This window comes from Hippopotamus amphibius, chromosome 3, assembly GCF_030028045.1.
Source record: "Hippopotamus amphibius kiboko isolate mHipAmp2 chromosome 3, mHipAmp2.hap2, whole genome shotgun sequence".
Classification (NCBI taxonomy): Eukaryota; Metazoa; Chordata; class Mammalia; order Artiodactyla; family Hippopotamidae; genus Hippopotamus; species Hippopotamus amphibius.
The window spans coordinates 194,156,986-194,420,377 of record NC_080188.1 but is presented as its reverse complement, the minus strand read 5'-3'; the positions used below and the strand labels follow the sequence as shown (position 1 = coordinate 194,420,377).

The following is a 263,392-nucleotide window of genomic DNA, read 5'->3' as shown; positions in this document are numbered from 1 at the left end:
CATTTTGGTAATTCTCATAATATTTCAAACTTTTTCATTATTATTATAACTGTCATGGGGCTCCGTGACCTTTGATGTTACTACTGCAATTGTTTTGGGGCTCTGTGAACCACATGCATAGAGGATGAAGAGCTTGATTGATGAATGTGTGTTCTGACTGCTCCACCAACCAGCAGTTCCCCCATCTCCCTCCCTCTCTTTCAGTCTCCCTATTCCCTGAGACACAACAATATTGACATTAGGCCAATAACCCTACAATGGCCTCAAATGCTCAAGTGAAAAGAGTCACACGTCTCTCACTTTTTTTTTTTTTCTTAAAAAGGCCATTTTTAGAAATTATTTTATAAATAGATTCTTATACAAAGAAGAAACACATATACAGAGCACTCAAATTACCAAGAAAGATGGACCCTAGCCCTTCTTTTCTGCGCTGGGAAAACAGAAGAGGAAAAATGACTCCAACTTGTTCTTAACTGTTTCCACCTAGGCAGTCAGTTTTTCAAGTAGCATTTCTATCCCTTTGCTGGCGTTTTTGGTTTTTTCCAATGTGGGAATCAGGTTTTTCAGTCCAGTTTTGACTTTATTTGCAACTTCTTGATCAGAACTCTGGAGAAGGCTTGAAAGAATAATGGCTCCTCGATTGACACTAGCCCAGGCCTTCAGGTTCTTCATACCAACATGCTCTACGAGTGTTTTTGCAAAACAACCTTCTCTTCCACTTTCTTTCATCTTTGAATCTTGTTCTATTAACCACTTCAAAACAAGATGTCCTACAGGATGTTCTGCAACATGAAGCTCTCCATCCTTGCCCCCAGGATGCAGCTCTGCCGCTGCCAAACTGGCAATGGCATTCATGGCGGGCTGCACATCTCCAGTGGCAGCTCCCAGGGTGTCAGCCACCAGCACACACGCAGACTTATCCAGCACCACCTCTTTGGCGTGTCCTTGCAGGTAGCTTAACAAAGCTGGAGAAATGGATTCTAAGAGCTCTCGTCGGCAGATCTCTGTATCTTTCTTACTGTGTGCATTACCATCTCCCTTCTGCAGAACTTCAATGATCTCTCGTACTGTGTGTGCAGGATCTCTGGGGCTTAGCAAATACAGCAAGACCTTCCTTCCATATTTGTCATTTACTATGTTAGGCAAGGAATTAATAATTTCTGATATGATTATCTGCTTCACAAGCTTAGTATCATCAATACAATCAAATGCCGCCAGTAAAACCAAGTGGGAGTATTGGCCACTAGCCACCTTTTCAACATAAGTCTTCATTGTTTTCACAATCACTTTCCTGTCCTTGGGCGTGCCGTGCCACAGGCAGTGCACGGCCACTCTGGCGCCATCGTGTGTGTGCGCCAGGTATACCACTGCTTCTCGGATGGCTTCAATCATTTCTGATCTCAGCTTTGGGGGTGCATAGGTAAAAAAGTCCAAGAATACTTTATGCACCAGTGAGTGCTTAATCACAGCTTCTTTCTGGGCCATTGGAGTTAGAATCTGTTTCATTTCATCCATGATAAGCTCTAGCTTTTCTGGCTGTACCTCTAATACTTTGTCCAGAGTTGGGTGATCTGCTGACTTGTAAAGCTGAAACGTGTTCCCATAAAGCTCTTCTGTCAGCATGTTCCTCTGCTCCAAGATGGCTTTGTCATTGTAGGCGTACTCCACAATGGCGGACGCCTCCGCATGCCGCAGCATCTTCCTCACATGGCCTTTAAAACTTCTCATTATCTCTGCAATCTGTGCCTTACTCCCATACATGAGAAACTTCTTAACAATATTTCTGGAATATTTAGCTTTACTTAATTCAACCAAATCACCTCGCAGTTCTTCAAAAGCCTGTTTTCTCTGCTCTTCGTTGCCATACTGAATGTAACACTGGATCACACGAGTTGAATCATGTGCAAACGCAATAGTTTTAATTTTCCCTTGAATCAACTTCTGCAAATCACTCATCAACTTCACTCTTTTTTCTTTGTCACAATCTTTTCTTCTTAAGATCTCCCAGATCTGCTTTGCCTGAACAACAATGTCATAGTTGGTTTTATCACTGAGTTGCCTGCTCTGCTTCAGTTCTTTCTTCTTTTTTTTTGAACTCATCCCATTTGGGTTTCTTGGCTGCTGACTCATCATTTTTACTGTTTGCCTGGAATTTTCTCTTCCTGTTGAATTTATTTGCCTGCTGGAATTTGTTCTTTGATATTTTATCCCCTTGCTGCTTATTCTTGAACTGCTTCACACCTTTTTTCCCAGGTTTTGTGGCAGTTTTCTCAAAGTTCTTAGATGTGATTTTAGGTCCACCTTCCTTAACTTTTTTGGGGAAAGTCTTTGAAGAACCAGAATCATTGTTTTTATGAAACCTGTTTTTCTCTTGTGATGTCTTTGTACCTTTTCCTGTGATTTTTTTTTTTCCCTTTGACTTCCATTATAGCAACGCACACGTGTGGCCCAGGCAGGCGCTGGTCCCAGCTTCGCCGCCGCGGCTGACGTCTCTCACTTTAAGTCAAAAGCTAGAAATAATTAAGCTTAGTGAGGGAGGCATGTCAAAAGCTGAGATATGCTGAAAGCATAGCCTCTTGCACCAAACAACTAGCCAAGTTATGCATGCAAAGGAAAAGTTCTTGAAGGAAATTAAATGTGCTACTCCCGTGTTCTCATGAATGCTAAGGAAGAAAAACAGCCTCACTTCTGATATAGAGAATTTGTAGTGGTCTAGACAGAAGATCAAAACAGCCACAGCATTCCCTTAAGCCAAAGCCCAATCCAGAGCAAGGCCCTAACTCTCTTCAACTCTATCAAAGTGAGGAAGCTGCAGAAGAAAGGTGTGAACCTAGCAGAGGTAGGTTCATGAGGTTTAAGGAAAGAAACCATCTCCATAACATAAAAGAGCAAGGCGAAGCAATGAGTGCCGATGTAGAAGCTGCAGCAAGTTATCCAGAAGATTTAGCTAAGACACTAAATGAAGGTGGCTACACCAAACAACAGATGTGCATTGTAGAGGAAACAGCCTTCGATTGGAAGAAGATGTCATCTAGGATTTTCATAGCTAGAGAGGAGAAGTCAATGCCTGGCTTCAAAGCTTCAAAGGACAGGCTGACTCTCTTGTTAGGGGATAACGTAGCTGGTGATTTTAAGTTGAAGCTGGTTCTCGTTTACCATTACAAAAATCCTAGGGCCCTAAATAATGATGCTAAATCTACTCTGCCTGTGCTCTGTAAATGGAACAACAAAGCCTGGAGGACAGCACATCTGTTTACAACATGGTTTACTGACTATCTTAAGCCCACTGTTGAGGCCTACTGCTCAGAAAAAAAGGTTCCTTTCAAAATATTACTGCTCATCGACAATGCATCTGGTCATCAAGATCTCTGATCAAAATGCACAATGAGATTAGTGTTGTTTTCATGCCTGCTAATGCAACATCTATTCTGCAATCCATGGATCAAGGAGTAATTTCGACCTTCAAGTATTATTATTTAAGAAATACATTTCATAAGGCTACGGCTGCTGTAGAGAGTGATTCCTCTGGTGGATCTGGGCAAAGTAAATTGAAAACCTTCTGGAAAGGATTTGCCATTCTGGCTACCATTAAAAACATTTATGATTCATGGGAAGAGGTCAAAACATCAACCTTAACACAGTTTGGAAGAAATTGACTCCAACCCTCATGGATGACTTAGAGGGACTCAAGACTTCCCTGAAGGAAGTAACTGCAGGTGTGGTGGAAATAGCAAGAGAACTAGAAGTAGGAGTAGAGCCTGAAGATGTGACTGCAATCTCAAACTTGAAGGATGAGGAGTCGCTTCTTGTGGGTGAGCAAAGAAAGTGGTTTCTTGGGACGGAAACTACTCCTGGTGAAGATGCTGTGAAGTTTGTTGAAATGATGACAAAGGATTTAGAATATGACATAAACTTAGTTGAAAAAGCAGCAGCAGGATTTGAGAGGACTGACTCCAGTTTTGAAAGAAGTTCTACTGTGGGTAGAATGCTGTCAACAGCACCGCTGGCTACAGAGAACTAGTTTGTGAAAGGAAGAGTCAATCGATGGAGTGAACTTTATTGACGATTAATGAAGGTGCTGCAATAAACTCTAGATTTTCACTGTAGATAAAACAGCCTTACAATGGAAGGAAATGCCATCTAGGGTTTTCATAGCTAGAAAGAAGTCAATGCCTGACTTCAAAGCTTCAAAAGATAGGCTGACTCTCTTGTTAGAGGTTAACAGAGCTGGTGGTTTGAAGTTGAAGCCTTATGCTTATTTTAAGAAATTGCCACAACCACCCCAACCTTCAAAAACCACCACCCTCATCAGACTGCAGCCATCAACATAGAGACAAGACTCCATCACCAAAAAGATTATGACTCACTGATGGTTCAGAGGAACGTTAGCATTTGTTTTTGCAATAAAGTGTCTTTCATTAAGGTAAGTACATTGTTTTTTTAGATATCGTGCTATCACACACTTACTAGACTACAAATTAGTGTAAACATAACTTTTATACGCGTTGGGAAAATAAAAAATAATGTGACTATTTCTATTGTGGTATTTGCTTTTTTTGCAGTGGTCTTCAACCAAATCCTCAATATCTCTGAGGTCTGCCTGTATATATATTCCTCACTATTAATCACAATATCACAGCTATACAAAACATTGTGGTAAGGCAATTGGGCATTGTAGCGAGTTGGCAGTGTATTATTTCAACTGCTATTTTTTGTTTGCTTAAAGAAATTTTCTTCAGTTTCTCTTTGCAAGAACTTCATTTTTATATTGGATTTTTTTAATTTTTACAAAGTATTAGTGTTGGATTGTGTTGGACTATTATTTTTCCTGCATCTGTTAAGATTTTTAATCATGAATAATGTTCTTTTTCCAGGCTTATGACATTGTACTCTGCTAGTTTAGAAGTTTTAGGTCATAAGATACAATCCTTTCTCCAGGGGAGAAATCAATATTTCCCTTTACTGGAAATTGAAAGTAGCTCTCTGTCATCTTGGGCCTCTCATGTCACTGAACTATAAGGCATAGAAGTGGATTATGGTCACAGGCTGGGGATATTGAACTCAAATTTCAAAGGGTCATTGTCTATTGTTACATGATGCAGCCAAGGAAATTATATTTGGATACAGAAGATTCTCTGAGGCTTCTCCTTTGTATTTCTCTGTGTATCAATAAAGGTTAGTAGAAGACAACAGGAACCTACTAAGTGTAAGATCGCTATAGATTCTGACCATCTGGAAATGACCTTTAGGTTAAACCCATCAGGCAAAGGACCTGGATTAGTTTTGATGCTGGCTGAAGAAGAAGAAAACATATAATGAGGTATAGAAAAAGAATTTATAATATCAACACACTCTAGTGATCACTACTGAGGTGAGGATTGCTGCAGTGTGCTTTCTAGTTTGATTTTTATAGGTATATTTGTATATTTTTAACCATTTTCTCCTCTTTGCCCTTATGCTTTTTAAAAAGAAATTATTCCATTTTTAAGATACAGAACATCTCTGTGGGATTGTGACTAAATTATATAAGGTAATAGTGTCACCAAACGTAAATAAGATGACCCTTAGGAGTTTTGACTCCTGTTTATAGAAAGAGAACACAGGAATCATCATTTTAGGAGACAAATGTAATCTTATTACGTGGAAGCATCATTATTGCTATTGTGGTGGACAATGGTTGGACTATATTGATTATTTAATTGGTGTCACCAGGCACCACATTCAACCTCTACACACTGCTAGGTACTCTTAGGGGTTAGAGCTTATAAACTATTACATTTCACACTCTTCTTTTTTTTCTGGTTTTCGTTGAGTTTGGCCATAGAAGTGTTGGAGTGGGAAATCAGAAACAAGGAAGATCACTTTGCCTGTTACCATCTGCATTTCCTCTTTGGAAAAATTTCCATTCAGTTCTGCCCATTTTTAATTGGGTTTATTTTTGTTTGTTTGTTTTTGTTTTTTGTTTTTTGTGGGGTTTTTTTTTATGTTGAGTTGTATAAGCTGTTTATATATGTTGGATATTAACCGCTTATCTGTCATATCACATGCTTAGTGTTTGTATGGAGTATATTTTCCATACTAACATTTCCTAATTATTTTATCTAGGTTAATTATTCACTGGGTAGGAAAGGGATGCACTAGAAAATTTCACAGAATCTAGAAAGGCAATTATATAGTGGGTCATGATGAACAAGAGAGGATATGTAAGGGTGAGTAGCTTTTTATGAAAATCAAATGAAAAATAACAATAGCATTCTTTACAGAATGTATAGAAAATCTCCACTCATCTGAATAATTTAATTCTAAATTAAGTATCAAGGGTGAATTCTACCAAACATTTAACAAAGAGTTAATGCCTTTCCTTCCACAAGTATTCCAAAAATTTTAAGAGGAAGGAATGTTTTTGAGCTCATTCTACAAGACCAGCATCACCCTGATACCAAAACCAGAAAAAGACACCATCAAAAAAAAAAAAAATTACAGACCAGTATCACTGATGAACATAGATACAAAAATCCTCGGTGAAATATTGGCAAAGAGAATTCAGCAGTACATCAAAAGGATCATCCACCATGATTAAGTGGGATTTAACCCAGGGATGCAAGAATGGTTCACTGGCTGCAATTCAGTCAATGTGATACTCTACATTATCGAATGGAAGAATGAAAATCATGTGTTCATCTCAGTAGATATTAAAATAGCTTTGACAAAATTCAAAATCCACTTATAAACACTCTTAACAAAGTGAGTACCAAGGGAACATAACTCAGATTTGTGATTATCAGAGGTGAGGGGTGGGGGAGAAGGGGAATTGGATGAAAATAATCAAAAAGTACAAACTTCCAGTTAAAATTAAGTACTAGGGATTCACTTCACAACGTGATAAATATAGTTAACACTGCTGTGTGTTATATATAAAAGTTGTTAGGGGAGTAAATCCTAAGAGTTCTCATCACCAGGAAAAAAATTTGTTTTTTTTCTTTAATTTTGTATCTGTATGAGAGGATGCATGTTCACTAACTTTACTGAGATAATCATTGCATGATGTATGCAAGTCAAATCATTATGCTTTACACCATCAACTTATACAGTGCTGTATGCCAATTATCTTAATAAAACTAGAAGAAAAATAATTACCATTTAAAAAGCACATGTTAAAAAATATATAAATACCAAGAGTGTGCTGTAACCTGTGTACTGGATATTAGAATCTACTGTAATTTTTAAAAAAATCAATTTGCTTCTCTAAGCCCAGGAAAATAGAGATGATTTAACTGGCTGGGAAGAACTTCACCTACTTACTACATATGTTTTACTAAAAATTCATATGTTTTATTACTTTTGGGGCCAGTACATGTCTGACCCCACATAAAGCTGCACACATACATGTCAGGTGATGAATATGGTGTTACTGTGAAACTACCAATAAAAATCACTTAGGGATATTGTAAAAATTTGAACCTTGATATTTACTAAATGGCACTAATTAACTAGCTTCATTATAATGCACTTAAATTCAGAGCCACACTTGGTAACTGCAAATGAAGCAGATTTTAAACCCCAAAAGAGCACATCTGGAATACTTGTATGACTGTACCATCGGGATGGTACACCAGGAGTGTAACATCTAACATGTTACTAATCAATGTCCTTCTCACCGTGTGGTTTCCTGTGCTCATGGACAAGGTAAGTGGACACAGATTTGAACACTCAGCCTTCCTCCTAAATATAACTTTGTCCACTTTCATGTGTGTCTATTTTTGATTGAATCAATTGGTAGAAATAGTCTGCACTGTGAAATAACCATAAAGAATAAGTTAATGGAAAAATTATCACATAGTCACCTAAGGGAAAATAAAATGAATTGTTTCCTATGTCTTCCGAGTACCACAGTGTGAAAAGCCACTGTATACTGATTATGGGGTCATGTGAATGCACTCATGAAACTGTGGCTAGAAAATAGGTCACAGAAAAGCTAGATTATAACTCCAGAATGTTTGGAGGATTCTTATTTGTAATACAGGAAAACTTTGGGGAACAATGGATATCTTCACAATCCTATTAATACATATATTGATTTTTCAGATTCAAACCTCACCATATCTTGCATTTTAAATAAGTTCAGTTTACTGTATTTCAATTATACCTTAATAAAGCTATTAAGTCATTAATATCACTGTCAATTTAATGTTTTAAGAAAATTGCCAGATGGACTTAGAGCTAAATGCACTGCACATTTGTAACTGGTATCGATGGGTGCTTCATTTCTTAATGTATCCACTTATACATCTGATAGAAACAGAAAGCCATGTCTTCTCAATCGAGACTGAAAATTACACAAATAGGCTAGTCATCTGTGCTTCGTGACCCATTCACTTTTTTTTTTTAAGAACTTTTATTGAGATACAGTTAACAGACAATAAACTGCATATATTTAGAGCGTACAGTTTGGTATCTCAATCTCACAATTCATTCCCCCCCAACCCTCCCTGCTTTCCCCACTTGGTGTCCATATGTTTGTTCTATATATCTGTGTCTCTATTTCTGCCTTGCATTTCCTCTTTCATAGTTGTTAGCATTTGCCTTATGCATTGAGGTGCTCCTATATTGGGTGCATATATATTTATAATTGTTATATCCTCTTCTTGGATGGATCCCTTGATCTTTATGGAATGTCCTTTCTTGTCTCTTGGAACATTTTTTATTTTAAAGTCTATTTTATCTGATATGAGTATCGCTACTCCAGCTTTCTTTTGATTTCCATTTGCATGGAATATCTTTTTCCATCCCCTCACTTTCCATCTGTATGTGTGCCTAGGTCTGAAGTGGGTCTCTGGTAGACAGCATATATATGGGTCTTGTTTTTGTATCCATTCAGCCAGTCTGTGTCTTTTGGTTGGGGCATTTTGTCCATTTACATTCAAGGTAATTATTGATATGGATGTTCCTATTACCATTTTCTTAATTGTTTTGTTGTTGTTTCTGTAGGTCCTTTTCTTCTCTTAAGTTTCCCACTTAGAGAAGTTCTTTTAGCATTTGTTGTAGGGTTGGTTTGGTGGTGCTGAATTCTCTTAGCTGTTGCTTGTCTGTAAAGCTTTTGATTTCTCCATTGAATCTGAATGAGATCCTTGCTGGGTAGAGTATTCTTGGTTGTAGGTTCTTCCCTGTCATCACTTGAAATATATCATGCCACTCCCTTCTGGCTTGCAGAGTTTCTGCTGAGAAATCAGCTGTTACCCTTATGGGAGTTCCCTTGTATGTTATTTGTTGTTTTTTCCTTGTTGCTTTTAATAACTTTTCTCTGTCTTTCATTTTTGTCACTTTGACTACTATATGTCTTGGCATGTTTCTCCTTGGGTTTATCCTGCCTGGGACTCTCTGAGCTGCCTGGACTTGGGTAGCTATTTCCTTTCCCATGTTAGGGAAGTTTTCAACTATAATCTCTTCCAATATTTTCATGGGCCCTTTCTCTCTCTCTTCTCCTTCTGGGCCCCCTATAATGTGAATGTTGGTGTGTTTAACATTTTCCCAGAGGTCTCTTAGGCTGGCTTCAGTTCTTTTCATTCTTTTTCCTTTATTCTTTTCCACATCAGTAATTATCACCATTCTGTCTTCCAGGTCACTTAATCACCCTTCTCCCTCAGTTAATCTGCTGTTGGTTCCTTCTAGTGTATTTTTCATTTCAGTTATTGTGTTGCATATCTCTGTTTGTTTGCTCTTTATTTCTTCTAGGTCTTTGGTAAACATATTGATCTTTGCATCCAGTCTTTTTTCAAAGTCCCAGGTCATCTTCACCATCATTATTCTGAATTCTTTTTCTGGAAGGGTGCTTATCTCCTCTTCATTTAGTTGTTTTTCTGGGGTATTATCCTGTCCCTTCCTCTGGTACAAAGTCCTCTGCTTTTTCATTTTCTCTATCTTTCTGTGGCTGTGGTTTTCAGTTTCACAAGACAAAATACTGCTGATACTGCTTGATACTGCTGTCTGCCCTCTTGTGGAGGCCGCTATCTAGGAGTCTTGTGGGTGCTTCCTGATGGGAGGGACTGTTGGTGGGTAGGGCTGGGTGGGTGGAGCTCAGTAAGACTTTAATCTGCTTGTCTGTCAATGGGTGGGGCTGTGTTCCCACCTTGTTGGTTGTTTGGCCTGAGGCCACCCAGCACTGGAGTTTACAGGCTCTTTGGTGGGGCTAATGGTGGACTCTGGGAGGGCTCACGCCAATGAGCACTTCCCAGAACCCCTGCTGCCAGTGCCCCTGTCTCCTCTGTGAGCCACAGCTGCCCCCCACCTCTGCAGGCAACCCTCCAACACCAGTAGGTAGGTCTGCTTCAGTCTCCTATGGGGTCACTGCTCCTTCCCCCTGGGTCCTGGTGAGCACACTTTTTTGTGTGCCCTCCAAGAGTGGAGTCTCTGTTTCTCCCAGTCCTCTGGAGGTCCTGCAATCAAATCCCGCTAGCTATCAAAGTCTGATTCTCTGGGGATTCCTCCTCCCGTTGCTGGACTCCCAGGTTGGGAAGCCTGATGTGGGGCTCAGAACCCTCACTTTAGTGGATGGACTTCTGCAGTATAACTGTTCTCCAGTTTGTGAGTCACCCACCCAGCATTTATGGGATTTGATTTTAACACGATTGTGCCCCTCCTACCATCTCATTGCGGCTTCTCCTTTGTCTCTGGATGTGGGGTGTCTTTTTTGGTGAGTTCCAGTGTCTTTCTTTTGATGATTGTTCAGCAGTTAGTTGTAATTCCTGTGCTCTTGCGAGAGGGAGTGAGCCCACCTCCTCCTACTCTGCCATCTTGAGCCTATCTCTCGACCCATTCACTTTTAAAATTAATTTTAAGATTTTATGTTCTGAAGATTTGGGGAGAAAAGTAGATACTTGTGGATTCATTTAACTTTATTGGATTTAATTTTTTAAATTTATGTTATAAAATGTAATTCCAGTTATTTATGTCTTTAAAACTCTCAAAAATGTGACACTTTTTACGAGAGCTTGAGTGAACACAGATGTTCAGGAACTAGTTAAAACATCACCATTATCATCATTATTATTATTATTCAGAACCCATTCAATTTCAAGTGACTAAAATTCCACATTGTCTAGAGAATGTCACTTTTATATGCCACAGTTGAAAAGTCCAGTAGTAGAAAAAGTCAACTAGATCCAGAAGCCATAATGACTTTATAACTAATCTACCCATTTCTCAATATTTTATTCCCTTGGATAAACTCTGTTTTTTATTTGCAGGCATGAGGAACACTAGCAGCATAAGGATCTTCCTGTGAGCTCAAGGAAACCAGATATATAAAAATATCCTCATCACTAAAAGATCTTTGAGGAAAGAGTCATGGGCAGCTCTGGTTTGTGCTCTTTGGGGCTTAGCATACACACGCACATACATAAATAAATGTGTTATTTTCACAGCTCACTCAGTGAAAGCAGATCTCACAGTAAATCTATGTCTATATTCACGATTATCTGTCCATTCGAATACTGTTACTGGCCAGCATTTGTTTCAAGAGCACTAAGTGACCATCAAAACAAATAATATTGATGATGTAATTTTAATCAAATTTTTCACTTCCTTTGAAAATAAATGTTAAAACAAGACATAAATCATTCATGAAACACTTAAGTCAGAATTTTTTATTATTGTTGGCAAATTTACCTAGTGGAAACAAGATTTGTGTTTAGCTATAAAAAGTAAATTCTATTAATACTGGATGAGGAAACCCTCACAGACATTGGAATTAAGTGTAAGAAAATGGGGATTTTCATTAACAGGATTAATATGAGTTAAAAGTGGTGTTGGAACTGTTTCTCTGAGGCTTCATAATGGAAGGATGTTATTCAAGCCAAAGAAGCTCTTGTCAACTTACACCTGTTAGAATGCCTATTATCAAAAAGACAAGAGACAGTAAGTGTTGGTGAGAATATGGGAAAAAAAGAGGACCCCCTTCCATTGTTGGTGGGAATGTAAATTGATACAGTTACTATGGAAAATGGTATGGAGGTGCCTCAAAAAATTAAAAATAGGACTACCATACAATCCAGCAATTCCACTTCTGTGTATTTATCCAAAGGAAACAAAAACACTAGCTGAAAATATATTTACACCCCCATGTTTGTTCTAGCGTTATTCACAATAGTCAAGACGTGGAGATGACATTTGTGTCCATTGGTGGATGAATGGATAAAGAAGATGTGAGATATATAGGAATATCTATATATATACAAAATATTAATCAGCCATAAAAGAAGGTAATCCTGCCTTTTGCTATAACATGGATGGATTTTTTTCCCAGTTTTATTGCCATGTAATTGACATACTGCACTGTGTAAGGTGTGCAGGATAATGACTTGACTTACATACATCATGAAATGATTATCACAATAAGTTTAGTGAACATCCAAAATCTCATGTAGATACAACATTAAAGAAACAGAAAAAAACTTTTCCTTATCATGAGATCTCTTAGGATTTACTCTCCTAAAAATTTTCGTATGTAACCTACAATTCTGTTAATTATATTTATCATTGTTGTACATCACTATATTACTAGTATTTATTTCTCTTATAGCTGCAAGTCTGTATATTTTAATTTCCTTCATCCAATTTCCCCTCCCCCCACCCCCCACCCCAGATAACAACAAATCTGATCTCTTTCCATGAGTTTGTTTGTTTGCTTGTTTGTCTGTTTGTTGTGGAAGTATAATTGACCCATAACACTATGTTAGTTCCTGTTATACAACACAGTGATTCCATATTTCTATACATTTCAAAATGATCACCAGATAAGCCTAGTTACCATCTGTCACCAGGCAAAGATATTAATTATTATTGATGATATTCCCCACTCTACATTTCATCCTTATAACTCATTTTTTTGTAACTGAAAGTTGGTACCTCTGAATCTCCCTCACCTGTTTCACTCTTCCCCCATCCCCCTTCCCTCTCCCAACCACCTGTTTGTTTCCTGTAAACATAATTCTGTTCTGTTTTGTTGTTTGTTCATTTGTTCTGTTTTTTTTCAATTCCACCTATCAGTGAAATCATACAGTATTTGTTTTTCTCTGTATGTCTTAGCTTAACACTCCCTAAGTTCATCCATGTTGTCACAAATGGCAAGATTTCATTTTTTATGGCTAACATTGCATTGTATAGATATATATCAAATTTTCTTCATTCATTCATCTATCAATGGGCATTTAGGGTGCTTCCATTGGCTATTGTATGTAGATAATTCTGCAATGAACTTAGCGGTGAATCTACCTTTTAGAATTAGTGATACTTTTTCTTCAAGTAAATACCCAGCAGTAGAATTGCTGAATTGCATGATAGCTCTATTTTCACTTTTTTGAGAAATCTCTGTACTGTTTTCCATAGTGGATACACCAATTTACATTTCCACCAACAGTGCATGAGGATTCTCTTTTCTACGTATCTTGAGCAACACTCATTATTTGTGGTCTCTTTGATAGTAGTTATTCTTACAGGTGTGAGGTGATACCTTGTGGTTTTGATTTGCCTTTCTCTGATGATTAGTGATGTTCTCTAATGATTTTCATGTGCCTGTTGATGTTTGTCTTAGGAAAAGTGTTTATTCAGATCCTCTGCCCATTTTTAATTGAGTTGTGTTTTTTGATGTTGAGTTGTGTCAGTTCTTTGCATATTTTGGATATAACCCCTTATCATGTATATTATTTGCAAATATCTTCTCCCATTAAGTAGGTGGCCTTTTCATTTTGTAGTTACTAATAGTTGTTATAAACAATGAACAGCTAGTAGTTGTTAGTAAACAACATAGCATTACACATTATGTCAAATTTACTCAACATATAAAAAATAGCCCAATAAAATGTAACTATACTGTATCTCTTAAAACTATTTTATAAGACACATTAAAAGACACATTTTCCCAATTGAAATTAGAAATAAACCATCAAAGAGTTACCATAATCTTAACTATTTAAATGTTAAGAAATGTCCCCAGTTTATTTTTCTGGTTAATTGTAGAAAAAAACTTGCCTCAGTAACTGGTTTGAGACACTGAATAAAAATGCTATCTTGGGGACTTCCCTGGTGGTCCAGTGGTTAAGACTCCACGCTTACACTGCAAGTGATGTAGGTTCCGTCCATGGTCTGGGAACTAAGATCCCACATGCTGTGTGGTGCTGTACCCCTCCGCCAAAAAAAAACAAAAAAAACAAAAAAAAAACACTCTTCTATGTGATGTGATCAATGGAAAAATTTTCTGCTATTTCTTCCATTTTCTCCAATATATAGAAAAATAAACTCATGAATATTAATCTACAAAAACCACAAAACCCGCACTATCTCCCTACATTGAATTGGTCTAAGAAGAAAAGGCAGAGCTCTAACTTATGAGAAGGGAAAAGAAGGGAAACAAAAGGAGACAGGTAAGCTGGGCGGTAAGACAAAACTTTTAACTCTCAGCCAGGTGGCTCATTTACCCAAAAGGGGCTAAAATACATGGACACAAGGACAGTACTTCAAGCCGGTCTGAGCAGTTTTCTTCCTGTGGGTCCACACACAAGCTTATACGTTATGTGGCCCACAAGATAGAATATCACCTACATTAGCCAGACATCCTCACATATCTCTGTCATCTGAATTCTACAATTTTTCATGTCCTAGAAGCCCTAATGAAATGAGTGTAATTATGTTAATAAGAAAACGTAATTCACTGATGAAACAGTGCATCTCCAACTTGATTGCTTATTAAAGTAAATCATTATTTATACTGTTTTTTTAATTGCCAGGAAGACCTTGTGATTTTTTCATGAATAAAGCATTGAAGTCTATATTATGAAAATACTGATATATATATACTTTCCAGTAGCCATAGGAAAATATTTTGCCTACTATTGTCATAGAGGTTTTGTGACTCCTTCACAGTATCACTCAGGATACATTCGTCGCACATGAGAAGGATGGTCACCAGCAGTTCCATGTCTCAGTAAGTAAATATCTTTAAAATTATATGTGTATAAATCTTTCAAAGACTAGCATCATAAGTGCACATAAGTGACTACAGGGACTTCCCTGGTTGTTCAGTGGTTAAGATCCTCGCTCCCAGTGCAGGGGGCCCAGGTTCAATCCCTGGTCAGGGAACTAGATCTCACATGCATACTACAACTAAGGAGCCCATGTGCCACAACTAAGGAGCCTGTGATCTGCAACTAAGATCCAGGGACCAAATAAATAAATAAAAAATAAGTATTAAAAAAATAAATGATCACAATGAAGTCTCATGTGACAAAAGTAAGGCCAAGAGATGGGGTGTACCAATGAAAGGATTCAAAGAGGTCTTCTCTTTTATGAGGGGTTAGCTGTGAAAATCACATGAAAAATAAAAGATAGAGCCTTTACAAGAATACCAATACCGTTGATACACATTTAAATTATAAAAACAAAAAATAAATAATATTGAACACTGAATTTTCTTTAACAAACATTTGGTACTAGTTTTGCCTTAGTTATGTGTTATTTTTGGATGCTTATTCATTCTCATTTAAATATTGGAAAGATAATTTCTGCCGTACTACTCTGACCACATTCATATTTCTCATTTTCCTTTGATCATCCTCAGGACAGTGAATTATCAATTACTTTGAAAATGGACATAATACATTGCCAGAAAAAAAATATTTACAGGGCTAATCTGTGAAAGTCGACCTCTATCTGGGCTACAGTTGTCAAAATGAGCAACGCACCATGACATGTACAGAGGATGGCTGGTCTCCTCCTCCCAGATGTGTCAGTACGTAAATTGCTCTCAGATCCCAGTATGTTTGTGATTTTCTATGACCCAGAGTTGTTACTGAGGAAAGTGTTATATACCAATGTTCAAGCAGAGTATCTTCTTTGTCTTAAAAGGGAGGCATATTTATGCAACTAGAGATTATCATACTAAGTGAACTGTCAGAAAGACAAAGACAAATGCCATGTGATGTCACTTATATGTTGAATCTAAAATATGGCACAAATGAACCGCTTTATAAAACAGAAGCAGACTCACGGATGTAGAGAACAAACTTGTGGTTGCCAAGCGGAAAGGAGCAGGAGAGGGAAGGACTGGGAATTTAAGGTTAGTAGATGCAGACTATTATATTTGGAATGGATAAACAACAAGGTCATAGCACAGTGAACTGTGTTCGATATCCTGTGATAAACCATAATGGAAAAGAATATTAAAAAAAAGAATGTTTATTTGTGTATAACTGAGTCACTTTGCTGTACAGTAGAGATTGGCACAACATTGTAAATCAACTATACTTCAACAAAAAATAAAATAAAAATTTAAAAAGGGAGGTGTATTTAGTTCTCAGTTCCCAATGTGTCTTAAGAGCTTTACAAATGTCTGAATAGTGAGTAGATACTGTTACTTAGCAGGAAGAAGTAACAATAGAAATATGTCATAAAGGTCACAAAATAACTTTAAATAAAACATATAGATTAAAATCACACCACTTCAGTATTTATATTGAAATCATGCTAAATACATTGATTTAAGTAGAATATGAAATTATAGTTATAATTTAAAAATAAATACAATGACTCACCGGAATGTCACATATATATCTCTCACAATCATCTAACATATATTTGTAGTGGTCTAGTTTCCTTCTTCTGCATGAATTGTCCAGAGTTTCCAAACCATTTACTGAAGAGACTGTTCTTTCCTGGTTGTATAGTCTTAGCCCTTTGTTATGAATTAACTGACCATACATGCATGGGTTTCTTTCTGGACTCTCTATTCTGTTCCATTCTATTCTGCTCCGTCGACCTACGTGTCTGTTTTTATGCTGATACATTTTGTGAGTCGTTACTCCGGGGATAGGGTTTATGGTAAGAGTGTATCTCAGACTCTCCTAACCATTTAAATGTGAGTTTCCTCTCATTGCTGATGTGTCACAGTTGCTCAGCTCATTTTTAGGCAACTTCTTGTGGAAATTATATGATAAATCATAATACAATGGAGCTGAACGTCAATTGCAGTCTTCTTATACATTTATAGGAAAACGGTGATACCTGAATTCAAAGTAGGAATTTGGGAACCCAGCAAGCATTGCCCTTAACCGCAGCCTAAGCCCATAAAAAGAGTATTTTTTCTCCGCTTCACATAGAAGCACTCTAATGAGCTTTATGTTCCTCTTACTCGATACTTTTGCCTACATAATGTTGATCAGAATGTAGTTACACAGCCACGACAAGCCTCAAGGAATGCTGGGCAATTATACTCTTTTGGATGGATGTGTAATTGTAGGATTGGAAACGAGATTTGGTTACTAAGCAAGAACGGGATGACGGATGACGGACATGGCTAGACCATTAGTAGTCTCCGCAACATAATATACACATGACAAAAAGGAAGGGGGCAGGAGGAGGAGGAGAGGAGGAGGAGGAGGTGGAGGAGAGGAAGGAGGGGGAGGAAAGGGGAAAAGAAAATAAAGGGTGTACACTGGGTTGTACTGAGATTTCAAAGCCCTCTGAACCTCTTTTCTGTTTTCACTGGCTACACGTGAGCATTTCAAACTATTTCTGTTTTTAAGTTTTCTGTTCATTAATATAATAATTTAAAATGATATACTAATATTTCTCTTCTTTAATGTATACTTTTAAACACGCTTCGATTTCATATTCTAAAACTAAGGACCTTAGATAACTTACTCTATATCACATTTTCCATTCTTATAAATTTATAATATTGGTAATTTCAGATTTTTATACATTTTTGTTAAACTTTAAGACTGTAAAATATACAATAACTTACATATTTCTTTATCTGTCCATTTTAGGCATTATCTACTTAGTCCTCACTGAGTAAAATAAGGAAAATATCACCCCTAAGTTTCCATCTGTCTCTTCCTAACGTTTTTTCACTAAATTTCAGTCAATTCTACCCATATTTTTTTCTATGTTTTCTTGTTTCAAATGTTTCTTATTTAAAAATGAATTATGTTATGGTCAGATAGTGTTTTCTACATGACTTCCATTACTGGAGTTTGTTGAGATTTATTTTACGGTTTAAAATAAGTCCTGTTATAAATCTTCCACAAGTTCTGAGAATGATTGTGTATATGATATTTGCTCGTGTGGGACTGTGTTCTGTATAGATTCAGTCACGAGATCCAGTTTGTCAGATGTATTGTTCAAATCTTTAATTGAATATTTTTTGAGTTTGATCCATCAAATTATTAATTTAGGGTTGACAAAGCACCACACTTTGTGAATTTGTCCAATGTTCTATATGTTGATGCTGTGATAGATTGGATTGACTAATATTTAACATTAATAGTCGATTGACATATCTTTTTAAATCTATTTACTTTGTCCTATGTTCTAGGAGCATCTGCTATAAACAGCAAGTATTTATTATTATGAATAATTATAAATTATTTATACTTTTATTATAATTATATATTATATTGATATAGATCATATTATCATAAATTATTATATTTATTATCATAATCATCATTATTACAGATCATATGCTATACCTCTCATTAGCAAAGTTGGTCCATTTATATTTATTTTTATTACAATAGTAAGGTATATGATTTATTTTACTATCTTTTATTTATTTTCTCTACTTACATTCCTCTAACCTCTACAAACACCATAATCCACATTGATTTTAAGCATCATTTTAGGTGATAACTGTTCCAAATTCTGAGAGCCAAAGACTTTCCATACACATGATAGCAGTGTGTTCAAAATCTTTACTTGAGGTATGGCAATTGATTAAATGGGTTCTGGGGTCCCTAATAGCTCCAAAAGGTTTCAGGTTATAGCAAGGTAACTGGAATCCCTTCCAAAAATTATTAGGAATCTGAATGCTTACTGTATCTGAATGCCCCAAGGCATGCCAGAGCTAGCAGAGTTTCTTCTTTCCTTTTATCTTGTCCTTTTCAATATGTTTAGAGTATTTTCTTTGGAAACTCAAGATCACTGATTTTCACAGCCATAGAACTTGGTTGGCTTGGAAACTTCCAGGTTTGGTGTCGTTTTATTAACAAATACCCTATTATTTCATCATATTGTCATATATTTTGGCTTTTTCCCTCCTATAAAGTGATTATTTAGCAAATGCTTATATTTTCGCTGTTCTTTTTCTATTTTATAAACATGCTCCATATCAGATATAGAAATTGAGGATGGATGTATTTTCGAATCTGAATGTATATTCATATAAAGGATTTTATGATGTGTCAAAATGCTATTCTTCTTTCTGCCATTCATTTTTATGTCCTTAGGGTTCTTGATAAGGCAACATCCTTGATAAGAAAAAAAGAGAGAGAAGGGGGGTTGAAATAAGACTAATTTTGGGTCAAGTATTTATTATAATCTTAGCCCGTCAATATTTCATGTAATTTGTCTTTGTTTTAATGAGGTACTGATAAAAGCAAGTAACCATCCTTGGTAAATTATACCACCAATTTATTCTTTTTTAAAGTTCAATGTCATTAACTACACTAGCACCATGTTTTACATTTTTTTTTCCTAAGTTACCTATTCCTTTTTCTCTTAGAAATGGGAAATGCAAGATACAGTAAAAATTTAAATAGCATATACATTTTTCCACTCTAATTTTCACCACAACAAAAAAATAAAAAATAAAAAAGTTTTCCGTCTTTCTGTGTCTTATGCATGTTTTTTTCCTAGAATGTTTTCAAGTATCTAAAAAAATGTCCTTATGTATCTCATATAGCTCATTCTTTATAATCACTAGAAGAGTATCACACGCACTTTGCCATAAGTCACTTCAAAATATTCTTAGGTGAACATAGAGTATAATTCCCATTTTATAATGTATCTTCAAAGGGGGGAAAATTCTGACCCAATAAAATGAATTCCGTTATTGCATTCTTTTAATATTTTTCTAAAAAAAGAACGGGATTGTTTTTCCATTGATCAGGTAGTAGAGAATGTATTTCTAAAATTGCTATATGAGAAAACACTTCAGAAAAAACTTCCAAATTCTTATATAGAAATAAGTTCCTGAAAATGATACCATAATTTAATCACTGCTATTAACATGCTCCTCCCTTGGCAGAAAGTTTGTACAACTGGGTTTCCCATCGTTATTACTTACACACGAACCTCTACTGGGAAATGGGAGAAAAAGTGATTTTCTTTTATCTCAGAACATATAAGTTAGTTTTTGCACATTTAGATATCACTCATACAAATTGATTTATTTACCCGATTGCCAAAGAGTCACAAATAGCAAACAGTGCTCTGACTTTAGACCACTCAGAAAATCTTGTTGAATTAGTACTTCTAGGAGTTGGCTTGGTTAAAAAAAATAAAGAAAATGTGATTCTTTCCCTTTATAATGACCATGAAGTAGGAGTGTTGTAGAACCTAATATTTCTGAAATTTATAACATAGTGAATCTCAATCGGAACAGAATAACAATCTGAACAGAAAAAAATAGTTTCAGGCACAAGCCTCTTCTTACCTTTCTCTTTGAATACATCTTGGGTAATTTAATTGCCCTCTGTCACATAGCACTCTGAGTTCAGCTCCAATCACAGAAAACTCAGTTGTGTAAGTATCTCTCTTACAAAGAAACTCAATATACTCGCCGTGGAAAATATATGGCCTATTGTCAAAAGTCCATTTCAGGAGTAAATTATTATCTTGCATTGTATCAAAAGATAATGTGCAAGGCTCTGAAAAAATTTAAAAAAGAAAACTTTCTTAGTATCTCTCTGTATTAATAGGAGCCACTGTATCGCTTCCTCATAATGACCTTAAAGTTTCCAGGCATTAGAACAGTAAATAAGTTAGTTAGAATTAATATTCAAGTCAGAAAATATGTTCAAAGCTCACAGAAAACAGTCTGCCATTAATCTCTGTTGCCCTGAATTTAGGAAAAGGATATGTCCTGCCAGTTGCTGAGCTTTAAGCCATTAAGATTTTCAAAGATAGAAAGCAAAAAAAAAAAAAAGATGTTTTTTAAAAAATATTGATAGTTAATAATAGACATTGAAGTAGTGTTCTTTTTCCTTTTCCTTGTTCAGAAAATACAAATAAAACACCCATGAGATAAACCATTGCTTGTTAGATAGATAATATTTTATGGAAATGTAGAAACAACCTAGATTTTTGACACTGATTCATATTTTATGACCTGATGCATACAGTCTATCCAAAGTAATAGACAGTTTCTTCTCTTTCAAATTTCAGTTATTAAGGATTATCAAGATTGGATTGAGATGCTTTAAATTTTAAGCATTGACAGCGTTATTGTGTACTTCTCCTTCTGCATTAAAACAAAACAAAGTAGAAACTTAAGAGAAGTACTAAGATACCCAACAAATGTCTCTGGTTTCTTTTTCATGATTAAAAACATTGGTATTCTTAAAATATCAAATATCAAATCATGTCAGAAAATGGGGCTGCTTGTGTTCTTATTTGTCCCCTGGATGACTTAGCACTAAGCAGTTGCTTCTGAGATAAATAAAAATGTCCAGAGTAGCTCACAGAGCATATGAATTATATAACTGACACACCAAAATACTTCTTTATTCAGTCATTCTCAACAAGTGAAGGCCTATGTATCAGACGTCATCCTAGAAATGCTATAGATAGAAAAAATGACAGGAATTATTAGAAAGAGTTTAATAGGATCTTTATAGTCACTGCAAAATAGTTTTGAAAATGAGGTCAAATGGTAATATTGTTTAGAATGTTCTACAAAACCTGCAATTCATATTAAAACAAGTTCAAAATGGATTCACGGATCTTCTGCTCTCAGCCACGACAGAGTAGCCTATATCACATCAGCACTTCCACTAAGAACTAGAAAACCTGAAAACAGATACAAAGCAAGTGTTTTAAGGAATCAGAGAATTTCCAAGGCAGGCAGTACTTGAGAGGTAAGGTCCTGGTAAAAGCCCATTCAGAGGAGTTTTACATTCTGTCCCATTCTTCCCTTGGGGTTTTGTTGATTCTCAGCAGGACTGAGAGATTAGATAGAGACAGGCCAGCAACAAACACAGAGCTGGAAGAGCTGCTGGAAATCCCACAGGGTTTGGGTCAGCCAAGACAGCCAGGACTTGAGGGGTCAGAGCCCAGGGAGATGGGAGGTCAGAGGAAATGACCTTGATGCTCTGTCCTGGCTTTTCCAGGGGGCATCTGCCTGTTCTTGATTGTGCAGAGAGAGGATGAGGAGCTCAGCATGAAGTGCATGAAGAGCCACAGTGAGCACGTGGCCATCTCCCAGGAATATCAGAGCCAGGCAGGAAGGGGAACCTTGGTATACACACCAAACTCTAGTGAAGAATCCTGCAGGGTACATTCTGTGAGCAGGGCCAAACAAAGTTCTGAAAATAAGCTTAGAGAAGGCTTTGTCTCTAACTGAATGGAGAACAAATTCCCCTACACCATCAGCCAGAAGATGGGATGAGTATTGTCTAGAATAAGATGGCATCACTGTCTCAAGCTCCTAAAATTATCCACACATAATATATAATATTCAATCAATTGTTAACAGAAATGGCAAGAAATAGAGCTAGAAAATAATTATAGGCTTACAGGTGATCCAGATATTGGAGTTTGCAGATAAGGACTTAAAGATAAATAATTGTGACTAACACAGTCAAGAAATAGAAGTTAAGATGGAGTCTTTCATCAGACAATTCAAATCTGCAAATGTATATATGTATATATATACACACATACACAAAGTGGATATTCTAGAAATAGAAAAGATAATAGCTGAAATTGAGAACTCAGCATATGAATTTAAAGCAGATTATAAACATCTAAAGAGAGGATTCATGAACTGGAAAATATATCAGCAGAAAATTACCAAACCGAAACAAAGAGAAGATAAAAGCAGAGAAAATATTGATTTTAAGAGACAGGGGTCACAGGAAAAGATGTAATATGTGTTATATGGAATCATAGAAATAGTGAGAAGAGAAAATGTTAAAAATATTTGAAAAGACATTAGCCAAACATTTCCAAAACCTATGAAAGATATCAAGCCACAGATTCAAGAAGTTCTACCAACTAGGAGAATAAAATGCACAAAGAAACCAATATCTAGGTCCAAAATAAATAACCCATTGAGAAGGCAAAGAGAATCTCAAAAACAGCAGAGTAAAAGATACTTGCTTTCAAAGAAGTACCTTTAAAATGGCTTTTGATTACTTAACAAAAATTGCAAAAACCAGAAAATGATGAAATGACAACCTTAAAGTACCAAAAGAAAATAAGGGACAGACTAGAATTCTATATCAGGCAAAATATTCTTCAAAGGTGAAAAAATAAAGAGATTTGCAGACAAACACAAACTGAGAAAATAATAAAGAAATAATTGTTTTCAGGCATACAGAAAACTATCCCAATCAGAAAGAGAGGAAAAAACAGGAAAAGATAAGGAACAAATTATTGATAAATATGTGGGTAAATCTACAAGAATATTGTTGGACAACATAATCTTAATATATCTTTGAGACTTAAATTATATGTACAATGAAAATGCAAGACACAGTAATACAAAAAGTGGGAAGAGTAAATAGAGTTAAAGTGTTCTGGGTCCTAGAGAAATGGTAAGAGTATGAACTTATATTCAGTTGTAATAAGGCAACTTTGCATTATAAAGTCTCTATGATAACAGCTAAAGGGAGCCTAGAGGAATGTATAACCAATAAGTTATGAGAGAGTAAAGTGGTATATAACAAAAAAATTGATTTGTCATGAGAAGGCAAAAAAAAACAAAAAAAACAAAAGAGAGAGAGAAAGCAGAATACAGAATAGTTGGGATATATATCGAGTATAGTAAGATGGTAGCTATAAACCCAAAAATATCAGTAATCGCATTAATATGTAAATGGACTAAATAATCCATTATAAAGGAGACGATTATCAGACTGAATAAGTATATTTCAACATATACTTAACAACTATATATTGCTTGTAGACACACACTAAAAGTAAGAACCCAGAAAGTTGAAAGTTAAAGGAAGAAAAAATGTACACCTTATAAATACTTGGCAAATGCCAGCCAATACAGCAAAAGTGGATTTTAAGGCAAAACCAAACAAAAACGAAGCATTATTGTAGGAAAAGGAGGACTCAAATTATACAGATTCAATGTGCTTCAATCTGTGTGCACGTAATAAAACAGCATCAAAATACATAAGCAAAAATTGACAGAACTAAAATGAGAAGTATTTTTAAATGTACCAAGTGAGAGAATTTAACACACTTCTTTTGGTAAGTAGTAGTAAACAAACACAAATCAGGACATATATATGAATGAACTTAACATGAAAAACAAAATTCAATTCTATAGACATGTATGCAACAAAGTGAACTCAACAAAGACAAAGTTAATTTATTTTAAGTACAAAGAATGTTTACCTAAAACAAATATATGCTGGTAATAGACCAAATATCAGTGAATTTTAAAGAACAGATATAACTCAAAATATATCTCAATGGATTTAAATTAGAAATCAACAACCAAAAGAAAACTAGAAAATCCTCCAATGTTTAGAACTTAAAAACTAAACTTCTAAATAACTCAGAGTGCATAGAAGATATCAAAATGGATATTATAAATTGTTAACTAAATGATGGTAAAAATCAAAAATATAAAAATGTGTGGGATGAAGTTGAAGTTGTGTTCAATGGAAACTGTAGATCCTTAAATTCATTTATAAGGAAAAACATAAAGGCTGAAAAGTATTACTCTAATTATACATCTAAACAAGCTAGGAAAAGAATAATAAAAAGAATCCAAGAAAGTAGAAAGGAAATAATAAAGGCAAGAATATAAATTAATGCAATAGTAAGCAACATTTGATGAAAGGATCAAAAAATGCAGATATTGGTTGTTTGAAAGGACTAGTAAAATTTATAGACCATAGCAAGATATGTCGAGAAAGAGATACATCTTCATAGCAGTAATAACAAAGGATGATCACTAAAGGCATTAAAAAGAGCATAAAAGGATGTCCTGAATGCTACGTTAACAAATTTGACAATTTAGATACAGTGGACAAATTCTTACAAACCACTTCCTACTGAAACTGAGAGAAGAAATAAGAACCTAATATCTATTAAACAAATTGAGGCTGTCATTAAAATCTTTCCTCAAAGAAAACTCAAGGCCCATATGGCATTTCTGATGAATTCTTACAATTATTAAGGAAGAAATAGTACCAGTCTTAGACGAAATCCAGAGAACTGATAAAGAGGGAACACTTTCCAACTCATTTGTATGAGGTTAGCAGACAACTGACACAAAACCCAAAAGGAAAATAACAAACTAATCTCTCTCATGAAAATAGATGCAAAAATCCTAATTCAACAGTGTATGAAAAGCATAATTCATCACAACCATGTGGGTTTCTTTACAGAAATACGATCACGCTTTAACATTGAAAAAGAAGCAATGTAATTCTAAGGGAAAAAAAAACAAAGGTAATAAACATATGATTGTTTCAACAGATATTGCCAAAATTAAACTCACTGAAGGTTTTTTAAACTCTTAGCAAAATAGAAATAGGTGGTTTCTATATCTTTAATTTGATTTTTTAAAGTATTTGTAATGCCATATTTAAGCATGAATTACTGAAAGATTTAGTTATGAGATTGGAACACAAAGTTACACACCACTTCTTCTACTCAGCATTGTACTGAAGTCCGAGACAGTAAAATAAGAAGATAACGTCAGATATAAACACAAAGAACTATTTTCTTTTTATTTAAAAATATGCTCTTTTGTGACTCCTGAGAATCTTGGGAGATATTGTTACTTCTATTAGGTTGCCTCGTCAACAAGGCATTAACTTGCTTCATCTTCTACATTGAGGGGCCTTTCCTATATCTGTTTCCCTCTGTCCTCATGTTTTCTAGCAGCACCAATAACACTGAAGGACCACCGTTAGCCTTGCTACCCACACCGCACGGCTTATCCATCCTATAGGTCCTACCAACTCGGTACCTCATGTATGGTTTGTACTTAAAAAGTACTTGTTAGAACGAGCTGGAATCTAGGTATTTATGATCTAGAGCAAAGAGTAGAAACCAGTAATTAAATAGGCACACTAATAACAACACAAGTGCAAAAATTGTTTTATATTAATACATCAACTCAAAGAGAAGAGAAAGTGAAAAATATTCAATAAATAGAGACATATGTGGCAGTACATACCCAAACACAATGGTGGTGTAGTCCACACTCCCTCTAAACAATAGGACTCCCTAGACCCTTGTAGGAAATGGTGCTCAAAACATCTGTATTCCACTGAGGAACCGTTTTCATAGGTGCCTAGGGTTGAACTCTTAATAACTCCATTTTTAATAAGTGGTGGAGATGCGCACGTTCTTTTAGATTCTGAAAAAATAATAAAGTCTACAATGAATTGCTATGATAAGGCAGCCAAGTGCTTTGATAATTGTTACAGAAATAAAGCAAGATATTTCATGTAAAAGCATTTTTAAGACAATTCTTAAGTATCTTTTAAATGTTGAAAGCATTTCTGCAATAACTTCAACATAAAATGTATGGCTGCAATTAGAATCTCATAATATTAAATACACATTTAAAACTAGCAACCTATTAACAATTGTGGTTTTCCTTTTCCCCTTTCTGTCTGCCAAAAGATCCGTCTTGAAGCCATGCTTTCTGTATGCGTTCTCTTCCTTTTTCCTTATAAAAAGCAGCAGTTGCATGCCCTAGGAGTACACAAGATCTCTCACTTCACCCCAAGCCCTCTTCTGAGACCACGCTCCCCTGCACTCCCTGAGGGGAGCGATGTTTTACAGGGTTGCTGATTGCTCACAGGAGGGTGACCCATCCTCTGAAAGTCTGGTGATACGTACAAAATCTCATGATTTCTCCCTTTATAAAATTGACTTACGGAATTAAAAGATGTCAGCATAGTCATCCTATTTAAGGGTATGTGCTGATTGGAAATGGATCAGCTCAGTCCCAGTTTTATAGGTTAGACGACGAGGGTGGTGGATTGTTTAGGGTCTTATCCTTTGCAACCATATTGATCTCCTGTGACATTGGTCACCTGAGAAATTGTCAGGAAGCACTACTGTTTTACCTTTTCTAATACATGAAGGATATTGCACTTCTCCCCTGTTGCACTGCACCGATAACTCAGAGAGTGTGGATGACGGAGAGAGGTCATATCCTTGTTTACATACAAAATCTATTAAATCTCCGTGTAAGATCTTTCCTTCATAATTCCACTTCATCTCTAGGTTATTTCTGCTCATGGCATCCACGTTAACACTACATGGCTCTGTAAAACAAAGGCTCTTTTTAATTTTTCACTCATCCCAAAGGTAGGAAAGTGATACATTTTTACAATAAAAATTATGACAGGCATCAAAAGCAATATTTTATATTTACCATTTATCATTATTGAAGCTCTTCACATACATACATAATAACGAACACACTTTATTGCTATCAAATGAATTTATACATTTTGTATTATCTTTGTTATATCATAAATGTAAACCACTTAATTTGAAACATTAAAAATATTGTTTAGGGCCACCAACCACTTAGATTCATCATAATTTCCTTCCTATAAAATAAAAACCTTCAAATAGAAAATGTATGTATTGTGCAATATTTATGGGACACTTACCACTTGATATTGTTGGTGAATAAAACAAAGATCCCTGCCCTCATGGAGATGACCTTCTAACTGGGAGAAATGCACACACAATAAACAATAAATGTTATAAACACGTGGATTTTATAATTTGTGGCCATCTTTAAACTACACATAATACGTGAGGTAGGAAAACGACTAGTGGAGGGGTGGGGGAAGGGGGTTGTGCTTCTAGGTAAGGTGGCTGGGACAGGCTTAAGTGAGAAGTAATCCGTGCACAGACTTGAAGAAGGTTAAGGAGTGAATTTTCCGAGGGAGGGGCGTTCCAGGCAGAGGGAACCACCTTGAGGTGAAAGCACACCTGGCTTGTCTGGGGAGGAGTAAGGAGACCAGGCTGGCTGAAGTAGGATGAGGGCAGGCAAGGCCAGCAGGGGGAGGTTGAGAGGGTCATGATATCTGGAATAATTCGCAGATGGGAAATTCTGCTCCTTACCACGCCGTCTTTCCCATTTGTAGCCAGAGTACATTCAGTTCCTCGGGGTAAGTGAGATGGACAAAGCTCTCGCCTCTTGCCCTGATAAGTGACCTTCACTCAGTATTTGCTTTAGGCCGTCAGCACCAAGCCTAAAGGTCGTCAGGCAACTGTTCCAGGTAGACAGTAATAGGTTTCTTTAAACCTTGCTGTTCTCTGTAGGGCTGTTTCATTACTAGCTTTCCTTTACAATTTCAGTCCAGTCTCTGTCCTCAGAGATGACTGTACTTCCGTTCAACGTGATAGCAATCACATCATCAAAAACTTAATATCAAAATCATTTATGAAAATATGAGAGCAATAGAAAAACCACAGGTGAAGATGTATCTGAATGTGAATGTGAACAGCAAACTAAGAATGACTTGAAGGAGAGAAACCGCAAAGCAGGTGTTGAAAGAGCCTTAAAACTTAAATTTATGTATATTGAAAACACTATAAATAAAAGGAAAAGGAAAACAAAAAACAGTTGCAATGTACATGACCGTCAAATGGATAATATAATTTACATAGATGAAACTGTTATGAGCATGGAAAAATTGCTAAACTGTGAACAATCAGTTCATTGAAAAAACACCTGTGGCCACTAGAAATTTGAAAAATGCCAATTGTTTAATATCCAAATAAATCCAATTAAAAGTAACTTTAATTGCTTAATTAACAAAATGTAAAGATTAAAATATTCAAGTTCATAAAGATTAAGAAACTTCATTAATTCACTGATGCTAGGGTCATAAATCAGAATAAACTTTATGAAGAACAACTTGGCAATTAACAGAATTAACAGAAATTTAATTAAAATTCCAGATCTCTTTGATCCAGAAACTCCTCTTTGGATAATCTGAAAACAAAAACAAAACATGTGAAGTAAATAGAATTCCTTTTATTATATTAAAAAATAAAGATTATTTACATGTGGAAATATTTAGTACAAAATATACTGTGTGAAATATAACAATGTTGAAAGCACACTAAATAGCCCTCAAAAAGTAATTAGTTACATTTTGCCATATCTGCATTGTGTTGTGCACACCATGCTCACAATACAGTTTAAGTGAAAGAAACAAGATTCAGAGCCTCTTCGTGATAGCGTACATTTTTTATGAAACTGTATGTTGGAAGTGGGTGTAGAAAAAGGTGTGGAAGACCATTCTCTAAGTCACTGACAGCATTTGTTTCCAGCAAGGTTACCAATACTTTCTGTTTTCTTCTATACGTTTATTAACTTTTTTGTAGATAACAATGATTTGCTTTTGTAGATTAAAGGGCTAATATTTTTAACTCAATGTCTTTTTTAACATAGGGAGTCATGCAATTATCTATTTGTAAAAGTCACAGTGTAAGAAGTTCTTTGCAACTCTAGTGACCAGGTACATTACTTTTAAATATAACTCTGACTCGTAAAGTTAAAAAATGAGGCAAATCTATAGGCTTGAAATGAGAGGTGAATAATGTTTCCCAAGGTAATTTCAATTTAGGTAATTATTTAGATAGCTGCCTCAGTTTTCTACTTGAAAACATTAATGTTAATTGATCCATGCCTTAATCCAAAATATATTTAGAGTAACTACGAACACGTTTTTATCTGCTCAACAAGATGAAACAAAGGTGAAGAAATGATGGCAAAGAAAGCTGTTAACAACATGCTCTACCAAGGAAAGAACCAGATTGGCTATTCTTCTGTCCAAATGACATTCTGAGGACAATAGGGGAGACACTGAAGACTATGAGCAACAAGGGGAGATTCCAGTTAGGAGAAGGACAACACAAACGTAACCAGACAGAAAAGCATGATTATGCTTGATGCCACTGAAATGGACACTTAAACATGGTTAAAATGGTAAAGTTTTGTTGTTATTATGCTACCGCATTTAAAAAAATGCAGTGGAGTAAGAATTAGTATAGCCCTAAACCCTAAGATACTAGGGATTTTTTTCTGCTGACAGAAATGATAAGGTAAAAACACCTGAAGAATAAAAGATTTATACAAAGCTCTCTTTTCCATGCTATAAAACATTATATGAAAATCACGTAAGAAGATGAACATAAGGATAAAACAAATTCTCTGTGCCCTGCTATAAGCCAGTAACTTCCAGGGACGTAAGGTAAAAAACAACATTGTACCCTTAAAAATTGCTAAAAGAGTGGGTCTTAAATGCTCTGATCAGAACAACCCCCCAAATTACGTGAGGTGAAGGATGTGTAAACTAACCTTACTGTGGTCCTAACTTCACAGTGTATTTGTGTATCAAATCATCACACTGTACACCTTAAACTTACACACTGTTACCTGTCAAGTGTATCCCAATAAGGTGGGAAAAAGGTCTTTTTAATTCAACGTGTCCTCTGTCTTACCTAAGCAAACAGGTGGGGATGACCATCTTCCTTGTGCACAGTGAGCCGTTTTTGCTCCTCTCAGTAAGTAGTATTCACTGCATCTATATTCCACCGAGGAGCCTGTTGGGTAGCTTGCCAGTACCCCACCAACAACAGCCCCGTTTATTACAGCAGGTGGAGGGTTACAGTTCTCAGTATTTTCTAAGAAAAGAGGTTACTTTAAAATTAATATGAACTTATAACAACATAAGGATGTAATACAGTTGCCCAGACAATAGAACTTCAATATTTGTACTCTGTAATTTAGGACAATTGATTGCTAAATGCACCAGAAGTGAGAGAAACATTATTCAGCTAAGTATTGTTAACATTTACTAAGCAAAACTAAACAGCAAATGTTTTACTGAAGAACAGGTATGTGTATTTTTCACTTTTCTTGCTCATGAAGGAATCATGCTATAGGTATTCTCAAAATGTATAGAAAGGTCAACAGTGTTCTTTAACCTAATGAATTTGGTCCATTCTAAAACTGCCTTCCATCATTATCCATTTTTATCTTTTCTTTCTCATCCCTCTTCATCTCAGATCTCAATCAACCCATGGATGAAAATTTCCATTTTTCTCTCTGTCTTTAGAGTCTTTCTCCTACTCTGCTAATTTCTCTAGCAACTTTGATAGTTTTTCTCTTAACACAATAGATATCCTGGGTAAACATGTCTGTGGAGGTCTCTCCAGGACCTGATCAAGAAGTGAGGAGGATGACAGGATGGGTAGCAGCCAGGAGTGGTACCCTGGTTGTGTCCTTCAGTAAAATGAAAGACCCGGTCAGTATACATGGTCAGAGAGTGGAGGGCTCAGAATGACCAGATGCAAAAGTGCTATTATCAGGATATGAAAAACTCGTTTGTTTCCCAGTTCTTTATATTATATTAAATTCTACAGAGCTCCGTATGTTCAGGAAAAATAGAGCAAGCGCTGTATCTGTGTGTTTCAAACTCCTCTAGGTAATGGACTGTCGCTATATGCGTGGATTAAAGAGAACGGAATATTTTATACACTAGGCTTAGCTCTGGTTGTGAAATGTGCACACATACCGACACACTCAGGGGGAAGGGTCCAGTTTCCACGTTTACAAGTTATTTCTTCTGGTCCGCGGAGGTGATACCCTTTTTCACACGTGTATGTCACTTTATCCCCATTGTAATAGACCTTGGAAGATGGGTTTGCTCCACCATTCTCAACCAAGGGTGGGTCCTCACAGGTCATCCTCTGCTTTTCTTCTGAAAAGGGACAAGTTAAAGAGAAGAGACCATTTAGCTCCACACGCATGCAGGTTTGGTTTTAGGGAAAGCTTATTTGAGATGCTCCTAACCAACGCATTTGGGAGGTTCTGTCCACTTTCCATTTTCACAGCGTATCTCTTCTGATCCCTGTATCTCAAAGTTAAGTTCACATTCTATACGAACTGTTTCTCCATGACGGTAAGTGGTTGAGTACGTCTGAATTTTGGAGTTCAGAGGCAGAGGGGGAGGAGGACATCGATTTCTTCTTCCTTATGGAAAAACATCAGTATGTTTAGTCATACAATTACCAAAAAATAATAGCTAGGATTTCATAAGCACTTTCATTGTGCTAAGGACCCCAAGAAGTCTGGCAGACAGACTGGGGTCATCCCCTGGATCCCCAACATCCTGATGCTCACTTCCTTGAGTCACGCCCCTTGCCAAGAGCAGGAACTGGGGCTTGCTTCTAAGCAACGAGCACAGCCAAGGGGATGGGATGTATGTGACTGTGTTTAAACACAGCCACGGGACAGATGTGTGTGATCACACGCACACATACTGATGCAACACACTATTGTAAGGCCACTCGTGCCGAGTGACTCTCTTTCCCTGCTCATCTGGAGGAGACGCAAGCTGCTTCATCGTGAGCTTCCAAACGGGCCACAGGGAAGGGGGCACGGGGCTGCCTCCAGGGCGCAGCCAGGAGGAGACAGAAGCCTTCTGCTCAGCGGCCGCCAGGCTCCGAATGCTGCCAGAAACCAGTGAACTTGAAAGCAGGCTCTTCCCCAGTGCAGCCCCAGGTGACACTGCAGTCCCACCTGGCACCCTGACTGCAGCTTTGTTGGACACAGAACCAGGTCAGCTACCCCCGGAACTCTGACCCACAGAGACCGTGAAAGAGCACAGGTGTGCGGTTTCAAGCTGCTGAGTTCGTGCCAATAGAAAACTAAAAGAGCCAGCACTTTACATGCATCATCTCCTTTAATCTTAACTTGGTTAAGTGGGGACTATTACACCTCCCATATTATAGACAAAGAAACTGAAACTTACGAAGTAAGTAAATTATTAGTAAGAGGTGGATCTGTTCCTGCATCGTGTCTATCTGAATTAAAATCTCCTGCTCTTAACTATTCTAAAATACTATTTTAATTTCTGCCATGACAAATTGCGACAATGGAGTGGCTTAAAATAGCACACCTTTATTCCTTACATTTCCGGAAGCCAAAGTCCAGAGTCGGTTTCACTGGGCTGAAATCAAGGTGTGAGGAGCTGCATGCCTTCTGGAGGCTTTGGGAGAGAAGCAGCTTCTTCGCCTCTGCAAGCTTCCGGGGGCTGCCTGCACTCCGGCTTATGACCTCTCCCTTTTTTACGCCAACCTTTGCTTCCGATGTCACATCTCATACTTGATCTTCTGTGGTCAATCTCCCTCTTCCTCTTTCCTCTCTCTTATGATGTTGGTGTTTACATTTGGGGCCCACATGGCCCCAAATGGGCCACCAGCATCTGACTAATTTGAGGCAGGGGGGAGTGTGGAATAGGTGATACGTAGGTAGGTCTGCCATTTCGTTTTGAAATAATATGCTACGGGTAATTTGCTAAAAATCTTCCTCTCTGCTGTTAGACCAGGGCTGTTGGGTACCACTGGATAATTTTAAAAAAATATTTGTAATAACAATATTAAAGTCACTGTTGAGTGCATTTAGAGAAAGATGACAGTTCCAGGAAATCCCATTGCATAACTCTGATGACCCGTCTTTCACTCCTCCCAGCAACTGTTTCAAATCTTCACTACTCTCCTCCAAGTTTTACTTTTCTGTCTTTCTCCTGCCTGTTAATAATGTCACTGTTTTCTACCTTACAGAGAAAATAGAGGCTATCAAGCCCTTTACCTCTCCCCACCCCTCCCAAGCCTCAAACTCCTACTTATCTTTTAAGGCCCAGTTCAGAAATTAGCCATCACCTCTGTAAACGCTGTCCCACACCATATCAGTCAGAACCTTTAATGTTTGTTCGAACACCTTATACCCTGACTTTGTTATACCATTTGTCACACTGTATCAATGACTCTTCTATATCTGTTTCCTCTGTTAGACCAGGACCTCCTTCATGTAACATTGCAGGTGTGATTACATAACTATCGAATTGATGTCTCCTGATGGGTAATCACACCACCTGCTTGAACACAGCCAGGGATACACATGTAACCATAGACATCCTATTTGACTGGGGCTCTTACTAGATGACCTCAGTTTTGATTTTCACTCTGGGTAACATTCTGCTGCTTTTTCTGCTCTTTACCCCACTATTTTGAAGACTGCATTTTCACATTAGGAAATGTGGCCAGGTAATATGAAAGTACGTTCACAAAGCTGCCGCCTTGGCACAATAGGATCTAGTTAATTCCCAACAAGAAAAATTATTCATTACAATAAGGAATTTAAAATTTATAATAGATTTTTAAAAATATATTTAAAAGATATATCCACTCCACAAGCTAACAAAAATTAAGATTTCTTCATATTAACTGTATTAAAGATTGCTGAAAGTAGCACTGATTTAGAAGACAATATTTATTTTTAAAAATAGCACGCGGGAGAAGACAGATACCATCAGAGACGTCTTTTTCACAGAAATTAAAGCTGATTCAGACATGATATTTTATTTGTGTGAGTATGAAATTTTAAAAGTTACCTTCACAGACAGGAGAATCTGGATACCAACCAAAGTTATAGCACTGAATTAGATCAGATCCACTTAGATAATAATTTTTATGACAGAAAAACTGAACTACATCTCCGTCTTCATAGGTTTGCTTTACAGGATGAAAATAACCATTTTCTATTAATCTTAAAGAAGAGCATTTTAATTCTAAAAATGAAAGAACAAATAAAAAACAAAGAAGTGTTATTTTTCCTGCTAGGACAAAATTCACTTACCACTTACATGCCATATCTGAATTAGAAATCAGCAACTTGGCCATATTTTGTTATCCATAGTCAAAGCTTGTCAATTTACATATTTATTAAATATCATTAAGCTTATTTTAAGTATTTGAGCTAAAAGGATTTTCCCTCTTTGAGAGCTTGAAATGATGAAAGCCCACTTGTCAACATCATTAAAACCAGAAGCAAAAAAATATGAAAAAAAGAACACAATTAGCATAACACCTTGTACCCATTTCTGCGAGGGAGTTTTCAATGTGAAAGCAGTTATCTTCAAAGTGAGAACCTACTGGTGCATTGTGGGGTGAGGGTCCATCCATGCGGGTGACACTCCACCTCTTCCGTCCTCTTCCCGGAAGCTGTGTAGTACCCAGAGGCACACTCATATTGTACTTTGTCCTTCACTTTGAATGTCTTCTGTGCTGTGGAATAATTTCCATGATGTAATTCAGGGGCCAAACATGTTTCTAAAAAAAACAAAGAAAAATTAATTATTTGTTTTACAAACTTCTTCCCTAAACCTAGAATATTAAAAGGAAATCTCAAGAAGTATTTTTACTGAATCTTAACAATATGACAGAATCAACTCTTGGCAAAATTGAAAAATAATCATAGTTTGCCTTTGTCTCTCGATTCCCTTTCTTCATGCACCCTGCATCCTAACTCTACCTGTCTTCCATCCTTAAAAGTCTACTCTAGTGTATTTGGCCAGAGACTACAATCCAACAAAAGGCTTGTGCAGTAACAATTTTTTGATAATGTCCCATCTGTGTATTTGTATAATTTAAATAGCTAACACCACACTAACTAGATACATATATTCAAATGATTGGGTTATTTTTAAGTTTATCTGATATTGGTTTGCAATATAATGTGCATTATTTCAAATTCTTCTCTAATGAAGGAAATAATTTATGTACATTGCAATAAAAGGTTCATTAAGTTTCTTTCCTTTTATCCCACTCTAATTCTTTTTTTACTATAGAAAGTAGGAACTGCTGGAGTAGGTGCTGGGAGTTGGGAACCCTTGCCTTAAGGAAACACCTAGCATTGAGGGAAACAATGTAATAACTTCCTGCATCAGGAGATACAATAAGAAATCAATTATATTTAAATAATAATGCCTACCAATATAAGAAAGCACTGAACTCACAGCTCTTAGCTTGAGATTTAGGAGAGGAGTCTTAAACACGTACCGTGTTCCTTGCTACAGGCTGGCTGAGAAGACCATCCACCTGCGAGGCACTGAACCACTTCTTCATCCTGCCCGGCTCTGGTTTTGTACCCAGACGCACAATGATAACGCATGTTTTCTTGAATTTTATAAGATAATTTTGTATCAAAGATGTAACCGTTCCTCAGGTCAGGCTTAAGGCATTTTTCTGTGGGGAAAAACATACTTCTTTTCTAAACTGATGAAATTAAGCTTGTTCTTTACTAGGTTGTAAAACTAACAATGCAAAAGTTTAGCATTATTCTTGGAATTTTAAGGAGAGAGAAAAAATTTTCATGCCACAATTCCTTAATTTAATTTAATTTTGGAAATATTCCACATGTTCTGCATCAAATTTCTTTAAAAGTTGGTTCAATTTGACCCTGAAGTTCTTGATATGTACTAACTTTGGTTCTCACAATCATCCTCACCCCTACCTCATCTGCTTTAGAAAATGTATCTAGAGATCTTCCTCTAACTCATTGTCATTAATGGAAAATAGAAGGGATTTCTTTTGGGTTTACTTCCTAATATTTTTGAGTCCACTGCATTTGATAATTTTTAACTTCATGTAACTAAAGCACATATACCTACTCTATGGATCCATAAATAATCCTGCAGACAACTTCATGTGAAAACTGTTGGCAAGCACTTTATGAAGATTATCTCATCGAAGCAGCATGATTCCCATTTTATAGATGAGAGAGTCCGGCTCAGAATGTACAAGCCACTTCCCGGTGGGGGAGTGGGATTCTCAGGCAGCGGTCTGGCTGCAGAGGGTGTGTCTCAACCCTGACACTGCAGTGGAACCCTGTGTCATCCTCTCCTGGGTCCTACTTCACTGCTCTCACATCAGCGCACCAAAGATGTTTAATTTACTTTTATGCTCTAGTTATGAATGAGATGTATTTATTAGAGTTAATCCATGGTCCGTGTTGATACTAAAAGTGCAACGTGTACGTTGATGCTCTGTGCTCAAGTCATGGAGTGGATAATTATCCCAAATGGATGGGTTTACTGGACATATGGACCACCATAAACACCATACCCACTTCTAAATGAAACTGACTCAACCAAAGCCCCTTACTCTGCAAAACCGAGCTTGGGGAATGCATCAATCAAGAGAGGTCACCTGACCCCATGGAACCCAGCTGACAGTTTGACTCTAGTGTAGCCTGACATGAAATATTGAGAGGAGCCGGTCAGATTTCCTTTCCACAAATTTGAACTCAAATTTCAGAAAAACACATTTTTCAATGGACATTATGTGAGAAGAAGTTGTCATACAAAGGAGAGCCTTTCAAATGATAAAATGCTAGAGTAACAACCTCACATATACTTCCTAAGGCCAATGTTGAGCACTTTTCTGTCTCCTGAACAATTCTCTGTATAAGTCCCTTCCTTAAAGTACCTCAATGGTGTCTCTGTTCCTTGCAATGTGAATCATCCTTTTGCTCTTCAGAATTATTAGAGACAGATAAGGAAGATAATGTTTTAATGAGAAAACATGATTTATAGAATTTCAGAATATGCTTTCGGTTTGTAAAAAAAGGCAGTGGGCCGGTAATTTTGTTCTTATCTACCAAAGGGTTTAGACACTGACATATTTTAGGGAATGCTAGTTTTACAAGCTCATCTATTACCGTGTTATCACATGACATCAACCCCGACACCGACTTACTGAAGCACCGTGGTTCTGGGGACCAGCCTGCTGCCGTACACGTGGTCCGGGCCTCTTGTTTCCCACTTTCAGTTGTATAACCAGCCAAGCAGGAAAATAACAGATGTTGGTTTATGCTCGTTGGAAAGTAATAACTTTCAAAAGTATAGTAATATTGGGCAATCCTTCCATTTTCCACACGAGGAAAACCACAGGGTTTCTCTGCAATGAGTAAATATCAAGCTGAACACTGAAAAACATATTTAAAACCATACAATTTGTGATCGAGTGATAATACATTTTTAAATTCAAAGTGTTTGCAAAGTGTTTAACTAGTACTTATTTTTACGACTTAAAATTTTAAGATACTTTCGTGACAATCCTTTTCAATCAGAGTTCATCTGCTGGCAACCCCAGCACCCAACAGTCGGAATAAACCTGGGCTGGCCACTTCCTCGAGAAGTGCTCTCTAAACAGCACATTATAATAGAAATAGAACACAAGCCATATATGCAATTTCAAAATTTCTAGCAGCCACATTAACCAAAGGAACAGTTGAAATTAATTTTAGTAATAGGTTTTATTTGCCCCAGTATATTAAAAGTATTTTATATTCTTTTTTTCCTACTAGGTCTGAACTCCAGTGTGTGTTTACACCACGGCACATCCCAGTTTGGACTAGCCACATTCCAGTAGCCACGTGAGACTAGTGGCCACCATATTATTGGATAAGAGAGTTCTAGAATAGATAAGGTTCTCCTTAGGATGGGCAGTTACAAGTTTTGAAATAAATGGGTTTTGTTTTGTATTGTCTCTTAAGAAAAAGACAACCAACTGAAAAAATGATTAGAAGACTTGAGCAAGAACTTTACATTAAATGGTCAGAGACCTAGTAAAGAGGACTCAGCTTTATCAGTCATCAGGGAAATGCAAATTTAAATCACCATAAGATAGAACCACACATCCACTGGAATGACTGACCTGGAAGAGACAGACTACCCCAGTGGTTAGAGGACATAGAGAAAAGGGAGCTCAAGACCACGGAAAGTAAGAGCATAAAGTGGTACAAGCTCTCCTGAGAAAACAGTGTGGCAGAATCTGCACAAACCACATTAAAAGCACATCTGTGCACCCACAAGTGTGACAGAGTGTTCCTCGCAACTCCCTGCACGTGGTACCAACTGAAAGCAACCAAATGCCCTTGACGGCAGAGAAGACACACAAGCAGCAGTCTGTGCACACAGGGGCTATGCTACAGCAACGCGGGTGTTGATGCTGATGGTGGATCTCACAGACACACAGTCGTCTCCGCTGTGCCACCTAACTTCCTACTGTGTCCCCTCCTTTCTCCTTCTGCCAACCTCGCCACCTCCCACCTTCCCCACTTGCGCCACAGGCCTCACTCCTGGCAGAAGGAGGCCCCCACCCCAGGCTTCATCCCCCGCCCTCTGACTCATTCAACCAAGCCCCCAGCCACTTCCCCTGGGCCCTTGTCAGCTCACTGGAGAGCTCAGTCACGCACCTGCTCCAGGCCGGATGCCCATCTCTCATCAGATGTGCAGGCGGCCTGTGGATCCACTTGCCTGGACCCCCTCCAGCAGGTGCCAGCGGGGTTCCTACCCCTCAGGAGGACCAGTGGGCTCTGGAAGCTGCCTCGGCGGTCAGACAGAGACAGCCAGAGAGAAACGTAGTAAACCCGGGAAGCGAAGAACTAGCCTCCCCCACACCAGGGTGAAGGCGGGGACTGGCGCGGGTGGTAGAATGTGAAGGATGGGCCCTCGTTCATGTTCTCAGACTGCACCGCCGGAGGGGGCGGTGCCCACAGATCCAGACCCGGACTCGAGGTCCAGCGGGTGGCTGGCGCTTTGTCTTCTCAAGAGTACGGTGCCCTGGCAGCTCGGAGGATGAGCGCGGCCCCTCCTCCTGTCGCATCGGACCCCGACCATCAGGGTGAGGGGCGAGGGTCAACCAGGAACTCAGCAGAGACGGCCGAGAAAAATCAGGCCCCGGCGGTTCTGCCCTCAGTCCCATCAGGAACCGGGGAAACACAGACCTTTACCCAAAGCAGTGGTTGTAGCCAATGGCAGCCTGGCGCCCGTGGCAACTGACCCAGGCGCTGCCCCTGGGCTCAGAGACCCCGGAGGCATCCAGTTCGGACACGCAGGCCAGCGGCCCCTCCCCAGAGGCGGAGCCACCATCGCCCCCCGCACCACCTCCTCCCACCTGCGCTCGCGTTTCCTGATGGGCTCCGCCACGCAGCTGCCGCCGGGGACCTGGGACCCGGGCCTCCGGGGACGCTGCCAGAGCGCGGGGGCCGAAGGCTGACTCGGGGACCTCCAGCAGAGCCAGAGCCTGGACGCTCGTGCTGCGGTCCTGCTTGGTGGGCGCCCGGGTGCCCCGAGCATCCCCTCTTTGTACGAGGCGGGGGGGGGGGGGGGTCCTCCTGCGGCGCCGGGCAGACTGCACGGCTCTTCCCTCGGCCCCGCCAGCGGCCACAGGCGGAGCCAGTCCCCGTCTCCATCAGTTTACAGAGCTTGGCCGGTAACAGTGTTTCAGGCCAGCCGCCAACCCGAGAAAGGCCAGAGGACAGTCTTGGGGTCCAGAGAGCAGTGTGACGGCGAGGGGAAGAGCCAGCCCGGAGCTTCCAAAGACACAGCAGGGGAGGCGAGGCGGCCGTGCTGCGCGGCTGTCCCTGACTTATCGCGCAGGAGGTCAAGCCCGGCAGCCAAGGGCATCCGTGCAGGAAAACGAACCTCTCCCACCCGGACTGGGCTTCACCCAGAGCTGGCCTCGCGGGAGCCGGTAGATGAGGTGCACACGCCTGTCAGTGAGACAGGGAGAGGGGCGCCTGGAGGCAGCCTCTGGGGCGGGTCCCTTACTCGTGATCCCAGAGCCTCCCGTCTGGACAGCCCAGGGGCCGTGACGGGAGCGCCGGGAAGGATGGGTGCTCGCAGAGTGACGGACGGTCCACAGCGCAGGACCTCCCTGTTCTTTCCTCTCCAGTCCTCTCTCCCACAAGGGGAGAGTCAGGCCTTGGGAGCAGGTGGCAGAGTCAGGGGGAAAGAGCCAAAAATGATGACCCCCAGCGGCAGGAGCAGGTCTACTGTCTGGAGGGCTTTTCCTTTTTGTGGTGGGAAGGCAGGAGGCCCCCTGGATATGAGGGTCCCCCCAGACTCTTCTTTTGGGGGCCTGGCACGTTAATGCGTGGTTCTTTCCCAGGGTCAATGGCTGGGTGGAGGGGCGCTGCACCCCCACCCACCGGCCTCTGCTTGATCCCCTGCTTCAGCAGTTCCCATGCCCCTTCCCCAGGCCTCCCACCAAATAACTAACTTTATTTGCCCTTGGATGGCTTCTGGGGAGGGCGGGGCTGGCCTCAGCCTAGGCTTCACATGCCCTCCTCGGACCTGAGGCAAGGACCAGAATTGAGGCCAAACCCAAAGAACTGTACAGTCTAGAATCATGTCCGTCCTTTCAGGGGTGGGTCACCATTTCAGGAGATGGGTGGTGGAAGGCCCTGACCCTGGCTCTCATCCTCCACAGTACTGTTGCCACATGACCTCTGGAGCCTTCATCTGCTGTAGATGGTCCTCTCCTGCTTCCCCTGTGGTGAGAATGGAGAGGAGGCTGCCACGGGGAAGCCAGTGGCCCAGGCCAGCTCTCCCAGGGCTCCTGCCCTCTTTCTGGGGGGCAGGGGCTTGGCAGCACCGGCTTCTGTTCCAGGATGACCCTGGAGAGCATCTCTTTGGAAGCCTCTTCCACCCACCTTGGGCACATCACCCTGGTGCCAGGTAATCCGTGGTCAGAGAAGCCAGGATGGTTATTTGGGGTTTAGTGCTTTAAAAAGGGACATTTAAGAGGCTTCTGGGTGCCAGTTAGTGTTTTATATTTTTGATCTGGGTGCAGTAAAATTTCATAAACATTTACAGAGGGATATCCTATGATTTTTGCATATATTATGTATTCTGTATATGTATTCTGCATATACAATCATGTAGTCTGCATACATTATACTCCAAAGAAACCATTTATTAAAAAAAAAACCTATCCTTATGTTGGAGACCTTAAAATCACAAATACGCTTGAAAGCAGTTCTTGAGCAGCCTGTAGGGGTTATGTTGGGGGGAAGTGGCAGGTGTGTGGAAGACCTGGGCTAATGGGATTATTCTGCCTTCAATGGCTTGGGGACCACAGTCAACTCTCTTGTTGCCCTGAGACATCGAATCATAGCAGTGCCCTCCCAGGGCTGAGGGAACTGAGCAAGGAATTATGCGTAACAGAAACCTTCCAGAGTCTGATGGAAGGGAGGAACAGGTAAAAACACGTGCAGAGGAGGCCCCACCCCTTGAGGATTTTCACCATTTTCCATACCCATACCACCAGGGGTTTACAAAGAAGACTCTTCAGAGCGAGCAGAAACTATAGGCAAAAGTTGATGAATTTGGTTACATCAAAATTGAGCATGTCTTTCCACGAAAAGTAGTGTTGACAAACACAAATATCACATTTTGGAAGAAGGAATTTACGATGTCTAAAACTGACGAATTAAAATGTGTTATCTGCAAAGAGCTCCCACAAACCAGCTCTTTAAGAGGCGGAAAGCAGAGGAAAATGATAATCTGACATAAATCAGGAAACCAAGAAAAAGGAATTTAGACCATAGTCCCACATGGAGGATATATACAGGCTACAGAAATTGTTACAGAGAAATAAGGTAATTACATGACAGCACTCATTTCAGAGTTACTTGAGGTTAGGAGGAAATTAGAGGAAACTACCTGTCCATCCTTAGGAGAGTGGATAAGTAAATATATGAAACTACGTAGCACTTAAGAGCAACAAACTAGATTTAGCAACAGGGAAATATGTTTAAACAGTAGCAAGTAAAATGAAACAATAAGGAGTTAAAATCTATGACAAAGCTTTCATTTATATGTATATAAAACACACAATACTTTACAAAGATATTTGCATATTTAAGGATATATCAAACATTATAGTGGGTCCCAGTTTGGTTCAAGGGGAAATGGATTTCAGGGTTAGGAATGAAGAGGGAAAATGTATAAAGAAACAAAAATGACACCTTTGATAGGCAAGTGATGGTCATATGAAATGAAGAGTATAATTAACTCCATCTTGCCCCCAGGATTCTGGATGGGGGTGGAGGAAGCATGGGAATATGAGGTCATGGTCTCTGTCTTCAGGCAGCTGACATTTGTTTGTGTGAAAGAAGATTATAACCACATAATAATTAGAAAATAAGCTAGAATATTGCAGTGTTTGCATGGTATAGATAATAAGCAATTATATCAGATGTTTTTTCCCTATTTAGAGAGAAAAAGAAAATAAAAGGAAACAATTCACGTAAAAATTATCTTGTAGAATTAAATGTGTAAGATGAATTCTATTTCACTTTCATAATTTTAATTGCAGAGCCTCTTCTGGCAGAAAATTTGTAGTAAACTATTCAACTAAAGGCAATTATATATGACCTGTAGGATATTTTAGTTCAACAAATTCCCTAAGGTGTTTTAAAAGAGTCTTAGGGCTGTGGTTTCCTACTTTGTATACTCCTCTTGCTGATACTTAATGACCCTACAGCACAAGAACATCGTTAACTATTCCTAAACAACCCACACTTGTACATGGCCCACCTCCCTCACACTCATACTAGACAGCCTGGGTAGAAAGATTTCTAACCGTTAGGGCGTCCACAGGTATTGCCTGTCTGGACAGTCCTGATTTACCCCTGTCATCCCATGTGAGTAATAATAAAACCTGCTTTCACTCTCAGAAGTGTTCTCGTTTGCATAATCATTCATACGGTCCTCCTGCTAATCGCTAGGTACTGTCTTCAGTCAAAGAATAAATCAGGATTAAAATCAAGGTGTCGAGTCAATCTTGTTGATGATTTATGGTTATTTCTTTTCAAAATTTCCCACATGCAATCTCTCTCTTTAAGTGCAGATAATTAAAGTTGTACAAGCTATGCAGTGTTAGGAATGGATTTTGGTCTGAAATTAGAATTACGGTCAACTTATGGCTTCCAAATGGTGGTACTGTTAGCCTGTTAGCCTGAACACCCTTTGAAGTATTCAGATCCTGATCTCCTATGCCCTCAAAACTGAAGATGCAAAAGGCTTTTTTTTTTTTTTTGTCTTGTTTTGGTTTTCTAAGCTATATTACTCTAGGAATAGTTTAGTAGTTTTCCTCAACGGAAAAATCTGTCTAAATATTATAACAAATTATATTTATAAGTATCCTATTTATAAAATTGGTACCTAAAAATGAAAAACTATACTGAAAGTTCAAGAGAGATAATGTTAGCATTTCCCTTTATAATTTTTAGAGAATGAAGAATATTAAAAGTTAACTTTACCTTCTGCACTGAGTCCTCCTGAGATGATTAGCATGATAATCAAAGCCAAGCCTCTGGACCTCATCTTCTGTGGTGAGCTTAAAAAAGGTTTTAATCATTCTAAAGTACCAGGGACTCCTCATTAAGTACACAATACGTCTCATGAAAAGAAAGTTAATTATTTACAACATCTAAGTCCTTTTGTAGCAAGCCTTACTATTTGATTTAAAACAGTTTAGAATAATACTAAAAATACACAACTACACTGACAGTCTTTGCATACCACAGTCCAATAAGAACATGATCACCAACAAGGGCAATGGTAACAGCAGAAAAATAAGTAACTCAGGCTGCATAAAACACAGGGTAAATTTTCAACTTTAGTTCCCCATTGTAAGTCCATGGAGTAAAGTTCACTGGTGGCCATTGATTTCTTTACCAACATTGATCAAGTGAAGGGATGAACTTAGGTAGGTGAGTGAATGGATTCCTGATGTGAAAATAGTGTTGCCTAGACTGCACTGCTAAAGGGAAAAGTGGCCTTAATTATCTCGAGCAGTGATAGAATGATTTTATTGATTGTAAAGGCTCACGTTGAGAGAGTTTTTATGCTGTGGCAGGTGATGAGATATGCACTGTGCTGACATCATTTATGAAAAACGCTTTGAGCGTCCAGTCTATAGCAGGACATGCTCTAGTCTTGGGTTTATAGCAGTGAAAAAACAGATTCCAATGACTTCCCACATGGAGTTTACATTCTAATGGGTTTTAGTTTAAAATACAAAATAATACTGTGAGGTGGGAACTATTATTATTTTAATTTTAGAACTTTATATTAAAATACAACATATTAAGAGAAAAGTGCATGTACCATTAGTGCACAGATCAGTGGAGTCTCACTAACTGAACACATCTGTGATCCAGCCCCAGAGTCCACCCCATCTCTCGCCCACACTGCTCAGGTCCACTCCCAGTATAAATGTGATCTTGCTTCTAATATCATAGGTCAGTTTTGCCTGGTTTTATTCTACATAAATGAAATCCTAGAATATATGTATATATGTAATATATATATTAACATCTGGCTCCTTTTAACATTTTGCTTGTGAGATTTGTTCTGGTCTTTGGCAGTAGAAGATAAATCCTTCCCTACACAGTTTTCCGCTCTGCTAACATGGCACAAATTACCCTCCTATTCTACTCTTCATGGACATTTGGGTGACTTCCAGTTAAGGAATACAAGATGGCCCCTGCTTCTTTTCAAAGATTATTATTATTTTTTAATAAATTATTTATTTATTTATTTATTTTATTGGCTGTGTTGGGTCTTTTTTGCCATGTGCGGGCTTTCTTTAGTTGCGGTGAGTGGGGGCTACTCTTCGTTGTGGTGCACGGGCTCCTCATTGCCATGGCTTCTCTTGTTGTGGATTACAGGCTCTAGGTGCGTGGGCTTCAGTAGTTGCAGCACATGGGCTCAATAGCTGTGGCTCATGGGCTCTAAAGTGCAGGCTCAGTAGCTGTGGTGCACGGGCTTAGTTACTCTGCGGCATGTGGGATCTTCCCGGACCAGGGATGGAAACTGTGTCCCCCGCACTGGCAGGCGGATGCTTAACCACTGCACCACCTAGGAAGCTCTCAAAGATTATTTTTTACTTTGAAAATTTTCAAACATAACCTCCCCCTGGATTCTACCATTCATTTTTTTTTTTTTTGAAAATAATAAGCATTTATTGCTCATACAACTGGAATCAGGTGCAGCTCAGAGACCAAGCCTGTGTGATTCCGCTGGCCTCAACTGGCCTCTCTTGTGTATCTGGGAGTAGATTGGCTATTGGCTGGGGTCTCATTTTTCTGGGCTTTATCTGACTGGGGTAACAGCTTTCCAGGTCTCATTCTCCATGTCTCTTACATCCTTCCAGCAGACTCTTCCAGGCATGTTCTTCCATGATGCAGACGTGAGCTCTATCCCCAGGTCTCGTGGCTGGAAAGCAGCTGCTCCATCTTTCCCAGGACCCTCTTCATTACTTCCAGCTCCTGGGCCTGGAGTGTGTTTAGCCACACGATGAAGGCTCCCAACTTCAGGTTGAGTCTTCGAGCTGTCAGTTGACTAATAGCTGTAGACAGTCATTTATTAAAGATGTCATGCCTTTTCTCTTTTTTTGATCTTTGTAGTTTTTCTTAGATTCTCTTTTATTTGGGTTGGTTGATCTTTCTCATGACCTCCTCACCCAGTGCTTCCAAAGTCAGCTGTGATGGGATATGAGCTACCGTTCACATTTTATTATACTTTTAAAATCATGTATTTGTTCATCCATCCATCTGTTCTTTTTTTGATGCATTTCAAGGGAAATGGTAGGTATTTGTGCGTGATCTTCTAAAAACTAAAGCAAATATATCACTAACCCAACCCAGTATTTTTACAGATTATTCTTTTGACATGAAATTTACAAAGACATGCAGAACATTTAAGTGTACATTCTGAGCCTTGAGCAATGCGTACACTGGTATACCTCAAGCCCCTGAAATAAACAGCATCTCTAAATAGGGAGGATGGAGGTTGTTGAAGAGCAAACACCTGCACATTGACAGTGAGGCTATGAATGAGGATGGAATTTCACTTGAAAGCTGCCTGTGTAGGAAGGAAGCAGATTGCTGCTGCCTGTCCAGCAGGTCAACGCTTATTTTATTTTTTTTTCAGATCTTAATTGGAATATAATTGCTTTACGATATTGTGTTAGTTTCTGCTGTACAACAAAGTGAATCAGCCCTATTTATACATATATCCCCATATCCCCTCCCTCCCTTGACTCCCTCCCACCCTTTCTATCCCATCCTTCTAGGTCATCACCAGTCATCAAGTTGATCTCCCTATGCTATGCAGCAGCTTCCCACAGCACTTATTTTAGAGCAGATATGAACATACATGGAATTGAAACGTCTTATAGGAAAGAGGCCGTGGAACCCAGATAGCCTCAGAGAGAAAGTAACAGTAAAAGGAAGACACTGAGTAACCTATGTCTTTAATAACACTGTTAAGGTGAAAATAAATGCCATTGGACTATTTTTTGAATGTATCTCAATAAAGATCAATCACAACTACTGACAGCAGGAAGATCCTGTTTCTAATACTCCAACAATGCCTGACAGATACGAAACTTAATGATTCTTTGGCAAAGCAAGGGCAAAATTTAGATTAAATTTAATTTTGTTCTCATTTAGATAATTCAAAATAACCACTATTCCAAATATAAAAATTATCTGCAGTAATAATGAATATAACAAATAAATAGTAGAATAAAACTCTACTCTCTAAACCTTCTTTCTGAAATAGTCTTCTGCAAACTAGGAGAAAAAAAGTGTCCATACTTTATGCAAGATGCAGAAGCACTATTTTAGGTAGCCCTCCATAAGTATTCCTAGAAATAAGCAGGTTTTTGGACTATTTCCTTCTTCTTTTATATAGGTTGTAATTTTTTACACACCCACAAATACACATGCCCTCAAATAAAAAGTGTATATAAATATTTATCTATATTATTTTTACCTCTGATAAAGAAGTTATAAGTAAAGTATTTTTGCTGGAATTCTACCTCTTGAAAGCAGAACTGCAGTAGATTATCACTCTTTCTTGACTGAGTGAACGATATAAAAATTAAAAAGAAGCCTGTTAGCAAGCCTAGCTACCAGCAACAAGCAATTCAAAAGACAGTATTTTCTTAATCAGTAAAGATTTTTAAGTGCTCTAGGCTTTCATTGCTACAAATAAAAATTAGAAGTTATAAAGACAATAAGACTTCAAAAAAAATCACTTGCCTATTGAGAAAAATTCAACAATTTTAAATATAGAATGCACAATGTGAATTTCTTCCCCTCAAGTGTGAAGCCAAAAAGAAAAAAAAAAAATGGTATGGATAATAACCTGTATTAGGGATACATAGATAAAATTTTCCAAGGATGTAAAAGTATGGATTTTATTTGCAAATACCATAGCTATATAACATTGTATAAATATATATTTAAAACTAAGCTAAGAATGTCACTCCATTGTCACCATGACATCTACTGAAAATTTGGGTTAATTATAGTTAACAGGAGGTTGAATTTAAAATTCACCTAACTTCACCAGTAATAAACTCACCCAACAAAGAATTAGATTGCTGCATCCCATGGGTTTTGGGTCATTGTGTTTTCATTGCCATTTATTTCTATGTATTTTTTAATTTCTTTTTTGATTTCTTCAGTGATCACTTGGTTATTTAGTAGTGCATTGTTTAGCCTCCACAAATTTGTGGGTTTTTTTCCAGTTTTTTTTCCTGTAGTTGATTTCTAATCTCAAAGTGTAGTGGTCAGAAAAGGTGCTTGATACAATTTCAATTTTCCAAGACATGATTTGTGACCCAAGATGTGATCTATCCTGGAGAATGTTCCATGTGCACTTGAGAAGAGAGTGTATTCTGCCCCTTTTGGGTGGAATGTCCTATAAATATCTATTAAATCTATCTGGTCTATTGTGTCATTTAAAGTTTGTGTTTCCTTGTTTATTTTCTGTTTGGATGAAATGACTATACTACCCAAAGCAACCTACAGATTCAATGCAATTCCTATCAAATTACCAATGGCATTCTTCACAGAATTAGAATAAAAAATTTTACAATTTGTGTGGAAACACAAAAGACCCCAAATAGCTAAAGCAATCTTGAGAAAGAAAAATGGAGCTGCAGGAATCAGGCTCCCTGATTTCAGACTATACTAGAAAGTTACAGTGATCAAGACAGTATGGTACTGGCACAAAAACAGAAATATAGATCAATGGTATAGGTTAGAAAGCCCAGAGATTAACCCACACACATATGGTCACCTAATATATGACAAAGGAGGAAAGAACATACAATGGAAAAAAGACAGTCTCTTCAATTAGTGGTGCTGGGAAAACTGGACAGCTACATGTAAAACAAGGAAACTAGAACACCAACTAACACCATACACAAAAATAAACTCGAACTGGATTAAAGACCTAAATGTAAGACCAGACACTATAAAACTCTTAGAGGAAAACATAGGCAGAACACTCTATGACATAAATCAAAGCAAGATCCTTTTTGACCCACCTCCCAGAATAATGGGAATAAAAACAAAAATAAACAAATGGGACTTAATACATATATCCCCATATCCCCTTCCTCTTGAGCCTCTCTCCCAACTTCCCTATCCCGCACCTTTAAGTCTGCACAAAGCATCAAGCTGGTCTCCCTGTGCTCTGTATTAGCTTTCCACTAGCCATCTATTTTACATTTGGTAGTGTGTATATGTTGATGCTACTCTCTCACTATGTCCCAGCTTCCCCTCCCCGCAGTGTCCTCAAGTCCATTCTCTATGTCTTCATCTCTATTCCTACCCTGCCACTAGGTTCATCAGTATCATTTTTCTAAATTCTGTAAATATGTGTTAGCATATAGTATTTATTTTTCTCTTTCTGGCTTACTTCACTTTGTGTGACAGAGTCTAGGTCCATCCACCTGACTACAAAGAGCTCAATTTCATCATTTTTTATGGCTGAGTAATATTCCATTGTATATACGTGCCACATCTTCTTTATCCATTCGTCTGTTGATGGACATTTAAGTTGCTTCCATGTCCTGGCTATTGTAAATAATGCTGCAATGAACATTGTGGTACATGTATCTTTTTGAATTATGGTTTTCTCTGGGTATATGCCGAGGAGTGGGATTGCTGGGTCATGTGGTAATTCTATTTTTAGTTTTTTAAGGAAGCTCCATACTGTTTTCCATAGTGGCTGTATCAATTTACATTCCCACCAACAGTGCAGGAGGGTTCCCTTTTCTCCACACCTTCTCCAGCATTTATTGTTTCTAGATTTTTTAATGATGGCCATTCTGACTGGTGTGAGGTGATACCTCATTGTGGTTTTGATTTGCATTTCTCTAATGTTAAGTGATGTTGAGCATCTTTTCATGTGTCTGTTGGCCATCTGTATGTCTTCCTTGGAGAAATGTCTATTTAGGTCTTCCACCCACTTTTTGGATTGGGTTGTTTGCTTTTTTGATATTGAGCTGCATAAGCTGCTTGTGTATTTTGGAGATTAATCCTTTGTCAGTTGCTTGTTGTACAGCAGAAACTAACACAATAGTGTAAAGCAATTATGCTCCAATAAAGATTAAAAAAAAGAATTAGATAGGAGTTAATATAAATTTATAGTCTTTCTTTAATATAATGTAGTTTCTCTTTAGGAAATAGATACTTCTTTTTATTTTTTTCCTTCTTTTCTCCTTTTTTCTTTTCTTTATCCCCCTCTTTTTTCTTTCTAATGAAATAGCTATTTCTACCTAAGAAGTAGGCTTAATTACTGCTCAACCATTCCTCCCAACCACCAAACACACACACACACACACACACACACACACTCTCCAGGTCTCAAGAAGCCTTAGAATCCTGATAGGGATTTATCACATACATTTAGGAGAAATGTTTTTCATAAAAAATAGGATATTATGTAAACTTTAAAAATTTTTAGTCAGTTTCAATAATAGAAAAACTTTGAACATCTGGAAATCAACTTTCATGTATACCTTCATAGAAATATTTCTTGTGCAAATACTAATTGGTCATAACCATCCTAGAGGAAATAAATACCTATAACATTTTATGCTGATTGATTGTACCTAGCTGTATAATTTACCAAATAAATTGTTTACACTAAAATTCTGTTAAATGGAAGAGAAAAACAAAGCATTTGGGAGAGTCAGCAAAAACCATGTGGAAAACTCTGAGTACGAAGTGTTCCCAAAACACTTTATTGTAAGGGAAAAAAAAGCAAAAGTACTCAAATTCTTCAGTTAATATCAATGTATTCTACAATACATACTCTGTTCTAACCAGATCACAGACAATTTCCAATTGATTAGGTTTAATTCTTATTCCAATAAAATAGTAAAGTAAGTAGTTAAATGGTCTCTCCATTTCTAGCTACTACTGATTTATTTCAGTTAAGAACTGTCCCGGCCCTCATATCTAGACAGACTTTGGGACCTGATCAGACGGCAGACAGCCCCTGGAGTTAGGCCTCTGTGGCCCTGGAATCACAGCGGTTCAGTACTGGAAACAGTGACCCAAAGCTAACGAAAACAGCAAGTCATGTTTCAGCACTGAGTCGTCTTCGGGTCTGTGCTAGGACTAGACATCACGTTTCTATTACAAGCAATACCTTGCTCCTCCCAGGTCAAATGATAGCCCCACTCAGCTCCAAGTTAAGGGTTTCAGCACGTGATGGGATGGGGGGAATTTGTCTAATTTGCCCAGAGGGGCTCACTTGCCCATCTGAAAGGTCCAGTCAGTCAGGAGACAGGGTGTGGTTTGTGGCACCTGGGGGATTATTTTATCCTCCTCTCACTTCCGTGTGAGTTCGCACACTTGAATTCCAACATTTATTTTAGATGAATGCTTCAATTTAACTATAAAATAGGAATAATAAGCTAATCTTTTCCCTTCAGGAATATGACTATATTCAGACTAATACAATATTTTAAGAGGACAGACATGACATCATGTCACATTAGTTTGTTACCTGCATAAAGCTATCAAATAAAACAAATATAAAAGGTTTATTGGTTACGTATATCTTTTTAACTTTAATACAAAGTCAGATTTTAAAAGCTGTACACAGAAGGCCAGAAGCACTTTCCACACGCGTGATCAGCTCTCCTGCTCCTTCTCCTGTTCACACAGAGGCGTTTGCCTTTGCTAATAGCGAATGCCCAGCATGTCCGTCACCATTTGAATAGCTTTCAGAGGATTCATGATTTCTTCCACGTCTGACTTCACACGTGCACGGCTCACAGCTTCCGCCCGCTGAGATGTCCACGTCACGGGATCTCAGCCCCTGCCCGCCGCCCAGCACAACGCTGGGCTCCTTTCCCTCCCGTCTAGCTGGGGTTCCTCAGTATAATCTCCTCTGCAAATGCCGTCAACACTACTGTTGCTCTTTCCTGTTGAACTCAGCTGGAAGGATGCCACGTGGATCCGAGTTGAATCTCCATTGCTGCACAGCCGGACGTTGCTAAAGAAAAACTACATGACCAGCCTGGCTGATTTTATGCCAACGATTGCAAGTCTAAATGGGTACCTGAAATTGCCTAGAAGTTGCTTTCTTTCTCTTTCTCCAAGATGACAATTTTCTCCTTTTCAAATGTGCCCTCCACACCCTCCCGGATCCGCTTCTGAGCTAATGTGTATAATCTCCTTCTTCACCGAGGAAACAGCATCCCTCAGGGGGGAGCACAGGCATCTCCCTCCCACGAATCCCAACCACTATGTGCATTTCCATCTTCTCGTTCTTTCCAGTGAAAATTCCAAACATCTATTGGTTGGGGGGTGGTCAAGCACAGTGGGTGCACCCCTACCTCGGAGCAGCACCCTGTGAAGAGCGAGGTGAAACCCAAGCCCTGCATCGACATGGACGAACCTCAGAAGCACTCAGCTAAATAAGAGAGGCCCGTCACAGAGAGCTGCCTCTCAGGATTCCACTTACGGGACAAAGTGGAAACGGCAAGACTAAGGGTACTGAAATCACAGCAGTAGTTTCCAGAACCTACGGGTTAACGGGAGAGAACTGACTGCAAAGGGGTACAGATTGTGACAGGAATATTTTATCTCAGTGGTAGTGGCTTCACAACTGTATACATTTGTCAAAACTCATTGAATTGCATCCCTAAAAGAAAGGGTGCATTTATACTGTTGGGAGTTTTACCTCCAAAAAACCCGATTATGCCAAAAGGGAAAAAAAAAAGCTATTCATTCATATGTTATATTTTTTACAACATAATTAATATTAAAATGTACTTACAACATAATTAATATTAAAATGTACTGTCATTAAATAAAAATCATGAAAGCAGTGAAATAAAAATTATATGTAGCAATGGTTCCCACTAATCAATTTCACGCAAGTAGACTATTATTACGTTATAACATGAAACATGAAGGCAGAAAACCAATTTACAACTATCATGATTAATTATAAAGCTAACTGCTATATAACCCAGGCCAAGAAATAGGGCACAGAGAACACTGTAGGATTTGTACCCAGTAGAGAATTGCTGAGTCACAGAAAAAGAGGAGGGAGGGAGGGAGAGGGAGGGAGGGAGGAAGGGAAGGAAGAAAATTAAACATCGTGAGTTAATTTAGTTCATCAAAATCAATTACATCTTTTTGTTAATAAGCTAAAATCAATTAATCATTTTTAAATAGAATTTTACTGCCTGAACACAATATGAAGTCACAGCTGAAGTTCAGTAATGGAGAAAAACACCAACAAAGAAACCATACAAATTAAACATAGCACGTATTTAAAAGAAAAACCAACAGGGAGTATCATTTGATATACAGACTTGGCTACCAGAGATACATCCTGGGTTTTATGTCCAGCCTGCTGCAGAATCCTGAGGGTATCCAACTATTTGAGGACCATCAGATTTTCCAACATGACAAAGGTAAAAAAAACCTAAAGAAAATAGAAGAATACACCAGTAAAAGACTAAGGTGAAAACACGGAGGATTTTAATAAAAGTTTAATATTTTAAAAGTCAACTCCTAGTGGCTTTCTAATGCAGTTAGTTTTAACATTCTAAATATTACTGAACTGTGCACCATGTGAAAAATTCAAATTCCAGTGACGTTTTTATGAGTACTTTTCCATAAGAATGGTTCCCATGGCATCAGACTCGGGTAGATTCCAGTCCTGACCACTCACTGGCATTCAGCAGGTTACTTAACATCTGAGCTTATGTTTCATCAGTGAAGCAGAAATAATATTCACATATCTCACTGGGTTTTATAGAGATTTAAATTAGCAAACATATTTACAACAGCCTAGTACTGTCATTGGTAAATGCTCAGAAAGGAGTCTATTATACTTGTTATTATATATGGTACCAAATTATATACATTTAAGAAACTAACAGGAAAATTGCTATGTAACAAAATGGCAATAATATACAACAACACAGTCTATTAACTTAATGAACATTCATTAAAGAATCTTAAATTTCATACTGAAAGATGAACTAAGCTAAGAAAATGTCTTTATAAGTGAAACCATGTTTTATTAAAGAATCTATTAAAAGTATATAATAAAAAAAATTATCATTTTTTCCAAAAACCAAAAGGTATACTTACCTTTTAGTTCTTTGTGTAGCCACAAAGGATTATAGGACAACAGCCAATTCAGGACTTCCTGCCGTTCTCCTGAAATGCATGTGAGGTCAGATCTCTAATCAAATGAGTAAATAAAATTTCATGGAGAGAAATCAGTGGCAAAAAAGTAAACTTGCACATATGAAATAAGTTAATTTAAACAAAGTATACCTCCACTCTTTAGTATACAGACATGATCACATTTACGTTTGTGAGAGTCTAGGCACCAAAACCAAACCATGTATATATTTGACTCTGAAACACATTTCTAGAGTGTATTTGAAGAATTTAAAGTTTAAAGAATTAATCTCAAGATTTCTATAATCTTCTTACATCTTTCTAAGAACTAACTGCTTAACTTCAATTTCAAGCTTTTTCATAGCTTTAACTATTTTTTTCAGAAGTAAACAAACGACATGCAGCACGATGTAATCTATTCAATCTGCACCCAGCAGTATAAGGCTCTGAGAGACACTTTTCTATCTTTGGTAGGTGCTCTCGGGGCACTTAAACCTGTAAACTGCATCCCAAGTCTAACCACTCCTCACAACCTCCACCACTGCTGTCCAGATTCCAACATGATCATCCCTAACCCAGACTAATGAGAGCCTCCTAACTGGTTTCTCTGCTTCCACCCTCTTCATAAATTGAAAAGGTAAGCCCTTAAAGAATGTGATCCGTTACATTTTGAAACACAATTTGAATTTTTATAAAACATTTATTTCCTTCCCCCAGGATAGTCTTGGTCTAGTACAGAAGTGTAGAAAGAATCACAATACGCTGCATAAGGAGAAGTACACACGAGGAACGACAGGACAAGGGAAGGGAGAGCTCAGTCTTTAAGGATGGCCTCCTGGCAGGGCTGCCCCTGCGCTGACCCTGCAGTGGACATGACACGCCAGGAACGGGGCCTTTGACTGGACTGCAAGGTGCCCGAAGCCAAGAATACAGATAAGAAAAATAAGACAAAAAAGAGGTTGGAAGAGGTAGAAAAGAATTCAATATTATTAAAATAACAGTGACAGCTAATAGTTGAATACTTTGTGCCAGACACTATCAGAGTCTTGTAATTTAGGTTACCTCATGCAGTCATCACTTAAGTTGTTTATTGTGGCTGTGACTAGAAATATCCTGAACTGCAGAATATTTAGGCTGGTTCTGTTTTTTCTTTTTTTAAAAAGTTAAACAATTTGACTTCATTTCTAAAGCTCTGGATTTTTCAAAAATAGCTTTTGGAGATTTTGAATGCTCATTCAGGAATCAAGGTAAAACTATTTTTTCTCTCATCTTGAGGAGGTTGTGAGGCCTGAGAATCCTCATTTCACGATGGTGACAATTTCAACGTTTGCTGAGATATACATATATATGCCATGTTATATTTTACACATTGTCTGGAGATAGAATTGGATTAATTGACTCTGATTCCAGATTCTAACGTAGCTGATAATTATCATTTATGAAAGAATTTGGACTTAAAAATTATCCAGTAAATCTCATGCACACTTTTTGATTCCAAATGCACAGGCTTTGAATAATCTTTTAAAAACACATCTGGTGAAAGACATGCCACTAATTCTGGTTCACTATTAGCTGTACAGCTAATATTTGTAAAGGAATCCGGACTTAAAAATCTTCCTTGGCTTTATGTAATGTTCAAAGTTGAAGAACAGTTCAGGGTAAGGATAAGTTTACTATTCTCTTCAATTTGGCCATTAACATTATCTATAGGATCAAAGGAAGTTTCGGTTATGATTTTCTCATTGAAGTCTTCCAAAATGTTGGGTACTGTTGTTTATATGTAATTTATTTAGCAGATTTGAATTATAAGCAACATTACTTAGGTGAATGTTTTGTGGCTGCAAAGGGTTTTAATTTTTAGTTTGTCTATTTTCTTTTTTAAGGGATAACAAAACGTAGTGCTAATCTTTTGATCTTTAATTGAAAGGTTAATCGGCTAATCCAGGAGGAGAGCACATATGAAAAAAGATGCTCAAAGTGTTCACTCCCTCTTCCTTTTCTCTGCCTTCTCCTCCTCCATCCACCTTCCCATGAGGAAGACCTTCCTTCCTTTGTGACAATCTATAGATTGAGGCACTGAGAGCAAGTCAGTTCTGAGAGACACTTAAAGGGATTTATAACTGATACCTGCTTTTTGGACTGCAGTGATACTCTATCTACAAAACTTCACCTCTGTGGAGACAAATACCTCAGAGGTGTAAAAACTGAGATAAAACGTAAAGCATTTTGCTTTTTCCTTTTTGGTCTCACCCTCAAACACCACCCTTTAAAAAAAATCTCTTAGGTTACTCGAACAATACAAATGAGGAAAGAGATGTGTTATATATTTTCTCTTAAATATGCCTCTATTACGTACAGTAATGGCATTCTCGGATGTGCATCACTGTTAATTTTTGAGCAGAAGCATTGCCATGTGTCTGAGATAAGAGTGTTACTATTTTATCTAGATTCTGAAAGACACCAGAAGTCAGAATTGCAATAAAAAATGCAGGCTGCACCTCTGTTCTTTGGAAGAAGATAAAATAAATAAATAAGATGACAATCAATAAATAAGATGATCTCTCATATTTCCATCTAGTCCTAAGATTCTGTGCTCTTTGTTTACATACTTTTTCTTAGTGACACATCAGAAAATGAGTTGTAGCCACTGACAACAGACGCTGCCTTATTACATGGATCTGGCCCGCCCTCTTGTGGCCACAAGTGCAATGACCACAACTGTCTCAGAAGCCTGGCTGTGAAAGAGAGGGAGGCAAGAGTCAGGTTTGGGGCTGCCTTGCAAGTCAGTTCATCAGTCTTCCAGTCAGATCAAGTTAGCGTCAAACTCACTGCAGAAAGAAGACCAGGGGGTGGAGGGTGGGGTGGTGGTGGTGTCTTATGTTCTTAAAGAAGTGTGAGTGGCCCCATCTTAGCTTCTACTCCTTTGCAGAGCAGAAGCTCCTGCTTCCAGAACTGGCACCAATGAGTCTGTGAAACCACACAGTTGAGTCGTTCACAACTCTGGTTACAGAGATCATCTTAGGGTCTGTAAAGAGTACAGATGCCCCGACCCCTTCCCTATGTCCTCCCCAGGAGTGATGCTGAAGCGGGGCCCTGGTAGTGGTGGTTTTTTAAAGCTCACCACTGACACTAACTTGCAGTCAGGATGGAAACACCACATAGCTTAACCCAGTTCAGTAGGATGGCTGGTGATTATAGCTGAATGTCATTAGGAAGACAGACCCACATGATAAAGCCCCTGCATTAAGGCCATTATATGCAGATTCTAACACACCAGTATTATTGAAGTTTTAAAAAGAATGATTAGGAGAGTAAAAGAAACCCAAGAGATCATTTTCAAACTTTTTCCTTGGATAGGCCCCAGTACATCTGCTCTACAAAAAACATCCCAAATGACAGTTTCCTGGCCTTCATTCCTTTTCAGGCCTTGATATATTGTAAATTTCTGTCACTTTGGCAAGTATAACACTTTACCTAGTGGTTCGTGAGATGCCACCTGCATACATAAGACCTTGTTTAAAATGGAGTTTTCTGTATTTACCCCCAGAAATTCACATTAGTAAGTGTGGAGTGGTGAGTAGAAATCTCCCTTATTTAACAAGCAATCCAGACAAATCTGATGCAAGTGGTCACAGGCATCTCAGAGAAGTGCTGCTTAGTCATACTGGGACATGCTAATTCACTGAAGGTGTGGGGTGTGCTTTGGTTAAGGGATGTTCTAATATTTATTTTCTACTATAGTGCTTTTCCAAATGTGGTCCCTGGACCAGTAGCATAGGCATCACCTGCGAACTTCTTAGAAATGGAAATTCTAGTCCTACTCTACACATATGCAATCAGAAACTCTGAGGGTGGGGCCCCAAAGTATTTTTACCAGTCCTCCAGGTGATTCTGATGCACTCTTAAATTTGAGAACCACGGGTCTCCTCAAAACCTCCCATCCTCCTTGATAGCTGTTTGATGTAGCTTCTTGTTCTTAGAATTTTCCCCTCATCCTCCTAACATATGTCTTTAGGAAGGAACCATGCCTCGTGTCTATAAATCAGTATAAAGGAAAGTGCATGGGATTTAAAATTATAAGACCTGGATGGGAATCCCAGCTCTGTCAACTGCTAAGAATAAAACCACGCATACATATTTCCACCCTCTGAGCATACTTCCTCATGAAAATTAGGAGGAGGACATTTAGGAGGAGGACATTTGTTCTGGACACAGAGCCGAGACTGTGCTTGGAGCCTTCTCTCATGTGAGCACCAGGCACAGAGGCATCTGGCATTACTTCCCACCAGCAGAGGAGGAAATAGAAACACGACTCAGAGGAGTGAACTGAGCTGCCTACCCTGATCCCCTGGACACAACCACTTCGACAGTGTTGCCTTATCTGCAAATGCGGATAAGGACTCCATGAGTCTGTCGCGCGACAGAGTTTAAAAGAATTTGTAAAACACAGTGTTTCTGGTTTTGTTGCTGTAGAGATCCGGTCAAAACACAGCTCAGGGGAAGCGCAGTTACCCGGACTCTATGTGGAGTCAGTTTCCCTATGGAAACTACAGCGCATATCAAGGTGACTGACTGACTGATGGAAAGCCACGAAAACACCCTGCTCTAGGCAAAGCGCTCCTGGCAATCTTAAATACGGACAGACAGATGGATGGAAGGACAAATGGAAGGACAGACAGACAGACGGTAGGTAAGACTATAAACGTGAAGCGTGCCGCGCATCACTCTGCAGGCGTCTCAAGGCCCGAAGTCTGCGCAAAGCGCTCCCTGGGACAGGCGGCCAGGGCGGCGCGCGCAAGGACGCTCCGCGCAGCGCGGTCCCCGCCGGCCCGGACGCCCCGCCCCGCGGCCCGGGCTCACGCAGCCGCGCAGGGAGGACCCGCTTCACCCCCGGACCCGGGTCCGCGGAGATCCCCGCCCCTACCTGCAGCACCAGGGCGCCGGGCCGCACGGAGAAGCCGCGCTCGGCGGCGGGGCCGCGGGACAGCCGCACGGCGGCCGCCTCCTCGCCGGGGTTGTCCAGGGCCAGCGGCAGCGTCCGCGAGGCCCCCAGGCGCACGTCCCCGAAGCAGAGGAAGGGCGCCCGGCGGAAGTGGCTGAGGGACAGGACGGGCGGGGACGCCGCCGCCGCCGCGGCGCGGGGGCCCCGCGGCCTCGGCTCCGGGGGGCTCCGCTCCCAGCCGCCGCGCCCCCGACGCGGGGCCGCCATGGCGGCTTCCGGGCCTGTCCGCGGCTCCGAGCGGCGCCCGCACCAGCGCCTACCGCGTCCCCGCGGGAAGCTGCGGGGACCTGGAGCGAATTCGCCCGCGTCCCCGTCCGACCGCCCGAGCCCAGGAGGGAAACCAGGACCAGAGACTCGCGAACGGCAAAGATGCGCACACACCCACCGGGCTCTTCGCTCGGTTTAAGCTTCCGGTCTCTACCAGTGGGCGCGCGCCGCCACGCCCACCTCCTCGAGGGGCGAATCAGCGACTGCAGCGCCGGCCAATGAGAAGACGGCGCCTTATTTAAACGTGAGGACGGCGGCGCGCCGCTCTTAAAGAGCAGGGTGCAGGGGCGGTGGCGTCTCGGCGGCGCCTGAGGCGCGGGGCTCGGACGCGAGCGTCGCCTTTCGGTTGTGTGAACAGGCTGGTTGAAGGGAAGCGAGCCGCAGCACTCGCACCGTAAACGCAGCGGTCATCGCGCCTGCCGGGACAGCCATTCCCCTCCGCCAGGGCACCCGTCCTGGGTCTCATTCCCGAGCCTCCCTCAGAGGCGTCCCGGCCCGCCTGGGACCGAGTGAGGACGATGGGCCGTGTCGTGGCTGTGCACGCGCGGACGTCAGCGCCTGACCCGGCAGGGGCTCGCGACGTCCCCTGCGGGCTCCTCCCCGGGCCGCGGGCGCAGAACTCGGGCCACAGAGCAGCCTGAGAGGCCGGGGACTCGTGGGCGCTGGTCCCGGCGGGCGCTGCCCAGGGCCTGGAACGCCTCGGTTCCCGCGGCCGTCGCGGCCGTGTGACTCTCCCCAGGGTGGCCTTCGTCCTGCGCCCCTGTATCCCAGCCGCGTCTGCAGCCCCGTGAGGCCGGCGTTCGTGCCTCAGAGAAGCCGCGGCCGCGTGAGGCAGCCGGGAGGCGGCACAGCGGGGGCACCCGGGCGGCGTGCCGCCCCACGCGGGGGGAGGCGGTAAACAGGCGGTGCGCACGCGCGCGCGCTGCACGGGCTCTGTGCGCGGACACCCTGCGCGGAGAAGCAGCCTGAGGAGGTGACGTGAGGCTGTGTTCACGACGCGACCCCCAGTGTGACCTGATGTGGAGCCCCGTTACCTCCACGATATTTAAACAACAGTGTTCATGGAGCTTTCTTAAAAGCCTTCAGGACTGACGCACAGTGAGAACACGGCCGCGTACGTTGTTAGCAAAATGTTAAAATGAATGGACTAACGTTCCCATACGCTTAATGTATGTGTATTATTTCGTCCTGTGAATGTTATTCATCACATTAACATCACAAGTACAAGTCGTCTTAAGCTTAAGTCGCTGAAATGTGTGTTTCAACTCTTTTAACGTGATAGTAACACATTGTATGTACATATGCTCTCCCCTCACAGTCTCCCTTCATGAAGCAATGCTGTCGACCCACAATTTTAAAAACTCCAGAATGAACCGTAAAGCTGGATATTTTTAATTTGCCCTCCGCTCCCCCCCTCCACCCTTTCCCAGCCAGCTCTTTGCGGTGAGCTGCTGGTCTGTGTTGTGTATTTGCTAAGTCCATCGGTTTCTTACCCTGTGGTTTCTGTTTTGCTCAGAGAGGGAGGGGAGGCTGCTTCCCCCCCAGCCCGCCATCCAGCGTGGGATGGCTCCATCTCAACGTTAAAGTCACAAGTAGCTGGAGAGGTGCCCTCTCCTCATGGGTGCTGGGGATCTGGTTGGGGACACCATGGTGTTAGTAGTCGCAGGACACGGCACTATTATTGCTTGTTTCCCTGCATCCCGGTCACATCATTGTGAATCGTCCCTTTATGAAATTTCCTTGAATTACACTAAATTGGAGAGGGCCAACTATTTCCTCAGTGACCTCGCTGATGCAACAGTGGCCTTAGGAAGTTGCCTCTTAGGTTAGCATTCCGAATTGAGTTGCTCATGCTTGAGCAGAATGGGGGTAAACTCTTGCTAAGGAGAAACACATGGTGATAATCTAAGGGGTGTGGTAGCATCCTGAGTCCACATATTATCCCTGGTGGCAGCATGAGATGAAGTGTATATGAAGGGCAGTTTACGCAAAGATCAGGTGGCTGGGCATATAGTTGCTATGCCAACAATTTATAAATGATTATAAAGCTTAGAGTGCCAGCTCCAAGCGTACCACTAAGAACATATATTGACAACAAGAATGCTTTCTCTAGAATCCATGAATCTGTAGAGGTTTTCAAAATGTATATAAAGAGTCTTGGTCACTCCTCCCTTCAAGAGGGGAAGCTTAATTTGTGTCCCTTGAGTGGTGTGGACTTTGGGACTCACAGTGGCAGAAGGGATGGGATATCACTTTGTAGATTAGGTTATAAAAGACTGCAACTTAAATCCTGCCTGTGTTCTCACTCTTTCTTATTTTCTTGGGGGGAGCCAGCTGTGTATCACCAGGCAGCCCTGTAGAGAGAGGCCGTTTTGGGGGGAACTGCTGCCCAGAAGTGAGCCTGGAGGTGAAGCCTGCTCCCGAAGGGCCTGTGGAGACCGCAGCTCCCGTGAAGTTTGACCTCATCCCCAGCGGTTATCCTGAGCCAGAGCCACACAGCTCAGCCCCTTGATTCCTGACCCACAGGACCTGTGAGGTAATGAGTGTCTGTTGTTTCAGCTGCTACATTTGGTCTAATTTGGTACACAGCAATAGAGAATTAGGTTTCCCACACAACACTGCCTCCAGTGGGAAGACTTGCTTTGCAGAAATGGGCTCCTATCTGTGGAATTCACTGGTCTTCCACCAGCTGCCTGTGGAGACTCAGTTATGGTGTCAGATGCAGATGAGAGCTGGCATGGTTGGGTGTGTCCTGTCACATGGCTTGTTCCTTAGACCAGCAGTGGTCCCTCTCGTGGCCAGAGTGTACCGTTCTGGGAATGAGGGGTAGTGGTGAGAGTGGCCCCTCTCACTGTCACAGGGAACAGCCCATTCATGGGATTTTCTACACTTCAGACTCCTTGGGAAAAAACAGCATGTGACTGCCTCAAGCATAATAGTCTACTATTAATATTTAAATTTATGTTAATAACCACTTAAAAACCATTAAATAGTTTAATGATTTATACATTTAACATATAAAATATTTCAAATGATATCTAGCTTATGAAAAATAAATAAAATTTTAATAACTGTGCCCCAAGACACTGGTTTTCTACATGTTTGTAGTCTTTTTATTGAGTGTTTCAGGAGGCAAGCAGAGCACTGCATTGTCATGCTATGAAAATGTGTTCAATAAAACCTAGATATGCTTTATTAGGACCAAAGAACTTTGTTTTAAATATCAAAACAACACAAAGAACTAGTTCAACATACAGTTCACTTCCTAGTCTTCAGAGAGAACTGAATTTTTCTATAAAGACATTGGTACTCAGGAAACACGAGACAGTCAAAATATCTATAAAACTCACAAGATACTTTACACACAGTTGACAATGAATCTTGGTATTTTACATTTTTCTTTGTAATTGATTTTAAAAATGTTCTAATGATTAAAAACAAAACTTAGGATTGGAGACTGAAAATGAAGTTCAAAGGCATTTCCACTTTAGTGTACATTGTAAATCCCATCATCAGAACACCTCCTACACAACATGGAACAGCCCAGTGCCCACCTCTTTGCTCGTCGTTCTTTGGTAGCTGCACTCATCAGTTGTACCACAGTTTTGTCCACAGGGATAAGAGAAGTCTAATTGTTACAAGGAATAAAAATTTTGTAATTACGAAGCAGGAATACCAAGCAATGAGGCAAAATGACAATGAGAAGTGTGCATGCTCTCCATTCAAGAAATGTTTTAGAATCTCCAGCAGTAATGCAAGCACCGAAATTACTTCTTTTCCTAAGAATTTGAAAAAAAGCAGAACAAAAGATGTGTATCCATCTTTGCATAACCTCTATTCTCTGAATAGAATTCTTATTTTCTCTTTATATAAGTGGCTATAGAGGCTAAATTTAAATTGTTTGGGGATTTTTCAATAGTCACAGACTCAGGATCAATGCACAGCAAGTTGAGAGATGCAGAGTAAACACAGCACAGTCACTCTCTCTACCAGCCCTTTCCCTCATCCTCCACATGACCTAATGCTGTTACTTCTACCTTGTTAAGGCCACTTCCAACGAGGAAGTGCAGAAAACATGGGACAATTCCAGGATAAATGTACCTTGAAGTAGAAATAATTTTAGAGGAAATAAGGGGACGATTCCCCCCAAAGAAACTACTACAGTCTTTATTGAGAGGAATGTGCAAAAGACAGGGGAGGACCTGAAAAGAATTGTCTATGTTCCTAGAAATTATCAAAAAATTAGTCTCACATTATCCATTATTCAATCTAATAGTAAGTAACATTTACCATAACACCATTAAAAGTTTTAGAAATGCTACTTGATCCTTCTTAAAAAATACACTTTAGTCCTTTTACATTTGGCACTGAATTTTAGAATAATCCAACACGACTTTAAAAGTCCTAATTTTTCCTCAGTTCATCAACTCAAGTTGTCTGTTGGTTGGGATGTTGCTGCTTTTTATGAGAGACTCATCTCAAACCATCACCTCTGGCTCAGTTTTAGGCAAACTGAAAAAAGAAGCCATTCAGTGTAGAGCAGGGTGGTTTGGTAACTGATTATTTAAAAAAAAAAAAAAAAAAGAAAGAAAAGGTAAGGGGATGGGAGGAGGAGGCGGGGAGGCAGACACACTACTCTTTTTATTTATTTGTCAGATTCCTATAATGAGCATCTAGAGACAGGCCCAGCAGTGGCTTCACAGAATCTGGAAAGGCCATAGCAGCAGAGATTAAAAAAAATATTTACACTAGTATTAGGTGCCAATTTCCTTACATAAACATAAAGCTACCTAAAAAAACAGCTTTTCTGGAATATACCTCATATAAAATGAAATATAATTATTTTTAATTATTATTGTAGATAAACTTGAATAGTGGTTTATTCCTTTACAAAATGTTTTCACAGTTATCTCATTTAAACCTCATAACTAGCTCTGAAATAGATGGGACATGCTATTCCCATTTTAGTTTTTGGTTTTTGTGGGTGTTTTTGTCAGTTATTTTTTATTTTTATTTATTTTTTATTGAAGTACAGTTGATTTCAATATATTACTTTCAGGTGTAAAGCACAGTGATTTAATATTTTTATGATTATACTCCATTTAAAGGTATCACAAAATAATGGCTATATTTCCCTGTGCTGTATTTTATATCCTTGTTGCTTTTTTATTTTATACATAGTAGTTTCTGTCTTTTAGTCCCATTCCCTTATCTTGCCCCTCCCCCCTTCTCTCTCCCCTCTGTTAACCACTAGTTTGTTCTCCATATCTGTGAATCTATTTATGTTTTGTTATATATATCCATTTGTTTTATTTTTTAGATTCTACATATGTGATAACACAGAGTATTTGTCTGGCTTATTTCACTAAGCATAATACCCTCTAGGTCCATTTGCATTGTTGCAAATGGCAGAATTTCATTCTTTTTTTGTGGTTGAGTAGTATTCCATTGTATTTATGTACCACATCTTCTTTATACATTCATCTGTTGGTGGGCACTTAGGTTGCTTCCATATCTTGGCTTCTGTAAATAATCCTGCTATGAACACTGAGGTGCATGTATCTTTCCAAATTCATGTTTTTATTTTCTTTGGATACATAGCCAGCAGTGGAGTTGCTGGATCATATGGTAGTTCTATTTTTAGTTCTTTGATGAACCGCCATGCTGTTTTCCATAGTGGCTGCACCAATTTACAGTGTACTAAGGTTCCCTTTTTTCTACATTCTCCCCAACATTTGTTATTTGTAGACTTTCTGATAACCGTTTTGACAGGTGTGAGGTGGTATCTCACTGTGATTTTGATTTGCATTTCTCTGATGATTAGCGATGTGTAGAATTTTTTTCAAGTGCATGTCTTCTTTGGAAAAATGTCCATTCTGGTCTTCTGGCCAGAATTTTTTAATTGTGCTTCTTAAGTTTTTTGGTATTGAGTTGTATTAGCTGTTTATATATTTTGTGTTTTTCTGTTCTTTTTGTGTTTTTTTTAAGATTTATTTTATTATTTATTTATTTATTTTTGGCTGCATTGGGTCTTTGCTGCTGTGCATGGGCTTTCTCTAGTTGTGGCAAGTGGGGACTACTCTTTGTTGTGGTGTAAGGGTTTCTCATCGCAGTGGAGCATAGGCTCTAGGTGTGTGGGCTTCAGTAGTTGCATCATGTGGGCTTAGTAGTTGTGGCTCACAGGCTCTAGAGCACAGGCGCAGTAGTTGTGGCACATGGGCTTAGTTCCTCCGTGGCATATGGGATCTCCCTGGCCCAGGGATCAAACCCATGTTCCCTGCATTGGCAGGTGGATTCTTAACCACTATGCCACCAGGGAAGCCCTGTTTATATATTTTAGGTATTAACCCCTTGTGGACCATGTCATTTACAAATATTTTCCTATTCACTAGGTTGTCTTTTGGTTTTGTTGATGATTTCCTTTGCTGTGCAGAGATTTTAGTTTGATATAGTGTCACTTGTTTCTTTTTGCTTTTCTTGCTTTTGCATTTGGTGTCAGGTCCAAAAGGTCATCGCTAAGACCTATGTCAAGGAGCTTACTGCCTATGTTTTCTCTTAGGAGTTTTACAGTTTCAGGTCTTATGTTCAAGTCTTTCATACATTTTGAGTTAATTTTGGTGTATTGTGTAAGATAGTGGCTCAGTTTAATTCTTTTGCATGCGGTGTCCAGCTTACCCAACACTATTTATTGAAGACTGTGTTTTTCCCATTGCATGTTCTTGGCTCCTTTGTCATAAATTGATTAACCATATATGGGTGAATTTATTTCTGGGATGTCTGTTCTGTTCATTGATCTTTGTCTCTGCTTTTATGCCAGTGCCACACTCTTTTAATTACTGTAGCTTTGTAATATAGTGTGTAATTAAGGAGTGTGATGCCTTTGGCTTTGTTCTTCTTTCTCTAGGTTGCTGTTGCTATTTGAGGTCTTTTGTGGTTCCATTCAAATTTCAGGATTGTTTGTTCAATTTCTGTGAAAAATACCATTGGATTTTCAATAAGGATTGCATTGAATCTGTAGATTGCTTCAGGTACTATAGGCATTTTAATAGTATTAATTCTTCCAATCCATGGGCCTAGCATGTCTCTCCATTTATTTGTATCTTCTTCAGTTTCATTCATTAATGTCTTGTACTTTTCAACATACAGGTCTTTCATCTCCTTGGTTAAATTTATTCTGAGGCATTTTCTTCTTTTTGGTGCAATTATAACTGAAATTGTTTTTTATTTATTTATTTAAAATATTTTATTTATTTATTTTTGGCTGTGTCGGGTCTTAGTTTTGGCATGCAGGATCTTTCTTTGCGGTGCAAGGGCTTCTCTCTAGTTGTGGTGCGTGGGCTCCATAGCACATGGGCTCTGTTTGTGACATGCAGCCTCTCTAGTTGAGGCACATGAGCTCAGTAGTTGTGGCATGCGGGCTTGGTTGCCCGGAAGCATCTGGGATCTTAGTTCCCTGACCAGGGATCGAACCTGCATCCCCTGCATTGGAAGGCAGATTCTCTACCACTGGACCACCAGGGAAGCCCCTGCAATTGTTTTTTTAATTTCTATTTCAGATAGTTCATTATTGTGTAAAGAAATGCACCAGATTTTTGTGTATTACTGAAATAATACACAAATTCTTAGTTTACTGAATTTGTTTATGTTTTAACACTTTTTTTAAAGCTTTTTTTTTTTTTTTTTTTTTTTTTTTCTGGCCTCACTGCACGGCTTGTGGGATCTTAGATCCCCAACACTGAGGCTTCAACCCATGCCCTCAGCAGCGGAAGCATACAGTCCTAACCACTGGACCACCAGGGAATTCCCTTAACAGTCTTTTGGTACAGTAGAGTTTTCTATGTATAATATCATGTCATCTGCAAATAGTGATAGCTTTATTTCATCTTTTCCAATTTGGATGCCCTTATTATGTTGATGAATGGTCCCTCTGTAACCACTTTGTTGGGATTTTTTTTTATCATAAATGGTGGCTTACAGTCTAAAAAAATTTTTAATGAATTTTATTTGTATCTGGCATTCTGAAATATTAGGGCAATTATAAAACAATCTTGCTTTTTTCCCCTCCCACTCCTGCAAACTCAATATATGTAAAATAAGTTAGACTCCACAGTTCTTATACTTCTTAATAACCTTAGTCAAATGCAGTCTTACCTGGAGGTTAGGAGGTGAGACTGAGTGTTCTGATCCTCTAATCACGTGGTTGGCTCCACTGGCAACCAGCCCTATCTTTAGGTGCTTTCCCAAAGTTAACTCATTAACATAACAGTATACACATTACTCTCAGCACTTAGTAAATTCCCAAATTTTGGGGACTGTGAACCAGGAACCTTGGAGGAAGACTAAATATGTATGAGACTGAGATATATTTTGGGCATCTGAATGTCAAAATATATGTATATTTTTATAAATCACAATTTTACAGGAGGAAACTTCCCAACTCATTTTATGAGACCAACATTACCCTGATACTAAGATCAGATGATACCACAAGAAAAGAAAATTGCAGGTCAATATCCTTGATGAATATAGATGTAAAAATTTTCAATAAAATATTAGCAAACTGAATTCAACAATACATTAAAAGGATCATACACCATGATCAAGTAGGATTTATTCCAGGAATGCAGAAATGTTTCAACATTTACAAATTAGTGAGATACATTACATTGACAAAATGAAGGATAAAAATCATACGATCTTTGCAGTAGATACAGAAAAAGCATTTAACAAAATTCAACATTCATTTATGTTAATACTATCAATAAAGTGGGTATAGAGGGAACATACCTCAACATAATAATGGTCATACATGACACATGCACAGCTAATATAATATTTAACAACGAAAAGCTGAAAACTTTATCATCAAGAAGGACAAAAGTGTCCACTCCAAGAGTTCCTGGACCCAATTCCAACGTGGTTGAGTGCCTGTATGAAGGCTTTCCAACACCAGCAAGCAATTCCCAGATATCCATAGGGTATCCAAGAAATCAACTTAATTCTGACACTACCCAGAGATAAAAATCAGATTCCACAGGTAAAGGGCTCAGTCCTACAAGATCACCCTCCACTTCAGACACCAGTTACAGGCCCAGGTTGTTACCTGTGCTTCTGACCAACCAGCTACAAGCTGGAGGTTCCAACAACCCCCTCCAGCTCAGGATGCCAATCAAAGTCCAGGTTATTACATGTAATTTTGACTGACTGGCTATAAATCACTTTCCCATCTTCCCCTCCTTGGGTTTGATTAATTCACTAAAATGGCTCATGAGACTCAGAAAAACCGACTTACTCACTGGATTATCAGCATATTACAAAGGACATTAAAGGCTACAAATCAAGAGTTGGATGAAGAGAGAAAAACCACAATGAGATGTCACCTTCCACCTGCCAGAATGGCTGATACTAAAAAGACAAAGTTAACAAGTGCTAGCAAGGGTATGGAAAAAAGGGAACCCTCATGCACTGTTAGTGGAATGTAAATTGGTTCAGCCACTATGGTAAACAGTATGGAGGTGCCTCAAAAAATTAAAAGTAGAACTACCATATGATCCAGCAATTCTACTTCTGAATATTTATCTGAGGAAAATGAAAATACTAATGCAAAAAGATGCATACACCTCAATGTTCACTGCAACATTATTTGCAATAGTAAAGATATGGAAGCAACTTAAGTATTCAGGGATGGCAGAATGGGTAAAGAGAATGTGGTATATGTATTCAATGGAATATCATCCAGCCTTAAAAAGAATGAAGTGTTGCCATTTGTGAAAACATGGATGGACCTTGAGGGCATTATGCTAAGTGAAATAAGTCAGAGAAAGACAACATATGATCTTACTTACATGTGGAATCTAAAAATAAAACCAAAAAACAAATGAACCAACTCAAAACTGAGCTCATGGATACTGAGAATTGACTAGTAGTTGCCAGAGTCTGGAGGTGGAATGGGGGATTGGGCAAAATGGGTGAAGAAAAAGTACAGACTTTCAGCTGTAAAAAAAATAAGTCATTGAAATGTAACACACAGCAGGTAACTATAGTTAATACTGTATTGTATATTTGAAGTTGCTTAGATAGTAGATCTTAAAAGCTGTTATCACAAGAAAAAAATTTTTGTAATAATGTATAGTGATGGATATTTAAACAAAACAGTAACAAGGTATTACCTTAAAATATTTTTACTTTAATTATTTGTATCTTTATTTTCATCTTTAAGTGTTCATGTTTTGTAGGAATTTAAAATGGTTCTAGTCAACTGATTTTTAACTATGCTGTTTGAAATTAAAAACATAAAGATCATATTTCAGACTCTTGTGACTAAATGTTTGTGAATCTCTATACCAGCAAAATCATGAAAATGTTACTAGATTTGAAGATCATTACCAAAGAGGTCTTCACAGTTCTTAGCATGTATTGTCTTGCTTTATGTTATTCTTATCTAAAATAAAATATTCTTGTGATTCAGAGGTGATATACTTAAAAGATTAATAAATTAAGAATACACCTAAGTATAAAGGAGTTAAACACCAACTCTTAGTCCTGTTATTTCTAAATTCAGCTATAGTTCTTTTAAATATTTTATTGCATTCCTACCAATCTTTGTTCTATAAACCTTAATTCAGTATCAAAACACGGTGTTGTGTATGTGTATATGTGTTTATATTTGATATTGGATTTTTAAACCACTTTTTATGTCAATATTATGATAGTTACATATCTAATTAGATTCTTACTCCTCTATGATTCGTTTGATTTATTACATGTGCTAGATATACATCTTGTAGAAGAACATGCATTTCATCATTTTTTGGCATATTTTTCCATTGATTGATAAGCAAAGGTAAGTAATAAGTAGATCTAATTACTAACATAGGTATGACAGATTGGTTTTTACATGTTTGTGAAGTGATATTATTTTGAAGATGGAGACAAGCATTTTTTTCCATTTCTTCTGAAACAGAGTCTTAGAAAGCCTCAGCAGTTATGGAGAAAGCTTCAAGAAAGTTAGGACAATGATGGATGGAAGGAGGCACTGAAGTGATTGCATCCAATTTCTTGTCATTGATGTTTTAGAGAACAGGATACATAGCATTTTGGTTTGCCAAGTGTAAATGAAATACTTTAAAAAAGTGATTCATTCATTGATCTCACAGATTATAATTGCATCGTCCACACACTATTTAACACAAATTCTGGTTTACTTGATAAAATAAACTGAGAATTGGATTAACAATGAAAAATTCTGAATACATGTACATATTTCAGTTTTATGATTGCATTTTAACCACTGTTTCATCCACAAGTAGGATACGCCAGTGTTACTTCTTGACAGGTTGTTTGAAATGTATAATCTGGTGTCATTGGACGATATCCATGTTTACGTGTAAATTCAACAGTATCATCTGTTTCAGTATAAAGTTTTTTTTATCATGTATCCATTTTAACTGGATGTTATGTTTTTTCATCATTTCTTCTGAAGTTAAAAAAATAAACATCAAACATTAAGTAGTATACAAATATTTTCCACAGAATTTTAGGCTTTCAAGTAGAATTTTCTACACTGGACAGGATTTCATTCTCAAAATCTTTTCCGAACCAACTTATTGAAAATCCATTATGTAGCTTCCATCATTTTAAACAATTAATGATATAAAGATGAGGTACTATGTTTAATTTAATAATTGTTATAGTCAAAGATTCATAATGTCAGTATCACATTAAGAGCTTTTATTAAAAAACCTTTCATTGCTATGGTTGCTTAAACAAGAATTTTTCAAACTTTATTTTCTCACATATTAATATTTGTTGGTCAGGCATTCAGTAGAATTGTTGTTAATCCATAAAAAATTCTGTTATAAACAGCTAAACATCATACCAATTACACCAATTTTCCCAGGATCCACGAGAAGATTGAAATACTTATTTAAGCACTTTGGTGGTTCTGACCATTCTCCATTCCAACACACTATGCATCTGTTTCCCTGAAGCTCATAGTAGGACTGGCACTGGTACTCAAAGGTCGATCCTGGAGGATATACTGGTTCTGGGAGTGAGGTGGTGTCTCCGTTGTCTGTTGGTGGAGGAGGCCCACATTTTCCTTGAGAGTCTAAAAAAATAATTTAATTCATTTAGAGACCAAAGACAAACAGAGTAAAGAAAGCAAATAAAGATATAGTACAATATGTAACATCAAGATGTGACTTCTGATGTCAGAAATGATTTACTAAAGAAATTTTAATCACTTAAACTGAGAGTCATATTTTAAGCCCTTCCTTTCACCCCACATGAAAGCACACACCAGACATTAACAAATATGTCTGCTTTTCAGTATTCTGGTATTTGAAAATGTTTTCCATAATGAATATATGTTAGAGAGATGGATAGCTAAGATAAAGAAAGTTTTTCTTATACATTGGGTTAGCCAAAAAGTTCATTCAGGTTTTTGGCCAACCCAATATTAAGCATACTGCAGTGGCTGGTGAATCTCTAGTAATTTTAAATTGATTTTTATTTTTCTTACAAGAGAAACATCAACTTTTTAAATAAAATTCAAAGAATTACAAATGTGTTTAATGTGAAAGGGAATTGCTGGCTTCCTGTTCTGGACAAAATGAAATGGGAACATTTCTGCTTATTTCTTCTGCTGAATATTCCCTCTGTTAACTAAAAATCCTGAACATATTATAAAAACCAACATAAGAGGTTGTGAAGAGTGTAGAAAAGAAGTAGATCTTTTTGAGACCTTGGGATCCAGAGAATTACACTGCAATGAGTTGTGTGAGTTTTCACTTTGCCTCGTATGATCCTGGACTGGGCACTGAGACTGCAACCCAGAAATGATCTCATGTTCAGGCAAAATTAACAAACAAACAAAAAAAGTCCCAAGAAGATTCTGATTCCTTTAGCCAAAGGTCCAGGAAAGGATCACCTAGCAAGAGAGAAACATTTTTTTCACAGTACAGGACTTACTCTAGAAAAATACCATTGAAGAAATCTAAGGCCAACCCTCTCCCCACCTTGATCAACAGGGGCCAAGCGATGAGTCTAGACTTTCACCCACACTGGGAGGGAACAAGACGCCTGTCCTTGTGCCTGGACTGCACTCTGGGGATTTCACGATCTGGAACCTGGATGCTGCATCTCTCATAAAGGTACTTTTGTGGATAGATGCTAAATTATTATTGTTGAAGGTGGGATACCAGGAGGGCTGTCTTATCCTTTATCTTGCTGACATTACTCTTTCCTTTGTGCTATTTTTGTTTATATTTTGTAATTTTTTTGTCTTCTGTCTAGAGCTTCTTATTTCTAATTTTATATATTCTTTCACTATTTCCTATTCAGGCAGATTTCTTTGGCTTCTTTTCTTTTTAAAAATTTATTTATTTATTGGCTGTGTTGGGTCTTCATTGCTGTACACGGGCTTTCTCTAGTTATGGCGAGTGGGGGCTACTCTTCATTGTGGTGCGTGGGCTCCTCATTATAGTGGCTTCTCTTGTTGCAGAGCATGGGCTCTAGGCATCTGGGCTTCAGTAGTTATGGCACATGGCCTCAATAGTTGTGGCTCGTGGGCTCTAGAGCGCAGGCTCAGTAGTTGTGGTGCATGGGTTTAGTTGCTCTGCGGCATGTGGTATCTTCCTGGGGCAGGGCTCAAACCTGTCTCCCCTGCATTGGCAGGTGGATTCTTAACCACTGCGCCACCTAGGAAGTCCTGGTTTCTTTTCTTCTAGTAACTCAATCACATCACAGTTTTTTGAACAACTATATGTTTGGTTTCCAAGTGCTCATTTTTTTAAAAAATTTTATTTTATGTTGGAGCATAGTTGAGTAACAATGTTGTGTTAATTTCAGGTGTGCAGCAAAGTGATTTAGTTATACATTTACACGTATCTATTCTTTTTTTAGAAATTTTTTTTGGAGTATAGTTGATTTACAATGCTGTGTTAGTTTCAGGTATAAAGCAAAGTGAATCTATTATACATATATATCCACTGTTTTTTAGATTCTTTTCCCATAAGTGCTCATTTTTAAAATCACTTTTATTCAGGTATGAATTACATACAATAAAATCCACACATATCAGCGTGTAGGCCAGTGATGTGACAATGTGTAATTGTCACAAACCCAACCAAACTAGAGACAGTTTTCATCTTCCTTTAAAATTCTGATGTTCCCTTTCTACTCCACCTCCCCCAACTCTCTTTACCGCTAGGAAGCCCATGTTCTTTCTGTCACTAGAGAGCAATATTGCCTTCCTACAACTTTGTATGACGGGTTCATCCAGCATGTGTTCTCTAACATCTGGCTCCTTTATTTCATCAAATGTCGGACCCAGTCTTCTGTGCGGTGTCACTCCTCTCTATTGTGGAGCAGGGTAGCTCTCCATGAATATAAAATGTGTTTATCCATTTTATCCTCTGTTGACTGACTTTGGAGTGCTTTCAGGTTGTGGCAGTTACGATTGAGCTATATTTATGAACTCTTGAACTCAAGTCTTCGAATGAACATATACTTACTGTTTCCTGAAATATAACTAAAGTGAAATTGCTGGGCTGTGTGATATGTGCATGATTAAATCTACAAGAAGCTGCCATACTGGTTTTCAGGGCGGATGTGCCATCTTGCATCCCCACTAGCAATGTGCGAGAGTTCTCGCTGACGCTCATCCTCACTAACAAGCAGGATGATCAGGGTTTTCTGTTTTTAATTGAGGTATAGTTCATTTCCAATATTGTGTTAGTTTCTGGTGTACAGCAAAATCATTCAATATTTTTGCAGACTATACTCCCTTATAGGTTAAGACAATGATTATAATTCCCTGTGCTATACAGTATATCCTTGTTGCATATCTGTTTTGTCCATAGTAGTTTGTATCCCTTAATCCCATACCTCTAACTTGTCCCTCTCTACTTCCTCCTCCCCTTTGGTAACCACTAGTTTGTTTTCTACATTTGTGAATCTACTTCTGTTTTGGATATACATTCAGTTGTATTATTGGTTAGATTTCACATATAAATGATATCATGCAGTATTTGTCTTTCTCTAACATGTTTCACTAAGGATATATTCTCTAGGTCCATCCATTTTGTTGCAAATGGCACTGTTTCATTCTTTTTGATGGCTGAGTAGTATTCCATTGTATATATTCAATGGAAAGCATCCAAGCTGGTTTCCAAGGGAGCCAACCTTGTCATGAGATGGTTAGAAGTTTCAGTCCCACACCCCTGACCTCCAGGGAGGGAAGAGGGACTGCAGATTGCATCAACTGCCAATGGCCAATGAGTTAATCAATTTTCCCCTGTAATAAAGCCTCCATAAAAACCCAAAAGGATGGGATTTTGAGAATTCCTGGTACGTGAACATGTGGATGTGTTGGCAGAGTGGCCACTAGGAGGCATGGAAGCTCTGTGTCTTTCTACATACCTTGCCCTGTGCATCTCTTCCATCTGCCTGTTCCTGAGTTACATTCTTTAAACTGGGAATCTGGTAAATCAAATGTTTCTTTGCGTTCTGTGAGCTGCTCTAGCAAATTAATTGAACCTAAAGAGGAAGTCCCAGGAACCTTTAATATATAGCCAGTAAACAAAAGCACAGATGACATGTTGGACTTGTGATTGGCTTCTGAAGGGAGCAGGGACAGGGAAAGCAGTCTTGGGGGCCTGAGCTCTTACCTATGGGATCTGACAGTATTTCCAGTTAGACAGTTTCAGAGAACTGCTTGGTGGTATGGAAAACACACATACATCATAATGGGAAAGCTCATCAAACAATATGAATGGCATATTTCAGCAGAATTATAAACTGATTTCTCCTAAGTTGAAGTAAAGTAAAAGCCATGTGTGGTAACTGAAATTTTCAATTTTACAAATTTGGTTTTGCACACTTAAGAAAGGCTAGTTTTCCTTTCTTTGTATCATTGTTTCCCTTTGTTTCCTTTCTATGTATCATTCAGTAATTTGCCAAATGACCTTGTCAGAGTTAAACTGTGATACCTTTTAAAGCATCATGAGAGAACTACATTTTGACTTGCTTCTTTCGAGGCATTGTTATATTATGTGAAATTATTAGGAATTATATTAAAAATGATGTATATTTGAGAAGCAGCACAATATGTATTATCAAGTTTGTTGATTTTGATAAAAAATTCACTGAAGAAACTATATAAAGTGAGAAATTTGTTTTTCACTGTGTGCTTGGTATTTTCTATTAGTACCTGCATTTAATTTATGTAAGTAGGTAAGCTGATTTCCTATGATGATCAGATATTTGCATGTCTACTTAGATACAGTTGGAACCCTGAAACTGAAAAGGTGACAATAGTAAAAACAGCAATACTACATATACTTAATACTGTTTTTTCTCTATAAAATATAAAAGAATACAGGATCCGAGAGGACAGTGTTTTACTTACAGCCACGACTGCATTTAGGAGGGGAGGACCAGCCACCTTCTGCACATGTAATGCTGCCCTGATTATTTGGGAGGCTGTAGCCGGTGTCATACACAATTTGTACAGTGTCACCTTCCAGGTGTGTTTGTCCTGAAGATGCAGAATGACCATTTTCCACCCAAGGGAAAAAGCACTGTCCTAAGGGCCAAAAGAGGACAGATACAAATCTTGCAATGGAAGAGCATTACATTTGCCAAGTTTCAAAAGAGAAATCAAGTGCAAAAAATGTGTTTCTTAAAAATTAGGCTGTGCATTTAAAAAATTAATATGCCATGTCAGTAATTAAGACTTGAATATAGAAAAAATTTACATTTGTAAAATTACTTTCCACAAACAGCTTCTCAGAACAAGGAATGGCATAGGTCATCTTGCTGGTCCCTCCCGTCCCCGTCGCTGTGACTGTCCAGACTCTGGGATGCCTTTGGGCACAGCCTCTCCCCTCACTGAACACACTGAATAATTCATCCGGATAATGAGGAGGGTGTTTACTCACTGAGACGCTTTAAGCTTGGTAACCATCCTTCCTCTGTGCAGGTTATTTTATGCCAGAGTAATTGTGAAGGAGAGACATAGCTGTGATCACAGGTGTAGTAGAAATATTTCCCTGTGTCAACTGGGAAGGTTTGTTTATATCTGTTTTCCTCATAGATGGTTCCATGTTTTATCTCTGGAAAATCACATGTTCTTCCTTAAGAAAAGAAAGGGTATCCCAAGTTAATGAATAATTCTAGTTATGTTAGTAATCCCACTGATGAATTTATTATTCTATTTAGCTTCGTTATTCCACTTGCATTAGCGATCGCGATCTGGCACAGTCTATTACTAAGAGTACAAAGGTACTTGAGGAGCTCAGGATGTTTAAGTTCTTTGGAAGTATTTCCAAGATTAAAATCACACAGAAAAATGTAAATGCTGAGGAAGAGAACAGATGTGGTTCTATGGAGTAAACCTCTCAGATCTAAGACGTTTGCTTCTGGAGGGATGGGAGGACTGTCTGTGGTTCTCCTTTCACGTCTTGTGCCTCTTCTTCCTGTGTCCTCTGCAGAGATTCCCCAGCATCTCAGCACTTTCCATCCCTTCTCTGCCACCGGGTCCCATGTTACATAGAAGACATGCATGAACAAATATAGTTCACTTATGAATATATATATATTCATATATATATGTATATATGACAATGTATATATGACATGTATATATGACTGTCTTTTCAGTGAAGATAATTTGGATAGTAAATAATCATAAAGGAAAAAATTAGCAACAAAAACAGCTAAGATATAGTTACTAAATGCTGATGAATGTCCTCTAAAATATGTATGTAAGAATTTAAATATACTTGAGTGGAAAAGAGAAAAATAATTTTTGATTGTTGTACGCTTAACAGTGTGTTAGTGTGATTGTATTTATTTGCTAATGCTGCCATAACACAGCACTATAGGTGGGGTAGGTTAAATCACAAAAATTTATTTTTTCACAATTCTAGAGGCTAAAGGTGTAAGATCAAGTTATCAGCGGGGTTGGTTGGTTTCTTCTGTGACTCCCTCCATGGCTTGTCCCTGTGTCTTCACATGGTCCTCTCTCTCTGTGTCTGTGTCCTAATTTCCTCTTCTTATACTAACATGAGATTTACTGAATTAGAGCCCAGCCTAATGACCTCATTTTAACTTAATTACCCCTTTAAAGACTGTACCTCCATATACAGTCACATTCTGGGGTCCTGGGAATTAGAACTTCAGCATATGAATTCTGGAGGACAGAATTCAACCTGTGCCCACTAAGTACACAAAGATGTCTCTATTTACACAAAGGTGTGCTTCCACATAGCAGGTTCCTTTCTCTGTTGAGAAACATTAGTGCAACCCAAGCTTACAGGGCTTCCAGCTCAAAGGCTACTTTTAGAAAGAGTTCACTGAAGGTGAATAGTTTATATTGGATAGAAATCTTTGTCATATTGTTGTTATTGTTGTTGCTAATGAAAGAAATTGTGCAAATGTAGGCTTAAATAACATACAAAACCAGCCATGCAACAGATTATTTAAATTAATTCTTCATGTAATTAAGAACTAAGACATAGTGAATCATTTTTTGTTTATAATGATGAAATGAGGTATCCTAAAGCACATTAGAGTTTTAGTTTACAGTAAGTTGGAAAGGAGAGTTTTGATTTTAAAAGAAATGAGACTTTAAAAAAGAATCATAGAAGAATTTTTAAAGATGTAAAAGGAGAAAAGTTAATTGTACCAATAAATTCTTTAAAATATCTATACATGCAAAAAGAGCTTTTAGAACTGACACATCAAAAATACTTCCCAATTTAAAGATAAGTTAAGGAAATGACTGATTTTATTTGTTACATTACAATTATAATTATTTAGCATGCAAGCATTGCACCCAGATAAAATTAATATAGAAAAATATTACTCCACAGGTGAAAACACATCTGAACAATGTGTTAGAGTTAATGCTCTAAAATTATTTGTTAATTTGCTTACTCAGCATTTACCAGTGACCTCAGAAATGTAAATTATAATATGTTGTCATTCCACTGGAAAGTAAGAATTTACTATACTTTTTGTTGAAATAGCTGTTCTGTTTTACCTGCTGCTAATTTTGTTGAAACATTAAATTGATCGTGATATTAATGACTTCTAACAGCTGTATTAAAGTATAATTGAAATATAGTCACTGATGTCAGAGTTAATTCATTGAAATTATTTATTTCCTTACTTAATATAACTACAGTATTTCCAAAATATTAAAAAAATTATTAATATATGTAACTAAGACATCTAGAATAGCAGAATAGCCTATATGAGACTAAAGCTATAAATAAAAATTTTAAAAATAATTCAAAATAAATGTGAACTAACACCGATTATAACAATGAGTGCTTGAGAGAGTAAAAACTAGCAGAAAATGGAAAGTGTCCTACCCTTGGAAGAATGGAACCAAACTGTGAGATTGGTATTTACCCATTTTCTGAACGTAGATCACACTCATGTCCACATTGTGCATGGGTGGTTGAGCTCCAGCAAAAAGCAAGAGTCTTATTTGTGTGACAACATAGAGACCTGTGTGTGGGGCTGGCAGGACACCTGCCATGTGAGAGGAGAAATTCATGAAGCCCCATCAGGGAAACTCCCAATAATCTTTATATTTCTCCTTAAATTACCTACTAAATCCACACGAGCATTTATGGGGTGAGGCTCCAGTATCACAGAGAATAACATTCTAAAGAGAATTACCAGAGAATAATGAAGAATATTTAATAATAATAAAGAATCAATTCACATGATGTTGAATACACTAAGGCAAAAGCAAAAAAGGCATAAAAATTGTGAGAGAAAAATAAAACATACATATGTACAATTTAAAAATTAAGGATTTTACAGGCCAGAGCTGTTAGAAGTAATACACACAAAAATTTTTATATAGGAACAAAAATTGAAAAACATAATATTAAAACAGTATACAAATACTTAAAAACTTAAAATATTAAGGAATACATTCATACAAAATATTTGAAGAGAGCTACAATGAAAATTGAGAACCATTACTGAGAAAAATGTTAAAAGACAAATCAAGGAAGAAGTAGATGATGAACCTGGATTGGAAGATTGAATGTCGTAAAAATGTCAATTTTCCCCAATTAATTTATGTTTTGAACATGACCGAAGTAAGATTATTTTATTTGATCAAAAAATAATTTACAACATGATTATAAAAATGCATGTGGAAATGGCCAGGTCAATCTTGAAAATAAAAGAACAAATTAGAAGATTCATAATACCAGGTATCCAGATTTATAGTTAAGATAAAGTGTCATGGTGTGGTAGTGGCCCTGTAGTCAAATTTGTCAGTAGAAAGAAGGGACCCACAGAGATCCCGTTTTTATGCACCAGTGTAATTCAGTGGGGAAGCAAAATTTTCCCTAGAAATGGTGAGGTGACAGTTGGATTTTGGGTGGTAAACAAAAGAACCTTTTTTTAAAAAAAAAAGTTTTTTGAAGTATAGTTGATTTATAATGCTGTGTTAATTACTGCTGTACAGTGAAGGCATTCAGTTATATGTATATATGTATTATATAAACATATATAATATACATTCTTTTTCATATTCTTTTCCATTATGGTTTATCTTAGGATATTGAATATAGTTCCTTGGGCTATACAGTAGGAATTGTTGTTTATCCATCTTATGTATAATAGTTTACATCTGCTAATCCCAAACTCCCAATTTTTCCCTCCCTGACACCCTTGGCAACCAAAACTCTGTTCTCTATGTCTGTGAGTCTGTTTCTGTTTCAGAGATATGTTCCTTGTGTCGTATTTTAGATTCCACATATAAGTGATATCATATGGTATTTCTCTTCCTGATTTACTTAGTGTGAAAATTGCTAGGTCCATTCATGTTGCTGCTCAAGGCATTATTTCATTCTTTTTCATGGCTGAGTAATATTCCATTGAGTTGATATATATGTAACACATCTTCTTTATCCATTCATCTACGGATGGACATTTAGATGGTTTCCATGCTTTGGCTATTGTAAATAGTGCTGCTATGAACAGAGGGGTGCATATATCTTTTGAAGTTATAGTTTTGTCTGGGTATATGCCCAGGAGTGGAATTGCTGGTTCAGAGAGTAACTCTCCTTCTAGTTTTTTGAGCAGCCTCCATACTGTTTTCCATCATGGCTGCACCAATTCACATTCCCACCAACAGTGTAAGAGGGTTCCCTTTTCTCCACAGCCTCTCGAGCATTTCTTATTTGTAGACTGATTAATGATGGATCTTCTGACCCGTGTGAAGTCGTCCTTCATTGTAGTTTTGATTTGCATTTCTTTAATAGTTAGCGATGGTGAGCATCTTTTCATGTGCCAATTGCCCATCTATATGTCTTCTCTGAACATATTTAAGTCTTCTGCCCATTTTTTGACTGGATTGTTTGCTTTTGTTTGTTTTGTTATTGAATTGTATGAGCTCTTTGTATATTTTGGAAGTTAAGCCCTTGTCAGTGACATCATTTGGAAATATTTTTCCTAGGCCATAGGTTGTCCTTTCATTTTGTTTATGGTTTCCTTTGCTGTGCAAAAGCTTATAAGTTTGATTAGGTCTAAAATGGAATCTTATTAAAATATCTCTACCTTCACTTTTAATTGAAAATAGTGCCAGGGAGGTCATTCAGCTATGGCAGTGGTAATGAAGCTGATCAGAAAGAAACAGCAAAATAGATCTTCTGCTTGACAGAGAATATTATTCTTAATTAATTATTCAAATGTCATTTTTCTGATGAAAGTATTCTTGTGTTGGGAACCAAGATCTTCAGACGAAAGAGCATAAGGCCACAGGTTCAGGAAGCAACCCTTTTGCTAGTGGTAATATGAGTGTGTCACTGCCATTTCCACACCTCGATTCTGGTCCTGTTAATCTTGGGCAAGGGAGAGACAGCACCATATACTGGATGCTGACTTAAGCACCTACAGCCAAGAGAAAACAGCCATAACCTGGCAAAGTATTGACACCTTGCAAACTCACTGAAACTGGGTTTTCCAAATGCTATGCCATTGTTCTATCAATCTAACTGCTTCAAGGTGCTGGGGTCCATGAATTGACTAGTGAATTCTAAAAGTGTAGGCTAGTGCTGCATTTCATTTGCTGTGACATGCGTCCGTGATCAGAAGCAATGCTGTGCAGATTAACACCATGTGGATGGGTACACGGAGAAGCACTGTGTGTCAGGAAGGCAAATCCATACCCAGAGGGAGTGTCTATTCCAGGCAGGACAAAACGCAGTGTCTCCCATGATGGCAGTGTCCACAGTAATCAACCTGCCATCAGGTGGCTGGCTGATCACCCCAGGAATTGTGCCACACAGGAAACTCAGCTGGTCTCTGCTGCTAGCAGAGAGGGCCCTCAGCAGTGGGTAAGTGGATAGGCTTTGGTGAGTGCAAGTCCATGTTTCTGAGCCCATGAATGACCTCCATTCCTATTACCATGGCCCCTTTGTACATGAGCCCACCAGGAAATAACAGCCGTGGCTGGGGACAGAGTCTGACTGTATCCATCAAACAGGTCATCCTATCCACTTGACATATAAATCTTCATCTGGTGAGATCAGCCTTTGCTGAGCATCACATAGGACATAAACATCCTCACCTTTGTTGCTCAACAGAGAGATCTATCCACATACCTCTTTTCATCTCCTTGTGACCAATTTTACAATTATTTTCCTTCCAATTTTAAGGACCCCATTCCTTCCCACTTTGACAGCAGACATCCTGTGCAGTTGGAAATTTAATTTGTAGTGTAATTCAGCTGATGGTAAGATGAGACTCTGGGTTTTACTTTTCAGCGATCTCAGTTCTGTGGATACAAGAGATAATGGTCTCTTTCAGGGTCAACAGAGAAACTTTAAGGGCATTTGTGCAGCATCTGAACTGTAGTTTGAATTCCTGAGGTCATCTAGTTCTTTCCCCACTTTATTTAGTACAGTTAAGATCAACCAGCCAATCTAATTCCACTTATTAGCTTGACAAAAATGTTCTAAGATATCAAATACTTGTCTCCTATTAATATGGTCAGAAATATCCATTGTTGATATTTTGTGTAGCTCTATTGTCACATCGTACCATGGACTAGCAGTGCCCACTTTCCTGCAGGTAGTAGATTCATTAGCACTATTAAAAATTTCAGACTTGAGAATAAATTTCAGAAATCCCAGAAACAAGTTAGAAAATTTATCCTGAAGATTTTCTTCCTTTAGGATCTCTCATTACCAAAGTCTGTATTAGTTAGAGTTTTCTTTAGAGGAACAGAAGGATTATCATCTATTATGTTAATACACACTCACTCCCCCCCCACCAAAAAAAAAGAAAGAAAATCTGTAAAAAAAAAAAAAAATTCATCTAAGCTACATGGACAAACAGAAATGAACCCACAACTGCATAAGTGAAAAAAGCAAGTAAGAAGAATACAGATTGTAATTGCATCTATGTAAAGTTCAAAAACAAATAGAAATAATGTATTATTTAGGGACATGCTCATGCATGGCAAAAAAATGATGAACGTGAAGTCCCTACTCTGAAGAGAAGCAGAAGATGAGATGGGGAAGGGTCCAGAGGGAGGCTCCGGCCTGGGTAACTACATTTCTTATATTGGTTTCAAAGATATGCTTCACAACTTCACACTATCTTGTACTGTGTTTAATGAAATATTTGTTAAAATAAAATGTTATTTATTTTTTTAGAATCTTTATTGAGATATAATTGACATACAATAAATTGCATGTTTTTAAAAAAAATACACACTCATACACACAGGGAGTGACAGAGAGATACACACACACACACACACACACACACACACATTGAGATTTGTTTTAAGGAATAGTCTCATGTGATTGTAGAGGCTGGCCAGTCTGAAATCTGCAGGGCAGGTGGCAGCCTGAAAACCCAGAGAGGGTATATGTTGCAGTTTTGAGTTTGAAGGCTGTCTAGAGGCAGAGTTCCTTCTTCCTGGAAGGAAATCAATGTTTTCTCTTAAAGCCTTCAACAGATTGGTTGAAGTCCACCCACGTTGTAGAAGGTGCTTTGCTTTCTTCAAAAACTATGATTAAATGTTAGTCATGTCTTTAAAATGCCTTCACAGAAACACCTAGACTGACCATTTGACCAAGCGCCTGAATAGTATAGTCTAGCCAAGTTGACACAAAATTAACCACCACATGGGCAGTTAAAAAAAAAAAATGCATTAAGAAAAAAAGTTAACCACCACAGTGATAAACTTAGATATTTAGTTCTGGAGATTCCCAACCAAGTATGGTAGATCCCTGTGATTTCTTCTTGGTGCTTATAGTAAAAAATGTGAGATAAGATGTACATTTGAAGGATCAGCTGTGAAGCAAAAAGGAACCAACACGAGATGATTTGAAAATTCTCAGGCTATCCACATAGTGTACTCACCAATCAAGCCCAGAGTGAGGCTGGACAATCCTTTGCTTAAAAGATTGCGTGTGTGACTCGAGATCCAATCAGTTATCTCAGCCTAAGGCAGAAAGAGAGACACTATTATTCAGGGAAGATCTGGGATGTACCCTCACGTCTGAGAGCTTGCACCTGTTAGTGCACAAGAGACTGACAAGGTTTTTGAGAATTATACTAGCAGAAATGCTTCCAGCCTGGGCTGAGAGGGACAGGCCACCTTGCAAATAAAGGCGGAATGTCTCCAAAGACAGAGCCATGCACACAAAGGCCTGGGCCAACAGGGCCTCTTCCAGCTGAGAAAGTAGCGTCACCTCCCTGGTGGTCCAAAAAGTCAGGGCTGCCACCCCAGAGGGCCCCAAGGACAGAGCATCAACTTCACAGAGGAGTGTTTTGTGTTCTAGGAATCTAATGAAATTTCTCCTCTTGGATTTTGGGTTTGTTTGAGACCTGAGACTCCCGCCCCACGCCACGCTTTTTTTTAAAGCTCTTTATTGGAGTATAATTGCTTTACACTGTTGTGCCAGTTTCTGCTGTCCAACAAAGTACAGCAGAAACAAGGCTTCCTTTTTAGAAAATTCTATTTCTCCATTTTTGAATGGTAGTATCTATCCTGTGTCTGTATTAACATTGTATTTTGGAAGCACATTACTTGTTTTCTGGGTTCATAGAGTCATGTGTGAATAGGAATTTTGTCCAAGGATGGGCCAGAAACTGAGTCTCACCTGTAACTGATTTAAAAGATATTTAGATAAAATTTGGGCCTTAGTGTTGATGCTGGATAGGGTTAAAACTTTGAGGGATGTTGGGATTGGGTGAATGTATTTTACGTGTGAGAAAGATATGAATTTGAGAGGCTACAGTGTGGACTGTTATGTGTTGAACAGTGTCCCTTAAAAGGCTCTTTAGAATCCTTACACCCAGGATCTAAAAGTATTACCTTATTTGGAATTAGGGTGACCAAAAGATGTAATCAAGTCAAGGTAAGATCATTATGGTGGGCCCCAATCAAATATGACCAATGTCCGTGTAAGAAGAAGAAAATACCAAGTAAATACAGAGACACAAGAGAGAGTATTTTGTGACCCAAGAGGCAGAGATTAGAATGATGCAGATGCAAGTCAGAAAACACCCAGGATTGATGGCCACTGCCGAAAGCTACCGAGCAGCAAGGAAACTTCTACCAGTCCTGAGACAGAGCCTGGAAGAAAAAGCACACATGGAAGCAGAAGCAAGCAAGTGCTGTTGTTAGTCTTACGGGGCCCCAATCCCATGCTTGCTCCACCCTGAGCACCTCTTCTAATCCTAATCACCTTCCAAAGATCCTACCTCTTAATACTACCACATTAGTGGCTTTGGTTTCAACATTCAAATTTTGGGAGACTCATTCCATCTTCTTTCTGGTAGTAATAGCTCTTTCAAGGAGCACTACCTACAATTCTCTTTCATGTGTATTGATACATTTACTATGATGCCATGTGCTACCTGAATTCAGGTCATAAATTTATTTATTTATTTATTTTTTAGTTAATTTTATTTATTTATTTATTATTTTTTTGGGGGTACACCAAGTTCAATCATCTGTTTTTATACACATATCCCCATATTCCCTCCCTCCCTCAACTCCCCCCCCCACCCTCCCTCAAGTCCCCCCACCGTCCCCATCCCAGTCCTCTAAGGCATCTTCCATCCTCGAGTTGAACTTCCTTTGTTATACAACAACTTCCCACTGGCTATCTATTTTACAGTTGGTAGTATATATATGTCTGTGCGACTCTCTCGCTTCGTCTCAGCTTCCCCTTCACTCATAAATTTATTAAAAGAGATTTGTTCTTAATGCAGATCTCACATGTATATTACTGATGGTATGTTAATATTGGAAATTGGAGAATAAGTCTCAATGGCTTTAACTATAGTAGTGAAACATATGACTAACAGATGTTGGCCATTAAGAACAAAGTTCTATCCACACAGCAGTTGATGGACACTGAATTGTTCCCAGTTTGTAGCTATTCATTCCAGAAAAGGCAAAACTATAGGCACAGAAGAGAAATCAGTGGTTCCCAGGCATTGAGGTTGGAAGGAGCAGATTGTCTGCAAAGAAACCTCTTGGGGTTATCAAACTGTCTGTAGCTTGATTAGATGGTGCTTATGCAACTCTATATACTTGTCAAAACTCCTTGAACTCTCTGCTTAAAATGCTTAAGCTTTACTGTATGTAAATTATACCTGAGTAATAATAGATTTGATATTTCACATGTTGAGCATACACTTTTTAGTTGTATTATTTCTTTTTTAAAAAAATTATTTTTTGGCTGTGGTGGGTCTTCATTGCTGCGTGGGCTTTATTTGTGGTGAGCAGGGGCTACGCTTCGTTGTGGTGCGCAGGCTCCTCATTGCAGTGCCTTATTTTGTTGTGGAGCACGGGCTCTAGGCCCATGGGCTTCAGTAGTTTCGGCACACAGGCTCAATAGTTGTGGCGCATGGGCTCTAGAGCGCAGGCTCAATAGTGGTGGTGTGCGGGCTTAGTTGCTCCATGGCATGTGGAATCTTCCTGGAGAAGGAATTGAACCCCTGTCCCCTTCATTGGCAGACAGATTATTAACCACTGTGCCATCTAGGAAGTCCTAAAAATAATTATTTTTAAGAGTGATTCTGAAACCATTTTATTTTTATTCAATAGGTTTTCATAATTAAAAAAAGATCTTTTTTCTCAATGTAATTATTAGATTGATTTCTAATAAGTCATTAGTATGTACCTAAATTGCTTTATTGATATTAGACTTTGGGTGTATCGTTTACCATTTACATTTTAATACAAGGATAATGCCACTTTTCCCCCAAGAGAATTTTATGTGCGTAGCATGTGTTCATTCTCCTTTCATTTAAAAAAGAAGTCTGAGATTTGTTCAGAAAGATTCTCACATTTGCATATAATAAAATTAATGCATACATAGACCCATATTTCTTATTTTTAGCTTAGAAAATTATGACCTTTTCTGAAATAAAAAAATAATTTGTGTTCCCATTGTTCTGTTTACTTCCTTAGATTCATTCTTTACTATTTTTTCCAGATTTACCATGTTCTTGTAATCCTTTTTCCTATGGTGATTCACATTGCAGACTCACAAAATATGAGTAGATTCCACTCTATTATTTATTGAATGTAACGGATACATTCTCTATTCTTTAGTATACATACTCTATTCTTTAGTATCTCAACTGATGATATTTTCATTTTATTGTTTTCGTCTTCTAGAAGTACGTATCAGTAGGTGTATGTTTTTTTGCTGTGTGTTTTCCAAAAATGCTAGATGTCCCAGTATAATTGGTAAAAGACTAAAGAAATTTTTTTTGAATTTTATTTGTAACTGACATTCTGAAATATTGGGACAATTGTAAAACAACTCCATTTTTTAACCTCCCACCCCTGCACACTAGATACTTGTGAAATAAGTTAGACTTCAGAGCTCTTCTACTTCTTTACAAATAAAGCCTTCAAATAACGTTAGTCAAAAGCCATCTCAGCTTGGAAATTAGTACTCTTCCCTCAGTGTAAACAGATGAATTTGAATGAATGTGACCCAAAATTAAATCTTATATTCCTGAACTTACCTGCAATAACTAGGACTAAACTGAAAACAAAACAAAACAAAACAAAACAATATGATGGTTTTCTTATCTTTATACCCAACTAGATTTACCCAAACCACCATATTGTGCCATATATATATATACACATATATATATCCACAATGGAACAAGTCAGCCATGAAAAAGAATGAAATTTTGCCATTTGCAACAGCATGGATAAGCTTGGAGTGTATTATTTTTGGTGAAATCTGTCATATAGAGAAAATCAAATACAGTATAATATCGCTTATATGTGGAGTCTAAAAATATAGAAAATGAGTAAATATAACAAAACAGAAACAGACTCACAGATGCAGAGAACAAACAAGTGGTTACCGGTGGGGAGATGGAGGTGAGGAGGGACAAGATAAGGGTAGGGGGTTAAGAGGTACAAACTATTATGTATAAAATAAATTAAGCTACAAGGATATACTGTACAACACAGGGAGTATAGCCAATATTTTATGATAACTAGAAACAGAATATAACCTTTAAAATTGTGAATCACTATGTTGTACACCTGAAACTATTGTTAATCAACTATACCTCAATTAAAAAAATATTTAAAAACCAACCTTGGGGAAAAAATTTCATTTCTGTTTCAAAGGACTGACAACCAAAAGATCCTGGAAGAAAAGACATTTCATCAGTACTGAAAACTCCCATCCAGCACGAATAATACAATTCTTGGGTTCTAAAAACTATTCTTCAATAAAAGGACTCAGACCTTTTGGAAAGGTGTATGATTATGGGTGTTGGGCAGGGGAGGTATATAGTGGGACGGGATCACTGGTATAGAGCTAAAAGGAAGAGAAATGCTCAGAGACCAATGGGGATACTCGAAAGCAACCAGAAGCCAGTTTCAAGAGACACTCACTAGAAAAACTTTAGATAATTGGAGCTTTAAAGAATGAGTATAATTGATTGTGATAAATTGAATAAATAAAAGTTTAGGAGTCCATGCTGATACACAGAACATTTCTTTTAAAAAGGGAAAAAATTCTTAAAACCATAATGGAACGTTACTATTACATCAAGTCCTTGCTCCAAAAATTGGAGATTAATGGGCAAAAATAAAGATTTGCTAAAACTTTTTAGCTGAAAGTTGATTATAAACTCTCTCTAAATTAACACTCATCTTTACACAGAGTGACAATACACGCAGAAAAATGATAGGATTGATCTTTAAAAATCACTTTTTTCCAGTCAACAGTGAAATAACAGTTTGCAGCCATGCCATTAGGTGAAAAATTTGGAAAAATATTATGTACACAAATGTTAACATTAACATCAAAGATAACGTGCCAATTGTAAGAATTTCACTTAAGGAGGAGAAAACCGGCTGCCACCGGTGATTCAGATTCAGATCAACTAGCTCCAGTGGTGACAGCCTTGCTTCTTATTCTAAGAAGGCCACTGGATTTGATGTACTACAAAGTAACAAGATATCACCTTAAAATTTTAGCTTAATTATTTGTATCACCATTTTCACCTTAAAATTGTCATGATTTTTAGAAATTTAAAATGTTTATAGTCAACTGATTTAAACTAACTATGCTGTTTGAAATGCATGAACATAAAGATCACACTTCAGACTGTCGTGGTTGAATGTCTCCAAAGCTCTCTACACCAGCAAAGTCATGAAAATGTTATTAGACCTGGAGGTCATTACCAAAGGGGTTTCTACAGTTCTCAACATGTGTTGTCTTACTTTGTATATCTCTTTATTCTAAAATAACATATTCTGTGGTTCAAAAGTGATGTATATTAACGATAGAAAAAATTAAGAATAGAGGTCAGTAAAAAAGGGTTAAACACCACATTTTACCCCTAAATTTATCTCTAAATACAACTATATTTATTCTAAATATTCTAGTGAAGTTCTTGCCAATATTTTTTCTATAAAAATGTATACTGTGTTTAAAGCATAGTGTGTTTATATGTGTATGTGTTTATACTTGATGTTGAATTTTTAATCACTTATATGTCATGTTAAGATAGTTATATGCACCCAATTTGATTCTAATTCCTTTTTATGGTTTGTTTGAATTACTATGCTAGATAGATATCGTGTAAAAGATCACATATTTCATCATATTTTGGTATATTTATTGATTGATAGATAAGCAGAAGAGATAGCTAATTACATCTTATTATTAATATAGGTACGACACAGTTTGCTTTTTACATATTCATGATGTGATATTATTTTGAAAATGGAGACAAGTATTTTTTTTTCCATTTCTTCTGAAACAAAGTCTCAGAAAGCCTCAGAAGTCATGGTGAAAGCTTTGGAAAAGTTAGGAAAATGACAGATGGAAAGAGGCACTGATTTGCTTGCATCTAATTTCTTGCCATAGATATTTTATGAACAGGACACATAGCTTTTTGGTTTGCCAAGTTTTTTTTTTAAGCTCTTTATTGGAATATAATTGCTTTACACTATTGTACCAGTTTTAGAGGTACGCCAAAGTGAATCAGCTGTATTTATACATATATCCCCATATCCCCTCCCTCCTGCGACTCCCTCCCACCCTGTCTGTCCTGGCCTTCTAAGGCATCACCCATCATTGAGTTGATCTCCCTTTGTTATACAGCAGCTTCCCACTAGCTATCTATATTTTACAGTTGGTAGTGTATTTATGCTTATGCTACTCTCTCACTTCGTCCCAGCTTCCCCTTCGCCCCCTCCAACCCTGTGTCTTCCAGTCCATTCTCTGCATCTGCATATTTATTCTTCCCTCAGCATCACTAATCATTAGAGAAATGCAAGTCAGAGCCTCAATAAGGTATCACCTCACACTGGTCAGAATGGCCATCATCAAAAAATCTAGAAACAATAAATGTTGGAGAGGGTATGGAGAAAAGGGAACTCTCCTGCACTGTTGGTGGGAATGTAAGTTGGTACAGCCATTATGGAAAACAGTTTGGAGGTTCCTTAAAAAACTAAAAATAGAACTACCATATGATCCAGAATCCCACTCCTGGGCATATACCCAGAGAAAACCATAATCCAAAAAGAAACATACCATAATGTTCATTGCAGCACTATTTACAATGGCCAGGACATGGAAGCAACCTAAATGCCCACCAACAAATGAATGGATAAAGAAGATGTTGCACATATATACAATGGACTATTACTCAACAATAAAAAGGAATGAAATGGAGCTATATGTAGTGAGGTGGATAGACCCAGAGTCTGTCATACAGAGCAAAGTAAGCCAGAAAGAGAAAAACAAATACCGTATGCTAACTCATATATATGGAAACTAAAAAACTGGTTTGCCAAGTTTTAATGAGGTGCTTTTAAGAAGTGATTCATTGGTTCGGATTATAATTACATCATCTCCATAATGTTTAACACAAATTTGATTTATGAATAAAGATAAGTTAAACAATACTTGATAAAAGAAACTGAGAATTGGAATAACAATGAAAAATTCTGAACATATGTACGTATTTCAAATTCACAACTACATTTTAACCACTTTTTCTTCCACAAGTAGGATATGCCAGTTTTCCTTCCTGACAGGTTGCTCGAAATGTATACTCTGGTGCTGTTGGGTGATATCCATGTATACATTGAAATTCAACAGTATCATCTGTTTTAGCATAAAGTTTTTTATCATGTCTCCATTTTAAGTGTATGTTATGCTTTTTCATCATTTCTTCTGAAATTACACATGCCTCTGAAGTTAAAAAAAAAAAACATAAAACATTAATTAGTACACATATATTTTCCACAGAATTTCAGGCTTTCAAGTAGAGTCTTCTACTCTGGTCCAAAATTCCTTCTCAAAACCTTTTCCAAACCAACTCACTGAAAATCCATTATGTAGATTCCATCATTTTAAACAATTAATGTTGTAAGAATGAGGTACTATATTTAATGTAATACTTAAATGTTTGTAATAATCAAAGATTCATAATGTCAGTTATCATATGAAGAGCTTTCACGACCGAATTTTTTGTTGTTATTGTTGCCTGAACAGGAAATTTTCAAACTTTATTTCCACACGTATGAATATTTGATGGTCAAGCATGCAACAGAATGGGTGTTCGTTAATCCATGAAAATTCTATTATAAACAGCTAAACATCATGCCAATTACACTGCTTTTCCCAGGATCCACGAGAAGATTGAAATACTTACCTAAGCACTTTGGTGGTTCTGACCACTCTCCATCCCGACACACTATGCGTCTGTTTCCCTGAAGCTCATAGTAGGACTGGCACTGGTACTCAACGGTCGCTTCTGGAGGATATACTTGTGATGGGAATGAGGTGGTGTCTCCGTTGTCTATTGCTGGGGGAGGCCCACATTTTCCTTGAGAGTCTAAAAAATATGTCGTTTGATATATCAAAAGATCAAAGAAAAAAACCCCCACAGTTTAAAATAAAGAAAATAAAAATGTAGCCTAATATCAAAACTTGTGATTTCTGATGACAGAAATGATTTACTGAAGAAATTTTAATCACTTAAAGTGAAAGGCACATTTTTAAGTCCTTACTTTTATCCCACATGAAAGCACACGTAATAACAATAACAAATGTGTCTGCTTTGCCGTAATCTGGTTAAAACAGATTTTTCTTAGTGAATATATGCTGGATAGATGGGTAAGAGAAAATAATATTATCCTTATATACAATGTACAGCAGTGTCTTTTGAATATCTAATTATATTTATTGATTTTCAATTTTATTGCAAAAGCAACATCAGCCTCATCAGCTCCTTTAACGAAATTCAAAGAATTACAGATTTGAATTGTGAGAAAGGGAATACTGCCTTCCTTTTCTGGACAAGATGAGGTGGAAATATTTCTGCTTATTGCAACTGCTAAATTTTCATTCTTCTAACTGAAAATCCTGAACATATTATAAAAACCAACACAGGAGATTGTGAAAGATGAGAGAATTCAATCTGGTTAGAGACCTTGGGATTCAAGGAATTACACTGCAGAGACTTGTTTGGGTTTTCATTTTGCCTTCTGTGTATCCTGGATGGGCTACTAGACTGCAACCCAGAAAGGATATCAAGTTCAAGCAAAAAAAAAAAAAAAAAAAGAGTCTCAAGATGCACTTGGTCACTTTAAGAAAAGGCCCATGAGAGGATCAGCCTAGCAAGACAGAAACAATTTTTATAATACCAATTTACTCTAGAAATACACCATAGAAGAAATCTAAGACCAACCCTTTCCCTGCCTTGATCAACAGAGGCCAAGTGAGGAGCCCAGGCTTCCGCCCACGTGGTGAGGGAACAAGACGCCTCTCCCGTTTCTCCTGGAGCCAGTGGAGGCCCGGTGGGAACTCTGGACTTGCACCTGGCATGGCAGTAATGCAGGCCTGATAAATAAAAGATTTCCATAAAATCCTTAATCTCAAAACATAATACCCCAAATATCCAGAATACAGTTGAAAATCACTTATCATATCAAGGATCAGGAAAACCTCAAAAGAGAAAAGAAACAATCAACAGAAGACAACACTGAGATAACACAGATATTGAAATTATTGGACAATGATTTTTAAAAATCCAGTCAAATTTATAGAATTAGAAGGTAGAGTAATACAATTTTTTTTAAAACCACACTGGATGGGCTCAATAATACACTGCAGATGGCAGAAGGATAAATCAATTTTCATATAGACTTACTTTGAAAAAGAGGCTGAAAAGAAAATGGAAAGAGGTTAGATACTGGTGGAGAGATAGTAAAAGACTTGAGACCCTGGAAGTGAAGAGAAAGTGAATGGAGATGAAAAAAAAAATTAAAAATAATAGCTGAAAATTCCTTAAATAGGGCATAAGTCACAAATCTACACGTTAAAACAACTGAATGAATTCTGAACAAATAAACCGGAAGAATTAATGTTAAGATATATCATAGCCAAACTGTTGCAAACTAAAGAAAAAGAAAAAAAGAAAAACTCAAAAACAGCTATAGAGATATTATGCAATACTTATATGGGAAAAGGATTCAAATATCAGTAGTTCTCATCCATGACCACAGAGCCAGAAAGAAGTGACATCATTTTTTCCAGTGATGAAAGGAATGAATTGTCAGCCCCAAATTCTATAGCCAGTGATACTTTCTTTTAGGATTAAAGGGAGATATAAAGACATTCCCAGACAAAGGAAAACTGAGAGAATTTGTCTCCAACAGACATACACTTAAAGAATTGCTAAAGGAATTCTTCAAGTAGAGAGGAAAAGAAGAAAGGGATTGAGACTTTAGCAAGGGAGCAAAAACAATGGAATTGATTTTTAAAAATAGGGGTAAATATAATAAGAATATATTTTCCTTAGTGATTTTGTTAAATTATGTTTGTACAAAATTATATCATTTGTTATGGTGCTCAATGTACGTAGAGGGAATACTTAAGACATTTATGCTAAAAATGAGGGGAGAGTAAATGAATCTAAATGGAAGTAAGGTTTCCACATTTCACCTGAAGTGCTAAAATGTCAATACCAGTAGGGAGTGATAAGCCACTTATGTATATCTTAATACATAGAGCAACCACTAATAAAACCACGCAAAGAGATGTACTCAAAACCAAAGCAGATATATCAAAATTAAATTATCTTATAATGTTCAAATTACCACAGGGAAGACAAGAAAAGAGAATGGGGATGAGAAACAGAGGAAACACACACAAAACAGATAATAAAACGGCAGATTTTACCTAACAGGTAATAGTTAGTGTAAATGTAAATGGTCTAAATACAGCAGTTAAAAGACTGAAAACGGCAGGGTGGACATATAGATAAGACTCAACTTTATGCTGTCTACAAGAAAATCACTTCAAACATCAAAACATGCTCATGTGAAAGATTGCAAAAAAAGTATATCAGGCAAAAGTTAACTTGAAAAACTAGACGTAGCTAATACATATCCTGGTTTGGATTCCCTTAGTTCCTGAATTGTAAACACTAGACTATCCCAGGAAAAGTTCTCAGACTTTTTTTTTTTATATGAATACTAATTTCCTGAGTGAGGTCAGCTAGTAATATACCTTTAAATGTCATCCACATGCCGAAGATGCCCAAATCTACGTCACTTTCTGTCATCAGGCCCCAGCTGCCTAGTCCCTGCCTCAATATAGAATTTCTTGGGCTGTCAAATGTACTTATGGTATCTTTCACACGTTTATTCTTCAGGAAATAACTGAGTGTCTTACTATTTAAGATAGGCAGTGTTCCATGATTCCAGCTGTTCAAATCTGGTCAACTCTTTCATGAAGTAAATATGTCAGATTACTTATTCAGTCCACAAAAGAACTGAAATTTAAGCACCACCATTTTATTTGCATCAAAAAAATTAGTCCATAAGAAGTACTTCATTACACATGTATATCAACATATTGTATCCCTAATATATTCTCTAAAGTTGGGAAAGTAGGTGGGTAAGATACTCTACCTTTGCACCGAGGTGGTTTTGTCCAATTTCCATTTAAACACATCACTTCTTCCTCCCCGAAAATGTCATACGGCCTGATGCATTCATAACGTACTCTCTCGCCGTTTTGATATCTATGCCTCTCATTTCGTATAATAGCATTTTCTACTCTGGGTGGATTCTCACAGGAAACATCTGAATGGAAGGAAAAAAGTATCTCTAGTACAATGATCATTATAAACAGCAAGCCAACCAATGGGATATCAAATATATTCCATGTTCTTTTAAAATCAGTAGTCTGTCATGAAAGAGTTCCTATTTTAATCAATTTCCAGGTAAGATTTGGGAAAAGGAGACAAGGCAATATTTTTTAGTACAATTTAAGCTTCTGTATCTTAAATCTCTCCCCCATCCTTTTCTAGCTGGTTGATACACAGTTTTTAGGCCACTGCAAATAGAGCTTTTCCGGACGTCTCTTTCTGAGTTTAGTAAAATAAGGATTATAAATCATATGACTTCAAAAGGAATTTATAAACCGTATGAACATCCTAATAAAAAAGAGCATTTGACAACAGGATTTGGTTTAGTCATCCTGTTTGTGAACTATAACTTTAGGCCCTTAGAAAAATAAACACAGTAGCTTCTTCTTTAGAGACTATCAAGTCTCTAAAGAAGAGATCAGGAATTAACACACTATGATCAAGTGTGTTACTTGATCAAGAATTACCGCAGTATGAAGAACACCATAGATGAAGGAAGAAGATACTTAAAAGATCCAAACAGAAGGTCTGGAAAAATAACAGAAAAATAAATGTGTAAATTTATAAAAATACTCTTTATTGATATATTCTGCAAACATTTCAGGATAGTACAATGTGTATTGTGTCATTCATCCATGAGATTCAGTGGGATGTAAAGTACAATAGGCTGTAGCTATGGTTCCTCAATTGAAACTGTGCTTGTAATTCTTTGGGAATCATTAAAAGAGTTTTGGGGTTGCATCCCCAGGGTTGTTGATTCAACAATTTATAAAAGTTTTCAACATTCCCAGTGTTCTCTGAAAACAATTGTAAATGTATTGGCATTACGATGGGACTTAAGAATATATTCTACATTTTGTTAAAAGAGATATGCTTGTTACCTATAGCTAATTTTGTTAAAACCTTAAGTTGACAGTGATGGTAATGACTTTTAATAGCTTTATTAAGGTATAATTGAAATGTAGTAAACTGAACATATTTAAAATGTATGATTTGATGAAGTTTGAATCTGCAAAATCATCTGCAAAAAAACATATGTAAGATTATGAAGATATCCATTGTTCTGCAGATTCCTTATGTTACAAATAAGAATTCCGCCAAACATTTTGGAGTTATATTTTACCTTTTCTGTGACAATTTTCTAGTCACATTTTCCTGAGCGTACTCACATGGCCCCAGACTCAACACACAGTGGCTTTGCACACTACAGCACTCAGAAGACATAGGAAACAATCCCTTTTATTTCCTCCTGAGTGAATATGTGCCAATGTTTTCATTAACTTATTCTTCATGGTTATTTCACAGTGTAGACTATTTCTACCAATTGATTCAATCAAAAATAGGCACACCTGAAAGTAGACAAAGTTATGTTCATATTTAGGAGGAAGTCTGAGTGTTGCAATCTGTTTCAACTCAGCTTGTCCATGAGCACAGGAAACCACAAGGTAAGAAGGACATTGATTAGTTAGATTTTCCTTATGGTACCTTCATACAAGTATTCCAGTTGCCCTGTTTGGGGTGTAAAATCTCTTTGATAATGCATTTCAGGTGCATTACTGTGAAGCTAGTTCATTACTGCCATTTAGTAAATTTCAAACTTCAAAGTTTTACAATATCCCTAAATGTTTTGTGTGGGTAGTTTTCACAACAAGTTACTGTGGCTATCACCTGATATGTACCATGTTTACAACTTCCTGTAGAACCAGCTATGGACTGGCTCCAAAAGTAATATGAAATACTAATTTTCAATAAAACATTTTTAGAAAGTAGGTGAAATTCTTCTCAGCCAGTTGAATCATCTATAATTTCACAGACTTAGGAAAGTGAATAGATTTTTTTTTAAAAATTACAATTGGTCTTAATATCTAGTAAACAGGTGATAGCACATTCTTGTCTTTCTGTATTATTTGTGGAGTTTTTATGATGATTTTTTCCATTTTGGATATATAAATGATATCTAGGACTGCATAATTTTGAGGTTTCCATCATAATGATTTGACATACATAGATCATGAAATGACTACAACCAGTTTAGTGAATACCCATCATTTCCTTCTTTGGTTACTGGAAAATTATTGTGTTCCTCTGTTTGTGATAGTCCTGTGATTTTTGTGTTCCTTGAAGTCCCATGTTGCTGTCTTTGCATTTAAAGAAGCAATTACTTCCTCTATTCTTTATAAACTGACTTGGGAAGGGAAATACATTCTGTCTCACTGATAGGGATTTTCAACTTTTTCAGACCTTTCTAAGGATACACCTGAGCCACACATCCTGATCCCTCGTGGGAGAGAATTTTGAAGCTCATATGCGTTTCTCAATCTGGCCAAGTCAGTCTGTGTTGACAGCTCCCTGGTTGCTGTCCCTGGGTCAATGCCAAATGCTCATCTTGTGTGCGTTCCCACAATCTTACAGGGTCAGGCTGGCTTTCTAGAGGTCTCACTAGGCATCTGCAAAGGTTTGCATTGCCACCTTGGGGACATACAGGGGGAGCTGTCCATGGGGCAGGGGGAGGTGGATGTGTTGAGGGCGCCGCTGGGGAGCAGGACTCACAAGCAAGGTGTCTGCCATGGCTACAGGGTGGGCTTCCTGGTGGTGTCCACAGAATGGTTCGTAGGGTCCTTGTCCCTTGATGAAATCTAGCCTTGGGTGCTGTGCTCCTGGCCTGTCCCCACCTCTCAGTCTGCAGATCACCCCAGGATTCTGGATGGGGGGAGAAGTGGGCCTTTTCATCAGTGTTGCAAGTTGAGGAAGCCAGCCATTACTCACATGCTCTGATTTTCCCCCACAGGTGACATCCTGTGCTGAGGGGTCTCTCTTGGCACTGAGCTGTGCCACTTTAGGGGAGGGGTGACACAGATAACGTGCAACTGTCCCTCTAACCCTCTTGGACGTGTCCAGTCTTGAATCCTTGTGCTCCAACAATGTGCTATCGTTTCTCTGCTAGACTCCTAGACTCCCACAAAGATCTTCTCATCCATGGATGATTGTCAAAGGATGAGTTTGTATCAGGAGAGACAGTAGAACTCCTATTCTGCCATCTTGCTGACGTCATTCTGTTACTATAGGTTTCTTCTCTGTGTCTTTTTTCCCCTGTATTCTTGACTAATGTCTATCAATAGGCACATTTATTTTGTTATAGATATATATTTATAAATTTATTTATTTATTTATTGGATGTGTAGGGTCTTCATTGCTACATGCAGGCTTTCTCTAGTTGCATCAAGGGGGGCTACTCTTTATTGTGGTGCGCAGGCTTCTGTTTGTGGTGCCTTCTCTTTCTGCAGGGCACAGGCGCTAGGCACTTGGGCTTCAGTAGTTGTGGCATGCAGGCTCAATAGTTGTGGCTCATGGGCTCTAGAGCACAGGCTCAGTAGTTGTAGCGCACAGGCTTAGTTGCTCCCTGGCATGTGGGGTCTTCCTCGACCAGGGATCAAATCTGTGTCCCCTGCATTGGTAGGTGGATTCTTAACCACTGTGCTACCAGGAAAGTGCCTATTTGGTTATGCATTCATCAAGAAATTTGTACATACACTCACACACACTTATAATAAATAAAACTAAATAGGTCCTTTGGAAAAACAAGAAAAAGGTGATAAAAACATTTTGCAGTGGATACTATAGATGTGTTGTAGAAAGTTATAAACATACTGGGATCTTGGACCAGTTTACTCACTGACATGGATGCACCTGGGAGGAGGAGACCAGCCATTCTCATACATGTCATTGTGTTCTGATTATTCTGAAGACCATACCCACCATAGCAGTGAACTCTTACAGTTTTACCCTGCAAATATTTTTCTTGAAAGTCTGGGTAGTATCCGTTTTCCAAATAATTGAAATACAAATACATTGTCCTAAGCGTCATAAAAACAATAGAAAAGAAAAATATGACATACAAGGGTGAGTCAAATATTATCTGCACTCTGCCCGTAGAATTTACAGAAGTTTTCATATAACCAGAGTGCGGATAATTTTTGACTCAGCCGCGTATGTTTGGTAAACTAACACATTAAAAATTAACTTTATACTCTTTACCTGACAATGCGTTATTATTGAAAAATAACAATATAAGTTATTGAAAATGAAAGCTACTCCCACGTTTGTTAGAAAAGAAATAAAATCAATGTTCCATATTATTTATCTTCAGTTTTTGTAATTCAAATATGTATAAATGATGCAGATATTCTTGTAAAGTCTCTAATTTCCCATGGGATGTCCATGAAGAGCTCCTCATAAAAGGAAGACTAATTTGGGCCTTTATGCTCATAGAACTCGTCCCTTGGCCTTATTTTTGTTATACAAGACATAATTGCTCTCACTTATATACTGTTGTCTCTCCACTCTCTGAAAGATTTGAGCATATATAATTAAGGAGGTTTACTTACTGAGGCATGGTACTTCTGGAGACCATCCTTTTCATGTGCAAGTAGTGTAATCCGAGGAACTTTGTGAAGGAGGAACAATATCCTGATCACAGTGATAGTAAAAATATTGACCTACACTTGCTGGAAAGTAACCTCTATATGCAAAATATAGCCTTCCATGTTTTATTACTGGAAAATCACAAAGTTTCACTTAGAATAAAAAAAAGGATAATAATGTTTTATCTTACTACACAAGAAATTTAAAATTAATCATTTCATCTGTCAGTTATATTATCTTATTTACATATTTATACTCATTGCATTAGGGATTCTAGGATAAGAAAATTTATAAAAAATTGAGATGACTCATATATGTAAGGAGATCCTTGCGAATGAAACTTGACTTTCTACCTGCCAGTCCAAGATCTGTCTTCTAACTCGCCTGCATCTGGGAGGGCCCAGCATTTCCAGTGTCCTGGGACTACTGAGGACAAAGTGGCAGTTGGGAAGGGCTGTGGTAGCACTGCTCACAGGTCACCCCCCAGCTTAGAGCGGAGTCGCAGCTCCCAGTTTCTCTGAGGAAGGACGTAGACTGCACATCTAGACCCTCATCGTTTCCAGCTGCTGCCTGAGGACCTGGCTTCCCACTAACCTGTCCTGCGAGCTGGTGAAGCCCTGAATCTGCTCGGGTCCTGGGGATGACAGAGAGCAGAATCATGGTTGGAAGAGCACAAGGGTTGAAGGAGCATGCAGGCATTTCCCACAGCTCCTCTCCCCAGCTCAGTGCAGAGTGAGCGAGGGGATCAACTCCAGCTCCCAGCGTCACCAGCTTTCTGGCCTCTAGCTCCCCTGTCTCAGGAGACAGATGGGAGATGTCATACTCTAGATCCCCTGGAGGATGCTAAGTACAAAGACAGCAGTTTGGTTGATCATGGAGGTTAGAGAGGCACCAGAATCTCTGCCCAGGCTGATTGATGAAAAAGGCTTCTACGTATGAGGCCAGTCTATGAAGCCTAGGAGATGTGGATGTTTAATCTAGTGCACAGATATCAACACAGAGAGTGAAGGAAAATGATAAATGTGAGAAATATGTTCACATCAGAAGAACAAGACATCCATTGTTTTCACTCCTGACCAAACAACAAAAATTTGACTTTCATCCACAGACACACCTGCCTTTGAGGGAGGTGTGGGTCTCAACATCATTGGCTAAGGGACCCAAGAGGACTCTCCCCCAGGCATGCATGAAGAAAAGGCACACAGATCTCTGTCCTGACTGTGGTGTCTGCCGTGCCCCATGAGCCAGCTCTAGCCTCTCTCAGCCCTAGTCCAGGAGCCCCTGGAAACACTATGTTAGACAATCACCCACGGAGGAGAGTCCTTATGTGAAAGTCCAGGTTTACACGGGAGGAGCTCCAACACTGCACTGCAGAAAAAAATATATGTAAGTTCCAATTCACTGGACTGGGTAAGAGGAACAAGTCTACTTCATCGGCATCAACCTTTCCCTCCAGTCAGCACAGCTTAAGGCTCATAGGAAACTCTCTTGGCCCCTGATGGCTCCCACAGGGGAAAAGCTGAGTGTGTGAATGATCTTCCATCGTCCCCAGCCATGTGGGTGCTGCCTCAAGGGCTCATTTCTCTCTCACTCCACCCAGAGTGCTTAATAATGAGCCGCATGTCTGGGAGGCAGGAAGAGCCTAGAAAAGCAGCAGACGGGACACTTAGAGCTTATGAAAGGCAGGCTGATCCTACTATCAGCATTGCAGACTCCATCAAAGACCCACTTAAAAGGTGTTGGGAAGGCCTCACCTGCAGATTCTCCCAACTGGCCCACTGGTCCCTTCAGGGCTCTGTCTGCCTCACTCACACACACACCCTCCCACCCTGTGGCCAGCCTCCTGTGAACACAACGGACACTGGAGGCGAGAGCAAGCTTTGATAGACAGCTAGTGAGCAGGCACAGAAATGTGGCTCAGATCTGAGGGCCAGGACGGAAACACAAGATTAAGATGTAGTGCAACTTTGGGGGAAAGAAAAGACAGGCTGTTAACACTCAGCGTGGTGCCTTGCTTGATGTAGACAAGGCACCCACGCCTAAGAATTCTGTCAAAAGATGGAGAAGTGTGGAGCAGGTGCTCGCATGGACGATCTGAGATAGCGTTGGCCTCTAGCAGGGCTAGAGCAGAAGAGAAGGAAGGGAATGAACAGCTATTCACTTGGGCAGTTGAAACTTGCCCACATGTGATGAGAGTTATTATTTATGTCTCCAAGAACCTCGACAAACTCAAAGTAGGCTAGACTCAGCCTTAGAGGTCCCTGCTGAGACATGTAATCATCAAACTGCAAAGCCAAAGATAAAGAGAATCCTGAAGAGGACAACCTGAAGCAGCTCAACACGTGCGAAAGGTCCTGATTAAGATCAACAGCCCGTTTCTCATCAGAAGCCTCGGAGGCCAGCAGGCAGTGGTGAGATGTGAAATGCTCTCAGGAAAAAAATCAAACAGCAATTTTGTATCAGGCCATACCATCCATCACGTTAAAGGAAACATTAAGACATTCTTCAGTACACAGAAGCTGAAGGCATGCGTTACTGGTAGGCCTGACCTATGAGAAAGGCTTTAGGCTGAAATAAAAGAACATGAGACAGTAACTTGAAGCTAAATGAGGACATAAAGAACAATGGTAAAGGGAACTATAGGTATTAGTGGGTGTCTATAGGTACTAAAGCTAAGTATAAAAGCCGTTATTATTGTGTTTATGATTTCTACAATCTCCATTTTTGCCATACGATTTTTAAAACGTCATAAAACAATAATTCTAAATCTCTGTTAATGGAAACATAACGTATGAAGATGTACTGTGTGCCAATAGCACACAAAGGGAAAGAAAGAAAGATGTATAGATTTCTGGGTAGTATTGCAGTTTGGCTGTCCTTATTTCAGGCTAGGTTGTTGTAAACTTAAGATGTGATTTAAAATCCCCAATGCAACCACTAAAACAATAACTGAAAACTAGAAACTGAAATGAGAAGGGAATCAGTGACTCACTGAAAAAATCCATTGTACATAAAAAAGGCATTAATAAGGGAATTAATAACAGAAAAAAGTGAGATATACAGAAAATGAATGAAAATGGCAGAAGTATGACCTTCACTATCAGCAATTACTTTACATTTCAGTGGAGAAAGGATTTGAAGTGTGAATCATCTCTATGCGTCCACAAGACCCTTACTTAATTTTTCCCCAGCTGTATTGAAACATAAGTGACAGCACAGTGTGAGTTCAGCTGTACAACACAATGAGTGGATACACATGTACACATTGTGAAATGGCGGCCACAATAAAGTTAGTTAGCATATCCAGAACCTCCCATAATTGCCTGTTTTTGTGTGTGATAAGAATATGTGTGAACTACTCTTAGCAAATCCCAGCATGCTATGTAGCACAGTATTGTTAACTAGAGTTACCATGCTACACATTAGATCCTCAAAGCTGTGTCCTCTTATAACTGGACGTGTGTACATTTCCACAACATCTCCTCCCTTCTCCTCAACAACCAGCCCCTGGCAAAACACCATTCTACTGTCTCTTTCTATACTTTTGGCTTTTTTAGATTCCACATATATGTGAGATCAGGCAGTGTTTGTCTTCCTCTATCTGTATTGTTTCACGTAGGTCCTTTCATATTGATAATTGCAAGGTTTCTTTCTTTTCATGGCTGAATTATTTTCCATTTTATATATATCTATATGTATATATATCTGACAGTGTCTTTATTCATTCACCCATTAATAGACACTTGGTTAACTTCCTCCTCTTGAAAACTGTGAACACTGTTGCTATGAACACGGAGATGCAGATATTGTTTTTTTCAGATCTATATTGGAGTATAATTGCTTTACACTGTTGTGCCAGCTTCCACTGGATAACAAAGTGAATCAGCCGTATTTATAAATATATCCCCATATCCCCTCCATCTTGAGCCTCCCTCCCACACTCCCTATCCTACCCATCTAGTCATCACTGATCAATATTTTTTCAAGATAGTGATTTCATTTCCTTCATATATATATACACACACACAGATATATATATATATATATATATATATACATCAATAAGTGGGACTGCTGGATCATATGGCAGTTTCAGTTTTAAATCTTTGAGAAAACTCTGTACTGTTATCTATAGGGCCTTTTCCAATTTTCATCCCCACCAACACACAAAACTCAGTGTATTTCTATACACTAACAACCAACTATCTGAAAAAGGAATGAAGAAATCAATCCCATTTTAATAGCACCAGAAACAATAAAACACTTAGGAATACATTGAGCAAAAGAAGTAAAAGATCTATACAGCGAAAACTATGAGACATTGATGAAAGAAATTGATGAAGTCACAAATATATGGAAAGGGATTTCATGTTCTTGGATTGGAAGATTATTGTCTCAATGTCTATACTCCTCAAGGCCATGCACAGAGTCAATAGAGTCCCTATCAAAGTTCCAATTGCATTTTTCATAGAAATAGCTACTGCAATCATAAAATTTGTATGGAAGCACAAAAGACCCCAAATAACCTAAACAATCCTGAGGGAACAGAAATGAAAACAAAGCTGCCGGCATCATACCACCTGATTTCAAACCGTATTACAAAGCTTAGCAATCAAAGCAGCATGTTCGTGCCCTGAAAACAGATGCACAGACCAATAAAGCAGAATGGAGAGCCCAGAAATAAACCTGTGCTTAAGGTCTTCTAAGATGTGACAAGGGAAAGAAGAATACTCCATGGGTAAGGATAATCTCTTCAACAAATGGTGCTTTGAATACCGAATATTCAAATGGGAACGAATGAATCTGCACTCCTACTTTTCAGCTTTTAAAAAATTAACTTGAAATGGATTACTCAAATGGAAGACCTGAAACCATAAAACTCTTTGAAGAAAATGTAGGAAGAAAGCTCCTTGACATTGGTCTCAGCAGTGATTCGTTGGCTATGACACCAGAGCATAAGCAAGAAAGGAAAAAATTAAACAATAGGGACTAATTACACTAAAATTTTCTGCACAGTAAAAAACAAAGCAATCAAAAAATAAAAACAATACAACAAAAAACCAACAAAATGGAAAAGCAACAAATGGAATGGGAGAAAATATTTGTGAACCACATATCTCATAAGCAGTTAAGAGCCAAAGTATATAAGTAAATAATGCAACTCAATAATAATAAAAAAGAAATAATCATAATAATCATCTGATTTTAAAATCTGAATTAAAGCCTAAATAAACATTTTTTCTAAAGGAGCAAATATATGGCAAACAGTTATAGGAAAAGACGCCCAGCACACTATTCATCAGAGACTCACTATGGATCCAAAAACTTCAAGTGAGTGAAAGTGAAAGTTAGAAAGGGATATTGCATGTATGTTGTATCCACACTGAGGCAGAGTCTTGCACAGGTACTTGAGAAAGAAGATATGCAAGTGGCCCCAAATCACATGAAAATGTGTCCATCGCTAATCATCACGGACAAGCAATCTATTAAAAAAAAAGAAAGAAAGAAATACTATTCCAGTCATTAGAAAGGCTAAAAGCAGAAAGACTTGCAAACCCTAATGCTACTGAGGGGGTGGAACAATTAGAAGTCTCATAGGTTGTTGGTGACCATTCAAACTCTTGTCCAACCACTTTGAAGAACGTTGTAGTTATCTGTTGTATAGTGAGCCATGCTGCCAGCTTATGATCCAGCCATTTCGCCTCAGATATTTACTCCCGAGAATTAGAATGTGTGTCCCTGGCCACCCACTGAAAGCCTTAAACAAGACTGTTTGCAGCAGACTTTTCACAATAAGTAAAAGCACCCAAATTACCACCCAGAGGAAAATGAATAAATGGATCGTTGTGTAGTCATATTAAAACAAAGGATTACTCTTCACTAAAAGAAAGAACTACTGATACATTCATTTACATTTATGAATTTTTAAAACATTTGTTCAGTGAAAAATGTCAGACACAGAAGTATACATTTTGTTTAATGCCATATATATGCATATGTTATACATTTTTTTTGTTCACCTGGAATATATTTAAGGTTCCTCTTGATTTTCCTTTGTTCTCCATTTTTTAAAAGCTAAAATTGATGTACCATAATATTTAGCCTGTATCAGACAGTCCGATTCTTTTTCTAATTGCGAATAAACATGAAGTCGTTGTTTTCTCCATTTCACTGTACCCCAGTCGTGCCCCTCCAGAATAGGTAATGTCCTCCTCACTGACCTTCCCTTCTCTTCTTGGATGTTCTGGTCCACTTTCCAAAGAGCAGCCATAGTTTACAATTTTGTCTCATTTCCCTATTTAAAGACTCCCAGAGGTTTCCAATTTCACATGGACTGAAAATCCAAACTCTTTCTCACGGCCTAAAACTCCTAAACTACTGAATCCAACACTTTACCCTCATGAGCCGCACTGGCCTCCCTTGTTTTCCTTCATAAAATTCAGCTCGTGATGCTGTCAGGCCGTTTCTCTGACTTCTTCTCTTCAGATGTCAGCCTCAAGCTGGGGAAGATTCCCAAACGTTCTTCCATGAAATACGCCCCTCCTACCCTCTTCCTGAGTATTATCTTTATAATGTGCATGATGTGGACTCTTCAATTCCCAATTTCTCCTTTTTTAGCATTATTGCTATTTTTACTGTCAGCCTCCCACTTGATGGTGGATAGTCTGTGAATAAAGGACACGGACCCCTTAGCGCGCTGGTCTCCCACACCTGTGGAAGTGCTTGGTGTGTAACAGGTGCACCGTGAACACTGCCTGGATGAGTTAATGGAGATGCCGACTGCGGAGGGCTAGAACAGAGCTTGTTCTCTAGAGGCCTTGACTGTGCTTGAGGAATCTTACTCTCAGGGCTCTGGAGTCTCATTCATTGAAGCAACTGTCTTGCTTCTACATGAAAACATGGGACACTCCAACTCACCATCAGGACCAGTATATTCTTATTTTTAATTGGGCTTCTATGAAAGAATTTTTCATATTTTAAATTATACACTGGAAACCAAAATTTCAGAAGTACAGAGTCCTAACAATGGGGAAATTATCAATAATTTTGCTCTGGTCTTTTAAATTTAACATTTACCAAAAAAAAAAAAAAAAAGAAGAAGAAGAAGATAAATGGGAAGTACATGTGTGTGCTAAGCTACATGACCTTGCAAATGTGATGTTTTACCTATCACTCTGTGTAAAATTTATTTTCATGGTATGTGTTGGGGAAGCTGCTAGAGTGGGTTTGTTCAGGCCTCAGAGAGAGAAGCAGGCCTCTGAGCGACCTGTGACCCTGCCTGGACTGCCCGCCTGCTTACACACCAGACAATAGCTGCTAACCCTCAGGGGGCACGTGTGATAAGAAAGGGACTCATCCTGGAATTTTTTGTGCCCTGGGTCTTGTGACTCATGTGATGAAACCACAGCATTGGTAAAGTAAATCCAGAGCTGCATTTTTACATGCAAACTGATGATATCAGTTTGTGGCCTGGAATTATAAGCAGAAGCCCCCAGAACTCCAGTCTAAGGTCTCACCTGTGGAGTGGATGCACTGCGCAAGACCCTTCCCAACTGGGAATCCAGATGGCTGTCACTCAGGACTGCCCGGAGCTGCGTGGATCTGGATGTAGGTGTTTTCCCAGTTTGGTGATGTATCTACATTTATGTCTTGCTGTGTTGCTTTCCTTACGCTGTAACATTGGGACTCCAGATTGCTCCTGCTTGGATGTGGATGTAGGTGCTTCCCCAACTTGGTGATGTATAACCCTCTGCCTTTACTATTCTTTCTTAGTGTACTGTAATCTTTGTTAATTCAGTAAACTCTCTAAACTCCTGTTTACCTGATGTAGAGTGGTTATTTTGCCAGTGAATGCTACAAACCTTAAAATTGAAAGCAAGGCTTTTGGCCAAACTTATGCCAACTTGTCTTAAGTAATTTCATTATAAACATTAAATTTGTGCTACTTAGACCCATGTGTTTTGCAAATGTTTCCCGTTTCTTGCTAATGTTTTGATTTTATCATAAATTATTTTAATGTAATTAGACAAAGTATTTCTAGTGATGATCCAAATGTTTGCATGTCTACTTAGACACAGTTGGAACCCTGAAACTGAGGAGGTGGCAAGAGTAACAACAGCAACACTGCATATCCTTAATACTGTTATGTCTCTATAAAATATAAAAGAATACAGGATGTGAGAGGACAGTGTCTTACTTACAGCCACGACTGCATTTAGGAGGGGAGGACCAGCCACCTTCTGCACATGTAATGCTGCCCTGATTATTTGGGAGGCTGTAGCCGGTGTCACACACAATTCGTACAGTGTCACCTTCCCGGTGTGTTTGTCCTGAAGATGCAGAATGACCATTTTCCACCCAAGGGAAAAAGCACTGTCCTAAGGGCCAAAAGATGACAGATACAAATCTTGCAATGGAAGAGCATTACATTTGCCAAGTTTCAAAAGAGAAATCAAGTGCAAAATTTTGTTTCTTATAAATTAGGCCATGCATGTAAAAAATTAATATGCCATGTTAGTAATTAAGGCTTGAATATAGAAAAAATTTGCATTTGTAAAGTTACTTTCCACAAACAGCTTTTCAGAACGAGACATGGCATAGGTCATCTTGCTGGTCCCTCCTGTCCCCACCGCTGTGACTGTCCAGACTCTGGGATGCCTTTGGGCACAGCCTCTCCCCTCACTGAACACACTGAATAATTCACCCAGATAATGAGGAGGGTGTTTACTCACTGAGACACTTTGGGCTTGGTAACCATCCTTTCTCTGTGCAGGTTATTTTATTCCAGAGTAATTGTGAAGGAGAGACATAGCTGTGATCACAGGTGTAGTAGAAATATTTCCCTGTGTCAACGGGGAAGGTTTGTTTATATCTGTTTTCCTCATAGATGGTTCCATGTTTTATCTCTGGAAAATCACATGTTCTTCCTTAGGAAAAGAAAGGGTATCCCACGTTAATGAATAGTTCTAGTTATGTTAGTAATCCCACTGATGAATTTATTATTCTATTTAGCTTCGTTATTCCACTTGCATTAACGATCGCGATCTGGCACAGTCTATTACTAAGAGTACAAAGGTACTTGAGGAGCTCAGGATGTTTAAGTTCTTTGGAAGTATTTCCAAGATTAAAGACACAGAAAAATGTAAATGCTGAGGAAGAGAACAGATGTGGTTCTATGGAGTAAAGCTCCCAGATCTAAGATGTTTGCTTCTGGAGGGATGGGAGGACTGTCTGTGATTCTCCTTTCACGTCTCGTGCCTCTTCTTCCTGTGTCCTCCGCAGAGATTCCCCAGCATCTCAGCACTTTCCATCCCTCCTCTGCCACCGGGTCCCATGTTGCAAAGAAGACATGTATGAGCAAATATACGTTCACTTATGAATGTATATATTCAGATATATATATAATCACACATGTACATATGACTGTCTTACCTTTTAAGTGAAGATAATTTGGATATTAAATATTCATAAGGGAAAAAATTAGCAAGAACTGAGATATAGTTACTAAATTCTGATGAATGTCTTCTAGTAATATATAGCGAGTATTTAAATATACTTGAGTGGAAAAGAGAAAACTAATTTTTGATTTTTATTGTACACTTAACAATGTGTCACTATGATTGTATTTGTTTGCTAATGCTGCCATGACACAGCACCATAGACGGGGTATGGAAAATCACAGAAATTTATTTTTTCACAATTCTAGAGGCTATAGATCTAAGATCAAAGTATCAGCAGGGTTGGTTGGTTTCTTCTGTGGCTCCCTCCGCGGCTTGTAGATGACCATCTTGTCCCTGTGTCTTCCCACGGTCCTCTCTCTCTGTGTCTGTGTCCTAATTTCCTCCTCTTATACTAACCCCAGGTTTACTGATTTAGAGCCCACCCTAATGACCTCTTTTTAACTTGATTACCCCTTTAAAGTCCATACTTCCATATACATTCACATTCTGGGGTCCTGGGAGTTAGAACTTCAACATATGAGTTTTGGAGGACAGAATTCAACCTGTGCCCACTAAGTACACAAAGGTGTTTCCATTTACACAAAGTTGTGCTTCCACATAGCAGGTTCCTATCTCTGTTGAGAAACATTGGTGCAACCCAAGCTTACAGGGCTTCCAGCTCAAAGGCTACTTTTAGAAAGAGTTCACTGAAGGTGAATAGTTTATATTGGACAGAAATCTTTGTCATATTGTTGTTATTGTTGTTGCTAATGAAAGAAATTGTGCAGATGTAGGCTTAAATAACATACAAAACCAGCCATGCAACAGATTATTTAAATTAATTCTTCTTGTAATTAAGAACTAAGACATAGTGAATCATATTCTATTTATAATGATGAAATGAAGTATCCTAAAGCACGTTAGAGTTTTAGGTTACAATAAGTTGGAAAGGAGAGTTTTGATTTTAAAAGAAATGAGATTTTAAAAAGAATCACAGATGAAGAATTTTAAAGATGTAAAAGGAGAAAAGTTAATTGTACCAATAAATTCTTTAAAATATTTATACATGCAAAAAGAGCTTTCAGAACTAAGACACATGCAAAAATTACTTTCCAATTTAAAGGTAAGTTAAGGAAATGACCAATTGTATTTGTTACATTACAATTATAATTATTTAGCATGCAAGAATTGTACCCAGATAAAATTAATATAGAAAAATATTACTCCACAGGTGAAAACACATCTGAACAATGTGTTAGAGTTAATGCTCTAAAATTATTTGTTAATTTGCTTACTCAGCATTTACCAGTGACCTCAGAAATGTAAATTATAATATATTGTCATTCCACTGGAAAGTAAGAATTTACTATACTTTTTGTTGAAATAGCTGTTCTTCTTTACCTGCTGCTAATTTTGTTGAGATATTAAATGGATCGTGATGTTAATGACTTCTAACAGCTGCATGAAGGTATAATTGAAATATAGTAAAGTGCGTACATTTGAAATGTCTGGTGTAAGCAGTTTTTCCCTAGGAATCCGTAGAACCATCACCATACTCAACATTATAAAGATATCCATCGCTCCCAAAGTTTTCCTTGTGTTAAACCTAAGAAACCGCCATCCATTTTTAAGTCAGAAGCAGCTTGTGACGTCTTTCCTAATGTTGCGTGAGTATATTCACGTATCTTAATAATCAGTATTGACAGTCCTTTTGCTGTGGAACTCAACAAACAGAGAAAACATAATTTCTTTCTTCTTCCCTTAGGAGAGGATGACATAATTTTCCTGTAAGGTTACTGTCTATCATGGTGACACAATACAGTCAATTTTTACTAGTCTACTCTTAAAGTATAAAGACATATGAAGCAGATGCAACATGGATCTACATTCAAGAGGGAAGCTGAGTGTTCAGATCTGTTCCAACTTACCTTGTCCATGAGTGCAGGAAACCCACAGGGTGAGGATGACATTGAGCAGTAACAGCATGTTAGATATTCCCAATGGCATGCTCATACAGATATTGCAGTTGTGTTGTCTGGTTGTTTAGCAGTTTATCAAGTGTGACTCTGAAGTGAAGGGCATTTCTATGAAGCTAGATACCTGAGGTCACTTAGTAAATATCAAAGTTCAAAGAGTTTTGCAAACTACCTGAATTCCTGGTAGTGGTTTCACATCAGTTTCTTGAAATCCTTCCCTGATATGTACTTGTGCAACCTTTCTTAGGGACAGTAGTAGGCTGACTCCAAAAGTGATATAAACCAAATCAATCACTAGGCAGAAGAATGGGATATTTTTGGGCAGGAGGAATAGAACAGAGATGAATAAATCTAGTGCTTGTTAATCTTCACTATGAGTCACAATCATTGGAGGAGGCATTAGAAAGAGTGAAGGGAATTGGGAGCTGCCTCCAAAAATTCTCAGATGTTTAATTTGGAGTTGGGTCCAGGAATTAGTATTTTAAGAAAACAAACAAACAAACAGACAGACAGACAAACAAAAATCCTCTTCAGATAAATCTAAAAAGCAGCATCTTGGACGAATTGGGCCTTTCATGAGCCACATACCATTGTGTCTGCTCACTGGAGTCATGTATACAGTTGCTGCTTGAATAACAGGGGTTTGAAATGCATGGGTCCACTTATAGGCAGATTTTTTTCAATAAATATGTGCCACAGTACTATGTGGTCCATGGTTGGTCCAATATTAGAATGCAGAAGCCTGGATATGGAGAGCTGACTGTAAAGTTATATAATTTTTAAATTAAACACTTCTTATAAATAGGTGAAGCTTTTTCTCAATCATGTGAATTATGTGTGAATAACTGTGAGTCCATGTCACTGTCACTTTCTCATGTCCTTTACTTGCCTTCACTCAGCTTCTTTGCTTAGGGATCTATGAAACCCAATGTGGATTTGGACCTTATACCACCATCTGTATTTTCTTGTTATCTGGGAAGCACCGATTGTTTAAAACTCACATGGGAGAACACAAGTGAGTACAAGAGTTTCAGCATATTCATGGCATTAAATTTTCTTTCACGTGCTTTGGGGCAACTTTTTTTTTTTTTTATTTTTTTACACTATATTCAGATGCACACAATGATATCCCTTTTGTTGCAGGAGTACAACTCAAGAATCTTCAGCTGTTCTTTCACTGACATTAATTGCATTTATTCTGTATTTTGTTTACATATGTATATATAACCAATTACATTTGTCATCATTTAAAGCACAATTCTTTAATATCAGAGAATTGCTTTCAAGCAGATAATTAACATGGAAAATAAAATACTATTATAATGGAGGAGAAAATATATCAGTCACCGATGTCAGAGAGTTAATTCATTGAAATTATTTATTTATTTCCTTACTTCATATAACTACAGTAGTTTCAAAATATTAAAAAAATTATTAATGTATGTAACTAAGACTTCCAGAATAGCAAAATAGCTTATATCAGACTAAACCTTCTATAAATAAACATTTTAAAAATAATTAAAAAATTATGAACTAACACCAATTATAACAATGACTGCTTGAGAGAGTAAAAGCTAGCAGAAAATGGAAAGTGTCCTACCCTTGGAAGAATGGAAGCAAACTGTGAGATTGGTATTGACCCATATTCTGAACATAGATCACACTCACCTGCTCATGGTGCATGGGTGGCTTAGCTCCAGCAGAAAGCAAGAGTCTCATTTGTGTGACAATGTAGAGACCTGTGTGTGGGGCTGGCAGGACACCTGCCATGTGAGAGGAGAAATCCATGAAGCCTCACCAGGGAAACTCCCCATAATCTTTACATTTCTCCTTAAATTACCTACTAAATCCACACGAGTGTTTATGGGGTGAGGCTCCAATATCACAGAGAATAACATTCTAAAGAGACTTACCAGAGAATAATGAAGAGTATTTAATAATAATAAAGAATCAATTCAGATGATGTTGAATACACTAATGCAAAAGCAAAAAAGGCATAAAAATTGTGAGGGAAAAATAAAACATATGTACAATTTAAAAATAAATGAGGGGGGACTCGAGGGCGGGTGGGGGGAAGTTGAGGGAGGGGGGCATATGGGGATATGTGTACAAAAACAGATGATTGAACTTGGTGTATCCCCCTCCCAAAAAAAAATAAGAAAAATAAAATAAAATAAAAATAAAAATAAATGATTTTACAGAGCAGAGCTATTGGAAGTAATACACAGTAAAGTTTTTAAATAGGTAAAAAAATTGAAAGACAATATTAAAAAGAACACTATATCAATTCTTAAAAACTTGAAATATTAAAGAATACATTTAACAAAATATTTGAAGGGAGCTACCCTGAAAATTGAGAACCATTACTGAGAAACATATTAAAAGACAAGTCAAGGAAGAAGTAGATGATGAACCTGGACTGGAAGATTGAATATCATGAGGATGTCAATTTTCCCCCATTAATGTTTTGAACATGCCCAAGTAAAATTTTTTTATTTGGTCTAAAACTAATTGACAACATGATTTTAAAAATGCATATGTATATGGGCATGTCAGTCTTGAAAATAAAAGAACAAATTAGAGGATTCAAAATACCAGGTAACTAGATTTATAATTAATGTGTCATGCTGTGGCAGTGGCCTTATACTCAAATTTGTCAGTGGAAAGACGGGAGTTCAGAAATACCCACACAGAGAGATCCCGTTTTTATGCACCAATGTCGTTCAATGGGGAAGAAAAATTTTCCCTAGAAATGGTGAGGTGACAATTGGATTTTGGGTGGTAAACAAAAGAACCTTTGCTTTTAAAAAAAGTTTGTTGAAGTATAGTTGATTTACAATGCTGTGTTAATTTCTGCTGTACAGAGAATTCATTCAGTTATACATATATATATATATATATTATTTTTCCTATTCTTTTTCATTATGGTTTCTCTCAGGATATTGACTATAGAGTTCCCTGTGCTATACAGTAGAAATTGTTGCTTATCCATCCTATATATAGTAGTTTGCATCTGCTAATCCTAAACCCCCAGTTCTTCCCTCTCCAACACTCTTGGCAAGCAAAAGCCTGTTCTCTATGTCTGTGAGTCTGTTTCTGTTTCATAGATATGTTCATTTGTGTTATACTTTAGATTCCACATGTAAGTGATATCATATGGTATTTCTCTTCCTGATTTACTTAGTGTGAATATTGCTAGGTCCATTCATGTTGCTGCTGAAGGCATTATTTCATTCTTTTTCAGGGCTGAGCAAAATTCTATTGTGTTGATATATATGTACCGCATCTTCTTTATCCATTCATCTATGGCTGGACATTTAGGTTGTTTCCATGCCTTGGCTATTGTAAATAGTGCTGCTATGAACAGAGGGGTGCATATATCTTTTGAAGTTATAGTTTTGTCTGGGTATATGCCCAGGAGTGGAATTGCTGGTTCAGATAGTAACTCTACTTCTAGATTTTTGAGCAGCCTCCATACTGTTTTCCATCATGGCTGCACCAATTCACATTCCCACCAACAGTGTAAGAGAGTTCCCTTTTCTCCACAGCCTCTCCAGCATTTTTATTTGTAGACTGATTAATGATGGATCTTCCCACCCATATGAGGTGGTACTTCATTGTAGTTTTGATTTGCATTTCTCTAATAATTAGCAATGGTGAGCATCTTTTCATGTGCCAATTGGCCATCTATATGTCTTCTTTAAACATATTTAGGTCTTTTGCGCATTTTTGAATATATTATTTGGTTTATTTTGTTGTTTTTTTTGTTGTTATTGAATTGTATGAGCTCTTTGTATATTTTGGAAATTCTGCCCTGTCAGTCACATCATTTGGAAACATTTTTTCCTAGGCCGTAGGTTGTTTTTCAGTTTGATATGGCTTCCTTTGCTGTGCAAAAGCTTATAAGTTTGATTAGGTCTAAAATGGAATCTTATTAAAATATTTCTGCCTCTGTTTTTATTTGAAAATGGTGTCAGGGAGGTCGTTCAGCTATGGCAGTGGTGATGAAGCTGATCAGAAAGAAACAGCAAAATAGATCTTCTACTTGACAGAGAATATTATTCTTAATTAATTAATTATTCAAATGTCATTCTTCTGATGAAAGTATTCCTGTGCTGGGAACCAAGATCTTCAGACGAAAGAGCATAACGCCACAGGTTCAGGAAGCAACCCTTTTGCTAGTGGTAATATGAGTGTGTCACTGCCATTTCCACACCTCGATTCTGGTCCTGTTAATCTTGGGCAAGGGAGAGACAGCACCATATACTGGATGCTGACTTAAGCATCTACAGCCAAGAGAAAACAGCCATAACCTGGCAAAGTATTGACACCTTGCAAACTCACTGAAACTGAGTTTTCCAAATGCTATGCCATTGTTCTATCAGTCTAACTGCTTCAGGGTGCTGGGGTCCATGAATCGACTAGTGAATTCTAAAAGTGTAGGCTAGTGCTGCATTTCATTTGCTGTGACATGCGTCCGTGATCAGAAGCAATGCTGTGAGGATTAGCAGCATGTGGATGGGCACACGGAGAAGCACTGTGTGTCAGGAAGGCAAATCCATACCCAGAGGGAGTGTCTATTGCAGAAAGGACAAAACGCAGTGTCTCCCATGATGGCAGTGTCCACAGTAATCAACCTGCCATCAGGTGGCTGGCTGATCACTCCAGGGATTGTGCCACACAGGAAACTCAGCTGATCTCTGCTAGCAGAGAGGGCCCTCAGCAGTGGGTAAGTGGATAGGCTTTGGTGAGTGCAACTCCATGTTTCTGAGCCCATGAATGACCTCCATTCCTATTACCATGGCCCCTTTGTACATGAGCCCACCAGGAAATGACTGCCATGGCTGGGGACAGAGTCTGACTGGTGTCCGCCAAACAGGTCACCTATCCACTTGATTTCTAAATCTTCATCTGCTGAGAGCAGCCTTTGGTGAGGGCGACACAGGACACAAACATCCTCACCTTTGTTGCTCAACAGAGAGGTCTATCCACATACCTCTTTTCATCTCCTTGTGACCAATTTTCCAATTATTTTTTTTGCAATTTCTAGGACCCGATTTCTTCCCACTTTAACAGCAGATATCCTATGCAGTTGGAAGTTTAATTTTTACTGTAATCCAGCTACTGGTAGGATGAGACTCTGGGTTTACTTTTCAGTGATCTCAGCTCTGTGGATATAGGAGATAATGGTATCTTTCAGGGTCAGCAGAAAAACTTCAAGGGAATTTGCGGAGCAACTAAGCTGTGAATTTGCATTCTTGAGCTCATCCTGTTCTTTTTGCACTTTATCTCATGCAATTAAGCTCAACAAGACAATCCAAATCCACTCATTAGTTTGATAAAACTGTTCTGAGATATCAAGTACTTGCCTCCTGCTAATATGACTGGAAATATCCATTGTTGATGTTTCGTGTAGCTCTACTGTCACATCATGCCATGGACTAGCGGTGTCCTCTATCCTGTGGGTAGTAGTTTGATTAGTGTTGTTAAAAATATCAGATTTTCTTCCTTTAGGATCTCTCATTACCAAAGTCTCTATTAGTCAGAGTTTTCTTTAGAGGAACAGAAGCCTTTTCATATATTATGTTAATACAGACACACACACACATACACAGGGAGTGACAGAGACACACACACACACACACACACTTTAAGATTTGTTTTAAGGAATAGCCTCCTGTGACTGGGGAGGCTGGCAAGTCTGAAAACTTCAGGGCAGGTGGCAGCCTGGAAAGCCAGAGAGGGTCTATGTTGCAGTTTTGAGTTTGAAGGCTGTCTAGAGGCAGAGTTCCTTCTTCCTGGAAGGAGAGCAATGTTTTCTCTTAAAGGCTTCAACAGATTGGTTGAAGTCCACCCACATTATGGGAGGTGCTTTGCTTTCTTCAAAGGATGTGATTAGAGGTTAGTCATGTCTTTAAAATGCCTTCACAGAAACATCTAGACTGATAATTTGACCAAGCACCTGAGTAGTATAGTCTGACTGAGCTGACACAAAGTTAATCACCACAGTGATAAACTTGGATATTTAGTTCTGGAGATTCCCAGCCAAGTATGGTAGATCCCCGGGATTTCTTCTTGCTGTTTGTAGTAAAAATGTGAGATAAGTTGTACATTGAAGGATCAGCTGTGAAGCAAAAAGGAACCAACACGAGATGTTATGAAAATTCTCAGGCTATCCACATAGTGTACTCACCAATCAAGCCTAGAGTGAGGCTGGACAATCCTTTGCTTAAAAGATTAGGCGTGTGACCTGAGATCCAATCAATTGTCTCAGCCTAAGGCAGAAAGAGAGACACTGTTATTCAGGGAAGATCTGGGATGTACCCTCACGTCTGAGAGCTTGCACCTGTTAGTGCACAAGAGACTGACAAGGTTTTTGAGAATATTATACTAGCAGAAATGCTTCCAGCCTGGGCTGAAAGGGACAGGCGGAATGTCTCCAAAGACAGAGCCATGCACACAGACTCCTGGGCCAACAGGGCCTCTTCCAGCTGAGAAAGTAGCGTCACCTCCCTGGTGGTCCAAGAAGTTAGGGCTGCAACCACCTGGGGAGAGCCCAGGGACAGAACATCAATTTCACTGTTCTAGGGAACTAATGAAATTTCTCCTGCTGGGTTTTGGGTTGGTTTGAAACTCCTTTTTTTTTTTTTTTCTGTTTCTCCATTTTATAATTGTATTATGTATATTATGTCTGCATTAACATTGTATTTTGGAAGCACATGTTCTTTTACATGTTTTCTGGGTTCACAGAGTCACACAAGGATAGGAATTTTGCCCTAGGATGGACCAGAAACTGAGTCTCACTCATAACTGATTTAGAAGCTATTTCGATAAAATTTGGGCATTAGAGTTGATGCTGGAAAGGGTTAAAACTTTGGGATGTTGGGATTGGGTGTATATATTTTACCCATGGGCAAGATATGAATTTGAGAGGCCACAATGTGGCCCATTAAGTGTTGAACAGTGTCCTTCAAAAGAATTCTTAGGATCCTTACATCCAGCACTTACATTGTTACCTTATGTAGAATTAGGGTGTCTAAGAGGTGTAATCAAGTTAAGATGTGGTCATATGGTGGGCTTCAATCAAATATGACTGATGTCCTTGTAAGAAGAAGAAAATACCAAGTAAATACAGAGACACAGGAGAGAGTATTTTGTGACCCGAGAGGCAGAGATTAGAAGGATGCAGCTGCAAGTCAGAGAATACCCAGAATTGATGGCCACTGCCAGAAGCTACCGAGCAGCAAGGGCACTTCCACCAGTCCTGAGATCGAGCCTGGAAGAAAAAGCACACATGGAAGCAGAAGCAAGCAAGTGCTGTTGTTAGTCTTACGGGGCCCCAATCCCATGCATGCTCAACCCTGAGCACCTCATCTAATCCTAGTCACCTTCCAAAGATCCTTCCTCTTACTTCTTCCATATTAGGGGCATTGGTTTCAACATCGGAATTTTGGGAGACTCATTCCATCTTCTTTCCAGTAGTAATAGCTCTTTGAAGAAACTCTACCTACAATTTTCTTTCATATGTATTGATGCATTTATTATGTCACCATGCACAACCTGAATTCAGGCCATAAGTTTGTTAAAAGAGATTGTTCTCAATGCAGATCTCACGTGTATATTGATGACAGTATGAAAATATTGGACACTGGAGAGTGTCTCAATGGTTTTTTTTTAAGCTCTTTATTGGAATATAATTGCTTTACACTCTTGTACCAGATTTTGAAGTACACCAAAGTGAATCAGCTGTATTTATGCACATATCCCCATATCCCCTCCCTCCGGCGACTCCCTCCCGCGACTCCCTCCCTCCCACCCTCCCTGTCCTGGCCCTCTAAGGCATCACCCATCATCGAGTTGATCTCCCTTTGTTATAGGGCAGCATCCCACTAGCTATCAGTTTTACAGTTGGTAGTGTAAACATGTGTATGCTACTCTTTCACTTCGTCCCAGCTTCCCCTTCATCGCTCGCCACCCCCCAACCCCGTGTTCTGCAGTCCATTCTCTGCATCTGCATCCTTATTCTTGCCCTGTCACTGGGTTCATCAGTATCATTTTTTTAGATTCTGTGTATATGAGTTAGGATACAGTATATGTTTTTCTCTTTCTGGCTTACATCACTCTGTGTGACAGACTCTAGGTTTATCCACCTCATTGCATATAGCTCCATTTCATTCCATTTTATGGCTGAGCAATATTCCATTGTATATATGTGCTACATCTTCTTTATCCATTCATCTGTTGATGGGCATTTAGGTTGCTTCCATGTCCTAGCTATTGTAAATAGTGCTTCAATGAACATTATGGTACATATTTCTTTTTGGATTATGATTTTCTCTGGATATATGCCCAGTAGGGGGATTACTGGATCATATGGTAGTTCTATTTTTATTATTATAAGGAACCTCCAAACTGTTTTCCCTAGTGGCTGTAGCTGTACCAACTTACATTCCCACCAACAGTGCAGGGGAGTTCCCTTTTCTCCACACCCTCTCCAGTATTTATTGTCTCTAGATTTTTTGATGATGGCCATTCTGACTGGTGTAAGGTGATACCTCATTGTGGCTTTGACTTGCATTTCTCTAATGATTAGTGATGTTGAGCATCTTTTCATGTGTTTGTTGGCCATCTGTATGTCTTCTTTGGGGAAATGTCTATTTAGGTCTTCTGCTCATTTGTGGATTTGGTTATTTGCTTTTTTGGTATTAAGTTGCATGAGCTGCTTATATATTTTGGAGATTAATCCTTTGTCCATTGCTTTGTTGGCAAGTATTTTCTCCCATTTTGAGGGTGGTCTTCTTGTCTTGTTTATGGTTTCTTTTGCTGTGCAAAAGCTTTTAAGTTTCATGAGGTACGATTTGTTTTTTCTTGATTTTCTTTCCATTATTCTAGGAGGTGGGTCAAAAAAGAATCTTGCTTTGATGTATGTCATAGAGTGTTTTGCCTATGTTTTCTTCTAGGAGTTTTATAGTGTCTGGCCTTACATTTAGGTCTTTAATCCATTTTGAGTTTACTTTTGTGTATGGTGTTAGGAAGTGTTCTCATTTCATTCTTTTACATGTAGCTGTCCAATTATCCCAGCAGCAGTTATTGAAGAGGCTGTCTTTTTTTCCATTGTATATTCTTGCCTCCTTTGTCAAAGATGAGGTGGCCATATGTGCATGGGTTTACCCCTGGGTTTATTCTGTTCCATTTATCTTCCTTTCTATTTTTGTGCCAGTATCATACTATCTTGATCACTGTGGCCTTGTAGAATAGTTTGAAGTCAGCAAGCCTAATTCCACCTACTCTATTTTTCCTTCTCAAGATTGCTTTGGCTATTCGGGGTCTTTTGTGTTTCCATAGAAGTCGTAAGATTTCTTGTTCTAGTTCTGTGAAAAATGCCGTTGGTAATTTGATAGGGATTGTGTTGAATCTGTGAATTGCTTTGGGTAGGATAGCCATTTTCATAATATTGATTCTTCCAATCCAAGAACGTGGTATGTCTCTCGATCTGTTTGTATCGTCTTTGATTTCATTCATCAGTGTCTTATAATTTTCTCCATACAGGTCTTTTGCCTCCGTAGGTAGGTATTTTATTCTTTTTGTTGCAATGGTAAATGGGAGAGTTTCCTTAATTTCTCTTTCTGCTCTTCCGTTGTTAGTGTATAGGAATGCAACAGATTTCTGTGTATTAGCTTTGTATCCTGCTACTTTACTAAATTCATCGATGAGTGCTAGCAGTTTTCTGGAGAATCTTTAAGGTTTTCTATGTATAACATCATGTCATCTGCAAAGAATGACAATTTTACTTCTTCTTTTCCAACTTGGATTCCTTTTATTTCATTTTCTTCTGTGATTACTGTAGCTAAAACTTCCATAACTATGTTGAATAATAATGGTGAGAGTGGGCACCCTTGTCTTGTTCCTGTTCTTAGGGGGAATTCTTTCAGTATTTCACCATTTACAACAATGTTGGCTTTTGGCTTCTCATATATGGCTTTGATTATGTTGAGGTAACTTCCTTCTATGCCCGCTCTCTGGAGAATTTTTATTACAAATGGATGTTGAATTTTGTCAAAAGCTTTTTCTTCGTCTATTGAGATGATCATATGGTTTTTATCCTTCAATTTGTTGACATGAGGTATCGCATTGATTGCTTTGCATATATTGAAGAATCCTTGCATTCCAGGCATAAACCCCACTTGATCATGGTGTATGATGTTTTTAATGTGCTGCTGGATTCTGTTAGCTAGTATTTTGTTGAGGATTTTTGCATCTATGTTCATTAGTGATATTGGACTGTCATTTTCTTTTTTGGTGACCTCCTTGCCTGGTTTTGGTATCAGGGTGATGGTGGCCTCGTAGAATGAGTTTGGGAGTGTTCCTCCTTCTGGTATATCTTGGAAGAGTTTGAGAAGGATAGGTGTTAGCTCTTCTCGAAATGTTTGATAGAATTTACCTGTGAAGCCATCTGGCCCTGGGCTTTTGTGTGTTGGGAGATTTTTAATCACAGTCTCAATATCCATACTTGTGATTGGTCTGTTCATAGTTTCTATTTCTTCCTGGTTCAGTCTTGAAGATTGTACTTTTCTAAGAATTTATCCATTTCTTCCAGGATATCCAATTTATTGGCATAGAGTTGCTTGTAGTAGTCTCTCATGATCTTTTGTATTTCTGTAGTGTCAGTTGTTACTTCTCCTTTTTCATTTCTAATTCTGTTGATTTGCGTCTTCTTCCTTTTTTCCTGATGAGTCTGCCTAATGGTTTATCAATTTTGTTTATGTCTCAAAGAACCAGCTTTTAGTTTTATTGATCTTTGCTATTGTTTCCTTCCTTTCTTTTTCATTTATTTCTGCTCTGATCTTTATGATTTCTTTCCTTCTGCTCAGTTTGGGGTTTCTTTGTTGTTCTTTCTCTAATTGTTTTAGGTGTGAGGTTACGTTGTTTATTTGATATTTATCTTGTTTCTTGAGGTAGGACTGTATTGCTATAAACTTCCCTCTTAGAACAGCTTTAGCTGCATCCCATAGGTTTTGGGTTGTTGTGTTTTCATTGTCATTTGCTTCTAGATATTTTTTGATTTCCTCTTTGATGTCTTTAGTGATTTCTTGGTTGTTTAAGAGTGAATTGTTTAGCCTCCATGTGTTGTGTGTTTTACAGTTTTTTTCCTGTAATTGATATCTAGTCTCATGGCATTGTGGTCAGAGAAGATGCTTGATATGATTTTGATTTTGTTGAATTCACTGAGGCTTGATTTGTGACCCAAGATGTGATCTTTCCTGGAAAATGTTCCGTGTGCACTTGAGAAGAAAGTGTATTCTGTCGTTTTTGGATGGAATGTCCTATACATATCAATTAAGTTGAGATGGTCTAATGTGTCATTTAAAGCTTGTGTGTCCTTTTTTATTTTCTGTTTGGATGAGCTCTCCACTGATGTAAATGGGGTGTTAAAGTCTCCTGCTATTTTTGTGTTCCTGTCAATTTCCCCTTTTATGGCTGTTAGCATTTGCCTTATGCATTGAGATGCTCCAATGTTGGGTGCATAGATATTTACAATTGTTGTATGTTCTTCTTGGATTGATCCCTTGATCATTATGTAGTGTCCTTCCTTGTCTCTTGTAATAGTCTTTACTTTAAAGTCTAACTTGTGGGATATGAGTATTGCTACTCAAGCTTTCTTTTGACTTCCCTTTGCATGGAATATCTTTTCCCATCCATTTACTTTCAGTCTATATGTGTCCCTTGGTCTGCAATGGCTTTCTTGTAAGCAGCATATAGAAGGGTCTTGTTTTTGTATCCATTCAGCCAGTCTGGCTCTTTTGGTTGGAGCATTTAATCCACTTACATTTAAGGTGTTTATTGACATGGATGTTCCTAATACCGTTTTCTTAATTGTTTTGGGTTTGTTTTTGTAGGTCTTTTCCTTCTCTTTTGTTTCTTGCTTAGAAAAGTTCCTTTAGCACTTGTTGTAAGGCTGGTTTGGTGGTGCTGAATTGTCTTAACTGTTGCTTGTCTGTAAAGCTTTTGATTTCTCCGTTGAATCTGAATGAGATTCTTGCTGGGTAGAGTATTCTTGGCTGTAGGTTTTTCTCTATCAGGACTTTCAGTATATCCTGCCTTTCACTTCTGGCCTGCAGAACTTCTGCAGAAAGATCAGCTGTTATCCTTATGAGTTTTCCCTTATATGTTATATGTTGCTTTTCTCTTGCTGCTTTTAATACTTTTTCCTTTAGCACTACAAAAAACTTAGGGAGAAACAGAAATATATAAAATTTCTAAAAATAAAAATAGAAGAAAAGCATAGAATATGAGAATAAAAAAAATGTTATAGTACCTGTAGATCCCTTAGGAGTAAGATTGTAATTAATTAAAAAAAAAACACCACATACACACAAACACATATGCGGGGAAATTTTGAAAGCTATGCTCAAATATACTAAAGAGCAAGAGTGCAACCAGGCAGACTGAAGATTTCCAAAACAAAATCAGGCAATTATAATCAGAACTAAGATAAAGACCAAACCTAATAATAAAAACAAAAGCAGGTGTCATCTGGAGAACAAAGCAAGGAAACACAGCAGATCAATAATATTGATTATAAGTCTATTAAGATAAAATAAACTAAAAAAGGTTAGAAGACAGGGCCACAGATGAGTGTATTGTGATTGGAAATATGAAGAGAAAAAGAAAAAACTGAAAATGTTTATGAGATAGAGAAGAAAAGATGGTAGGTAAGAGACAGTCAGCACTACAAAAAAGTTAGCTAGAAATAGAAATATATAAAAAGGCTAAAAATAAAAATAGAATTAAAAATGGAATAAAAAAAGATGTTATAAAACATGTAGATCCCTTGGGACTAAGATCGTAATTAATTAAAAAAAGAAAGGAAAAGAAAAAAAAAAAAAGCTAGAACTGACCCCAGAATGGACCAGATGAATAGAATTAATAATAATATTTCTGTTTACTTGGAGTCTCAGCTGTAAGTGTCCTTCTAGCCACCTTGGGCTTTTTGTATTACTCTGAGACCAGCAGCGCTTCCTTTATTGTTCGTCTGTAAGCGCCGGTGTGTGGGGAGAGAGAGTGTACAATAGTGGCTCCTTTCCCTGGGAGTGAGTGAGCAGTGGCGCCCTGTGTGTGTCTCAATGGCTGGGTTGGCAGCGGCGGTTCCTGTTGCAGAGGGAAGCCGGCAGCTCAGGCGTAAACAGAATATCTCCAGAGCTGGGCCACTCTGCGGACTTTTGGCTCTCTGCTGCAGGCACTCTAGGCCAGCCCCACTGGGGAGCCTTTGTTATCCCTGACTGTGACAGCCAGGCCCAGAGGGGTCCTTCCTTTGTCCATCACAGGCACGGAGAGGCTACACCTGCGGCTCCTCCCCCCTGCTTGTGAGTCAGCAGTATCAAGCCACCACCATGGCCGCCCAGCTTTCCGCCATAGGCACCCTCCGCTGCAGATCTATTCCCTCCTGTCCTCTCAGTCTGTCTCCCCACCGCCAGCAATCTCTCACCCTGAACCAGTTCTCCGGTTCCCACGTTCCAGCTCCCAGAGCCCCTGTTCAGCTGTAAACTGACGTCTCAGTCTGGACATGCTGGGCCGTGGTGCAGACGCTCCCTGTGTTTCTCATTCTTTCCTGTCTGCCACATATCAGCCGCTTCACCCTCTTTGCACAGTGCAAAATTTCTCCCTTCTGACCCAGGTAAATTCCCCATTGGAGAAGGGGTTTCCTTGTGAGATAAGGGACATTTCCCCGAATTCGGCAATCTCCCCTCTGTTTCAGATCCTCCCGCCCCAGGTTGTGCGACCCGTTCTTTTCCTTTCTTCTCCTCCTCTTTCTCTTTTTTTTTTTTTTTTTGACCCCTCTGTCCTACCCAGTTATGTAGGTACCCTTGCAGTCCTTTCTGGTGTCCGAGGTCTTCTCCTGGTGTTCACCTGGTTCTCTGTGGGAGTTATTGCGTCCTTTGATGTATTCCTGATGCATCTTTGGAGAGGGATGCATTCCACATCTTTCTACTTTGCTGCCATATTTCTTGTCTATCTCAATGGTTTTACCTCTAGTAGTGAAACATACGACTAACAGAATTTGGCCAAAAAGAACAGAGGTCTATCCAGCCACCAGTTGATGGACAGCTGGATTATTCCCAGTTTGTGGCTACTCATTGCAGAAAAGGCAAAACTGTAGGCACAGAAGACAAATCAGTGGTTCCCAGGCACTGAGGTTGGAAGGAGCAAATTGCCTGCAAAGGAACCTCTGGGGGTTATCGAACTGTCTATAGCTTGATTAGATGGTGCTTATGCAACTGTATACATTTGTCAAAACTCCTTGAACTCTCTGCTTGAAATGCATAAGCTTTATTGTATGTACATTATACCTGAGTAAAAACAGATTTGATTTTTCAGATGTTGAACACACACCTCTTAATTTTATTATTTCTATTTAACCTAAGCATGCAACTCTAAAGGAAATCTAGTTTTTTAAAAAGAATATCTACAAATACTCAACCTCAAAATTTAAAGAACATTTGGAATTTCTTCTGTCAACCTGTGTACCACAGTGTTTATACAAATTTTATATCAACCCCTAAAAACATTGTATAGTGAGTTTTGTTTTTTTAATTTCGTGTTTGTGAATTACTCCTTTAAAAATAATTATTTTTAAGAGTGACTCCAAAACCATTTTATTTTTAATTCTATAGATTTTCATAATTAATTAAAGCTCTTCTACTTAATTTTTTGTGAAGGATTCAATAGATTGATTTCTCATAAGGCATTAGTATATACCTAAATTGCTTTATTGTTATCAACTTGGAGTGTACCATTTACCATTTACATTTTAATCTGAAGTTAAGGCCCTTTACCCCCAAGAGAACTGACTGTGTGTAGGATGTATTCGCTATCATTTAATTTAAAAAAGAAGTCGAGATTTGTTCAGAAAGACTGTCACATTCCATGGAATGAAATTAATCCATATACAGCACACATTTCTTTCATTTTTAGCTTAGAAAAGTATGACCTCTCACTGAAACTTAAAAAACTACTGTGTGCTCTTATTGTTCTGGTTACTTCCTTGGATTCATTCTTTACTCTTCTTTCCAGATGTGCCATCTTCTATGCAATCCTCTTTCCATGGTGTTTCACTTTGCAGACTCACAGAATAGGACTAGATTCTCCTGCCTAGTACTTCTTTAACATGCCTGATACATACTCTATTCTTTAGCACCTCAACTGATGATATTTTCATCTTGTTTTCATCTCTAAAAGTGCATATCTATAGATATATATTTTTTCGCTACGTGTTTTCCAAAAATGCTAGATGTCTTAGTAGAATTGTAAAAATACTAAAAAAATTTTTAATGACTTTTATTTGTAACTCTACCTCAATTTAAAAACATTTAAAAAAACAACCTTGAGAAAAAAATTGCATATCTGTTTCAAAGGACTGACAACCAAAAGACGTTGCAGCAGAACTGAAAACGCCCATCCAGCGCCAATAGCACAAGTCTTGGGTTCTAAAATCTATTCTTCAATGTGTGTGATTGTGGGTGTTGGGCAGGGGAGGTGTACAGTGGGACAGGATCACCGGTATTGAGCTAAAAGGAAGAGAAATGCTGAGGCCAACGGGGATACATGCAAACCAACCAGCAGCCAGTTTCAAAAGACACTTGCTAGACAAAATTTCGAATAATATGAGCTTCAGAGAATGACTATAATTGATTGTGATAAATTGAATAAAAATGTAGGAGTCCACTCTGAGACACACAACATTTTTTTTTTAAAACGGGAAAAATACTTTAAAACCATCATGGAAGAGTACTATTACATCAAGTCCTTGCTCCAAAAATTGGAAACTAACGGACAAAAATAAAGATTTGCCAAAACTTTTTAGGTGAAAGTTGAATCTTTAAATTAACTCTCAACTTTAAGTAGAATGGGAATGAATACATGCAGAAAAATGATAGGATTGTTCTTTAAAAATCACTATTTTCTAGTCAGCAGTGAAATAATCGATTGTAGCCATGTGTCATAAAGAAATTCTACAACCATGAGGTGAAAATTTTGGAGAAACAGTATATACACAAATGTTAACATTAACAGCAAAGATAACTTTCCAATTGTAACAATTTCATTTAAGGGGGAGAAAACTGGCTACCACCAATGATTCAGATTTAGATCAACTAGCTCCACTGGTGACGACCTCGCTTCTTATTGTAAGAAGGCCACTGGATTTGCTGCAATACAAAGTAACAAGATATCACCTTAAAATATTTTTAGCTTAATTATTTGTATCTCTATTTTCACCTTAAAATTTTCATGACTTTTAGAAATTTAAAATGTTTACGTCACCTGATTTAAGCTAACTGTGCTGTTTGAAAGGTATGAACATAAAGATCACAGTTCAGTCACTTGTGGCTGAATGTTTCCAAAACTCTCTATACCAGCAGTCATGAAAATGTTATTAAACGTGGAGATCATTACCAAAGAAGTCTCTATAGTTCTCAACACGTGTTGTCTCACTTTGTGTATATCTTTATTTTAAAATAACATAAATTCTGTGGTTCAAATGTGATATAAAGGTAGAAAAATTCAAGCTAGAGGTAATTAAAAACGAGTTAACAACACCATTATCTCTAGATTCAACTACAGTTATTCTAAATATTCTATTGTAGTTCTTGCCAGTATTTATTCTATACACATGTATTCAGTATTTAAAGCATAGTGTGTTTATGTGTGTATGTGTTTATACTTGATGCTGGATTTTTTAATCACTTATATGCCATCTTATGATAATTATGTATCCAATTTGATTCTAATTGCTTTTTATTTGAATTATTATGCAGGCTAGATAGGCATTTGCCAAAGATCATGTATTTCATAATTTTTTGGTATGTTTATCTATTGATAGATAAGCAGAAGTAAGAAATAGCTATTTACATCTTATTGCTAACATACGTACACCATAGTTTGCTTTTTACATGTTTGTGAAGTGACATTAGTTTGAAAATGGAGACAAGCATTTTTTCCCATTTCTTCTGAAGCAGAATCTCAGAAAACCTCAGAAGTCATGGAAAAATCTTTAGAAAATTAGGAAACTGATGGATGGAAGGAGGCACTGAAGTGATTACACCTAATTCCTTACCGTAGGTATTTTATGAACAGGACACATAGCATTTTGGTTTGCCAAGTTTTAATGAGGTGCTCTTAGGAAGTGATTCATTCGTCTCCCAGATTATAATTGCATCATCCTCATAATATTTAACCCAAATCTGATTTATGAATAAAGATGAGTTAAACAATACTTGATAAAATAGAGAATTGGAATCATAAGGAAAAAATCTGAATATGTGTACATACTTCAACTTTACAACTACATTTTAACCACTCTTTCGTCCGCAAGTAGGATACGCCAGTTTTCCTTCCTGACAGGTTGTTCGAAATGTATGATCTGGTGTGCTTGGATAATATCCACGTATACAAGTAAATTCAACAGTGTCTTTTGTTTTAGAATAAAGTTTTTTATCATATCTCCATTTTAACTGTATGTTATGCTTTTTCATCATTTCTTCTGAAATTACACATGTCTCTGAAATTAACAAAAGGATAAACATAAAACATTAGGTAGGATACAACTATTTTCCATCGAATTTCAGTCTTTCAAGTAGAATCTTCTACCCTGGTTCAAAAATTGCTTCTCAAGATCTTTTCTAAACCAACTCATTGAAAATCTATAATGCACATTCCATCATTTTGAACAATTAATGTTGTAAGAATGAGGCACTGTTTTTAGTATAGTAATTAAATGTTATAATCAAAGATTCATAATGTCAGTTATCATATGAAGAGCTTTCATGAGGGACTATTTTGTTGCTATTGTTGCCTGAACAGGAAATTTTCAAACTTGATTTCCACACGTATTATAATTTGATGGTCAAGCATGCAACAGAATGGGTGTTCGTTAATCCATGAAAATTCTATTATAAACAGCTAAACATCATGCCAATTACACTGCTTTTCCCAGGATCCACGAGAAGATTGAAATACTTACCTAAGCACTTTGGTGGTTCTGACCACTCTCCATTCCGACACACTATGCGTCTGTTTCCCTGAAGCTCGTAGAAGGACTGGCACTGGTACTCAACGGTCGCTCCTGGAGGATATACTTGTGATGGGAATGAGGTGGTGTCTCCGTTGTCTATTGCTGGGGGAGGCCCACATTTTCCTTGAGAGTCTGGAAAATATGTTTGATTTACTGAAAGACTAAAAAAACCCTCCCACAGTTTAAAATAAAAAATAAAATAAAAATATAGCCTAATATGTAATATCAAGACTTGTGATTAGTGATTAGTGATGACAAATGATTTATTGAAGAAATTTTAAACACTGAAATGGAAAGGCACATTTTTAAGTCCTTCCTTTTACCCCACATAAACCACAAATAAGACGTTAACACATAGGTCTGCTTGGCAGTGTTCTGGTATCAGAACATGTTTTATTTAGTCAATATATGCTAGACACATGCGTAGCTAAAATAAACAAAAAAAATGTATCCTTATACATACTTTAAAACGTAAATCAGTATCTGTTGATTCTCTAGTCATATTTATTGAATTTCATTTTTATTAAGAAGAAACATCAACTCCATCAGCACCTTTAACAAACTTCAAAGAACTACAGCTTTGAATAGTGAGGAAGGGAATGCTGGCTTCCTTTTCTGGACAAGAGGAAGTGGAAATATTTCTGCTTATTGCATCTGCTAAGTATTCCTTCTGCTAAATAACATTCTGAACATATTATAAAAACCAACACAGGGGATTATGAAAGATGTAGAGAAGAAGTCAGTGTGGTTAGAGACCTTGTAATTCAAGGAATTACACTGCAGGGACTTGTTGGGTTTTCATCTTGCCTTCTGTGTGTTCTGGATGGGCTACTAGACTGCAACCCAGAAAGGATAACAAGTTCAGAAAGAAAAAAAGAGAAGGCTCAAGAAGCACTTGATGCCTTAAGCAAAGGCCCAGAAAGGAATAGCCTAGCAAGAGAGAAACAATTTTTACAATACTGAGTTACTCTAGAAATGCACCATAGAAGAAACCTGAGACCAACCCTTTCCCTGCCTTGATCAACAGAGGCCAAGTGAGGAGCCCAGGCTTCCACCCACATGGTGAGGGAACAGGACGCCTCTCCCCTTTCTCCTGGAGTCGGTGGAGGCCAGGTGGCAACCCTGGACTTGCACACCCCAAATGGCAGTAAGGGAGGCCTGATAAATAAAAGATTTCCATAAAATCCTTAGTCTGAAAACATAGTACTCAAAATATCCAGGATACAATTGAAAATCACTCATCATACCAAGGGCCAGGAAAACCTCAAAAGAGAAAAAACAATCCATAGAAGGCAGCACTGAGGTGACACAGATATTGAAATTAGTGGACAATGGTTTTTCAAAATCCAGTCAAATTGATAGCACTGGAAATTAGAGTCATATAAATTTTTAAGAAGCCACAGTGGATGGGCTCAGTAATACATTGCACATGGCAGAAGTATAACTAAGTTTGAATATAAACTAACATTGAAAATAGAGTGTACAGAAAATGCACAGATGGGACTTCCTAGGTGGCGCAGTGGTGAAGAATATACTGGCCAATGCAGGGGACATGGGTTCGAACCCTGCCCCAGGATGATCCCACATGCCGCAGAGCAACTAAGCTATTGAGCCCATGTGCCATAACTACTGAAGCCCACGGGCCTACAGCCCCTGCTCTGCAGCAAGAGAGGCCACCACAATGAGGAGCCCATGCGCCATGATGAAGTGTAGTTTCTGCTCTCCACAACTAGAGAAAACCTGTGTGCAGCATCAAAGACCCAGCACAGCCAGTAAAATAAATAACTATATAAATAAAATTTAAAAAATAGGAAAAGAAAATGCACAGAGCTTCAGGGACCCGTGGGAAGATAGCAAAACACTGTAGACCCTGAAAGTGGAAAGAAAGTGAACGGAGATAAAAACATTTTTTTTAAATAATGGCTGAAAATTTCCCAAATAGGTCAGAAGGCACAAGTCTACATATTAAAACATCTGAGGGAATTCCAAACAGGATAAACCCAAATAAATTAATGGCAACATACAGCATAATGATATTGCTAGAAATTAAAGAAAAAGGAAAACACTCAAAAGCAGCTAGATAGGTATCATGTAATACTTCTATGGAGAAAGGATTCAAACATCGGTAGGATTTCCATTCATGACCATAGAGCCAGAAAGAAGTGACAACCTTTTTCCAGTGCTGGAAGGAAAGAATCATCAAACCCAAATTCTATATCCAGTGAACTATCCTTTAGGATTGAAAGGAGAAAGAAAGACATTCCCAGACAAAGGAAAACTGAGAGATTTTTCTCCAGCAGACACAACACTTGAAGAATCGCTGAAGGAATTTTTCAAATAGAAAGGCAAATAGAAATGGGAATGAGACTTTAGGAAGGAAGAAAAAGAGAATGGATTGAGTTTTAAAAATGTAATAAGAATGTTTTTTCCTTAATGATTTTGTTAATGTATGTTTGTGCAAAATGATATCATTTGATACGGTGCTCAATGTACATAGAGGGAATACTTAACACATTTATGTTAAAAGTGTGGGGAGAGTAAATTAATCAAAATGAAAGTAAGGTGTCCATATTTCACCTGAAGTGGTAAAATGGCAATACCAGAAGGGGGAGGGGGCAGTTAAGCTATCTATGTTTTTCTTAATACCTGCAGAAACCTCTAACACCATGCAAAGAGATATACTCAAAATCAATGCAGATATATGAAAATTAAATTGTTTATAATGTTCAAAAATCCACAGGGAATACAAGAAAAGGGAATGGGGATGAGAAACAGAGGAAACACACAATAAACGAATAATAAAATGGCAGATATTGTCCCTAATACTTAATAGTTACTTTTAAGGTAAATGGTCTAAATACAGCAGTTAAAAGACTGAAAACGGCAGGGTGGACATATAGATAAGACTCAACTTTATGCTGTCTACAAGAAAAGTGCTTCAAACATGAAAACCTGTTCAAGTGAAAGACTGCAAAAATACATATCAGGCCAAACTTAACTTGAAAAACTAAACGTAGCTAATATATATCCTGGTTTGGATTCCCTTAGTTCCTGAACTCTAAACACGAGAGTATACTAGGCCCAAGTTCTCAGACTTTTTTTTTTATATGAATACTAATTCCCTGAGTGAGGTCAGCTAGTAACATACCTTTAAATGTCATCCACATGCCGAAGATGCCCAAATCTACGTCACTTTCTGTCATCAGGCCCCAGCTGCCTAGTCCCTGCCTCAATATAGAATTTCTTGGGCTGTCAAATGTACTTATGGTATCTTTCACACGTTTATTCTTCAGGAAATAACTGAGTGTCTTACTATTTAAGATAGGCAATGTTCCATCATTCCAGCTGTTCAAATCTGGTCAACTCTTTCATGAAGTAAATATGTCAGATTACTTATTCAGTTCACAAAAGAACTGAAATTTAAGCACCACCATTTTATTTGCATCAAAAAAATTAGTCCATAAGAAGTACTTCATTACACATGTATATCAACATATTGTATCCCTAATATATTCTCTAAAGTTGAGAAAGTAGGTGGGTAAGATACTCTACCTTTGCACTGAGGTGGTTTTGTCCAAGTTCCATTTAAACACATCACTTCTACCTCCCCGAAAATGTCATATGGCCTGATGCATTCATAACGTACTCTCTCGCCGTTTTGATATCTATGCCTCTCATTTCGTATAATAGCATTTTCTACTCTGGGTGGATTCTCACAGGAAACATCTGAATGGAAGGAAAAAAGTATCTCTAGTACAATGATCATTATAAACCGCAAGCCAACCAATGGGATGTCAAATATATTCCATGTTCTTTTAAAATCAGTAGTCTGTCATGAAAGAGTTCCTATTTCAATCAATTTCCATGTAAGATTTGGGAAAAGGAGACAAGGCAATATTTTTTAGTACAATTTAAGCTTCTGTATCTTAAATCTCTCCCCCATCCTTTTCTAGCTGGTTGATACACAGTTTTTAGGCCACTGCAAATAGAGCTTTTCCGGACGTCTCTTTCTGAGTTTAGTAAAATAAGGATTATAAATCATATGACTTCAAAAGGAATTTATAAACCGTATGAACATCCTAATAAAAAAGAGCATTTGACAACAGGATTTGGTTTAGTCATCCTGTTTGTGAACTATAACTTTAGGCCCTTAGAAAAATAAACACAGTAGCTTCTTCTTTAGAGACTATCAAGTCTCTAAAGAAGAGATCAGGAATTAACACACTATGATCAAGTGTGTTACTTGATCAAGAATTACCGCAGTATGAAGAACACCATAGATGAAGGAAGAAGATACTTAAAAGATCCAAACAGAAGGTCTGGAAAAATAACAGAAAAATAAATGTGTAAATTTATAAAAATACTCTTTATTGATATATTCTGCAAACATTTCAGGATAGTACAATGTGTATTGTGTCATTCATCCATGAGATTCAGTGGGATGTAAAGTACAATAGGCTGTAGCTATGGTTCCTCAATTGAAACTGTGCTTGTAATTCTTTGGGAATCATTAAAAGAGTTTTGGGGTTGCATCCCCAGGGTTGTTGATTCAACAATTTATAAAAGTTTTCAACATTCCCAGTGTTCTCTGAAAACAATTGTAAATGTATTGGCATTACGATGGGACTTAAGAATATATTCTACATTTTGTTAAAAGAGATATGCTTGTTACCTATAGCTAATTTTGTTAAAATCTTAAGTTGACAGTGACGGTAATGACTTTTAATAGCTTTATTAAGGTATAATTGAAATGTAGTAAACTGAACATATTTAAAATGTATGATTTGATGAAGTTTGAATCTGCAAAATCATCTGCAAAAAAACATATGTAAGATTATGAAGATATCCATTGTTCCGCAAATTCCTTATGTTACAAATAAGAATTCCGCCAAACATTTTGGAGTTATATTTTACCTTTTCTGTGACAATTTTCTAGTCACATTTTCCTGAGCGTACTCACATGGCCCGAGACTCAACACACAGTGGCTTTGCACACTACAGCACTCAGAAGACAGAGAAATCCCTTTGATTTCCTCCTGAGTGAATATGTGTCAACGTTTTCATTAACTTATTCTTTATGGTTATTTCACAGTGTAGACTATTTCTACCAATTGATTCAATCAAAAATAGACACACCTGAAAGTAGACAAAGTTATGTTCATATTTAGGAGGAAGTCTGAGTGTTGCAATCTGTTTCAACTCAGCTTGTCCATGAGCACAGGAAACCACAAGGTAAGAAGGACATTGATTAGTTAGATTTTCCTTATGGTACCTTCATACAAGTATTCCAGTTGCCCTGTTTGGGGTGTAAGATCTCTTTGATAATGCATTTCAGGTGCATTACAACAAAGCTAGTAAATTACTGCCATTTAGTAAATTTCAAACTTCAAAGTTTTACAATATCCCTAAATGTTTTGTGTGGGTAGTTTTCACAATAAGTTACTGTGGTCATCACCTGATAGGTACCGTGTTTACAACTTCCTGTAGAACTAGCTGTGGCCTGGCCCCAAAAGTAATGTAAAATACAAATTTTCAATAAAACATTTCTAGAAAGTAGGTGAAATTCTTAGCCAGTTGAATCATTTGTAATTTCACAGGCTTAGGAAGGTGAATAGATTTTTTTTTAAACTTACAATACATCTTAATACCTAGTAAACAGGTGATAGCACATTCTTGTCTTTCTGTATTATTTGTGGAGTTTTTATGATGATTTTTTCCATTTTGGACATATAAATGATATCTAGCACTGCATAATTCTGAGGTTTCCATCATAATGATTTGACATACATAGATCATGAAATGATTACAACCAGTTTAGTGAATACCCATCATTTCCTTCTTTGGTGTCGGTTACTGGAAAATTATTGTGTTCCTCTGTTTGTGATAGTCCTGTGATTTCTGTGTTCCTTGAAGTCCCATGTTGCTGTCTTTGCATTTAAAGAAGCAGTTACTTCCTCTATTCTTTATAAACTGACTTGGGGAGGGAAATACATTGTCTCACTGATAGGGATTTTCAACTTTTATAGACCTTTTTAAGGATACACCTGAGCCACACATCCTGATCCCTCGTGGGAGAGAATTTTGAAGCTCATATGCGTTTCTCAAGCTGTGTTGACACCTTCCTGGTTGCTGTCCTGGGGCAATGCCAAATGTTCACCTTGTGTGCGTTCCCACATTCTCACAGGGTCAGGCTGGCTTTCTAGAGGTCTCACTAGGCATCTGCAAAGGTTTGCATTGCCATCTTGGGGACATACAGCGGGAGCTGTCCATGGGGCAGGGGGAGGTGGATGTGTTGAGGGCGCCGCTGGGGAGCAGGATTCACAAGCAAGGTGTCTGCCATGGCTACAGGGTGGGCTTCCTGGTGGTGTCCACAGAATGGTTCGTAGGGTCCTTGTCCCTTGATGAAATCTAGCCTTGGATGCTGTGCTCCTGGCCTGTTCCCACCTCTCAGTCTGCAGATCACCCCAGGATTCTGGATGGGGGGAGAAGTGGGCCTTTTCATCAGTGTTGCAAGTTGAGGAAGCCAGCCATTACTCACATGCTCTGATTTTCCCCCACAGGTGACATCCTGTGCTGAGGGGTCTCTTGGCACTGAGCTGTGCCACTTTAGGGGAGGGGTGACACAGGTAACGTGCAACTGTCCCTCTAACCCTCTTGGACGTGTCCAGTCTTGAATCCTTGTGCTCCAACAGTGTGCTATCGTTTCTCTGCTAGACTCCTAGACTCCCACAAAGATCTTCTCATCCATGGATGATTGTCAAAGGATGAGTTTGTATCAGGAGAGACAGTAGAACTCCTATTCTGCCATCTTGCTGACATCATTTTGTTATTATAGGTTTCTTCTTTGTGTTTTTTTTCCCCTGTATTCTTGACTAATGTCTATCAATAGGCACATTTATTTTGTTATAGATATATATTTATAAATTTATTTATTTATTTATTTATTTATTTATTTATTTATTTATTTATTGGCTGTGTAGGGTCTTCATTGTTGTATGCAGGCTTTCTCTAGTTGCATCAAAGGGAGCTACTCTTTATTGCAATGCGCAGGCTTCTGTTTGTGGTGGCTTCTCTTTTTGCAGAGCACAGGCGCTAGGCACTTGGGCTTCAGTAGTTGTGGCACTCAGGCTCAGTAGTTGTGGCTCATGGGCTCTAGAGCACAGGCTCAATAGTTGTAGCGCACAGGCTTAGTTGCTCCCTGGCGCGTGGGTTCTTCCTCGACCAGGGATCAAATCTGTGTTCCCTGCATTGGTAGGTGGATTCTTAACCACTGTGCTACCAGGAAAGTGCCTATTTGGTTATGCATTCTTCAAGAAATTTGTACATACACACACACTTATAATAAATAAAACTAAATAGGCCTTTAGAAAAACAAGAAAAAGGGGATAAAAACCTTTTGCAGTGGATAATATAGGTGTCTCATAGAAAATTATAAACATACTGAGATCTTGGACCAGTTTACTCACTGACACAGATGCACCTGGGAGGAGGAGACCAGCCATTCTCATACATGTCATTGTGTTCTGGTTATTCTGCAGACCATACCCATCATAGCAGTGAACTCTTACAGTTTTACCCTGCAAATATTTTTCTTGAAAGTCTGGGTAGTATCCGTTTTCCAAATAATTGAAATACAAATACATTGTCCTAAGCGTCATAAAAACAGTAGAAAAGAAAAAAATGACATACAAGCGTGAGTCAAAAATTATCTGCACTCTGCCCGTAGAATTTACAGAAGTTTTCATATAACCAGAGTGCGGATAATTTTTGACTCAGCCGCATATGTTTAGTAAACTAGCGCATTAAAAATTAACTTTATACTCTTTACCTGACAATGCGTTATTATTGAAAAATAACAATATAAGTTATTGAAAATGAAAGCTACTCCCACGTTTGTTAGAAAAGAAATAAAATCAATGTTCCATATTATTTATCTTCAGTTTTTGTAATTCAAATATGTATAAATGATGCAGATATTCTTGTAAAGTCTCTAATTTCCCATGGGATGTCCATGAAGAGCTCCTCATAAAAGGAAGACTAATTTGGGCCTTTTTGCTCATAGAACTCGTCCCTTGGCCTTATTTTTGTTATACAAGACATAATTGCTCTCACTTATATACTGTTGTCTCTCCACTCTCTGAAAGATTTGAGCATATATAATTAAGGAGGTTTACTTACTGAGGCATGGTACTTCTGGAGACCATCCTTTTCATGTGCAAGTAGTGTAATCCGAGGAACTTTGTGAAGGAGGAACAATATCCTGATCACAGTGATAGTAAAAATATTGACCTACACTTGCTGGAAAGTAACCTCTATATGCAAAATATAGCCTTCCATGTTTTATTACTGGAAAATCACAAAGTTTCACTTAGAATAAAAAAAAGGATAGTAATGTTTTATCTTACTACACAAGAAATTTAAAATTAATCATTCCATCTGTCAGTTATATTATCTTATTAACATATTTCTACTCATTGCATTAGGGATTCTAGGATAAGAAAATTTATGAAAAATTGAGATGACTCATATATGTAAGGAGATCCTTGCGAATGAAACTTGACTTTCTACCTGCCAGTCCAAGATCTGTCTCCTAACTCGCCTGCCTCTGGGAGGGCCCAGCATTTCCAGTGTCCTGGGACTACTGAGGACAAAGTGGCAGTTGGGAAGGGCTGTGGTAGCACTGCTCACAGGTCACCCCCCAGCTTAGAGCAGAGTCGCAGCTCCCAGTTTCTCTGAGGAAGGACGTAGGCTGCACATCTAGACCCTCATCGTTTCCAGCTGCTGCCTGAGGACCTGGCTTCCCACTAACCTGTCCTGCGAGCTGGTGAAGCCCTGAATCTGCTCGGGTCTTGGGGATCACAGAGAGCAGAATCATGGTTGGAAGAGCACAAGGGTTGAAGGAGCATGCAGGCATTTCCCACAGCTCCTCTCCCCAGCTCAGTGCAGAGCGAGCGAAGGGATCAACTCCAGCTCCCAGCGTCACCAGCTTTCTGGCCTCTAGCTCCTCTGTCTCAGGAGACAGATGGGAGATGTCATACTCTAGCCCCACTGGAGGATGCTAAGTACAAAGACAGCAGTTTGGTTGATCATGGAGGTTAGAGAGGCACCAGAATCTCTGGCCAGGCTGATTGATGAAAAAGGCTTCTACGTATGAGGCCAGTCTGTGAGGCCTAGGAGATGTGGATGCTTAATCTAGTGCACAGATATCAACAGAGAGAGTGAAGGAAAATGGTAAAAGTGAGAAATATGTTCACATCAGAGGAACAGGACATCCATTGTTTTCATTCCTGACCCCAAACCCAAAATTGGACAGTCATCCACAGACACAGCAGCACCGCACTGCAGAAAAAAATATATATAAGTTCCATTTCACTGGACTTCATCTGCATCAACCTTTCCCTCCAATCAGCACAGCTTAAGGCTCATAGAAAACTCTCTTGGCCCCTGATGGCTGCCACAGGGGAAAAGCTGAGTGTGTGAATGATCTTCCATCTTCCATCATCCCCAGCCATGTGGGTGCTGCCTCAAGGGCTCATTTCTCTCTCACTCTACGCAGAGTGCTTAATAATGAGCTTCATGTCTGGGAGGCAGGAAGAGCCTAGAAAAGCCGCAGACAGGATGCTTACAGAGTATGAAAGGCAGGCTGATCCTACTATCAGCATTGCAGACTCCATCAAAGAACCCACTTAAAAGGTGCTGGGAAGGCCTCACCTGCAGATTCTCCCAACTGGCCCACTGGTCCCTTCAGGGCTCTGTCTGCCTCACTCACACACACACCCTCCCACCCTGTGGCCAGCCTCCTGTGAACACAACGGACACTGGAGGCGAGAGCAAGCTTTGATAGACAGCTAGTGAGCAGGCACAGAAATGTGGCTCAGATCTGAGGGCCAGGACGGAAACACAAGATTAAGATGTAGTGCAACTTTGGGGGAAAGAAAAGACAGGCTGTTAACACTCAGTGTGGTGCCTTGCTTGATGTAGACAAGGCACCCACGCCTAAGAATTCTGTCAAAAGACGGAGAAGTGTGGAGCAGGTGCCCGCATGGACGATCTGAGATAGCGTTGGCCTCTAGCAGGGCTAGAGCAGAAGAGAAGGAAGAGAATGAACAGCTATTCATTTGGGCAGTTGAAACTTGCCCACATGTGATGAGAGTTATTATTTATGTCTCCAAGAACCTCGACAAACTCAAAGTAGGCTAGACTCAGCCTTAGAGATCCCTGCTGAGACATGTAATCATCAAACTGCAAAGCCAAAGATAAAGAGAATCCTGAAGAGGACAACCTGAAGCAGCTCAACACGTGCGAAAGGTCCTGATTAAGATCAACAGCCCGTTTCTCATCAGAAACCACGGAGGCCAGCAGGCAGTGGTGAGATGTGAAATGCTCTCAGGAAAAAAATCAAACAGCAATTTTGTATCAGGCCATACCATCCATCATGTTAAAGGAAACATTAAGACATTCTTCAGTACACAGAAGCTGAAGGCATGTGTTACTGGTAGGCCTGACCTATGAGAAAGGCTTTAGGCTGAAATAAAAGGACATGAGACAGTAACTTGAAGCTAAATGAGGACATAAAGAACAATGGTAAAGGGAACTATAGGTATTCGTAGGTGTCTATAGGTACTAAAGCTAAGTATAAAAGCCGTTCTTATTGTGTTTATGATTTCTACATTCTCCATTTTTCCCATACGATTTTTAAAATGTCATAAAACAATAATTCTAAATCTCTGTTAATGGAAACATAACGCATGAAGATGTACTGCGTGCCAATAGCACACAAAGGGAAAGAAAGAAAGATGTATAGATTTCTGGGTGGTATTGCAGTTTGGCTGTCCTTATTTCAGGCTAGGTTGTTGTAAACTTAAGATGTGATTTAAAATCCCCAATGCAACCACTAAAACAATAACTGAAAACTAGAAACTGAAATGAGAAGGGAATCAGTGACTCACTGAAAAAATCCATTGTACATAAAAAAGGCATTAATAAGGGAATTAATAACAGAAAAAAGTGAGATATACAGAAAACGAATGAAAATGGCAGAAGGATGACCTTCACTATCAGCAATTACTTTACATTTCAGTGGAGAAAGGATTTGAAGTGTGAATCGTCTCTATGCGTCCACAAGACCCTTACTTAATTTTTCCCCAGCTGGATTGAAACATAAGTGACAGCACAGTGTGAGTTCAGCTGTACAACACAGTGAGTGGATACACATGTACACATTGTGAAATGGCGGCCACGATAAAGTTAGTTAGCATATCCAGAACCTCCCATAATTGCCTGTTTTTGTGTGTGATAAGAATATGTGTGAACTACTCTTAGCAAATCCCAGCATGCTATGTAGCACAGTATTGTTAACTAGAGTTACCATGCTACACGTTAGATCCTCAAAGCTGTGTCCTCTTATAACTGGACGTGTGTACATTTCCACAACATCTCCTCCCTTCTCCTCAACAACCAGCCCCTGGCCAAACACCATTCTACTGTCTCTTTCTATACTTTTGGCTTTTCCACATATATGTGAGATCAGGCAGTGTTTGTCTTCCTCTATCTGTATTGTTTCATGTAGGTCCTTTCACATTGATAATTGCGAGATTTCTTTCTTTTCATGGCTGAATTATTTTCCATTTTATATATATCTATATGTATATATATCTGACAGTGTCTTTATTCATTCACCCATTAATAGACACTTGGTTAACTTCCTCCTCTTGAAAACTGTGAACACTGTTGCTATGAACATAGAGATGCAGATATTGTTTTTTTCAGATCTATATTGGAGTATAATTGCTTTACACTGTTGTGCCAGCTTCCACTGGATAACAAAGTGAATCAGCTGTATTTATAAATATATCCCCATATCCCCTCCATCTTGAGCCTCCCTCCCACACTCCCTATCCTACCCATCTAGTCATCACTGATCAATATTTTTTCAAGATAGTGATTTCATTTCCTTCATATATATATATACACACACAGATATATATATATATATATACATGAATAAGTGGGACTGCTGGATCATATGGCAGTTTCAGTTTTAAATCTTTGAGAAAACTCTGTACTGTTGTCTATAGGGCCTTTTCCAATTTTCATCCCCACCAACAGTGCATAAGGCTTCTCTGTTTTCCACATCCTCAGTGACATTTGTTATCCCTTGTCTTTTTGATAATAGCCAATGTAACATGTGAGGCGACATTTCATTCTGTTTTTGACTTGCAGTTTCCTGCTGACTCATGATAGAGCCCAGAAAACAATAGAAAAGATCAACATTCACCACAATCAGGTGGAATTTATCCCTGAAATGCAAGGTTGGTTCTACACAGACATATCAATAAGTGACACATGACATTAATAAAGGATGACAATCACATGATCATTTCAATAGATGCAGAAAAACACGACTAAATTCAATCTCCTTTCATGATAAAAAGTCTCAACAAAGAGACATATCTGAAGCAAGTGAGGTCTATGTATAATAAGTGTACAGGTAACATCATACTCAATGACAAAAGGTTGAAGACTTTCCTCTAAATCAGGAAAAACACAAGGATGCTCATTCTTCACCATTCCTATTCAACATAGTACTAGGAGCATTTAGTCCAGAGAAAGCAAGAAAAGGCATGCAAATCAGAAAGGACGATGTTAAACTGTCCATATTTGCAGATGACACGATTTTATACATAGACTATGCTAAGCCAAGAAACTGTAAGAATTAATAAATGTAGTAAGGTTTCAGGATACAAAACCAACACACAAAACTCAGTGCATTTCTATACACTAACAACCAACTATCTGAAAAAGGAATGAAGAAATCAATCCCATTTTAATAGCACCAGAAACAATAAAATACTTAGGAATACACTGAGCGAAAGAAGTAAAAGATCTATACAGCAAAAACTATGAGACATTGATGAAAGAAATTGATGAAGTCACAAATATATGGAAAGCGATTTCATGTTCTTGGATTGGAAGATTATTGTTTCAATGTCCATACTCCTCAAGGCCATGCATAGAGTCAATGGAGTCCCTATCAAAGTTCCAATTGCATTTTTCATAGAAATAGCTACTGCAATCATAAAATTTGTATGGAACCACAAAAGACCCCAAATAACCTAAACAATCCTGAGGGAACAGAAATGAAAACAAAGCTGCCGGCATCATATCTCCTGATTTCAAACCGTATTACAAAGCTTAGCAATCAAAGCAGCATGTTCGTGCCCTGAAAACAGATGCACAGACCAATAAAACAGAATGGAGAGCCCAGAAATAAACCTGTGCTTAAGGTCTTCTAAGATGTGACAAGGGAAAGAAGAATACTCCATGGGTAAGGATAAGCTCTTCAACAAATGGTGCTTTGAATACTGAATATTCAAATGGGAACGAATGAATCTGCACTCCTACTTTTCAGCTTTTAAAAAATTAACTTGAAATGGATTACTCAAATGGAAGACCTGAAACCATAAAACTCTTTGAAGAAAATGTAGGAAGAAAGCTCCTTGACATTGGTCTCAGCAGTGATTCGTTGGCTATGACACCAGAGCATAAGCAAGAAAGGAAAAAATTAAACAATAGGGACTAATTACACTAAAATTTTCTGCACAGTAAAAAACAAACCAATCAAAAAATAAAAACAATACAACAAAAAACCAACAAAATGGAAAAGCAACACATGGAATGGGAGAAAATATTTGTGAACCACATATCTCATAAGCAGTTAAGAGCCAAAGTATATAAGTAAATAATGCAACTCAATAATAATAAAAAAAAATAATCATAATACTCATCTGATTTTAAAATCTGAATTAAAGCCTAAATAAACATTTTTTCTAAAGGAGCAAATATATGGCAAACAGTTATAGGAAAAGACGCCCAGCACACTATTCCTCAGAGACTCACTATGGATCCAAAAACTTTAAGTGAGTGAAAGTGAAAGTTAGAAAGGGATATTGCATGTATGTTGTATCCACACTGAGGCAGAGTCTTGCACAGGTACTTGAGAAAGAAGATATGCAAGTGGCCCCAAATCACATGAAAATGTGTCCATCGCTAATCATCACGGACAAGCAATCTATTAAAAAAAAAGAAAGAAAGAAATACTATTCCAGTCATTAGAAAGGCTAAAAGCAGAAAGACTTGCAAACCCTAATGCTACTGAGGGGGTGGAACAATTAGAAGTCTCATAGGTTGTTGGTGACCATTCAAACTCTTGTCCAACCACTTTGAAGAACGTTGTAGTTATCTGTTGTATAGTGAGCCACGCTGCCAGCTTATGATCCAGCCATTTCGCCTCAGATATTTACTCCCGAGAATTAGAATGTGTGTCCCTGGCCACCCACTGAAAGCCTTAAACAAGACTGTTTGCAGCAGACTTTTCACAATAAGTAAAAGCACCCAAATTACCACCCAGAGGAAAATGAATAAATGGATCGTTGTGTAGTCATATTAAAACAAAGGATTACTCTTCACTAAAAGAAAGAACTACTGATACATTCATTTACATTTATGAATTTTTAAAATATTTGTTCAGTGAAAAATGTCAGACACAGAAGTATACATTTTGTTTAATGCCATATGTATGCATATGTTATACATTTTTTTTGTTCACCTGGAATATATTTAAGGTTCCTCTTGATTTTCCTTTGTTCTCCATTTTTTAAAAGCTATAATTGATGTACCATAATATTTAGCCTGTATCAGACAGTCCGATTCTTTTTCTGCATTGCGAATAAACATGAAGTCGTTCTTTTCTCCATTTCATTGTACCCCAGTCGTGCCCCTCCGAAATAGGTAATGTTCTCCTCACTGACCTTCCCTTCTCTTCTTGGATGTTCTGGTCCACTTTCCAAAGAGCAGCCATAGTTTATTGTCTCCTTTCCCTATTTAAAGACTCCCAGAGGTTTCCAATTTCGCATGGACTGAAAATCCAAACTTTTTCTCACGGCCTAAAACTCCTAAACTACTGAATCCAACACTTTACCCTCATGAGCCGCACTGGCCTCCCTTGTTTTCCTTCATAAAATTCAGCTCGTGATGCTGTCAGGCCGTTTCTCTGACTTCTTCTCTTCAGATGTCAGCCTCAAGCTGGGGAAGATTCCCAAACGCTCTTCCATGAAATACGCCCCTCCTATCCTCTTCCTTAAATTTATCTTTATAATGTGCATGATGTGGACTCTTCAATTCCCAACTTCTCCTTTTTTAGCATTATTGCTATTTTTACTGTCAGCCTCCCACTTGATGGTGGATAGTCTGTGAATAAAGGACACGGACCCCTTAGCGCGCTGGTCTCCCACACCTGTGGAAGTGCTTGGTGTGTAACAGGTGCACCGTGAACACTGCCTGGATGAGTTAATGGAGATGCCGACTGCGGAGGGCTAGAACAGAGCTTGTTCTCTAGAGGCCTTGACTGTGCTTGAGGAATCTTACTCTCAGGGCTCTGGAGTCTCATTCATTGAAGCAACTGTCTTGCTTCTACATGAAAACATGGGACACTCCAACTCACCATCAGGACCAGTATATTCTTATTTTTAATTGGGCTTCTATGAAAGAATTTTTCATATTTTAAATTATACACTGGAAACCAAAATTTCAGAAGTACAGAATCCTAACAATGGGGAAATTATCAATAATTTTGCTCTGGTCTTTTAAATTTAACATTTACCAAAAAAAAAAAAAAAGAAGAAGAAGATAAATGGGAAGTACATGTGTGTGCTAAGCTACATGACCTTGCAAATGTGATGTTTTACCTATCACTCTGTGTAAAATTTATTTTCATGGTATGTGTTGGGGAAGCTGCTAGAGTGGGTTTGTTCAGGCCTCAGAGAGAGAAGCAGGCCTCTGAGCGACCTGTGACCCTGCCTGGACTGCCCGCCCGCTTACACACCAGACAATAGCTGCTAACCCTCAGGGGGCACGTGTGATAAGAAAGGGACTCATCCTGGAATTTTTTGTGCCCTGGGGACCTGGCCAGCCCCCCGGGGCCTGGAAAATCTTGTGACTCACGTGATGAAACCACAGCATTGGTAAAGTAAATCCAGAGCTGCATTTTTACATGCAAATTGATGATATCAGTTTGTGGCCTGGAATTATAAGCAGAAGCCCCCAGAACTCCAGTCTAAGGTCTCACCTGTGGAGTGGATGCACTGCGCAAGACCCTTCCCAACTGGGAATCCAGATGGCTGTCACTCAGGACTGCCCGGAGCTGCGTGGATCTGGATGTAGGTGTTTTCCCAGTTTGGTGATGTATCTACATTTATGTCTTGCTGTGTTGCTTTCCTTACGCTGTAACATTGGGACTCCAGATTGCTCCTGCTTGGATGTGGATGTAGGTGCTTCCCCAACTTGGTGATGTATAACCCTCTGCCTTTACTATTCTTTCTTAGTGTACTGTAATCTTTGTTAATTCAGTAAACTCTCTAAACTCCTGTTTACCTGAGTGTAGAGTGGTTATTTTGCCAGTGAATGCTACAAACCTTAAAATTGAAAGCAAGGCTTTTGGCCAAACTTATGCCAACTTGTCTTAAGTAATTTCATTATAAACATTAAATTTGTGCTACTTAGACCCATGTGTTTTGCAAACGTTTCCCGTTTCTTGCTAATGTTTTGATTTTATCATAAATTATTTTCATGTAATTAGACAAAGTATTTTTAGTGATGATCCAAATGTTTGCATGTCTACTTAGACACAGTTGGAACCCTGAAACTGAGGAGGTGGCAAGAGTAACAACAGCAACACTGCATATCCTTAATACTGTTATGTCTCTATAAAATATAAAAGAATACAGGATGTGAGAGGACAGTGTCTTACTTACAGCCACGACTGCATTTAGGAGGGGAGGACCAGCCACCTTCTGCACATGTAATGCTGCCCTGATTATTTGGGAGGCTGTAGCCGGTGTCACACACAATTTGTACAGTGTCACCTTCCCGGTGTGTTTGTCCTGAAGATGCAGAATGACCATTTTCCACCCAAGGGAAAAAGCACTGTCCTAAGGGCCAAAAGATGACAGATACAAATCTTGCAATGGAAGAGCATTACATTTGCCAAGTTTCAAAAGAGAAATCAAGTGCAAAATTTTGTTTCTTATAAATTAGGCCATGCATGTAAAAAATTAATATGCCATGTCAGTAATTAAGGCTTGAATATAGAAAAAATTTGCATTTGTAAAGTTACTTTCCACAAACAGCTTCTCAGAACGAGACATGGCATAGGTCATCTTGCTGGTCCCTCCCGTCCCCGTCGCTATGACTGTCCAGACTCTGGGATGCCTTTGGGCACAGCCTCTCCCCTCTCTGAACACACTGAATAATTCATCTGGATAATGAGGAGGGTGTTTACTCACTGAGACACTTTGGGCTTGGTAACCATCCTTTCTCTGTGCAGGTTATTTTATTCCAGAGTAATTGTGAAGGAGAGACATAGCTGTGATCACAGGTGTAGTAGAAATATTTCCCTGTGTCAACGGGGAAGGTTTGTTTATATCTGTTTTCCTCATAGATGGTTCCATGTTTTATCTCTGGAAAATCACATGTTCTTCCTTAGGAAAAGAAAGAGTATCCTACATTAATGAATAGTTCTAGTTATGTTAGTAATCCCACTGATGAATTTATTATTCTGTTTAGCTTCGTTATTCCACTTGCATTAACGATCGCGATCTGGCACAGTCTATTACTAAGAGTACAAAGGTACTTGAGGAGCTCAGGATGTTTAAGTTCTTTGGAAGTATTTCCAAGATTAAAGACACAGAAAAATGTAACTGCTGAGGAAGAGAACAGATGTGGTTCTATGGAGTAAAGCTCCCAGATCTAAGATGTTTGCTTCTGGAGGGATGGGAGGACTGTCTGTGGTTCTCCTTTCACGTCTCATGCCTCTTCTTCCTGTGTCCTCTGCAGAGATTCTCCAGCATCTTGGCATTTTCCATCCCTCCTCTGCCACCGGGTCCCATGTTGCATAGAAGACATGTATGAGCAAATATACGTTCACTTATGAATGTATATATTCAGATATACATATAATGACGCATGTACATATGATCATGTCTTACCTTTTAAGTGAAGATAATTTGGATATTAAATATTCATAAGGAAAAAATTAGCAACAAAAAACTGAGATATAGTTACTAAATTCTGATGACTGTCCTCTAGTAATACATAGCAAGAATTTAAATACACTTCAGTGGAAAAGAGAAAAATAATTTTTGATTGTTATTGTACACTTAACGATGTGTCACTATGATTGTATTTGTTTGCTAATGCTGCCATGATACAGCACCATAGACGGGATAGGTTAAATCACAGAAACTTATTTTTTCACAATTCTAGAGGCTAAAGGTCTAAGATCAAGGTATCAGCAGGGTTGGTTGGTTTCTTCTGTGACTCCCTCCGTGGCTTGTAGATGACCATCTTGTCCCTGTGTCTTCCCACGGTCCTCTCTCTCTGTGTCTGTGTCCTAATTTCCTCCTCTTCTACCCACACCAGGTTTACTGATATAGAGCCCACCCTAATGACCTCATTTTAACTTAATTACCCCTTTAAAGACTGTACCTCCGTATACATTCACATTCTGGGGTCCTGGGAGTTAGAACTTCAACATATGAGTTTTGGAGGACAGAATTCAACCTGTGCCCACTAAGTACACAAAGGTGTCTCTATTTACACAAAGTTGTGCTTCCACATAGCAGGTTCCTATCTCTGTTGAGAAACATTGGTGCAACCCAAGCTTACAGGGCTTCCAGCTCAAAGGCTACTTTTAAAAAGAGTTCCCTGAAGGTGAATAGTTTATATTGGACAGAAATCTTTGTTATATTGTTGCTATTGTTGTTGCTAATGAAAGAAATTGTGCAAATATAGGCTTAAATAACATACAAAACCAGCCATGCAACAGATTATTTAAATTAATTCTTCTTGTAATTAAGAACTAAGACATAGTGAATCATATTCTATTTATAATGATGAAATGAAGTATCCTAAAGCACGTTAGAGTTTTAGGTTACAATAAGTTGGAAAGGAGAGTTTTGATTTTAAAAGAAATGAGACTTTAAAAAGAATCACAGATGAAGAATTTTTAAAGATGTAAAAGGAGAAAAGTTAATTGTACCAGTAAATTCTTTAAAATATTTATACATGCAAAAAGAGCTTTCAGAACTAAGACACATGCAGAAATTACTTTCCAATTTAAAGGTAAGTTAAGGAAATGACCAATTGTATTTGTTACATTACAATTATAATTATTTAGCATGCAAGCATTGCACCCAGATAAAATTAATATAGAAAAATATTACTCCACAGGTGAAAACACATCTGAACAATGTGTTAGAGTTAATGCTCTAAAATTATTTGTTAATTTGCTTACTCAGCATTTACCAGTGACCTCAGAAATGTAAATTATAATATATTGTCATCCCACTGGAAAGTAAGAATTTACTATACTTTTTGTTGAAATAGCTGTTCTTCTTTACCTGCTGCTAATTTTGTTGAGATAGTAAATGGATCGTGATGTTAATGACTTCTAACAGTTGCATGAAGGTATAATTGAAATATAGTAAAGTGCGTGCATTTGAAATGTCTGGTGTAAGCATTTTTTCCCTAGGAATCCATAGAACCATCACCATACTCAACATTATAAAGATATCCATCGCTCCCAAAGTTTTCCTTGTGTTAAACCTAAGAAACCGCCATCCATTTTTAAGTCAGAAGCAGCTTGTGACGTCTTAACTAATGTTGCATGAGTATATTCACGTATCTTAATAATCAGTATTGACAGTCTTTTTGCTGTGGAACGCAACAAACAGAGAAATCGTAATTTCTTTCTTCTTCCCTTAGGAGAGGATGACATAATTTTCCTGTAAGGTTACTGTCTATCATGGTGACACAATACAGTCAATTTTTACTAGTCTACTCTTAAAGTATAAAGACATGTGAAGCAAATGAAACATGGATCTACATTCAAGAGGGAAGCTGAGTGTTTAGATCTGTTCCAACTTACCTTGTCCATGAGTGCAGGAAACCCACAGGGTGAGGATGACATTGAGTAGTAACAGCATGTTAGATATTCCCAATGGCATGCTCATACAGATATTGCAGTTATGTTGTCTGGTTGTTTAGCAGTTTATCAAGTGTGACTCTGAACTGAAGGGCATTTCTATGAAGCTAGATACCTGAGGTCACTTAGTAAATATCAAAGTTCAAAGAGCTTTGCAAACTACCTGAATTCCTGGTAGTGGTTTCACAACATTTTCCTGAATTCCTCCCTGATAAGTACTTGTGCAACCTTTCTTAGGGACAGTAGTAGGCTGACTCCAAAAGTGATATAAACCAAATCAATCACTAGGCAGAAGAATGGGATATTTTTGGGCAGGAGGAATAGAACAGAGTTGAATAAATCTAGTGCTTGTTAATCTTCACTATGTGTCAAAATCATTGGAGGAGGCATTAGAAAGAGTGAAGGGAATTGGGAGCTGCCTCCAAAAATTCTCAGATGTTTAATTTGGAGTTGGGTCCAGGAATTAGTATTTAAAACAAACAAACAAACAGACGACAGACAGACAAAAAACCTCTTCAGATAAATCTAAAAAGCAGCATCTTGGACGAATTGGGTGTTTCATGAGCCACATACCATTGTGTCTCCTCACTGGAGTCATGTATACAGTTGCTGCTTGAATAATAGGGGTTTGAAATGCATGGGTCCACTTATAGGCAGATTTTTTTCAATAAATATGTGCCACAGTACTAGGTGGTCCATGGTTGGTCCAATATTAGAATGCAGAACCCTGGATATGGAGAGCTGACTGTAAAGTTATATAATTTTTAAATTAAACACTTCCTAAAAATCGGTGAAGTTTTTTCTCAATCATGTGAATCATGTGTGAATAACTGTGAGTCCATGTCACTGTCACTTTCTCATGTCCTTTACTTGCCTTCACTCAGCTTCTTTGCTTAGGGAACTATGAAAACCAATGTGGATTGGGAGCTTATACCACCATCTATATTTTCTTGTGCTTAGGGAAGCACCGGTTGTTTAAAACTCACATGGGATAACACTAGTGAGTACAAGAGTTTCAGCATATTCTTCGCATTAAATATTCTTTCATGTGCTTTGGGGCAACTTTTATTTTTTTTTATTTTTTTAATTTTTTTACACTATATTCAAATGCACACAATGATATCCCTTTTGTTGCAGGAGTACAACTCAAGAATCTTCAGCTGTTCTTTCACTGACTTATTAATTGCATTTATTCTGTATTTTGTTTACATGTGTATATATAACCAATCACATTTGTCATCATTTAAAGCACAATTCTTTAATATCAGAGAATTGCTTTCAAGCATGTAATTAACATGGAAAATGTAATATTACTATAATGGAGGAGAAAATACATCAGTCACCGATGTCAGAGAGTTAATTCATTGAAATTATTTATTTCCTTACTTAATATAACTACAGTAGTTTCAAAATATTAAAAAAATTATTAATGTATGTAACTAAGACTTCCAGAATAGCAAAATAGCTTATATCAGACTAAACCTTCTATAAATAAACATTTTAAAAATAATTAAAAAATTATGAACTAACACCAATTATAACAATGACTGCTTGAGAGAGAAAAAGCTAGCAGAAAATGGAAAGTGTCCTACTCTTGGAAGAATGGAACCAAACTGTGAGATCGGTATTGACCCATATTCTGAACGTAGATCACACTCACCTGCGCATGGTGCATGGGTGGCTTAGCTCCAGCAGAAAGCAAGAGTCTCATTTGTGTGACAATGTAGAGACCTGTGTGTGGGGCTGGCAGGACACCTGCTGTGTGAGAGGAGAAACCCATGAAGCCTCACCAGGGAAACTCCCCATAATCTTTACATTTCTCCTTAAATTACCTACTAAATCCACACGAGTGTTTATGGGGTGAGGCTCCAATATCACAGAGAATAACATTCTAAAGAGACTTACCAGAGAATAATGAAGAGTATTTAATAATAATAAAGAATCAATTCAGATGATGTTGAATACACTAACGCAAAAGCAAAAAAGGCATAAAAATTGTGAGGGAAAAATAAAACATACTTCTGTACAGTTTAAAAATAAACGATTTTACAAAGCAGAGCTATTAGAAGTAATACACACTAAAGTTTTTAAATAGGAAAAAAAATTGAAAGACAATATTAAAAAGAACACTATATCAATTCTTAAAAACTTGAAATATTAAAGAATACATTTAACAAAATATTTGAAGGGAGCGACCCTGAAAATTGAGAACCATTACTGAGAAACATATTAAAAGACAAGTCAAGGAAGAAGTAGATGATGAACCTGGATTGGAAGATTGAATATCATGAGGATGTCAATTTTCCCCCATTAATGTTTTGAACATGACCCAAGTAAAATTTTTTTGTTTGGTCTAAAACTAATTGACAACATGATTTTAAAAATGCATATGTATATGGGCATGTCAGTCTTGAAAATAAAAGAACAAATTAGAGGATTCATAATACCAGGTAACTAGATTTATAATTAAAGTGTCATGATGTGGCAGTGGCATTATACTCGAATTTGTCAGTGGAAAGATGGGAGTTCAGAAATACCCACACAGAGAGATCCCTTTTTTATGCACCAATGTAATTCAATGGGGAAGAAATGTTTTCCCTAGAAATGGTGAGGTGACAATTGGATTTTGGGTGGTAAACAAAAGAACCTTTGTTTTTAAAAAAATGTTTGTTGAAGTATAGTTGATTTACAATGCTGTGTTAATTTCTGCTGTATAGTGAAGTCATTCAGTTATATATATATATATATTATTTTTCCTATTCTTTTTCATTATGGTTTCTCTCAGGATATTGACTATAGAGTTCCCTGTTCTAAACAGTAGGAATTGTTGTTTATCCATCCTATATATAATAGTTTGCATCTGCAAATCCCAAACCCCCAGTTCTTCCCTCCCCAACACTCTTGGCAAGCAAAAGCCTGTTCTCTATGTCTGTGAGTCTGTTTCTGTTTCATAGATATGTTCATTTGTGTCATATTTTAGATTCCACATATAAGTGATATCATATGGTATTTCTCTTTCTGATTTACTGAGTGTGAAAATTTCTAGATCCATTCATGTTGCTGCTAAAGGCATTATTTCACACTTTTTCATGGCTGAGTAATATTCCCTTGTGTTGATATATATGTACCACATCTTTATCCATTCATCTATGGCTGGACATTTAGGTTGTTTCCATGCCTTGGCTATTGTAAATAGTGCTGCTATGAACAGAGAGGTGCATATATCTTTTGAAGTTATAGTTTTGTCTGGGTATATGCCCAGGAGTGGAATTGCTGGTTCCGAGAGTAACTCTACTTCTAGTTTTTTGAGCAGCCTCCATACTGTTTTCTGTCATGGCTACACCAATTCACATTCCCACCAACAGTGTAAGAGGTTTCCCTTTTCTCCACACCCTCTCCAATATTTCTTATTTGTAGACTGATTAATGATGGATCTTCTGACCCTTATGAAGTGGTCCTTCATTGTAGTTTTGATTTGCATTTCTCTAATAGTTAGCGATGGTGAGCATCTTTTCATGTGCCAATTGGCCATCTATATGTCTTCTTTGAACTTATTTAGGTCTTTTGCCCATTTCTGGTTAGATTATTTGGTTTATTTTGTTGTTGTTGTTATTGAATTATATGAGCTCTTTGTATATTTTGGAAGTTAAGCCCTTGTCAGTGATATCATTTGGAAATATTTTTTCCTAGGCCGTAGGTTGTCCTTTCATTTTGTTTATGGTTTCCTTTGCTGTGCAAAAGCTTATAAGTTTGATTAGGTCTAAACTGGAATCTTATTAAAATATCTCTACCTTCACTTTTAATTGAAAATAGTGACAGGGAGGTCGTTCAGCTGTGGCAGTGGTAATGAAGCTGATCAGAAAGAAACAGCAAAATAGATCTTCTACTTCACAGAGAATATTATTCTTAATTAATTAATTATTCAAATGTCATTCTTCTGATGAAAGTATTCCTGTGTTGGGAACCAAGATCTTCAGACGAAAGAGCATAAGGCCACAGGTTCAGCGAGCAACCCTTTTGCTAGTGGTAATATGAGTGTGTCACTGCCATTTCCACACCTCGATTCTGGTCCTGTTAATCTTGGGCAAGGGAGAGACAGCACCATATAGTGGATGCTGACTTAAGCATCTACAGCCAAGAGAAAACAGCCATAACCTGGCAAAGTATTGACACCTTGCAAACTCTCTGAAACTGAGTTTTCCAAATGCTATGCCATTGTTCTATCAGTCTAACTGCTTCAGGGTGCTGGGGGCCATGAATCGACTAGCGAATTCTAAAAGTGTAGGCTAGTGCTGCATTTCATTTGCTGTGACATGCGTCCGTGATCAGAAGCAATGCTGTGAGGATTAGCAGCATGTGGATGGGCACACGGAGAAGCACTGTGTGTCAGGAAGGCAAATCCATACCCAGAGGGAGTGTCTATTGCAGAAAGGACAAAACGCAGTGTCTCCCATGATGGCAGTGTCCACAGTAATCAACCTGCCATCAAGTGGCCGGCTGATCACCCCAGGGATTGTGCCACACAGGAAACTCAGCTGGTCTCTGCTAGCAGAGAGGGCCCTCAGCAGGGGGTAAGTGGATAGGCTTTGGTGAGTGCAAGTCCATGTTTCTGAGCCCATGAATGACCTCCATTCCTATTACCATGGCCCCTTTGTACATGAGCCCACCAGGAAATGACAGCCATGGCTGGGGACAGAGTCTGACTGTATCCGTCAAACAAGTCATCCTATCCACTTGACGTATAAATCTTCATCTGCTGAGAGCAGCCTTTGGTGAGCATCACATAGGACATAAATATCCTCCCCTTTTTTGCTCATCAGAGAAATCTATCCTCATACTTCTTTTCATCTCCTTGTTACCAATTTTCCAATTTTTTTTTCTTCAATTTCTAGGACCCCGTTTCTTCCTACTTTAACAGCCGATATCCTGTGTGGTTGGAAGTTTAATTTTTATTATAATCCAGCTACTGGTAGGATGAGACTCTGGGTTTACTTTTCAGTGATCTCAGCTCTGTGGATATAGGAGATAAGGGTTTATTTCAGGGTCAGTAGAAAAACTTTAAGGGCATCTGTGCAGCAACTGAGCTGTGAATTTGCATTCCTGAGCTCATCCTGTTCTTTTTGCACTTTATCTCATGCAAGTAAGCTCAACCAGACAATCGAAATCCACTCATTAGTTTGACAAAACTGTTCTGAGATATCAAGTACTTGCCTCCTGCTAATATGACTGGAAATATCCATTGTTGATGTTTCGTGTAGCTCTACTGTCACATCACGCCGTGGACTAGCAGTGTCCTCTTTCCTGCAGGTAGCAGGTTCATTAGTGATGTTAAAAATATCAGAGTTTCTTCCTTTAGAATCTCTCATTACCAAAGTCTCTATTAGTCAGAGTTTTCTTTAGAGGATCAGATGCAATAACATCTCTTATGTTAATACACACATACACACAGGGAGTGACGGAGAGACAAACACATACACACAGTTTAAGATTTATTTTAATGAATAGTCTCATGTGATTGTGGAAGCAGACAAGTCTGAAAACTGCAGGGCAGGTGGCAGCCTGGAAACCCAAGAAGGGTCTATGTTGCAGTTTTGAGTTTGAAGGCTTTCCAGAGGCAGAGTTCCTTCTTCCTGGAAGGAGATCAATGTTTTCTCTTAAAGGCTTCAACAGATTGGTTGAAGTCCACCCACATTATGGAAGGTGCTTTGCTTTCTGTGATTAAATGTTAGTCATGTCTTTAAAATGCCTTCACAGAAACATCTAGACTGATAATTTGAGCAAGCACCTGAGTAGTATAGTCTGACTGAGCTGACACAAAGTTAATCACCACAGTGGTAAACTTGGATATTTAGTTCTGGAGATTCCCAACCAAGTATGGTAGATCCCCGGGATTTCTTCTTGCTGTTTGTAGTAAAAATGTGAGATAAGTTGTACATTGAAGGATCAGCTGTGAAGCAAAAAGGAACCAACAAGAGATGATTTGAAAATTCTCAGGCTATCCACATAGTGTACTCACCAATCAAGCCCAGAGTGAGTCTGGACAATCCTCTGCTTAAAAGATTAGGCGTGTGAATCGAGATCCAATCAATTGTCTCAGCCTAAGCCAGAAAGAGAGACACTGTTTATCTAGGGAAGATCTGGGATGTATACCCTCACATCTGAAAGCTTGCACCTGCACAAGAGACTGAGAAGGTTTTTGAGAATATTATACTAGCAGAAATGCTTCCAGCCTGGGCTGAAAGGGACAGGAACCTAACAAATAGAGGAGGAGCGTCTCCAAAATAGAGCCATGCATACAGAGGCCTGAGCCAACAGGGCCTCTTCCAGCTGAGAAAGTAGCGTCACCTCCCTGGTGGTTCAAAAAGTTGGGGCTGCAACCCCTTGAGGAGAACCCAAGGACAGAGCATCATTTTCATAGAGGAGTGTTCTCTGTTCTAGGAATCTAATGAAATTTCTCCTGCTGGGTTTTGGGATTGTTTGAGACCTGAGACTCCCTTTTTAATTTCTATTTCTCCATTTTATAATGGTAATATGTATATTATGTCTGTACTAACATTATATTTTGGAAGCGCATTTTTTTTACATGTGTCCTGGGTTCACAGAGTCACACAAGGATAGGAATTTTGCCCTAGGATGGACCAGAAACTGAATCTCACTCATAACTGATTTAGAAGCTATTTTGATAAAATTTCGACCTTAGAGTTGATGCTCGAAAGGGTTAAAACTTTGGGGGATGTTGGGATTGGGTGAATATATTTTACCCAAGGGCAAGATATGAATTTGAGAGGCTACAAGGTGGCCCGTTAAGTGTTGAACAGTGTCCTTCAAAAGAATTCTTAGGATCCTTACATCCAGGACTTACAATTGTTACCTTATGTGGAATTAGGGTGTCTAAAAGATGTAATCAAGTTAAGATGTGGTCATATGGTGGGCTTCAATCAAATATGACTGATGTCCTTGTAAGAAGAAGAAAATACCAAGTAAATACAGAGACACAGGAGAGAGTATTTTGTGACCCGAGAGGCGGAGATTAGAAGGATGCAGCTGCAAGTCAGAGAATACCCAGAATTGATGGCCACTGCCAGAAGCTACACAGCAGCAAGGGCACTTCCACCAGTCCTGAGATCGAGCCTGGAAGACAAAGCACACATGGAAGCAGAAGGAAGCAAGTGCTGTTGTTAGTCTTACGGGACCCCCATCCCATCCATGCTCAACCCTGAGCACCTCATCAAATCCTAATCACCTTCCAAAGATCCTACCTGTTTATCCTACCATATTAGGGGGGTTGGTTTCAAGATCTGAATTTTGGGAGACTCATTCCATCTTCTTTCCAGTAGTAATAGCTCTTTGAGGAAGCGCTACTTACAATTCTCTTTCATGTGTATTGATACATTTACTATGTCACCATGAGCTACCTGAATTCAGGTCATTAATTTGGTAAAAGAGATTGTTCTTAATGCAGATCTCATGTGTACATTGATGATGATATGATAATATTGGAAACTGGAGAATAAGTCTTAATGGTTTTACTCCAGTAGTGAAACATATGACTAACGGAAGTTGACCAATAAGAACAAAGGTCTATCCACACACCAGTTAATGGACACTTGGATTATTCCCCGTTTGTGACTACTCATTGCAGAAAAGGCAAGACTGTAGGCACAGAAGACAAATCAGTGTTTCCCAGGCATTGAGGTTGGAAGGAGTAGATTGTATGCAAAGGAACCTCTTGTGGTTATCAACCTGTCTATATAGCTTGATTAGATGGTGCTTATACAATTTTATACATTTGTCAAAACTCCTTGAACTCTCTGCTTAAAAAGTGTAAGCTTTATTGGAAGTAAATTATACCTGAGTAATAACAGATTTGATTTTTCATTTGTTGAACATACACCTCTTAGTTGTATTATTTCTATTTAACCTAAGTATGCAACTCTAAAGGAAATCTATTTTTTTATATTGAATAACTACAAATACCAAACCTCAAAATTTAAAGAACACTTGGAATTTCTTCTGTCAACCTGTGTACCACAGTGTTTATACAAATTTTATATCAACCCCTAAAAATATTGTATACTGAGTTTTGTTTTTTTAATTTCGTGTTTGTGGATTAGTCCTTTAAAAATAATTTTTAAGAGTGACTCCAAAACCATTTTATTTTTAATTCTATAGATTTTCATAATTAATTAAGGCTCTTCTACTTAATTTTTTTGTGAAGGATTTAATAGATTGATTTCTCATAAGGCATTAGTATATAACCTAAACTGCTTTATTGGTATTAACTTGGGGTGTATCATTTACCATTTACATTTTAATCTGAGGATAAAGCCCTTTCCCCTAAGAGAATTGACTCTGTGTAGGATGTAGTCACTATCACTGAATTTAAAAAAGAAGTCGAGATTTGTTCAGTAAGACTGTCACATTCCATGGAATGAAATTAATCCATACACAGCACACATTTCTTTCATTTTTAGCTTAGAAAAGTATGACCTCTCACTGAAACTTAAAAAACTACCATGTGCTCTTATTGTTCTGGTTACTTCCTTAGATTCATTCTTTACTCTTCTTTCCAGATGTGCCATCTTCTATGCAATCCTCTTTCCATAGTGTTTCACTTTGCAGACTCACAGAATATGACTAGATTCTCCTGCCTAATACTTATTTAACATGCCTGATACATACTATTCTTTAGCACCTCAACTGATGATATTTTCATCTTATTGTTTTCATCTCTAAAAGTACATATCTATAGATATATATTTTTTTCGCTATGTGTTTTCCAAAAATGCTAGATGTCTCAGTAGAATTGTGAAAATACTAAAAAAATTTTTAATGACTTTTATTTGTAACTAGCATTCTGAAACATTGCGACAATTGTAAAACATTTCCACTTTTTTTTACCTGTCACCCCTGCATGCTAGATACATGTGAAATAAGTGAGACTTCCTGTTCTTCTTCTCCTTCTTTAAAAATAAAGCCTTCAGTTAACCTTAGTCCAAAGCCACCTCAGCTTGGAAATTAACACTCCTCCCTCAATGTAAATAGGTGAATTTGGATGAATGTGACCCAAAGTTAAATCTTCTCTTCCCTAGCTTACCTACAGTAACTAGGACTACACTGAAAAAAAATAAAATATGATGGTTTTCTTATCTTTGTACCCAAGCAGATTTACCCAAACCCCCTCCATGTTGTGATACTGTGATATATATATATACACATACATACATATATATATATATTAAATGAAACAAGTCATGCATACAAAACAATGAAATTTTGCCACTTGCAACAACATGGACGGACTTGGAGGGTATTATTGTGAGTGAAATTTGTGATACAGAGAAAGACCAATACAGTACATATGATATCACATGTTCCGAAACTAAAAATTATAGCAAGTAGTCAATATAACATAACAGAAAAGCCTCACAGATGCAGAGAATAAACACGTGGCTACCAGTGGGGAGAGGGAAATGAGGAGGAAAAAGATAGGGATACAAAGTATTATTTATAGAATCAGGTGGCTGGGGCTGGGAGATGATGGGTGGCAGCCAGAAAGAGAAAAACAAATATTGTATGCTAACTCATATATACGGAATCTTAAAAAAAAAAAAAAAAAAGGTACTGTTGATCCAAAATCTCAAAAACAGAGAGGAAAAGATGGCGGCAAAGTAGAGGAACGTGGAATGCATCCCTCTCCACATGTGCATTGGGAATGCACCAAAAGATGCAATAATTCCCACAGAGAACCAACTGAACACCAGCAGAAGACCTCGGACACCAGAAAGGACCGCAAAGAGCCTGACATAACCGGTAGGGAGGCATCTACGGCAGAGCTGTGGCAGATGGGAGGAAGTGAGAAACATACGGAGGGTCCGCACCGCAGCTCAGCGTTCCTGGACCAAGACGTGGATTCACAGCTGAATAGAGGGTCTGGGAGCTGGAGCGTGGGAACCAGAGAGCTGGTTCAGGGTGAAAAAAATTGTTGCAGTAAGGTGACGGACTGAGAGGACAGGAGGGAAGAGGTCCGCAGCGAGGAGAGCCCGCCCTTGAGAGCTGCCTGGCCATGATGGCAGCTGGATGCTGTGGGCTCACGGGCGGGGGGGAGGAGCCGCTGGCGTAGCCTCTCTCTCTCTTTTGGCGCCTCTGCAGCAGGCAGTGGAGAGATGCCCTGTGGGCCACCTAAGGTGCTCAGGGATAGCAAGTACCCTCAGGCACTCGGGTGGTTCTGGATTAAAACCCCTTGGAACACCAGCAGCAGGGAGGCTGCCCAGAAAAAAAAAACAAAAAAAAACCGAGAGAGGCCAAACTCTGAGACTTTCTGTTTACATCTGAGCCACCGGCGTCCCTCTGCAACAGGCACCTCCAAGCCTGACTGAAACAACAGTGCGCCACTGTTCACTCACTCCCAGGGAAAGGAGCCACTACTGTACCCTCTCCCTCCCCACACACCGAGGCTTGCAGACAAACAATAAAGGAAGCTCTGCTGGTCACAGAATAATGCCAAAAAACCTAAGGCGAGTAGAAGGACACGTACAGCTGAGACTCTAAGGAAACAGAAATATTAATATCAATCCTATTGAACTGGTCCATTCTGGGATCAGTTCTGGATTTTTTTTTTCTTCCTTTATTAATTACGATCTTAGTCCTAAGGGATCTACAAGTTTTATAACATAATTTTTTTAGTGCTATTTTTTATTCTATTTTTATTTTTTTGCCTTTTTATATACTTCTATTTCTAGCTAACTTTTTGGTAGTACGGACAATATATCTCTCATACTTTCCTTTCATCCCTATCTTTTATACATTTCTATTCCTTTTTATTTGCATATTTCCAATCACACTACACTCTTCTGTTCCCCTTTCTTCCATCCATTTTTAGTTTATTTTATCTTAATATACTTATAAGCAACACTATCGATCTCCTCAGACTCCTTGCTCTATTCTCCAGATGACGCACCGCGTTGGTATTTAATGTTAGGTTTTTGTCTTTATCTTAGTTCTTAGTACAATTGTCTAATTTCATTCTGAGAATCTCCATTCTGTCTGGTGGTACTCTAGCTCTTTTTTATATTTGATCCTAGCTTACAAAATCTCCCTGGATTAGTGTTTGTATGTGTAAGGTGTTATTTGTTTGTTCATTTGCTTTTGCTTTTGTTTCTGATTTGCTCTGTTTTAGTTGTCAATTTCTGTTGGGTTTCTCTTTGAATATCTGATAGCACACTGGGGTTCTGTCAGGTCTTTCCAGAGCCTTATGTCCTAATGGATTCAGTAATTGTGTGTCTTATACATGCATGTGTTTCCCAGACTTAGTATTTCTTTAACCCAACACTTGGACATTAGTCTGAGGCTTGGACAGTCTTCTATAAACACCTCTATCACCAGGACAAGCAACCCCAAAAGTTTGGACAACCATGAGGAAACAAAGAAACACCATGCAGGCAAAGGAGCAGGAAAAAAACCCATAAGACCAAATAAATGAGGAGGAAATAGGAAAAATGCCTGAAAAAGAATTTAGAGTAATGATAGTAAAAATGATACAAAATCTCGATAACAAAATAGAGAAAGTACAAAAAACAGTTCATAAGAACTCAGAAAAACAAACAGCAATGGATAACAAAATAACTGAAGTTAAAAATACTCTAGATGCTATAAGCAGCAGAATGACTGAGGCAGAAGAATGAATAAATGAGTTGGAAGATAGAATGGGGGAAATAACTGCCACAGAGCAGGAAAAAGAAAAAAGAATAAAAAGAATAGAAGACAGTCTCAGAGACCTCAGTGATAACATTAAGCGTACCAACATTCAAATCATAGGCATCCCAGAAGAAGAAAAAAGAAAGGGTCTGAGAAAATATTTGAAGAGGTTCTAGTGGAAAACTTCCCCAACATGGGAAAGGAAATAATGAACCAATTCCAAGAAGCACAGAGAGTCCCATACAGAATAAACCCAAGGAGAAATACACCAAGACACATATTAATCAAACTAACGACAATTAAACAAAGAAAAAATATTAAAAGCAGCAAGAGAAAACCAACAAATAACATATAGGGAAAAACCCATAAGGATAACAGCTGACCTTTCTACAGAAACTCTGCAGGCCAGAAGGGAATGGCAGGATGTACTGAAAGTCCTGAAAGAGAGAAACCTACAGCCAAGAATACTCTACCCAGCAAGAATCTCATTCAGATTTGATGGAGAAATCAAAAGCTTTCCAGACAAGCAAAAGTTAAGAGAATTCAGCACCACCAAACCAGCCTTACAACAAGTGCTAAAGGAACTTCTCTAAGTAGGAAACACAAGAAAAGGAAAACACCTACAAATACAAACCCAAAACAATTAAAAAAAATGGTAATTGGAACACACATGTCAATAATCACCTTAAATGTAAATGGATTAAATGCTCCAACCAAAAGACCCAGACTGGATGAATGGATACAAAAACAAGACCCTTCTATATGCTGCCTACAAGAAACCCACTGCAGACCAAGGGATGTGTATAGACTGAAAGTCAAGGGATGGAAAAAGATATTCCATGCAAATGGAAGTCAAAAGAAAGCTGGAGTAGCAATACTCATATCAGACAAATTAGACTTGAAAGTAAAGACTATTACAAGAGACAAGGAAGGACACTACATAATGATCAAGGGATCCATTCAAGAAGAACATATCACAATGGTAAATATCTATGCCCCCAACATAGGAGCACCTCAATACATAAGGCAAATGCTATCAGCTATAAAAGGGGACATCCACAGTAACACAATAATAGTGGGAGACTTGAACATCCCACTTACATCAATGGACAGATCATCCAAACAGAAAATAAATAAAGACACACAAGCTTTAAATGACACATTAGACCATCTCAACTTAATTGATATTTATAGGACATTCCATCCAAAAACTATAGAATGTACTTTCTTCTCAAGTGCGCATGGAACATTTTCCAGGATAGATCACATCTTGGGTCACAAAACAAACCTCAGCAAATTCAAGAAAATTGAAATCATATCAAGCATCTTCTCAGACCACAAGGCCAAGAGACTAGATATCAATTACAGGAAAAAAACTGCAAAAAATACAAACACATGAAGGCTAAACAATTCACTCCTAAACAACCAAGAAATCACTAAAGAAATCAAAGAGGAAATCAAAAAATATCTAGAAACAAATGACAATGAAAACACAACAAACCAAAACCTATGGGATGCAGCAAAAGCAGTTCTAAGAGGGAAGTTTATAGCAAAACAGTCCTACCTTAAGAAAAAAGAAAATGATCGAATAAACAACATATCCTTATACCTCAAATAATTAGAAAAAGAAGAACAAAGAAACCCCAAAGTGAGCAGAAGGAAAGAAATCATAAAGATCAGAGCAGAAATAAATGAAAAAGAAAGGAAGGAAGCAATAGCAAAAATTAATAAAACTAAAAGCTGGTTCTTTGAGAAGATAAACAAAATTGATAAACCATTAGCCAGACTCATCAAGAAAAAAAGGGAGAAGATGCAAATCAACAGAATTAGAAATGAAAAAAGGAGAAGTAACAATGGACACCTCAGAAATACAAAAGACCATGAGAGACTACTACAAGCAACTATATGCCAATAAATTGGATAACCTGGAAGAAATGGATGAATTCTTAGAAAAATACAATCTTGCAAGACTGAACCAGGAAGAAATAGAAACTATGAACAGACCAATCACAAGTACAGAAATTGAGGCAGTGATTAAAAATCTCCCAACACACAAAAGCCCAGGGCCAGACAGATTCACTGGTGACTTCTATCAAACATTTAGAGAAAAGCTAACACCTATCCTTCTCAAACTCTTCCAAAATATTGCAGAAGGTGGAACACTCCCAAACTCATTCCACGAGGCCACCATCACCCTGATACCAAAACCAGGCAGAGATGTCACAAAAAAAAAAAAAAAATTACAGGCCAATATCACCGATGAATATAGATGCAAAAATCCTCAACAAAATACTAGCTAACAGAATCAAACAGCACATTAAAAAAATCATACACCATGTTCAAGTGGGGTTTATCCCTGGGATGCAAGGATTCTTCAATATATGCAAATCAATCAATGTGATACATCATATCAACAAATTGAAGGATAAAAACCATATGATCATCTCAATAGATGCAGAAAAAGCTTTTGACAAAGTTCAATATCCATTTATGATAAAAGCTCTCCAGAAAATGGGCATAGAAGGAAATTACCTAAACATAATCAAAGCCATATATGACAAACCAAAAGCCAACATCGTTCTAGATGGTGAAAAACTGAAAGAATTCCCTCTAAGAACAGGAACAAGACAAGGGTGTCCACTCTCACCATTATTATTCAACATAATTTTGGAAGTTTTAGCCACAGCAATCAGAGAAGAAAAAGAAATAAAAGGAATCCAAATTGGAAAAGAAGAAGTAAAATTGTCACTCTTTGCAGATGACATGATATTATATATAGAAAACCCTAAAGACTCTACCAGAAAACTGCTAGCACTCATTGATGAGTTTAGTAAAGTAGCAGGATACAAAATTAATGCACAGAAATCTCTTGCATTCCTATACACTAACAATGGAAGAGCAGAAGGAGAAATTAAGGATACTCTCCCATTTACCATTGCAACAAAAAGAATAAAATACCTAGGAATAAATCTGCCTAAGGAGGCAAAGGATCTGTATGCAGAAAACTTTAAGACATTGATGAAAGAAATCAAAGATGACACACACAGATGGAGGGACATACCATGTTCCTGGATTGGAAGAATCAACATAATGAAAATGACTGTACTACCCAAAGAAATTCACAGATTCAATGCAATCCTGATCAAATTACCAATGGCATTTTTCACAGAACTAGAACAAGAAATCTTATGATTTGTAAGGAAATGCAAAAGACCCCGAATAGCCAAAGCAATCTTGAGAAGGAAAAATGGAGTTGGTGGAATCAGGCTTCCTGACTTCAAACTATACTACAAGGCCATAGTGATCAAGACAGTATGGTACTGGCACAAAAATAGAAAGGAAGACCAATGGAATAGAATAGAGAACTCAGAAGTAAGCCCAAACACATATGGACACCTTATCTTTGACAAAGGAGGCACGAATATACAATGGAAAAAAGACAGCCTCTTCAATAAGTGGTGCTGGGAAAATTGGACAGCAACATGTAAAAGAATGAAATTAGAACACTTCCTAACACCATACACAAAAATAAACTCCAAATGGATTAAAGACCTACATGTAAGGCCAGACACGATAAAACTCCTAGAGGAAAACATAGGCAGAACACTCTATGACATACATCAAAGCAACATCCTTTTTGACCCACCTCCTAGAATCATGGAAATAAAATCAAGAATAAACACATGGGACCTCATGAAACTTAAAAGCTTTTGCACAGTGAAAGAAACCATAAACAAGACAAGAAGGCAACCCTCAGAATGGGAAAAAATAGTTGCCTACGAAACAACAGACAAAGGATTAACCTCCAAAATATACAAGCAGCTCTTGCAGCTTAATACCAAAAAAGCAAATAACCCAATCCACAAATGGGTGGAAGACCTAAAGAGACATTTCTCCAAAGAAGACATACAGATGGCCAACAAACACATGAAAAGATGCTCAACATCACTCATCATCAGAGAAATGCAAGTCAAAGCCACAATGAGGTATCACCTCACACCAATCAGAATGGCCATCATCACAAAATCTGGAAACAACAAATGTTGGAGAGGGTGTGGAGAAAAGGGAACTCTCCTGCACTGTTGGTGGGAATGTAAGTTGGTACAGCCACTATGGAAAACAATTTGCAGGTTCCTTAAAAAGCCACAAATAGAACTACCATATGATCCAGTAATCCCACTCCTGAGCATATACCCAAAGAAAACCATAATCCCCAAAGAAACATGTACCATAATGTTTATTGCAGCACTATTTACCATAGCCAGGACATGGAAGCAACCTAAATGCCCATCAACAAATGAATGGATAAAGAAGATGTGGCATATATATACAATGGAATATTACTCAGCTATAAAAAGGGATGAGATGGAGCTATATGTTATGAGGTGGATAGACCTAGAGTCTGTCATACAGAGTGAAGTAAGTCAGAAAGAGAAAGACAAATATTGTATGCTAACTCACATATACGGAATCTAAAAATGGTGCTGATGAACTCAGTGACAAGACAAGAACAAGGATGCTGATGAAGATAATGGACTGGAGAACTTGAGGTTTGGGGGGGGGCAGGGGGTGAAGGGGAAGCTGAGATGAAGTGAGAGAGTAGCACAGACATATATATATTACCAACTGTAAAATAGATAGCCAGTGGGAAGTTGTTGTATAACAAAGGGAGTTCAATTTGAGGATGGAAGATGCCTTAGAGGACAGGGATGGGGAGGGTGGGGGGGACTCGAGGGAGGGTTGGGGGGGAGTCGACGAGGGAGGGAATATGGGCATATGTGTATAAAAACAGATGATTGAACTTGGTGTACCCCCCAAAAAAGAATTAAAAAAAAAAAAGAAAAACAAAAAAACCCCCCAAAAAACCAAAACCAAAAACAAAAAAAGAAACAAAATCTCAAAAAGAAAAGAAAAAATACAAGAAAACTTTAATAAGGACCTAGAAGTACTAAAGGGCAAAGAAACAGTAATGAAGAACACAATAACTGAAATTAAAAATACTGTAGATGGTACAAACAGCAGAAAGAATGAAATCATAAAGATCAGATCAGAAATAAATGAAAAAGAAATGAAGGAAACAATAGCAAAGATCAATAAAACTAAAAGCTGGTTCTCTGAGAAGATAAACAAAATTGATAAACCATTAGCCAGACTCATCAAGAAAAAAAGGGAGAAGATGCAAATCAACAGAATTAGAAATGAAAAAGAAGTAACAACGGACACCTCAGAAATACAAAGCATCATGAGAGACTACTGCAAGCAACTATATGCCAATAAATTGGATAACCTGGAAGAAATAGATAAATTCTTAGAGAAGCACAATCTTTCAAGACTGAACCAGGAAGAAATAGAAAATATGAACAGACGAATCACAAGTACTGAAATTGAGGCTGTGATTAAAAATCTCCCAACGAACAAAAGCCCAGGGTCAGATGGCTTCACAGGTGAATTCTTTCTTTCTTTTTTTTTTTTTTTTAAGCTCTTTATTGGCATATAAATCTGCATGAGCTGCTTGTATATTTTGGAGATTAATCCTTTGTTAGTTGCTTTATTAGCAAATATTTTCTCCCATCCTGAGGGTTGTATTCTTGTCTTGTTTATGGTGTTAGCTCTTCTCTAAATGTTTGATAGAATTTCCCTGTGACAGGAATATACAATGGAAAAAAGACAAGCCTCTTCAATAAGTGGTGCTGGGAAAATCGGACAGCAACATGTAAAGGAATGAAACTAGAACATTTCCTAACACCATACACAAAAATAAACTCAAAATAGATTAAAGACCTAAATGTAAGGACAGACACTATAAAACTCTTAGAGGAAAACATAGGCAGAACACTCTATGACATACATCAAAGCAAGATGCTTTTTGACCCACCTCCTAGAATAATGGAAATAAAATCAAAAATAAACAAATGGGATCTAATGAAACGTAAAAGCTTTTGCACAGTGAAAGAAACCATAAACAAGACAAGAAGACCACCCTCAGAATGCTAGAAAATACTTGCCAACAAAGCAACAAACAAAGGATTAATCTCCAAAATATACAAGCAGCTCACACAGTTTAATACTAATAAAGTAAATAAACCAATCCACAAATGGGCAGAAGACCTAAATAGACATTTCTCCAGAGAAGGTATGCAGATTTCTAACAAACACATGAAAAGATGCTCAACATCACTAATCATTAGAGAAATGCAAGTCAAACTCACAATGAGGTATCTATCACCTCACACTGGTCAGAATGGCCGTCATCAAAAAAAAGAAAAAACAAAAAACCTAGAAACAGTAAATCTGGAGAGGGTGTGGAGAAAAGGGAACCCTCCTGCACTGTTGGTGGGAATGTAAGTTGGTACAGCCACTATGGAAAACAGTTTGGAGGTTCCTTAAAAAACTAAACATGGAACTACCATATGACCCAGCAATCCCACTCCTGGGCATATACCCAGAGAAAACCATAATCCAAAAAGAAACACGTACCACAGTGTTCACTGCAGCACTATTTACAATAGTCAGGACATGGAAGCAACCTAAATGCCCATTTACAGATAAATGGATAAAGATGTGGCACATATATACAATGGAATATTACTCAGCATAAAAAAGAATGAAATGGAGCTATGTGTAATGAGGTGGATAGACCTAGAGACTGTCATACAGAGCGAAGTAAGGCAGAAAGAGAAAAACAAATACCGTATGCCAACACATACATATGGAATCTAAAAAAATGGTACTGATCAACCCAGTGACAGGGCAAGAATAAAGATACAGATGTAGAGAACGGATTTGAGGATATGGTGTTGGGGGTGGATGAAGGGGAAGCTGGGATGAAGTAAGAGAGTAGCATTGACATATACACACTACCAAAAGTAAAATAGATAACTAGTAGGAAGTTGCTATATAACAAAGGGAGGTAAACTTGATGATGGGTGATGACAGAGAGCCAGGATAGGGAGTGTGGGATGGAGTGGTGGGAGGGAGGGGATATGGGGATATATGTATAAATACAGCTGATTCACTTTGTTGTACAGCAAAAACCGGCACGAGTTTAAAGCAATTATATTCCAATAAAGAGCTTAAAAAATTTATTATGTATAAAATAAATAAGCTACAAGAGATATCATAACACCCAGGGAGTATAGCCAATGTTTTCTGATAACTACAAATGGAGTACAACCTTTAAAAACTGTGAAGCACTATATGGTGCACCTAAAACTACTGTAAATCAACTTTACCTCATTTAAAAAATATTTAAGAAAACAACCATGAGAAAAAAATTTCATATCTGTTTCAAAGGTCTGATAACCGAAAGACATTTCATCAGTACTGAAAACTCCCATCCAGCGCCAATAGCACAATTCTTGGGTTCTGAAAACCATTTTTAACATGTATGATTGTGGGTGTTGGGCAGGGAGGTATACTTGGGATGGGATCACCGGTATTGAGCTAAAAGGAAGAGAAATGCTCAGAGACCAACAGGGACACATGGAAACCAACCAGCAGCCATTTCCAGGAGACACTTGCTAGACAGAATTTGGATAATTTGAGCTTCAAAGGATGACTATACTTGACTGTGATAAATTGAGTAAATAAATATTTAGGAGTCCACACAAACATACATTTTTTGTAAAATTGGAAAAAAGTCTGAAAATCATCATGGAAGGTTACTACTACAAGTCCTTGCTCTAAAAATTGGAAACAAATGGGCAAAGAAAAGATTTCCCAAAACTTTTTAGACGAAAGTTGAATATGAACAGAGTCTGTAAATTAACACCCATCTTTAAGCAGAATGGCAATGAATACATGCAGAAAAGTGATAGGATTGATCTTTAAAAATCACTATTTTCTAGTCAACAGTGAAATAATCTACTATAGCCACGTGTCATAAATAAATTCTACAACCATTAGGTGAAAATTTTGGAGAAATATTATATACACAAATGTTAACATTAACAGCAAAGATAACTTGCCAATTGTAACAATTTGATTTAAGGGGGAGAAAAGCGGCTGCCACCAATGATTCAGATGTAGATCAACTAGCTCCACTGGTGATGGCCTCGCTTCTTATTCTAAGAAGGCCACTGGATTTGCTGCAATACAAAGTAACAAGATATCACCTTAAAATAATTTTAGCTTAATTATTTGTATCTCTATTTTCACCTTAAAATTTTCATGACTTTTTAGAAATTTAAAATGTTTATAGTCACCTAATTTAAGCTAACTGTGCTGTTTAAAATATATGAACATAAAGATCACACTTCAGTCACTTGTAGTTGAATGTTTCCAAAACTCTCTATACCAGCAAAATCATGAAAATGTTATTAGACCTGGAGATCATCACCAAAGAAGTCTCTATATTTTTTCAGCACGTGTTGTCTCACTTTGTATATATCTTTATTTTCAAATAACAAATTCTGTAGTTCAAATGTGATATAAAGAAAGAAAAATTCAAGATAGAGGTAATTAAAAACGAGTTAACACCACATTTTACCCCTATTATCTCTAAATTCAACTATAGTTATGCTAAATAGTCTATTGTAATTCTTGCCAATATTTTTTCTATAAACATGTATTCAGTGTTTAAAGCATAATGTGTTTATGTGTGTGTGTGTGTTTATACTTGATGTTGGATTTTTTAATCACTTATATGTCATGTTATGATAATTATGTACCCAATTTGATTCTAATTGCTTTCTATTTGAATTATTATGCAAGCTAGATAGACATTGTAAAAGATCATGTATTTCATCATTTTTTTGGTATGTTTATCTATTGATAGATAAGCAGAAGTAAGAAATAACTATTTACATCTTATTGCTAACATACATACAACATAGTTTGCTTTTTACGTGTTTGTGAACTGATATTATTTGGAAAATGGAGACAAGCATTTTTTCCCATTTCTTCTGAAACAGAATCTCAGAAAACCTCAGAAGTCATGGAAAAATCTTTAGAAAATTGGGAAACTGATAGATGGAAGGAGGCACTGAAGTGATTACACCTAATTTCTTGCTGTAGGTATTTTATGAACAGGACACATAGCATTTTGGTTTGCCAAGTTTTAATGAGGTGCTTTTTAGAAATGATTCATTCGTCTCCCAGATTATAATTACATCATCCTCATAATATTTAACACCAATCTGAGTTATGAATAAAGATGACTTAAACAATATTTGATAAAATAAGTTGAGAATTGGAATAATAAGGAAAAATTCTGAATACGTGTACATACTTCAATTTTACAACTGCATTTTAACCACTCTTTCGTCCACAAGTAGGATACGCCAGTTTTCCTTCCTGACAGGTTGTTCGAAATGTATACTCTGGTGTGCTTCGATAATATCCACGTATACAAGTAAATTCAACAGTGTCTTTTGTTTTAGAATAAAGTTTTTTATCATATCTCCATTTTAACTGTATGTTATGCTTTTTCATCATTTCTTCTGAAATTACACATGCCTCTGAAATTAAAAAAAAGGATAAACATAGAACATTAGGTAGGATACAATTATTTTCCATTGAATTTCATTCTTTCAAGTAGAATCATCTACCCTGGTCCAAAAATTCCTTCTCAAAACCTTTTCTAACTGAACTCAATGAAAATCTATAATGCACATTCCATCATTTTGAACAATTAGTGTTGTAAGAATGAGGCACTGTTTTTAGTATAGTAATTAAATGTTATAATCAAAGATTCATAATGTCAGTTATCATATGAAGAGCTTTCATGAGGGACTATTTTGTTGCTATTGTTGCCTGAACAGGAAATTTTCAAACTTGATTTCCACACGTATTATAATTTGATGGTCAAGCATGCAACAGAATGGGTGTTCGTTAATCCATGAAAATTCTATTATAAACAGCTAAACATCATGCCAATTACACTGATTTTCCCAGGATCCACGAGAAGACTGAAATACTTACCTAAGCACTTTGGTGGTTCTGACCACTCTCCATTCCGACACACTATGCGTCTGTTTCCCTGAAGCTCATAGTAGGACTGGCACTGGTACTCAACGGTCGCTCCTGGAGGATATACTAGTGATGGGAATGAGGTGGTGTCTCCGTTGTCTATTGCTGGAGGAGGCCCACATTTTCCTTGAGAGTCTAGAAAATATGTTGTTTTATTTATTGAAAGACTAAAAAAAAATCCCACAGTTTAAAATAAAAAATAAAATAAAAATGTAGCCTAATATGTAATATCAAGATGTGATTTATGATGACAAATGATTTATTGAAGAAATTTTTAAACACTGAAATAGAAAGGCACATTTTTAAGTCCTTCCTTTTTCCCCACATGAAACCACAAATAAGACGTTAACACATAGGTCTGCTTGGCAGCATTCTGGTATTAGAACATGTTTTACTTAGTGAATATATGCTAGACACATGGATAGATAAGTAAACAAAAAAATGTATCCTTATATATACTTTTAACATAAATCAGTGTCTATTGAATCTCTAGTCATATTTATTGAATTTCATTTTTATTACAAAGAAGCATCAACTCCATCAACACCTTTAACAAACTTCAAAGAATTACAGATTTGAATAGTGAGCAAGGGAATACAGGCTCCCTTTTCTGGACAAGATGAAGTGGAAATATTTCTACTTATTGCATCTGCTAAGTATTCCTTCTGCTAACTAAACATTATCAACATATTATAAAAACCAACACAGGGGATTGTGAAAGATGTAGAGAAGAAGTCAGTCTGGTTAGAGACCTTGGAATTCAAGGTATTACACTGCAGAGACTTGTTGGGTTTTCATCTTGCCTTCTGTGTATCCTGGATGGGCTACTAGACTGCTACCCAGAAAGGATAACAAGTTCAGAAAGAAACAAACAAAAAAAGGCTCAAGAAGCACTTGATGTCCTAAGCAAAGGGCCAGAAAGGAAAAGCCTAGCAAAACGTAAACAAGTTTTACAATACTGAGTTACTCTAGAAATACACCATAGAAGAAACCTAAGACCAGCCCTTTCCCTGACTTGATCAATAGAGGTCAGGTGAGGAGCCCAGGCTTCCACCAACGTGATGAGGGAACAGGACGCCTCTCCCCCTTCTCCTGGAGTCAGTAGAGGCCACACATGGCAGTAAGGGAGGCCTGATAAACAAAAGATTTCCATAAAATCCTTAGTCTCAAAACATAGTACCCAAAATATCCAGGATACAATTGAAAATCACTCATGAAACCAAGGACCAGGAAAACCTCAAAAGAGAAAAAACAATCAACAGAAGACAACACTCAGATGACACAGATATTGAAATTATTGGACAATGGTTTTTCAAAATCCAGTCAAATTGATAGAACTGGAAATTAGAGTAACACAAATTTTTAAAAAACTGCCTGGATGGACTCAACAATACATTGCTGATGGAAGAAGTATAACTAAGTTTGAATATAAACTAACATTGAAAATATACTGTGAAGAAAATGCACAGATGGGACTTCCTAGGTGGTGCAATGGTTAAGAATCCGCCTGCCAATGCAGGGGACATGGGTTCAATCCCTGCCCCAGGAAGACCCCACTTGTTGCGGAGCAACTAAGCGCATGTGCCAGAACTGTTGAGCCTGCGCTTTGCAGCCTGTGAGCCACAACTATTGAGCCCACGTACTGCAACTAGTGAAGCCCAGGCGCCTAGAGCCCCTGCTCTGCAACAAGAGAGGTCACCACAATGAGGAACCCGCGCACCACGACGAAGAGTAGTCCCCGCTCTCCACAACTAGAAGAAACCCGTGTGCCGCAACAAAGACCCAAAACAGCCAATAAAATAAATAAGTAAATAAATAGATTAAAAAAAAAAAAAAAAGAAAATGCACAGGGCTTCAGTGACCTGTGGGAAGATTGCAAAACACTGTAGATGCTGAAAGTGGAAAGAAAGTGGATGGAAATAAAAAATTTTTTTTAAATAATGGCTGAAAATTTCCCAAATAGGGCAGAAGGCACAAATCTACAAATTAAAACATCTGAGGGAATTCCAAACAGGATAAACCCAAATAAGTTAGTGTCAACATACAGTACAATGATATTGCTGGAAATTAAAGAAAAAGGAAAACACCCAAAAGCAGCTAGATAGGTATCATGTAATACTTCTTTGGAAAAAGGATTCAAACATCGGTAGGATTTCCATTCATGACCATAGAGCCAGAAAGAAGTGACAACCTTTTTCCAGTGCTGCAATGAAAGAATCATCAAACCCAAATTCCATATCCAGTGAAGTATCCTTTAGGACTGAAAGGAGAAAGAAAGACATTCCCAGACAAAGGAAAACTGAGAGAATTTTTCTCCAGCAGACATACACTTGAAGAATTGCTAAAGGAATTCTTCAAATAGAAAGGAAAATAGAAATGGGAATGAGACTTCAGGAAGGAAGAAAAAACAATGGATTGATTTTTTTTTAAATAAGGGTAAATATAATAAGCATGTTTTTTCCTTAAAGATTTTGTTAAAGTATGTTTGTGCAAAATGATATCATTTGATATGGTGCTCAATGTACATAGAGGGAATACTTAACACATTGATGTTAAAAGTGTGGGGAGGGTAAATTAACTGAAATGAAGGTAAATTTTCCACATTTCACCTGAAGTGGTAAAATGTCAATACCAGAAGAGGGGGTTAAGCTATCTATGTGTATCTTAATACCTGCAGAAACCTCTAATAACACCATGCAAAGAGATATACGCAAATGCAATGCAGATCTATCAAAATCAAATTATTTTATAATGTTCAAAAATCCACAGGGAAGACAAGAAAAGGGAATGGGGATCAGAAACAGAGGAAACACACACAAAACAAATAATAAAATGGCAGACATTGTCCCTAATACTTAATAGTTTCTTTCAATGTAAATGGTCTAAATACATCACTTAAAAGACTGAAAATGGCAGGGTGGACATAAAGACAAGACTCAGCTTTATGCTGTCTACAAGAAAATCACTTCAAACATGAAGACCTGTTCAAGGGAAAAACTGCAAAAAGTGCATATCAGGCCAAAGTTAACTTGAAAAACTAGTCGTAGCTAAGATATTTCTTGTTTTGGATTCCCTTACTTCCTGAACTGTGAACACTAAACTATCCCAAGACCAAGTTCTCAGCCTTTTTTTTTTTTTTTTATATGAACTCTAATTCCCTGAAGGAGTTCAGCTAATAACATACCTTTAAATGTCATCCACATGCTGACAATGCCCAAATTTACATCCCATTCTGTGATCAGGCCCCAGCTGCCTAGTCCCTGCCTCAATATGGAATTTCTTGGGCTGTCAAATATACTTATGGTTTCTTTAACATATTTATTCTTCAGGAAATAAGTAAGTGTCTTAATATTTAAGACAGGAAATTTTCCATGATTCCAACTGTTCAAATCTGGTTAACTCTTTCATAAGATAAATATGTCAGATTACCTATTAATCCACAAAAGAACTTGATTTTAAGCAGCATCATTTTATTTTCATCAAAAACTTTATTCCATAGGAACTACTCATTATATATTTATAAAAACATATTTTGTCACTAAAATATTCTCTAAAATTGGCGGGTGGAGGTGTAAATTACTCTACCTTTGCACTGAGGTGGTTTTGTCCATGTTCCATTTAAACATGTCACTTCTACCTCCCCAAAAAGGTCATAAGGTCTGTTGCATTCATAATGTACTGTCTCACCATTTTGATATCTAGGCTTCGCATTTTGTATAATAGCATTTTCCACTCTGGGTGGATTCTCACAAGAAACATCTGAATAGAAAGAAAAAATTATCTCTATTACAATGATCACTATAAAGAGCAAGTGAACAAACGGGATGTCAAGTATATTCTATGATCTTTTAAAATCAAGAGTTAATCTGTCATAAAAGACTTCTAACTTTAATCAATTTCCATGTAAGTTTAAGGAAAATGAGACAAGGCAATATTTTTTAGTACAATTTAAGCTTCTGTACCTTAAATCTCTCCCCCATTTTTCACTAGAAGGTTGATACACATTTTTTAAGCCAGTGAAAATGAGAGCTTATAAATTATATGACTTCAAAATGGATTTATAGACCAAATGAAAATCATAATAAAAAGATCATTTGACAACAGGATTTGGTTTATCATCAACCTGTTTATGAACTGTAACTTTAGGCCCTTAGAAACATAAACACAATAAGTATTTCTTTAGAGACCTGACCAAGAATTAACACACTATGAAGAGTACCATAGTGGAAGGAAGAAGATGATTAACTCAAAGATCGAAACAGAAGATCTGGAAAAATAACATAAAAATTAATGTATAAATTTATAAAAATACTCTTTAATGGTATTTTGGGCAAATGTTTCAGGATACAACAATGAGTAATGTGTAATTCATCAGTGAGTTTTGGGTGGATGTAAAGTACAGTATGCTGTACCTATGATTTCTAAACTGAAATGTGCATAGAATCCCTTGGGAATCATTAAAACAGTTTCAGGGTTGCATCCCCAGAGTTTTTGATTCAACAGGTCTGAGTGAGCCTGTGAGTTTGTGCTTCTACATCTAACAATCTTCCACAATATGCTGAGATTGCTGTGCCAGGGGCCATGCTTTGAGAATCATTGAGTTACAAGGCTGACCACTGAGTATACAGTTCCATCCCTTTTTATGTTCAGCCATATACCTTCTATGACCTGGCCTAAAAGTAAACTATGTCTATTTAATGATGGTAGAGGCAATTTTCTATATTCTATTACTTAAGATACTTTAAAAAATGAATTTTAAAATTTTACCAAAGTACCTCTGCATGCTGGCTTTCCTATCCATTTGCTCTTAATACACTGTACAGTATTGGATCCATCCAATTGAAAATATGGTCGACATTGAAAAGTCACTTCTTCTCCTGACCTATATGATTTCTTCTTCTTGCCTATAAGTTCAGCCTCATCAAAGCTCGGCACATTAAAACAATCTGTCTCTGAAAGAAAAAGAATATGTATTTGTTTAGTACATGCTTAAAAATACATGGTGGCTATACTACAAAGCTACAGTACTCAAGACAGTATGGTACTGGCACAAAAACAGAAATACAGAACAATGGAATACAATAGAAAGCCCAGAAATAAGCCCACATACATATGGTCACCTTATCTTTGACAAAGGAGGTAAGAATATACAATGGAGAAAAGACAGCCTCTTCAATAAACTGGACAGCCACTTGTAAAAGAATGGATTTAGAACGTTCCCTAACACCATACACAAAAATAAACTCAAAATCCATCACAGACCTAAATGTAAGGCCTGACACTATAAAACTCTTAGAGGAAAACACAGGCAGAACACTCTATGACATAAATGAAAGCAAGATCTTTTTTGACCCACCTCCTAGAGTAAAGGAAATACAAACAAAAATGAACAAATGGGACTTAATGAAACTTAAAAGTTTTTGCACAGCAAAGGAAACCATAAATATGATGAAAAGACAACCCCCAGAGTGGGAGAAAATACTTACCAGTGAAACAACTGAAAAAAGATTAATCTCCAAAATATATAAGCAGCTGAATGCAGTTCAATATCAAAAAAGCAAACAACCCCATCCAAAAATGGGCAGAAACCTAAACAGACATTTCTCCAAAGAATACATACAGATGGCCAACAAACACATGAAAAGATGCTCAACATCACTAATCATTAGAGAAATGCAAATCAAAACCACAGTAAGGTATCACCTCACACCAATTAGATTGGCCATCATCAAAAAACCTAGGAACAATAAATGCTGGAGAGGCTGTGGAGAAAAGGGAACCCTCCTGCACTGCTGGTGAGACTGTAAAGTGATACAGCCACTATGGAAAGCAATATGGTGGATCTTCAACAAACTAAAAATAAAACTACCACATGACCCAGCAATCCCATTACTGGGCATATACCCAGAGAAAACCATAATTAAAAAAATACATGTACCACAATGTTCATTGCAGCATTGTTTACAATAACCAGGACATGGAAGCAACCTAAATGTTCAAAAACAGATGAATGGATAAAGAAGGTATGGCACATATATACAATGGAATATTACTCAGCCATAAAAAGGAATGAACTTGAGTTACTTATAGTGAGTTGGATGGACCTAGAGTCTATCATATAGAGTGAAGTAAGAAAGAGAAAAACAAACACTGTACACTAACACATATATATGGAATCTAAAAAATGATACTGATGAACTCAGTGGCAGAGGAAGAATAAAGATGCATATGTAGAAAACAGACTTGAGGGCACGGGGAGCAGGGGAAGCAGAAGCTGGGACAAAGTGAAAGAGTAGTATTGACATTTATACACTACCAAAAGTAAAATACATAGCTAGTGGGAAACTACTGCATAGCACGGAAAGATTGGTGATGACCTAGAGGGGTGGGATGGGGAGGGTGGGAGGGAGGCTCAAGAGGGAGGGGATCTGGGGATGTATGTGTAAATACAGCTGATTCACTTTGTTGTACAGGGGAAACTGGCATAACAGTGTAAAGCTATCATACTGCAATAAAGATGGAAAGAAAAATAATACATAGTGGCCAATATTGTGTTCCAGAAATTAGATGGCTACATATGAAACCAATGAAAACTGTACAGTATTTTTCTTATAACTTGAAACAAACTATAGAAGTCTTGACTGAGTTACATTGAATGTATCTATATTCATCAAAAGCATAACATGGGAATGGTGATATTCAAAGAGACAGGGATGTATGTGATGCTTGAGACCATACTTCTCACATTTAAATTCTTTTCCCCTATTACAGGCCACCTATATTATGGATGTGTTTGTATTTTTTGCTTGTATCAGAATCTGTTACCTTGAATTATGTCAAATATCTTAGAAAATAGTATATTATAAAGAAATAACTGATAAGTTAACAGTAAATTGAGTAGTGATGAGATTGATGCATAGGGGCCAGCTGTGATACATGACAGAGACCACAAGTCTGAGAATGTACATCAGAGGGTGTCCAAGTGTACCCAAGATGACATGAAAGTGAGGTAATGTAGCTCGTGTTATCAAACTTTTATTATTACTAGAGTTATTAATTCTCTACCTGAATCCGAAACTTTCCCAAGGCACCTTGTTCAATTCTAGACATACTGCTTAGTTTCATATTTGTACCATTTATGCTCTGAATTAAAGATATTTATCAGCCTTAGAATAAAATGAAATACACAATACTTATGCATTTTGGTGGAAGGGACCATTTTCCTCCTAAACATCTTATAGATGCAGGTCCATCAATCCCAAAACCTTCATCACAGTTGTACGTAACTTCTTCTCCATATTGGTAACTGGGTTTCTTGTGAAGTATATCGCCATGCCAAATCGAAGCTGGATGTCCACAACTAAGTCCTAGGAATAAATGAAAGAATGATCTCATGTTTCACTAAATCTGAAATTTAATTTGATGTACTCCTTGTCATATTTGGTAGTTTTACATGAAAATAATGATTATACAGAAACTTCCATCACATTGCAGAGAAGTGCACAAATATGTCCTAAAATCACCATTCTGGTGTGTGTCCAGAAGTAAACTCGAGCAAGAACTTGAAAATAAAAGTACCAATACATGAAAGAGACTATCAATGCCTCTCCAACCAATCATAAGTAATGAAAACACATCAAGACTTCATCATCTTAAGAAAAGTACTATATATTGTAAGAAATTAAAAGGGATATTGTAGGAAGAACATAAGAAATGTTTTTGAAAATGGTGGCAACCCAAACACTGCAACTTATATGAGTAGGTACGAATATAAATAGGTTTACCTATATGAATATGTATGTTTCATTTTATTACACATCCAGTGTTAATAAGAAATTGCCAGCATTAAAAGTGATTCTATATTGAACCAATGAAATTAATAAAAATTGTGGATTTGAATATGCAAAAATAAATTAAATGTGTAAATACTCATATAAATTTATATTAATACATAAATGACATAAATATATAAATAATTTGATATATTTAGAAATCTAAAGGATTCCATCTCATGACTTTGATGACAACTGATTAGTTTGAATGAATGGTAACGAAAATGGAATTTTGTTTTGTGCACTGTCCTCACCTACACACTGAGGTGGAGAACTCCACTTTCCCATATGGCATGTTATCACGTTTTCTTCAGATATCATGAAACCATCTTCACAAGTATAACTTAAGTTGGTGCCATGTGCATAAAGCTTGGGTTCAAGTGTTTCTGTCCTTTCTTCTGCAGACGTAGATGATTTAACGGTTCCATGGTCTATTTGAGGTGGTTGAGAGCATGGAAGTTTTTCTACATGGAGAACAGAGATCAAAGGGTAAAGCACAAATATAACATTTAAATTTAAAAAATATAATCAAATACTGTTTGGGATTTTAAAATAAGAATAATTTGAACAAGTTAAAGAATTTTAAAACTGAAAAATATTTGAAACTTGCAAAGTATTTGTCTCCATAAATGCTATGCTACTATCCACTTGTTCAATATGCCCCTTCATCATGTCTTTAAATTCATTTTTTATTGAAATACAGTTGATGTACAACAGTATGTTAGTTTCAGGTGTACTACGTAATGATTTGACTTTCACATACGTTATGAAATGACCGCCAGGGTGTCTAGTAACAATCTGTGCCTATACAAAGTTACTATAATATTATTGACCAGATTCCTTATGCTGTATATTATATCCTCTTGGCTTCTTCACTACATAACTGGAGTTTGTACCTCTAAATCCCCTACATCTATTTTGCCAACCCCCACCTCCCTTCTGGCAACCACCCATTAGTTTTCTGTATCTATATGAGCCCATTTTCCTTTGATTTTGTTTGGTTTATTTTTAGACTCCAATTATAAGTGAGGTCATTTGGTATTTGTCTTTTTCTATCTGACTTATTTCACTTAGCATAATACACCCTAGATCCATCCATGTTGTTGGAAATGGAAACGTTTTATTTTTTATGGTTCAGTAATAGTTCATTTTGTGTGTACTTATGAAACATCTCTTAATCCACTCATCTATCAGTGGACATTTAGGTTGTTTTCAAACCTTGGCAAGTGATGCTGCAATGAACATTGGAGTGCATATATCTTTTTGAATTAGAGTTTTTGGTTCCTTTGAATAAATACCCAGAATTGGAATTGCTGGATTATATGGCAGTTCTATTTTTAAGTTTTTAAGGCAACTCCATACTCTTTTCCATAGTGGCTGTGCCAATTTACAATCCCGCCAATAGTGCACAAAGATTCTCTTTTCTCCACTCCCTCACCAACACTTGATACTGTCTTTTTGATGATATCCATTATAACAGGTGTGAAGGAACATCTCACTGTGGTTGTGATATGCATTTCCCTGATGATTAATGATATTGAGCATCTTTTCATGTGTCCGTTGGCCATCTGTATGTCTTCTTTGGAAAAAATGTCTATTCAGGTCCTCTCCCCATTTTTCAGTTGAGTTGTTTGTTTTTCTGATGTTGAGTTGCATATAGTTTGTATAGTTTGAATATTAACTCCTTACAGGTATATCCTTGCAAATATCTTCTCCCATTCTGTAAACTGCCTTTTTCATTTTGCTGATAGATTCCTTTGCTGTGCAAAAGCTTTTTAGCTTGATGTAGTCCTGTTTGCTTATTTTTGCTTTTGTTTCCCTTGCCTGAGGAGACATATCCAAAAAAAATATTGCTAAAACTGATATCAAAAAGCATACTGCCTATGTTTTCTTCCAGGAGTTTTATGGATTCATGAGTTACAATTAAGTCTTTGTTTTCATTATATTTTCACATGTTGTGTGAGAAATTAGTCCAGTTTGATTCTTCTGCATGTAACTTTCCAGTTTTCCCAACACCATTTATTGGGGAGGTATTCTTTCCTCCATTGTACATTCTTGCCTACTTTGTCATAGATTAACTGACCATATAAGATTGGATATACTTCTGGGCCCTCTATTCGGTTCCAGAGATTTATGTGTCTGTATTTGTGCCAGTGCCATGCTATTTTGATTACCATAACTTTGTAGTATAGTCTGAAGTCAGGGAGCCTGATTCCTCCAGTACATCTTTCATTCTCAAGATGATTTGACTATTCAGTGTCTTTTGTGTTTCCATAAAAATTAAAAAAAAATGTTTGTTCTAGTTCTGTGAAAAATACCATTGGTAATGAAATAGGGATTCCATTGAATCTGTAGATTACCTTGTGTAGCATGGTTATTTTAACAATTTAAATTCTTCCAATTAGTGAACATGATAGCTTTCTATTTGTTTTGTCACCTTCAATTTCTTTCATCAATGTCTTACAGTTTTCAGAGTACAAGTCTTTTACCTCTTTGGTTAGATTTATTCCTAGCTATTGTATTCTTTTTGCTGCAAGTGTAAATGGGATTGCTTTCTTGATTTCTCTTTCTAAAAATTTGTTGTTTGGGCATAGAAGCACAACACATTTCTGCATATAAATTTTATATCATGCAACTTTGTTAGTTCTAATAGTCTTTGGTGGTGTCTTTAGGATTTTCTATGTATAGTACCATGTCATCTGCAAATAGTGACAGTTTTAGTTCTTCCTGTCTAATTTGAATTCTTTTTGTTTCTTTTCTTGTGTGACTGCTGTGTCTAGGACTTCCAATACTATGTTGAACAAAAGTGGAGAGAGTGGGCATCCTTGTCTTGTTCCTGGTTTGGAGACAATGCTTTCAGCTTTTCACTGTTGAGTATGATGTTGGCTGGACCTTTGTCATGTAAGATCTTTATTATGTTTAGGTATGTTTCCCTTCTACCCACTTCATGGAGAACTTTAACATAAATAGATATTGAATTCTGCACAAGCTTTTTCTGCATCTATTGAGATAATCATATAATTTTTATTCTTGTTGATGTATACCACATTGATTTGCAGATATTGAAATATACTTGAATCCCTGGGAAAAGACCCACTTGATCATGATATGTGATCCCCTCAGTGTATTGTTTAATTTGGGTTGCTAATATTTGATTGAGGGTTTTTACCCTTATGTTCATCAGTGATATTGGCCTGTAATTTTCTTTTGTGTGTGTGTCTTTGCTCTTGGTATCAGGGTGATGATGACCTCCCAGAACGAGTTCAGAAGTGTTCTTCCTCTTAAATTTTTTTGGGAATAGTTTGAGAAGAATAGGTGTTAACTCTTTTGTAAATGGTTGAATTCACCTGTGAATCTGTCTGGTCCTGGATTTGTGTTTCTTGGGTTTTTAAATTACTGATTCAATTTTAATATTGGTAATCAATCCATTCATATTTTCAATTTTTCTCCTAGTTTAGTCTTGAGAAATTGTGCATTTCAAGGAATTTATCAGTTTCTTCTAGTGTGTCCCTTTTATTGGTATGTAATTGTTCATAGTAATCTCTTACACATCTTTGTATTTCTGTTGTATGAATTGTAACTTCTCCTCTTTCATTTTTGATTTTATTGACTTGGGCCCTCCTCTCTTTTTCTTGATAAGTCTTTCCAAAGGTTTATCAATTGTGTTTATCTTTTCAAGAGATGAGCTTTTAGCTTCATTGATATTTTCTATTGTTTTTTTAAGTCTCTATTTCATTCATTTCTCCTCTTGTCTTTATTATTTCTTCCCTTCTACTAACTTTGGGTTTTGTTTGTTCTTCTTTTTCTAGTTTCTTTAGGTCTAAGGTTAGATTGTGTATTTGAGATTTCTCTTCTTTCCCAAGGTGGGCCTGTATCACTATAAATTCCCTCTTAGAATTGCTTTTGCTAAGTCCCATAGATCTTGGGTCATTGTGTTTCCATTTTCACTTGTCTCCAGATTTTTTTTTATATCCTCTTTGATTTCTTCTTTGGTTGTTTCATAGCATATTATTTAACCTCTAGCTGTCTGCAGGTTTGGCAGGTTTTTTTTTTTTTTTTTTCTTCTTCCTGTAGTTGATTTCTAGTTTCATACATTTGTGGTCAGAAAAGATGCTTGTTATGTTTTCAGTGTTCTTAAATTTATTGAGACTTCTTTTGTGGCCGAGATGTAACCTATCCTGGAGAATGTTCCATGTACACTTGAAAAGAATGTGTATTCTGATGCTTTTGGATGGAATGTTCTGTGTATGTTTGGTAAGTCCATCTGACCTAAAATTTAAGTCCAGTGTTTCCTCACTGGATTTAAAGTTGATTTCCTGTATGGATGATCTGTCCTTTAATGTAAGTGGGAAGTTAATGTCCTCTACTATTATTTTGTTACTATTTATCTATATATGTTTATTGATATTTTCTTTATGTACTTAGGTGCTTCTATGTTGGGTGCATATATATTTTAAATTGTTGTATAATCTTATTGGATAGGTCCCTTTGCCATTATATTATGTCCTTCTTTGTCTCTTGTTACAGTCTTTGTTTTAAAGTCTATTTTGTCTGGTACAAAGTTTGCTACCCCAATTTTGTTTTCATTTCCATTTTCTTGGAATGGCTTCTTCCATTCCCTCACTTTCAGTCTGAGTGTTTCTTTAGATTTGAAGTGAGTCCTTGTAGGCAGCATATATGTGGGTCTTGTTTTCTTTTTTAAAATCCATTCAGCCAGTCCATGTCTTTTGATTGGAGCATTTTGGTTCATTTATATTAAAAGTAATTATAGATAGGTATGTACCTGTTGCCATTTTGTTAATTGTATTTTGGTTGTGTTTGTAATTCTTTTTTGTTCCTTTCTCCTTCTTTTCTCTCTTCCTTTGTGATTTAATGACTATCTTTAGTGCTATGTTTGGATTACTTTCTTTTGTGTGTGTGTATCTGTTATACATTTTTGGTTTGTGGTTACTATCAGATTCCTATATAACAACTTATATACATATGCCATTATGTTAAGTTGATAGTCTTTTATGTTCAAACACATTTTTAAAACTCTGTATTTCTATTCCCCACCTCATATTTTACATCCTTTTGTTTTGTGTTTCTAGTAACTACTTATTGTGGATACAGATGATTTTACTGTTAAGTCTGTTAAACTTCCAACTAACAACTACTACCTTTAGTGTATGTTTGCTTTTACCAGTGAGATATTTTTTCTTTTGTAATTTTCTTATTTCTAGTCATGGTCTTTTCCTCTTAGAAAGTCTGTTTAACATTTCTTTTAAAGTCACTTTAGTGCTGCTGAACACATTTTTCATTTTCTTGTCTGTAAAATACTGATCTATCCTTTGATAGGCTTGCTGCATACAGTAGTCTTGGTTGTAATTTTTTCCTTTCACCAATTTGTGTATGTCGTGCCACTCCCTTCTGGCCTACAAAGTTTCTGCAGAAAAGTCTGATGATAGTAGTCCCCTTGTATGTAACTAGTGGCTTTTCTCTTGCTACTTTTAAGATTCTATCATTATTTTTAATTTTTGTCATTTAAGTGATAATGTGTCTTGGTGTGGACCTCTTTGAGTTCATCTTGTTTGGGACTCTCTGTGATTCCCAGACTTGGAAGTGTTTCTTTCCCCAGGTTAGAAAGTTTCCAGCTATTATTTCTTCAGATAAATTCTCTGTCTCTCTCTCTCTTTGGGACCCCTATTATGGGAATGTTACTATACTTGATGTTGTCCCAGAAGGTCCTTAAAATATCCTCATTTTGTAAAATTCTTTTTCCTGTGCTGTTTAGGTTGTCTCCTCTACCCTGTCTTCCTAATCACTGATCCATTTTTCTGAATCTTGTAATTTGATGTTGATTCCCTCTAGTGGAGTTTTCATTTCAGCTATTGTAGTCTTTAGCTCTGATTAGTTCTTCTTAATATTTTCTACATTTTTCTTAAATTTCTCACTGTTTTCATCTACTCTTCTCCAGAGTTCATTGAGCATCTTTATGGTCATTGCTTTGAACTCTTTTTATCAGGTAGATTGCTTACCTCCACTTAGTTTAGTATTTTTTTTTTTTTGAGATTTTGTCTTGTTCCTTCATTTGGAATGTATTTTTCTGTGTCCTTATGTTGCCTAATTCTGCGTGTTTATTTCTATGTGTGAGGTATATTCCTGATCTTGGAGAAGTGGCCTTACGTAGGAAAAGTCTAAGGGGCCCAACAGCATGCTCTCCTCTGTAGGAGCTATACACCAGATCTATACGCTATAGGGGTGCCCTTCTGTTGTAGCAATACCAACTACTCTGGGTATACTTATAGGTGGGGATGGTCCCCCACCTGGATGGCTGCCAGACTCTGCCTCATGAGATGGCTGCCAGGCCCCTGGTAGGCAGGACCAAGGCCTGGGATAGCTGGCTGCAGGGCCCAAGGGTACCTGGGCTGGTGCTGTCCCACCCATGAGCAGGACCAGGTCCTGGTGTAGCAGCTATGGGGCCCAGTGGGGCCTGGGGTTGGTGCTGTCATGGGTTGGTAAGCCTCACATGCTAAGAAGCTATTGGGAGATGTCCAAAGTGGCACTTGTCTCTCGTAATGGCTGGCACCTGCATCTATGTCCACAGTTTCCTCCTGCCTCTCTAGAAAGTTCACAAAGATCAGCCAGTCAGTCTAACCCAGGCTTCTTTCCAATTGCTGCCTCCACACTGGGGCATGGTGGAGCATGTGAGATTTGTGTGTGTGTGTGCCTTTTAAGAACAGAATTTCTGTTTCCTACAGCCTATGGCTTTCCTATACATAAGCTACACTGGACTTTTAAGTCAGAGATGCTGATGGCTTATCTTCCAAGTCCATGACTCCCAGGCTGGGCAGCCCAGTTGCCCCTTCATTCTTGTCCTTTCGACCATGAGGAGTAAGACATGCATAAACATAAGTGTTCCCTGGCATTCGCATAGTAGCCCAAAGATTTTTTCTGTATTTACTTCACACTAGAAGTGAAAGAATGTTCAGTAATTTACACACCTAAACTGTGATTTACTGTTTCAAGATACAGTATAGTAGATAGAGAGACCTTCATCTTGCTGAACCATATAAAGCTTAGAGGAGTATTCATCTAATTTAAAAGAATGTTGTAAAGCAAGTTATACACTACTGACCAACACAGCGTGGGATTGACTGCCATCTCCCATCCTTGCACACGATGTCTTCTGCATCTTGAATTAGAAAATTTTCTTCACAGAGAATAGATATTTTTTCTCCATCCTGATAGTTCACTGTAGTTGTCATATTTCTAGTATTGGGAATCTGAGGTGGAGGTGGGCATGATTGTATTTGTGCTTCTGAAAATATTAAAATTAGATTTCTTGATTAAAAATCGTATGTTAAAAATGTGAAAGGAATAATTTTCAATAAATAGAAAGCTCTAATAATACATCATAAGTGATTAAACAATATTATACGCTTAATTATACTCTTAAGGTTGTTTAGCACTTTAATATATCACATTTGTTTTACAGTCTCATGGTCTTCCTTGTGGTTTCTTTTTTTATTCTTTCTGTGGTCAATCTTGCATAATTAATGTTAAATCAATTTTAATTATTTCTAACCATTGGGATGTTCTAAGTGAATTGCTCCCTCAGTTATAGGCATTAAGTAATAACTGATATCAGGGTCTTGTTTTACATATATCCATGATAAGAAATATTGGAATTGGGTTAAAACTCTCACAAGATTTTCTACCTGTGGAAGCAGATTAGACAGAGGAAAAACTACATTTAGTTAATGATCAATTAATTTGATGAAGATTCTTGGCCAAGGTAAGAATGAGATATGTTCACTGGAATTTATAGTGTACTGTTTGAAATTCAGAACCCCCCGGAGGTACAATCTACTACCTTCCCTGCATTGTTAAGGGATATATAGATTGATCAAATGCATCTGGTTTAGCGGATTAGACAGCTGGCTTTAGTTACTTGGCCAACAGGGTATAAAAGATCCCTCTAGAAACTGTGTCTGTGTCCCATAAAATAGAGACACCTCAGATGCATCCTGGCAGTTCATAATCTGAAGACAAAGCCTATCCTGCACAACTGAGAGAAAACTGTATGGCTATACCTGGAAGATTTTCGACCTCTCTATGACTCCTTGATTTTCTTTCTCCTGATACTTCCTTTTTATTTCATTAGAAGCTGGGACTTCCCTGGTAGCACAGTGGTTAAGAATCTGCCTGCCAATGTAGGGGACATGGGTTCGATCCCTGATCTGGGAAGATCCCACGTACTATGGCCCAACTAAGCCCCTGCACCACAACTACTGAGCCTGCACTCTACAGCCTGTGAGTCACAGCTACTGAGCCCATGTACCACAACTAATGAAGCCCCTGTGCCTACACCCCATGCTCCTCAACAAGAGAAACCACTGCAATGAGAAGCCTGTGCAACACAATGAAGAGTAGCCCCTGCTTGCCACAACAAGAGAAAGCCCACGCAAAACAATGAAGACCCAATGCAGCAAAATAAGTATTTAAAAAAAATGAAAAATAAAATATATTTCATTAGAAGCCTTATGTAAGTATATGCTGGGAAGTCTTGTAAATCCTTTCAGCTGTTCAATATTTTATATTTAATTCAGGGAAATATTTGACAGCCTCCACTTCATTCATGCTTACTAATATCGTCAGATTTTCTCTTTTGATCTGTCAATAGGAGTATTTTATGTTTCATCAAATATATTTTTATTTCTTTTAACCATCTTGACACTTTTTTCAATGCACTTACAAGAATTTATTTTTTCTGTGTCTTACGTTTAACCATTTTTGTTCTAGTAATCTTAATTTGTACTTGTTAATAAGTCTTGCAGAGATTGGTCTGTTTACTACATTTTTCTATAAACTGAATTATTATTCTGCAAATTAGCTATTTATGTTTTTTAGCTTATTATAATAATTGATATTTTAATTTTAATTATTCCTTCTTTCTGTGTTCTTTGGGTGTATGTTCTTTCCTAGATACTAGATTGTACTTCCTATTACTTTGTTTTTTCCTTGTTTTGTAATGCATGTTTAAATTAATTAACTATAATTCAATAAGCTAGTATAGACTTCCAGACAAGGTATATTTAAAAAAAAGAAATATTTTATAATTATAAAAAAGTTAGGGTGAAGGGGAAGCTGGGACAAAGTAAGAGAGTAGCATAGACGTATATATACTACCAACTGTACAATAGATAGCCAGTGAGAATTTGCTGTATAACAAAGGGAGATCAACTCGATGATGGGTGATGCCTTAGAGGGCCGGGATGGGAAGGGTGGGGGTGGGGGGTTGCGGGAGGGAGGGAATATGGGGGTATGTGTATAAATACAGCTGATTCACTTGGGTGTACCTCAAAAACTGGTACAAGGGTGTAAAGCAATTATATTCCAATAAAGAGCTTAAAAATAAAATAAAATAAAAAGTTAATTCACAAGGACTAAGCATTCATAAATGTATAATGTATAACATACAATATACATTATATAGTGACATGGCAGTTCAGAAGTTGCTTAATTCCCAAATATTCATGTTTTTCTAAATAATTTATTCTCCATTAACAGCTTTATTGTGGTATAATTTTTATAGAGAGAACTGCATATAAGAAAGAACTATAAGATTTTGAACACTAGATAGTAGCTTTGTTTTTGTATTGGTTTAAAGCTACTTTATGTATTTTCTAGGCTAGTTGAAATTCGTAAAAATTATTGAAGATAGTGAGTCAAGGTTTCCTACAGTTGAAAAAGAGAAACACAGACATGAAAAGTGAAAAACTGAAATGAGCCTATTCAATTGGAATTGGTGGTGTCAGCATGAGTCAAGACTTTTCGAGATAGCTATGATAAACAAATAGATAAACAACTTGTTAAATACATAAATATATATAAATAGATACTCAAATTGATATACAAATAAATACATAATAGTTCAGCATAGGCATAAGCACCTTTATGTGCAATATAAGAAATCAGAAGCAATGGTTTTCCCATGTAATGAGCACACCCACTGCCCAGATGTTAATTTAAAGCCACCAAGTTGCTAGGTGGTCTGTCATACAAATGACTAATTCACATGATACAATTAATATTTAGAAAGAGTGTTGTGGTTAGTTTCTAAATTACCTTTCAGATAGAAAATTATTTGTAATGATAAAGAACTAAATTTCTTTGAAAGACACAAAGATACTACTTTTACAAGTTAGAAAGAAGTAGATTAAAGTTTTGAAAACATTATAAAGAAGAGTTTACCTTCTTTGCAGGTTGATTCAGGATCCCATCTTCCATGTACACAGACTGAGTGTCTGTATTCTGACTTTCCTCGACATTTGTAACTTATGTTGGCGTTATGGTCATATTCAACCTTATCTGATGGATTTCCCTCAGATGTAAATATATTTAACCATTTACACTTCTTAAGTTCATCTGTTGCTAGAAGATGAAAATATTCCCTTGAAAAGACTAATTCTAAAAACCAAATAACTAATATGAAAAAAAAACCAGCTATAGAGTCAATAATATAATGAAATTACCATTTACGCCTCCAAATTCTACCAAGTTATTACTGATCACATTGCGAGAGATGGACTATTATATATGAACCTGTGTCCTGTGTCCAGTTTTTGAAATTTCAGAGAAAATATCCCTCCTAAAGACATTTTGCATTTTGGATTGGAACACTTTTGCATGATCCACATAGTGAATAGTCATTGAATGACTAAATTTGTCCCACACTTGAAATCTGTGTGAATCTTCACATTTATTTTTTGATCTCAAACATCTCTGCATTATTTTTAATTCACAATCTTAAAACATTAAAATAAAAACGATTATCTGTGGACATAGAATATACCAAGTTGCTAGCTTATATATTTTTTCAAGAAATGTAATGAAACATAAGAAAATTACATCTAAGTTGTTTTCTATAGAATCTTAATTTTTAAGCAGATCTTTTGCATGATTACAAAAAATAACAAATATTTGGAATAAGAAAATGGGTACTTAAAGTTACAACCTGTTTTCTGTATATACACTTAGAGTATTTGAGAAGCTATGTTATACACCAAATCATTCTATAATCCAATATAATGCCATAGTAACAAATTGTTCTGGCTCCAGTATAAGTGAAATATGCACTAAAAGAGCTTTTCATATAGCTACCTATTTCAAAAATCCAGTGCAGGTGGAGGTCCGTTTTGAATTTCACAAAATATCAGTATAGGTTTTTGGCAGTATTTGTTAATAATTTGTCAGTGACAAGAGTCAAGTGAGGATGAACAGAATAAAGAAAAGTGAAGTAGCTGGTCAAAGAAAAGTAATGATTTTAAAATGTAACCCTGAAAAAATAAAATAAAATAAGGAGATGAATTCAAAACACACTAGAGGCTTGAGAATCAGCCCTATTTTTAGGATTTATTCAGAGTGTTGAGGAGACAAAGCCAATAGTATTCTTCAAGGAAGGGTAACTGAAGGAAGATGTATACTCAAAAGGGGCAGTGGTGGCTGCTGTCATAGTCCTACAGTTGACTGGTTTCTGAAAGGAGAGCAAACCTATTTATTAGGAGAAAATAAACATAGTAAGAAGAATGGAAGGCTAGATTAGACAGAGTTACAAAATAAACATTAAGAGGAGAAGACTGGAATAAGGTTTATTATAGCTGAGGGGAATTATATTAAACGGAATACGGGGTGGAGGATTAACCTTTGGAAGGAAAACCCTGAGATCAGGAGAGTAATAACCGAAGCAGGTATTTTGGGGTACAGTAGAATGAAAAGTTAAATGAGGTGAGGTCATTTGTAGAGATAGGAGAGGACAAAGATAAAGTTTGGTCTTGAAGAACTTGCAATAGCTTGAACAGGAGTGTGTTTAGGAAAAATGTAGGGATTAATAAGCAATGAAATTTTCTGATTAACTAAATAAACTCCTATTAAATGTCTCCTATCTGTCAGCCAGCTGTTTGGGTATTGGCATCACGCCAGTGAACAAAACAGGTATGAATCCCGCTCTGTGGAGCCTGAGCCTAAGCCCTACTGTCTTCTTGGAATAAGTAATGAGTAGAAATCTGATGAGTAAGTAAGACTGGACATCCAGGGCTCCCTTTGAATGCAGGACCCAGGAAAACTCTAGGAAAGAATTCATTCTAAGGGAAAAGTGAAAGAAGGTAGCTAAGATTCTCCTGATCAGTCAACAAAGACCTGGTCATCCAAAGGTCAGGATGATTCACTTGCAGTGGAATGCATCAGTCAGGGCAGGTTCCTTGCCCAACCCCAAGTGCCTCCTGTGACTGAGTTACCCTGACTGGGAGGGCTTGAGCCCACCCTCCCTCCAGGACATTAACTTCTTTTTGCTGCATTTGAAACAGACTGAGAAATCATTATTGTTAGAAGCTTTGAGAGAGGCAAAATTCCTATAGGAATGTATCGAATGGGTATTTTCTCTACTGTATTTCCTTGTTTTACAGGTCCTAAAAGAAAAAGTATCATATAAAAACAAAAATGGAATTTCTGCAGAGACGGTTGTATTTTCCTGGCAACTAATAATCATATTTTAGTCATGTGAGTAACTATAAGTAAGATTTAGCTTCACACTTGTAAAGATAAACAATGTTAATATCAGGACAGAAAGATTCATAAAAGTCTGTTTCTAGTTTATATTTTTCCTCTTTAGACACATATTGAACTATAAACAACAAATGTTTGTAATCTTAATAATTTAAGCTGACATTTTCAAGGCTAACTCTAAATTTCAACAATATGATTGCAAATATAGTTTTTACAATAAAAATACTAGAATTTGTTAAATGTATTAGATGTCAATTTGAGAAGTGTATTCTCACCAATGCACTGAGGAGGCTGGGTCCATGTTCCTCGAATACATGTGATTGATCTGGGTCCAATCATTGTAAATGCTTCTCTGCAACTGAACTCTACCGAGTCTCCATGGTGATAGGGAGGGGCCGAGGGCTTGACGTAGCCATGGTCAAGGTCAGGTATGTCTCCACAGGTACTCTTCTCCTCTGGAAAATTTCACAAAATATGCTTGTCTTTAAAATACCCTTTAGGTGTTTATATGAATGCAAACAAAAAGTGTTGATTTACCTTTAAATATTACTATTTTTATACATTACCAAGACACACGGGCAAAGCTGTCCATTCTCCATCAACACACTGAACTTTATGAGAGCCCTTCATCAGAAATCTAGGATTGCAAACATATTCCACCACCTCACTGTGCCTGTATTCTTCTTTCTGTGTTTCGTTAACTTCCCCATTGAGGAGTTGCAGAGGTGCAGCACAGGGATTCATTGACTCTGCTGTAGAAATATGGTGTAAATAATGGTTACATTGTCCACTTTACAACTTAAAAATCCAGCTAAAGCAGAGATTTTTTTCATTAATTACTTTATGATTTATTATATAATTTATTTTATAAAATAAATTATTTTATTCTTTAACAATGAAAAACAATGGTGTTTACACCAGATTCCATATTATTCATCCTGAACTAGCATTTTGGAAGTCTATATAAGCCCAGAAAACATGTTCAATAATCTAGATACTCTTAATAAGTATGCAAACCAATTAATCAGTATGGGTGTGTATATTATAGCAATATTCTTATTCCATGAAACATTGTATTGAAACTTTTGAAAAAATATCATCATTTGAGACAAGCATTTGAACAACAAATTTTAACTTTGATTCATCCATGCATGTGACTGAATTGACTATAAGCTATTGAACATTGTTTAGACAAACTTGATGACACTTGAGGTAAGGCCCATGTTATATACAATGTCCAATGTTAATGGTGGAATTGTGGGCAAAAGGAAAGCTAACAAGAAGTCCTGCCAGTGTCAGGTTACTTATACATATCTATGGATACTTCCACCACACATTTCAAGAAGCAACTGGAGATTAAGTTCTTAAATAAGGAAAACCGAGGTAGCTACTACCCAACATATGTCCTTGGTGAGTATACTTGTGGCTTAAAGCATTGGGTTATAGATGCACTGGAAGCAGACAGAAAATTAAGAGAGGAAATAAAAGGGTTGATATCCAAAATTGTAACTCTTGTTCCAGAGTTTCACTAAGATAAATATTTACCTCTACACGTTGGAAGATTAGGGGACCATCCAAAGTGGTAGCACTGAACTGAATCTGCTCCAACCATTAAAAGTCCTTTAATGCAGGAGAACTTCAACACGTCTCCAACTTTATATTTGTCTTTCTTGGGATTAGCATCTAAATATGTTTCTATGTTGGGAATACTGCATTCTCTTTCTATAGAAAAAGACAAATAATTAAGTGAGAATATTTAACTAATCATCGCCAAAATGAATATTATACGTGTCATGTAAACATGAGGTGCTGGGTACTGCATGCATATACAGAGGGCAGCACAAAAATGCTCTTCCTTGAAAAACATTACACGTTAGGTTTCGTACACCCTCTACATTTATTAGTACTCTTTGAGAAAAATTAAGGTATTGAAAAGCAACATGTGTGCCCTGGTAATTTATTTGTAAAGTCAACTGTATACTGCATCTGATTTTATCACTGACATTTATAAAATTTAATGTTACTTTTTCTGTCTCAAAATGTAAAAGGATTCTCTCAATTTAAAAAAATGAATGCTGCAATTTTTAAATTGCACACAAATGAAAAATGGTATTTTTAAAACTACAATTGGGAAACTGGAACACAGAAGAGAGACAATTCTCATGTATTTGAGTTACGGAACATTAAAAATCGATAATTTTACAAGTGTGGAAATCAAACTGAAACATGATCAAATTGAAATATGAAGCAAAATGAGGAAACGTTCAAGTCCACATAGATAGGCATATTCTAGGCATCTTGGTTATGTATGTGATACACAAATATCTATTCTTGTTGTACCTATAAATGTTCTTAAAAATTAATACATTTTTAATATCTCATTCAATTTAGAGATATATAAAATTATTCCTGAAAATTTATAAAATTTATGAAATTTGTTACATTGCTATATATAACCGAAATTTCATTTTTCTTTTCTGGAATCTTCCATTTTCATTAATTAATTTATAAAATTCAAAATTGGAATTTAAAGATTAGAATCATACCAGAAAGGAAATTCATACTATCTAGAAGTCAAATCTTAACACAGAATCATAAAATTAGATGTAGGTTAACTATTTTTAAAAGTAATGCCACAGAAAACCTCAATAAATTTGTTTTTCTTTTTGTTTTAATATTGAGTTTTCTAGCTTAGTTGAGAAGGTCACTCTTGATGAGAACCATTGGGATTCCTTTCCAAAAATTCTACCCCAAATTTCCACAAAGCAATACTTTTATTGGTGTCTTTGTTTATATATATTGTGCTTATCTTATATACAATAAAATTCCTATTTTATCATATTGTGAAAATGCTGCTTTAACATCACGAAAAAAAGATCTTGGCTGTCAGCTATTTTCCAGCTGCTGTCTTCAAATAAAGATAGTGACTTTAAGGAAGCCATGATCATGTTAAAAGCCTCCCTGTTACTTAGAAGAAGCTGCAAACGCTTTATAATCCATTCCTTGCCTTCACTTCCACGGTCACCTATCTCCCCCCGGAGTCTGAGTTAACCCAAAATCTTTAAAATAGGTCAATTTCTTTGCTGCCTTGGCTGCTGTACAGACCCTCTAATGCTGAATGAATGGTTTCCAAACTTTTCTTTGCATAGATGTCATCCTGCATCAACTAGAGCATTTAGTTCCTCCTATTTTCTAAGTGCTTGGATTATGTGTTCTTTGAATACAGTTCTTTGAAAAATATAGTAGAAATATTTTTACCTTTGGTTCATTATTTACTTTAATTCACTTTTTTTTTCATACTGGAATGAAAGCTCTTGAAAGGCAGAACCCCTGTTTGTACCTTTCACCATTTCTCTTAGCCCACTTCTAGCACATAGTAGGTGTTTGTTGACAGCCTGAAAAGTGAAATTAGTGCCCAGACCCTGTTGGACAATCCCGTCTCATTTCCATAATAAACTCACTCTGTGTGTCTGTCTGAATCCTCTTTTTTAAATCTTTTTTTCTGCTCTGCCTTTTCTGCTGTTCCTTCTCCTCCTTCCCCTGTGCACCCCTTAATCGCACATGACTTTGTCTCCTACCTCAAAGGAAAACAGTAACCACCAGCGCCTGCTACTTTCCAGCACTGGATTTACACATCCGTTTTCCTTCCTTCCTCCAGATAGGAAGTTGGAAGTAGACCTGTTGCCACCAAAGCCCAGCACTTTCTCAGCAGCGCTGGTTCCTTTCCTCCTCCTTCACAGGGAGCCTCCTCTGTCCGTCTCTGCCTGCTTCCCTCTCTAGTACGTCCTCTCCAGCTGTTCAATACTCTGTCCTCTTTCCCATTAAAAAAAATACTTTATTCAGGGTGTCATTCCGCTGGCAGTGCCTCCTGAGCCTCCTCCTCTCCGCCAAAGCCAAACCTGGTGAAAGTGTCGTGTCCATATGCTGCATTAGATTTCTTAGTAACCATTTCTTCAGCTGGTTCTATGTCGCTTTTTCCCTGTCTACTCCGTCCACAAGCATCTCTGTTCCAGTTATTGTTGGCCTCTATGTAGCCAAATCCACCACATTTTCACTCTTCTAAGTGGATGTATCCACTAAATGAGACATATTCACCACACTAACCATCATAATAATCGAATTGAATGACAGTTTCCTTGATTTTATTGTATGGCAGGCATTGTGGCAATAACATTTATGAATAACTTAGTCCAAAATTCATTGAAACATTAGAAGATTTGTAAATACTAATCCATTTCCAGATTAGGAAAAGTGAACAAAGCTTCAAACAGGCTTCGTTGTTGCGCTAAGACACATGCTTAGCAAAGTGTAGAACTGGAATTAGAACCCATCCAGGCTGACTCCACAGGACTCGATCTAATTATACTTCCTTGCCTTTACTCATCTTTGTCTCTCCACATCTATAAAGCATTCATGTCTGCAGATTTCCCCCAAATGCTCTGTGTCCTCTTTTTTCTGCCTACTTTGCTATCCATTTCACTTCTGTCTGGCACCTGAATGTTGGAATGCTTCAAGGCTCAGTCTTGAGCTCTCTTCTGTTTTCATTCTATATTCTTCTTCAATTTCATATCATTATTTATAGGGTGCTTATCTCCCACATATATCTCCAGGCTAGACCCACGCGTTCAAGTCTGTAGCTGACATATCCAATTTTTACGGTCCACGGGCAGCCCAGCCATAATGTGCTCAACTCAAAAGCTGTGATGTCCTCCCCAAAGTGTCCTCTCCCCTGCCAGCTCCACCTTACAAAGTCACTTCCATTTCCCTGCTTACTTACAAAAATAAGGAAAACAAACATGTGAGTTCCTTGACCTTTTGCTCTTTCTGACACCCCACATTTAGTAACATTACCTGTGTTTTCTACCATAAAAATCATCTCAAATCTATCCTCTGCTCTGCATCTCTTCAGCCATAACCCTCTCTAATCCCCACTCTTTCTCACCCTACATGCATTCCTGAGTCTTCTCTTGCCCACCATAAGTATGGTATACATATAAAAAATCTTTCAAAAATCCAAATAAAGTTGTATCAATCCTTTCCTTAAAATTCCTTATCACTTTTCATCAATCATAAAATTAATCCAAATGTCAACATGCCCTGAAGTAACCTGCATAATCTCTCCTTTGCCTCCTAGGCAGGCTCAGCTCATAAAATTGTCCTACATCTTAAGCAGAATCCGTTCACCTGTTATTTCCCAAATATTGTTTTGTTGCCAAAGCTTTGCACATACTGTTCCCTTGGCTTGGAACATTCAACATCCACTCCGTTTGCCAGAGACTGAAGCCCTGTTTCTAGCCCTGGAAAAAAGGCAGCTGATTGGTGAACATAAAAGAGATCCATGTCATCATCCTCAGAATTTGTCAAAGTTGGAAAATAAAGAGCTCCTCTCAGGACCTGCAGAAATTAACACTCAAGGTAGGAGGCATAAAGCAGAAACTCAGGAGCAACGTGGTTGAAGAGGCTGTAAGACACTGTCATTCTGGTAATGAGTGAGTCTATGGACTTAAAACTTCCCCTCCGCCCAGTTTACATTAAAGCAGTAGGAAACACCTTGATTTGAATCATCGTTCCTTAAAAATGACTCTACATTAGTCAAATTCGGTGAAAATATATTTTTTGACGATTATTGTTAATTATGTTCATCTTGAAAAGAAAAGCATCTGAAAGAGTTCTCACCATAACATGCGGGTTTATCAGACCAGCCGTCTTCACCACACACTATGGAGCCTGTAGTGAGTCCATCTCGGCTCTCATATCCATGAAGGCATTCGTAGTCCAAACTGTCGTTGAGCTTAAACCATGTGCAATCACTTCTGGCTCTGGCATTCTCAAATACTGGCATATCACAGGATTCTAAGGGATAATGGAATCAATATTTCCTTGCTAATATTATTTAGTGGCCAATATGATTAAGTCCCATCTCAAGGGGAAAGGGGGCTTTACTAATTAGCATGTGCTAATAAGTATTACACAAAAATAACCCAAGAATACCAGTGATAGATCACTGTCCTGAAATAGTTACTCACAATGAAGAAATATGTTTTTGGTTTTTTTGTCCATACCACACGACTTGCAGTATCTTAATTCCCTTACCAGGGATTGAATCTGTGCCCCTTGCAGTGGGAGTGTGTAGCCCTAACCACTGGACTGCCAAAGAATTCTCGAAAAAATATGTTTCTACACAACATTTTCCTCAACACTTAATGTCTTTGAAATTATTTTATGAACATTTTTCTCAACTTAATTATACTTATGCATTTTCCCATGCTAGTAATAAAATAAGCCATTACAGATGTACTGTACTATTTTTACAACAGCATTTTATGAATTAATATGCTGAACTTATTAGCAGTTGTGACCTATATGCCAGAGAAAAATTGATTAATTGAAAAAAATTTCAATAGCATAATTTCAACAAGGTAAGTACATTTTTAAACATTCTATAAAATTGTTCTTTAAAACACACTAATTTTCAAAGTTCACGTGCTGATTTTGCTTTCCCAAATATATTTCTAATGGTTATGTATTCTTTTATATTTATCAAGGTTGAATGCAGAGGTAGTTCTATTGTTCATAACTAGTTACAAGAAAGTAAAATGTTATAGTATCAGTTTAGCACTGTAACAGAGGGATGTTGATAAAGGTTTAAATAATTTATCTCAAATTTCATAATGTGTGTTGTAGTGAGCTAGCTTAAAACTTTAAAAAATTAAAGTAAAACTACACTAGTAAAAAAGATAATAATAGAGACCTTTTCTCTTCCATAAAAAGAGTGTTAGAATGGAAAACTGGTTACATATTGGTACAAAATGAGTTTGATATGAGGGCAACTTTTATTATTTTCTCTTTGGCCAGTGCTCATAGTAAGAATAGATATTAGAAAAATAAATGAAACGGAAACAGTAGAAAAGGATATTTGAAATATCCACGTCACTTAAAACTGAATATGTAAAGTATCACTTCAAAAATATCACTGTGTGGCTTTGGGATGAAGGAGATGAACCCAGCAAATTGTTCTTAGAAAATCTTCTTAAACATCTGTGTGTCGGGACAAGAAAGCCTCTCAGCACAGCAGAATTTGGTCCTGTCTAGAAGTGTTTCTCTGTCTCCACTAACTAGATGTTTGTGAAGATTTCCTAACACAGAGAATTTTTCACAAGTGAATCTACCCTGCAGTTTCAAACACATAAACTATACAGGTCATATTATTTGAAGATGATAAACTATGGACTCATATCTTCGCTGAAAAACATAACTTTTAGGTTTAGGAGGAAAGATTCTCACATAAAATTCTCATAAGGTAAAAACAGATACAATCGGCATAAAGGGCTCATCGAAAAATAAATGAATTTATACCAGAATACAGGTAAGGTCCCTAGCTAACTTAGTTTTTAATCACAGGATGTTTTAAAGTGAAAAAGCCTTGACCTGAAGGGTGCAGTGATATTTACCCCTACTAGCAATGAATCATAAAAGGTAAAAAATGATATACATTTTTGAATTTATCTTTTCAAATACAACCATGGAATCACATCAACACCTCATGCCACTTCCAACCCGGCAAAGAAAAAAAAAAAGGTAAAAAGAATGCAGTTAAAGAAAACCTCCGTAGCACGCTCGTCAGGATAATGACACTAAACACTAATCAGTCACTTACTAAGGCAGACAGGTTGCGTTGACCATCCACTTTCCAGGCATGTAATCAATCCTGATGTCTTACCATCTGCTGTTACATATCCTGGTTTACACTTATATTGTGTTTCTTTATTCAAGGGATATGTAAAGTCAGATTCAGAAAAAAATCCATTCTCAATTTGTATATCTGCTTTTGAACATGTCTCTAAAAGGGAGAAAACATAAAGATAAGCATGTATTTGATAACCATTTTATAAGGACTCAAGTAATATAAGTATACAAAAATTGGGAGTCATTTTTAAATGTAACCCTAGAAAAACTCTAGTCATTTAAGTTCTTGTATGAGAGAAAAAAACCTATGAGTTCCCAAATATATTAAGTCAGGACACTTTATTCATTTTCTTAGAACAAAGCCAGATTTAAAGTACTCAGAATCCCTGCTGGGAAATGATTAGACCTCTGCTGTCTGATGCATCTGGAATCCTACAGCATGTCAGAGCTCTATCAGCAGTGGGTTTCTCTCCTGGGACCTGTTGGAAAAATTGCCTAATCTGGATCTCTTAAGCAACCCAGAACACAGTTGACACATTGAGGCATCTCAGATCCGGTGATGATCTCAGAATCTTCCACCATAGTTACTGCAGCCTTTGTCTCTGGGAATTTGAAATGTTTGTCATCAGAACTGGGTGCTGAAATCTCCATCAATGCGTGTAGTCCAACAAAGATGACAGAGACCGACACATACATTCATCCTACTCAGGACAAAATGATGACTCCTCAAATTATGTATAACTAAACTAGAAATAGTAAAGCACATTTATGTCACTTACTAGGTCTCTTCACAGAGCTCAGCTTCATTTATTAACTCAAGGATAAAGAAGAAATCAAAAGAGAAAACGTTGAATGTTTTGAACTGAATGAAAATAAAAACATGGTAAGAAAAATTTTATGAGATGTACGAGATGACAAAAGTGTGCTGAGAGGGAAATTTTAACATTAAATAGCAATAATAGAAAATAATAAAGTTTGAAAATCAATAACTGTTTTTACTTGAAAATTACAAAAGGTAAACAAATCCAATGTGTATAAATTTGAAGGAACAGTGCGCCGTTAGTAAGATGGTGGAAAAGGGTATTGAAATCTCTCCCTCTCCCAAAGACACTGAATTAACTGCTACAAAGGCATCAGCTCCCCTTATTCAAAACACTGGTTGAGAGGCTCCTACATTCAAGGCCAGTGAGAAAATTCCTAAATCCTAACTGGCAGGAAAAACTGAGACACACATTGACTATAAACCTCACCCAGCAGAACACCATATAATTGGGAGGGAACCCTCAACTCCTAGCTCCTCCTAGAGGAGCAAATAGTTCAAACCACAATCTAGGGCTCCTGGTTTCTGAAAGCTAGTCCAGGGTCTGGCTTCTACCTTGCCTGCCTCTGAGAGGGCCCAGCATTTCCAGTCTTCTGGGACTACTGAGGACAAAGTGGCAGTTAGGATGGGCTGTGCTAGAACTGCTCACAGGTCACCCCCCAGCTTAGAGCAGAGTCAGCAGCTCCCAGTTTCTCTGTGGAAGGATGTAGACTGCACATCTAGACCCTCGTCTTTTCCAGCTGCTGCCTGAGGACCTGGCTTCTCACCAACCTGTCCTGTGAGCTGATGAAGCCCCGATTCTGCTCGGGTCCTGGGGACGACAGAGAGCAGAATCATGGTTGGAAGAGCACAGGGGTTGAAGGAGCGTGCAGGCATTTCCCACAGCTCCTCTCCCCAGCTCAGTGCAGAGTGAGCAAGGGGATCAACTCCAGCTCCCAGCATCACCAGCTTCTTGGGCTCTAGCTCCCCTGTCTCAAGACACAGATGGGAGTTGTCATACTCTAGCCCCACTGGAGGATGCTAAGTACAAAGACAACAGTTTGGATGAGCATGGAGGTTAGAGAGGCACCCAGAATCTCTGGCCAGGGTGATTGATGAAAAAGGCTTCTACATATGAGGCCAGTCTATGAAGCCTAGGAGATGTGGATGTTTAATCTAGTGCACAGATATCAACAGAGAGAGTGAAGAAAAGTGATAAAAGTGAGAAATACGTTCCAGTCAGAAGAACAAGGTAAGTATCTATAAACCAACACAAATGAAATGAAGAAGGTGATTTCACCAATAGATATTCAAAATATCAGTCACACAGCACAAAATTTGACAGAGGATTAAAGCAGAGGTGCACTGGGCCTGGCATGTCTCAGGCTAGTGTCATGGGCAGCTCCCATGTATGAGCCTAAGTAACCCAGCTTCTCCCCCTTGCTTCTGATATTCCCCTCTTGTAGCTGAAGCTTGTGAGTTTATTCCTAGAAAATATTTAGAAATAAAATGCATTTTGCAATGGCAAAAAACCCACAAACAAACCAACCCCACCCCCAAACCCACAATATAGCAGGCTTAAACATGCTTACCAAGATCAGGAAGGCAATGCATGCACAAAGTAAGAATTTCAACGAAGAGATACAAAATATAGAAATTACCAAAAGAGAAATGGTAGAACTAAGTACAATAAATAAACTGAAAAATTAAATAGAGGGATTCAACAACAGACAAGATTAAGCAGAGAAAAGGACCAGTGAACATGAAAGTCACTAAAAATAACTGAGTCAGAGGAGCAAAAAGAAAAAGAATGGAAGAAAGTGATCATAGGTTAAGGCAGGTATGAGAAACCACCAAAATGATCAATATATGTTATGGAAGCCTGAGAGGGAGAAGAGAGAGGGAAAAGCACAGAAAAGTGAATCAAAGAAATAATCCTGAAAATTTAATAAATCTGGGGAAGAAAATAGACATCCACATCCAGTCAACCCACATGAATAAGATGAACTGTGAAAATCCCTCCTCCAACTGAAATACATGATCAAACTGTCTAAAAGACAAAGTAAATCTTGAAAATAGCAATAGGAAACATCACATAGAAGGGAACCATAAAGCTATGAGGTGATTTTACAGCAGAAACCTTGAAGATCAGAAGGGTGTGGGATGATACACTCAAAGTGCTGGAAGAAAAATCTACAAGGAATACTATACCAGCAAATTGGATCTTCACAAATGAAGGGGAAGTAAAAATATTACTCCGAGACACACAAACGCCTAGGTAGTTTATCACCACTAGAGGTGCATTCAAAGAAATGTTAAAGGAGGTTCTTCAGGTTGCAATAGAAGAGTGCTAAATATCAACACAACAGCATAAGAAAGTGTGACTCTCATTGGTAATGGCAAATATAGAGACAAATATAGAATATGGTGATGGGTAAATCACTTTTAATACTAGCATAAAAGTTAAAAGACAAAAGTATTATGAATAAATGTAACAAGTTATATAAATGGTTATAAACATGATATGATGTAAATTGTGATGTAAACAACTTAGCATGGAAGTGGAGGAAGATAAAAGTTTATTGCTATAAAAATTAGATATTCTATATAAGCCCCAACAAGAATACACCTTACATTAAGAACAAGAGAAAGGAATGACAGCCTATTTGAAGCTGACAAACAAATAAGCAAACAAACCCAATGAAACCCAAAGGAAAATAACAAGAAAGAAAAAGAAAGACAAAAGAACTAGAAGACAAACAAAATAAATAATAAATTAATAGTAAAATCTTATGGTTCAGAAACACTTTAAATGTAAATACATTAAACTCAACAATAAAAGACACAGACTGGGGGCTTGGATAAAAATACAAGACTCATATTTATGTTGTCTATAAGAAACTAACTTTAAGGAAAAACACAGGCTGAAAAAATAGGGATGAAAAATGTTATTTCATGAAAATGGTAACCAAAAGAAAGCAGAGCTGGTGATATTTGCATTAGACAAAATAGACTTTAAATTGTCACCAGAAAATATGGAATCATGGGGGCACAAGACATTCATCGTTTTTGCTCCTGAGCCAACAACAGAAATTTGATCCATCCACAGACAAACCTGTCTTTGAGGGAGGGGTGGGACTCACCACCATATACAAAGGGACCCAGCAGGAGTCTTGGCCACCCAAGCAAGAAGTAAAAGGCTGTCGTGATTGTGGTGCCTGCAGTGGCCCATAAACCAGCTCTAGCCTCTCTCAGCCACAGTCCAAGAGCCCCTGGAAACACTCAGATAATCACTCATGGAAGAGAGGCCTTATGTGAAAGCTCAGGTTTTCACAGGAGGAGCTTCAGCACAGCACTGGAGAAAAAAAAAATATGAGTTTGGATTCATTGGACTAAGTAAGAAGAACAGCTCTACTTTACCTGCCTCACCCTCCCCGCCAAGGAGGCACAGCTTAAGGCTAATAGAAAACTTCCCAGGTCCCTGATTTCTCCCACAGGGGAAAGGGAGAGTGTGTGAATAATCTTGCAGCTTCCCCAGCTCTGTAGGGTCTGCCAAAAGGCTCATTTACCTCTCACTTCATCCAGAATACTTAATAATGACCAAAATGACTGGTAGTTATGAAGAGACTATGGAAGCATCAGACAGGACACTTACAGATCATTAAAGGCAGGATGATCCTACTAACTGCATTGAGGAATCCATCAAAGAATCCATGCAGAAGCTGCTGGGAAGGCCTCACCTGCAGATTCTCCCAACTGGTCCACTGGCACCTTCAAGGCTCTGTCTACCTCATACACAGACCCTCCCATCATGTGGCCAGCCCCCTGTGGACATAACTGACATTGGAGACAAGAGCAAGCTTTGATAGGCAGCTAGTGAGCAGGCACAGAAATTTGGCTCAAATCTGTGTTCCAGGGAGAGAACACAAGATTAAGATGTAGTGCCATTTTTGTGGAAACAAAAGAGAGGCTCTCAGCACCCATACTGCACTGCAGGATCTAGACAAGGCACACAAGCACAGAAATTCTGCCACAAGTGGGAGAAGCAGTGTGAGCAGGTGTCTCTAGGAGACCTGAGATAGCCTCAGAGACTAATGCAGGGCTGAAGGAAGTTGTCTCTCTCCCAAAGGAGACTGGTACTTCCAAAGGAAATACAACAACACTAAACTTCAAGGAAAATGAAATCAAGGAACATGACACCAACAAATTATCACAAAATTCTTCAGTATTCAAACCCAAAGATTGGAGATCTGTGATTTACCTAATGAGGAATTCAAAATAGCTGTTTTAAATAACTCAATGTGCTACCAGGAAACAGGAGGACAATTGAACAAAATCAGGAATACAATAGATGAGCAAAATGAGCAGTTTAATGAAAAGATAGAAAAAAAAAAGTCAAACAGAAATTCTGGTGCTGAAAAATCCAATGATGAAATAAAAATGCTACTGAGTAGCATCAATAAGAGAATGAAAGAAGCATAAGAAGGAATCTGTGAGATGACAGATACATTGAAGTTATCCAGTCAAGGAGAACAAAGAAAAAATAATGGAAAAGAATGAAGAAAGGCTGCATGATGTATGTATATCATCAACAGAACCAATTTGTGAATTATTGAAGTTCCAGAAGGAGAAAAGAGGAAGATGGGGGCAGAAAACTTATTTAAAGAAATAATGGCTGAGAACTTTCCAAATTGAAGGTGAGATTTGAATATCTAAGTTCATGAAGTTTTCAGGTTACCAAACAAAATCAACATAAAAAATTCCTCTACAACACATATTATAATAAAACAGAAAAAAATCAAAGAGAAAAAGAGGTCTTAAAGGCACCATGAGAAAGAAACCTTGGAATTTATAATGGAACCTTCATATGGCTCTAAGCTGATTTCTCAGCAGAAACCTAATGGGCCAGGAGAAAGTGGAATGATACATTCCAAGTGTTGAAAGAGAAACCCACCAACCAAGAATACTTTATTTGGAAAGTGTCACTTGGAAGTGAATGGAAGATAAAGACTTCCCCAGACCAACAAATACTGAGGGAATTGAACTCAACTAGGCCTGCCTTATTAGAAATGCTGAAGGGAGTTATTCAAGCTAAAGTGAAAGAATGCTAATTAATAATATGAAAATACACTGTACACTTGTAAATGTAAGTATACAGTCACATGCACAATACTATAGTACTTTGTTATCAAATGTTAAACACTTAACCATATAAAAGTTAAAGTCAAGAATATAAAAATAATGATAGCAACAATAATTTGCTAATAAATACACACTATAAAAAGAGGCAAATCGTGACATCAAAAATATAAAAGGTTGGAGGGTAAAAGGAAAGAGATTTTGCATGTGGTTGATGCTCATGTTTTATCAGTATAAAACAGACTACCCTCTCTGTAAGATGTTTTATTTAAGTCTCATGGTAAACACAAAGCAAGAAACCACTCTAGATTCACAGAAGAGAAGTTTATTGAAAGCATACTACTATAAAAATCATTAATTCACAAAGGAAGGCAGCCAGAGAGGAAGAAAGGAATTAGGAAACTACAAAAGAGTAACTAGAAAAGACACTAAAAAAAAGAGGTTGCATTAGTAAGTCATTATCTATCAATAATTACTCTAAATATAAATGGATTACACACTTCAATGAAAAGACATAGGATGGATAAGATGGAGGTGCAGGAGGACATAGAGTTTGAATTTTCTCATAATTAGTGCACCTATTAGGCACTAGTGGAGGACCTTGGACACCTAAGGGAACAGGAGGAATCCCCATGTGACTAGGTAGGATGTGGGGGGGGGAAGAGGAAGGGAGAAAAAGTGGAGGCAGTAAGGGATGGGCATGCCGTAGGGGCAGCTGGGGAGGGGAGGGGTTCTCATGCTCAGAGGGGCCCACTCACAGCAAGGGAATCAGTGGGCTTAGGGAGAGAGGTCAGGGGATCAGAAAGGAACATGGCCAGCTTCTCCCCCACCCTCTCTTGTCCTGCAAACCTGCTGGGGTCCTGGACCTGAACCTCCATACTCCTGGGCCCCCTCCAGCCATGCAGATCCTGAGCCTAACCCCCACCACCCCCATGGCCTTTTCTGGGCTTTTTTTTTTTTTTTTTTTTTTGCAGCATTACATGGCTTGCAGGGTCTTGGTTCCTAGGCCAGGGATTGGGCCTGAGCTCCTGTGGTGAGAGTGACAAGTCCAAGCCACTGGACTAACAGTGAACTTTAGGACCCAAGAAATATTAATCAGTATGAGCTCTCCCAGAGGTCCTCATCTTGGCACCAAGACCTGGCTCCACCCAGCTGACTGCAAACTCCAGTGCTAGACACCTCAGGCCAAACAATCAGCAAGACAGGAACACAGCCCCATGCAATGACAACAAAAAAATTAGACAGCAAAAAAATATGTTACAGACAAAGAAGCAAGGTAAAAACCTACAAGACCAAATAAATGAAGAGAAAATAGGCAACCTACCTGAAAAAGAATTCAGAGTAATGATAATATAGATGATCCAAAATCTCAGAAATTAAATGGAGGCATGGATTGAGAAAATACAAGAAATGTTTAACAAGAACCTAGAAGAACTAAAGAATGAACAAACAGTGATGAATGACACAGTAATTGAAATGAAAAATACACCAGAAGGGATCAATAGAAGAACAACTGAGGCAGAAAAATGAATAAGTGAGCTGGAAGAAAGAATGGTGGAAATAACTGCAAAGGAGCAGAATAAAGAAAAAAGAATGAAAACAAATGAGGACAGTCTCAGAGACCTCTGGGACAGCATTAAACACACCAGCATTCAAATTATAGGGGCCCCAGAAGAAGAGAAACAGAAAGGGTCTGAGAAAATATCTGAAGTGATTATAGTCAGAAACTTCCCTAACATGGGAAGGGAAATAGCCCTCCAAGTCCCGGAAGCACAGAGAGTCCCATACAGGATAAACCCATAGAGAAACATGCCAAGACACATATAATCAAATGAACAGAAATTAAATTCAAAGAAAAAATATTAAAAGCAGCAAGGGAAAAGCAACAAATAACATTCAAAGGAATCCCCAAAAGGTTATCAGTTGATTTTTCATCAGAAACTCTGGAGGCCAGAAGGGAGTGATAGGATATATTTAAACTGATGACAGGGAAAGCCTACAACCAAGACTACACTATCAACCAAGGATCTCATTCAGAGCCAACAGAGAAATCAAAAGTTTTACAGACAAGCAAAAGCCAAGAGAATTTAGCACCATCAAACCTGCTTTACAACAAATGCTAAAGGAACTTCTCTAGGTGGGAAACACAAGAGAAGAAAAGTCCCACAAAACAAACCCAAAACAATTAAGAAAATGGTAATAAGAACATATATATTGATAATTACCTTGAATGTAAATGGACTAAATGCTCCAACCAAAAGACACAGACTGGCTGAATGGATGTAAAAACAAGACCTGAATATATGCTGTCTAAAGACACCCATGTCAGACCTAGGGACACATTTAGACTGAAAGTGAGGGGATGGAAAAAGATATTCCATGCAAATAGAAATCAAAAGGAAGCTGGACTAGCAACACTCATTTGAGATAAAATAGACTTTAAAATACTGTTACAAGAGACAATAAAGGAAACTACCTAATGATCAAGGGATGAATACAAGAAGAAGATAAAATAATTATAAATCTTTATGCACCCAACATAGGAACACCTCAATACATAAGGCAAATGCTAACAGCCATAAAAGGGGAAACTGACAGTAAAACAATAATTGTAGGGGACTTTAACACCTGAATTAGACCAATGGACAGATCTTCCAGACAGAAAAAAAATAAGGAAACACAGGCTTTAAAGGACACACTAGACCAAACAGACTTGACTGATATTTATAGGACATTCCACCCCAAAGTGGCAGAATACATTTTCTTCTCAAGTGCACACAGGACATTCTCCAGCATAGATTGCATCTTGGGTCACAAAGCAAGCATCAGTAAATTTAAAAAAATTGAAATCATTTCAAGCATCTTTTCCAACAACAATGCTATGAAATTAGAAATTATAGGAAAAAACTAAAAAATGCTAACACATGGAGGCTAAATAACACGCTACTAAACCAAGAGATCACTGAAAAAATCAAAGAGGAAATCAAAAAATTTATAGAAAGAAATGACAATGAAAATCTGACAACCCAAAAGCTACTGGATGCAGCAAAAACAGTTCTAACAGGGAAGTTGATAACAATTCAATCCTAGCTCAGGAAACAAGAAAAATCCCAAATAAACCACCTAAACTTACATGTAAAGCAACTAGAGAAAGAAGAACAAACAAAACCCAAAGTTAGTAGGAGGAAAGAAATCACAAAAATCAAAGCAGAAATAAATGAAATAGAAATGAAGAAAACAACAGCAAAAATCAATGAAACTAAAAGCTGGTTCCTTGAGAAGATAAACAAAATTGATAAACCTTTAGCCAGACTCATCAAGTAAAAAAAGGCAGAGGATTCAAATCAATAAAGTTAGAAATGAAAAAGGAGAAATTATAAGTGACACTGCAAAAATACAAAGGATCATAAGAGACTATTACAAGAAAGTATACGCCGATAAAATGAACAACCTGGAAGAAATGGTCAAACTCTTGGAAAAATACAACCTTCCAAGACTAAACCAGGAGGAAATAGGAAATACAAACAGACCAATCACAAGTAATGAAATGAAACTGTAATTTAAAATCTTCCAACAAATAAAAGTTCAGGACCAGATGGCATCACAGGTAAATTCTATCAAACTTTTAGAGAAGAGCTAACATCCTTCTCAAACTCTTCCAAAAAATTGCAGAGGAAGGTACATGTCCAAGCTCATTCTACGAGGCCACCATCATTCTGATACCAAAACCAAAGATATCACAAAAAAGAACACTATGGGCCAATATCTCTCTTAAACATAGACCCAAAAATCCTCAACAAAATACTAGCTAACAGTATCCAACACCACATTAAAAGGATCATACAATGTGATCAAGTTGGATTTATCCCAGGGATGCAAGGATTCTTCCATATACACAAATCAATCAGTGTGATAAACCATATTAACAAATTAAAGAATAAAAACCATATACCCATCTCAATAGATGCAGAAAAAGCTTTCAATAAAATTCAACACTCATTTAGGATAAAAACTCTCCAGAAAGTGGGCATAGACAGAACCTATCTCAACATAATAAAGGGCATATACAACAAACCCACAGCAAACATCATTCTCAATGGTGAAAAACTGAAAGCATTTCCTCTAAGATCAGGAACAAGACAAGGATGTCCACTCTCGCCACTATTGTTCAACATAGTTTTGGAAGTCCTAGCCACAGCAATCAGAGGAGAAAAAGAAATAAAAGGAATCCAAATTGGAAAAGAAGAAGTAAAATTTTCACTGTTCACAGATGACGTGATGCTATACGTAGAAAATCCTAATGATGCTACTAGAATACTACTAGAGCTAATCAATGAACTTGGTAAAGTTTCAGCATATGAAATTAACACACAGAAATCCCTTGCATCCCTATATACTAACAATGAAAGTTCAGAAAGAAAAATTAAGGAAACAATCTCATTTACCATTATAACCAAAAGAATAAAATGCCTAGGAATAAACCTACCTAAGGAAGGAAAAGACCTGTACTCAGAATACTACAAAACACTGATCAAAGATATCAAAGATGACACAAACAGATGCAGAGATATACCATGTTCTTGGATTGGAAGAATCAATATTGTGAAAGTGACTAAACTACCCAAAGCAATCTACAGATTCAATGCAATCCCTATCAAATTACCAATGGTATTTTTCATAGAATTAGATGAAAATTTTTACAATACGTGTGGAAACACAAAAGAGCATGAATAACCAAATCAATTTTGAGAAAGATGAATGGAGCTGGAGCAGACTCCCTGACTTCAGACTATGCTACAAAGCTATTGTAATCAAGACAGTATGGACTGGTACAAAAAAAGAGCTATAGCTCAACTAGAGAACAGGATAGAGTGCCCAGAGATAAACCCATGCACCTATGAACACCTAATCTATGGCAAAGGAGGCAAGAATACACAATGAAGAAAAGACAGCCTCTTCAATAAGCAGTGCTGGGAAAACTGGACAGCTATATGTAAAAGAATGAAATGAGAACACTCCCCATCACCATACATAAAAATAAACTAAAAATGGATTGAAGACCTAAATGTAAGACTGGACATTATAAAAGTCTTAGAGAAAAACAATCTTTGACATAAATCACAGCAAGATCTTTTTTGATCCACTTCCTAGAGTAATGAAAATAAAAAAAAAAACAAATAAACAAATGGAACTAATTAAACTTAAAAGCTTTTGCACAGCAAAGAAAACCATAAATGAGACAAAGAGACAACTTACAGAATGGGAGAAAATATTTGCAAAGGAAGCAATTGATAAGAGATTAATCCCCAAAATATGCAATCAGCTTATGCAGCTCTTTATCAAAGAAAAAACCAAACAACCCAATCAAAAAGTGGGCAAAAGACCTAAATAGATATTTCTCCAAAGAAGACTTGCAGATGGCCAAGAGGCACATGAAGAAATGCTCAATGTCACTAATTATTAGAGAAATACAAGTCAAAACTACAATGGGATATCATCCCACACCAGTCAGAATGACCAACATTAAAAAATCTACAAACAATAAATGCTGGAGAGGATGTGGAGAAAAGGGAACCTTCTTGCACTGTTGGTGGGAATGTAAATTGATAGCGCCACTATGAAGAATGGTATGGAATTTCCTTAAAAAACTAAAAATAGAACTACCATATGACCCAGGAATCCCACTACTGGGTATAAACCCTGAGAAACCATAATTCAAAAAGAAACACGTACCCCAATGTTCACTGCAGCACTATTTACAATAGCCAGCACATGGAAGCAACCTAAATGTCAATCAACAGATGAATGGAGAAAGAAGGTGTGGTACATATATACAATGGAATATTACTCAGCCTTAGAAGGAAATGAAATTGGGTCACTTGCAAAGATGTGGATAGACCTAAAGTCTGTCATACAGAAAGAAGTATGTCAGAAAGAGAAACACAAATATTGTATGTGAACACATATATGTGGAATCTCAAAAAATGATACAGATGAACCAATTTGCAGGGCAGGAATAGAGATGCAGACATAGGAAACAGATGCGTAAACACAGGGAGGGAAAGGGGGTCGGACAAATTGGGAGATTAGGATTGACATGTGAAAACAGAGCTAGTGGGAACCTACTGTATAGTACAGGGAGCTCAGCTTGATGCTCTGTGGTGACCTAGATGGGTGGGATGCAGGGGGTGGGTAGGAAGTCCAAGAAGGAGGGAATATATGTATATATATAGTTGATTCACTTCGTTGTACATCAGAAACTAACACAACATTGTAAAGCAACTATACCCCAATTTAAAAAAATGATAAAAGACAGGATGAATGGATGGATGCATGGATGGATGCATGGAAGGATGGATGGAAAAAGAAAACTAAACTATCTGTCTACCAGAGACTATATCCAGCATTAAGGACACTTACATGAGGAAAGTGAAGGAATGGAAAAAGATATTCAATGAAAGCAGATTCCAAAAGAGAGGCAGGGCTAGCTATACTTATATCAGACAAAATAGACTTTATGCCAAAACAGTAACAAGAGACACATAAGGTCATTATATAATAATAAAGATGTCAATTAATCAAAAAGATAAAAAATTAGAGCACCTAAGATATTGAGCAAATACCAGCAGATGTGTTGTGAGAAATAGACAACATTGAAATAATGGTAAGTACTTCAAGACTCCATTATCAACAGTGGATTAATCACCCAGACACAAAATCAACACAGAAACATAAGATTGAGCCAAACTTTACAGCATATGGACATAACAGATATACACAAAACATTTCATGCAATAGCAGCAGAATACACATTCTTTTAAAGTGAATACTGAATATTTTGCAGGATAGATCATATGACAGGTCAAAAATCAAGCCCTAGAAAATGTAAGAAGGTTGAATTCATAACAAGTACTTTGCCAAACACAATGTTACGAAAGTATGAGATACTGCAAAATGAGCTCTGAGGGAATTTTGTAGCAATAAATGTCTACATTTAGGAAAAAAAAATTCAAATAAACCACCTACATATACCTCAAGGAACTGGAAAAAGAGGAGAGATGTCAAGATGGCAAAGTAGGAGGACGCTGAGTTCACCTACTCCAAGAACACATCAAAAATAAAGAATGGCTATATGTGTATAACTGAGTCACTTTGCTGTACAGCAGAGACTGGCACAATATTGTAAAGCAACTACACTTCAGTAAAAAAATTTTAAATACATCTACATGTGGAGAAACTCTCACTGAAAACAATCTGAAAAGTGGAAGAAAGGCTCTTCTACAATGAAGGATGTGAAGAAGGACCCACACAATGTAGAATAAGAAGGGGGGAAATAATGGGTCAGGACCTGTGCCCCTAGCAGGGAATCAGAAAAGGAGTGGCATATCATAGGTTTAAGGATTCTCCCTGGAGAGTGAGGAGTTTGAGCCACAAACTAGGTGCCCAAGCCCTGGGGTTCAACCCTAAGACTAGTCTTAGCAGGATTGAAACCAGAAAGACTTCACTGGAGGGTTGAAAGAAACCAAGACTCCACTTGTGAGGAACATGCACAAATGCTTACTGCCAGGAACAGGGCAAAAGAGGCAGATTGAATACTGACTGGGACTCTGGTCAGTTTCCCATGACCACCCCAGCATGCACCCACTCTGCCTGCTCCAGCCCCTCTTGCTCTGATGCTGGTTTCTACTAGGGTGGAGGTGCCGTTGCCAAGGAGAGTGCTCACAATTAAATGGAATGGAACTGGCTTAAACATAACCCAGACTCTGAACAGGACAAAGGCAACCACGTGCAGTGTGTGGTGTGCATGGAGGCAACAGATTGAAAACTGCCTGAGGCTCTGACTGATGCACTGGTATCATCACACTGTGTACCAGACCCTGCACCATGTGCCGTCTCCAGCCCCTCTTGCTCTGGAGCTGCTCTCATAGGGTGAATGTGCAGTTGCCAAGGAGGTATGCATGCTCAAAGGGAATGGATCTGGCTTGAATCTGATCCTAAGAGCCTCTGCTCCAGCACACAAGGTCCTGTACCCACTCCCAATAGGGTGGTGACTGTCACTGAGCACAGGAAAAGCTCTGGCTCACACCCAGCTCTGGCTCTAGCCCCTCCATCTCCAACACCACCTTCCACCAAGGTGAAAGCTCACAGCACACACTGGGGAAAGGTGTGAACCACACTCACTTCAGATCCAGCTTTCTCATTAAAGCCAGTAGGCACACACAGACTGCATAAGGATGCTCCCAGACGAAGACACCCATTCAAGACTGGGATAGGTAACCATTTCATCTAACTTCATAGGGATGGAAAAAGTTAAAGAAAATGGAAAGACAGAAGAGTATGTTCCAAATGACAGAACAAGGTGAAAAAAGTAAAAAAACAAAAACCCTAGTGAAACAGAGTGAAACAATTTACTAGATAAGGAATTCAAAGCAATAGTAATAAGAATGTTAAGTGAACTTGGGAGAAGAATAGAAGAACACAGTGACAATTTTAACAAGGAACTAAAAAATATGAAAAAGATCTAGTCAGAGCTGAAGAATACAATAATTAATGTGAAAAACACACTAGAAGGAATTAGCGGCAGATTAGGTGATAAAGATGGGTGCGTAGTGATCTTAAAGATAGACTAATGAAAATCATCCAATCAGAATATCAAAAGGAACAAGAATTTTTTTTTAAAAAAGAACAGTTTAAGGGACCTCTATGACAACATCAAGCATACCAACATGCACTTTATAGAAGAAAATAAAAAGAAGTGGGTAGGAAACATATTTCATGAAATTACAGCTGAAAACTTCCGAACCTGAAGAAGGAAACAGATATCCAGATACCAGAAGCACAGAGGGTTCCAAACAAAAAGAACTCAAAATTACCCACTCCAAGACATATCACAATTAAAATGGCATAAGTTAGAGAATTCTTAACACAGCAAGAGAAAAACAAAGAGTTACATAAAAGGAAGCCCCCATAAGGCTATCAGCTGATTTTTCAGCAAAAACTTTGCAGGCCAGAAGGGAGTGGCATAATGTACTTAAAAGGATGAAAGTGAAAAACCTGCAACGTAGGATACCCTAAAAAGCAAGATCATGGTTGCAAATGACATGATACCATACATAAAAAGCCCTAAAGATGCTACCAGAAAACTACTAGAGCTCATTATTGAATTTAGTAAAGTTGCAGGATACAGAATTTATACGCAGAAATCACTTGCATTCCTATATATGAACAATGAAAGATCAGAAAGAGAAATGAAGGAAACAATACCATCTACCATCGCATCAGAGAGAATAAAATTCCTAGAAATAAACCTACCTAAGAAGGCAAAAGACTTGTATTCAGAAAACTATAAGATGCTGATGAAAGAAATCAAAGATGACACAAACAAATGGTGAGATATATCATATTCTTGGATTGGAAGAATCAATATTATCACAGTGACTATGTTACACAAAGCAATCTACAGAGTCAATGCAATCCCTATCAAATTACCAATGGTATTTTTCATAGAATTAGACAAAAATTTTTACAACATATGTGGAAACATAAAAGAGCATGAATAGCCAAAGCAATTATGAGAAAGAAGAATGGAGCTGGAGGAATCAGTCTCCCTAACCTCAGACAACACTGCAAAGCTACAGTATTCAAGACAGTATGGTACTGGCACAAAAAAAGAAATATAGATCAATGGAACAGGATAGAAAGCCCAGAGACAAACCCATACACCTATGTTCAACTGATCTATGACAAAGGAGGCAAGAATATACAATGGAGAAAAGAGAATCTCTTCAATAAGTGGTGCTGGGAAAACCAGACAGCTACCTGTAAAGTAATGAAATTAGAACACTCCCTAACACCATACACAAAAATAAACTCAAAATAGATTAAAAACCAAAATATAAGACCAGTACTATAAAATTCTTGAAGAAAAACATAGGCAGAACACTCTCACATAAATCACAGCAATATCTTTTTTGATCCACCTCCTAGAGTAATTAAAACAAAAACAAAAATAAACAAATGGGGCCTAATTAAACTTAAAAGCTTTTGGACAGTAAAGGAAACCATAAACAACACAAAAAGACAACCTAAAGAATGGGAGAAAATATTTGCAAAGAAGAGACGAACAAAGGGTTAATTTTCCAAATATAGAAACAGCTCATGCAGCTTAACATCGAAAAAACAAACAACCCATTCAAAAAATGTGCAAGAGATCTAAATACACATTTCTACAAAGAGATACAGGTGGCAAAGAGGCACAAGAAAAGATGCTCAACATCACTAATTACTAGAGAAATGCAAATCAAAACTACAATGAGCTAAAACATCACACCAGTCAAAAGGGCCATCATAAACAAAATGTCTAGCTAAGCTTTTATCAATTTTATCTTTTCAAAATTCCAACTTTTCATTTTGTTGATTTTTCTTATTATTCTTCATTTGATTTACTTCTGTTCTAATTTTCATTATTTCCTCCTTTCTCTAACTTTGGTCTTAGTTCTTTTACTAGTGTTTTAAAGTATAAATTTAGGTTGTTCACATAAGATCTTTCTTCTATTTTAATGTACACATTTATCATAAAAAACTTCCCTCTTAGTACTGTTTTTGCAGTATCTTGTAAGGATTGGTATATCCTATTTTTTTCTCATTTGTCTTAGGATATTTTTTAAAATTCCTTATGGTTTCCTCTCTGATGCAACAATTCTTCAAGAGTCTGTTGTTTAGTTTGTATATATCTGTAGATTTTCTCTTTTCTTTCTTTTTTTTTTCTGTTACTGTATTCTTGTTTTATTTCAATGTGGTTGGAAAAGACACTTGGCATGATTTCTCTCTTCTAAAAGTTGTCAAGACTTGCTTTGTGACCAAACAGGTCATATCCTTCCCGAGATTATTCCATGTGGACTTGGGAAGAATGTGTATTCTTCTCTTCTTGAGTGGAAAGTTCTGTATATAGTTATTATGTTCATTTAGTTTACAGTGTTGTTCAAGTCTGCTTTTTATTTATTAAAATTCTGTCTGGACATTCTATCCAATATTGAAAATGGAGTATTAAAATCTCCTACTATTATTGTATTGCTCTCAATTTCTCCTAATCAGACATCAATATTTGGTTTATATATTTAGGAATTCTGATGGTGGATGTTTTTATGTTTATAATTATTCCATTTTCCTGTTGATTTAACCCTTTTATTATTATATAATGACCTTTTTTGTTGCAGGAAACAGTTTAGACAAAAAGTCAATTTTTTTTCTGATATAAGTATACTTGCTCCTGGTGTTTTCTGGCTTCTATTTGCATGAAATATAATTTTCCGCATGTTCATGTTTAGACCATCTGTGTCTTTAGTTCGAAAATGAGTTTTCTATACACAGCAAATTATTAAATCTTATTTTTCTAACCATTCAGGTATTCTATTCTTTTGTTAGGTGAGTGTAGTCCATTTACATTTAAATTAATCATTATAGGTGAGCATGTACTATTGATATTTTGTTAAGTAGCTTACTCTGCAATTGCTTTTTCAATCTCTTTCCATTTTCCATAGTTATTTGCTTATATATTGTAATTTTTTACTTTCTTTTCATCTTTTGTGTATCCATTGTAGGTTTCCCTCAAGCTTAATTAATGTGCAGTTAACAATTAAAACTTTATGTGTATACTGTGTACAATGGGATGATTTGATATACATATACATTTATCACAATAGGGTCAATAAACACATCCATCACCTCACATATTGCCTTTCTTTGTATATGTGTTTGGAATGGCTGAAATCTATTCTCTTAGCAAATTTCAAGCATGCAATATAGTATTATTAACCATACAACCAAGCTGTACCTTAGATCTCCAGAATTACTCATCTTATAAATGACACCTTACACGTTTGGGCCAGCATGTCCCCATTTCCCTCATCTTTGAGTCCTTGTAACTACCATTCCACTCTCTGTTTCTGTAAATTTAACACTTTCTTCTTTTTTTATTTTTATATTGCCTTTCTTTCCTTCCTTCCTTCCTTCCCTTCCTTCCTTCCTTCCTTCCTTCCTTCCTTCCTTTCTTTTTCTTTCTTTCTTTCTTTCTTTTTCTTTCTTTCTTTCTTTCTTTCTTTCTTTCTTTCTTTCTTTCTTTCTTTCTTTCTTTCTTTCTTTCTTCTTTCTTTCTTTCTTTCCTTCCTTCCTTCCTTCCTTCCTTTCTTTTCTTTCTTTCTTTCTTCCTTTGTTTCTTTCTTTCATCTTTCTTTCTGTCTTTCTTTTTCTTTCTTTTTCCTTCCTTCTTTCTTTTTCCTTCCTTCTTTCTTTCTTTTTCTTTCTTCTCCCTTCCTTCCTTCCTTTCTCCCTTCCTTCCTTCTCTTTCATTCTATGAATTCAATATTTTCTTTCCCCTGCTCTCTCTGTCTCTCTCTCACCTCCCTTCCTCCCTTTCTTCTTCCACTTAGCATAATGTCCTCTAGGTTCATGCATGTTATACCAAATGGCAGGACTCTCTTCTTTCCTATGGCTGAGTAATATCCCATTTTATGTATGCATATCACATCTTTATTCATTCATTCATTTTTTTTTTTACTGACCCTTAAGTTGTTTCCAAATCTTGACTATTGTGAATAATGCTAAAATGAAGATGGGACTGCAGATATGACTTTGAGATATTGATTTTATTTCTGCTGGATACATACCCAGGAATGAGCTTCCTGGATCATATGAAAGTTCTATTAATTTTTTTGAGGAAATTCCACATTGCTTTCCATATGGTTGTAGCAAATTAAATTCCAACCAAAATATACAAGGATCCCCTTCTCTCCACATCCTTGCCAACACTTATATTTTTTAAAAAGACATTCTAAAAGGTGTGAGGTAATATCTCATTGTGGTTTTGATTTGTATTTCCCTGAAGATTAGTATTTTTTTTTTTAGTATTTACTCATGTATTTGTTACCCATGTGTGTGTATTCTTCAGAAAAAGTGTCTACTCAAATCCTTTGCTCATTTTTAAATCAGATTATTTGGTTTTTGTACTATTGAGTTGTAAAAGTCCTTATATTTTAAAAATTTTACCCTCTTATCAGTTGTATGGTTTTCAATTCCATATTTTTTTTCATTGTTGATTTGCTGAACAGAAACTTTTAGTTTAATACAGTCCTACTAAGTTTTGTTTTGGTTTTTGTTGCCTGTGCTTTTGGTGACATATCCAAAAATATCATTGCCCAAACCAATGTCAAGGAATTATTTCCCCCAATTTTCATTATGATATTTATGGTTTCAGGTCTTATATTTAAGTCTTTAATTTATTTAGAATTAATTTTTTTTGGTGTTTTCATAGAGGGGTCCAATTTCATTCTTCTTTGTATATATCCAATTTTGCCAGCACCATTTACTAAAGACACTGTCATTTCCCCATTGTGTATTCTTGATTGCTTTGTTAAATATTAAGTGACACATGGGTTTATTCTGGGTCTCAAATCTATTCCATTGGTTGTGTGTCTATTATTTATGCCAGAATAAAACTATCATGCTATTTTGATTACTATTGTTTTGAAATTATAGTTTGAAATTAGGAAGTGTAATGTCTCCAGCTTTGTTGTTCTTTCTCAAGATTGTTTTGGTTATATGGGAGTATTTTGTGATTCTATGTGAATTTTAGGATCATTTATTCTACTCATGTAAAATATGCCATTGGGTTTTGCTGAATAGTTTGAGAAGGATTGGCATTTATTCTTCTTTAAATGCTTGGTAAAATTTACTAATTAAACCATCTGGTCCTGAGCATTACTTCATTGGGAGGTTTTAAATTTCTGATTTAATTTCATTTCTGATTTTTAGTCTGTTCAGATTTTCTATTTGTAAACAAGTTAGTATTGTTGAATTATATGTTTCTAGGAATTTATCTGTTTATTCTAGGTTATCCAACTTGTTGGCATATGATAGTTCATAGTTGTCTTTTATAATCCTTTACATTGCTGTGGCATCAGTTGTAATGTCTCATCTTTCATTTCTGATTTAACTTATATGAGTTTTACATTTTGTTTTTCTTAATCTAGCTTTAGATTTATTCATTTTGTTTGTCTTTTTGCAAAATCAGGTATTTTGTGATCCTTTCTGTTGTGTTTTAGGGTCTCTATTTTCTATATTACTGTTCTGATCTTCGTTGTTTCCTTCCTTCTGCTAAGTACAGGCTTAGTTTGTTCTTCTTTTTCTTTGAGTGTAAAACTGGCTTGTTTATTACAAATCTTCCTTTTTTCCTAATGTTGATTTTATCAATATAAATGCTCTTAATTAGCTTAAATTTTCATTTCTTTTAGAATATGTTTTGTTTTCTCTCTGATATCTATTTTGACTCATTGTTGAGAAATATTTTGTTTCCACATATCAATTTTCTACTTCTCCTTTTACTGAATTTTAGGTTCATACCATTGTGGTCTGAAAAACATTCCATATATGTTCAATCATCTTAAGGTTTTTAAAGCTTGTTTTGTGACCTAGCACGTTATCTCTCCTGGAGAATGTTCTGTGTATGCTTAAGATGAAAATATATTCTACTGTTGAATGGAATGTTCTCTATATATGTCTGTTAGGTACATTTGATAAAGTGTGTTTCCAGTCTAATCGATTTTTATTGGTTTTCTGGGTGAATGATCTATCCATTTTTGAAAGTAGAGTATTGAACTCCCCTACTATTATTATACTGCTCTCTATTTCTCTGTTTAGATCTGTTAGATTTGCTTAATTTACTTATGTGCTCCAATGTTGGATACATATATTTACAATTGTGAAATCCTCTTGATGATTTCACATGTTCATTTTATGATGACCTTCTTGTTTCTTGTAACAGTTTTGACTTAAGGTCTATTTTTCCAAAACAAGCGTTGCTACCCCTGCTCTCTTTTGATGTACACTTGCGTGGAATATTGTTGTCTTTTCATTCACTTTAGCCTTTGTGTGCTCTAAATGCTGAAGTGAGTTTCAGTTTAGTTTCACATCTAGGTAGTTTATAGTTGGGTCTTCTGTTTGTTATTTCTTTTTTTAATGCACAAAACTCTTTATGTGTTTTGACTGGAGAATTGAATGCACTTACATTGGATGTTATTATTGATAGGTAAGGACTTACTTATACAATCTCATTAACTGTTTACTCGCTGCTATGTACTAACAGGGTTCCTTGGTCTTTCTCTTGCACCCTTACTTAGAGAATTTATGATTTTCCATAGTGGTATACTTTGTTTCCTTTATCTTTTGTTTTGTGGTTACCATGAAGCTTACATAAAATATCTTATAGGTAGGTATAACAGCCTATTTGTAGCTGATAACAAATTCACTTTGATTGCATACAAACTTTACCCTTTTACTTTCCTCCCCACCTATTTTGATTCTGATGTCACAATTTACATTATTTACTTGGTATGTAGTGTATATTTTCATGGTTTCACATTACTAATTAACATCCTTTTCTTTCAGCTTGAAGAACTGCTTTCAGCATTTCTTGTAAAGCAGATTTGGTATTAATGAATTCTTTCAGTTTTTATTTGTCTGGGAAAACCTTTATATCTCCTTCATTTCTACAAGACTGCTTTTCCAGGTAAATAATTCCTCCGTTGTAGCTGTTTTTTTCTTTCAGTAATTTGAATATGTCATGCCTCTGTCTCCTCATGTGCAGTGTTTCTGCAGATTTATTAATCTGCTTCTATCCTTATGGGGAATCCCTTTTGTTTGAAGAGGTTTTTCTCTCAGCCTTAAAAATTTTCTTTGCCTTTGGTTTTAGACAGTTTTTTTACAATGTGTTTTTTATATAGAATATCTCTTGTTCGAATCTGTTTGGGGACTTATGAAATGCATGATCTTGAATGTCCGTATCTTACCAGCCATTATTTCTTTAAATAAACTTTCTGCCCCTTTTTCCCATTCTTCTCCTGGGAATCCCATAATCTCTACGATGTTTCTCTTGAGGGTCTCCAATCATTCCTGTAGACTCTCTTCACTGACAGTATCTGAGAGGATACTTTCAGATGAGTTTTTGTTGTTGTTGTTTGTTTTTTGTTTTCTTTTCTGCTTGATACTTTGTGGTTGATGCTGTCCACTGTATTTATTGCTTCACTCACTGTATGTAGAGAACCACAGAGGACAGAGAGGGCAATGACTTAGAGTAACAATCCTGAGAGCACATGACCGAATACATGGCTGCAGGCAGTTCTGAAAACAGAATGTCTCAAGGAAAACCGATTCAGATAAAGCAGTCATATAACCCGATGGCTCCAGACTCCAGCTCTCAGTTAAAGATAAACTATCTCCCCTAGTCATAAAAAACAAGGTGTTCTGCTTTTTTCTCTATTTGAAGCATATACCTCCTGCTGTCCATTATCATGATTTATAATCTAGAATGCTAGAATGCTTTTTCTCAATAAATACACTGTGGGAATCAGAGCTCGGGACTCTTGACTGGCTTGGTCTTGAGTCCCCTGACCTCATGCTTTCCTATACTTTTGTATGAATTTTCTAAATTCCACCATGCCACTCACATCAGGTGGATGAGATCTCCACAATTGATCTCCTCTGAATTCTTTACATTCAGAATTACTGTTTTGTTCTTTTTATGTTTTCTATATCCCTGTTAAATGTCTTGTTTTATTCAATTATTGTTTAACTGATTTGTTTGAATTGCCCATTTTCTTGCATCTCACTGAAGTTCTTTAGAGTAACTATTTTGAAGTCTCTATCAGACAAATTGTACATATGGATTATTTGGGGTCAGTTAATGGAAAATTATGGTGTTCCTTTGATTCTATTGTAGTCCTTTGATTTTTGTGTTCCCTGAAGTCACTTGTTGCTGTCTTCACATTTAAAGAAGCAATCACTTCCTCCAGTCTTTACAGATTGACTTGGGGAGGGAAATTCACTCTGTCACACTGCTACAGGCTTTTCCAGACCTTTTTTAAGGATACACCTGATGCACACATGTTGATCCCTCGTGGGAGAGAATTTTGAAGCTTGTATGCTTCCCTCAATGGGCAATGCCAAATGCTCATGTCTGTGTGATTTCCCACAATCACACATGGTCAGTCTGGCTTCTACATGTCTCACTAGCCATCTGCAAAGGTTTGCATTGCCATCTTGGGCACATGCACAGGGAGCTGGCCATGGGGCAGAGGGATGTGGATGTGTTGAGGGCGCCCATGGTGAGCAGGATTCACAAGCAAGGTGTCTGCCATAGCTACAGGGTGGGCTTCCTGGTGGTGTCCACAGAATGGTCAGTAGGATCCTTGTCCCTTGATGAATTCTAGCCCAGGATGCTGTGCTCCTGGCCTCTCCCCACCCCTCAGTCATGCAGATTACCCCAGGATTCTGGGTGGGGGGAGAGAAGTGGGCCTTTTCATCAGTGTTGTGAGTTGAGGAAGCCAGCCATTACTCACATGCTCTGATTTCCCCCACAGGTGGCATCCTGTGCTGAGGTGTCTCTTGGCACTGAGCTGTGCCACTTTAGGGGAGGGGTGACACAGGTAACGTGGAACTGTGCCTCTAACCCTCTTGGGTGTGTCCAGTCTTGAATCCTTGTGGTCCAACAGTGTGCTATTGTTTCTCTGCTAGACTCCTAGACTCCCACAAAGATCCTCTCGTCTATGGATGATTGTCAAAGGATGGGTTTGTATCAGGAGAGACAGAAGAACTCCTATTCTGCCAACTTGCTGATGTCACGCTGTTATTTTAGGTTTCTTCTATGTGGTCCTTTTCCTGTTTCTTGACTAATGTCTATCAATAGGCACATTTATTTTGTTATATACTTTTCAAGAAGTTTGTACCTACATCACACGCACTTGTAAAAAATAAAACTAAATAAATCCTCTGGCAAAACAAGAAGTTGATTTAAATATTTTGCAGTGGATAATATAGCTGAGTCTTAGAAAATTATAAACAAATTGGGATCTCAGACCAGTTTACTCACTGACACGGATGCATGTGGGAGGAGGTGACCAGCCATTCTCTGTACATGTCATCATGTTCTGATTATTTTGAAGACTGTGGCCATCATAGCAGCGAACTATTACAGTTTGATCCTGTAAATATTGCTCTTGGCGATCTGGGTAATGTCCATTTTCCAAATAATTGAATGTACATTTTCCTAAGGATGATAAAGATAATAGAAAATGAAAAAAATAACATAAATTTGGTAAAATAGTACAAAAAAAGTTAACTTTACAGTAGTTACATGAGAATGCACTAGTATTCAAAAATAGCATATAACAATAAAAACAAAAGTACTATCAAATATTTTTTAAAAAGACAAAAATCAATATTCTGTTATTTATCTTTAGTTTTTATAATGAAAATATGTATAAATGATGGAAATATTTTTTGTAAGGTCTTTACATTTATGATGTGATTTCCATGAAGAGCTCCTCATTATAGAAAAACCTATTTGGGTCTTTTTGTCCATAGAATGCAGTCCTTGGCCTTATTTTTGTTATACAAAATTGAATTGTACTCACTATGTACTACTGTCTTTCCACTCTCTGAAAGATTTATACATATAAAATTAAAGAGGTTTACTTACTGATGCATGGTACTTCTGGAGACCATCCTTCTGCTGTACACGTAATGTAACCCCCGGAACTTCGTGGAGCCACAAAATACTGATCACAGTAATAGGAAAAGTATGCGCCTAACCTTGCTGGAAAGTATATTCTATACGGATAATGTAGGCGTCCATGTTTTATTACTGGAAAATCACAAGGTTTGACTTGGGAAAAAAAGTATAAATAATGTTTTAAGTTAATAAACAATCAAATTAGAAATCAATTGTTTCATCTATGATTATATTCCTATTCGCTTAATTACACTCATTGCATTAGGGTTTCTAAGAGAAGAAAAGTTACAGAAAATTCAGATGATTGAAGTATGTAAGGACGTCCTTGCTAATGAATATCAACATACGCCTTGTGGGTCATGTTATGTAAAGTTTGCATGTGGGCTGTCTTGGTAGAAAACTGTCCAGAGCTACTGAATTAAGTCTCCTTAAGTACATGAGTCCTAGCCTTGGTTGACTAAATTAGCATCTTAATTGAGAAATGAAAGTACAAATTTTATCATGCAGCTCATCTGTCTTCTTTTTCTTTTTTTCATCTCAGCAAAAATCAGAATCCTGGCTTTTATTCTCAGACCAAGTTAATGTAAGAAAACAATTATTTTTTGAGATTAACACTCATTAGTTTATTTTTCTAATTATTGGGAATGTGTGATAAATATAGAGAAGCACAACAGTTGATCCACTGATCCATTGATCACATCACACAGAAAAAGAACACCCTTATTTATCCCTCAAACTAGACATTAAGGCATATTTCCCCTTCTTTATCTAATCAAAGAAATGAGCAATGAATAATTCTTAACATACAAATGGTTAAGGTTAAGGGAAACACTTGAATGCTTATTTCTAATTTTAATTGGAAAATGATGTATTTTTCACTATTTCTTATAAATATTTTAAATGACATATAATATAATTACATTTTATTGCTATTCTTATATTGAATAATTTTCACATATATGCTTAAGTGTTATGTTGTTTATAACAGGTATATATTCAATATTTTTCAGAAAATTTTACCCTTTTTATTGGATGGTTTAGATACAATCTAATACTTTTAATGCTGCACTAGTATTTATTGTATATCCTGAAATATGATTATGCTACAAGAACACATATGCAACACTTTAAAAAAATTTACAACACACACGCACACAATACTCATTATCATTTTTATCATCAATCAATGATCTGTTTTCTTTTTTGTGTGATACAGAAAACTTTCAAGCTGTTTTTACAGACTTGCTATGTGAATTATAAACTTTGAATCTTTGCATATCCTAATGTCTTTCTTAAACAAAGACCTGTGAATGATGCCCTCTCTTGGTGTAGATTCTTGGCCGATAGTCTGTATCTCTCATTATGGATAGATTTTCCCCACCTTTTTGAAGCTTTCCCACTCTTTTAAGATGGAAATGCTTATTTACTCGCATTCCTTTTAAGTAACAGACTAGTCTTTCCATACTACTTTTTGGAGATTTAGAGTATTATCTCTTCACCCTTGGATTTTACAAGTTCCATCATGCTATGTCAAGATATGTGTACTTAACAATAATTCTATGTTTGGCAAACTTGAGTATTTGTATTTGCAAGAACCAAGTCTTAAAGAACTCAATTAACTGCCATTAAAATGTAGAGCAGAGATCTGAATCCTGATGGTTTTATTTCAGAACTAATATTTTTATCCACTTCATTATATTACCCTGTAGAATATGAATACAGTAAAATAATCCACTGAGATTCACTTCCAAAAGGTACACAAAGAGGGCATAAATTGTAAGCAAGTATTATTACTATCACTGGCCTGAGCTCTTTTGCTATTCTTCTCTTTCATTTAGACATATTTGAATCTATCCTTATTTCTCTAACAGGATCATTTCCTAAAGCACATGTAATATTCCACTATGGTCTGATCAGCACTGATGTTTTCAGGACCTAGAACAGCCTCATTCTGCTCTTACACTTCTATCAACACACGTTCTGTTCTCATGAGCAGCTTTGGCTGTGGTATCAGAGTGTCAGCTCAGAGTGATCTCAAAATTGATAAACATACTCACTAATTTTTAAAAACAAATCTAGTCTTTCTGTACTTGTGCAGCTGGCTCCTGTGACCCAAGCCCAGGATCATATAGCTATCACTGCTGCATTTCATGTTATTAGATCCAACCTTGCACATGGGAGACATTCTGAGTGACGAATCTGTCCTAATGCAGGTTCCCTTTCAGGACCCCTGTATCATTTCAGCTGTGAATTTGTACTGCATCTCCTCTGCACCACTAAACTAGTAGGTGACCCAAAAGAGGAATGGAGCAGGCCTGAGAACACAGTCCTGCATCTGATAATCAGATAAGCTCACATGATGAAATTATGAATGTCTGAAAAACGATCTACCTGGTCAGTTTCCCCATCTTGTCCACAAGAACTTCAGAAAGTCCCTTGTGGGATGACCATGTTGAGGTTCAGTCAGGCAGATCTGTCATTTTCATAAACCAAACTCTAACCTGATTAAATACTACTCATATTTCTTATGCACATTGAAATTTGCTGCATACTGATAATAGTTTCCTTTTTAAGGGACTCATACTTTGAAAACTCATTATGGACTTATGCCTGGAATTAACATTGAGGTCATGATCTATTATTTGTATCATTACATTTTTCTTTCATGCAAGATCCAGTTTAACTGTGGTATATCTTTACAATAAACTGATATATAAAGAAAAAGAATATGATCGTAGAGACAGGAAACACTTAAGAAAAGGCAAAGGAGGCATCCCTAGATATAAAATACTCTGTTCTGTTGAGTGACGTATTTCTAAATGTGATGGCTTTAGAAAATGCCTGAATGTCTTCTACATTCCTCCCTCTCAAAATTAGAGCCTAATTCCCCACCCAAGAATGTGCTTGACCTAGTGACCCACTTCTGAAGAATACATATGGCTGAAGTAACAGTGACAGTGTGTTACCAAGTCATAAATGGTGTGGAAGCTGCGTGGTTTCTCTCTCTCTGGGATCACTAGCTATGGGGAAAGATAGCTTCCTCTCAAGCAACCTGTGGAGATGCCTGTGTGGTAAGGTACTGAGGCTTCCTGCCCAAAGCCAGATGAGTGAGCCTACTTGGAAGCAAATCCTCCAGCCTAGCTGAGCGGTCAGGGGACCGCAGCCCAGGCCAACACCCTGACTGCAACTCAAGAAGAGTGACTCAGAACTAACCGGCTAAGCCACTGCCCAATTCCTGAACCACAGGAGCTTTAGAAATATAGAGGTGTGTTGTTTTAAGCTAGTATGTTTTGGCAGAAATTTTTACACAGTACTAGATAACTAATATACTAGGTCTTAGGTGATGTAAGACAATGTTTTCGTTCAGATTAGAGTTATATTAGAGAATTAGATATTCATACACACAGACATGTATTTACCTTTGAGTAGCAAAAATTTAAAGAGTTTTTAGTTTCCAAAAATGTTTTTCTCTCTTCTTAGAATTACCTACTTTAAAAGCAAAGAATGCCTCTAGAGCCTTTACTTTGCATACACAGTAGGGCAAATACATGGATTTATCTTGTCCCCATTGTGTGTTTAAGAGAAAGAAATTTCAGAATTAAGAAGTAGGTCAAGATATGAATGGAACTTACAGGAACATCTTGGAGCAGGTGACCAGCCATCGCTGGTGCATGTTGCAACACTTCCCTGGATCTCAGGAGAATAGCCACGTTTACACTCATAAGTGATTTTATCATCACCTCTGTATTTGGTTAATTGAGGTGTGTAAAGACCATTTGGAATATGAGGAGGATCACACGTTATTTCTGAAAAGAAAAAGGATATGTGCACAATATAGGAATCACTATCCATTAAAAATAATCAAGTATATAAAAACGTAAAAATGGATGTTATTTATTTGTTCTTAGCACAGCACAAAGTGTCATTAAAATGCGCACAGCCTCATACCCTTCCTGCTGTGTCACTCATACTTCCTTCCACCGTATTTCTCATCGGATGTATTTCTGCCCTCTGGACCCTTGAATCTTCTTTCTCCAAAGCCAACACGTGCTTGATGACATTCAATATTTGGCAATGAACTTGTGATATATCACTTCAGCTATTCTCTCCACTTCCTGCAAGTTCCTCGGCTTCTGTTGTCCTCACAAGCTCTATTTACAAATATTCTGAGTCTCCTCCCTCTAGACGCTTGGTAGGAGGGAGGAGACTCCCTCGTGCCCCTTTCCAGTAGACATGAACACATGGCTTGCAGAGGACAGTGAAGTGAATGTGGAAGCAATATGTTCTCCTTTAGGGAGGAAGCTGTAAAAGTCATGGTGTGAATTTTCACAGTCTATTCCCCACTGCTGCAGTGATTAAGGAAGGCCCTGGAGAGGTGGAGAGATCCATCCCCTGATCCTTACAAAGAAGATAACAAGCAGAGTCCCTTCAGACCCGTGTTGGAAGTGAGCATGAATAGGAAAGAAACCTGAGTGTATTCAGCCGCTGAGGTTTTGGAATACATTGTTCTTACTGTAATAGGAAAACCTAATCCAGGGTTTGAAAAGCTTTTTAATACAAAGAGCCATATGAAAGGTCTGTGTTTTAACTACTCAGCCCCACCGTTATGAGGCAAACATAGCCACAAATGATGCACACAAATGCACATGGCTGTGTTCCAGTAGATCTCTGTTTACAACAGAGGGGGTGGACTGGATTTGACTCAGGGGCTGGCGTGTGCTATCCCTTGACCTAGTCTTTCCTAATTTATAAAGCTTTTCTCAGTCATTTACATAAACTTTGCTATATCTCAATAATGGATCAATTTGCAATATTCCTTTTCTAATGAAATACCATGCCTTCTTAACTATTTTAGAAATGTTATACAGCCATCTATATTGGTTCCATGTTGTATTTTGGACTAAATACCTGTGGTGGACATTCAGATTGCCTGAAATCCATTTATAAGCTCCTAATTTACTTCCTTTCCCCATTTCCCAAAGTCAGTGACCCACAGTCTCCTCACTCTGCTGAAGGCACCTAACACAACGGTTCCTTCAACAGATAATAAGTCCTTGGATACACAGGAAACAATTGAGACTATGAGTCGTGAGTTCCCTAGGTTTTCTTCCAACATTCCTTCCACTTTAGTAGCATCCATTCTGGACAGAAGTCTTCCCCTTAGTCTCTAATGATAAGGTGTGTTTCTGGTTGTTGTTGTTGTTTGCTCTTTGTTTCCAAATTCAAGATAGTGTCTCAAACCTCTCGTTTCCCCATGGATGTTGCACCATTGATTATTTCTTCCCTCTCTCCCATTGCGTCAACCACTCTGTCTTAAATGGATATGCAAGCTTCTCCAATCTTAAACGCCTTCTCTCCACCCTTTGATCAAGTTTAGGTAATCGTATCATTCTCAGCCTATCCACAGTGATGTTGTCAGCTAGGATGCCTGAGGCACCCACCTGGGCTGTACTACTTGTGTGGAGCCCCCACGAACATTGCCTGACAGGAGTCAGTGTTGTGAGTGGACCAGCCCTTTGGCTGTTATCATGAGCGCAAGAGGTACCTCAGCAACAGTCATCAGGAAACCCTGAAGAGCCAGATTGATTCCTCTCAAGTCCTGGAGGGTACCCAGCAGGCCTGGCGAGGGCCACCAGTGGGGTCATGGGTAGCAAAAGAGAGAAAGGGAAACAGAGAGAGCGGGGGGGCTGTCCTGGTGGCACAGTGGTTAAGAATCTGTCTAACAATGCAGGGGACATGGGTTTGAGCCCTGGGCTGGGAAGATCCCATATGCTGCGGAGCAACTAAGCCCATGGACCACAACTACTGAGCCTGCGCTATACAGCCTGTGAGCCACAACTACTGAGCTTGAGTGCTGCAACTACTGAAGCCGGCAAACCTTGAGCCCATGCTCTGCAACAAGAGAAGCCACTGCAGTGAGCAGCCCCCACACAGCCACAAAGAGTAGCCCCCGCTCTCCACAAGTAGAGAAAGCCTGTGTGCAGCAACGAAGACCCAGTGCAGCCAAAAATAAATACATAATAAAATAAATCTTTAAAAAAAAAAAAAAGAAAGAGAGAGAGAAAAAGAGAGGGAAGGAACTTGTATCTCTACCTTTAATAGGATCTGAGAGTCGGTGCCTGAGGTTTTCAGGTTCACTCTTGATTGGTGAATATAAAGCATAAGAGTGGGAATTAGGGTGAGGGAAGGGAAAAGCTCTCAGTTATCTAGGTCTTCCAGGGCTTTCTATAAAGGGACTTTCATAGGTGGGGCAGTGGCTTCTTGTCTAATTGTTTTGTCAGTAGCTGTGTCACACAGCTGGCAATACATTTAGTCAAGATAAATGCCTTTAAAACAGACGCCTTGGCAATCAAAAGTTTAAGGTCAGGCACTCACACTGCACTAAGGTACTCCATTCCTCCTCCCATTTATTCTCCAACCTGCTTCCATCTGGCTTCTCACCTACCATTGTGCTGACGTTGTGCTGACAAAAGTCACCGATGTCCTCCAATTTCCAAAGTCAAAAATCTTTGTATTCCACATATTAGTTTCTGGTGAATATTATTGGCTAAACTCTTTGTAATATTTGACACTGCTGGTCACCGACTTCTTAAAGTTCTCCAGTGCATTACCATCTTGTTAACTTTGTCTGAACAATACGATTTTCTATTGTTCAGTTTATTGTAGCTACTCCTCTTCTTCTACCACTCCACCTAATCCTTAGGCCCTGTCTACTTCTCCAATCGCATCCACGACCACTTTCCCACTGAAGTCCAGTTTACATGTCTTAGGTTTTACTTCCCGCTACAGCTAACATGAAGCCAAAGTTCGGAGTCAAAAGTTACAATATATAAATAAAAGTGTGTTTCACTAAGATACTAACTAAATAATATTGGGGGAATTTTGTTAAATTAATTAAGAGTTGAAGAACTTCTAGGGATACTTTCAAGCATTATGTTATAAATCTCTTGATAAATGTTAATTCCCTACTCATGATCTCCATTAGAACAAATAATGCTATTAAAACAGTGCCAGGGCAGGTGTCTCTATGAAAATAATAATGATAATATTTGAGATTGTCCAAATGTGTAAGACCAAATTTTTTCTACTTTTAGAAACAACCAGTAAGCATTTGAAATAAGAATAATTAATTCAAGGTTAGCACTCTAGGTTGTGAGTCAGCAGAAAATCCAGTCTGTACAGGGAACAGAGAGATTTACATCAAAGGTGGCTCTTATTTAGCAGGTCTTGGTACTTTTATGTAGTCCTGTGAGTGACTGATTGTCAGAGAATGTCTGTTATTGGATAGAGACCAAAGTTTTGACGAATCACCCTCAAATAAAACCCCTGACACAAAGACCAGATAGAAGACAGTTTAAGTGTTTTATCCTAGGTTATTTTACTTAAATTTACTTCAATGATTTAATTCCAAATTTCTTAAAGAGTTACAGAAAATAAGAGATGTAGACTTGGAATTTATCATTATCAGCAGGTAGATTCTTTCCATGTACCAGGAAAATAGGGAGAGGTATCTGTGTCATTAGCAGAGATACAGAGACTGGGGTTTCTTTTAATAAAAGATTTCTCTATGACTAGTTGATGTAAAATGCATTTCAATAAAATGAAGCATGTTGTAAGGGACACTGCACGCTTATCTAACTTGGGGTGAACCACTCTTTGTTTATATTGATCTTTAGCAAATTATCTTGTAGAAGGGAGAGTACCAATCCCAATCTTGGTGTCTCTTTCCCTAAAGAAAGCAGGACTTTAAAGCATACGGTCTTGAATTTTTAAGTTATGGCTTGCGACTGAGAAAATGAAAAAGAAATTCTAAAAAGAAAATGTCTCATAAATGTGTATTCTTTGGGGGGGGGGGGTGGTGTGCGTAAAGGAGTCAAATTATACTAGAAGTAAGCCTAGAAATTGTAGTAACATATGGGAAAAACAGAGATTTCCCGCTCCTAAAATGAATCTGTTCTAAACAAGAGTTTTAAGTAAGCAGCTAAGTGACCAAGAAAAAGGAATAAATCAATGACTTCTATGTAATGTTATCCTGAGTCCTATGTCCAAGTAAAATTGAATTCCTGAAGCTTTACTCTGAATTCATTGAAACTTGGAATTCATTGAAATATTATCCCAATGTTTATCCTCAATACAGGACCAGAGTCTTGATATAAGTGGTTTATATTTTGATGATTGGATGGATAAATTAACTATCTGATAGTTAAGAAGGGCTCTGGAAGTAGAACATACAGCAGAGGTTAATGCCAGAGAACTTGTGCACCCACTTTCTTTGCTCAGGAACCACGAATGCCATGAAGACAAAACAGCTGGACTCCACACACCATAGGCCTCGCACAGATCTCACATCGTTGTGTAGCTGAACAGAACCCTGGGCCTTCTCTGGACAGACCATTTCCCCATAACCTCTGCTGTAGCTCCTTTCTGAAGTACCTAGATATTAGTATCTGATGCACATTTCCTGAGTTATTTTGCAGACTTAAAAACCCCACCAAATGGAAGACATTAGCTCCTTGATGACCATGAGCATGTAGCCCCCAGACCTACTGGAGCCTGAGGATTGACGATGTTAACTCCTGTAACCCCACCCTGTTACCTTACCATCAACCAATCAGAATTGTGCATGAGCTGATCCCATACCCTGGGATGCTGCCACCCCCCCACCCCCACCCCTTTAAAAATGCTCTGCTGAAACCCATCAAGGAGTCTGAGATTTTTGAGCACTGGCTGCCCTGGACTCCTTGCTTGGCGCCTACAATAAATGCTGCACTTTCCTTCACCACAACCTGGAGTCAGTAGATTGGCTTTACTGTGTGCAGGTGAGCACACCCAAGTTTTGGTTTGGTAACAGTTATCACTGTCTTGTGTTCATTAACTTCTTTTAAATACTCTCTTAACAATGCTGGAAAGTGAAGGTCATTCAATTGTGCAGGAGGATGTATTTTCCAAGGAGCTGCTCATGGGCTCAACTAAGTTTTTTTAAGACTAAAATCAACTCAAAAACTATCTCTAGTTTTTGTAGAAGAGGATCACCAAAGCAAAGTTTATACATGTTATTATGATTAGCACAATTGCAAGTTCAGAGGGCTCTTAAGAGGTGAAGGCCACTGTATGATAATACCTGTAAAAGTCGCCCTGTTAGAAGGTCATTTGCCTCTGATGTCATGTGTGATAATACTGTTACTTGTTTTGATGTCATGGGTGATAATACTGTTACTTGTTTTGCTCAGTGCAGCAGCCCTCATCAATAGCTAACTCCCTCCTTTCATAAATGTTTGCAAATAACTCAACACAGTTAGTGCCATGCTATAGCTGTATCTCCCTGCTCTTCTTATGACCTCTTACATTCCTCAGCTATCTATATTTTCTCTTCTAGGCCATGGTAGTTGAAACGATCTCTTTCTAAATGAGGTGGGCTAAGTAGAACACAAAAAAAGCAGACATAACTTCTGGTGGGTAAAGAGCACAGTTGAGATGAATTCTTTGACTCTGTGTAACATCCTTCCCTTAAGAAGTCTAAGAATTAGGAGCTGTTTTCAGTGCCGTCAACAAAGTTGATTCATATGGGCCCGTGGTTAATGAAACCTCTAGTTTCTTCTATTTAATTCCAATATCCCTGGAGGGTTACCTCATCTGTATTGATATTATTTACTTTTTAAAGTGAAATGCTGGGCTTTACGAGAACAATCTGATTGTTTGAGAGCTGTATATACCTGGGGATTAGGAAGCCTGTTACAGTCCTGACTCTGCTCTAGATTTGCTTTGTGACCATAGACCGAAGACTTAATGAGCTATTGAACTTTTCAGTCCTGTTTATGTCTACCATCAGAGTGAGAGAATCACACCACTTGATCTCAAAACGGGCCTTGCATACACAACATTTTATGTTTTTATAATAGTTGATTCCTATAAACATGAATATTCCATTGTGACAAAAAATAAACTGCTTAACTGTAACGAGGATATGAATTAAACAATTGGTAAATACACAGCAATAGATATAGAACAGAAACAGAGCCTTACCTTTACATGAAGGAACTGGGACCCACCCAGATTCAGTGCATTTGGTGTCTCCTCTTTCACTGTGTTGAAAACCCTTTGCACATTGATATTGAACTCGTTCATTTGCCTTAAAAATGTCCTTCCGAGCTACAGCATTTCCATTTAAGATGGTTGGTAGTTTGCAGGAAATTTCTAAACAAAAGGGATTAAATTCCAACATGTTTGTTATATATTACAGGATTGTGTTCCAGACATAGTTATATAAAGATACAACTTTTGTTTCCATTAGGTGAATCAGGCAACCGAACAAAAGTCCTGTTTTGACTCGAATGCTCAATGAATAATTTATCGGTTGTTCTTAACATTTGGTTTTGAAGGAAGTAAAAATTCCGATTTAAATCATGATGCTAATTTATTTAACTTGGGGATAAATTTGTCCTCTTGAAATAAACAGTGGCCAGTAAAATTCATCCACTGTATGTATAAAATTGAATACAGAAATAGGCTTAATGTATTTTCACTGAGTGACCTGTAAAAGTTACATATTTTTAGTTATTGATAATAGAGTATTGGCAAGACATTTTGTCAAAGAAATTAATATAATCCATTGTTATTAATCTCCAAAAAGCAACCGACCAGCTTGTGTGGTTTTGCCATTCCTCCAAATTTTCTGTTAAAAAAAAAAAAAAGCTGTCCATTATCTTTCATACTATCCTCACTCAAACATTTTTTTCCCTGGGATTCCAGCAACAGTGACTAATTTCCCATTAGTGACTAATCCTATTCTCCCTTCTTCCTAATCTTTTTTTAATCTACACACAGGGATATGTAACTGAATGATTTTTTTTCTTGTCACTTTCTTGTTCCACTTAAAATGCTTCACTGATTCCCAGTTCCATCTGTATAAAAGCCTAACACTTCAGCATGGGTATGTAGTCCCTCGAACTCCGGACTACTGATCTTCACTCCACCACAGACTTCATCCTACCTTACGGCCCCTGACAGCAATGGGAACAGGGGAGCTTCACGCTCAAAGAGGCCTCAAGGCCATGGCCCCTTCCTCTCCATGAGCTTCCTCTGGCTGGTTTGCTTTTTCCCACCTCAACTTTATCTAAAAGATTCTCATTCGTTATCTTCTCTATCAGTCATTCCAGAAAGGTTTCACTAACCACAGAAATTTAATTGCAAGAAATTACCCCTATCCGCAAACCTCTAGATTATACAGTAATTGCTACACTGAAAGTAAATATGTTTGTCATTATTGTTTTGAAGAAATAGTTTTGTAAAAAAGAGTTCCTAGGAAGAAGAATGCTTCTCTCTGCATCCCACTGTTGGACAGACTAGACTAAGAAAGTGGAAATAAGTTGGGGATTTTAGATAATGTTAAAAAACAAATATGGCAGAAATTTCTGCCAAACAAGTACTGGTAAAATGAAGTATGGTATTTTAAATAAATTGACCATAATATATTATCACAAAAGCCAAAATCATCATATTGGTCATGAGGTACAGGTCAGCAGTAGCACAACGAAAGCAATGCTGACTTCTAGCTTACTATGGAACTTGATTTTTAAAGACAAAGATTTAATTAGTGGATTTAGTTCAGGTCAGCAATATTTATACCAAACTCCCAGTACAAGTATAAAACAGGGCCACTTCCTAGAAGCATTATTCGAAAACAGAATGTGATCATGACACATCAGTAGAAATAAATAACAAATTTTTTCAAATTAAAAAATGACCTATTTTGGAGTTTTAATATTAAAACTTGTGGCAGAAAGGCTTAAGATTTTATGTTAGTCGTTAAGAGTCAATTACAATTTAATTATAGTTAAGAGCATGGACATTGCTGTCAGAAAACCTAGGTTTGAATCTTACCTCTATCAGATATGCCATGATAATTTTGGACATGTGATTTAATTTCTTTGCACCATGATTTCCTCAATTATAAAACAGAGGTGAAAGCAGTACATAAATCACATAGTCATTTGGAAGGTAAAATAGACAACACATGCAAAGAACTTAGATCCCTTACTGAGAAATAGTAAGTGCTGAATAAAGGCTAGTGCTTGTTAATATTTTTCAGGTTCCGTAGGATGCACAGTGTTCTGAAAGGCATACTTTCATGAGAAAAATTGAACTCATTCAAATAATCAAACAGACAGAAAGTGTTTCTTACCTACACATTTCGGTTTTTCTTCATTCCAAGCACCATTAGCTGAGCAATGTATTTGTTTTGGTCCATCAAGCATGTAGCCTGAGTTACACTCAAATTGTACCACTTGTCCAAACATATATATTTGGTCTAGATCCAGGGCACCACTTAAAATTTTCCCGTTCTCTGGTTCCGTCACTGGTAAGCACTTAATAACTGAAAAAAATAAATATAATTATTCTAATAGAATTGGAAAGCTTTATTATGAAAAATGAATATATATAAATATGACATATATATATATATAAAATCAACAGCAAGATTGGAGGAAATTAAATTTTTTAAAGAGGTATTCGATATACCTGTTAGCCAGAAATAAATTCTACTAAGTAAAAAAAAGAAAAACACAACAAGTTTATCTCTGATTCTTTTCTATGGGAGTGAAGGGAAAAAAATGACTTCTTTGAATTTTTGAATGACAGTCTATATATTTTGTAGTAGCAAACAAGTGTTTCTTAAATCACTGAGATATACAAAGTTTGGGATAATTAAATACAAAATTTCTATTTAAGTCCCACAATAATATAAAACTGTATTCCTAAAAGGTGTAAAAGCAAACCTTATGATTATATTCACTTCAATAAATAGCCTTTAATTTTCTTCTTCCATATCAAAATAGCTTGAGAACTTTTTAAATTTTCCTTAATATTTTCCAATATCCCCTAGGTTATGATAGTCAATCTTTATTTTACAATAGAATGACCCAGGATGTTTGTTAAGTGGAAATCCTATGGCTGCCCTATCATCCCAGGGATACTGGTTCCGTACCTCTTTACTAACCAAAAACTTAAGTTTTTAAGAAACACCTCAGGTGATTCCAATGTGGATGTTCCTTAGAACAGTGATCTCCCTCCTCTCATTTCTGTAGATGAAAGATCCACTCTTGTTTTCAGACCACAGGATTTTTGAGTGATCACGTTTCTTCTCCTCCCCCTCCTCTCCCCCTTCTTCCTCTTCCTCCTCCTTTTTCTCTCGCTTTGCCTCCCTCCTTCTCACTTTCTCTGCCTCCCTTTGTGCCTTTCCCTCTCTCTTCCCTTCGCCTTCTCTACTTACTCCTCACACGGAACTAGGAAAAACAATTCTGATTGATCGCTTGTTTTCATGACGACTTGAGATTGGAATTACTAATTCAAAATTTGGAAACAGGATGTGCATTTTTTCATTCTGCTTGTTTTATGGATTGGTAAGAAAGGGCAGAGCTCTTCCTTAGATCCTGCCTGTTTTCAGTACAACTAAGACCATAGGAAAACTCCCCTAGTCAGACAAGAGGGAGGAGGTGTCTAAATCATGTTCTCTATGTCAGCTGTTACCAGAGATCCCTGCACTGGAGTGGTTATTTGGGTGACTGCCTCTTCATTAATAAAGTTGAAATTGTCATCTTCATTTTGATGTGATACTACTGTTATTTCTAGTGGTTAGAATCCAAAAGGGAAAAAAAAAATTAGATTTTTCTAATCTGTAATACGTTGACTATTAGATCAGATGAACCTGTAATTTATATTTGATTATGGAAACACATAATAACATAGCAGTAAAAGGATTAGACATCCACCCTGTACTCAGTAGAGTCCACAAAAATAATTTGAGTAAGAAATACTTAATTATAACCTTTAGGAATATTTGATGTAAGACATTTTAAAAAATCCTGATATTTTAAGTATATATTTTAATATACTTGTAAATCAGTTTTACATCTACCTTCACATATTGGAATATCATTGGTCCATCCATTTGTTTCACATTCACGGAAATTCATCTCACCCAGCATCTGATACCTTAAAACCAAAAATAAGAGTTGTGAGCTAATGTGTGTTTATGTGCAGTTTAAAGTTTGATGCCATTTCAAATGTCCAGAAACTGCATTTCAAGAAAAATTAACAGCATATGCTTTGCAACTTCCTTTCTTAAGAAAGGCCTCAAACCCTCAGGTGTATGGACTTCAAATAATCATAACCCTTGGTTAATGACACAAACTCATTGTTGTTTCATGCACAATGCACTTTTATTTTTTCATAGAGTCAGTTAACAAGGTACATTTAACAATGTAATAAGCTCCATGAACTCTCACCAAAAACAGAAGATAAAAACATGATAGTAAACAACAGCTCACTGCATGTCACCCCTGCCCACTCTTTTTCCGTATTTCTATCCATATGCCTACACTCCACGATCGTGGATTTGCTGGATACTTTGGGCTTTTTATATGATCAAGGGTAGTGCTAGCAAAAATGTCTTGGTGTGGCTTATTTTCAGCACTGGTCTCCATCTCCCCATCTGCATCCCTGAGATGCTTTCCAGAGTGTGGTCACCGAGTCAGGTCTGCTTATAGAAGCCATTCACTGTCGAATTATAGTAACTCATCAAGCCTGAACTTAAAACCAAAGATGCTGAACTTGAAGGCAAGGTCCTCGGGCAGGCGCACAGTGTGCAGTCATCACCAGATGCTTCAGATGAAGGTGCAGCATCCTTCTCAATATTTATTACATTGCACAATGGAAGGCAAAAAACAAACAAAAAAACACACAAAATTTTTCTCAAAAAATAAATAATGGAAAGCATTTTGATAAGCATGAGAGAGAGAATTTTGAAAAATGGTCTTTCATGCGCTTCTAAAGAATTCTACATGCACAAATGTTTCCTTTGCAAATAAGAGTTGTTCCGCAAATTACACAAGTAAAAGAAACTTTCTCCTTCAAAAAACACGTGTCTTTCTTGGATTGGGATTGATTTGTTCCAAATTTTCTATGGAAGAAAACATTTCAACAGAGTAAATGGGAGTCACAGAACTTGAAGTCAAACTTTTACTCTGTGCCTCTGTCACATGAAGGAATGAAATAATTGGTTATTAAAAGTTCTTCTCTGGCTCCTCTTTTGGCTCTACCTTATAACAGAGAAAAAAAGATTTCCTGCTGAATGTTTTCGGTCTACACAAGGGACCCATCCATTCGTCCAAATCTCTCTCAGGAGTTTTGCAAAATTCTACACAAAACTGCCTAGCATCACGGGCAGAGCCCGTTCACAATTCCTGGGGAAGAAAAATAGAATCTGGGGAATGAATCGAACTTTTTTTTCAGCCTCTGTGCTTAGTTCAGTCTCACGGGCTCACAGGTCTCGCGTGCAGAGGCCTCTGAGCAGGCCCTTCACACCCAAGATCCTGGTGCAAAATGGCTGTCTGGCATCCCAGCTCAGGGCCGTGTGCACACGCTGCACACGACACTCCATCCAAGATGGCGGTGACAGCGGGCGTGAGCAGAGGTGCTGCACCCGGCACCGTGGTGTGGAGCCTGAGCAAAGCAGCTGCCCCGCCTCCAAGAACCCTGCCCCCTCCCAGCGGAGGAGATCCTATAAAGCAGCCCCGCTCACTTGCAGCCTGTCAGGAGAATGAAGCTTTCCTGTGCTATACAGTAAGACCTTATTACTTATCCAATGTATATATAATAGTGTGTATATGTCCATCCCAATCTCCCAATTTATCCCTTCCCCTCCCTCCCCCCGCCAGTAACCATAAGATTGTTTTCTACACCTGTGACTCTATTTTTGTTTTGTAAATAGGTTCATTTGCACCCTTTTTTAGGATTCCATATAAAAGCAATATCATATGACACTTGTGTTTCTCCATCTGACTTACCTCACTCAGTATGACAATCTGACCTATATATGAATAGAACCTAAAGAAGAGGGGATATATGTATATGTATAACTGATTCCCTTTGCTGTACAGCAGAAACTAACACAAAATTGTAAATCAACTACACTCCAATAAAAATTAATTTAAAAACAAATGAAATTTTCCTTTGCTTCTGAACCCAACTCGGTCTTGTTCTCTTGGCTCAAAGGACACCAGGCAGAAGGACCCTTGTTGAGGCCTGACTTGAGAAGGTCAATAACACTAGGGCCCATGTACATCACGGGAGGGAGAAAGAAAAAGAGATTGTTCAAATGTTGGTTTGGAGGCAAGTAAGGGCTTGCGTTTCTGCAACTCCAGGCTGGCAAAATACCAGAAACACTGTAGAGAGGGCCTCTTATAAGACTCTCTCGCCGTAGGAAAGTCGAACTGGTTTTCCATATTGAGTAGTCTGGTAAGTGGCTAGTATTCAGCTAAGTGGGTATACAGCAGACAAAAGAGGGATGGGACAAGGAGACACACAGGGTGGGCTGGCTGGCAGACACCATGGGTGCAGTAAACCCACTCTATCATCAGAGTTCACTGCTGGGTCAGAAGACTACATCCCCTGTGATGCTGACCTTGAAACAGTCCAAGGACTTTCATTTCACTGACACATACCTAGTCTTATGGAAAGTCCAAGCTGGGTGGTGGAGACAGTTGCTCTTATAGGGCCTATGACAGTTAATCCGTAGCACGTACTGTAATTCTTTTACCATTCCCACTGTCCCTGAAGGATCAAACTCCTAGGATACTCTGCACATAATAGGATGCAGTGAGGACTCATTGCAGTGAAGTTTTATTTATAGGCATACTGCTTTCCCACTATCCTGTAACTACACTCTACCAGAGTAATCATAATTCATTTTAATTTTTCCGTGTTGAGGAGATAATAACGGTATTGAAATATAATCATATTCATTATAGTTTAAATTTTCAGGTTATTTGTATGTTAATTATAAAAATGTTCATAGAAAAATATAGTAATCTGAAACACAGCACAGTTTCTATTTACTATTTCCATTATGAATTATCTGAATTATAAGCCTCTTTTTCTACTGACTACATACCCCTCTTCACATGTATAAACGACCTTTGCACCATATTCAAAATGAGTTCCTACTTCAAGATGGAAAGAGCCAAAGGGAGTGTCTCCAGGGTGTCCACAGGGCTTTTCTAAAATGAAAAAAAAGAGATAAAATGTTAGTAGGTAGCACAGGGAGTAACAATGTACATAAGAGTTCAAGGACATGGATATTTGATATTATATTAGAGGACAGAACTGAAAATATGGAAAAGTGACAAATGGCCGTTATCTGTACCTTTTGGAAGATGAGAACCCCTTTTTAATAATCATGAGGGTGAAGAATTTGAGAAAGAATAGATACAGGTGTACGTATAACGGAATCACTCTGCTGTACACCTGAAAGTAACACAACGTTGTTAACCAACTATACTCCAGTATAAAATAAAAAGGTAAAAAAACAATGAGAATGTATCATTTTGTATTCAAAAGACAATAGTGATAGAATTCCAGCCAGCATTTCACAGTAGCACTCAGTATTTTCACAACTAAAACTTTTCAAAGATTTCACAAAGGTAGAAATTACTTACTCTGACATATCCTCGAAGGATGAAGAGACACCCATTTTCCACCCTTGCATACCATTGTAATACTCCCAAGAGTTCTGTATCCAGGGCGGCATTTATATGTAGCCTGAGTGCCCTCCTTATATGTTTGTTGAGTCCAAGAACCTGACAGAATTTCTGTGTCTTTTCTTGGAGGGGGCTCTTGACAAACTAAAAAAAAATAAAAACAAACTATGGTTTAAATAACTACTAAACATGTAGTATGTTTAGGTTATTTTGAATTAAAAAAAAAAACCTATACAGGTCCATCCAAATGTAAGTCTTAATATATATAAAAAACATACATTTACCTTACAGAAATTAAATTTACATAGATTTGTAAGAATAACTTTCCAGATAGTTATAATTTACTATATTATTCTTAACTGGTGCACTGCATTCTACACTATTCTTTCTTAAATTCAGGAAATATCAGGCACTATTCTAAGCTCTAAAGGAAAAACAATGGATAAAAAAGAAAGAATCTGCTCTCAGAGTGTTTTCACTCTAATAGGAGGTTAGTTATTAAATACCTATCCAAAGAGATAATGTGTCAGGGTGTCTGAAATCTGATCAAGCTCTTGTACAGACTGCTGTACTCCCTATTCAGTATTATCTCTTGAAGCTCAGTAACTTTGACACTAGGAGAAGTCAAGTATATTGTGTGAATGTGATTGACAATCTCAAATTGAAACCCACTCTGGCACTCTAGCAGTTAGAAACCACTGAAGGTGAAATGGAATAAAATTGAATCCTTACATTTCTTAGAAAACTGTAGTTATGAAAATCATAAATTTAGGCTGTGAAGCAAACTATAAAAAGAGTACACACACATTAGAATATTTTTAAATTAAAAATTCTATTTATGAAGATATAATCTATGCAAAATTCAAAGGAAAATTAATCACAAAATGATTTACCACACAAAAGTACTTCTTGCAATAACAAAAGCACTAACACTACCAAAGGAAAAATATCAGAGGATGACAGAATATTTTCTTAAGAATGGCCAATAACATAACCATTACTAAAAATCAAAGACATGACAATTAAATGTAAATGATATTTTTTGACAAACTTCAATGACAAAAATGTAAAGCAAATAACACTCAATTTTGAAGAAAATGAAGTGTTATAAATATTATTATTAAATTAAATTAGAGGTATAAATGACTATAATCTTAACAATTTGGTGATGTGTATAAAGAATCTTAAAAATGCTCATGTAAATTAACAAATAATTTCAATCTGCAAAAAAGTATCCTAAAGCAATAATGAAAGGTTTGCTGAGATTCTTATGTACAAGGTGTTTTATTCCAATATTTTCTATACTCGATAAAATATGTTAAAAATGTGAATATTGTCACATTGTGGTACACTTCACCAGAGGAAACATTTTATGGCTTTTAAAAATTGTTTTGGCGAATATTTAATAATGTGGATAAATGTTAACATAAGAGTAAGGGGGGAAGGTAGTATAGACTTTTTGTTTCTAGTGAAGATATATTAGATCAAGGATCATAATGGTGAGATTTAAAGCTGACTTTTTAACAGCAGTAACAGAAACCAGAAGACGTTAAATAATCACTCCCATTTGCATACAGCAATAACTCTCTACCTGGATTTCAAAATAAACAATTCTTCAAGAATCAAGATTTTGATTAATAAAATTTGAGAGAATTTGCCATTATAGATTCACATTAAGGGAAAAGAAAAGATGTACTTCAAAAAGTACAAAAAGGAAAATGATCCCAGATATAAGGTTTGTGATGAAATAAGAAACAAAAATAGTACCTAAACAAATAAATCTAAGGGAACATTGACTCTGAAACAATAAAACTATAGTCTTATGTGATTTAAAATACATACAGCTTCCAGGTCAGACTGGGTCCGACTGAAGCTGTACTGGGTCCAGTGTGAGGCGTCAGGTGAATGCAATTTTGTTTTAAGGCTGAACAAGCAGGTTAACCTTACTCAAGATCATCTTGAATTACAGCAGCCACAGCAAGAACTTTTAACCTGGATAAGGTTTTCCATATACGAGTTGCCCTAGAAAAAAAGGGGTCTTGGCCAAGCACTTGCTAAAGAGTAGAGGGAAAACTATTTTTCCACCTCTTCATGAGCTTCTAGTGACGAGGATAAGAACATCTGGGACATCCCATTCTCTCCAGAGGCTTCAGAATCCTGGGGAACACTGACAGAAGACACCAAAAGGAAATAGAAAAATAATCCAGAGGTCAAGGACCGACTGCCGGGAAGGAGCACCAGGACACTGTGGACAAGGGAGGAGGCTGCCTGCATGGAGTTCACTCCTGGCCTATCACCAGATGCATCTGGAATACATCAAAAGATGCAATAATTCCCACAGAAAACCAGCTGAACATGAGCAGAAGACCTTGGACACCAGAAAGGACTGCACAGATCCCAACATAATTGGGACAAGCAACCTCTGAAGTCTGGATTATTCGACCAAAAGTCAAGTTGGAGACTCTGGGGAGTGAGCACCGAATCCAGGATGCTAGACCACTAGAGATTCCTCAGCCACAGGGAACATTAACTGCAGAGAATTCTCACAGAGCCCTCTATCAGAATCTAAGACCCAGGTTTGCCCGACTGTCTGAAACTGCCAGTGCTAGATACCTCACACCAAACTACAAACAAGACAGGAACACAAACCCACCCATCAGCACAAAGACTACCTAAAGCCATATTAACCTCACAGATATGCTAAAACACACCACCTGACATGGCCCTGCTCATCAGAGAGAAAAGACTCAGATCCACACACCAGAAAGCAGGCACCAGACCCTCCCACCAGGAAGCCTATGCAAGACACTGGACCAGCCCCAACGCAGGGGGCAGAGAGCAGAAACAAGAGGAATTACTATGAGGCAGCATAGGGAAAGGAGACAGCAAATCCTATAATTTAGACAAATGAGACAACAGAGAAGCATGTTGCAGGCAAAGGAGCAAGATAAAAACTCACAAGACCAAATAAATGAAGAGGAAATAGGAAAATTGCCTGAAAAAGAATTCAGAGTAGTGATAGTAAACATGATCCAAAATCTCAAAAACAAAAGAGAAAATACAAGAAACATTTAATAAGGACCTAGAAGAACTAAAGAGCAAACAAATAGTAATGAACAACACAATAATTGAAATTAAAAATACTCTAGGTGGTATAAACAGCAGAATAACTGAGGCAGAAGAATGGATAAGTGAGTTGGAAGATAGAATGGTGGAAATAACTGCCACAGAGCAGGAAAAAGAAAAAAGAATAAGAAGAATGGAAGACAATCTCAGAGACCTTAGTGACAACATTAAGCACACCAACATTCAAATCTTAAGCATCCCAGAAGAAGAAGAAAAAAAGAAAGGATCTGAGAAAATATTTGAAGAGGTTACAGTGGAAAACTTCCCCAACATGGGAAAAGAAATAATCAATCAGGTCCAAGAAGTGCAGAGAGTCCGATACAGAATAAACCCAAGGAGAAATCCACTGAGGCACATGTTAATCAAACTAATGAAAATTCAACACAAAGGAAAAATATTAAATGCAGCAAGAGAAAAGCAACAAATAACATATAAGGGAAAACCCATAAGGATAACAGCTGATCTTTCTGTAGAAACTCTACAGGCCACAAGGGAGTGGCAGGATATACTGAAAGTCTTGAAAGAGAAAAACCTACAGCCAAGAATACTCTCCCAAGCAAGTATCTCATTCAGATTCGATGGAGACATCAAAAGCTTTCCAGACAAGCAAAAGTTAAGAGAATTCAGCACCACCAAATCAGCCTTATAACAATTGCTAAAGGAAGTTTTCTAAACAGGAAACACAAGCGAAGGAAAAGACCTACAAAAACAAACCCAAAACAATTAAGAAAATGGTAAAAGGAACACACATGTCAATAATTACCTTAAATGTAAATGGATTAAATGCTCCAACCAAAAGACACAGTCTGGCTGAATGGATACAAAAACAAGACCATTATACATGCTGTCTATAGGAAACCCACTTCAGACCTAGAGACACATACAGACTAAAAGTAAGGGGATGGAAAAAGATATTCCATGCAAATGGACGTCAAAAGAAAGCTGGAGTAGCGAAACTCATATCACACAAATTAGACTTCAAAGTAAAGACTATTACAAGAGACAAGGAAGGACACTACATAATGGTCAAGGGATCAATCCAAGAAGAAGATATAACAATTGTAAATATCTATGCACCCAACATAGGAGCACCTCAATACATAAGGCAAATGCTAACAGCCATAAAAGGGGACATTGACAGAAACACAATAATAGTAGGAGACTCTCACACCCCACTTTCACCAAGGGACATATCATCCAAACAGAAAATAAATAAACACAAGCTTTAAATGACACATTAGACCATCTTGACTTAATTGATATTTACAGGACATTCCATCCAAAAACTACAGAATACACTTTCAAGTGCATATGGAACATTCTCCAGGATAGGTCACATCTTGGGTCACAAATCAAGCCTTGGTAAATTCAAGAAATTGAAGTCATATCAAGCATCTTCTCTGAACACAATGTCATGAGACTAGATGTCAATTACCTTAAAAAAAACTAGAAAATACAAACACATGGAGGCTAAACAATACATTATTAAACAACAAAGAAATAACTGAAGAAATCAAAGAGAAAATCAAAAAATATCTAGAAACAAATGACAATGAAAACACAATAACCCAAAACCTATGGGATGCAGCAAAAGCTGTTCTAAGAGGGAAGTTCATAGCAATACAGTCCTACCTCAAGAAACAAGAAAAATATCAAATAAACAACCTAACCTTACACCTAAAACAATTAGAGAAAGAAGAACCAAAAAACCACAAAGTGAGCAGAAGGAAAGAAATCATAAAGATCAGAGCAGAAATAAATGAAAAAGAAATGAAGGAAACAATAGCAAAGATCAGTGAAACTAAAAGCTAGTTCTTTGAGAAGATAAACCAAATTGATAAACCATTAGCCAGATTCATCAGGAAAAAAAGGCAGAAGATGCAAATCAACAGAATTAGAAATAAAAAAGGAGAAGTAACAACTGTCACTGCAGAAATACAAATGATCATGAGAGACTACTACAAGCAACTATATGCCAATAAATTGGATATCCTGGAAGAAATGGATAAATTCTTAGAAAAGTACAATCTTCCAAGACTGAATCAGGAAGAAATAGAAACTATGAACAGACCAATCACAAGTACAGAAATTGAGACTGTGATTAAAAACATCCCAACAAACAAAAGCCCAGGGCCAGATGGATTCACAGGCAAATTCTATCAAACATTTAGAGAAGAGCTAACACCTGTCCTTCTCAAACTCTTCCAAAATATAGCAGAAGGAGGAACACTCCCAAACTCATTCTATGAGACCACCATCAGCCTGATACCAAAACCAGGCAAAGATGTCACAAAAAGAGAAAATTACAGGCCAATATCACTGAAGAATATAGATGAAAAATCCTCAACAAAATACTAGCTAACAGTATCCAACAGCACATTAAAGAGATGATACACCATGATCAAGTGGGGTTTATCTCAGGAATGCAAGGATCTTCAATATATGCAAATCAATGAATGTGATATACCATATTAACAAATTGAAAGGTAAAAACCATATGATAATCTCAATAGAGGCAGAAAAAGCTTTCGACAAAATTCAACATCCATTTATGATAAAAACTCTCCACAAAGTGGGCATAGAAGGAAATTACCTCAACATAATAAAAGCCATATATGAGAAACCAACAGCCAACAACATTCTCAATGGTGAAAGCCTGAAAGCGTTTCCTCTAAGGACAGGAACAAGACAAGGGTGTCCACTCTCACCATTATTATTCACCATAGTTTTGGAAGTTTTAGCCACAGCAATCAGAGAAGAAAATGAAATAAAAGGAATCCAAATTGGAAAAGAAGTAAAATTGTCACTCTTTGCAGATGACATGATATTATACATAGAAAACCCTAAAGATGCTACCAGAAAACTGCTAGCACTAATGGATGAATTTAATAAAGTAGCAGGATACAAAATTAATGCACAGAAATCTCTTGCATTCCTTTACACCAACAACAAAAGAGCAGAAAGAGCAATTAAGGAAACTCTCACGTTTACCAGTGCAACAAAAAGAATAAAATATGTAGGAATAAACCTGCCTAAGGAGACAAAAGACCTGTATGCAGGAAACTATAAGACACTAATGAAAGAAATCAAAGAAGATACAATCAGATGGAGAGATATACCATGTTCCTGGATTGGAAGAATCATCATTGAGAAAATGACTATACTACTCAAAGCAATTTACAGATTCAATACAATCCCTATCAAATTATCAATGGCATTTTTCACAGAACTAGAACAAGAAATCTTATGATTTGTATGGAAATGCAAAATACCCCAAATAGCCAAAGGAATCTTGAGAAGGAAAGATGGAGTTGGTGGAATTAGGCTAGCTGACTTCAAACTATACTACAAGGCCATAGTGATCAAGACAGTATGGTACTGGCACAAAAACAGAAATATAAATCAATGGAACAGAATAGAGAGCCCAGAGATAAACCCACGCACATATGGCCACCTTATCTTTGACAAAGGAGGCAAGAATATACAATGGAAAAAAGACAGCCTCTTCAATAAGTGGTGCTGGGAAAATTGGACAGCAACATGGAAAAGAATGAAATCAGAACACTTCCTAACACCATACACAAAAATAAACTCCAAATGGATTAAAGAACTACATGTAAGGCCAGACACTATCAAACTCCTAGAGGAAAACATAGGCAGAACACTCTATGACATACATCAAAGCAACATCCTTTTGGACCCACCTCCTAGAATCATGGAAATAAAATCAAGGATAAACACATGGGACCTCATGAAACTTAAAAGCTTTTGCACAGTGAAAGAAACCATAAACAAGACTGGAAGGCAACCCTCAGAATGGGAGAAAATACTTGCCTACGAAACAACAGACAAAGGATTAACCTCCAAAATATACAAGTAGCTCTTGCAGCTTAATACCAAAAAAGCAAATAACCCAATCCACAAATGGGTGGAAGAGCTAAATAGGCATTTCTCCAAAGAAGACATACAGATGGCCAACAAACACATGAAAAGATGCTCAACATCACTCATCATCAGAGAAATGCAAGTCAAAGCCACAATGAGGTATCACCTCACACCAATAAGAATGGCCATCATCACAAGATCTGGAAACAACAAATGTTGGAGAGGGTGTGGAGAAAAGGGAACTCTCCTGCACTGTTGGTGGGAATGTAAGTTGGTACAGCCACTATGGAAAACAATTTGGAGGTTCCTTAAAAAACTACAAATAGAACTACCATATGATCCAGTAATCCCATTCCTGGGCATATACCCAAAGAAAACCATAATCCCAAAAGAAACATGTACCATAATGTTTATTGCAGCACTCTTTACAGTAGCCAGGACATGGAAGCAACCGAAATGCCCATCAACAAATGAATGGATACAGAAGATGTGGCATATATATACAATGGAATATTACTCAGCTATAAAAAGGGATGAGATGGAGCTATATGTTATGAGGTGGATAGACCTAGAGTCTGTCATACAGAGTGAAGTAAGTCAGAAAGAGAAAGACAAATATTGTATGCTAACTCACATATATGGAATCTAAAAATGGTAGTGATGAACTCAGTGACAAGACAAGAACAAGGATGCAGATGCAGAGAATGGACTGGAGAACTTGAGGTTTGGGGGGGCGGGGGGTGAAGGAAAAGCTGAGACGACGTAAGAGAGTAGCACAGACATATATATATTACCAACTGTAAAATAGATAGCCAGTGGGAAGTTGTTGTATAACAAAGGGAGTTCAATTTGAGGATGCAAGACGCCTTAGAGGACTGGGATGGGGAGGGTGGGGGGGACTCGAGGGAGGGAGGGAATATGGGAATATGTGTATAAAAACAGATGATTGAACTTGGTGTACCCCCAAAAAATAATTAAAAAAAAAAGAAAAACACAAAACCTCCCCAAAAAAACAAAAACAAAAACAAACAAACAAAAAATCTCAAAAACAAAAGAAAAAATACAAGAAAACTTTAATAAGGACCTAGAAGTACTAAAGGGCAAAGAAACAGTAATGAAGAACACAATAACTGAAATTAAAAATACTCTAGATGGTACAAACAGCAGAAGGAAAGAAATCATATAGATCAGATCAGAAATAAATGAAAAACAAATGAAGGAAACAATAGCAAAGATCAATAAAACTAAAAGCTGGTTCTCTGAGAAGATAAACAAAATTGATAAACCATTAGCCAGACTCATTGGGAAATAAGGGAGAAGATGCAAATCAATAGAACTAGAAATGAAAAAGGAGAAGTAACAACTGACACCACAGAAATACAAAAGATCATGAAAGACTACTGCAAGCAACTCTATGCCAATAAATTGCATAACCTGGAAGAAATAGATAAATTCTTAGAGAAGCATAATCTTTCAAGACTGAACCAGGAAGAAATAGAAAATATGAACAGACGAATCACAAGTACTGAAATTGAGGCTGTGATTAAAAATCTCCCAACGAACAAAAGCCCAGGGTCAGATGGCTTCACAGGTGAATTCTTTCTTTCTTTTTTTTTTTAAGCTCTTTATTGGCATATAAATCTGCATGAGCTGCTTGTATATTTTGGAGATTAATCCTTTGTTAGTTGCTTTATTAGCAAATATTTTCTCCCATTCTGAGGGTTGTATTCTTGTCTTGTTTATGGTGTTAGCTTTTCTCTAAATGTTTGATAGAATTTGCCTGTGACAGGAATATACAATGGAAAAAAGACAGCCTCTTCAATAAGTGGTGCTGGGAAAATTGGACAGCTACATGTAAAAGAATGAAATTAGAACACTTCCTAACACCATACACAAAAATAAACTCAAAATAGATTAAAGACCTAAATGTAAGGAAAGACAGTATAAAATGCTTAGAGGAAAACATAGGCAGAACATTCTATGACATACATCAAAGCAAGATCCTTTTTGACCCACCTCCTAGAATAATGGAAATAAAATAAAAAATAAACAAATGGGACCTAATGAAACGTAAAATCTTTTGCACAGTGAAAGAAACCTTAAACAAGACAAGAAGACAACCCTCAGAATGGGAGAAAATACTTGCCAATGAAGCAACGGACAAAGGATTAATCTCCAAAATATACAAGCTGCTCATGCAGCTTAATACCAAAAAGGCAAATAACCCAATCCACAAATGGGCGGAAGATCTAAATAGACATTTCTCCAAAGAAGACATGCAGATGGCTAACAAACACATGAAAAGATGCTCAACATCCCTAATCATTAGAGAAATGCAAATCAAAGCCAAAATGAGGTATCACCTCACATCGGTCAGAATGGCCATCATCACAAAATCTAGAAACAATAAATGCTGGAGAGGGTGTGGAGAAAAGGGAACCCTCGTGCACTGTTGCTGGGAATGTAAGTTGGTACAGCCACTATGGAAAACAGTTTGGAGGTTCCTTAAAAAACTAAAAATGGAACTACCATATGATCCAGCAATCCCACTACTGGGCATATACCCAGAGAAAAACATAATCCAAAAAGAAATATGTACCACAATATTCACTGCAGCATTATTTACAGTAGCCAGGACATGGAAGCAACCTAAATGCCCATCAACAGATGAATGGATAAAGAAGATGTGGCACATATATACAATGGAATATTACTCAGCATAAAAAGGAATGAAATTGAGTTATTTGTAATGAGGTGGATGGACCTAGAGACTGTCATGCAGAGTGAAGTAAGGCAGAAAGAGAAAAACAAATAGCGTATGCTAACTCATATATATGGAATCTAAAAAAATGGTAGTGATGAACCCAGTGACAGGGCAAGAATAAAGATGCAGATATAGAGAACAGACTGAGGACATGGGGTGGGGGGTGAAGGGGAAGCTGGGACGAAGTGAGAGAGTAGCCTTGACATATATACACCACCAAATGTAAAATAGATGGCTAGTGGGAAGTTGCTGCATCACACAGGGAGATCGACTCGATGATGGGTAATGACTTAGGGGGCTGGGATATGGAAGCTCGGAATGAGTCGTGGGAGGGAGGTGATATGGGGATATATGTCTAAATACAGTTGATTCAGTTTGGTGCACCTCAAAAACTGGCAGAAGAGTGAAAAGCAATTATATTTCAATAAAGAGCTTTAAAAAATAAAAAAAAAATTAAAAACGTACATACATATTCACACACACACACATATACATAAAATACAGCAGGTGTCCCTAATCCCCAGGCCATGGACTGGTACCGGTCTATGGCCTGTTAGGAACCAGGTTGCATAGCAGGAAGTGAGGGGCGGGAGAGCGAGTGAATCTTCAACTCTATTTACAGTCGTTCCCCGTGGCTCGCTTTACCCCCTGAGCTCCGCCTCCGGTCAGATCAGTGGTGGCATTAGATTCTCATAGGAGCGTGAAGCCTACTGTGAACTGCACATGCGAGGGGTCTAGGTTGCGTGCTCCTTATGAGAGTCTAATGCCTGATGCTCTGAGGTGGAGCTGAGGCAGTGATGCTAGAGCTGGGGAGTGGAGGCAAATACAGATTATCACTAGCAGAGAGGTCTGACTGCACGGAGACCACAATAAATCAACTGCTTGCAGACTCAAAACTCTATCAGTGAGTGGGAAGTGACAATTAAGCTACATCTAGTGGCAGGCTTCCTAGTGGCAAGTGAATTGATGTACTTCAATTGTACAGCTGCATCTGGTGGCAGGCTTTACGTTAGAATCTGACACTTATTTTAGTCTGCGTGCAGCCTGCCGTTTATTTACCACTTTCGAACGGGCCTCTTTCTCGCATTGCACCCTTGTCTCAGTTACAGTTTTGGTAAGCCCACAAGCTAACCCTAGCCAAAATGAATAAAAAACAAACATCGCTGTAGAGCTTCTTTGAAAAGGGGAGAAGACCCAAGACTAAGACTGCCAACAAAAGGAAAGCTGCATTGAAAAGAAAACACCAAGAGTCCTACTTAAATTGCAGGTTCCTTGCAGCAGGTGATTCACATTCTGCAAGCCCACTTTGTGTGAGGTTGAGTCAAAAATTATCTGCACTCTGGCTGTAGAATTTACAGAAGTTTTAAAATAACTGGACTGCAGATAATTTTTGACTCACCCTTGTATATTATGGTGACTGGCTATCCAACGAAGCCAGGAAATCTTCCACACTGCTTTGCCGCATGGAGACCAAGGACTCTGCTTTAAAAGACAAGACTTTTGGGTTTTTCAAAAGGAAGAAAATGTGAACACGAAGAACAGACGCAATCATTGAAGGCCACCGCTTCATCAAATGTGTCTGCACTGAGAGCATCCTTCTTAGTGGCTAACTGCATTGCTAAAGCTAAGAAGTCCTTTACTGTTGGTGAAGAGTTGATCCTGCCTGCTGTTAAGGACATTTATCGTGAACTTTTAGGAGATGCTGCAGCTCAAAAGGTGGCACGTGTTCCTCTTCCGGCTAGCACCGTAACTAGACGAGCTGAGGAAACAGCAGAGGATATTAAGGCACAATTATTAGAGAGGATTAAGGAGTCACTGTGGTATGCAAGCCAGGTTGACGAGTCTACTGATGTTGACAACAAGGTAACAATGCTTGTTTTTGTGGGATGTACTTTTCAGGAGGATGTGCATGAGGATGTGTTATGTGCACTTTTGTTGCCAACCAGCACCACAGCTGCACAACTATTCAAGTCTTTGAATGACTCCATATCAGGAAAGCTGAATTGGTCATTTTGTGTCTGTATATGCACAGATGGAGCGGCTGCCATGACTGGACAGCTTTCTGGTTTCACTACTCGGGTCAAAGAGGTGGCTTCTGAATGTGAGTCTACGCACCGGGTCATCCACAGAGAAGTTCTGGCTAGCCGAAAAATGTCACCTGAACTTAACAATGTTTGCAGGATGTGATTAAAATTATCAACTGCATTAAAGTACACGCCCTTAACTCACGTGTCTGTTCACACAACTCTGTGAGGAGGTGGACGCAGAACACACACGTCTTCTCTCACACACAGAAGTGAGATGGCTTTCTAAAGGTAGATCACTGGCCAGATTGAGTTACAAGAGGCACTCCAGAGATGTCTTTTAGAAAAAACAGTCACCATTGGCAACACATTTCAGTGACACCGAATGGCTCGCAAAACTTGCTTACTGGTGCGACATAGTCAACCTGCTCAATGAACTCAATCTGTCACTTCAGGGGAGAACAACCATGTTCAAGTCATCAGATAAAGTGGATGCATTCAGAGCCAAACTGGAATTTTGGGGGTGACGAGTGAACGTTGGGATTTTTGACATGTGTCAAACATCAGCAGAGATTTTGAAAGAGACTGAGCCAGGGCCTCCTTACTCCCAGCTGGTGCAGGATCACCTATCTCAAGTTTCAAAAGAGTTGGAGCATTACTTCCCAATCACAAAAGACCCCTGGAAAGGAGTGGATCCATGACCCATTTGTGAATAAGCCAGGTGAATCGACTGTCCATGCCGAAAGAGGGTCAACTGCTTGAGATCACAAATGACGGTGGCCTTAAAAGCATGTTTGAGACAACTTCAAATCTCCATACCTTCTGGATTAAAGTCAAGGCAGAATATCCTGAGATTGCCACAAAACTGCTGAAAAGCCTGCTTCCATTTCCAACATCCTATCTTTGTGAAGCAGGATTTTCTGCAGTGACGGCAACCAAAATGAGATCACGGAGTAGACTGGTCATAAGCAACACAGTTCGGGTGTCCCTGTCTCCCATCACCCCCAGATGGGGCCATCTAGTCGCAGGAAAACACGCTCAGGGCTCCCACTGATTCTGCATTGGGGTGAGTTGTATAATTATTTCATTATATATTACAATGTGATAATAATAGAAATAAAGTGCACGATAAATATGATGGTCTTGAATCATCCCCAAACCATCCTCCTCTGCCCCTGGTCTGTGGAAAAATGGTCTTCCACGACACTGGTCCCTGGTGCCCAAAAGCTTGGGGACCACTAAAATACGGGACAACCATGTGTTACTTGAGAGAAGAGAACAGAAAATTACGGATATAACTTAACGATGCACACTGTCCAGAAGAATGGAAAGTTGTTAATCAGCTGTGATAGATTTGATGAGGGGTCAGCTTGGCTAGGCCTCCATCCCCAGTTATTTAATCAAACACTAATCTAGATATTGCTGGGAAGGTATGCAGCCAGATAGAATCTGAAGCAATTAATTTTAAACAAGGTGATTATCCTGGATAATTTGTGCAGGCCTGATGAAATCACTTGAATGGTTTTAAAAATAGAGCCTTATCCAAAAAAGAGAAGAAATTCTACTGTGGACAGCAGCTTCCTTGCCTGTGTTCTTCCCTCTCTGTTGGGGGGCCCTATGGATTTTAGACCTGCTTATCTACAATTGCATTAGACAACTTCTTGTCTTGTAGTAGATGTCTCTTTTGATAGGTTAGGTAGTTAGGTAGGTAGTCATAGACCGGTGATAGATGATAGATAGATAGATAGGCAGACAGACAGATAGATGATAAACTTTTACTGATTATATTTCTTTAGTTGAACCTGATAGATTAGCATTAAACTTTGATAAGAAGGCATGTTGTTTGTTTTTTCTTTTGAAAAAGCAAAAAGGCATGTTTTAATTTCTAAGTTAATTACAGAAGCAGCACTGAGGAAAAAACTTCCAGCCTACTTGACAGGAAAAGATTAAATAACAAGAAACAACTAAAGCAGAAGATGGCAAGGTCGCAGAGAGGAAAAAATACAGAAAAGGGGATTGAGTGTTAGATTTTTAACTCAAACATATCAGTAATTTCATTGTATAGAAATGGATTAGGGACTTCCCTGGTGGTGCACTGGTTAAGAATCTGCCTGCCAATGCAGGAGACACGGGTTCAATCCGTGGTCCAGGAATATTCTCACATGCTGCAGAGCAACTAAGCCCCTGAACCACAACTACTGAGCCTGCGCTCTAGAGCCTATGAACCACAACTATTCAGCCTGCGTGCCACAGCTGCTTAAGCCCACGCGCCTAGGGCCCGTGCTCCACAACAAGAGAAGCCGCCACAATGAGAAGCTTGGGCAATGCAATGAAGAGTAGTCCCTGCTCACCACAACTAGAAAAAGCCCGTGCACAGCAACAATGACCCAATGCAGCCAATAAATAAATAAATAAAGATTATTTTTAAAACGCCTATTAAAAAAAGAAATAGATTAAATGTTCCAGTTCAAAATCAAGGGTTTTTAATAAATTAGTATCTTAGATATTTGCACTCCCATGTTCACGGAAACATTACTCAGAATAGCCAAAATATGGAAACTATCTAAGTGCCCCTTGAAGGATGAATAGAAAAAGAAAGTGTTGTATATACATATAGTAGAATATTATTGAGCCATAAAAAGAGGGAAATTCTGCCATTTGCCACAACACGGATGAATCTTGAGGATATTATGCTAAGTGAAGCAAGTCAGGCAGAGACAGTAGAAAACTACAGTGTCACTTATATGTGGGGAAAAAAGGATAATGGGTAAAAAGACTGCAACAGGTATTTCACCAAAAAGAAAATCAAAGTGATCAATAAACTTATGAAAAACAGGTCAAATGGCAAATGAAAATTAAAACCATAATAAACCATGAATAAAATAAAATGACATTGGCAAAATTTTTTAAAGTCTAAAAATCCTACCACTTGGAAAGAATGTGGAGCATTAGGTACAGCTGGTGGGAAGGAAAATCAGAAGCCCCACAATGGAGAGGAGCTTAGCAACTCAGAGAAGTTGAAGATACCATCATTTATTACTCAGCAATTTTATTCCTAGGAATACATCCTGGAGAAACTCATGCACACTGTGCATTAGATTTCACGTATGGTAACATTTTACAGTCATCTGTTTCTGTTTTTTATAGTTAAAAATGGAAATGACTCCAGTGTCTGTCAACCGTTGAATGGATTAAAATTTATGGTATATCCATGTTGGAATAGCACACCAATGCCACAAAATGATACAGAAACAAATAATAATAATCACATGAAGTAAAAAGACACAAAGGTACATCAACTGTTACAAAATTATTTCATCTATATAAAATTCAGGAACAGACATATATAATAGGGATGTGTATATAGAAGGTTAAGAAGTATTAAAGAAGAGCAGAAGTATAATTACCATAAATATTAAGATAATGTTTTCTTCTAGAAGAAAGGAAGGGGTGTTAATCTAGAAAAAATCCAAGGGTATTCTGGGGATGTTGGAACGCTCTACTTCTTGACATGGGTAATTATAACTACTTTTTAATACAGTACATTCATATTTTGTTCACAATAGATACTAAAGTAATAGAATCTGCATATACTATATGATTCTTATTTTCCAAAAAAGTAATTCATTAACAAAATGACGTGTAAAGAGGGGGATACATAAAATTAATAATGAAGCTCATGCCTACTGATTATAATTACTAATCTTTTTTAGTATTTGTTGCTGCTTAATTTAGATACAAATACCCTTGATATTAGGATGATTTCATTAGCAGACCCACAACACATTACTTTTAAAATGGCAAATTCAAAGATACTTCTCACCATGTAAATATTTACTGATGTTATCTTCACTGCTAAACTCCTTTCTTACTTGGTTTTATGATAATGGTTTAACGTTCTATTCTAGAATTTCTTTTTGCAAAAGCAAGAGGACAAAATAATCAGCTGAGCTGGGTCCCATTATGAAAAGTTCTACATTTCGTAGAACAGAAAGCTCCACGTGAAACTCCATTTTTGTATAATAAATAACACTTGTGTGGGCTTTCATGTGCACTAGTTTTTCTTTGACGTTTTTGCGAATGCTTAGTACATTTGTTAAGAAACTTTGTAACCAAGGATTGCACGTTAGTTTTGATTTCTGAAATTTAAGTAAACATACTTTTCTCCACTAGATGGTGCTAATACCCTATCATAAAACAAGTCACCTGCGCCTCTTGCTACCAGCCAACACCACCCCTCTCTCCGAAAAAAAAAAAAAATCCCGAGGTTTTGGTTTTGTTTTTTTCAATTTAATGATCATGTTTTTTACGTGGAAATTTTGTGTTTAATTACAGGATAATATGTGTGTTTTCCACCTTCTAAATTCAGATCCACATTATGGTGTTTAGGTTACTGGAAAATTTAATTATTTAAATTTAAAATGTAGATACCAACATTGTCAGTGGAGAAGTACTTTTCACTAACATATTAACATTTTGATAAGTTTAGTTCCTATCTTTTTATTAAGCTCATGCAAGGAAAAAGTAATAAAATTTTCTTATCAATTAACTTATTCAATTTAAATGATTTTTATTAAAGCAATGCATTTACCCAAAGAGTATTTATCCCCCTGCTAGTTGTTTTAACACCCAGACACAAAAGACAAAGAGACAGCTCTTTCACACCATCTTCCTACCGGCTTCTCACAATATTTGCTCTGTGTATACGTATGTACTACATATAAAGAGTTTTCGTATTGATTACACTTGTCACTTCAAATGATACTTAAAACTGGTGCTTTTCCCATGAACTTTAAATGGCATCTCTTGACTCCATAAGGAAAAGATGTTATCGCCCCCCACTCTGTTTTTCCATCTTCCCACCGCGTCTCCAAGTGATCCACTTGTCTCCAGGCTCCAAGACCAGCAGGGTTACGTCTCCTACCCCGTCACCCCATGTCTATTATTTTCCCTCAGCCCCGACTGTACCTCCTTTACAGCATCATTCATGATCCATAGTTATGTTTATGTTTACTAGGATTTCATCTATCCTCCTATCAAAACGTAACTTCCCCGAGAATAAGGACTGCCAGACAATCTTGAGGATAGGTAGGAGAAGAGAAAGGGAAGAAGAACACACGTGATACCCAATTTTGCCTGCAATATCTGTGCAAGTTCAATTGACTGAAGAGTTAGAAATATGGATGATAATTGGAGTCTTCCGGTTTTACAGAGCTACTTTCAGCCCTTTGCATACACATTTGAATTTCCTCAAAATCAGTGTCCTCCTTGTCACCATCATCTGGTTAACTCCTATTCAACCATCAAAACCTACCCACGATGTCATCACAGCCCTTTGTTTCTCTCTCTTCATTGCACCTCTTAGAAACCAGCTCCTCAGCCCCATCCTACTCCATCCTTTTATTCCAATTTCAGTATTGTGCCTTCCCTAAGTGATCCTATAGTGTTTTCATTTACCTCCACCAAAACACTTTATATGATAAAATACAATATATTAGTAAAATAAAATAATCATCCCTTTTGCTTTGCCTCTTAAGTGACCTTCTGTTGGGAAGTGCTTGTCATAGTGGCTGGCACTTAGCAGGTCACTCAAAGAAAAAAAAAAAGATCATTGAATGAACAAATGAAGAAATGAATGAATGAATGTGAATCTATCCTGAAGCCTTTCCATTTTATCTGTAGGTTATGGATAACCCAGGGAAAAGGCATCGTAGACGGTAGCACATGTAAAAGATAAGTTAAGGGAACAAACGCTTACTGCACTTAAACCTCTGTACCATGAACCCAAGAAACTAACATCGGTAAAATTCCATTTTACATCTTGTCTGTGTGTCCTATGTTTGAATGTATGTGATACTTTTTGAAGTCAGGAATCATTTTAATTTAGCTCAAAAAAGTTCAGGGAACCTTTGAAGGAACATTTCTGTAATCACTTTTCTATCTATTACATCTATGGTTAACAAGGTTTAGGAGAAACTTGGCTCTCTCAGTCAAAATGTCAAAACAAATAAAAGTGCTCTGTCAAACCTTTTTTTTTCCCCTTTCTTTTTACTAGTTTTGTGATTTTTTTTTCTGTTCCATTATTTTGCTTTCTCTGAACCATTTTTTATAATGTTTCCTTATAATCTTAAGCTAAAATGTAGCACTTTATTTTTTCAGTGACATCATGTCCTTTTTGTGTGCTATGTTCTGAGACAGGTTAAAGCTGTTAAGAAATGGGTAAAGTACACATGAGTTAAGTAAGTATGGGACAGGTTGGTTGGCAGAATCTCAGGGGCGGGCAGGTGGGGGATGGTGTGTGGGGTGAGAAGGAGGAGGAGGCAGAGCTGGGAAGAAGGAAACGTGGCCAAGGCTGTAGAACCATCACGAGTGGAAGGACTAAAAATCGGTCAGATCAGACCGAGGCTCAAGCTCTAGCAGTCAAGGGTCCAAAACAAAAAATGCTTCCTAACCTGTGCTTCCACTTACATTTGAAAACTTACTTCTAGCTAAGAATAAGTTTAGCAATATTTAAATAATTCAGTTCTAGTTTAAAATTACCTGCAGGCAGAAGAGTAGCATATGCATTCCCAGGCTATGCATAAAATTACAATCAATCAGCAAGTCTCTCCCTTCCGTGACATTCCTGGGGGTGTTTCCTTTACCCCTAGTCAAGGCACCCACTCCACTTCCTCCATCAGATCTTCCTTCCTGGGAACACCTCATCTTCCAGAATTGCTTAGTCCTGTTCTTACCTACCCATCATTCATTGCTACCTTTGCCCACTAAAATTGCTGCAGAAAACTTATCAACATAATATTCACAGTAAATTGTGGTGAATAATACTAAATTTACTATCCCAACTCTTACTCAGATATTTGTCATTTCACGTAAATTTCAGACGGGTTGCATTTATGGTATTATTAATACGTAAAATGTTTTAGGAGACGAGAAGATACTGAAGACAATTGGGCCATCGCTCCACTTCAGATCATGCTGTGTAGGTAAATACGCACACTACTAGCTCTGAAAACGTGGCACTTTTTGGATAGCAGGGATTCCTATTTATCACACTGGAATTAACACAAAGAATTTAGGATTTTAAACCACGCTCACAAGCTTTCTGGATCAGATAAATGTATGTAACATTCACATCTATCCTTATAAAAGAGTAACTTTTATGAATTAATAATTAATTCTTATGATTATAATATTGATTTTTTTGTATTAGAGTTAACTCAAATTCCAAACCATCTTGTACTTGAAACAATATAATATATAAAAAAAATTCTCCTCTCTCTGTTGGAATAGAATCTCTCTGATATGTAACATATTTTGGATCCCGAAAGAACATTTTTACCCTTTAGACCTCCAGATTTGAAAACACATATCTCTCTGAACAACATAACCAGCATGTACTTGGACATGTTTCAGTTGTGTTTTGATGATCAGCCTGGAATTTGGGGGATGTGGTTAATTTCAAAGAGTATTTGCTTTTTGGATCTTAAATTTAAAAGGTCTTCTTGAAAAGCTTGGTCACGAGATATTCCAGAAAGCAGAAACAATGTGGTATAACTGAGGAACTGTTATTCTAAACGCTATAAATCTGACCAGATGCTTAGTAGCCTGGGGTGACTCCACCAGAAGCAACTGACTTTCCCATACAACTAGGGACATAAACATATACAACTTACTGCATTAAAAACATACTACTTGGTCTCTAGTGTAAGAGAAAAACAAAATAGAACGTTGAGCTTATAAATTCTTCCTGTTTGGCTGCTACTCCTCTTTAGTAGTGATTAGTATTTTTGAGGAATGTTACTTGGGAAATGATGAAATGCAGTATCTAGTTGAGTAAAGCAGGTTGTGATAACATACACAACTGTCTTCTCTCAATTTCTAAACTTAGCATTCGGTATTCAATGTAGTATTTCTCAGTCTCTCAATTTGTATTCCACAGTTATTTCTACATGGGAGACAAAAACAGAGGCAGATATTGAAATATATGTGGATGGATTTTTTTAAATTAATTAATTAATTAATTAATTTATTGCCTGTGTTGGGTCTTCATTGCTGCACTCAGGCTTTCTCTAGTTGTGGTCCATGGGCTGCTCACTGTGGTGGCTTCTCTTGTTGCGAAGCACCAGCTCTAGGCACATGAGCTTCAGTAGTTGTGGCACAGGGGCTCAGTAGTTGTGGCTCACAAGCTCCAGAGCTCAGGCTTAGTAGTTGTGGCACACAGACTTAGTTGTTCTGCAGCATGTGGGATCTTCCCAGATCAGGGCTTGAACCCATGTCCCCTGCATTGGCAGGTGGATTCTTAACCACTGCATCACCAGGGAAGTCCCTATGTGGATATTTTTAATGATCAAGGCCACTCTGTTGAGTAAGACTTCTGTTAGGGCTAGACTAATGGAACTGATTGACATTTCAACTAACTTAGTTTTAGAAATAGTTGGCAAACATGGAATAAACTAGTAGTTCTATATTCACTGAAAGTTCGTGTAATTCTTCTCTACTACCTTGTGCATTGTGTGCGCTTTTGTGAAAACCATGAGGCTAATGTGTTACTTTAAATACTAAAGCTATACTTTACCTGTGAAGTAGCCAGATTTACAGCCTTTCTCACTGTAATATGTGCAGAGCTGATGCTCAATTCACCAGCAGACACTGATGTCACATTCAAACATACATTGATGAAATATAAAATGAGTGAAATGAGTCAGCTGGAATCAATTAGGGAAGTGGGGAGTTTAAATCACTACTATTTAATTTTATCACTTATACTTTTAGCACCCAATTTTAATAATATTTCAAATTCCACTTTGTCATCACTGAAACAGTTTGATTAAATTTAGCATCAATTCTTAGCTTTAAACGTGAGCTAGAAACAAAACAAATCTTCCACTCATGACAAATGCAATATATATAAAACCTCAGCAAACAATATGTAAATCATGAAGCACTAAAAGTATTTCCATTAAAGAAAAGACAAAAACACTTGTGTAAAGAAAAATGTTTGCTGTTGGTAACATTAACATTGTTCCAAAACTCTTTGACAATATAATCATATTTTGGTATATTGTGTTGTAATGTTAGTTATTATTAGTTGTAATATTTTTACGGATGGGGAAATGATTGTATACCTAGTTCAAAAAGTGGCTGGATATAAGGTTTACAAGCTAAAAATCAAGCAATAACATATTAGCATGTTTAACTAAAAAAAAAAAAAGACTTTATCTTTCAAAAAATCTTAAACACATTTGAGAAAACCAGAAAAAAATTGCTAAAGGATCAACTTCAAAAAGATATCTGCCTTTTATTTTCTAGATTGAAAGACCCTCAAGGACAGGGATTTTGTTTTATTTGCTAATATTCCTCACTGCCTAGAGGTTGACTTGAAATAAGCATTCAATCAAAATTTGTTGACTTAGTGAAAATTGTTGGGAATTTATGAATGATAACTTTAAAAATGTCAAACATCTAATCACATAATTGGTTACCTATCATGAACTAGGAAACCAAATTTCCTCCAAGGAGAAACTTTTTCATCTATCAAGGAAAAGTGACAGAATTAAATTTAATTATCCAGGAATTTTCTTACTGATATCAGAAAAAAAGCCTGCACTTGGATTTACTACTTCTAAGGCTGTTCTTCTCTAATATCTTATATACAACCATGTGGAAGAAAACCCTATTGAGCAACTTTTACAAAGGTTGCATATTCAATTTTTTTCAAATTTAGGTACTTTCATTTGAATGATACAAATGATGTTTGTTTCCAAGACTTTTAAAGCCATGGCAATATCAATTGTAAATGATAAACCAACGTTTTGTTAGAAATAAGTCCAATTATTGCGATTTAGAGGCTTTTATTGTCTAATTTATTTCCTTGTTCTATGTTCACATACTTAATACATTCACATAGGCATTTTGGTGAAAATTCTAAGCAAAAAAGTAAATTACATTTTATGATAATCACAAGGGAAATGACTATGACATGTTAGGTTTTTTGAGAACAATTATTAAAACATATTCTGAACTTTTACATTAATTAAAATTATGATGAATAATCAGATATGCCATTCAAATAAGCTGCTTATATTTTTAAAAACTGAACAGTGTCAAAAGCGTCTCACACGCTAAGCTACAGAACAGTGATTAGATCACATTCTCGAGATCAAATTTTTATGACCACCGTAAAAAGCATGTTAGCAAATGTTTTGCAATATAGAAAAAAAGTCTTCCTTTTTTACTCTTACCTTCTGCCACACAAACGGTGCATGACATAAGCCACACAACTGCTGCTGCAAATCGCATTTTGGGGACCCTTCAGGGGCACATCTAGCAGTTGACAGTGCTCAACCCTGTGTCAGGTTCTCCTCTGCTAAAAACTATGAAAAGTGCAGGAAACTACTTGCTCCAAAAGGAAGTCAAAACACAGCTTGGGGATTAGAGGAATTGCTAGATGCCCCGCCCATCAGAAACTTTTGCAAAGTAAAAGAAGAAAATCAGCCAGGAGCCCCAGCACTGCCAGAGTTTGAACCTGCACTCCCACTGAAAGTTCATGCGGTGACCTGCCTTTGATTTGTTTTTATAAACCCAGGCGTGTTCTTCTCTGGAAATGTTCAGGTTCTTGGAATGTGCATAACGTGATATTCTCTGCATTTCATAAACCCTCAATTATACAGACACCATTCAGCACTACCGTCTGTAAACCTCAGAAGATTAAAAAA

At 37.6% G+C, this 263,392-nt stretch overlaps 5 protein-coding genes across 12 annotated transcripts; all 5 read right to left on the bottom strand.

Moving 5' to 3' along the window:
• Positions 1–319: 319 nt before the first annotated feature.
• On the bottom strand, positions 320–2,270 carry LOC130850331 (pumilio homolog 3-like). Its single transcript, XM_057729789.1, has one exon. The coding sequence runs from the start codon at positions 2,131–2,133 to the stop codon at positions 484–486; it is 1,650 nt and encodes a 549-aa protein (XP_057585772.1). The 5' UTR covers positions 2,134–2,270; the 3' UTR covers positions 320–483.
• A 16,257-nt stretch (positions 2,271–18,527) lies between these two features.
• F13B (coagulation factor XIII B chain) lies at positions 18,528–44,180 on the bottom strand. Its single transcript, XM_057729788.1, has 12 exons — positions 43,967–44,180; positions 37,612–37,812; positions 35,914–36,099; positions 35,008–35,184; positions 34,467–34,643; positions 31,865–32,044; positions 31,587–31,772; positions 30,511–30,693; positions 27,105–27,305; positions 26,204–26,386; positions 20,489–20,702; positions 18,528–19,301 (listed from the first exon to the last, which is right to left on the bottom strand). Exons 1-12 carry the CDS (start codon positions 44,028–44,030, stop codon positions 19,277–19,279), a joined length of 1,977 nt encoding a protein of 658 aa, XP_057585771.1. The 5' UTR covers positions 44,031–44,180; the 3' UTR covers positions 18,528–19,276.
• Positions 44,181–50,750: 6,570 nt separating this feature from the next.
• Positions 50,751–59,601, bottom strand: LOC130850333 (abnormal spindle-like microcephaly-associated protein homolog). 2 transcript variants are annotated; one of them, XM_057729793.1, is made up of 3 exons: positions 59,097–59,601; positions 54,137–54,230; positions 50,751–53,462 (listed from the first exon to the last, which is right to left on the bottom strand). In XM_057729793.1, the coding sequence occupies exons 1-3, from the start codon at positions 59,379–59,381 to the stop codon at positions 53,377–53,379; spliced, it is 465 nt and encodes a 154-aa protein (XP_057585776.1). In that variant the 5' UTR covers positions 59,382–59,601; the 3' UTR covers positions 50,751–53,376. The 2 variants fall into 2 exon arrangements, with proteins under 2 accessions (XP_057585776.1, XP_057585777.1); XM_057729794.1 differs by having other exon boundaries at positions 54,137–54,205.
• Positions 59,602–90,019: 30,418 nt separating this feature from the next.
• Positions 90,020–111,090, bottom strand: LOC130850332 (complement factor H-related protein 1-like). Of its 2 annotated transcripts, XM_057729790.1 has the most exons (6): positions 110,953–111,090; positions 108,317–108,511; positions 107,786–107,962; positions 94,924–95,097; positions 91,659–91,841; positions 90,020–91,195 (listed from the first exon to the last, which is right to left on the bottom strand). In XM_057729790.1, the coding sequence occupies exons 1-6, from the start codon at positions 111,035–111,037 to the stop codon at positions 90,987–90,989; spliced, it is 1,023 nt and encodes a 340-aa protein (XP_057585773.1). In that variant the 5' UTR covers positions 111,038–111,090; the 3' UTR covers positions 90,020–90,986. The 2 variants fall into 2 exon arrangements, with proteins under 2 accessions (XP_057585773.1, XP_057585775.1); XM_057729792.1 differs by lacking the exon at positions 94,924–95,097.
• A 16,765-nt stretch (positions 111,091–127,855) lies between these two features.
• Positions 127,856–263,081, bottom strand: CFH (complement factor H). 6 transcript variants are annotated; one of them, XM_057726225.1, is made up of 23 exons: positions 262,919–263,077; positions 240,837–241,022; positions 240,293–240,398; positions 237,257–237,333; positions 235,523–235,714; positions 233,365–233,535; positions 226,974–227,147; positions 223,309–223,494; positions 222,700–222,876; positions 198,813–198,995; positions 196,832–197,008; positions 192,701–192,877; positions 191,722–191,907; positions 191,431–191,610; positions 188,846–189,025; positions 185,727–185,909; positions 178,864–179,073; positions 177,971–178,144; positions 175,553–175,729; positions 174,363–174,536; positions 170,730–170,912; positions 170,038–170,266; positions 168,609–168,895 (listed from the first exon to the last, which is right to left on the bottom strand). In XM_057726225.1, the coding sequence occupies exons 1-22, from the start codon at positions 262,974–262,976 to the stop codon at positions 170,058–170,060; spliced, it is 3,720 nt and encodes a 1,239-aa protein (XP_057582208.1). In that variant the 5' UTR covers positions 262,977–263,077; the 3' UTR covers positions 168,609–168,895; positions 170,038–170,057. The 6 variants fall into 6 exon arrangements, with proteins under 6 accessions (XP_057582207.1, XP_057582211.1, XP_057582208.1 ...); XM_057726224.1 differs by lacking the exons at positions 168,609–168,895; positions 170,038–170,266; positions 170,730–170,912 and adding exons at positions 127,856–128,557; positions 129,020–129,202 and having other exon boundaries at positions 262,919–263,081; XM_057726223.1 differs by lacking the exon at positions 168,609–168,895 and having other exon boundaries at positions 169,324–170,266.
• Positions 263,082–263,392: the final 311 nt, after the last annotated feature.

Coding starts and splice junctions, on each gene's coding strand:
- LOC130850331 (XM_057729789.1), bottom strand. CDS start 2,133: ATGATGAGTCAGCAGCCAAGAAACCCAAATGGGATGAGTTCAAAAAAA.
- F13B (XM_057729788.1), bottom strand. CDS start 44,030: ATGAGGTCCAGAGGCTTGGCTTTGATTATCATGCTAATCATCTCAGGA. Junction 36,100..37,611: donor CCCAGAACCACGGTGCTTCA/GTAAGTCGGTGT, acceptor TTTTCCCCACAG/AAAAATGCCTTAAGCCTGAC. Junction 19,302..20,488: donor AGATGTATTCAAAGAGAAAG/GTAAGAAGAGGC, acceptor TTTCTTATCAAG/GATGTTGCCTTATCAAGAAC.
- LOC130850333 (XM_057729793.1), bottom strand. CDS start 59,381: ATGGCGGCCCCGCGTCGGGGGCGCGGCGGCTGGGAGCGGAGCCCCCCG. Junction 54,231..59,096: donor CCGGCGCCCTGGTGCTGCAG/GTAGGGGCGGGG, acceptor TCATTTGATTAG/AGATCTGACCTCACATGCAT. Junction 53,463..54,136: donor GCTACACAAAGAACTAAAAG/GTAAGTATACCT, acceptor TATTTTCTTTAG/GTTTTTTTTACCTTTGTCAT.
- LOC130850332 (XM_057729790.1), bottom strand. CDS start 111,037: ATGAGCATGCCATTGGGAATATCTAACATGCTGTTACTGCTCAATGTC. Junction 108,512..110,952: donor TTCCTGCACTCATGGACAAG/GTAAGTTGGAAC, acceptor TCTTTTCCTAAG/GAAGAACATGTGATTTTCCA. Junction 107,963..108,316: donor ACCAAGCCCAAAGTGTCTCA/GTGAGTAAACAC, acceptor TTTGGCCCTTAG/GACAGTGCTTTTTCCCTTGG.
- CFH (XM_057726224.1), bottom strand. CDS start 262,976: ATGCGATTTGCAGCAGCAGTTGTGTGGCTTATGTCATGCACCGTTTGT. Junction 240,399..240,836: donor TCCTTCGAGGATATGTCAGA/GTAAGTAATTTC, acceptor TTTTCATTTTAG/AAAAGCCCTGTGGACACCCT. Junction 174,537..175,552: donor AGGAAAGCCAGCATGCAGAG/GTACTTTGGTAA, acceptor CTTTCTATTCAG/ATGTTTCTTGTGAGAATCCA.